This window comes from Temnothorax americanus, unplaced genomic scaffold (assembly GCF_048541705.1).
Source record: "Temnothorax americanus isolate GAGA-0224 unplaced genomic scaffold, ASM4854170v1 Scaffold27, whole genome shotgun sequence".
Lineage (NCBI taxonomy): Eukaryota > Metazoa > Arthropoda > Insecta > Hymenoptera > Formicidae > Temnothorax > Temnothorax americanus.
This window is the reverse complement of record NW_027509411.1, coordinates 1,843,972-2,063,202: the sequence shown is the minus strand read 5'-3', so window position 1 is coordinate 2,063,202 and position 219,231 is coordinate 1,843,972. Positions and strand designations below refer to the sequence as shown.

The window sequence follows — 219,231 nt, the reverse complement described above, 5'->3', positions numbered from 1 at the left end:
AACAAGAACTACTTACACGTTTGGAAAGGAAATTGAATTTCAAACAAGTAGGAAAGAACTGCGTTACTGGTTGAATCAACAAGAAAAACGTGTAAAAGCGATAAAAAAACGCGCAATATGATCGGCGGTGATTTTCGTTACCATCATCATCTTGCTCCGCTGTGTTCAGTCGTACGTACATCGATTATTCTCTACGTTTATTGCCGTCTAAATTGATGACGATTCATTTTTTCCATCAGAACTAATAGGGAAAAAAGCTCGGTCGGTTTTTTTACGGAAGACTCGAATCGTAATAAGATTTCGTCGAAGGCGCACGCTACCGTATGCAAGCGTATATGCGTGCGTTCATATGTGTCCACGTCGATCGACCGTACGTATCGGAATGTATTGTGCACCCATAACACACGGGTATTCTCCGCAGGAGCCAATTAAAACCGACTCTCTAGTCCGATCGGAACCGGTCTGCTCTCGGACACGTTACATACCGCGCTCTCCGCCAGATTAACGAAGGAAACGACGATTATTAATGAAGCACCGTCGCCCCCGTATACCTTATTGACGAGGAGCGTATATGCGTATTTTTTGTTATTGACGTTTATGCGGAGCATGTCATAGTTAACGAATGATCGAAGTTCGATGGCGACCACCGTGGACGAATCGATGTTCCGCTTCTGCACGTCTCAATTAAGGCGCTATAAATAATATTTCAAGAACGATATTAATCGTCGAAGAAGACACATTAATACGCACGTCATCGATATTTTTATCGCGAAATTTATTAATGTAGATTTTTCAACTGACTTTAACCGATGTCCGAACGCAATAAAAAATTAGATCTATTGTTAGAGATTCGAAGAGGAAGCCTTGCGCGCTCTCTTTCTCTTTCTCTCTCTCTCTCTCTCTCTCTCTCTCTCTCTCTCTCTCTCTCTCTCTCTCTCTCTGTTTCATATATACCGCTGATGTTTGCCACATTCCACATTCATTTCGTTCATCTCTTGCCTGGCTTCGTCGAATATCAGTCAGGTCGGTTTTCTTGTCGCCGAAAGGAACGTTTTACGATATTTTCGCGTCCGGTTTCTGCATTGAAAAGCCGCGAGGGAAACCTCGCAAGTATCGTCGATAGAGATGCATGTGCCGATAATAAATTTTCTTATTAAGGGAGAAAAGCTTGCGTCACGAAAATTTCGCTAACAAATAATAAACAAGTTTGTGATTAATCTATACGATGATAAAAATGCACACCAACACTTTTAATTATAAATATTGATTAATTGTGAACAAAATGTTACAAAAATACGTTTGAGATAAACTTTACGCAATCCTTTATATTACTTCCATTTTTAAAAAGAAAAAATTGTTTATGAGTTTCACGGTTAGTAAGTGTAATTATGGTTAATAACGAGCAATTGTCAATTAACGCGTTATATGATAATAAAGCATAGAATAGGGTAGAACAACGAAGAAGTATCGCGATGCTCCATATCGAAATGAGTTCCGTATCGCGTATCTAAATTACCGCATAAACTTCACGTAATGGTACTTTACTTTATAAAAAAAAAAAAAAAAATCAAGACGATCCTTTTGCATAACTTTTCAATCTTTAAAAACAAACATTTTAATTATTAGATTGAATTAAAATTCTTTTCTATAAAAAAAAAGAAGTTAATCAAATAGATAAAGTATCGCCATTTGTTTGAATTCTATAAAGTTCACAATCAGATCGCACGAGAACTCTCCAATCGTTTATAGATAAGGTCGATCTTCTTTTTTTTTTTCAAGTAATAAATCCAATTTTTCGCAACTAATATCTCTCAAAGTTTACGCGATATTGAGGACCACCCCGTAGAATTTACCGTTACTCCCTGACGTCGATGCGTCCAGGTACTCACTTCTCGGATTCTCTTTGAATCTTTTTCCGCGTTCTGTCGGTTGCGTTTACGAAAGATTCCCTACGGCCGCCACGTAAGAGACCGAGTGACTTTGCGCGCGAGAGGACGAGCAAGCCGTGCCGCACGCCGGCCGGCCGGCCGGGGATGTTGCCGATACGGTGACGACTCGTGATTGCCCCAAGAAGGGAAAGGTGTGGCACACGGCGCAGTCATGTTGCTGATTTATAAGGCTAAATTCCTTTGCTGCTCCGCGCGCGCAATACCTCTGCGGCGGGGTCGCCGCGCAGGCAATATAACCGCCTACACCTACAGCCCTAACGCGCGCGATTCGGTTCTAACGTTAAACTAAATTTATCGCCATTTTACCGTCCTTCGCCCCCTCGGCCTTCCTCAACACGCTCTCGCGCGTATACTCTCCCCGATCCCCGTGAGAGCCACTCTCGCTCTCGCTCTCCCTCCCCTTCCCCCCTCTCTCTCTCTCTCTCTCTCTCTCTCTCTCTCTCTCTCTCTCTTTCTCTCTACATATATTCTTCTCTTGCGACGAGCGTTAACGAAAGAGAGTACCTACCGTCTGGGATAAATCGGCTGAGTATAGGGGTACGCCTCACTCATCTCTTTCGCACTATTGACGGTTGGTTATCACACGCGTTTTACCGTTAATTATCTCTGTACGATAAAAAAAACATTCGATCTTTTAAACGTGAGGACGAGCTGTTTCGCCATTTGAAACACATTTACAATTGTGCTCATGTTAATTACCTCACTTATACATCCTCTCGTATACTTATATCTTATCCCCGCAGCAAAGAGACAAGTTATAAACTTTTTGAACATTTATGTATACGAGATGTATATTTTAATCTTACCGTTACTAATTTTCCTGGAAAACTTGAAAACGTAGCTGAATTAACAAGTTAAATTCCCGTTTTGAATTCTAATTGTTTTAGTTCCTACAAATTTACGACTTAATCGTAAAAGCTCGTTAACGGTTTATCGGTTATCGGATGATAGCGGATAAACGCGTTACGCGACGTGTGCCGGCGCGGAAAATGTTGAAATTAATTTAATTGCCGGCGATATCGAACGACATTAAAGCCACAAGTAAATAATGATAATTGTACGGTACAACCTGATATTATCTTCCTACACCGATGTCCCTGTTAGATCCGGCATTGGGCAAGCTGCGCGCCGTCTGTTTACGCGCTTATCACGGTCTATTTATACTATACTCCGTAATTAAATAGACGATCGCATCGGCAGAGATAATGGATCGACGCAATCATAAATATACATCGTGAAACGCGTGCACCGCGCGGCTGCGTTATATTGTACTTTCAGTTCGACCCCGACGCGCTCAGATAGACTCGAGAATTCTTTGATCGGAGCACGCGCGCATAAAAGCATTTCCTTTGTGTGGTCCGTTACTTACTCCGTTGTTAGTTTAAACCGTGTCGGCTCTTTCAGAGTCGTTATTTGCACGTCGATCTAATTCCTTTCGCACGCCGGGAAGACGTTCTCGAAGCGACAATGCATTCGTCCTTTCGCGTCGCGTGTGTTAGCGACGTTACAATCTCGCTTGTCGGCGTTTTAGAGGACGGCGATCAGCTATTATAACGCCATTTATGCAGGATATAATGTATACGTTCGGAATCGGGGTTTGTAAAGCTTATTATATCATCGTTGAACGCTTATCAACCGAGTTTCTCTCCCGTTAGTGCAGTCCTTTCAGCGCATTCAATGCATATTCATCCCTGGTAAGAATATCACACGTCATGCAACAAAAACGTGCATTTTAGCCTTTCCGAGGAAGGATGATTTATTTCCGATTCTTCGAACGTGAATTATGCACGGATGACGTTTGCATATCGGTACAGGAACACATGGCTGGTTTAATGCGCGTTTAACGCTCGCGCGCGCGCGCGCCACCCACGCATACTCATTAAACCTATGTATAATATTTCGGAATAATCTCGCTGGCGTAGAGAGCAGAGCTGTGGCCTTGGCGCCTCGCCGATCGACGTTTAGCAAAATAATGAATAGGTAGCAACGATCTCGCGGATTTATCGGTCCGTTCCTCGTGAATAAGCCCGGCCTATGCGCAGCCTCTTTCTCCTTTCTTCCTCTCTGTTCTCCCTGCTTCCCTTCATCGTACGAGACCTCCGCGAGTAACTGGGGCGGAGTTGCAGTTGCATCATCGCGCCACAATGCTCGCTGCCTCTCTCTCTCTCTCTCTCTCTCCGTCCTCTTTTCTCTTCCTCTATTCCGGTGCTATTCTCTCTCTATCTCTCTTCTTCTTTCTCTATCCATCTGTACGAAGCCGGGGAGATGCCCGAGATGCTGGGATTTATCTGCGTCGGATCACGCGAGATCGGTGACGAGATCCCTCGCGGCATACATGTTCGTGTCATTGTGACACGTTTCTCCGCTGGGAAATCGCGCGATCACGCCGCGTTCGTATAGCTTCGCGTCGCGATTGTCGAAAGAGACGACGCACGAAATTTAACCAGGCGGAGATTTCGAAAGCGCGTGACGGAGCCTCGTTGAAGCGAACGTTAACTCCTTTTTTACCAGTAAGAAAGTACGGTAAAAAAATTTATCAACCATTCTGTGCCAATAAATACGATTTTTCTATTGGCACAATGCGGTTGATAAAAAAAAAAAAACGTGTTTTTCTAGTAGATTACAATGAGGATCGTTGGGTAAGCGATCACAAGCAATAACAGTTACAAAACAAGATACAAAACGCTTCAGTATGCAATTGAGGGAGTTGAAAACGTATACGTAAAGAACCGTAAGCGATTCCTCGACGCTGATTTCTTCGAGAAGCTTATAAAAGTCGACGCTATCGGACGCCACGGGAATGTGTCGGCGCTTTTTTGCGGGGACACGAATTACGCAACGTTGATTATCGCGATTTCCCCTTTTCAGTTCTACGGACTCATCGTGTCCTCGGATCCGCCGTCGCCGTTGCCGTTGGTACCTCGGTACCACACCGCGATGACCTTAATGTTCGCCCCGTCATTACGTCACGAGAAATAATGCCGAGACGGATAATACTCTTGCCCGGGTCTCTCGGTGCGCGCGGCATGGCCCATGCAGCTGATGACAGTCCGATTATTCGGAGTCCATTAAAGTTCGACCTAATTACGGAACGTGATCGGACGAGACGGCGACGGCGACGGCGACGGCGACGATGACGGCGACGATGACGACGACGGTTGCCGGCGAACATGCAGAGAAAGAACAACAGCAACGTAGTAGATCCACCTACACGCTATAGTAACCGTCGTCCCGGGGCACTGTGTGACGACACCTCTCCTACGTGGTACCGTGGCACCACGCCTTTCTAAGCCCAGGGGCATCTGCGCGCGGATTAGATTCTGGATCGCTCGGAGGCTAGGCAGACCGTACGAATGGATCGCCTTACCGAGGCGAATATTCCGCCGGATCGCGAGTAGTGAAACGCTCGCCGCTATTTATAGAAATTCTAGGAAATTCGAAGTGTTAAATGTACATGTGCACGTGCACTTAAATCCACTAAAATAAATAAAAAAAATCCCACTAAATTCCACTGTATTATTTATGCTAATTTTGTTCAAAAAGTTTTACGCCAATAATTCTTTTTAATCTCGCGATAATGTGATGTAAATGTTGTAAAATGACTTATATTATATATATATAATTTGTAAATCTTTTGTATTGTCTTTGCAAAACCTTATTAACAACGCGTCTAAATTACGATTGAGCGCTAGCCGCTAAGAATAGAAATATATCGAGCTCTCGTGCAACGCCACGTGCTCGCTTGCACGCGCCGGATGCAACGGCGGGATCCGAGAGAACGCGCGTTTTGCCCAGGCTTATTGGCTGATTTATTCATTAACGATTGAATCGCGCTATCATTTAGGAGAGGCCAAATCACAGATCGCGGGCACGAATGGTAGCGATGACTTTCCCGGTTTTTGCCGGTCTATCGATCGTGCCGGTCCCACTCGCTCCGGTAATAGGCATTCACTCCGCGGTGGGGCACGGAGTTGCAGTTGCAGTTGCAGTTGCAGCACGCGGAGCGATTTTCTACGTGGAAACTGCACGATCCAATCGGGAGTGACCCCGGCGACCCCCGTCGCCGTGGTCATCGCATGACTGCTGGATCCTCCTCGTTCTCCATCTGCCTTTATAATCCAATTAATATTAACCAGCGGTAGACTCGTTTCTCCTGAGAGTAACACTGGAACGTTCGTATTCAGTGCCGTGAAAAATTTCGTGCGCGATCTTACTATTAACTTTTAATTACGATAGTAGGTACTATATATAGCATATATTTCAATTTTTTAAATTTAAAAGCAATATTTTGAATTTTTTTGATATTTTTAATGCTGTTGCTACTTTTATATAAGAAGATAAAGAGAAAATTATATATAACTCAAAAATATATTTACTAACTTTAAAAGCAAATGCTTTATTTTAAAGAAATGGCGTATAAATAAAAATATATATCAACAATGTTGCAAATGAAAACGTACTATAAATTTTCACGTCTGGAGCGTTTTTCTATTAATAAAATACTCATTATGATAATATACCACAAAGAATTTACAATAATTAAAATACCCATCGTGATTTTAAAGAAATACCGAGCGGCAATGATATTTATGTACATCGATCTACGAATACGTCGATTAATTAATTAGAATAGATGTTTACAGCATCCCGAAGTGTTTGCTCGGGTTATCTCCGTATCGGTGCACGATTCTCGCAACCCCTTTGCTCATTTGTCCCCAGCCGCGGGCACTCTCTTACGTTACGGCGCGATATTTCAAAATGTTTATCGGCGCGGTATCCCGTAGTTCTTCCTCGTTAAGTTATAATTTCGTGGCGTTTGTGTCTACCGCTGAAAGTTCTTGAAATATCGCGGTCCACCTCTTCCGTGCGGCGGTCTATTGCGCAATGCTCGTTGCGGAGATCGTTTGCCGATTAGCGGCGTAGTTTCGCGTTGCCGATGGCTCTCCTCCGTGCCCGCTATACGATTGTTTAGATCGGAGGACGCCGCGGGTCTCGATCGATTCCGCCGCGATATCGTGCGCATGCTAAAAATAAATCGGTTATTGCAATCTTGCTCGCCCCTCCTCCGTCGTCGCCACTGAAGATCTCATCTTTTCCTCGATTCTCGTGTATTTTTCTTATCTATTAGCACGTCAAAATTTTTTTTCTATTTTACATCGATTTCATCTTTTTCATTCATATCTTGTTCTTTTCCACTTATTTCAGCATCCTCGCTAAATTCGATATGTTGATACATATCTTTTAAAAATATATAATGTAGCAATTAAATCTATTAATATCTGAAGTACATCGAAGTGCCTACATGAATTCCTACGTGCACGTTGATGTTACGGTATATTGAAAGATAGACGTATTTACGCGTAAGTGCTCTGACTCGACACGACTTTCGTCGTGATCATCATGATATAGGAGAAACGTCATCGTCGACGATATCAAGGTCACTGAAACCTGCTCCGGTTTCCGTGAAGCTTCGCCACGATGGCCTTCTATAAATGAGCCCTGTCAACGATGGCAGTGCTGTTTTAATTTCGTTCGTCTTCTGCCTTCCTCCTCCACCTCGCCCACTCTCGTTGCCGTCTGGCTCCTACCTTCTTCCTCTTTCAGAACCGTCGGTCGCCGTCGTCGGAGTTATCCCAGTAGCTTGTCATTACGCGGTTATTTACAAAATGCACACGAGCGTGGCAAAAGACATCTGCATCTGCTTGATTAAACCGGTTGTCTTTTTTTTTCTCTCGCTCTCTTCCCGGTGTTCTCTAGATCTTGATGTTGATTCGTCCGAGAGTTTCCTGTTTTCCAAGTAAAAACAACTGTCGCAGCCGCATCGCGTTACGTCCCGATCATGATGACAGAGGCGTGACAAAATAATCCATAGATTACTCAAGTTTGCGTAAAATTAACAGGCGGTTGAAAGAATTTTTTACCTCATATTTTATTATTTTTTGAATAATCAAAAGGCATATTTTATGTTTTAATATTGTTACGCTCCGTCCGCTTTACGAGTCACGCGCACTCGCGAACGCGTCCGCGTACTCCCGGAATCGCGGAAAAAACCACACTCGTTATAGAAATAAGAACGCAGGTTTATTCAGGCACAAAACGAGCCCACGAGTAACGAATGTCTCGGCACGGGCGCAACAATATTTTCAATTTTTTTAATTTAATACATTATGCAAGCTGTTTGTAATCAAAGAAATAGAATGTATGAGAAATGGATCTAAAGAAATTTTATATGCACTGTTTAAAAAGACAATGGGTGTGCCAGTTGTTTCTTTAAAAGGCTCGCCCGCTGGAGGGTTAATCCATTCAGTTTAATGGTTTCGGCCCGCCGTAGATGGCAACGGATGGGAGGATCGTAGATTCGACAGCTTTCCGTTATATCGCGACGATGCAGTGAGCGTGTTGCGCAGTCATCAGGAATTGATTTGGCGTCGCATTTTTATAAGACTATTATGAGGCATAAGTATGCGTACTCGGAGTTTGCGAACAGGACATGCAAATGTATGATAGCGATGTGAATAACGCTGCAAACGCTTTCTACTTCTTCGGGACGAGATGATTGATCCGGACAAGTTTTGTTTTTGCATCAATTTTGTTACGTGGCACAAAAAGATAGTGCGCTAGATGCCCAATTGCCCAGATCTTCTGCGGTGTTCGTGCGTTTTAAAAGGCTGTCGATGTGAAATCAATTTAACATATTTTTTTTTGTCTACGTTCATATTGGACTTGCTGTTTCGTAATCAATTAACTGTCGTGCATTATATGATTGTAATCTAAAAGAACATCTTTCATATTTTTGACAATAGATATACTTGAATTGTTTGTAAACTAAAATTCTCGTCGCTGAAACTGAATCTGTAACTCAGTTTGTGATTACATTACAAGCTATTATAAATAGATAGTAACGTATATATATATATATATATATGTGTGTGTGTGTGTGTGTGTGCATAAGTTTCTATCAAAATAAGTTGGAAAGTTATTCCGATACGCGGACAATTATTTAAGATTCCGCGTAGAAAAGTTCCTCTTATTTTCGTATGAAAACAAGAAAGAGTCGATTTGCATTAGTTCAAATCTGGATCTCGACTGACCCATCTTTTGCTCTAAATTTTACAAACAGTGTCCGCTAGATCCTGAAACCAGTGTTGAAATTCCTACGTGCGATTTCCAAATCGTCAGCCGACCGCGTGTTTCTTTGAGAAACGAGTTCTGGCAAGATGTAATATTAGTTTTAATACGATAAGCAAGCAAAAGTGTTTGGTAGTCTTGCTTTCTCTCGTAAACGCTACAGGAACATTAGGTATAGAGCTAATGAATCAATACTTTATATGAAAATACAATAAATATCTATAAATATCCGAATTCTTTTTTACAAATACAAATTTCACTTTCATATATGCCAATCCTATCGATAAAATTCTTTTACATAGCCGCTTCTTATAACAGATACATTTTTTCCCGTAATTTTTATCAAAGGAGATAGTTTAAAGGAAAAAAAAGGGTAAAAATTATTTTGTATTTATATTTTTAAACATCCATCCAATTGATAAATTAATCGTAAGGAGGTAACTGACAGCAGACAATTTCGTGAGCTACTGGAGATTGATAAATACACAGCAGACTTCTCCTTAAGTGGAAACATAACGGAATCACTGTCGACAGGGGGGCCCGTAACTCTTCGTCACCAGAAAAAAATAATAAGCCAAAGTGTAGCACTTGAATATATACTCAAGCACAGCACATCGTGCAAGTATTATTTGGAATAAAAGATGTTATGAGAAATAATTGAATTATGTTTATAAAAATCGAGATAAAAATCTATATTATATATATTTACATTCACGTTAATAACATTATTTAAAAAATGTGTCTGACTTACGCATAACACACTTCAATATATTAAAAGTATAGTAGAAAATTGAATAATTTTTTTATAACATATTTTACTTAAGGGGATATTCTACTCTGTAGAACGCGCATCTTTTCGGGATTTTTTTACAAGAAACCAGTGAAAATGGTTAATATCAGCTTTTTATGTACCTATATATTTTATTATCTTTAAAGAACATAAAAAATATTTTTTGAAGTTAAATTAATGAATATAAATATTAATTAAACCCTATCGAATACATGACACAGTACCCATGATTGCGCCCATTCTGGTTGTCTGAAACAAAAAATTCAAAAAGATTCTTAATTGAGTTTGGCTATAGCCGGAACTAGAATTAAGTAAAAAAAATTTTTTTTTACGATTTTGGCAACCTTCGAAAGATTAAATAATTCATAGTAAATTTTCAAATTGCCGCCATTTTAAAAATTTTTAATTTAAAAATTCCATTCTAGTTCTCCTGCTATAGCCAAACTCATACTAATTAAGAATCTTTTTGAATCTTTTGTTTCAGACAACCAGAATGGGCGCAATCATGATTCACCGTTTTTTTGCCATGTATTCGATAGGGTTTAATTAGTATTTATATTCATTAATTCAGCTTCAAAAAATATTTTTTATGTTCTCTAAAGATAATAAAATATATACATAAAAAGCTGATATTAACCATTTTCACTGGTTTCTTGTAAAAAAATCCCGAAAAGATGGGCATTCTAGAGTAGAGTACCCCCTTAATTGAATTAATAGCACATATATCAATTAATTAACATGTAAATTTGATGAAACGTAGTTTGGATTCTTTTTATCTGGCTATTTCCGGTTTGGAAACTTTTATCAAGAAGTTTCATTGTGCGTCTTAAACGGCTATTACATTTTGTTTGTAAAACAATTGCGATAACGAGTCGTTCAGTGGCAGTGTTTTAATATCGAGCATCTCTTTCTCTCGTCATCGTGCCAAGAATGCGTAGAGAGCGCGTACCAAGAGAGTCGATGTCGATCGTTATCGGGTTCCTTCTCCCGGAGCCGAGCATGTCCTTAGGATGGCCTTTCTTATCGCGATAACTCTCGAGGACATCGACTCTCGTTGAGCAACGCATAGTCGCGGCTCCACCCACTCTCATCCGTGATCGACCGCGGTATCTCCGGTATCGTCGCCTATACAGCGACCAAGGAGATCCCACTCGATCGATCGATCGCTTGATCTGCCGATCGTTCCGTTTGATCCGCGGCAATCGATCGCGGTGACATGTGTGAGGACACGTAATAATACCACAAGACTGACTACTACCGGGTAGGAAAAGCAAAAACCCACACATCCTGTAATCACATAGCCTGTTTATTTAGTAGCCATACGTTGTTTTAGTCTCAGTTTAAAATAAAGTTATAAAAGAAAGTTGCAAACTAATATACGTGCATGTATTTTTATCGCATATTTTAGATTGATTTCTAAACTGATTTTGAACTCTTTCTAAAATCAAGTGTCAAAACATATATCGATAATTTTTAAGATATTAAAAATTTCAAAATATTATTATACTAATTAAATAAGAATGCTAAACAAATAATAAAGCTTTATAAAGATAAAATAATGTTCGATTAAATTCCGCATTACAGAAGAATTAGCATCAAATTAATTTAAATAATAATTCTTCTACGTCGATCGTCACTCAAAATGTCATATTTATACACAGACAAAAAGATAAGTAAAATCAGAGATATTAAATGCAAATATAAATGTTGGCCTTAAGGATGCCTTTATTTAGTGGATCGACAGGATCCACTTGATGGACTTCGCTTGATTTATTGATCCAAAGCGATTCACGGCGGAGCTACTTATTCATTCGTAACACAAACAATCTGCGATTGCACGCGCAATATATACCTATTGCATTGAATGATCGTGAGTGAATAGTGAACGTCCGTTTTTGGCAGAAGTTCGAGGTAAAGAGGCATCTAATCTGATGTTTCGGGCAGATGGTGCACGTGCTGGTACCAGTGGTGTACGTGTGATGGGAGATTATGAATATAGGTATGCGTAATTTATACGTGCCTGACGAATGAACAATAAATCAATATCTGTTTTATTAGGATCATCCTACCGAAATTTGGTTTTCTGTAGCGATGCGATGCATGCGGTTGATTGATAGCTCGTTTGATCATTAAGGAACGCTGAATTTGTCCAATATAATCGTCTAAAAGATCTCTCTGAGATATTGTAAAAAATAAAAGTATATATGTTAGATTATTTTCGACTGATATGCCATCGCTGTAGACTGCGGGATGTGTTTTGAGATTGGTAAATTTTGAAGAGATCATCACTGATTAATCATTGACAACAAAATTACGAAATACGACGCGCGCTTGAAGTTACAAATGCAGATTGCCGAAATGATTGCTAAACGACGATACTTCGTGTATCAATAGAGAATAGTGTGTGGGCTTACGATATAAGATAGACATATTAGAAAGATTTGATACTTAACTAACGAATTATTGAAATGTCAAATGTGTTGATTCTGGTAGGCATTAAGAATGGCATTTTAGAATGTCGTGATGATCTACCACATTTACATATTACGACATCAAAATATTATATCTGAAGAAAAATCGAATTGATAAAATTTACAGTAAAATTTAACAATAAACGGTTAAAATCGCTGCAATGTATACAAAATGATGAGAAATATTCGGAATATATATTTAAAATAAAGTAAATGGTAAACGTGAAATAATCTAGAAAGCGGAACTTCGACGTATTATAGATTACCTACTGCAAAAAAATGTAATTATTTTAATTTTTAACTAATTGCGGTTTTCGCGTCGACTGATTCTCCTAAGAAAGAATTATAATATTATCTATATTATTTTATCTACATTTATTCTTTTAAAATATAATATATATATATATATATATATATATATATATAGCTGCATGCCTATTTTTAAATATAAACCGAGATATAAACATTTCTTTGTTATACATCATCCACAATAGATTTTCTCTTACTGAAAAAGGATCTTATTGAACATTATAATTCCCCCACAATAACCCTGCTACGCGTGTATTATACTTATTTCACAAAACTGATGGAGCGCGTGATAAAGAGAACGTACACGAAACAACGAGAAACATTCGCGCGGAGTTATTAATATCGATGAAGTTGATAACCCGATCGGTGGTCATCGCGAACCCTACTCCTACGGTGGGTAAATGCAGCGTGGAAGAGCGATACGATATTTTTGTAGAGTCGCTCCCTGCTAACGGGTTAAACAGGACGTATGGCTGTATTATGCTATCGATACGGAGTACGCCTTGGGAACGTGTCCTCTTCGCCTTTCAGTACGATCCTCAGCGGGGTACGCGAACATCTTCTGCTTCTGCATTGAGAAACCGCGGAGGCTGACTCATCAGTGTGCGCGCAATTATTTATTTCGTAACAGAATTACGAACTGGGAGAACATCCCTTTGTTACATTCGTCTGTTACACTTAACGCAAGTCAATTTGAAATAGCCTATATTTTTATCGCGTTAATAACAATGTCTTAAAACCATAATTATGTAAAATTAATAATCATCATACATAATTATCGTTATAAATTAACGATAAATTATATTTGTTGCAAAAGAAAAACAAAATAATAATAAAATAGCGCATTGTATGTAAAATTAACAAATTGATCCTGCTAGATCTTAACGTAACAAGAAAATATGCAATACAAAAAATATAAAAATTATATTTTTAATACAATAATATAAAAGAAGACACATTTCCAAGATGATCTAGCACCTTTCTCGCGTAATAAACGATATGCTTATTACTCAAAAGTTCATACTCCGATGTATCCTAATATAGCATATAATTTCTCCGCGTTTCAAGCGTTTTCCGAGCCGCGGGAATTTCCTCAGGATCAATACGTTCTCTCTCACTTTCCGTCGACTCCGGCGCCTTATATGAATGAAGGAATCCATTAAATCATTAAGAAAAAATTACTTCGCACAAGAACGCCTGGTACACGCGAGTGCGCACACGCGCGCGCGAGAGAGAGAGAGAGAGAGCGAGCGAGCGCCGGATTCTGCGAACGGAGAGAACGGCTCGGCCCGAAGAAGTCCGCGCTCGAGTTCGCGGAGGATGGCCTCTTGCACGTGTGTCTGGTACACGTGCATATGTGTATGTACATCGCGCACGTGTGTATGCCACGTGTGAACATACACACCGCGGGCCGGGCCGCAACCCGCAACCGCGAGCCGTCGGTGTGTGCGTGCACGTGTGTGCGCGGGTGAACGCCGCGCGAGCGTGTTCGTGCGCGCGTGCTGAGGGGCCAGTCCAGTCGCCCTTGCCGAGGAGCCCGAGGCACGGGCGTGGGCCTTTCACTCCTGCCATCCGCATCGTTCTTTAACCATCGAGCCTACGGGAGGAGCGCACGCGTGTGTATTGGTGGGATACATCTGTGCGCGCGGTTATGGTAAGCTACAATCGCTCTCCTGGACCGCGCTCACTTCACTACGATCGCCCGGCGCGGTGGCACTCGAGTTCGCTCCGGCTTTTCCGCGATTCGTCCCGGAGCTCGATTCCTCTGGGCGAAAATTTCGAACAGACGCTGTTTGTCTCTTATATTTTACGATCGCAATTAGAGATGATTTAAACAAAGAGAGACATAGTTTTATGTCTTTTTTATTTCTGTCTGTAAAAGACAGCATTAGTACGATATATTACTAAAAACATAAAAACCTAGAAATGTTAGAAACACTAGTAAAAATTTGTTTATATAAAACACTGGTTTTTCGAAGAAAAGTTTTATTATTGTCGACGATACCGCTGTTCTAATAATTAATTATGCTTCTGTGATCTCCTTAACTCATTAATGAATGAGGATTTATTTCTGACATTCCGAAAGTAATAGAGTTATTTATATGGATTGTATAAAGTAAGATTTATACGACAAATATATAGAAAATTAAAATAATTTATACTAAAATTATTTTCATATGCGTCAATAAAAATATATTTTTATTTGAATTCTTTTGAAAATTGCTGATTAATTTATTTAAATAATTTTAATATTTTTTTAAATATAAAAATATTTTATTATATATAAGTATTTTTTCTTTTTTTAAATTGTATAGATATAGTATCTTTGTTACAAAGAATTTGGGTTGTCATTATAATCCTTTTCGACTGCTAGTTTCTTCTGTATACACTATCATTTTTAATTGACTGTTCAGACGTCAATGTCAATCAAGTTTTTAAGCTAGCGACTAACTACTGTCACATGTAAAAGAGAAGATACGTTTAAAGTGTTCCAATAAACTCTCGACAGTTGGATTAATATTTTTTTGGTGAAATATTATTTTGGTTATACATCAAATGAGGTATATTTTATTAATGGCTGAATCGCCAATTATTATTAGTATTCCGTTGACGGTATTTTGTTAATGGCTGAATTGCTAATTACTAATCTATGTATTTGTCTTCACGAAAAATTATTTTCTATCATAATCGAGACGGAATGATTAAAACCAGACATGCTACTTTACTACACCCCACTGTGCGTGCGTAGAAACATACGCTATTAATCAATCGAAATGTGCAAAGACTCCCTCATTCAAATACAACTTTCACATAACATGAATACTCATATATACATATATCCTATACATAATACGAGATAAAATCGATGTGTATCGTATATGAAAAAAAATGTGCGTTGAAATATTTGTGACATGTATTGCGGCAGATTCAATCTATATTTTTGGCGCAAAAGGCTATAATTAAATTAATAAAAATCCTGCAGGGGATTTAACATTACTATTAATTTGTACGATCCTTAAATTGTGATTTTTATTCGGCACTTAAATTGATTTCTATCTCAACTGCTCCATTAGCGGTAAAAAACGTATCTTTCTCTCTTTCTTGCCCGAAGCAACGTACGCCGTAAAAATGGACGCCGGTCGGAGATCGAGATAGGACTTGACCATAGGTACTTAATTACGCTCGATGTTACCGCCGTGTATTATTGTCGTCGCTATTTATCGATTTTACCTGGGCAAGCATGAAGCCCCGTTTTGCGTAGCCATACTGACATGCGAACGGCCGATTCAAATGCCGGCCGATCATTGCGCACCCATTATGTTACACCGCGGCGTATCGGTAACGGCCGGTGGTACAACACTCTCGGTATTGCTTATTAACTTTGTTTGTCAGCGTCAGTAAAGCCGGAGCGAGCATGTTTGCCCTGTATATATTGAAGGACTAACGGTTGCGGCTCGCGCTTTAGCCAATGACGACGTAGGACCGGTTGCATAAGCAAAGTCGTGCTACCCGCGGATAATCGGCTAAATCCGATCGCATCCGTTGTGCAGCTAAACGCGTTCCCGTTGAACCACAAAGCAGCGCATTGAGTCGCGCCTCGATGTCCCCCGTAATTCTATTTTTTTCACTCATTGCCAGAAGATGATTGATATATGCACACGCGAGAAGTAACGATTGTTAAAGAACGATCTTATATACGTTTTGAAATTGGATCGTTGTTGAATAAATGATTAAATAATTAAATTTTTATGAGATGTTCAGTTACAGTGTGCGTTATATGCTCCTACATGAAAATATTTATTTATTTTATAAGAATTTCTATCGACGGAGAAGAGAAATTTAATGTTTCACGCTTCCTCCACGTTTTAATAACCGCAAGGTTGTTTCCCAGCGCTCGTCCCGGGATTTTGGAAGGGTTGACAAGTTAATAAGCGATCGTGTACGCGATCGTCTCAAGGACCCGTCGCTGTCTTTTTTCTCGGTCGGCCGAACCGAAGCTGACTTTTCCATCGACTGGAAGGCCGACCACACCGCGATGCAGCGCCGATGTGAAATGAAAAGGAGAAAATCCCTTCAAGGCGATGTGTGCTTGTCCCTCAAGCCGTAAAGACGTTATTTTCGTAAAGCGAATTTGACAAAAAATTCATAAAGTCGGCGAAAGAAAGACCATTTCGCGTTATAATTATCACGAGGCCTACTTCAGACCGGCCACTTGACAAGCATCGCTCGACAAGCTTTAATAAACGCGCACGAATTCATCGTTCGATGAACCGTGGCAAATATCTCGAGATATTAACATCTTTGCTGTAAGGCGATAACTTCTTTCTTTAATAATTACATAAGATTTATATATACATATATATATATATATATATAAGGAGAGACAGAGAAGGAGAAAGATCATGATGCGGCATTGGTTCCTAATACATCACGGTTTTTATATTAAACCGTTCTACATTTCGATTCAGCTGATATTTCAACTGCCAATATCAAGATTGAGTATCGATATATCGTGTATGTAGCAAAAAATGCATGAGAATTATTTGCATTGTTGCGCGCAATTATCATCTCAATTCTTTATGGCGTATAATTCTAGTATTTGAAAAAATATTATTATTGTATATAATTTTACATAATTTTATCGAGATGTTTTTAGTATAAAAATATTGGTATGAAATATTTGTGTGTCTACAGACATTTTATGCGAATATAAAGATATCAAAATTATGTAATGCAATTCTTGTGCGAATCGAAAATTACGCTTTCCCAATATGTCCATCTCTATGCGAGCATGTTCATCAAGGACTCGTCTATAACAAGAGCCCAAGAAACATGAGTCGTCGGAAAGAAGGACGTTCGCCGAATCGATGGACAGAAAAAGAAGCGAGAGACGGTAAATCTTCAAGGTGATGTATTTACGTTGCACGCAGCTGCTTTCAAACGATCGCGATGACGTATAGTAGCAAAACATCAATCATTAACGATAACAATCGGGTGAATTTTTATATCGAGATGCACAAATGGTTTTGGATTTACCCGCTTGACGAAAGAATCATGCAACCTTCTTAATGCATTGCTCTTCCTGTCTTATAGTCTTATATGTACATATACCGTATTAATGAAATAAAGGGTAAAATATAAAGCTCCAAATCAGATGTATAATAACCACAGCTTATTGAGCTTATATAATAAATTCAGAGGAAAATCCTTTCAGCAATGTCGCATTTATTTCATTAGAAACATAAATGTTTCTAATCTGTACACAGACACATTTGCCCTTTGAAAAAAGAAGTTTTTGTTAGCAAAATTCAAGTTTAACGCGATTATATTCCCCATCCAGACATCAGTTTAATTACATATTTACATCGATTTTTATCTCGTAATAGCGGTCGTGATCAGGTAATACGCTTCGATTTAGCGAAAGTACAATCGCCGATTTAATTACATGACTGGAGAGAGGTTTTGTTTTTTTATGCGAAGAAAAAAAAAAGGGGGGGAGATAAGTTATTGTTCGGGATCGGCTCGTAAAGAAGTTTGGCGTCGCGCCCCGGTTCTCGTACGCAGCGATTACGAAACGAAGCGAAGCGAAGCGGCGTGGCCCCGACGAAAACGACCGCGTCTCGGGGTCTCGGACTGCACTGCGCGCATCGCGATGCAACGTGCGCGCCGCGAGGAGGAGACGCCCGTGCATTATCCCTGCAATTACGGAGGAGTCGTACGTGCCCGTCCCGATTACCGTGAAACACAGCGTGCAACAAGTGTACGGCCGATCGGTGAGACGTCAATCAAAAGTTGAAAGCCATTAATTGGCGTGGACGTGCACGCACGTTGTCGGATCGAAAGCGTGAGACACGTATCTTCCTCGCGCGGGAGAGGAGGACCGAGGAGGCTACTTACCTCCTGTTTTTCGAGACGCGCACGAGGAGACCCAGATCCGAAGAGCGCCGTTTGCCTCGAGAGTGCGTTTGTGCGTTTTCTTTCCTTTCTTATTTTATCGCTCGTTTTTTTTTCTGCAAGGTGCCGCGAGATCGAAAGCGCACGATCTGGAACGCGGCGGGATGTACGGACGAAACTCGTGTTAATAACGATGACTCGTAGCAAGAAGACGGCCGGGATATTAAGCACAAATTGATGATAATAAGCGCAAGTACGATTGATACGCGAAAGATGCCGAGATCACCACTTTATTGCGCAATATATATACCTATATGTATATAATTACAAGAAAAATATTTTGAAATTACAAAAATGTCATAATTCCTTTCATCCGTAATTTTGCGATATGCGTTCTTTAGCCTCGATTATTATATGACTTGACCCTAACAGATACTTACACTCAAATTGAGTAGGTATAATATATTATGTTTCTTTATAATAATGTAAATTAATTTAAGATTGCTGCACTCTTATAATAATTTATACATGCTATATATATATACATATATTAATTAATATTATATATTTATATCATTCAAAGACACACTTTTTTTACCTAGAAATATGATTTTACAAACTTATTATATTATATATATATTAAATATACCGTGTTTCGTTTATGAATTTATTTTTATCAAACAAACCAGGTAGCTTCCTAAAGAACTTTCATTTCGGACAAAGTGTAAGCATCATCGCTCAAACGTGAGAGACATGAGAACGAGAGCGAGAGAACGTTAATTTCTCCGGTTTCGAAAAGGCAGGGCGCCGCGCCGGTGCAGTGGCCGGAACGAGTGATTCTCTGAGACACCCACGTGGCCGGAGGCGCGTTATATCTCGGCGCGGCGCGGCGCGCTAAATCATCACGCTGATGAATGCGAGATCTATCTCGCCGCGTTTTCCCTATAAATTTTCAGGGGCACGATGCACGCGCGAGACAAGAGAGCCCGCGCACGCATCGGGCACGCACGTGGGCGAGAGAACTACGGTGCGCGCAACGATAACGGATATGGATATTGCGGCCCTTTAGAGAGCTGGGCATCGCGGCGCATCGCGCGGAGGAAGCGCAATGGTCGGGGCCCCGTATACCGGGCGAACCCACCCGGCTGTTGCTCCTCGGGTTTATCGAGAGTAATACTACGCGGAATATCTCCGCCACCCAAGTTTCGTATTTCATCGTCATGGAATAACGACCCGGGATTATTATCCGTGAACTCGTCGTTAGCCTCATTGCAGTTTGTATACAGCGTGCCCCACGGCCCACGGGCTTTTTGTATTTCGTTTCGTCTACGAACCGTTTGGCCAGTTTACAACCGAGTTTTCGTTAATTAAAATATTGAGTTTAACTGAAAGTGATAAATCTCGCGTTGAAAAATGTGAGTATAGTAGTTTAAAAGAATAACAAGTATTATAATAAATCTCATTTCCTCTGATTTTAAGCTGTTACTTTACTTTAATAAAACTTCAATTTTACATAAAATATAGCTAACATTGTATTTTAAGAACAAAGAAAATAGGATCAAATTATATTTTATAAAAAAGAAATTGATTCCTTCTTGGGAGAAAATTTCTTCCAGTCATTTAAACGTTCTATACATGTCTTTCTTCAGAGGAATTTCATGTTAAGAATAAAGAATTGTTGTGGAAGGTTAAAGGTTGACGAATACAAAATACAGTTTTACTTTCGTGTTTCGTTATTACGGATTAATGATATAGTATTATTGCTGGACACGAAATCGCCGGTACCGTTTGTCGCGCAATCAAAATATCCTTAACGTAGGCTTATATGAGCATTGTTAGTGGAATATCTCTTTCGTCAAGCGGAAATGATTTTTATCGTGAAAAGAATGCCTGGTTCATAAACTTTAAGTATTCTGACGAGCGCGGTTAATATTGCGACATATAGTTGTTTCAACGAGAACGCCCCGCTGTTGTTATTATAAGTACGAGAAAACGGAAAGTCGACGACCGCGTAAACATCTGCGTGAAGTAATTTATTCTTATTTAACTACGGCCCTTAGGTATGTGCAAAATAGTGGAAATTCATCCCGCGAGTAACACGGTAGTTCGGATATTTCCAGGGAATAATTTCCTTAACGAAAGCTGTTAATTATCATGTAAGACGCGCCTCGAAAATGCCTTTCAGATCCGTATGTGGGTTAATACTGGGTTAATACGGTGTGATGATCGAACCGATATTATACCGTCGCGCTCGCAAAGTCCCTACGCAATTATTTCTTAACGATCGAGGCATACCGTGCTCGTCTGCTGTGGATTTTTAATCGAAATCCATGCACATGGGCGCGCTTATATAATTATACACTCACACGGTTTTCTTTAGACGATTAACACGTCGTCAATCATGTATCTCTTTCTGGCTTTGTTATTTTTAGTATTTTTAGCAAATGCATTCCTTATAGAACGTTTTTCCTGATTGTTCATAAATTTTTACTTTTTTTTATCATACAATTTTTATCTCATAGAGCTTTTAGTTCTTGAACATAAATTATCCTTCTCTCTTTATCGTTGCGCATTATTGGAAACTATTAAATAGGATTAGAAAAAAACTTGTATGTTCGACAGATCTATTGAGATTACTCTTGTATGAGATTTGATAGAATTATTGAGGCCTATATTACGACAGCGTAGGATTACTCAAAACGTTTTTCTCTCTGGCTTCAATTTTATATCCTCGCTTTCCTCGGCACTCGATCACCTGCCATAAAACTGATGTCTATATATCGCACCTGAATTTCATAGTGCGTTTCTACATTCAGAAAGTGCTTTTCGTAAAATCATACTTCTCGCTCTATCGAGAAATGGATAAAAAATACTTTTATAGTGTTAACACGATTTTTAAATTTTTGATATAATTAATGGACTTCTTGATTTATCCCGAGTGAGTTTAAATTTTTCCACGTAAAACCCTAATGCGTAAAATTTTATACGTTAGGAAAAAATTCTGGAAATGCAAAAAATAAAGATCTGAAGATAAGGATACTTCGCATCACTATATAGGTATACAAAAATTATGTGTGTGATATTAATTTTATTATTTTATTCACGATCGATCAATATTCTTTGATAGAATTCTCAAAACGTTCTCTTAAGTATGTTTCTAAACAAATTTTAACTTAAAAAAGTTTGAATAAAAGTTCCGAAAAATCATTAAAGCTTATTTAGTCTTGTTTTTATCGTCTTGAACGCTATTCATGTGAAAAATTATCATTTTTTAAATTTATTTAATTATTAAGTAATTTAAAATGTAATTTAATTGTTGAACATTGGTAAGATTTGACTATAGTGTTATATTTCAAATATGTATGTTTAGAGGACAAGTATTAGCTGGTTACGTATATCCAGCTGTAAAAAAAGGAATATAGTGAATGCTGATGTGTACGCAAGAGAAACGATAGAAACTAGAGAATTAATATTTATATGGTAGGAGATAAGATAAAGTTTAATTTTGCTATTAGTGGATTTTTACGCGCGTTGAAGAATGCGCGCCACATTCGCCATAAGATATCTTCACTGAATTTGACTCACACGCAGGGTGTGTTCATAGATTTATTTCTTCGCGCCGCCCAGCTCCGCGCGGTTATTACCGTGTCTCTCGGCATGCCTGCGATAGGTACCTCCGGCAGCAAATAAATACAGTCGGGATGTGGTAATAGATAAAAGATCGGTTGGAAAATCGAACGACGTGCGTTTCAGCGAATCGGCGTTCCTCAATGTAACAAAATGGAGAGCGCGTGATTGCACACAGTTTACGGTGTTACGTCGACGGCACGTTTTACATTTACGCATTACCGGCGCATTATATACACCGGCGTGACACGTCAAACGACTTACGAAGTATTCGTTCGAGTCTCGGCGGTCGAATCGCTATAGAAAATGTCAAACGCGCTCGTGATTCACGGTAAAGCAATAAATAATTAATTTGCGCCGGAACATTTTTGTACGAGCTGCTTAAAAGCGGTGTTTCTCGGTAAGTGGCAAAACAAATTGTTTTCGCAGCACACTGGTATGCGATTCGAGTGCTAATTTACGACGTGACTTAAATTGATTAATCTTGTTGTTGCAGGAATTATAATTAGTCGCGGCGGTGATCCTCACGATACGAAGTTCAAATAAATACTTGAAAAGTAGACTTTCTAAAGATTTTGCAGACTCGGAATCTAGAAATGCGAAACCGTTCGCGTGACTCATTATGTGGCGCGACTTAAATTAATTAATCTCACTGTTGGGTGAATTTGTCGGCGGTCCTCACGGTAAAGTGAATTTACTCCCGAAAGTTGATATAAAAATTTTTCTGCGAGATACACGAGGAGCAGAGACTTCGTAGACTTCGGTGGAGAAGTCTGAAACGTGAAACCGTTCGTGCGTCGCGAGTGTCGCGACCCGCGACTCATTATGCACTTGGTGCGACTTCGTGCGTCGGTGTCGTCGCGTGCACACGCACGCAGGCGTGTTCGCGCGACATCAATAGCGCATATATACCTGTGTAAGCAGGGTGTATTGTCTTATAGAAATAGCGCAAATGCTCGATTATGCTTTTAGGAGTATATACAGCGATATATAGTTTACAGCGTCGACTTTCCGCATTGTTCTCAACAAAACGAACCGCGCCGACGTTGAATCAATAATCGGCGCGCCATTCGTGGTCTCCGGCCTTTGTTCGCGGGTTACTAAATTGTTGTCTGAGCCCCATGCAATAGAGATTTGAGCGTTGCGCCCGCGCGACCGACCGTCGAATGTGTCCGCGCGATATGGCTGTTTCCGTTGGTTTACGCGTGCACACATTTCGCGTTAATAATACTTATTAAGTTGTCGGAACGGAGAAATGAAACACCGTATATACTCGCATCTCTGATGCTGAAATTTAATTCGATATCTTGAGCAGCCCCGGGAAACGTCAGGAAAATATCACGTGGAAAACTTTGATATATATTACTCGGAATATCTTCAAGTATAAAAAAAGAGCGACATGCGATACATGTACAGACACCTATTTCGAAGAAAATTTAATTCAATTTTTATCAAATAAAATTTTACAACATAATTTATAACTAACACAAAATACATACATACATATATGTATTTTGCATTAGTAATAATTTATATGTAAACTATAATTATGAAAAATATAAAATTTAATATTTTTACAAGATGAGACGTTAGTAAATTATCAACATACGCATATTGTAATAATTTCATTTAATTATCCAAGAAATTATGCTTTTTATGAAAAACGATTACGTGTTGGCAAAGTCACGAATTACATCACGCGCGAGTGTAACAATTGTTAAGTAAAAATCGTCCGCTACCATACTAAAGGCGATCGTGACTGGGCCGAGTCTCAGAACATATGTTAGGAAATGCAAAATAACGCGGTCGAATCTATCCACGGAGATAAAACATCGGTGGTAACGTATTTGAAATAAATAAGTAGACATACCGGGAGTTTGCAAAACGGATCCCCGTCGACGTGCCCCGAACGAATAATCGGTTAATTCTCGCGCCGATATCCAACAGGCATCATTATTACGATCGTGTAAAAGCGTTGCATTGTGTGCCGTGTCGTTACAAGGCGTGGCACTTTGCGCACCAAGGAAGCACTGATACGCCGGCGGTGATAGCGTGCGCGGCACACGAGAGCCGGTGTGTGCCTTTCGACTTCAGGACGCTATCGCGGCCAGAGCGTTCGTGCTATCCTGAGTACCGGGACACGGAAACACCGGTGTGTGTATACTTTCAGGATTAGTGGCAGCCAGCTGCACCGCATTTGCTTCGCGTGACGTATTGCTCGTTTCAGATTTTTCCTCTTCCAGCAGAGATCAAAAATAGCAAACGTATATATGGATCGTTCTGTATCAAATCGCACAAGTTTTGGAGCAAATTATCGGAGTTTAATATCCGTTGGCAATCATATGTTTTTACATCTGTCTAAAATTGGCGCGTCGAAACAAGAAACGAGAAGGCAAAGATAAGGATCGGCAAAGGATTATAAAAATTGAATGACGTTATTTTCCCCGTTCATTTATTATGCATATCGATTAATTCGCTATCGTATTTATAACTGTATCCACAGCGCGGATACATACTGGTCACAGAAAACAAAATGTCACCCGCGTATAATCTTCCTTTGAGTACCAGTCCACTAACGTCTATCTAATACACATCGGACAGACTCGATTTTTAACGCGCGCGCTTTTCTCACCGGCAGCGAGTCACACGCGTCTGCAAAACGAAAGATGCCTCCCTCCCCCCATCTATAACAGGCCTTTAATCCTGTTCTCCGCCCGGATACTGGTACGTCCATCCTCGTTATCTCTAACTGTATTTCTAAAATAAACGCGGCGCAATATCGCGCCGACCCGCCAGCATGCAAATCCGTCCGTCTCACACCCTCTTCTAAGCCGCTTTTTTCGACCGATTCTCGGAGACGCTTCGCGGTCGACCTTTCGCGGAATCGCGACTGTCGTAGACGACGGAGGAGCGTTTCGTAAACGCCGTTCTTTGACATATCCCCAGCCGATGGAGTTCGGCCTGGCGCGGCGCGGCGCGGCGCGTCGCGATCAGCGCCCCGCGTTCCGCATCTCTCTCTCTCTCTCTCTCTCTCTTTCTCTCTCACGTATAGATCTTCGCACACGACTCGATCCTTTGGCTTTGTCGAAGGATCATGCGCATGTGAGTCGCGGCCGAAGCCGGAGCATCTCTCTTTGTCAGGGTTTCCCATAGCGTCCTCCTCGCTTTCGAATGTTCGATCCGCGACGTCGCTTGTCGCGGCCGCTCTTACAAGGAGTTCGTTATGTGGAAAAAGCGACTTGATCGCGCCGGTTGACGTGAGTCCGCGTAACTCCGCGTCCTATTCGCGTCCTATTATTTTCAGCGATTTTTTTTTTTAGCGAAATGTTCCCACCCTTGTCAAATAGTTATTTCCGTAAAACGCAACTTTTCTTATAAATTTGTTTCTTATATTATTTCTCTAAATTGTACAAGAAAAATAAACAATTTCTCTAAATAATAATCTATATAAAGTATCCTTTCTAATTATCTCTATCTACTGTCTATATCTCGCTCGTATCAATCTTCTTTGCTTACTTCTTAATTACTGGATCACGTTCTTTCCATATTCTCATTGCATCTTTATCTTTTCTATTAGAGATATACAATAATACAATATAACACCGCTTATACATCTTAATCGACATGAATTATTTTCTAGGGGAGAGACGCGTTTTCTCTTTTAATGATTTATTTACACCGCGTGTATTAATAAGTATGTGTTACGCCTGCGCACGGTCGAATAGACCAGAGGTTGAGACCGATGAGTTATACTCACGCGATACGCGCGGGGCTCGCGTCTCATTTACTTATCCTAACGGGCATTGATAAACGCTGTCGCGTCTTCTCTTTGGCGCCCTAGTTCTCACGCGTGTATAACGCCGCGCCGTAACCGCGGCGCGCGGTTGTGGGATTGTATCTGAAAACTATATCTATAGAAACGCGCGACTTCGTCGCCGGCGAAGCGAGAGCTCAGGAATTCGCGCTTCTCGCGTATAAGCGAGCGAAATAATTATTCGCGCCGCGGTGGGAAAATTATTCCAGCGGATCGATCACACCGGAAATGCGCGTGGAAAAAAAAGACGCGCGATTCGCGATAGCCTCGCCGGACTCGTTTGCATGTACCGCACGATATATCGATTAATCCTTTCACTGCCAATATTTTCTTTTTTTTTACGGTAAAAAAAAACGCGGGTATCGCGCGCTGAATCGTGGCCGATCGCTTTAAAGAACACCGGAAGCTCCGGTCTCCTTTGATCGCGATCGAATCACGTGTTCACGTGTTTGATTCTTCTTTTTTCGATCCGATCCTCCGCAGATTTCGCGATGAGTCAAATTGGGGGAGAAAGAACGGTCTATTCCGTAAAGATGGAAATATTACGACAGAGTGGATCATATTGCAATTTTTCTTAAAAGCCACGAACCTTTCTTTAGATCTTCGAGATATCCATGACTCTCTCTCTCTCTCTCTCTCTCTCTCTCTCTCTCTCTCTCTCCCTCTCTCTCTCTCTCTCTCTCTCTCTCTCTCTCTCTCTCTCTCTCTCTCTCTCTCTCTCTCTCTCTCTCTCTCTCTCTCTCTTGAGCGCACTACTGTGTGTGCAATGGTTAATAGATAAATCAGCTTTAAGTAGAGTGTTCCGGCGAGTAATGTCAGACCGAGTAAATCGCGAAGTCAGTCCGTCGCGGTCTTTACTTCGAAATCGATCACGTATTCTCGGCAGCGAGCGCAAGAAAGATCGATTCACGATCGAGCGCCGGCACGACGCCGACGCATAGTGGCGACGACTGCGGCGCGGGGTATATAGCGTCGGAGATATTGCGCATGATCGTTCCCTGAGAATCGATCAGTGATTAGAATGGGACCGCAGCTCCATTCGGGTACTCACTAACACTGAGTGCGCGTAATTTTATGTAATAAAAAGTCAGCAAAGGAATAACTCACCGGCCGATGCGCAGCAGCGGAGTTGTACACTGCGTCGATCTGTAACATAGAAATATTTTTACATTATAAAGCAAGACATATCCCCGATAATCAATACTTGAAGTAAATAATTACGCGGTCGTTAAATTTTTAAAACGTTATTTTAATAAATATTTTTGATTTTAAAATACTAATGCAAGAAATAATCGCGGCTGCCGCAAGCGGCTATAACATATTTTCGCATTGACTCGTTCGGCGCATAATTAATCCGCGAAAAATCGCGTAGTAAGTAATATCACGACCACGGTCTTACACACAGGTCTGGAAACTCTAGTGGTGGGGGATGGTCGTCTTTAGCGACGAAGAAAATAACTCGCTTTGTGACCGCAAGAGTCGCTGGCATCGGTCAGTGTACTACGTGGTGGGACAAGGACGGAAATAGTAATTAGTAAATTCAAAATCGTAAGTGTCAGATAGGCAATAATTGAAGTTCCAAATGAGGAAAGGAATAATAAATAACTTTGTATTAAGAAAAAACGTTTGAAATCTTTTATTATACAAATGCGCAAATTAATAAATTGATAATTTATTCTTAATTTGCAATATTTAAAGATGACGCAGTATGAGAGCGGTCGACTTGTATTAATTCCGATTTTTACCCTATGTATGCCTCGGTTTTATAAGATTAATTAGAACGTTAAAGGCTATGAGTAAAGAAAGTAAATAATGAAGTAAATAATAACCCGTTTTGAAAATCTATAGTTAATTTACAAGTCACAATATTTACATTCTCATTCCAAGAAATATCAATGCAGTTGCACACACAATTAAGGTCGATACCAACCTTTTTACCGTGACAGTTATTTAAAGAAAGAAAATATATGTCATATAAAAAAAGATTTACAGGAGAAAGATGTTATTTTCAATCCATGTCGCTGTCCATGTCCTCAGGAACTGAAGAAAGTCTTTCAACTTAGCTCAAAGAAATAATAAATGACTTCGCGTTAAAAATAAAACGTTCGAAATCCTTTTATTCGTTTTAAGAAAACCATTTATTCGTTTGTAAGTTTAGACAATTTCTTTTTTACAACAAATTTTTTAATTAGCTTTAAATTCTCCTGATGGGCATTTTGTCGCATTCTCAATCTTATATAATAAATTAAAGCATACGATAAAATATCCGATTACATATACGTATACGTGTCTTATACGTGTCCGTTTTACATTGCCCGGGATCGCTGCTCGCCACTTTTTAAATGAATCTATTTTTTTCGGGACTTTAAAAGCTGACCGTTTTACTTTTAAAGATTTATATCCCGTTTTGCAGTTTGGGACTATGCAAGAATTCGTCATATTTATTCTGATAAATTTAATCCACCAAAATCCTAAAAAAAAAAATCACTAAAATACTTAATAAATAAAATACCCAGGTAGCAAGCACTCGTCATTTTAACGTCAATTGACGTCAAAAGTCTGTCATTTTGACGTCTTTTGACGTCAATTGACGTCAAAATGACGAGTGCTTGCTACCTGGGTAAATTCTACTTATAAATTTACAAAAATAACACAATTTACAAATATATCCACTAAAGTACTTTTCTCAGTACATGTCATTTTTAAAAATGCACTTGAATTAAGCGCAATTAAAAGATTGTTGTCACGTTACCATGAGTTTACCATCTACACTTCGCGACGACAGCGATGCACGGTGACAACGCCGGTGAAATAAATTCTTCCTTGCTAAAACGACCATCCCCCACCACCAAAATCGGTCCGAGTTTCCAGACCTCTGCGTGTAAGACCGTGATCACGACCGTACGAATAAGAGAGAGGGCGCGATGTGTGTGTTCGCGACGTAATATTTCTTCTCGCATATACCGGAGATTGAAATTGCTCCGACGAAATTAAACTTGGAAAGTGGCGGAATCCGCCACAGAACAGCAAAATAATAAACAAATGGCAATTACCTCACGGTTGCTCCGCCGTTGCCCGATGCCTCCCAGGCCTCCTCCTCCTCTCCTCGGTCCTCCGCGCTCCAACCCCGATCCTCGCATCCTCGCATCTCTGTCGGCGCACTCACTCACTCGTTCGCTTTGACTCGTACATGCGTAAAAATATCGTCACTTGTGATCGCGCGACACTTTCGACACTTTGCGCGGCACTCTCGGTATTAATCTCGCGACGCGACGCGTGCTTAATTACACGGCGACGGAAGAATTGCAGCGGAAAAGCTACGAACGAAGCTGTACGATTCGCTCGACGCGTCCGTCGATGTCCCGCAGCCAACTTCACTCGCCACCTAGAAGCGACCGTCGCGAGGACACTACACTTGCGGCTTGTCAAGCGATTTTAGTTAACTGCAATTAAATTATCGATTTATGAACGCTGTCTATCCCCCGCACGATCGCCAAACATCAAAACACGATAAAATACGAGGTTAAACGTAATACGTTAAAGTCTCTTGCACAATGCCCTGCAACAGGAAATAGGAACAAGGAATAGAAATCAGAAATCATGTATAAATGCAGAATAAAGAGTGACACAGGCAAGGCAATAGACACAGAGTTTCCGTCACGTTGGAAATTATGTGCCTATTGCCTATTGCCAACCAATCATAGCATTCGAATTTTTTAGGTTGTAATTAACGATTTTTTTGTTATTTCCTGTTTCTATTGCCTGTTGCCTGGCATTGTGCAAGGGGCTTAAGACTGTGATCTGTGCATGATCGCTAATTACGTCGCGGCGAAAACGACGACAAATTCACTCCGAAGCCGCGCGACACGACGCGAGACGCGAGAGGCGAGCCAAGTTGACGGCTAATCTGAGAAAAGCGAAATTCGAAAGAATGTAATAATTCTAAAGTCAGTATTATCGAACGCGATACACCTCGGTATCGGTATAAATTTCGCGAAGTACATGTATTAAATACACATTCGATATCACATATATATAACAGTTTTCCGTAATCCGAAAACGGAGTCCGACGATACGTGCGTTGCTCCGCGCAACGATCTACGATCCGAGAGTCGGTAAATTCCAAGACGAGGTCGCGTGACGAGGGCGCCGCGCCGCGACTTTGCCATACCGTAAACATGATGGAGTGGGGGTAGAGGGTAGAGTGACTAGCACGGTGCGCGTCTCGGTGGGTCTAGTTACTTTACTCCCGCTCTATCCCCATTATTCGTGTTGCCGCGACGCCCGCGACCCCAGAAAACTGTGACACGTACATCGAATGATTAGCTAATACATGTGCTTCGCGGAATTTATACGGACACGAGGTATATCGCGTTCGATAATACTGACTTGTCGGAACGCAGCCGACGGTCCAATGAGGAAAATTGTTTTCGAAAAAGAAATTCTTTCATTACCATCGGTTGCGTTCCAAAAAACGCGCGGGCATGGCCGCACTCATCTTTCTCTCTTCTTCGACATACGACCGAACGTAGACTGGCCCTAGCCCTAGTCGATCTCGCTTTTCTCAACCGTCAACTTGATTCGCCGCTCGCGTCTCGCGGCGCGTCGCATTGTCGTTTTCGGAACACGGATAAAGAATACCAGCGGACGAATCGGAGTAATGCCCCGTGACGTGTTTAATAGCGATCACAGATCGCAGTCTCTATTAACGTCGTGCGTGTTTAACTTTGTATTTAATCATGTTTTGATATTTGGCAATCGTGGGAGATAGACACGAATGCGTGAATGTTCATAAATCGATGATTCGCCTGAGACAAGCAGCAAGTGTAGCGTCCTCGCGACGGTTGCTCTTGGCGAGAGTGGCGAGTGAAGTTGGCCGTGCGTCGTGCGATTTACGAAATTCTCTCCGCCATGTTAAACGTCTACCTGCGGACATCGACGGGCGTCGAGCGGATCGTACAGCTTCGTTCGTAACTTTTTCGCCGCAATTCTTCCGTCGTCGTGTAATTAAGTATATGCGCCGCGTCGCGAGATTAATACCGGGAGTGCCGTGCAAAGTGTCGAAAGTGTCGCGCGATCATATAAGTAACGATATTTTTACGCACGAACGAGTCAAGTGAACGCGAGTGAGCGAGTGCGCCGACGGAGATGCGACATCGGAGGAGGACCGAGGAGAGGAGGAGGGGGCCTGGGTGGCATCGGGCGACAACGGAGCAACCGTAGGGTGAGTGATTATTTATTTATATTATTTTGCTGTCCCCCCTGTGTGGCGGATTCCGCCACTTTCTCGAGCGCGACTTGATTCCTATTACGTGTCGTGTGACACTCATTACTCGTTCGAGATTTAACTCCGATGCAGTTTCGCCGGAGTTCGATCTCCGACGTTTGCGAGATCGAAAGATATATTACGTCGCGGAATGTCGCATCTCTCTCTTATTCGCACGGTCGTAGTATTGTTTGCATCACGATTTTTCGCGGATTAATAATACAAACGAGTTAATGCGGAAATATGCAGCCGCGCTTGCGGCGACCGCGATTGCATATTTTTTGCATTAGCATTTTAAAATCAGACGCTGCTTTAATGTAGAAATATTTCTATACGTTACAGATCCCAACGCAGTGTTACAACTCCGCTGTTGCGCATCGGCCGGTGAGTTATTTTCTGAAGCATTATATACCGGAGCTGATCCCTCATCTCCGATTGATTTCTCATTCGAGCGCATTTTTTGAAGACACTCCGGCCTTCGATGTCTCGCGAATCCTTGTCTGGATGAATGTTATCGCGATTGCCGTCGGCTGTCATATAATCGCGCTTATAATTTCACGTTTACGATGTATCCGACCAAATGACCCTTAGTAATGGTTTGGATGCGATCGTTTCCATCGAGCTCGAGCAGGTATTCGTAAAGATGAAAAAGAAGTTATGAAAAAAAAAATGAAAAATGAAATTGGATATTCCTTCTTCCGGTGCAGCGCTGTGTATCGATACGTTTTTTCTTTTTATTCTGCGAGAGTGCAATATCTGACGTTTATCCCGAATCGCGTTTAATGATCATTAGAGAACGATCGGGAGAAAGAAGAAACGATATTGCCGCGAGAAAGAAGTCGATTGAAGCGCGCATTTCGAGCGTTTCGTAACCCATAATTTAAAAAAATTGATATAATTATATAATACCGATCTTATATAATATAATTCTGAATATAATAAAATTCTAAAAATTTATTTCTAAAAATAATAATGACAAAAGGATGCTAGATCTTGGACATGAGTATATTCTTCGTATCTGTCTAAATAAATTTTTACAATTATATTAAAGTTTTATTTATAAGTGTATTTAAACTTTAGTTGCTCAAATTGCTTTCTCTCATGATTGATAGACAGCAGCGTGTTAGATTTATTTAATTTATCTGATGCGAGCTTTAATAAAAAATTGGAGAAAATGAAATCTTGATATTAGAGTCGAATAAATTAAGGTAGTCGTCTCGTCAGGGCATGTATTAGATAAAGTTTTCGATTTCGGATTTTATATCAAATTATATATGATCAGCTTTGCAGTCGATTTTTTCTGTGGCTCCTTACCGACTATTTACTCTAGAAAATCGATCTCGAAGATCACAAATTTTGCATTACTTCGTACAGACGGCACGAAAAAGAAGGCTCGATTTTTCGATTAGATGAAGTGAGAAAAAACATTGTTTTTGTACATTAGATTTCGAAGACTCCGATGCAACCATAAAATATATAGTTTACCGGAGATTTCGCTGCTAATTTTTTAGTTTATTTTAGTGAAAATGCGGTAATCGAGCAGACATTTTTTGGTCGAGGTGAGGTTGGGAAGACTTGGCAACGCCGCTGGCTAATCACTGTAGTTGCAGGTTATATGGGGCTCGTCTTTCTTAGCCGACGTGGATATAGTGATTGACACCCCTTCATGCGTTTTGAAACCCTTTCTCGGTACGTGTCAAAATTCAATCGAAAAGTATTTTTCTCACTTGTAACCCTTCTCGACGACTCGCTTGATCAGCTGATCAAAACGGAGTCAAATGAAAAAAATCACATAATTTGGAAAAAGTAACATACTTTGTCACGTATGAAATTTTACGCCATAAAAACCTACAAACAGTCACGTGACTAGCACGTAGCGAGACGCCTATACCTTAATCCTTCAATTTTTTGAAATTGGCCGTGGCGAGTGTTCCACAGTGGAACGGTGGTCACGCGACATTCACCCGAGGAAAAAGGAAGGCACGGAGAGCTCTCGGGATGGGTTTCTCTCTTTGGTGGTGAATTTCTCTTGCCGGTTGCTACCGCTTATCTCGAGGCCGTCACGAAGAGCCGGTTGACTCAATGTTGCGACGTTTTTTAACATCTCGAGCAATCACTTTTGAAAACTTCGAAGAAGATTGGAAGAAACACTTCGTTAAATATTGCAGATCTGTTTCTATATGTATGTGTCAGTCGTGATGAGTTATTGCAATCTTATCGCGACATTTTATAAAAACAATCTGTAAATATCATTTAATTTCAATTTACGGAGCGTTTATAGAACACGCATAATATCCATATAAATTACGAAGCGTCTATGCCTTGCATTTTTTATTACCGATGCCAAGAATGTCCGAAAGAAAAAAAGCGGCGAGCGTATATAATGCGCAACCTTGCGAAATATGCAAGTGTTCTCGGATGATACCTTCGCGAAGCATCGAGACGTTTAGCGCGAGGGGTACGAGAGGAAGGGAGAGGAATGCGAATAGCGAGGGGGCGAGGGAGATTAAAAGGGGGAGAGACTTTGTCGGTTGGCAAAGTCGAGGCTGCCGAGCCACGACTTGACATCGCTGACCCATGGCGTTTCACGATACATGAAGAGGTCGCCGAGGAACGCCGAGATCGCTACTTGAACGAGCGTACCGCCCGTTAAGTAGGCGGCACGAACGATCCCGACGGATTAATCGCGGAAAGTGTGAAGCGACCTGAAGCGCACGGTAGGTCTACCCGGCAGCGAACCGTTGCTAATTCGCAACCGAGGAGGCCGCGGGCCGCCGTGAACGCCGACACTGTGCGAATTTAAGATTCCCCGCGGCGTATTACACAGGCCGCCGCCTGAAAAGGTATCCATCAGTGGTGCAAGCTTGTACTTGGGGCAATTTACGGCGAATCTTCTCGGCACAAATTCAACGCGAAGCTTGATTACCGGACTCAGCACACCGTGACAAAGAATTTCAACCGTTTAGCCGAGATAAAAAGATATTCCGAATCAGGAATGGGATGCGAGCATTGTTGTATTAATTTAGAGATCCTTATCTTTTGAGCGTTAATTTCTATGAACATTAGCCACGGACATATATTATATTGCTACATGGAGAGAAAGCTCATCTCTTAATCTCCTTTATTTTGTACTCGTTCTTGAATCCTTAATAACGATGAATATATATATATATATATATATATATATATATATATATATATATATAAAAGATACTGCAGCATTTAATTACTTCGTTATTCGATCTGCGTTATACAATGTAGTTATTGACAGGTATACCTGTTCAGATAAGTAATGGATAGGCGTGCGGAGTAATCTAAGATATTGCAAAGTACGGAACGGCTTGAATAATCTAGCAACTTTGCCGGTGAAACGCATCCAGGCGTTGCTAATTTCAGCGTATATGCAACGATGTATCGGAGTGATACCCGATTCTCGTCAGAGGGAACGAAAGTGCGGCGGCTGCAGCAGCCTCGCGTCGGACTTTGCTCTCGGCAGCACGGCAATCGCCGATCCGATTACATATTCATATTTTTAGCGTGCAACTATTTTCGCATGCAGAGTCGCAATTAACGCAGGGTTGAGAAAATTAGAGTACCGTTGGAAAATCAATGTCTGCGAGACGTGCTTAGCAAATTGCCGTACGCGCGCTGCAATTTATTCCGTTTTGCAAAACCTACAAACTACAGTCATCTCGTCATTTACGGCTCGGCGGTGATCTGTACAGATTAACGTTACAAAATGAGTACCGAATAATTATAAAACGGCCTGTAAGCCTTTTTGTAATCTCTTGACCCGACGAAGAAACTTAATTGCTGCATAAATCATTACGCGTCAAACCAAAAACTTGTAACGGACGTACGTTTTTTGTGACATACTTTTTAACATAATATTTTAAAATATAATTTAATATTTTTAAAGTCAACGATACATAAGTTCGTCAGTTATAATCTACAGCGCCTTTTTTTATTATCACTGTAATCGGACGCGCCTCGATTTGCAGTCTCTTTAATACCGTTTATTTATATTTAATTCTCCCGTCGCGAAAGGGAACGGAGTGACACGAAAGCACAACTGATTGAAGCAATATGAAGAAATTCGGCGAACCGGAACGAATCCGGAACGTCAGAGTAGTAGAGCGTTCTTGCTTCTTGCGAGCACCTTCACCTGGAAGAGTGGACATCCTTGAAGACCTCTTTCCCTCCCGGCTTTTTTCGTCGTGTCAATTATCCTGTAGCGGATATTCTCGCGGCTCGAATTAATCTCCACTCGAATTAATTTACGTCACGATGTAAAATCACGCGCTTGTGCGGTTCACCCCGTGCAACTGAAACGTGCACGTGAATTTTAGCGATTAGATCGTGACCGCTTACCGAGGGATCGTCATGCCGGAGAAGAGCAGTTATTAATTATGCTTGTCGGATGAGGGTCAATATCGTTTATCGGCGAACTTAATCATATCACTCAAAGCGTGCCCGCTGACAGCTCGGTTTGTGATCGTGAAACTTAAATGCGCGCGGCGCAAGGCATTTAAAAACTAGCGGAGCGAAATTGCCCGGCCCGACCGATTTCGTCGTCGCCGTTCTGAAGTAACGGAAAGAGGCTACGGGTCCAAGGTACAGGGAGGATAAACGTTTGCGGGTCAAACATGACCTCGTGAGCCCCGCGTATTCCCCGCGGTCACTCCCGTTTCGACACGTGTTTGCACAAAATTATTATCGCGTCAGTGGACGGCGTCGTAAGAAAATATTTTTCGAATACAGTCTCCCGGCGTGGTTGTACTCCCGTCATTGTTGTTGCACACGTTTTGCGCACGGTCGAAGCTGCGGTTACAGTTGCCGAAATCTCTTCGAAAACATTCCTCGCACCTCTCGTTTCTTTCGTTTTTACTCTCAACCAGTTTAAAAGAGGCGCTCGAGACGTCGACGCCACGTTGCGACGGTTAAAACGACGAACACGAGTGACTCTCCGCTGACCTCCTTTGTATAATCTTCATTCGAAGCTTCATTAATTTCGCCTTAATCCGATCGCAAACAGATCGGATCTTCTCGCAACATAACTCGCTTTTACTCGGCGCATGAAAATATATTTATTACAGCTACTCAAAATATTCGATAATTTAGCCTCTTCCGGTAATCAGTGAATGCAATTAGTCAGAGAAAGCGTCGATATCTTCAATCAGACTTTTGCAGAACCATCCATAATGGAGATTTTACTTGATATTCTCCGTTATCCAATACGTGATGTTACAACGTAAATATTACAAACATAATGATGAAATAAACGATCCTGACGTGCGAGTAAATTATGTTCTTTAACATCGGATATTTTTCGTGAATTAATGTTCTGCGGACAAAACTTGTCGCCAGGTACACCGTTTATATCTGATATATATATATATATATCAGAGAAAAATATTGGAAATATAAAAGCAACGCGCGTAAAGGCAATACCGTGTCTTGCATAATGCATACGGAAAGGAAGCAATAAAACGTTATATTTTATTACATATTAGTTTGCGCTTACGCACCAAGTAAAGAATATATTCCGGTAACGATAATATATTTTTATTTTTCTTCGCAAATATACTTTATTATCCGCATTATTAGTTACATAGTTTTGATTTTGTTAAATCTTTAAATTCATCGTCACATGTATTTCTACTGATTAATATGCCAGACTGAGAATCACACGACAAACACGTGGAAAGACATAATAAACGGTAGTCGACGGTTTCTCTTCACAGTGCACATTTTGTAGCCTCGAAACATTTCGGTGAGTAATATACCTATACCTACCTTCAAGTAACAGCAATTAATTTTATTTTGGCGGTCAGATGTCACTTAGAATAGACACCTGCTGACCGAGGTGACTTTCGAATCAATTTTGATTAATATCATTTTATTACCAGCTCGCTTCCATCTTAATTTTACTGTCACGAAAAGTGATGGGCCGAAGGACTTCGGCGACGGCGGCGTGCGTTTATTCCGCCGCGCTGCCCAAGTTAGTTTGTTTTGTCATTGCAGCCGCAACAACCGATTAACATTTAAATTCGGTAGAAATTATCACGTCCGTCACAGAGCCGGGCGGGCGTGTCGGAAATTCAAGGCGACCCGACGATCTGTAAACCGTGACATGAGTTGCGTGCTCGTTGGGAAACGAGTCGGTGAAATATATTAGGCTATCGATGCCTCAAGGGCAACGACGAGCAGCTCGTAAATCATCCGGGTCCGTCGGCCGAGTTTCTTTCCCCGGGTGGAGCTTTGCGTTCGTAATTGGTTACGAACTAACTCGATTCGTTCAGCTGTCAGTGAATCCGCCGGGTATTGATTTCTCCGACGGGAATCCGTAAGCGATATTATTCGGAAGAGCTAGCCGGCGAGAAATTGATAACAATTATGCTGCGTGGATATCAAAAGAAACAAACTACACGGCGCGATTGATCCACGATGATTCGAATCGCGGATTATTAAATCATATATACGTTTGGCCGACTATATCGGAGCCCGGCGTGATTCCAACACTGATTATTGCGCAATTGCGTAATTATCTGCGATTAAATTGCCCGCACGCTTCGGAAGGAGGGACGTTCTTTCGTCAGCTGTGAGAAAGTAAATCAGAAAAGGATAATTAGTAAAGTGATGATATATGAAGGAAGGAATAATTTTATAGAAGCAGACATATATAATTTTGATGTTTTTTTATTTTCTTACAACTGAAATATATTATTTCTCGGGAAAGTCTCGCACTGGAGAAAGTATAAAATATCATTTTAGTGTATTGTTATTTGCGGTTAAACACAAATTTAATTAATAAATTTTGATTATTTTTCCCCTTATTTTACGATCAATCTAAAAGTAAGATTATTACGATATTATGTCGGAATTACAAAGCTATACCACTTTGCAACATCTTGTATATGCGCGTTACGCGGTTATAAATCCATGCTCCAGATTTTTTGCAAGACAGCGAACGCCGTCTTAAATTGTAGCTAAATAATCGGTGTGCATGGCATCACGCATGCATGATTCATACAATTACGCGCGTGTTTTAACACGCGCGAGAGGGTTAATGTTCTCCGGTCTTTGACGGTATAATCGCGATATAATTTTTACGCGTTACACTCGCCTCCCGCCATCCTCGGGCCGGAGCTCGGCCTTACGGGCCGAGTCCTTTTTCCATCAGCCGTTGCGCTGGTCCTGCACAACCGACGAGACCGGTAACAGCTCTGCTACTTCTTTCGAGAAAACCTGCAACGCCCGCGTACGTGCGTTTATGCCAAGGAGAGAACCGCGATAAGCGTCGACAAGCCGCGATGCAATTACGCGATACGCGATCGGGTGCGCGGACACTGGTGTGCGTCGATAGTTTTTGCAATGTGCTCGATCATAATCGGTCGACTTATCGAACCCTCCCTCCGTAGAATTAGTTCGTCAGCGCAACGCTTGGGTAACGCATAATCAGCGAGAATAAACAGGCAAATATCATCTGACGGCTTACAGCCATCAGACACACCAGTCCTTTCTCTATATCGCTTTTCAAATGTCTCGAGAGCGTAAACTGGATTTTTGCGTGACTGAACATCAGAATTGAACGAATGAAAGACAAGACTGTAAAATCACTATAATTATTTTTGCGATATATTAATATTGTTAAATTTTTCCTCTTGAATCTTTATTTTTCTAAAAGTACTGCGTCACAAGCACGCGTATCAAAGTTTATTGGCGATAGTTCTCGATGACTCGCGTACTATGGGAAGTGCCATGCATACTTTTTGCGTCTTGTAGAATTCTTTACGGACTCGCCTATATCGCAGCAAAGCTGCATTTCCACGGTCGTTCGCACGCATTATGTATAAAGCGGCAAATCAATTTTCTGAGGTTGCGTGATATATCTGCGAGCAGTGTCTTTCAAAGTTAATAGAAAAGAAGCTTGAAAATTATATACGTATATATGCTCGGCGGAGACGACCGGAAACTTACTCATTCGTCGGTCTCATTATGCGATGATTGTATGGCGCGGTACGTACGAGGGTCAGAGTTACGCACCTCGGCACTTTCGTAATCCGTTTTATAATGCAACTGTCCGCGAACACTCGACGTATACACGGGAGCATTAATGCCGTCCGATCCGCACATTCAACGGCGAGATTTCTCTGTAATATTCAAGAAACGTATCTTTTCGCTCACGCTACAATATGTAAATTTCGCGAAAGAACGGAAAGGATCTTTTTCGCGTATCGAACAGCAATTAATGCTATAATGATCATATTCAATTGCGTCAAATTACGTGCGTATGAGAAAAAAATAGATTTGCCTTCCCTATGTAGAGTTTCCTGGAAACGCTCGGCAATTCCCAAGAATTTTGCACAATCTTTAATAACCGACCTTAGAATTTACACACACCATTTTTTTTTACATTTTGACTGCTGTGCCACACATCTGAGTGACGCATGACTTTCCATCATTCTTTTGTGCATGACGGTTTTATTTATCGGGTTAAAAATAATTTTATTACGTATTTCAGACATTAAAAAACAATGAAGAAATAAAACAATATATTGATAAAAATTAAAATAATACAATAATATATTGGATGTATTAAAAATAGAACAATTCTTTTTTTACTTATCTTATATCTTTTTCAATCACAAAACGATTTATTATTTCGGTTTGTGATGGTTTTATTTATTTCATCTGAAATTATATCGTTAAATATATAATATAAATACATAATAATATAAATAACATATAATATAGGTATTTTATTTATTTTCTTGTATAGTTTATTTTGTAATCTGACTCTGCACATTTTTTAAACAGCTTTTATATTTGGTTATTACTTGGACATCTCGCTGGTTGATGGACGGTAGACGTAATCTAAGGCAGTAGATGTAACCCCCTCCCCCCGTAACCTATTCGAACACTACGAACATGTGGATCGCACTGTAAGCCCCGGCTAAGACACGATCCCCGCTACTACCGCTTATGTATATAGTTGCGAGAACATATTTCATCTCTGAAGAATACGTAAAGAAAGTTCCCGGGAGGACTTTGGGCCAAGCATCCGCGCCGCGCGCGTAACGCGATACATCAACGATCGAATTAGAAGCGTGAAGGAAAAAAAAGAAGGTATAGAACAAAGAGGCGCGGCGTAATTACAGAGCGAAACGCGTGGACGCCCGCGGGGCTGGCTTCTCCGTACTACTTCACGCACGGTCGTAAACTATTTATGAGCGCGTCCGTCGTTGGCACGTATAGTCCTGATAATTATGAGCCGCGGGGACGACGAAAGGATCCGTGAAGTATCTGGCTTGATGGATTAGGCCGATTCGCGGAACCGTGTCGAGCGCAGCGCGCGACGACAGAACAGCCGGTGATCGACGAATCGTTGCTCGCGGACGCACGCGGAGATCGATTAGCGTGGATCGATGGAGTACGATTGAAACGCGGTATGGTAATCGATCGTGTGTGCATGCCCGATTTATAACCTTTTTCATACATAATAAGGAAGAAATATACACCGCTGGATAATGGACTGTTGAATATGTGGGCGTAAAACGACGCGGAAGAAAGTTAAAGAGAAACAGTTTTACATAACGATAATCATCAGATGTTCTGTAGTGTTAGCCAAATTTGATAGGCTTCCTTCAATTTTTTTATAACGTAGAAATTTTACAACACCATAAGTCTTCTTTTCTCCATTAACGACTTCAGTCACGACCAATCCATCATTTTAAAATTGGTGTTTTAATCTATTTACGTAAAATATGTTTTAAATAATGTAGTTTCTTCATTATCTTTTAACTGAGAGAGTATTTTATATACTCGTTTCAGGTCAATATTTATTCAAGAAAAGCTCATTTGAAATTTGATTGAGACGTTCTTTAATTTTTGTATAGGACCGTAGAAATTTTATAGAATTACAAATCTTCACTTCTCCATTGATGACTTTACAATTACGATCAAGCGTTATTTTAAATTTATATTTTAATCTATTTACATAAAATGTATTTTATATATATATAAATTATTTATTTTCCATTGTTAGTATTATTTATTTAGTTTCTCAGTTGTCTTATCTGAGAGAGAATGCTTTATATACCCGTTTCAGGTCAATATTGATTTGATAAAAGCTCATGCTTCGTAGAAGATGGGTGCCTTCAGGAATTATCTACATAACATGTATCATTCTTCCAAGCGATTGATTTGCCATCGATGCCCCGTGTATTGTTCCCGCTTTAGGTATCGATCGCAAAGCAGCATCTATCGGAGTCACGCTCTGACCCATCACCACTCGCGGGCGGTGATTTATTGCGAAAACGCCGCGAGAGCATCTCGTGGATCGATAGGCCGAGATCGGCGAAGATCGACTCGTCGATGCCGAGTCGTTGAAGCTTTTAACCGAGTTCGAGCGGCGCTAACGGGTTAATCGGCGAGAAACGAAAATCAAGCCGGTGAGCGGCTTTATGAACATTATGAATATTATTAATAAGACGAGGAGATTTATATGTAGAATAAGATACGCCCACGTGGGTCGATCATTGACCGTCGACTCGCACGCCAAGGATGAAATTAACAGCGCCGACGTGTTGTAGGTTTTACCATGCTCACGGGGTTTTATTGTTAGTTAGATGTTTGATCGTTGCATCAGTCAAAGTGACCTATATGCTCAAAAGTGCAGAAATATGTTCATAACTGTAAATCACACATATTATACTAAGGAGGTTTTAAGAGGTTCTTAAAGTTCCGGAGGGCAATGAAATAAAATATCACAGAAAAGTAAATGGACATGTATCGTATATATACATACAACAGTCTACGTTCGTACAGCATAATGAGAAATTTTCATTGAAAATGTGAGAAGAATAAAGATAATTTAAATAACTTCTTAAACGAAACTGCACATTTCAAATAAGTTCGATTGGTTAGTTTGATTGTATATTTGTGATCGTTTTTAAAAATACTGGAATAAATTTTTTATTTAAATGTCTGAATTAATTTGAAGTTAAATTGTTTGCATAAATGCTCTTTTGTGTTATAATTTAATATTAGCATTGCATTTATTCTAATGTTTTAATGCATATAGGTATCTTATATACAAATCTTATACACAAATGCGAATTTATTTCTCTAAAATTGAGAGTTAATTTTCTCAAGAAAGGGATATCTCGTATAAAATGCCGAGTGCTACGAACGATATGTTACTATCTGTTATTCAACTCGGCGGAATGATACATCGCCGACCGCTGGTTCTCTTCCGGCGATGGAGAAAAAAAAAACGTTTCGCGTAATAAATTATTCGAGATATAGTTCCATTATCGCGATGTTTTACGGCCGTTTTCGCGGATGGTAACTTACGTATTGGAGACGAGACGAGGTTGAACCGAGCGGATCTCGGGAGATAAATCGCAGGAAACGCGTGCTGACCGCGCAGAGACGAGCGAAATTAATTGCGATGTTTCAGGCCCGGATTTTTGCGAGTGAATAAAAAATACCTGCGCGCGCGATGTATTATTCGCGATACATCAGGTCAGTTATCATGATACTTATCCACTTTTTACGAGGCTAATGCGAACCACGAGAGCCGGTACGCCGTGATGAACGTAACAAGCCCTGGGCGAACGTCTCGGAAGCTCGAGAGATGTAATTAATTCTTTCGGAATACATCTCGCTTATTATTTTTCGAATGTAGTCCGTAGAAATCTACGATACGCCTGCATTTTGTAATTGTCACGGAAACACTGTGACAAGTATTGCTAAGATAAGAAGTCACAAGATATCGTAAATATCGCAAGATCGATACGAAATGTCATATTGTCACAAATAATATTAGATACGTAAACATGTTTGCTTTAAAAGATCCATATAATTTAGAGAATCTTCTCGAAGTAACATCGAGTTATGCAACATCGATTTCGGACGATTAATCCTTTCTTGTTTTTCAATTCGGCGGTTGTCATTAACGCAGTGATGATTCCGAGTTCCTTAAATGGTTAATCCAATAAAGCTGCATTCGCGGGAGTCCCTTTGTCCGTGGCAAGACGAAGGATCGACGGTTAAAAGTTAAAAGCGTCTGAATGGATGTAAATTGGGACGAGCGCGAAATCTCGGCCGCGGAGGGAGTCCCGAGATATGTCGGTGCGGTGAGATGTGTCTCTTCACCTCTTCATCTTCTGTGCTTCATCTTATTGAGCGTGTCCGCGTCAGGCACATCCGTGAAAAGCGGCGTTTCTCCACGCTGTCCGCGAGAGTTATACAATTTGGCTGACATAGACGAATTGCCTCGTAGCCTCGGACCGGGCCAGACTTTGCAACCGTTTCTACTGTCCGAAATTTAAATCAAACTGGACACCCACGTTTCTCCTTTCGCAAACTTCCACTTGTTTTTTTTCCATATAAGATTTATTAAGCCTTTCCTTCAGTACTTTCTGCCGATCGATTTTATAACTCGACGCAACGTCGGAAAATATAAAATTGTCTTCTGACATACTTATTTTAACGATATATTGTAACGTAAGTGAAATTTATTCGACTAATTCCAAATTTTATTTAAATGTTTTTTTGTATCATTGCTAAAGTATAGGATATAAAATATACAAGTTAAAAAAGGTTAAGATTTAAAAATTAAATTGTTATTTTTTTACGTTTTGTAATGTGATATGACAATTTAATTCCTTACGTATTACAATTCTTTATACAGTGCCCAAAGTAAAAAATTTTAACAAATATAAAAGAAAATCTGAGTTTAAATATTTGCTGGCATTCTTATATATATGTAGTATTATCGATGTTCTGTCATAATATTAAAATTCATTATTGCGATAAAAGACATAATTAACGTGCCACTACTGTAAATTATTATAATTCTTTGAAAGACAAAATAACTTTCGACAGTTACAAATCATTATTAATATCTTGTAGACGTCAATAAATAGTTAATAAATCACAATGCTTATCTCATTGTTTCTTATAATATATGTAAGAGTTCCAACACATCGCGCATAGCCTTCTTAATACCACATGGTAATTTAACATACTGTAATTTAACATACTGTTTTAAGTGGCATTTCCTACGGGGTAAACATGTAAAGAACATTATAAAGAACGTTTACACTATAAGGAGCGATCATTGATGCTTAATTCGACGAGACAAAAATGCGGCGGTATATTATTGAGAGAAGATATACAGCCTGCCGATGTAATCTCTTTCCCAACTGTATGCGCTCGTTAACAGAAAAACAGCGGTCGCGGTGAGATTTACGTACGGATTTCGAGCTAACGAAGCGTCGTTCTTTAAGCATGTCGTAACCCTTGAAAATCGTAAGTTGTTCCTTACGGGCAAAAGGATTAAATCACAGATGCAGGTTTAACAATAATGGAATTTAAAAGAATTGTAATTGAAAATTTCATAATAAATTCGCTCATATGTAAAGACATTATTACTCTTAATATTTGCAAAAAAATTTTTACCATTTATTTGTTATTGTACGTGAATTTATAAAATGCATATATCTATAGATGATAATAGTGAATATGCTCAGTTTTATTTCACGTAAATTTGGGTTAATTTGTTTCAACATAATTAATACATACAACTCATTTATTGTACTTTGTTTTATTGACTTCAAATCATAAATGCGTTACGAAATCCGGTTCTTCATATTGCATTATATCATAATTTCGACAGAATACAAGTCAGTTCAATAACAATGAATCCTGGGCGTTTATTTGTAATAACATTTGTATTATTGTATTTGTAATAACAAATATATGCCGTGGGGGGTTATGGCGATGGTGTACGGCGCGTTAATGGTCTATTCGCGGTAATACCACAAAAGCATTGCATACTGTGAGATCGGCATGTCGATCGTGTTTGATCGGCCCGACCAAGGTCGATCATGATTTGCACCCGTGAAATATTATCCTATTGTACCGACTTTTTTTCCGGCATCTTTCGATCTCTGACTTACGCACGTACGCAACAGGATATCGAAGGCAATTACAAAAGGCGAGAAGCAAGTATCGTTAAATTGTGATTGTGCAAAAGCGCGATTACAAAAACGATTCGGTTCAGCGCAACGCTTTCCAGCAAGCTGCACTGTAGAGCGTGAGATGACTATGCAATAAAAAAGATGACAGAACAATCTGCGGTTTAATGAGAAACCGAGGAATTCTTAGGTTCTTATCGCGTTATCATCGCACTTTTATCAAGATGTCGTGCATTGTAGTCTATCCAAAATTAAATGTCGCAATCTTAGCGTGCCTTTATCGGATCCTTCCGGTTGTTTTATGGATCAGTCAGCAGCGAACGTATCATCGTAGAGTAATGCATCCATTTCAGGTGGTTAATTCGCCGCATTGGCGATGCACCAATGTCGAGAGGAAGCATAATTCTCCACTTCCTACATGCGGATCAGCTCTCCCGGTGAGAGAAAAAGAGAGAGAGAGAGAGAGAGAGAGAGAGAGAGAGAGAGAGAGAGAGAGAGAGAGAGAGAGAGAGAGAGAGAGAGAGAGAGAGAGAGAGAGAGAGAGAGAGAGAGAGAGAGAGAGAGAGAGAGACTTCGGCGAAACGGTCTGCACGCCAGAAGTTGTCAACCCGTTGGTTGTATACGGAGCGCACACGGCACGCATGCACGTACGATGCGGTCGGCGTGTGCAGGGGTGTGCGATACGTGCGCCGGTGGTTTGACATCCGCTATACATTCACTATTGCACAAGCGATAGATAGGCCTCCTTGCACCGGTATCGCTCTGTCCCGCACGGAGCGAATTCTTCGTTGTTGCGGACTCTGCACACGCCTTGGTACACACCCTCGCGAGTAGGTGAACACCGACTCTCCGCATCTCCTACCATCGTCGTCGTCTTCCTCTCGCCTGGCCGAAACCCGCCGCGAGAGAAAGAGAGAGACAGGGACGGAGTGCAGGGAGAGAGGTCCATTTTTATTCTCTTCCTTGTGTGCTCGGATAGGTTCAGCGACGTGTGCTCAAGCGGGCACACGGAGGTGCCAGGATTTACGCAAGACGGAATTTATTCATGCTACAAAATTCTGTTATGCTATTAGATTAGCACTGGCATTCTTGCTAGCTGCTGCGTGATTATATCGACTGCACAGGAAAGAGAAGAAGAAATGTGTTGCAAGAAGTGGAAAAGATATAATGAAACTTTTCAACTTAATACATTCAACAAAATCATATTTCGTGTATTGTTAGGAAGATTTAGTCGCAAGTTTACGTATAGAGAATGTGCAAACATGTAAAAAATACGAATATCGCTTTACAATAAAAACAAATTATAGATAATCTTATTTCACAATAGATATTAATTGTTCTTTAAATTTCTTGCTTCTGGGTAACAGACAAAGAGATATACATTGAGAAAAAAAATGTGTTAATCCCAAAAAATATTTAATCCGATACGAGCAACTAAATATATTTTAGGTAGTTTAACTAAACATTAGTTAAATTAATTAATTCTTGATTAAAAAATTTTAAAGGTTGACATGAATGCATTATACCTTTTTTTAGTGCAACTTAATAATTGTTGAAACAACAAATTTTTTTCTCAATGTAAAAATTGAGTTTTTATATAAAGCACGCAGCAACGAAAAAGTAGAACGTCGAATTTGCAATATGTTTTATTCCATCATGATGAGCCTGGAAACATTTTGAGATCTCATAATAAATACTAAAGAGATGTCAATATATCGCGGTGTTCATTAACATATCGCAATCCGCATCAATTTGTTCAGCATGTCAGTTCTGTTCGCTGTACGGTAGTTTTCTAATCGCCGATATCTATCAGAGCAAGGGAAGAGAAAGAATAAAAGAAACCGCAGGGAATGGAATGAGGGTACATGATGGGACGAAAAGTCCATTAGTCGTTGCGATATGTTGCGACGTCCATCAAATTAAACACGGCTAATTAATGATTTCTCTAACATGCTGCGAAAGACGATCGCTCGCTGTGGCGATCGGAATTTATCATCTGTCGCTCTATCGTTGTAAAAAAAGAAAATAGAGTTGATTGTAGGGCCAGTATAATGTTTGGCAGTAAGTGTCTCATTAAGATTGGAATTATTCTATCGGAAAGAGATAATTAAGTATTTAATGACAATTAAAATTTGCAAATGAGATGTGATACAATTGATTATACATAAATTTCTGATTTGAAAAAAATAAACAATTTCGTAACTTGCCAGTGATGATTAACGAATATATTTCAATTTTTTCAACTTAACTGGCCACAATTTTGTACAAATCATAAATGGTGATTTGTACAAAATTGTGGCCAGTTAAGTCCAAAAAATTGAAATATATTTACTAATTTGAGTTCTTAAAATTTTATATTCTAAAATTTACTTTGTGTTCAAAGAAGATAACATTTCCTTTATTCTTTTATTCTGACCTACTCAATACTTTTTAAAACTGTTCATTAAAATTTGTGGATTAATGTGGATTGTAACGCATCGATTACAAATATTAAATTTACGTATATATATATTTCTTATGTATCTTGCTAGCAAATAATTTTGTCCCCTTGTGATATATTTAGCAGAATTAAAAGCGGTTATGCGCGTTATATTATTAGTCTTAGCACTTTTTATAAATTTCACGATCCATAGTATACTTCATATAGATGTTTTAAGAATTTTTAAAAGCAAAAAAATGTTAACTTTCTTGAAATATTTAATATATATACAAATATTTCAAATTATTTTTGAAAACGTTAATTATATCTTTCGATTTCTTTCGACTTCTCACGGATATGACAACAGCGACAATAAAAATGTGTCTTGTGTTTCAGATATTCATAATTGTCGTAATAACAGGCTTTCTCAGATGATATATTGTATAATGGCCTATAAGCATACGCAAAGTCTGTACATGAGAAGTCATATGACGATGAGATCGGGTAGCGTAATTTGTAATTAGCGAATACGATTGTGGCACGATGGAAAATCTATAATTGAGATTCCGCGATGCAAATAAATTTACGATTATGAGTTATTTTCTGTGATCTTCCATTTTACATCAAACACTTTGGAATTTTTCCTCACTCGTGCTTGGAATACATATCACGATAATGATATAGATCAAATGAAGTAATTTACACGTGAAATAATGTATGCTCTTAGCGTATTTGCATCTTTAAATATTTACTGATAATGAGTATTCTTATATACTTCTTATATTATTTCCTAATTATTGTTACATTAAGAACAATTAACACAAATTCTTTAATTATCTTCACTTATTAATTAAAATTATAAACGTATCGTGAACAAGCAAGCTTACATTTAAGGAAATGGTTGGTTCAAGACCGACAGTAGCTTATTGCAGTTGCCAGAAGTGAAAATCTCTTTTGCGACGAAACGAGAGCGATCATCCCGCTCGTAAAACATATCTCGCCGACATTTTGCGTTTTTTCAACGCAGTTTTACTTTGATACAACGTCGCAATTACGCGGAACGAGAATCGAGACTTTATTTTCTTGCACTTCGTCGTGTCGACGGCTAATTGCATACGAGAACGACGATCATTTTCCGCGCTCGCAGCCTCGGGATCTCTTCTGCGCGGTATTTTACGGCACTTTCTTTTCCTGCACGGGAATTTCATGGACCAGGTGATAAATTCAACACTGCGCATTTTCTCGTTCTGTTTTTCGGAAACCTATCGTTAAACTCTGCTAATTGGTTAGAGATGTTGAAGATGCATCTGACGTTATTATATATATATATATATATATATATATATATATATATGTATATATATATACCAAAACAAAACGTAAAAACACATATTTATATGAAAAATTAGAAATTTGAAGCAAAAGAATAATATGCTGACATAAAAATGGATTAATAAAATTTTCAAATATCGTCCTAAACAAAATCTTTTGCTATTTTTTTTATATTTAATTTTTTATATTAATTTTTTAGCTTAAATTTTTGCATTGTATATGTAAATAAATAGCATTTCACACTTTATTTATATATTAATTGTATAATGTTAATTGCACCAAATTATAATTGCATAAATTATGCACCAGTTTTAAATATAGTGCAGTTTCCTAGTTAGTCGTGACAAATTATACCAATCTCCGAAGAATTAATGCAGCAAGCATTAACAAATTGGCATCAGACATTAAGAGTTAAATCGTTCGAAATGTTTGACTTGATTTACACATTGTCGATTAAAAAAGTTTCAATGTCTGTAATGTCTTCACAAAGTTGAAAGCCTTTATTCTTAAACGGAGTAATCGTCCCGTTAACTTTTCTCGCGCGTTATTTGTTAATGCCACATAAGCACGGCAACGAATGCGACTCCAGGGATGCATGAGATTACGTTGTTGGCAGATTTTGTGGTCGAGCTCAGTCATTAAGGGACGCCGTATAATTTCTAATGTCGGCGAGATGCACAATATTACATGAAGTGAAGTCATTTGGCGCGCGCCGGGGCGCACATAAAACGTGGCGAATGTACGTCGTGGCGAATACGGCACTATGTAACATGATATCCACCATACATCGTGAGGAAATCAGATCTCAGACATGAGGAAGCAGAAGATAGCAGGTTCGATGTGCACTGCCTCATTGTTCAGCGAAAATTTGCTCAAATGTTGAAAATTATCCCGACTGTTGACTGCAACATGATTTTTTTATAGTTTTCTAACATAAAGGTGATAATAAAATAATAAAACAAAAGTGACAATAAACAAATAATATGTGTCTTCATAAAATTAAAAAAAGTAACGAATGAAACCAAGAAGTTAATATAATATTATAAAACACACACATATACACATATCCTGTAAAAAGATATTTAGATTTTCTATACGCTTAATCTCGTATATATGTGCTAATTAATTTACAATTAAAGGTGTTACTCTATTAATACAATTTACGAAATATAAATATATTAAGTGGCGAGATGACGGATCACGAGCGGTAATATTTCACGCGGCGTATATATCTCCGATCGTCGTGTCAATGCTGTAATTGAATTTCCGTATGACAATTAAGTCTTGATTCATGTGACTCGTCATTAATCTATTTGTGACGTTTATACGTGAGATCGTACGTGAGGATAATAGATAATATAATAGAATCGTGGAGACTGCCAATTTTTTTCTTTTTCTTTTTTCTATGGCTCATTATATATAGTTATCTCGAAAACCTGATCTTCGTTACAATCGTGATCCTCCCATATGTGGTGCCGCATGTCGAACTCGTGATCATGGTTTCTGGGTTATTGCCCAATTATCCGTTTATCTGGCTGGGTCTATAATGATCCGATACTAATCATCTCTGTGCGGTATGTACTTCTTTCGCCGCGCATTGTGTCGAGCTTGTTCGCTTAATTAAAAAATCTCGCGGATGGCACATTTTCTTATATTCTCCCCATTACCGCTGCCCATCGCTTCGTTCTTCCGCTTTCTATTGCTTTCACTGAAGGAATTGCTCGCGGTTGGGCGTAGTCATTAAAAAAGTAATATTTCATTAAAAACGCATCGGCTTAGGTATCAAGGAATTTGGAAATAGTGTTGTGAGCCGGAAGTAATAGCGGTTAGTAACGACGATCGCGCGGTTAGAAACAGCGAGCGGTTAGCAACACCGAAGGCAAGATTCGGCAATCGAAATACGTGTCGGATTTACGTATTCCTTAAGTGGCATTCTGGAAGATCACCTGAGGTTGCGCGGCCACTGATGACCGTGCAACCCGACCCCAGAAAGATACGCGATAGAAGGACCGCCGTTTCGATAAGCAGGCAGTCTAGACCGAAACGCGTACCGCGACCCGTGCGTGTGTTACTCGCTATACCTATATTCGCAAGTATAAAAGTACTTGAAATTACATATTTCAGCTCTCAAGATTTTGTTTCATTTGGAAATCGTATATTTTTTTTACTCTCTCGTGTTTCAAATCATCTCAAAAGATATTTTGAAAAGCGCAATATTCGTAGATGTGTATATACGCGGTGAGCGACGAGATGTTGATGTAGAGGCGTGTCGGCGGGTGTGCTGGTGAGGTGAACTCTCGAGGTCCGATCTACAAGAACCGCAATGCAAGGGAGTGTAACGGCTTCAAGGACGAGCGTGCATACGCGCCGGCTCTCCCAGGAAACTGCTAACCGACATCCGCGAGGACACACGCGTGTGCATCTGGCTCGCTCGGCTGGGCCGCGCCGCAAAAACCAGTTGCCGCCGGCGCGGTCTGAATCGAAGAAGTGTAGGTGAGGGAGAGGGGGGGAGAAGGGGAGATCCTCCTGAAGGATGGAGGACCGTGGATTCTGCTGCCTACGGGGCGGAGGGAAGACGCGGTTAACGAAGGTACGTTCCTGACCTGAAAAGCGCGCACTTCCTCCTTTTCGTCTCTTTAACGTTGCGACGTTGCACGGCTCGGCGGCGACTCGTTCCGCAAATAATACGATATTATGCGTTTACGGGTGATTTATGGGGCGCTTATGATACGTTACGTTATTTTTCTGTGGTGCGATGCTATAATAGAGATATTTCGTTGCGTAAATCCGACACGTGCGAGTGTCGCAATGTCGCTTCTCGCCGCTGCGCGAATATCGCTCCCGATAATATATATCGTAATCGAGTTTCTTAATATCGTCGGTAACAGTCGTCGTAACGACGCGAATAATAAAAAGTAATAATACGTCCGTTATCGAGTTGTTAAAGATAATTAAAAATCCTGTAACTGTGCCGCGAATGTCGAAAAATGCGTTATCCCGCGGCGCAATTGGATACAATTACAATGCACAATATTTTGAGATGCGAAAACTCCGCAGCGTAATTTATTGGAAGCGCAATACCGGAAGAAGTTACGAACGGTTATTTTCTCAACTTTCCTCGCAGTTTTTATTGCTCTATACTGCAAGCGACGGCGTTTGGCAAAGACGATCGTTAACGTAATCGTTTCGTTCTGCACCAACGATGCGACGAACGATCGACAGTAACTCGAAAAGATGCTACTAAATTTCAATGTGGTTATTCGACAATCAAGTAACATTTGTCGATTTGATGATCATCAAATGGCAAGGCGTCATTAAATAGTTAAGTAATGGCATATACCACTTGCCGTAATATAAACGTAAATTGACAATTAAACGACTGGGAACTTTCAACTAGTATCGATTGATTAACGCGGCAACATCCGATTCAGCATAATAATGACCACGTCCATTATGTTCTCACTTTATACAAGCTATATATTATATTTAATAGCCGCGGTCTTTGTTCCCACTATGCTGAGAAACAATTCATTGATGCAACGAGGTCGGCAAAGCGTTTTCTGCGTTTTACGTTTTCCGTTGAGGCGTATTTAATTCGCGATTTTCGAAATTTAATTCGATCAAATTTAATTTATTATCTATTACAAAATAGAGCATCTGATACATCTAAAAATTTCTATCAGATATAAATAAGCTCCATGGAATAAACAACGGAATAAAATTTTCATAAGCAATTGGAATAATAATTTAACAATTGCAGTTTGATAAAAATAGTGATTTATTTGACATTGATGCGATATTGCGAGATCTTTCTCGTGCACATATTTAAATGTTTAAATCGTTCAATAAGAATCTTATTTTTTTTAATTTTCTATTTTAATTTGACGGGAAATATGAGAATTTTGTGGATACATAAGTACCGAGAGCGCGCCATTGCACTTAACACGCAGCAAACCCGACGACTGCAGGTAATTTTGTTTTTACGAGCGATCGGTTTCACGATCCTTGAGCGTGCTTAAAGCGGCAAAGGAGAAACGACGTAAGAGGTGTTCCTCCTCCGGACGCGATCGGAAACGTCGAATGATCTTTGGTGGCATTGAAGGCGGACGGTTGGATTACGACGGCAGCGATCGTCAACGTCAGCATTTTCACTTATGGCAAGGACATTATTATAATGACTCATATTTATTGCGTATAAAAAATATTTGTATACATATTAAATAAATATATAGTAAATTTATTTCGGAACTTATATATATATTTTATAGAAAAGTCGACTGTTTTGAGTAATACGCATATTGTTAAAAAAAACCAAATTTATATATTAAAATATATTTTAATATATATCAATTTTTTTTATTACATGCACGCAATTAATTATAATTACAATTAAGTATAATTATAAGTCTAATAATTACAACTTTATTATACTACTATAGTATATAATTATAGTTTTTTTTTAAGATTTCAGTACTTTATGATAAGCGTTACTACATTATTAGTAATGTAATAGTAACTCGATATGGAATGCTGTGTATATACATTAGCGCAAAATATCGCTGTTACTGTTACACTGTTTTTCTTCCTGTCACGTGCAAACAGTTACACCATCTTGTGAACAATGATATTGAGCTCGGCTCTGTCTTTTTGCGATTTTAGAAATCGAGCTTAAGGACACTCGATCGAGGATGAAAACGATTTGTATAGTATAGATATGCTTTTCCGCAATGAAGACAATGTAATCTCTGTTTCAAAATATCCGAGAAGAAATCAACACTTCTCACACTGCACTAGATAGTATATTTTTCTCGGAATATTCTATAAAAAACAGACTGTTTCGACTAACGCATTGCTTTTAAAAAGGCAATAAAATTTATATAAAAAAATATTTTGACATATTATAACCCTATTCTTTAAAATTTCACATATGGAAAATATATAATTATAATTATTGGACTGTAAAGTAAATTACGACAATATCTCTTTATATTATGAGTCATATTAAACTTCATTAACTTCTCGCAGCTGCATGTAAGCATATAGCAGCATCTTTTCGTATTTATAATCAATTATTGAATTCAACGTACATATCAACTGATTTTTTTAATTACTATATTTTTTATACGAAATGACATCGTTTAATATCGATATTAAGAGATGTCTCCCCATTGTGATTTCATCGCGAGGTTACGAACATTTGACTGCAGTCGGCCGGTATTCTTCCCGGCCATTAAGATTAGCAGGTCAGATCGGATTCCGTTGCAAATGATAATTGAGTCTTCGTGAACACTTCAATTACTTCTTTTTGCTGGGCGTTGTCAAAACGTCTCAGGATGTCGCGGCCTCTCGATGCGGCGTTAACGATAATGTAAATCGCGCTCTGTTGCGCCGGGAAAAGTAATGACCGCGGTGATCGGCTATCAAGCGGTCAATTCCCCGGTCAATTGTTCTCTGCTGCTCCGTATTTCAAAGCGAGGAACTTATGACCGATGTGCACCTAACAAATGTTACCGGACCGATTCGCCAATAGTTTTGCCAGCGCGCGAATTCGTGCGGAGAAAATCGAAGACGAAGTCGCTGCCGGGCAGACGATAGCGATCTAGAGAGGAGCGAACTATGAGGAAGATCGAAAAATTGGAAAAAAAAATTACGTGAAACGCGAAGAATGCGATCTCTATATTTGGACGTGCGCTACATTTTGAAGTATCGATAAAAAACATCCTTAATATTCGCAAGCAACATATATAAAAAAAATTGCTCTACATCGACGAGATATTTCGTCGCGCGAGTATCTGGAAGTCTGAACATATTACTGGATGCAATATGAAGCGAATGCTTCACTTTGCAAACTATCGTGATTTCGATATTGCAACACGACGAAGTAGCGAAATCTACGTCAAATAGCGGATATTTTTTTTTCGAATGCGTCGATCACGTCGGTGTTGCACGACCCCGTTTTACTTGACTGAATAAACCGGTGCATAAAAATTTAGTCACGCAGAGAAAATGTTGACAATGGCGTTGATCTGCGATTGACAGACTAGGAAGCGAAGGATATGTTTTTACACTGACTCCTTGTCGTGAGGAATGATTTTCACGCGTCTTTCCGTGGACATATAATACATACAATGTGTTGTAATAAACAGAGCAAGCTGTTTTTGCTTACAGCTTTTTAAGTTTCAATATTGATATGAGTTGTTAATTGAAATCGTTGAAGACTGTTGATCTAAAAATTAAAATATGATAATATAGATATAGCGAAGAGACTCGATATCTTAGTATCCACGTGCATCACTGTCTAAAGGATCGGTTGTTCATCAATCGCTACGTCGTCGAGCCACTTGCATACGAAGACCGAAGCGATATACGTTCCGCGATACTTGTTATCGCCGCTGGATTACCGGATTATGTACTACACGGCCGACGAAAGAAAGCTTTCCTGGTAGATTCGCCGACCGATGTCGACGTGCCGTTGATAGCGTGGCTAAGATGTTGCGTCAACGATTACCACGAACGAAAGCGTCTCGCTCCGATAGAGAGGGAGAGGAAGCGTCGCGAAGAGCACGGGACGGAGGACAGGAAGGGAAAAGGGAAAGGACCTCGATCGATGTAAGAAACGCGAGGCGAGTAATATATACCGACGCCAATAAAGGATCGATAACGACATAAATCGAGATATACGGATGGGGCTACACGGGCGGTGCTTGTACGGCGGAGGATCCAACATGAGCGGCCGCTTATTATGTGCCCGAAGAACGGACCGCGGCCCGGGCAGGGTCGTATCATGGGTGGTCCGTCTGTATGCTAATCCGCATCCTCGCGCACGCCAGGACGGGAAATCACGCTTTACCGAAAGTTCAACTTTGTTTTAAACCGGCTCTTCGCTCCGCTCCGGGGCGAAGCAAGCACGCGCGCGCGAGAAAGTCGGATCGCTTGTAATTCATATCGGGCGTCAGCGCTTTGTGCATCGCGTCGTGACGGATTAGATTGTATCTGCATATCTCTGCGTATTATCGGAGCCTGTTGTCGGGATTGATATCGTCGCGGAGTGCAGAAGAAGCTCGTTTCGTGAACATAATTCACTCACCGTTTCGCAGAAACGTTGTCGAAATTTTTACGAGAAGTCATATTTCCTTCTGCTCTTGGTCATCCAATTTCGTGATGAGTAAAAAACGAAAGATTAACGTTTACAAACTGATTGTATTATATTTCATTGATCGAGACTGTAAACGGTTGGTGATTAAGATTTTTCAAGGAGGAAATTTTGAAGCAAGTATATTAGATCGACATCACTCGCGATTGTCGGTTAATATTCGACTTTCTTTTACCGCGAAGCAGCTGATGGACGACGAAATACTAAGTTTTCACGGAAACAATCGGAATCTTTATATGCCTCGCTTTCACAATATCTCGTTTTTCTGCATGCGCTCGCGCCATTTCCGTCGCAATTTCCGTCTCATATGCTATCCGCGTCAATTTCAAGGGGGCGATAATTTAAAACGGCGCAGATCGGTAGCCGGTTGGTATCGTTCGCGTCTTTTAGAGCAACTTCTAAGAGCGGCAGATCGGCTCTGCTCTCGCATCGGCGTTTCCTGAACGCGTTTGCCTCGCCGCTCTTACGTAAGGTAGGCGTTTAAATGCAAATTCCAGCGCGATGGCAGAGAGACGGCCGAGAGTTTCCAGCTAGAGAAGCGGCCGATCGCTTTACCCCAGAAGCGATGGAAAAGAATGTCGCCCCGTAGCTCTAACGCGCGGTTTCGAAAGGCGTTCCGTCGACTCGCGCGCGCGAACCTCCCGTACGGTCATGCAAGTTATCCGAGAAAAATACGTCCGGCTTGGAATTTTTCGTCCGCGCGACGGATCATTTTATTCGCGAACATATCATGGCGTTAGATCAGATTATAACACTCTGCTGAACTAAGGAAAATACCTAAAGCTTGAGAAACGTAGGAATAATATTATGGCAAGGTTATAACAACACGAGCGAAGCAACTTACAACGCGACGGAATAAGTGTTGCTTTAGCAAGTGGGATAAACTCATGATGTTGTAGCCAAAAATGAATTATAAGACAGTTAACAGAGTTTTTTTTTGTAAGAGATACAATGATTAATTATCTTGAGCAAAAAAGCAGCATACCGGGAAAACGAATGAGACAGGAAATTCGTTGTTGTTCTCATTTTAATACATTATTTTTAAACAATAGAACTTTTATGCGAATATTATGCCGGATATTTTTAGTCAACAGTGTACATAAAAAAAAATATTCAATTTATTATTATGTCCGAATTTCTTATTTACAGTCAAAGAGATTTATTTCACTTTTGTGGATAAGTATTTAATTCGTACTTTAATTGCAAACCAATTTCTCACGACCAATCGAATCCTAACAGCGACCTTAATCTGACCCATTAGAAAGATGATCTGTAATTACTCTTGGTTCTCACACATGTAGACTGACACGTTGTACACGCTTGCGTGATTCATCGTCCGTTAGTGTACATCGGACTTAATGATAGCGCTATGCGATGTTTCCAAAGGTGGAGGTCGTAGGTGAGAAACGATTTAATTAAATCGTCGGCTCGCTCGTGTCATCGTCGAGTTCGAACGTGGGCAAAACAAAAGGACTGCTCGTCGGAACGCGGAAGAGATGTCGAGGCATCGTAATATTATATCTTATCGCGAGATAAGGTCATTGCTCGAACATTGTATGCGTAACTCGTAGAACATCGGATAACAACATCCGAAAAACATTGCGACCAATCTTTTAAGATTATACAATTTTATTTCTGTACAAAATTTAAAAAATCTTATTGCCCTATTTTTTTCATTGACTAATTTTTTTAAAAAGTTCAGCAAATTGACATTTTGTTAGCGAAAATTTGAACGTACAACCATCTTTTCCTTATAACTTTTATACGTTTAAGCGTTAAACATTTAAATAATAAAAAAATTTATTAAAACGAGGCATATATTGGGTTTTTTTTGGAACATCGCGACTACTTACATTAGTATTGTTTCGTAAGGGAAAGGTACCAATACCCAAACATGTACCTATATCCGAACACCTTTATTATTTATAAGTATAACGCGAATTAAAATCAAAGATAAAAGTATTTTTTCTTGTAGTTTGAAACTTCAGTTATAATATCCAAACGTTTATTTTCATAAATTTATATTTTTTTAAAGGTATCCAGACACAGATACGTGTTCAGAGGTATATTGGTATTATACATTTCCTATGCTTAAGTGTTCGGGTATTGGTACCTTTCCCTTATATGCGTAACAATTTATAATCTTGTTATAAGAATTTGAATCTTTTACTTGGTTGATCTGTATAAAATAACTTTATTCAAGCAAGTTTTCTTCGTTTAACACAATTATCATTTCAAGAATTCCACGTTGAAATAATTGAAGATATTTTGAATCAAGAATATTCTTTTTTTTTGTGTATGTAGATCAATCGTCTTCTATATTCTCGTTATCTTCTTTTTTCCACGACCTAACGTTAACACGGAATATTCCGTATCCCGAGGGCGGAGCAATGAGTCAGGAATCGAGAAATCGGGAATTGTCCGGTGCGACGCTGTTGCGGCCGCGCGATAATCTCGAGTAGTTAAGGGAAAAAATGATCAGCCCACCGTTGCCTAGGTGTCACGTGCACGCTGTGTAGGCAGAAGGCCGGGTCGGTTTGGTATCGAGTCTTTCGGACACAGGTCGTAATGTCTCCCGGCGAAGGAATGGATACGAGAGAGGAAGGAATCTCTCTCTCTCCCCTGTCGTATTATACCTACGAAACCATCGTCGCGTGGGAGAGAAGACGATAGGATCTCGGTGAAGATCGACTTACAGCTTCCGTCGCATCTGACAGAGCACCATGTGCACGATGTCGACTCCGAGGGATAAATCAATAAATAGATCAGCGAATTCCCACGCCTGCCATCCTCGCGAACATAGCGCAATGTCCCACGAGGAGAGCGGTACGTGCCTTCCTCCTCCATCTCAAATCTAATTTCTTGAGACGGTTTGAGCGGTTTATAGGTGACATTTTTAAAAAGAAACCAAGTACGCTATTATCTAATAATAATATCTTTCCTGTTAGTTCTCAAATATAATTTATTACTTCCGCGTCAAAACTTTAACAAAGCGTTTTATTTAATACGTCGCATGAGGAGATTGATAACTTTCTCGACGTAAATCTGCTAAAGGCAATACGCTCGTTACTTTTGTTACAGCATTGAGCATTCGCGTATCTTCGGGGATGTTGCAATCAAAACTTGACTCTCGCCGGTGAAAATAAAAAATGGCGCTCGTCTAAATTCCTCGCGACCTAATTGGTTCTAGCTCCAGACCAGACATTAGCGTACTAATCTGTATATTTCGCCATCGCGTCATGCACAAAATATTATATCATGCTTCGTCATGATTCTCTCGTTGTTTGTGAAGGAACCGTAAAGACGCTTCATAACCGATCACGATATTCGACTTTTTTTGACACGAAACCTGATTTCGCAAACTACTCGTAGTAAATTAATTAAAGGTTTGATGCAGCAAAGCATTGTGCGGCTCTTTGTGAAATAATTCGACACACAACGACATCAGACGTTTTTATAATTGCGGAGCATTTTACACTCAGCGCGGAGAATTAAATTAATTGAAGCCAATTTAGTTTTGACAATTTAAGTAGATAAATTTAAACCATTATAATCAAAGAGTCGAATCGAATTTACTCTAGTTAATAAAAATCTATGATCGAAACGCTAAACGTTGCTTCTAACGAAAGAGAAAATTTTATGTCTGATGCATCAGTCATGTGCTATTGCAGTACATAGAGTGATGTTTCAGCTGTTGCGATCCAGAAAATATCTATTGCTTCCCCGAGAGCGAAGACCTCTTCTTAAGATTATGATTATAACATCGAATTACAACGCAATATTGGACTCTAATAATTGTCTCACGATGCGGATGATTCGTTAATATATTTCACTTTCACTTTTGCGCGGTTTTAAAATATCGTCGTAACATCCACCGAAGCGTTTGTTATTAAATTTATCACTGTTGCATGACCGCGTCGTCTGCCGGAAGCAACAAACTACTGCATTTTATTGTATAAGTTAACTGCAAACTGATCCAGCAACATTCGCGTGAATAATTGTACAGATTAAAGATTAAGCCTTTTTACACAATGGATGTCCGATAAAGGTATACGTGTATCCGCGATGTGTATGCAGACCTTTGGAGAATGTTTCTCGTCTGGCATTATGAAATTTACACACCACGCCTCCGATTACCTCGGTTCGCGCCCGCCGTCTTGCGGCAGCGTTCTCGGTGCAATGCGCTCCGGTATTTCCGAAGGATTCTAAGAATGAACACTGGTATGCCCTGTTCTCTCGCACAAAGGAGCAAGGGTTAGCAGTGAAAAAACGAAGGATCGGCGAAGACAGAATAAGAGCAAAGCGCAGGCGTTCGTGAAATTACTTTACAAATTGCTCTAATACGAGCGAAACCAGCAACACAACACTGCTTCCGGTAAGGTACTTATCGTCTTTACTTTAAAAGCTTTAAGCAACCGAAAGAGAATTCAAAGCGGATCTGTTCGATAATTTTTAAATGGGTTACTCTAACACTTCTCGCTGTTTGCTGCCGAGATTTCTTCACCAAGCTCGAGTTTTAAAAATTGAATGCTATTACTGTTCAGTAATTTAAATGTCTTTAAAAATAGAAGAAAAATGAATGAGTTAAAATGGAAATTAAGACAGAATCAATAATAGACTAATTTCAATTTTAAACAAGATTTACAAGATAATAAAAAATGCATTAAAATGATGTATTTAAATTCCATGCATATTAGTAGTATTTAACGGTTATCATAATTTATAGCACAGGCGCATGCACACATTAAATATGTATAATTTAATAACATTAAATAGCAAAGCGTTTAAGATAAGATAAACATTTTTTATTTAAATAATATATATTAACTGTTTATAAAATTCCATGTTTTTCTCTTTAAAATATGTCACACGTATTATAATTATATACATATACAATAAAAAACAAAATAATATTGTTTATTATAATAATGCATAATTGCAGGTACGAACAGTTATGTATTATTCAAAAAACAAGAAACAGTGCGTTATGTATACACGCGGATATTATAAGCAGCATTAACTTTATATTAGAGTAAAAACTCGTGAGATTATTCGGCGTAATTGCAGTTACATCCTGTAGCATAGCTTCTCCTGGTATTTACATCCCATAAATTACGCAACCGAAGACTGTTATTTAGAGTAATTTCAAGTTGATCCATGAGTTCACTGTTGCACACCGGACGACATTATGCTACTATAATTTGGTCTTAATTAATTGTTTGTGAAATCTTTGACACATGATACTGTACATACTGCAGTTTAGTTACCTATTATAAATAACATAAACGTTTAATTTCAAATTGCAGGATGGAATCTTTAAAATTAAAATGCAAATGTGGAATCTCACAACGCGCAACGTAGTAAAACTAGGGACTGGGGCTAGATACAGTATAAAAATAATTTAATAATTATAACTTTAGTTTATATATTCTATTAAGAAGCATAAGACATAGCTCTGATTGATTAAAAAAATATTGTGTAATAAATTAAGAATTATGTTATTTATAACAAATGTTATAAAATGTAATTTAGAACTTATTTGGCAAGTTCATGCCGTAGTATAGTATTTATAGATATATTGTATAATATCTATTAATTACACGTTGCGCCGCTTGTTCTAATGATTTAGGTATCTCTATAATCAGGACTATTAAGTCAAGTTAGCCGTCTAATTGGCAGAATATCGGTTTGAGAGAGAGGCGTCGGAACCATTACTTTACAAAGCAATAATTAATAAGTGAGTGGAAACCATCCCCGATGCTTAATGACGTATTGGCCGAGTCCAATCGCTATTAGATCTTTATGGACGCGACAACAATTGGTGTCATATATCATTACATGATCAAGAGCAAATATTAAACTCGATGATACGATAAATCCCGAGTGCAACACAACGCTTACAGCATCAGTTGGAACAAAATCGACATCGACAGAAAGCTGAAATCAAGATGCATGTTAATTTCCAAAGCAATTTTTATTTAATAATTATACGTGTGATATATATATATATATCTCTCTCTCTCTCTAAATTTATATATTACTTGAGTTATTAATTCAAGTATAGATAAAATAAATATTTCAGTGAGGCAATACGATTTTTAAAATTATACGTATAATAAATAAATTAAAGTGAGATTAATTTAAGTTGCCAATGCGCATCGGCATGTTCGGAAATATGTTTGTACGGCATTCAAAACAGGCAGCCTTCTCGTACAAAGAATTCTCAGGAATGAGAAGAAGTCGAAGAAGAAGTTGACTGCCAACTGAGCAATTGGCTTGATTACGCCATTGTGCAGCAGCAGAAACACTTCTTTCGCGCTATTGTCCGGGTGTATTAAAGCGTTGCCTGTGTATCACGAAAAGTCGACGAACGCGTTGCACGGATTGCCCCGCGATTCGGATCAGTAGAAACTAGATCGCAGTCCATTCGTTCCGGTGTAGCGTTACAAATCGACGAGGGCAAGAGTGTTACCAATCGAAAGTTCCTATCATATCCGATCACTGAGTGACGAACCACGTTATAACGGAACATTTCCACTACGATATGCCGATCGTGATGGAAATTGCTCTCGGTTAAACGTCCGTATTAAATTCAGCGAGACTTCTTTTCGAGAAACGTGTGCATCATGCTGCAAGAATACAGACTCCAATTCCATGGAGCATTTTCCGCTCAGGATGTTCAATGAATATCCGTAGCAAATTTATTCCGCAGCGTCATCACAACTGGACAATGCAACGAGATATCATTATTTAGAAGGAGAGTCGTGGAATTGTGAAGAAATGTTTATAACATCCGGAATTTTGTTCGGAAAATGTTGAAATTTTTTATAGGCAATTTAGAATGACATGCATGAATATTTGATACAACTGTAATCCGTAACAATCATGATTGTGTATAATGTGTGCCAAATTTTCCAAGGTTTGATCATCCGCAAGCAATCTCATTCCGCGCTTCGCCAAATCAAAAGGCGTGCGCGAGCGAACTGAACCCTATAACGATCGCGTCGTTGTGTCGCCAGCGGCGGTCCAGCGTGCCCGCTTCCTTGTTTCTCGGGACCCGAGCATCGGACTCGGGCATGCGTTACACTTCTAATGACGCACCGCGCGGCATTACGTTCATCACGGAACGGCGCGGCGCGGCGCGGCGCGGCACGACGGGCGTGTACATACATGCGTGTGCGTATACGTGCGTCTTATGCGCGGGCAGGACGCGTGGCCGGCCAGCCGGCCGGCCAGCGGCGCGTTACTTTCACTCGATCTTGCTCGCTCCTGCTCGCTCGTAGCCGGTCCGCTCGATGCTCCTCTTCTCTCGCTCGAAACTCCTTCGGGCTCACAACAGCTCTCCTGAACTCTCCTCAACGGTGGCGCGGGCGCGCACCATCGTCGGCGTGCAGGCACCGTCCACCACGGTACGGCGTCTCCCTTCTCGCCTCGCCCCGCGATCTAATCTTAATTACCATTTTACTCTTCCTTTCGAGCAAGCTGCAGCTGCGGCAACTGCGGAAACGCAGGCCGCCGACTCGCCGGTTTACCTTTCATCCGCTCCTTTTTTACTTCGTTTTTTATTTCTTTCTCTCTGTCTCTCTCTCTCTCTTTCTCTCCCCGCCGAGTGGAGAACGCTCGTTCTCGAGATCGATGAGGTCGCCCACTGCGCGCGCGGGGGGGGGGGACGCAAAAAGACGCGCGTTTTAATTGCAATTTTTAACGCGTCGCGCCAGTGAAACGCGTTTTCGCGAGGCGGAAGAGAAACTTTGAGCCTGTAGGATGTGTTCGCGAACGAGTAGGTGGTGTACCAAATGTTTTTTATGCATTTTGATTGCACGGGACAATGGACATGTGATCACATCTCGAAGTGCTTTAGTTTAAATCGGTAGATCTACAATCGTTCCTATTTACACAATAGTTTTCGATTATTTATATACGTTTAGATATAGCCAACAAAATGATTTAATCGTAAATCGTCGAGAGCACAGACACATTTTTTGCAATTCTTTTTGTACGATTAGCATTTTTTATCTTTTATTTAATTGTACTCTAAACAGCATAAATTACGTTGCGTATGTGCAATGATTAATTAATGATACCATCTGTTTAAAAAAATTGTGATTTAATGTAATCTTTTTTTTTTAACGTTTTATAATTAAAGTATACATCTTATTGAACTCTATTTCGCAAGATCGCTGAAGAATCATGCTAAAGTCGAACGATCTCTTGATGGAATTTATCTCAAGATGCCGTTGTTTGGAAATATACATATTGCAAACGATGTGAACGCTACCCGATTTGTGGATTGGAACGATCCACCGTTAGCGAATTCGGTCATCTCGGCAGGTGGCTGGAAAATGAATTTCGCATCCGCGCTATCGCGAGCGTGCGTCTGTAATGACGAGTTTTGAGCGCGCCGGGTAGAAGCGGCCGAGATAGTTAGGCTAGGAGTTTTGCCAAGAGGTACCGCGCTTGAAGTTTCTATATATAGGAAACGAGAACGAGGTTTTTATCTTCGGTATATCCTGATACCGCGTGAAACTCTAGGTGTGCCGATGCAGCACGAAGCGAGCACTGTCCGATGCGCCAAATCGGTAACGATCACCCAATCCGCAGTAGATACGGCGCGAAGAGTCAGCCAACCGTGTCCTTTTAAAGAGTATCCTCCTAATTCGATCCCTCGCCTCGATTTGAATGTGTCTTCCTACATACATCTGAATACTGGCACGTATATCGCGTATACATAACGTATGTATATAAGAATATAAGAATGCAAAACGGGTTGTAATTAAAAGATGACATCTCGATGTACATCAAATAAATATGAAACAATACAGAGATATATTATCTTCAAAATGACACAATCAGTTTCGTGCACGCCAGCCTACATAAATAATAGCGTTTCGTATCGGCAAATTTTATACATTGATGCGCAAGCATCACACAAGTGTGGGTCCGCTTGAGCGGCGAACGGACGAGAGATCGTTCGCTCTGGATCGCGAAACCGGCGCCGTTTAAATTGTCGCGCACTGCCCGGGAGCTGATTCCGAGCGGCGAGTGGACGCCAGGAATCGGCGATCGAGAGTAGCGGCGCGTACACGGGATCCACACGATCGACGAGCGCGACGAGCGTAAGAGAGATAGAGCGCACACGCGTTGTGGGCGGGGTGGTCCAGAGAAAGCCTCGCGCGCACTCGCGGACCGCTCGCTCTCCGCGACCGTCGAGTGCGCTCTCGGCTACTCTCGTACGGGAGAGACACGTATGCACACACGCCCGTGCCACCGCGAGGCGTGTGCCGTTTTTTACTTTTAACTGTAAGGAATCGGCGGCCGCTCTCGGTCTCGCTTTACTCGCGTTTTAGACGGGACGGGCGAGAGAGAAGTCACTCTCTCGCGCGCGCGCCGACGATATCGGCGCGGACGAAACGCGGCGCACGTATAGTGACGCGGAGCGTAGTGCAAGAGCAGACACGCGCATTAAGCAGGAATGCGAAAATTAATTACTCGGGATACTCGACCGAAGGAAAAATCTGTAAGAGTAATAGGTGGGACTCTGAAATATAACTGGGATGGAAAGAGAGGGGATAGCATTAGACATTTCCAACGCAATTTATTTTTTACATTCCTTGAAGCTCACACACACACAATGTCCGATTACCTTCTTATTACAATAAAGTCTAGAAGCAGTAGAATTACTGTTTTTGTTAGTGTCCTTGCTTCGATTTCTTCAATTCCGCAGTTATAAAACAGCGCGAGATACTTTTAACATCGTTTACTTTTGTATAATCAAAATCCTTGATGAGATTAATGTGTTTACCTTAATATCTTAAATTCAAATATTTTTTAAACTAACGTTTTGAAACGAATTAATAATAAATGGATAATTCAGTTCCTGGTGACTATACGTACGTTTTCCATGGATGTTAGAATGCGGATTCTTGACTTTTTTCCGAGTATATAGAATAGAAATAGGGAAATAGCTCTCTCGCGAAGCAACATATGCAATAACATCCAATTAAATGTCATTATAAACTCTTGCGAATGACTTCAGAAGGAATCATGTCTCTTGAACAGCGATACGAAGAAGCTATAGTATTGATACTAAGCATTTATGCAATTTCCTTCTTCTAGAGAAATTCGGAAGCTGCGAAGTATCGTTTGAGAATGCATTTTTGTTGTATATAAGTAATCGAATAGCTCGGAAATTAGTAAAATAAATTTTGTGAAAAAATATATCTGTTTACTCGTGTAATATAATTTAAAATAGATAAATAATAGTATTATAATAAATAATAACATCGCAGTAAGAAATAATTATATATTAATCTAATAATATTTTTTTTAATATACTAACAAAATTTTGAATTTTTTAATAAAAAAATACACCTGCAAAATATATACTTCATTCGATTCGCATCTTCCATCAAGAAGAAGATTGAAGAAAGTTTATAGAAATGCGTCGCCATACATTCAATTCAAAGTCGCGTCAAAATTATCCGTATATAGGTTTTACCTAGCGACCGACAGCGTCAAGAAGCACTCCGAAGACATGCACGCACTTGCGTACGATGAAGTTACAGATCAGCCGGTCGGTCTAGTTTCTTCCACGGCTTATATCCGTGCGATGAAAGCGAAGAGACTCTCTCGTTTGGCCGTGGAAGGATTGAGCGATACTGGATACGTCGTTGGGCACGAAAGTAATATCGAAAGTGAAGCTGCCAACGACCGACAAAAAGTATGCGAGATACTCTCCGGATCCGGCCGTCCGTTTCCTCGATCATCCCATTAGACCGCTCGAAAGCGGATAGCCTGGCTAGCTGGACTTGACAGTTTCCGATAAAATCGAGATCGTATTCGCGCGCGTAATGATAGCTATTTAACCAGTCGCGATTGGAGCTTTAATACTAGTTGCGTCGCACTAAATAGTTCCATTTAAGGTCCGAGTGGATGCGGTTAAACTTAAATGCGTTCGACGGTTTCTCATGAGTATGATAGTTACTTGTCGCTCAATACAATCACGTGCTACCTAACGCTCAACAATTTCATTACATTGATTTTTATTTTAATATGCATTTATTTATAATTACATCTTATCTCGATTAATTATTTAGACAATATCCATTATATCTTTTTATCCTTTAAGAATCTTTTCCTAGTAATTACTCATAAAACATAAGCAAGTATTCTGCCATTAAACTGAGCGATATTGGAGATAATCATTGTTAGGCTATCATCTAATAAACTATCTGGCAATTTGTGTAACCCGTTCCAGTCATTAAACGACTAAACTCTAGTTATTATAGATATATTCATGTGCAATTGAGGTCAAAATTTATAGAACGGTACGGCTGTACGAAAAAATTTGACGATAATTTTGTGCAGCTTGTAGGGGTGTATACCTTATCATAACGTAACTAATATATTGCCAATTAAAATATAAAGTCATAAAGCCACTAGTTACGATCACTGCCGTGCTCCATTAATATTATCGTGTATTTTATTATTTATGTTTTTCAATTTACGTTTAATTACGTTTACTTTATAATTAAATTGCACTAAAAATTAAATGTGAGCAAACATAATTTAAAATAAATATATATATTTTTTCAAATAATAATGCATTTTCAAAATAATATATATTTGAGTGTAACATATATTTGTAGCGTTCATCCGTAATTATTTCACCCGCGATGAGTGAATCTGCTGGCGGCAAAGCGATAGAAACTTGTATGACTAATCGATTTAGACATCGCCTTGCGATTATACAAATCGTAACTGTATCATCGCGATTTACTGCGTCGTAAAGGTTCCGGAAAGCAACGGGTTAAAATTCTCGGAAATCTCTCTTGCGGCGGAGATTGCGACGTTTCTCACCGTCTTCCGTGGACATATAAATTTCGAAATATCCGGACCGGCTTGGCACGAATCGCATCGTTGCCGCGAATTACGCGGCAGTCCATAAATCGGCAAACTCCTAGCCGTTGATTGTGAGTTGCGGCAAACCTCTTTGGCGTATAGGAACGAAGGAAGTTGCGCATTTTCTGCGGGAAGCGGATTGCGCCGCCGGCGGCGGCGGTGGCGGCGGCGGTGATCGGTGGATCGTCGATCATTAGCTTCCTGCAGCAGCCTCGTTTCGAGGATGGAAAGTGGGAAGCCGCGCGCGGCGAACTTCTTCTATCGGGAGCATAATGCGCCGCACAAATTTGCCGCACGCGCGCCGATTATATGCCTGCGAAAGTCGGAGATGATTGTATAATGCGTTAGATGAATACGAAAATGGACCCCTTTATGCAAATTTCGCGCGGCATAGCGCATTAGCATTTAGCATTTGCTACGTCGCGTGCCACGTACCTATCTGTCTTCGGGCGCTACGCGAAACACTGCATCGAACAGTGAAAACGTCCAATGATTCTTCTCTGACCCCTAACGCATCAGGATTAATTGAGAATGTGTATGCATGAGACATATAAATAAAAGAGAAATCCGTTAAGTTTTAAATCTTACAAATATCTACCCACCATTTGGATAGATATCTCGGTAGCGATGGTAACGATCGCCATTATATCTTCGATCTGGACACCGAAGGCGATTATATACTCGTTCGCGCATGGCTCGGGTGATCATAACGCTGGTGGGATGTGTTCGAGGAAGCGCGCGAAGCGTGTCTCGAGCGTGACGCCGCTCGCGTTCATTTGCGCCTGCAGATCGCGAGAGTGCACCCAGGTGTGGACCAGCCTTAAGATAGTAGTGGTGTACGAGCTGTGGGATCGCGTGGCGGGCGGCAGTCGCGACCCACATCCCGGACTCTGGAGATAAAGTACTCCGAGAGTCCGCTTCCCGAGCAGCGGTTCTCATCGTGACCCCGCCTTTCCGTTATTTTGCCGTGAAAATTAACGACAGTTAACGAAAATCATGTATGAAAGCTGAGACACTTGACATTTCATTACGCAAAAGCGTTCTTCCAGAGATTGATTTACATTTTAGTTTAGATATAGAAATATTCTTGCTCCATATCACAGTTATCGGATGTTGATTGTTAAGAACGTGTATTTCCACATTTTATACTCTAGCATAAATAAATTATTATTGAAAAAAAATGGTTATACTCTCTAACTTATTATAACCGTTTTTGTTTTCAATAATAATGGATATTATAATTTGCAGATGAGATAATTTACATTAGTTTATTTCTTAAAATAATAACAACAATTTAAATTTGTCCATAATAAAAGAATGATCAACTTGTTCTTCCACAGACTTGCCATTTAAACTTCCGTTTCGTGGTTAGGCTTCTAAATTGCGATCCCCTGGAATCAGCTCAGCGTTGCGACGCAAATGACGGTCCGCTCCCTACATTTTTGAAGATGTCGGCCACCGTCGAGCGACCAGACCGCCCATACGTCCGCTCGCATTCTCTCTCCTCCTATGCTAGATAATGTGTGCACATACGAGGAAGAGAAGAAGTAGGGGGCGGCGAGAGTGGACACTTCTTGAGAGGAGAGAGAAGCGCTTTTGTATGCGTACGGGGAGGGGGAGGGGGGAGTGAAGAAGGGTGGAGGTGGAATTGCTGGACAGTATCTGCGTATGTCTACCAGTCTGGACGTGCCTTGGAGATCAGCGGCGGTCGAGTAGGATAGCCGCCGATTGCTATCGATGCATCTACGCTTCAGATTACGCCTCGGTTTCTCGACGTTCTCACCACCTCTTCCTTCTCCTCCCCTTTCTCCGTGAGCCTCCTGCTTGGCGCGCCATCACCACCGACACCACCGTCACTGCCACCACCATCGCCATCGTAACGTTCACCTCCCCGGAGAAGTTTGCACGCGTAGTCGCTTCGTTTTTTTTTTCGTCATCGTCGTACGACATTGTGTACTTATCGCCTCCAGGAAGAGACTCGCGCGTGCTTGTGGTAGCGAAGGACTTCCGGAAGTTCCGGCTATCGTGCAGCGCAAAGATAGAATTTCTTTTTAATGCAAAATCGAAATCTTCCAGGAGTTTGGAGTGATTCCGCTCATTATACTCATTACTTAAATATTGCAATAATTTACAACATTTAATCATATTATTGTCAATAAATCGAGATAGAAATAATAATGCTGTCTAAAAGAATGTTATAACAAAAATGTTGAATTTCTAATTATTATCATATAATTAGAATATATATTTTTATTTCATTACATAAAAAAATAAAGATTATACTTTACTATACATTATTCGAATGCTTATAATTATGCTAATATATTAATTAATTTATCACTCCCGCTTTATTAATATCGAAGAGATTTTATTGCTATCGAAAACAGGGTTAGGATAATGAGCGAGTACATTTGCATTGCCACGGAACTTTCTCCTCACATCCTCGCTGTGTATTTCTTCGTCGCCCCTTTCTCTTGCTTCCTCATCATCATGTATGCTTTTATTTCGCTTTTCGCCGACGGCCGACGGCGGCGCTTGAGATAGTGTTAAATTATTAACGCGTCCGCCGCCAGGAAGAAACTCACGCACCGACAGCAATTCTTACCTCCCGCTAGGCAAACTTAACGTGGTGGTGAGTCGAGCTCGCTTCCGGGGCTACTTCGCGTCCGATATGCATCGCGCCGCGCGGAAGTTCTAGCGATGCCGCCTCTGCGGTTTCGTATCAGCCTATCGGGCTTTCGACGGGTTCTTGAATGATGCTCGATATCATTTTTTTCTTTCTTTTCACGATATGAGATATCGAGATACTGCCGGCTTCCGGTATTTTGTTCCGGCAAGCATGAAAATCTATTCGCGTGAATAATTAAAGATCGATTCGCATTTTATATCGATGTTTACGGTGTTGTAGCATATCGGGAACCCTAGGTCGTAATTTATATTTTTACGAACTGAAATTCTTATTTTAAATAAGAATCTTTTCTTTCAAAATGGTATGAGCTGAGTTAGTTATCTTTTAAGAATTTTTAATTGACGATAATTAAAATTTTGCTTAGGAACATTCGATAATGATACGTTATAAATACAGTAATTGCGCGAGTTGTTTCACCTGCGGTATGTACTTTACGCGACGTCGCGGAAGATCACCTCGCCACATCGCGCATCGGTCGAAATAGATAGTGCGGACTCGTGGCACAGCCGCTGCTGATAATTAGAAATGTCGAAAGCCTGCAGAATTGCCGGGGCTACAATTAGCCATCGAGGTAAGCACGATTATCCAAGCTATTAGATGGGTCACTTTCTACGAAACCTCGCGATTCTTCCTGGAAGATACGTGGACCAGGTCGGCGTGTCGGCAGAGGATACGTTCCCATCAGAAGCCTTCGATGCCGAGGTCTCGCATTCCACGACATCGGATGATTGCATCGACATCATCGTACCTCTCTCACACTCTCTTATAACCGCGCCAATAGAAAAAAAAAGTCCCGCTAAGAAGAACGCAGGCTGGGCGTACGCGCCTCTTCCTTGTCCCATGATAGGATAGTGTGTTACAACTTCGCGAACCAATGGATCCATAAAAGTGCTCCTGGAGAAATTGCAGGAGCGAATTGACGGTAAAACGAGCTGTTGCGGTTTTGCGCGAGAAAAACGGTGGTGAAAAGAATGGATCATGAAAATGGATGCTCTTTGAAAGAATTTTTTATTTCTCTATACTAATTCTCCTGACCAAGATTTTAATGAAAAATGGATGCTTTTAAAGAATTTTTCATTTTTTTACTAATTTTTCTGACAGAGATTTTAATTAAAAATAACTATTGTTTTTTGCTATCTAATTATCTTCATGTACATATTTTTTCTTGATAATTAAAAGAATAAAAAATATATATTTAAATATTTTTTTATGACTTTTTAATTTGTCGCGTATAACGCAAAATGTATCCTTTTGCAATTACGCAAAATTCTGACAGTTGATTTTTTCGTGTTTAATTTGTAAGTTTATTTTAAGTCACATTCCGATAATACATGATAAATCTTTTAGACTGTCCCAGAACATATTCCGAGAATGAGATTATCATCGTTTGGATTGAAAAACCGCAAGTGATCTTCTCATACATTCACGTCGATTATTCGACCAAGCTTTGACAGACATTATTATGCGTTTTGTTATTTCTCTACTTTACGATTGTTCTGACCTTTACTTGCTGCAACGCCAATTTCGGCGTCGTTTTACCGCGGCATCAATTTCTCCGATCACCTTTGCGATTTATGCACATAACGTGCACGCGCATTTAAGAGATGTGACGTGAGAAAATGTTGGTTCTAGGTCAGCATTTCTATGTCATTAATATGCAAATGTCAATATCGACGAGGAGTAAATCACCTTTCAGATTTTGGAAAGGTTGAAAAATGTATTCTATTTTTAGATATATAATACCAGTTGCACATGCGTTTGCTTACGACATTGGTCGAAAATTTGCATTGTACACATATTAGTATTAAAATCGAATTTCGCGTTTTGCAGCAACACTAAATATTTGTTTTCAAAAATTATGAACGAGATAGTTCCTTATCTCATTATTCAATGGTAATAAAAAAAGATAAATTGGTTACGATATATATTCTGATTTATGCAATCGTTTATTATCACCGCGACGTCAAATATCTTGACGCATAATTGAAAAGGAAACAAATTTTCAGGCTGTTTCATAAATAACTGAACGAAAGGGAACCGAAGATACGGTGCAGTCATATTTTCTCGATCAGTAATTTGTCGGTGCCGCGCGCTAAAATCAAGCCAGCATAAAATACATTCTTATTTGCATTCCCGGCATTTTATGGGTTGATATCGTTAACCAGATTGGTTTTGTGCAGAGAGTATATCGATCGCCAGTGAAAAAGCGGTTAAGAAAACTATTCGTTAAAACTTCAGTATAATACACTGTCATTACAATTAATGTTAACTGTCATGGAATAAAAGATGATATTGCGACAATGATTCACGACAAACGATGATGATCGCAAGTTTTGAAAGTCTCGAAAAAATTGCCGAGGGAAATCAAATGTTGATGGAAATTATTAGATTAAAAAAAATTGTCTCTTTACAAAAGTTCTCGAGAATTAATTCTCCAATAGATCAGAGATTTCTTTAATCGTTTTATAATTCATTGTCTTTGTGTGACCGATTTAAATAATTCTAACGTTTGAGATCTCAAAGCGATATAATCGCTGGTTTCTCTATAAAAAGTTATTTATATCTTAATTTACAATTTTATTTAATATAAATATTCGACATTTTATAGATAGGTATACTAAATTATTGCATCTATAATTTCACAAGCAGTTTATTAACCTTTCTATATCGATATAAAATAATCTCGATTAATTAGCTTTATTTATGGTCCATACGTAAGATGATACGATATATATTCTCCACCTAGCTCATTTTAATAAGTAGAAAGGTACTATATTAGTGCAAGTCATTAATCTGAGCCGTGCTGCTCTTGCTGCAAGCAGAACTTAACGTTGAGAGGAAACGATTTGATCGGCAGAACGCTGATCCAGTTGTGTCTTCTATGCAACGCGCGCTTCCATATTAGACACGCGACCGGTCTAGGCGTATGTACTTTAAGTATCGTTCTTACATTTGAAGAATCAGGTGCTATTAGCGGTAACTTCCTGCGCGATACAAAGGCGACGTCGATTAGAGTAACTAGAACCCGTAACGATTTGATTCTATGAAAAAGGGATAGTACGTGCGTACATTTACTGTCACTATCATTTACAATCTGAATATTTCAACAATGTCAATATACACGTACCTATCTGTATTAAGAGTTTATGTTTAATTTGAGTTTACATTGCAAATATTCTTTTGTAGAAATAAACGCCGCCATTGGTTTCTGAACGTCAAAGACCTATGCTACGACTTTGTTACTTCAGTACGAAGTAGATTCGCTTGAGCGCGCTATTTCTTGACTATAATACTTCGCAGAATGGAGCACACGTTAATTAATTGCTGTTTACACTCGTCGACAGTCGCACATACGTCAACTTGTTCTTTTATCGATAAACAGGTTCATTAAAAGAGCATGCCTGTCTCGTCTCATTAACTGCGAAAAATGCCACTTTAAATTGTGGAGCGTAATACCGAGGAAAAGATTCGGGATCAGTTAATTGCGATAATTTTGTGCATACAAGTGGTCTTAACAGAAAATAATATGACTCATATCCTAAGCTTTTAAGAATATTGCGAAATAATTCGCAAATTATGTCGCAATGTGAGGTTTAGAAAGATTTCTAAATTATTGCGAAATATTATTTGTGAATTCTTAAAAATGTTATATAAAATAAGAGAAAAGCGACGTACTTCTCTATACATATTCTCTTAATTGCCTTTCCTTATCGCTATACGATAACCATTTCTCGAATATCCGAGAAGCTTCCGCCGAAAACTGCAACTCGATCTCTTCGCGTGCGATTCTTCGCGCGGAATTAAATTTGCGCTCGTATTACATTCATCAGTTCAGAAGAAGGAAACTTTATCGATATGAGAAATAAACTTTATAACAAAAATCGATCGATTGAATTTATCGGTCGGTATATTGATCATTATTAATTGTGCAATTTTTTTTATTCGAACAGCAAATATATTCGATTCGTTTTCTCTCGCGTGATAATTATCGAGACGGCATGATTACCGTGCAATCACTCGAGGCGGAGGCTGTACATGGCAATTATGAGAAAGAGAGCTAAAAGTGTTGCGAGAAAGTAATTGATCTCCTCATGAGCAGATGCTTCTAATAGCCCGGATTTTATCGAGTGCGCGAAACGGATCACAAAGTGTCGCCGCTTTTACAAAATACATAAAATTAAGATGATAGTAAGACATAAATTTTAAATATCCCCCCCCTCTAACTTGACTTTACAACCAATATTCTAGTAAATTTGATAGCGGATTTTGAAGCTCGAGATATCGTAAACAAACGAGAAACTTAAATAATTAGTTACAATAGAACTAACTGACTGAGTAGAACAAAGAAGAATTAAACAGCTGTTTACAGATTTCTGAGAAAATGGAGTAGACATAATTCGCGGGAGGATCTACAAGAGGGACGTCTTAGACTACTTAGATCCCGCTGCCTGTGCATCAGCATGGGTTCGCGCGTGAAGACGCATGGGACACGAACGATGCCGGAAATGAAGATGGTCATTCGTGCCCCTTTTGTATCTGCGGCACGGGCAAAGGCGAGGGGCAGGGGCCGCGCAAATTCCGCTACGCGGTATCTCTTCCTACTCTGCGCCGATTATTACAACAGTGGACAGTAGTTGGCGCATATACGGAGCGCGCGCGCGCGCACTACTCTGGCGCAATCATAACGGTACTTCATCCACTCCTCGGGCTGAGCTGCGAGTGGAGCACAAGCTTGCCGGCTTTAGCGAGCAATAATATACTGTTCAAATATCTCCGGTAAATTGGCCGTATACGGACTATGGAGACGCGGTGTACGCGTTAATGGAATGCTTTCGTTCTGTGTGTGCGCACGAACTTCTGCGTTTCCATAAATTTGGTTTACTATTAGCTGTATCCGTATTCATAGCGTACTCGTGAGATATCTCTTACATTAATCGTCTTACCCTTTTCGTGTATGAATTTTTTTAACCGCGGCATTGATTTTTCTTTAAAAACCACAGAAGAAATTTTAACGTTACATGCGTAGGTATTGAACTTCAATGATCCAGGCAGGTAACAACAATGAAACTTATCGTAAAATTAATTTAAAGCGAAACTTATATTATTAAGTAAAATTTTAATTTGACGTAAGTAACTTGAAATTATGAAAAAGTATGGAGTCTATGCAGGATCAAAGCACACATATATTTAAAATGCCCATCGGTATACCGGTTTGTCGCCCGATTGAAAATAAATCAGGCTCGAGAATGCGTCTCAATCACGCCCTTAATTATCCTTCCACCGCGTAGGTTCGCTCGTCATAATTAATCGTGCGGATTCTTTTCCGCGCGCGCGCTAGAGCTTGATAATCGTTACCGTGCTGGTAATCGAGCGCGTCGCGAATCGCAATGAGGCGCCGTTAATGTAAACCCGCCTCGGTCCGACCGCAATTACTGGCGTTTCACGCCCATCGCGTCGGGATGGAGGCCCGGCCGGGCTGGCGCGGCGCGGCGGGATCGCGCGGAGCGGGCGAAAATTAAGAGAAGACTTATTGCGCCTTGTGAAACGCGCGACGCGGGGGTCATCGGTCGAATGTCGGGGGCTCTCTCCGTTTTCGTTGCGGCAACTTTGTGTTGAGGCGTGTATATCGGTATACTCGCTCGGGCGCGAACGAGCAAGCGAACGTACGTTTTCTTACGAAATTGAAGCGCGCTTGATTCCGCGCTTCGCGCCCGCGGCCCACGCGGCCCGCGTGTGCAACGCTTTGCGCGTCTCGTAATTCAATAATGCCGTCGATGTATATAATGAACGGGTAATTTAAGAAAGGCGTTGGCACATATAGGTTTCTTGCGGTGCGCCGCGCCGATGGACTTTTTAGCACGATCATCGCGCCCGTCCTCGCGCTCTACCCGCGACGGCCTTCGCGCGTCGAAGACGTCGGGAATTTCGCTCGACGCGGACGGGGCACTCATTCGCGTACCTCGCCACATAATACCCACAGAGCGCGTATCGCGAAAGGATATTGATGGATAAATAAGATCGACAAATAAATTAACTCGCTTGGAAATTATACGTTACGCGACATATGCGTTCGGTTGTGTAACCGAAATGGACGAATCCGATGGTTTACTCTCGCGCAAGGCTTTCTTTCCCTTACTATGTGGTAATCATTCAATATAATTGCGTGAACAAATTGCGATTACTGAACCGTCAGTATTAATATAGTGGCAATAATTTGTAAAAATTATATATATATGTATTGGTTTTCTTATATTTGATAATACATATTTTCTTGTATCTATATATAGTCCCGTCTTACATAATATTCTCAAAGATTTTACCGATGGACAAAAACAGAAGGAAACAAAGTGCGAAAAATCAGAAAATCCATGTTTTAAGCCATGTTAAATGGATGTACAACCGTTCGCTTCTCCCGATATCCTTCTGCGGTACGGCGTATACCGTTTGACGACGAACCGAATTATACGAAACTGGTTTCGCGGGAGCAGGTCGTATAAATAATCCTGGCCGGTCGCCGGGCTCACTCGCGGCTCCTTTCCTCTTTGTTGCGGTTTAATTAGCCTTTCCGACTGGGGCACCGCAGGAAAGTGCAAGTATCCGCGCTGCCGGCCGATGACGTTGGGGAAGGCCACGGCTGGTTGCAGCTGCAGCCGCCTCGCTTCGCCCCGAAAAGGATAAGATTCCTTGCTGCGCGGCTCGTGACCACGGTTAACTTATTTTCCCCCTATTTTTCATGTAACATCTCGTTTTTAGCGAAAAAAATTATATTTTTTCTGTAATATATAACATGTTTCTAATTTGCAACTTGTACTTTGCGAGACAGATTTATTTATTTATTTTTCTATATCTTTTGAAATAAATATATAAATATAGCAATAAAATAATATAATTATTATTATTTTTATCATTTTTATTATTATAATTATTATTTTAATAATATTTTCTGTTCACATATATCTATACATAAAGCATGGCATATATGACATTTTTATACAATTTTTAACAAAATGTAATTATATTTAAACAATTATGATTTTGTTAAAAAAATTATTGTTGTATATATTATTGTAAAGTTATTGTTTTATTTCTCTAACAATATTTTATTATTTGAAAAACAAAAGTACACATCAAGTTTGTATAAGAAAAATGTTTAAGAAGATCATAATCGATGCATAAAACATTTTCCATATTTATAGAAATTTATAACATGTCTCATGTCTTTTGATTCATATTATTTATGTATTTAACTAGAGAGGCTAGCCATTATTATTAAATTTAATTTATCATCTTTCTTGCATCAATTCCAAAAACATTTTGCTTTTACATCAATTTTATGCAAGAAGGTTTTAATGCACATTACATACGGTACATTACATTTTGCAAAAAATTTGAATTTGTATTCCATCTGATAAAGCATGCATAAATTACGGAGATTTTAGCTTCGTGTTCAAAGATTTAGTTCTCGAATTAAGATTATCGTGCCGTGAAGAAATAAATTTAGATAGCCAGATTATTGTAACACAAATTTCGGCGGTGAATGCCAGAAGCGCTCGTTTCGTGTTCATATCGAGTAAACATCATTATCGTGCGCGTTTTATCGTTAACGACTCAATTTACCAACTGCACGAAAGCTCGCTTGCTCGTGTTAACACGCCACGTAAAAAGCAAGGTGTCTGTTGTATAACCTGATGTAGACACGAAAAAAGTCGATTATCGTGGATAGAGTGACGCAAAAGTCCGTGCCGCGTCATCCTCGTTGAAAGATTGATATTCCTGGATGTCGAAAAGTTGCGAAGTAATTATCATTCGCACATGATGCAACGTCTCGTTGCAACGTGTCTCCCCCTTTTTTCTGTCTATCCCTTCCTCCACCCCTTCCCTAATCGCATTTTAGCGCCGAAGAGAGCGATCGTTTCGTATTCACGGTTGAATGGCCGCGGGTGAAAATTACTCCCTATATAATATGCAATTATTTCAGGGAAATACCAATTGGTTAGTCGTGCATCAGATACGGTGCCGATCGCAAGGTATATCGGCGGAACGTTCGCGGCACAAATGCACGTTATTCCCGCATGTATCTACCTGGCGCGTCGTTAAAAAGAATAAAAAGCATGAGCAGAAGGAAAAGGGAGCGTTTATTCGTATACCCGATTACGCCGGGCAAGTGCGGGTGATTGTAAGATCTGAGGGACTAATTACACGACATAAAACGGGACAATGCTTGTGGGGCGCCTGCCGGTGCTTTCGCTCCATTATTTCGCGTGCGTTAAAACGCGAAGTGTACTACTTCATCGAAATGCGCTCTTTCGATTGCGGTAATTGAGTAACAAACGCGGATTCCGTTATAATGATCAAACGGGGCCCATACAATGAAATCGAACATCGATGAGCATTTTGCTTACATCAATTTGCGGTCAATTAGAAAGCACCAGCGAATGAATAGAGTTGGAGGTCAAATTGAGTACAAATTAAAATCAGATCGAGTTATTCTTCGAGTTAGTGCACGCTGGTTTTGTGTAATCATTAAAAAGAACAGAAACCTAATAAAGTTAATTAGATTGTTTTAATTAAAAATATTAGCTTTTCTCCGATTTTATCGTTACCGAAATAAAATTTTATAGCGACAAATTCACTTAAAAAGTATCCCAATATTCCGTGTAACGAAATTTCATCGTGATTGGCAACAAACTTACACCTGTCCGCTTCTATAAGCACACATCGCTTTTCACATACTCGACTCATTGCTGTCACTCGCATGTTTAAAAGTAATCTGCAAGCGAACATTTTCGTAAATTTACGCAATTAAGTCGGGCGGATCGCCCTTGTATTCTTTCCCGCGAAGTAGCAGTCCGCAATTAATTACGCTTTTCACCGTGTCTGCCCACCCTTGATGCTCATAAATTCTCGGCTTTTTTTTACGACGCACTCACGAAAGAAGCATTATATCTCGGCACAATAAAAGTCCGAGTAATCCGCCGTGTCGTGCCGAGTTTCTTCTTCGTTTTCTCCTTTTTGACAATCCGCGAGACCCCAAAAACGCGTCGGGCCTCATCGAATCAGCGGGGAGCGGGGATTCGTCCCGGGAATTTACGTAACTGCGAAAAACAGGCCCGGCGAATAACGCGGCAGGCGGTAGCGGTAGCAGTCCCAGTATCTGTGACGCATTTACGTTCGAAAGAAACGTCGCATCGGTCCATTGTTAATTGACCGCAGCAAACAGCAAAAAAAAGAAGATGCGGATGATTTAATTTCTCGTTCGATATTATTATGTTGAATGCCGAAAGAAACTGATGGTGACTAAGAGTTCATGTTTATTATATAAAATTCCCGCCCTTATTACAGAATAATTAATAAACCTTCTCTCGAGAAAGCTTCTTAAAAACACCGACAAAATTAGCATGAATTAACGAATTAATATTTTGTGAAATTATTATTTGCCTTGTAAACGCGTTGTTTTCGTCGTTTTCGCACAGAAGGGAAATTTGAGGACGAACTGTTTTGTATAATTGTAATTCGATTTATTGGACAACAGCGCACGAATGAAGATCGTATATACAAAAGTACTTACGGCGCGGCGCCGGCAAATGACTTATTATTGCGGTACGCGAGTCTGGACTCTGCGGTTTCAGAGGTGTGCTGCAGCTGCACCTGACACGGTCAGAACTTCAACGAGGAAGAAGTTCTGGCCGTTGAAACTTCAGTGCAACGGAAGTGTAAGATACTCTTATTAGCTGTCTGATTGATCTTGCTGCATGGCGCGCCCATAATTCATAGGATAATTAGACAGTACCTATATCGCTACGTAAGGAGATGCGTCACCTGTATGACGGATTAATACGCCAACCGACGGACACATAGAATAGATCTCATTACTGCAACTTTGTAATGGAGACAAATTACCAAGCTCTTCATTATTATTTTAGAGCAACATTCTTTAAAGCCGATTTTATCTCTTCCAACATATCTCAGTACTCTAAAATAATACAACTTTTATTAAGAAAAATCTCTCTTTTGGAAATAAAGAACTGATTCTTGTAACCGCAAATACTTATTTCTGGAGTTTCTTCTTTAGAACTTTTGAACAGATCAGCTTTGCGAGATTTCGAGATGCTCTATGCGGCTCGCGGTGCATCGACGCGGCAGCGGCGTGTTTCGCGTGCGTGCACCTTGGGTGCACCATGTCCTCTCCGTTCGCCTTGCTCCCCGCGCCGCGCCGTATCGTTCTCTCTCTTTTTCTCTTCGCTTCTCCGGGTCTACCCTATCCTCTCCGCGTCTCCGTCGGGCCGCGCTCCCGGTGAAAGTGAGCGCATTCCATGGCCACCGGGACCACGCCCGACCAACACATTCTCGCTCTCGAGATCTGCGAGAGCGTTGAGCCAGAGACCCGATCGTCGGAGGAGAGTGTCGGTGTGCTCCCCGATCGCGGCCGGTGATAGTCGCAACGAGGAGACGTCCGTATGGCCGCGCCGCGCGCCGTAATGCTCGGCCTGGTCCGCGCGCTCCGGATCGAGATCCAGAACGGGTCTCTCTCTCTCCTATTCGACGCCACGATCACCTAAGTGATATGTGTTTAGCGTACCTCATCGCGCGTGTCCGTCCGTCCCTTTCCCTCGTACCTACCTCACGCGCCATCGCTGCCGGCGCCGCCTTCTATACTCGCGCGTTAGCGGAGCGAGGGTGGATCGGCGCGGTGAAAAATGAACGTGTTCAGCTTGGCTCGTCGGGATTGCGCAACCCCCGCTACCAGATAGTGACGTCGGCGCGCCGCTCAGACGAAGTTCCGACGTCGGAGAGGCGCGCGGTAGTCTTCTCGTTGTAGACGATACCGTAACTCATAAAGGGAAATCGTAATTTATTAAAAATAATGCAGTAAAAATTTGCAACAAGTATAGGTGCTTACAAATGCTGGCGTTATTATCGAGCTATGCATCTTGTGTATGTGACTTCTTTTTTATAAAAAAGTTTAATTATCAATTAGAGAAGAACGTCTTTTTCAGTTAGGACTGAATCTTGGCAGCTTTAATAATATTATTCGCGTGGATAATATTTTTTGTGAACACATTTACGCCTTAGCCAACCATTTAATTAGCCTCTTCTAAAAATATTAATAAAAAAAATTATTAAGACGGTAACTCGTAAATTTTTATTATTTTATTTTAATTCTTTAATTAATATATTAAGATTTTTTTTTATGATTCCGTTCGCTGGTAAATATCGTTGCGTTAGAGAGCGAGAATGAATCTGTCCGATGCGAGTAAGGATGTATTAGATTGCCACTCTCGCGCAACGCACACGACAGGATCAGCGGTGGACGCATTCGACCGGAATATTAAATGTTCGCGAACGTACGGAAAGATTTATTATTTTTATTTAGCATCTGTATCGTCGGTTTGCGCTCCGTTAGAGATCAGGACGGGTTCTCTGTTGCATGACTACCCGGGCGATACGCGTTTAGCGCACCGCGCACGTCCCGCTTATTCGTCTATGCTTCTCGTGTTATATCTCCTTCTACCTTCGTATTTTACGAGCAAGCGTGGATTAACGCGGGAAGAAATAGATGCGTTTTACTGCCGTTCTCTTATGCAACTGCGGAATGGGCGGTCTTACGTCAAACGAGATACTTTTGTCATTTGTATTACTGTAAATTGATAAATTTCTGGATTATTCTTCTCAATTCTAGTTAAGAAATAGAAATATGTATAAGAATGTAATTGCAAGAATTATAGAGATGCAAAGAGAGAGAAAAAGAGTACATTTTTTATTATGTATTGTTTTACATTTTTGAATTTATATAAAAATAACTATTTAATTATCTCCTCTCACTTGTGCCAGTTTTGCGCGTTTATTAATTTACGATAGTTTCGTTTACCATTTATGGTTACGTCATAGCTGGCATTTCGCTTATAGACTCGTCGAGTCTATACATATGTACGATGCGAAAAGATTTTTATTAATTATGCTCGATTTATTATGCCTACTTTTATGATCGCGCATATTATTATGCCGGATGAGTAGGAGCACACGCACGCACGTACACTAACATTCGCCGTTACCGATAATCTCCACACATACAGCCAAGTGTACCTGAAATTTATATTAAATGAATCTATGACGTTATATTGCTCCTTTTATAGTCGCCTGTATAATTATATAGCTCTGTTATAATTAGAAGGCAGCATTTTACACTCCGCAACGGTCGTTAGAAACATATGACTCGCGATCGGAACAAGGTATGAGCATACATTAATTGCTGTTTCTCTCATGAATTATTATTTTGACATGTCATATATATTCTATAGAAGATATCAAAGAAAAAAATATAAAAATATAACGCATAATCGATAAAAGCGTTTAAAGACAATTTTTTGATTTTCAAATTAACTATGTTCTTTTTTTTAGAATTATGTACACGAAAGTATTTTGAGTAATGCAGTATTATAATTTCATAGAATTGCATTTCTATTTATATGGTTAATTTTATTCTGAAACGCCTGTTGCATTATAAAACTGGAAATGATTGAGAAATTCTACAATAGCATATTACATTTCTGAATAAAGTCGTAGTCACACTTTAACACCTTCAGTGTTACATGCGACAAAACCTGCTGTTAAGTATAATTATTTTATAAATTATGACATTGACAAATTAATAAAAGCAATAAAATCGTTGTAACGTCGATGTCCTTCATATCCATTATTGCAAATTTGTATATCTCTAAAACTTATCGACTTGAACGAGATTTTACTAGTCGCAAAGGAACCATTCCCCTGATTTTTGCGATTATATTATTATTATTATTATTATTATTATTATTGCATTTTTGCGTCAAACCATTAGAACGGACTATCTTTCCGTCGAGACTGCACTAAAAGAAGAAACGAGATGATTGTCGTTGCGCGTCCAGGTTCGAGCGTTTGTAACGGACACGCGTGCAGGATTCTCGTGTTCCTCGAAGAACCGTAAGCGCCGGGCCCGTATTGCCCAGGAGGCTCGATGCGTAGGTACGCGATAGAGAAAATAGGCGCACGAGCGCACAAACCGCGCTTCGGGACTTTTATCGAGAACGTAACGGTAGCGAGTGAAGAAGTATCTTAAGGTGGTAACGCGAGCCCCATGGCCCGATACAGTTATCGGAAGGACGAGATGATGGTAATTTTCAGCGCCTCGAATTCAGCAACCCGAAGAATTCAAGAGTTACGAGATGCCTGGCTAGCCGTGATAAACGCGCATCGCGAGAAGCAGGACTCGAGAGGGAATAAAAAAAAAAGCAAGAAATAAGCGAACACACACACATATCGCTCTTATTTTGCCGGAGTTTGCGGAGTTGGAAGATGATATCGCGTAATAGGTCGCGAACGGTCCGAGCTACGTATACGGTGAAATTATTTATAACTTACGGTGATAAAATACAGGTGATACATCAAATACAGGCGGTTCGTAGTTGCAAGTTGCATATGGTTCAAGTAACGTAAAATTACAGCCAACGCGAGAATTGTTTCTTCTGAATAAGCACACCTGCAGCGCCAATTCTTTTGCGGGTTCTACGACCGCTCGCTTTCGGAAGAAAATTCTCTGATCTCATAACTAATTGAAAATGAAATATAACAGCAATCGTAATAACGGGGGAGATGAAAGTAAGTTATGAGGAAGCGTCTACTAGTAACATGAGCTTTGACCCGATCATGTAATTGATAGAGTAGTGCTTGTCTGTGCCGCACTGACGTTTTTAGAGGAGCACATGTCTTCCACGGCAACAGGAAAGCACGGGAAAAGTGATAACATAATTGGCGGATGTTAGCGATAATAACGAGGCAACGCTAACGGCTGCCTTCCATAATTCATATACCTAGAGATCCGCCGTGCGTACGTTGCGGAAGTAACGTGGTCTCTCTCGCTATTGGAGAACGATCGGTATTAAAGGAAAGTAATACTAAATATACTTGAAGCTGCCCCTTTCTCCTGTCAGAGGAAAGAATCGGTTTATAACACATAAAAATATTAATCCGAGAGAAATTAATGCTATCTACCGATACCTGTCAATGTTCTCATATCTCTGCCGGTATTGTAAAACGGCGGCTGCAAAACAAATGATTAGTTAGGAACATTTCGTAGAATGTTCCACTTTTCACGCTCTATCGCACGGAAATCTTCCGCCATCGTACGGTTCATCGCTGTTCGAAAAGGAAACCTTGCGCGGCTGGCGAAGCGACCTTCTGACGATCGAAGAACGCGTTTAATTTCGCTTTCGCAATCCGCGGCCGGATTAATACATCGCCGAATTTCGAGGTCGACATGTCGCGACAACATAAATCCTCTTTGAGACGACCAACTTAAAGTATCACGAAGTAGAGCAAATTAATTTTACTCAAAGACATTTTTCTCTTGATTGAATTATGCGAAAAAAACAATTGAAAATACGACGTTTTAATTAAACTGTATATTGTTCCTTATAAATTTACAAGATATATAAAGTAGAAAAAACTTACAAGTTGATCACAAGGATATTGTGATTTTATATAACCATCAGACAAATTTCTCTACAATACAATCCGTAATTTTGTCAGCAGTTATATATGAAAGATTTATACGCAACTTGCTCGTACGACTTGCTAAATTTTCTATAATAGTAAAATTGAAAATTCTGTAAAAAAATTATCTATTATTTATATAATATATATTTTTAACAATTTTTTTTTATACTTTTATTACGTAAAACATATGTTATGATAATTATGTTATGAAATTATGTATAATGAGAATTTCTTCAGGCTCCTTGACTAAAATTTAAAAATTTGGTAATGGGATTAAACGTAATAATAAAAGAAAAAACTTGGTATATAAAAAATATTTAAAAAATACATATAAAATATAGTGAGAGAGAATAATTTTTTTGGAACATTTTCCTTGTTTACTTCTACATGCGTGCTTGTCATTTTACACTATTAGCTTTGTGTTTTAAGCGAAAAGAAAAAAACCTGACCTAGTTTCTGGTGTAATGAAGCATCTAAGCACCTAAATAAATTGCGACCATTAGAGACCATTACAACTAGAGCAGGTACAAAATTATGTTCCACCGTAATATTCGATAAAAGACAATGAGACCTCGGAACGATTGTTAACAAATCGGCTTTAATACATGTTTCCCGATATAATCGTCAGAAACACTCGCGCACCTGGAAATACCAGGTCAGCTCGCCAGATTGGTCGAGATAGAATTTCGAGAAGCATTTCGAGAATATAGCAAGCAACCGCTAGACTTTCGTTCCGGTGCCCTATGAACACCCACGTAAGGTAATGCCGCGGAGAGTATCGGAATAGGAGAAACCGCCAGCGTTATACATTGGTGTCGACTACATAGCAACTATAATATCGACACGCTTCGAGAGGAGTGCAATAGACAGCACGGGAGCGCGCGCAACACACGCAGACACATATACACATATACACGCACACACACACACACATACACGACGACACATCCGATGTACCTATGCGGATGGTGAACATGCTCCGGCAGGGCGTGGTCCGTTTATGTAAGGCACTAACGTTTTTTCGTCACCCGTTTCGCGGTCCTCGATTTATCTCTTAGGCTCCCGCGATCTATCGAGGCACCCGGTCAACCCCCCCCCCCCCATCTTTGCCTCTCCTCGGCAAAGCGCACTTATCGAGAGAGATCTCCCCTGACATTTCGCCGGCGCGCGAGATGTCGTCGATGAGATTCGATATTTCCTCTTGTGTGTGAATGGGATGCTCTCTCAGCCTCTTTCTTTCTATCTTTCTCCTTTCTACTCTCGCCTCTCTCTCTGTCTCGCTCCCTTCCTCGATCGCGGTGTGATTCATGGGATCCCCTGACATTTGCCTATCGATTGCCCACGTGGGGGAGGGTCGACGATCCGAGACGTCGCACGTGAATGTGCACGATGGTGTATATACTGTATATGTACGCGTACGCGAGTACCTCGTTTCTCTATTCACTATATATTTTCCACTTTTTGATCCCTCTCCGCGCCATTCAGTGATAGAGCGTAACAGACGCCTGATAGAAAATTAAAATTACTCACGGATAATGTTGGAGAAACATCGCCGATGTTGATTGATGCTTCACCGTTTGTTCGTTCGTTGAAGCGTTCGGCATGCTGCGAGCGGAGATGGATCTATGTATGTAATATAACTAACAAAAGTCTTAGACGATTATTATTTATCAAAACGTAAAGTCCTGCGGGATATATTTCATTTACAAATATTTATATTATACATATGTATATATAATAAATATTTGTAAAAATATCTATATATACATATATATTTTATATGCATATAAAATAGATATTTAAATATAATGTAGATATTAAGCAAAATATATACATGTATAGATACACATAGGCAGAATATATCTTACAATTAAACATATTCTCGTACATACAAAAACAAAAAATCATTAATTCGAAAAATTCAGAAATACACGCTTTCAAATACAAATACTTGCATGCTTCAGCTTTTTGCGTTGAATATTGAAAAACCTTGAAGTTCCCTGCTCGGAACGTTTCCGGCTTGCTTATGAATAAGATTGTCTATCTTCCTACGATCTAAAGTATATCCTTTGACATTTGTTTAACAGAGAGTACACTTCTCTCGATATATCGGTGTGTATCAATGAACAACACTATAGTCATTAAACTTACAATATCTATTCCAATCCAACAAAAGTGTATTATTGGTAAAAACCGGAATTGTATCCTTATTTTACATCACTTATACAACTAGTCAGATATCTCTTCGCTGACAACATGTCAGTGCCATTGAATGCAGAATAACGGTACAAATTATTTTATTTATTTTAATTATATGATTATATAGGTAACTGGGGGAAAAAGGAATAGAGTAAAATAAAACTATAATGCATTTTTTCCGTTTAATAATTTATGCGTATATATTGAGTCTTGCTAGATTAAGACTGTGTGAATTTCTGGCTGAAATCTAAACGAAATTGTATGTAACGCCTGTGCACACCACGTGCACCACAAGACTAGTTGCGCCACAATTTAAGTCACGTCTTTAAGCATGTGCGCTCAATGCTTGCTCCAGTCCGATCGGAGGAATCCCTTGACATTTGCACTCTGCGTGGCTGTGTGCAAAATACACACGTCGCATACACACGTGCCTATGCGCCAGGCCTCCACCCAACGGCGCGACGACTCCCACACCGCCATGTGCTTAGTTCTGTACGGCGCGTTCGCCTGTACATAAACGTGAAATAAAAACATTATTGCGGTACGTTCTTACGTAACCGATTCGTCTTCTTCATTTGATTACCCGGTACATTGTTCAGCACTGAGAACCGTGCGACTTAATATTTTACGGTACATTATCGAAAGTGCCGACAGGAATATAAGAATACACGTATAGACACAAGTATACTTTGTGATTCCTTGGATCGCAATTAACGTCGAATCCACCTACGCAGCAGATTGTTATCGTCACTCGTGGAGGACAACGCGATCATTCGAGATGGCGGGTCAGAAGATTCTCAAGAGTATAATGGCGCGCGGAGACGCGGTATGCCAATAAACAATTATTTGTATCGATCGGGAGCACGCGATAAGGCGCAATTGCCAATGGAAATTTTCCGGTTGCACGGTCTTGCGACCATCGATTGGCTCATCGTCAAGGTGCCTCTATCCTGCCTTCTACTTGTTAGCCGGAAAAAGATCAGTTATATAAAGCACTTCTTCTTTTGCATACGATTACGTTTGTTCGGCGTTTGCTTTGAGTCTTGTTTTCAGCGGAGATCTCTTCATGTATAGATAACAAAATCGCTTTCTATGGAAAAATTGAGAGCTGTGATAGATGTACAACGAACAACCACACTAACTTTCCCTTGTGAAGAATACAAACGTTTTCTTGTACATCGATCATAATTAAGTGTCGAGGCAATCAATAAAGTATCGTTGATTATTTACGTTTTGTGCAGCTGATTAATTAATTTTGTGCAGCTCCATTCGAGACAACATTAATGAGATAAATAACATCCTTCTAATCGCGGCGATATAAATAATCGTTGTTAATTCGAGAACGGAATTCGTTAGTCGTTCGCTATCGCGCGTTTAGCAAATTGGAGTCAGCGACATTAGTCGAGCATCTTTTTCTGACGGTTTTTAATCGTATATCTGATTTTTTTTTGCTGTGACGCTGATATTAAAGAAGAGTCATTAGGCAATCATAAAGCGAATATTTCACGCCTGCCGATGTTAATCGATTTTCCTCTCCTCTTTTTATTTTGCAGGAAAATCTAGTGATGAAAACGAGAACGATAAGAACGAAAGGTTGTCTTGGCAAGTCAACTAAACTTCGCCGAACAGTGAAAGTAATGTAAACCGATTTGCCTAAGCGTCTTGATAGAAAGAGAGAAAGAGAGAGTCTTTCAAGCTGGCCTTCCTGGATATGAATGTCCTTCCTGCATATATGTCCAGGTGGACGCGTGATACTATCGTATGGTTGACACGCGATTCATTATCTTTCACAGACGTTGGACAAAGGAAGAAATTAATCGAGATTTTTTCCTAAAAATTGTTACATAATAAAGAAAAAGTAATTATAATCGAATGAATATAGATCTTGTTTTTAAAGTAATAATATGTTTAAAAAATACTTATTTGATCCAGTTAAATGATTACGTTTACATTACTTAACAATTACAATGAATAATGTTAGATTTTTCGGTAGACGATCAATCTTTTTAAATCTTAGATTTGAGGTCATAAAAGGAACTCCTAAAATATCTTTGCAAATGTTTTAAACATGTTAAATTAAAAACTATAATTCTGTAACCATAAATCTCTTAAAATTCTTTAAAATCTGAAATATTTGATAGAGATTGTATAAAAGTTTAAATATACATACGCTACTGTATAAAATATAAAATAAAATAGAAAATAATCTATGCAAATTTATTTAAATTAGTGTTATCATCTTATTGCTCTCAGAAATCGCAGATATGACTTTGCTTTAATTACGTCTTAAGAATTGTTGTAGGTGGTGGCGTTCGAGTTAATTATGTAACCACGTAGAAGAAAATGTTGATCGCGACAATTTTTTGTAACAATCATATACATATGTAAAACGATGATTGCGCGAGCATCTCCAGGTAGTTAATAAAATATCGCGTAAATAGTTAAGGTAGGCGTCTCGCTACGTGCTAGTCATGTGACTGTTTGTAGGTTTTCACGTTCAGAAATATATTTTAGGCAATTTTTGCTAAGGGAAAAATAATTTTATGAATTATGGTGTAAAATTTCATACGTGCCAAAGTATGTTACTTTTTCCAAATTATGTGATTTTTCTCATTTGACTCCGTTTTGATCAGCTGATCATGCGAGTCGTCGAGAAAGGTTACAAGTGAGGTTACATCTTCTTTTCAATTGAATTTTGACAATTACTGAGAAAGGGTTTCAAAACGCATGACAGGGGTGTCAATTACTATCCAATTCGGCTAAGAAAGACGAGCCTCATAACCTGCAACTACAGTGATTAGCCAGCGGCTTGCCAAGTCTTCCCAACCTTACCTCGACCAAAAAATGTCTGCTCGATTACCGCATTTTCACTAAAATAAACTAAAAAATTAGCAGCGAAATCTCCGGTAAACTATATATTTTATGGTTGCATCGGAATCTTCGAAATCTAATGTACAAAAAGCAATGTTTTTTCTCACTTCATCTAATCGAAAAATGCGAAAAATATGTGATTGAAACCGTGATAGAGCCTTCTTTTTCTGGCCGTCTGTATGAAGTAATGCAAAATTTGTGATTTTCGAGATCGATTTTCTAGAGTAAATAGTCGGTAAGGAGCCACAGAAAAAATCGACTGCAAAGCTGATCATATAATTTGATATAAAATCCAAAATCGAAAACTTTATCTAATACATGCCCTGACGAGACGACTACCTTAAGGATATATCTGACGGCATTCTTCGCACTTCGCATAGCTTCGCGTTGGACAGCTCAAGCTTATTAGAGTCCTCAAGCAGCGTGAAACTACGTGGAAGCTGATTATCGCGATAATGATATATTGATGTTAAGAGAATTTTTTTGGCAGGCAAACCGTAAATTTAGTATTATTACGCTATTACTTACATTCCGTTATATTCATCGGGTGAAAATAATTTCGTCCCCGAACGCATAATTTATCGTCCGGGAATCTATTTGTAAACGGATAACCGTGCATCTCTCTCTCTCAACTGGGCTATACGTTTTCTATTTCACGATCTATGAGCCCGACCGGCCGTCTCTGCGTACACACGGCGCGGGATTAGAGATCGGTGGGTGTGTTGCGCCGGTCAGATCGGGTGTGCGATCATGCGTTAAAATGAAAGGAGACGCGCGACATGCCGAGATGAGAAATAAGAAAAACGAGCGAGCAAGACTCGATATAGCTGGTCGGCTGGTGTCCTAAAAGGAGAGTCTGATATCCCAAGCAAGACGGAATTCGCGATCGGCGCGCTCGCGGAAACTCATTTAATCCGCGAGCGCGACGAATAAGCACGCGTTTCGATTCTCTCGGAATTCGTGTACCGAAAATAAATCAATTACACGCTGCAAGTGTACGTTATACGTCTCCGGTTTCTCCTTTTATTTTTTTCCGCTTTGCTGAGACAATTCACATTTCACATGCAATGAAAATTCTTAATCACAATTTTAATTCTTATTTGAATTCTCATCCAATTGAAAAGGAACCGCCTGATTTGCGCAACTGGAATAAGAAAATTTCGCGGTCGCGGATTTAATTAAAGTTCCCGTCAAAAGTCATAAATAATAATAAATAGCACTATTATTAGCGTACTATCGATCTGTACCGCTAATCGATCGATCGACCCGGCACGATTTTTTCCACTTTCTAAACGCGCGGGTCCACTCTGAGACCGCGTGGAATTTCGTGATTAATTCGGCCGTTTTTGTCAACGTCACGTTGGCAATAATGTTCGTTGGCGCGTATAGAATTATTGCCTCATCGATGCCGTTGTAGACTCGCTCGCGCTTGTCTCGGGCCGCTCTTTTGTGGCGCTCGCAGCGATCGCTGATACCCCTATCTCCGTTCTTGAGCTACAAACGAGAGCCGTCCGACGCCTTTTCGCAACGCGAAGAAATCCTCTCGCGCCTTCCTCCCCTTTCCGCCTCATTTTCTTTCTTCTACTTGCATCCTTGCTTTCATTCACGCGAGTGTATCGATTGCATTGATCGCGCTATCAAAATCTTGAAGGCGCCGTCGATACTTCCGGTACGATTGACTGGCGATTTTTTTTTTCCGAAAGCGTGTACTCTGCTGGACCAATCATTACTTTTTGCTGGCCGTCTTACAAGAAGAAAATAGGAACACGATTATACATATAAGCACTTTAAGGTTTTTACATTTTTCTAACAATACCAAATTTATTGTCCAAATATATCAAATTCCTAGCTTGTATTTCAATATTTTTTTTCTCTACTTATATGCCTCTTTTGATTATCCCGTCCGTGTCCCTTATCAGCGCGTCGAAAAAATCTTGGTTTCGCGTCGCGATGAGTTATATGGCGTGGATATTAACTTCTTACAACTCTGTTGATGAAGACGGTGCTTTTTTGCTATCAAATCAGACTGCAAGACTTGATACGTAAAGCGATATATTTTTCATACAAATTATTGGGTAAATATTTAACAGTAGTTGTAGTAAAATTTCGTGAAGTTTTTCGACAGAGTTGTCGATTTGTTTCTACAACTATTATATGTTCACTTTTGCTGGCAAACAGAAAATTGTTTGAATTATGACATAATGCTTACTTAAACGCAACGCTCTGTAATCAACCCCAAAGAATTCAAATAAGTTTATACTTTAAATAGTATTATTAATAAACAGTATAACGAGAGTATCAATTCGACTTTTTATTTTATCAAAGCGTGAACTAGAGAGCGTGTTATCCGAGTTTCTTCCGCGATAACTTTACGTAACAATGTTATCACCTTGGCACTTACGCGCAGCAAAGAACCGTGAGTACGGCGGGAGAATGCAAAAAAGATAATAATACTTAATTACATACCGACGATATGAAATATAACAAGTAATTTATATATTTTATTTAGAGATAAAGATAAAAATGTGTAAATGTTTTACATAAATTTAAACAGAATGACTATATAATGATCAAATTGTTATTTTACAATATAATTATAAATAGAGAAATAATTTGTGTATGTTATTTATAATGCAATTTACTAAACGACGTTATTAGAGTGATAACTGTTATACCATCAACCACCATTACTCGCAGCGACATTTACTTGTTTTCTTTGGCGATTCAACGATAAGAGTTTGTGTAATGTATGTGCGAACATTGTTGTTCAGTCAGACAAACTTGAATGGGATCGAATGGAGTACGATAATACGTTGGATCGAGTGGGCGTCGAGGATCGATTCAAACGATCGTAGTACAGGCAAAGTTCAACCTTCATTAATTCAACGTCAGGTCAGCCGTCAATTAACTCGTCTAATCACTGAAGGATAGTCGAGTTTCTTTGCATTTCATATAACATTTGTTTTTTAATTTTTTAAGTTAATTGCATTATTATCAATAATATTAAATTATCAATAACAATTATAAGCAATTTTTCTAACGTGTATCATGGAGATTTATCAATATTATCAAAAATTGTAAAAATAAATATGATTTATGATCTTTTCTCTTAAAATTTTCTTACAATTTAAAAAGTATACTTTCTTTTTTTATAAAAACAATTATGGCTGAACGATACAAATTGTGAGATAAAGCGTAATCTAGCGTCTTAAGGATGAATGGATATCAACTGCTGCAGCTCTTGCCTTTAGAGCAGATCTTATTTATCGTCGATAAAAGAGAAGCCTCTTTGTATTTTGCAAATTTTCAAACTGTTTTAATGAAAAGCATATAAAACTGGTGCATACTGTTACGCTTATAGATTATTTTTGTGAATTTTATTATTAATTTATTTGCAACTATTTGATAAATATCAAGCTTATCTCGAAGTATGCGGTACCAGAGCGCAGCACAAGTCAATAGAGAGCGAGCACTGAAGAAATGACATGTTGCATTTGGTTCTTTTAATTATGCAAATCGAAATACGTCATATTTAGTCAAAAATAAGATGGATACATAAATAAACGCCCGTGAGTCTTGAAATTGTTTAATTAATAAAAGTGAAACATATATTAATTTTTATTTTTATTCTTATGGTTTTTATTTTGATCATAAATATGCTTACTAATGAAACAAATAATGATAGCACAGAATAATTTATGATCTAATATCATGCCTAACATTTTTTTATTGTAAAAAAATAGCTTGTTTTATATAAAAGTATATTTTCTTTAGAAAACAAATTTTCTAATTTATTTTGATTTGTCTCTTCCACTTTTGTATTAAAGGCTACTATGTGATTATTTAAGAAGAATATAATATATTGTTTTTCTATTTTATATTGTATTATTTATCTTTTTCTATTAAATTTGTGTGTTCAATGTACAGAATAATAAAATTTATCAAAGCTTATTAGATTAAAATCTTCTTAGAGGAATATAAGGCAAAGGAAAATCGATAGGTGGCATTATCGCTTAGGTATAACCAATTTGAAGTGTAATATTTTAATAGTAATCATAATGAAGTTACAGGATGCCTTTATACAGTATGTATAGATAGACAGCGTCATAATATAGTTTTCCTTAAGTAATTCGTTCAATATATTTATGCTTAATCATTTCATAAGGTTATTATCGTCTATAATGAGAGAGAGACAGAGAGAGAGAAAAAGAGAAAGAGAAAGAGAAAGAGAGAGAGAGATAGAAACAGAGATATGTAGAACGTGTATTCGTAAAACCTTTATGTGAAAAAACAAGCCTCAACTCGGTGTGATTACAAACGAACGATATATTCTTTGTTTCATTTTTTATTAATCGCGAGCGTACTTGGTACACATATGTATACGCGTATACTATGCTTATCTCTCGTCATTATTAATTTCCTCGCTTCATCGATGACATGTTAGAGACACGCATTTTAATATTTCTACTAGGTGAGTGAAATGCGAGGAACGTCCGTTATCTTACATGACTCTTCTTGTCTTGCCTACCGCAAGAGAAACCGCTTCAGAATCGTATTTATATATTAATAAAAATCGCGTTGAAACTTCTTCCTTTTATCTTTACAAATGTTATATCACCTAATTGTGGAAATTTGTACAATTTTTCGTAAGGGTTTTGTTGCCTCCTAATTATTTAATTATACACACTCTCTCGCGCGCGTATATAGTAGTTGATTACGCACGACGCGTTAATTTTTTCTCTTCGTCGCTTTGGCTTCGCGGGCTAACATACATCAATTTTGATACACGAACACGATGCGAAAATGTACTTTTCTTATTTCGCAGATTCTATAGGTCTCGCAGCTAAATCCTGCAGATGGAATTTTTCTTCCTGTAATATATCATTTTTCATTCAGCTATATTCTAACAAAATCTAACAATCTCGGGGAAAATCTTCAAAATTCGAACTGATTGAAACGATTACAGTCATTTTACGATAGGAATTTTACAATAATCTAATTTCGAACTCTCGAAGGGCGTCCGCGTTCTGAACGCGATATAACTAATACTGGCGTTCAAAAACAAACCAATCGAGAATAGCGCGCACATATACGTAGATATATTTCGGATTTAGAAACATCGGTGATTGGATCATTGATCGAGATGGATACATCGCAACTCGTTTACATAAAATTCGCAGAGCTCTCACATGGACGTTTTGATCGTTCTCGCTTATAACGTATGATCCCATTTACTGAGCGACGCGATTTAATAATATTGATAAATTAACTTTATTAATAATAGCAATAAATAATATTACAGAAATACTCTAATCGATGCTAAGGACGAAGAGGGGCGGAATGGGGATAACATTGAATTTCGTGCGCGTTTACAATCATAACAAGTCTGTAGAAACTATAGAACTAGACTATATATATAGAAGAGCTTGTGACATGTGTGCGTGTGTGTGTGTGTGTGTGTGTGTGTGTAAGAAGGGGGCTAAATGGTCCATTTGTTGATCTTTACAATACGCTTTTCCACAGTGCAAACAAACGTGGGGTGTAAAAAAGGATTACATAAGAAGAATCTTCGTTATGTTTGTCGAGTTCTTTACGTTTTTTTTTTACAGAGCACCTGTTTTACAAGTATAATAGGGTTCACTAAATTCTTTCTGAAAAATTCCGGTACGGATATATCAATATATAATTATAATTATTATTATAGGTTGTCTTCCATGGATTTACGGTATCGATCGCGATATGATCACGGAGAATAACCCGATTATACTCGAGAATCGTTCGCCTTGTAGAAGCAAATGGTTGATATTCTGCAAAGTCTAAGTACGCGGACCGTTCTAAGCTAAATAATCCTGCATCGACATTATTCCTGAAGGTAACGCCGTCACGATCGAGAGTTCTAAGACGAACGTATATCCCACAATAGTTCTGTACACGAACGACGAGTTCTCCTCGTCCTTCGAAGCGATCACGCAGATCACCCAGACTGACCTCTGGGCTATGTCGAAATCTCGATCACCGGCTCCGCGGTATTATTATTGAGCAGCTCCTGCTTTTCCCTCAGCTTCAGGTCGTACTGCGAGGGCGACGGGGATTCCTTGGCCTCAATCGGCGACAGTCCGTCCGTCTCCTCCAACGGAGACACACCCTCCTCGCTGTCCTCGTCCTCGTCATACTCGACCTCCATCTTGGACTCGTTCATCTCGTGCAGACGACTGGGAATATAGGCCGGGTGATGCGGCAACCCGTAGCCGCTCTCACCGCCGTAAGTGACCTTGCCCATGAAGGATCTGATCTCGTCGAAGTAGGTATCCTCTCGCTCGTTTTCGTTGCTGCTTCCAGGCGAATCGGCAACCGACACCACTCCGCTACCGTCGTCAGCCTCGTGCTTCTTGAGATGTCTGTCGAGGTTGGTCTGCTGTCCGAAGCACCTTTCGCAGAGCGGACACTTGAACGGCCGCTGCTTGTCGTGGATATTCCTGACGTGTCTCTGCAGGTTGCTTGAAATGCTGAAAGACCTCTCGCAGTACTTACACTTGTACGGCTGCTCGCCGGTGTGCGTTCTCAGATGCCTCGTTAAATTGGCAGAGCGAGGGAACACTTTGCCGCAAAATTTACAGGAGTACCGATCCTTCATCTTGCCGTGGACGTGATGGTGATGGTGATGATGATGGTGATGATGGGGCGTCATTACTGCCTCTTGGAACGGCTTTACCCCAGGGAACGCGCTCAGCGGCGGCCGGGCAAGCAGATCGAATCCTCCTCCTGGCCTAGCGCCGCTGAGCCCGTTCATAAGCGAGCCTAAAAAAGGAAGCCCGCGCGGTGGAGCGAAGGGTGGAAGTGGAGGTATCAGCCTAGATTCCGGGGTACCTCCTCCTGGAGGTGGCGGTGCGCTGGGAAATCCCGGGAAGGTTCCCGTTGGACCGCGATACATCGTTTCGAGGAACAACGGGTGTATCGGTCTGGGATAAGCCATGTGAGGTGGTGTATTGGTCGGCGGTTGTTCAATTGACAGACTGGTCCTCAAGTGCGGGCTACTTCCTTGGACATCCTTAGACTCGAGTTCCATCGGCGGGAGAGCGGCAGCATCCTCTTCCGATTTCGGAGGATCGGGAGGTGCGGGCGTTTCCTCCATCGGTACTGGGGCTGGCGACGGAGAACGGCTTTTCCTATTTGCGGCTTTTGAAATAATGTCCTGTTTCTTAGTCTGAACCCTTAGATCCAACGGTTGCTCGGTCGCCTCCTCCTTCAAAGTGCTTTCAGTTTCCATTTTTCGTTCGTTGCTTCTAGCTTCTCTTCTTTTTGAAAGATCGTCATCACTTTCCGGCGTCGGTTGAACAGGAGGTCTAGCCGGAGATGGCCTAAACGTGGAAGTGGCCTCCTCCGCCGTGGAAGGAGAGACCTTATTGTGTTGCGACAACACTCTTGGAGGGGTAAAACGTTCCTTCTTGGGACTGTCGCTCCTCTTCTCGGCCTCTTCGATTTTCGGCGGGAAAAGCAGAGGAGTGTTGAGAAAATTCGGAGCATTTGGGAAAATTCCTGGATAAGGACCCATCAGACTAGGCGGATAAAAAGGCAACCCGCCTGGCAGGCTCACGGGTGGTCGTGGATACACCAGAAAGGGGCTCGTTGCTGGCGTCGGTAATTGAGGCATGGTTCCAGGCGGACCAGTCGGAGTCGTGGAGTCGCAAAATCGCTTATGTTTTGATAACGATGTTACCGTGCTGAAGGATTGTCCGCATTTAACGCACTTGATCTGCATGCGACAGTCGGCGTGCATGCGTTTGTGCCGGCATAAATTGGAGAACTGCGTGTACGCCTTAAAACAGACCTCGCACTGGAAGGGTTTCACGCTACTGTGAATGTGGGTGTGCTGTTTCAGGCCGGAACTGGTCGCGAAGGTCTTGCCGCATTCCGTGCAAGCGTGGCTTCTCGCCCCCACGTGATGCGTTCTGATATGGCGTTGTAGGTTTGATGGGTCCGTGAAGACCTGCCGGATGTTCGACTTTTAGCGATACTAGAAGATGCTACTGGCTCGGGATGTATTGTCTGGTTTCGACGAGTGAAGCGCGAATTTGAAGCTTACCTTTGGACAATTTTCGCAGGGATAGTTTCTAAGATCACCGTGAACGATAGCACGATGTCGTACCAGAAGTGGCCGCCAAGCGTAAGCACGGGGACAGCTGTCACAGCGGTGCTGTTCCGCTGGGTATCTATGACAGGTCACCAGGTGGCTATCCAATCTGAAAATAAAAGATGCAAATATTTCATTCATTGTAATGTAAGAAACATATGAAAGATATGTAGAAAAGAATGTAGAAAGATATGTAAAAAAGGAAATAAAATAAACGTTTATAACAGCGAAGATGAACTGGAGATCGTGTATAAGCTATACATTTCTGAAGAAAGCATATAATAGCATTTTCTCTCCTTTATCTCTTCAAAAGTTCATTTGAATTAAATATTCGATGTAATGGCGATAACTCCATTGCTATGTAAAAATATCTCTAAACGTTACTACACTTCTACCTGCGAGAAATTTAATATATTTAATCAAAGCACCACATCGAGCAAGCAGGACGTGATACGATAACCGACCTGCACCGACAAAGATTGCGTCGGGCGCAGTCTTGGATGATGACTAAGTGACTTCGGCTGAACAGTGGCGAGTCGGTTCTCGTGTAATAACGGTCGCACGCCCATGAAGAAGAGGGCGGCCGTCGCGCACGAACACACGCCGTCACGAAGAAAAGCCGTCCTAAGGGGATTGTCACGCGTTGCCACGCGGATTATCGTCACACGGGATGGTGTGCCATGGTGTGCGGCGGCATTGATTTTACACCCCCGAACATACGCGCCGCGTGAAACTCATTCGTGGTGAAATAGTGCCTTCATGGTGCAACGACAGTGCGCTGCGCCAGATGAGCTACGAGCACGCGACGTCTTCGATGATGCATAAGGGGGTGGCTCTAACGCGCCCGATTACGAATCCCGGCTAGGGTTTAATGCCCCACAACAGGTGAATCTGCCGCGTCGGGGAATGCGGTTTAATATCGACTGAAAGAACGAGGAGATCATCGATAAAAAACAGAAACGAGAATCGGTTGATTTTAATCGAAACTTTGAATTGTCCATCACTTGAGTTGTGTTTTATAATGTGAATTATTTTTGAAGGTCGAAAAAGGAATGGCAGATATTTATCAAACTAGAATTATTTTCAAAGACGAATGTGTCTGCAAAAAGAAGTTAACAAAGGAAGATGAATAAAAAAGCCAATAGAGGAACTCATCTAGAGAGGAGCTAACGAAAGAAGAAAGAACGGCATATTTGTTTAGTCTTAATGTAGGTATTTTTGAAAAATTATGCATGATTATTGCAGATTGCAGTTAACAAGGAGTTAATATAATTTCATTTATGGAAGAAAAAGCGCTTGATTATGAAGCTTAATTGTATATTAGATAAGAAGTACTAATATTTAATTGAAATGCAATGTTTAATTGGTTGAGTTTGCAATTAACGAGATATGAAGTATTTAGTGATAAATTGATAAAATTACATTTTTTACTCCAAAAATCATAAATATTTGGATGTATTTAAATAATTTATATAATAACATAAGCGCACTTAGTTAGCATTATTTTACTTTCCGTTACTAATTATTTTCTAATTAAAGGCAATGACGTAGCCCCAAGACAAAATGAAGGCTGACTAAGCATCATATTCAATCGTGCAAGGAGTCTCAAAATGCTCAGAATTCTAAAGAGCACTCTTGAAACCGCTCGCGTGACAAAAGGCCTTTGCCAACTCCGAGATTTGAAGGCGATTACGTGGCACCCACTCACTGAATTCCATCGATTAATTAATAATTGACGATGAAAATCGACGGACGCAACGAGCACTTTAATGTCGGTCGAGCCGTTGTCTTTTGATTTCGATCCGGCGTATCGCTCTGCCAAGCACGTAATCGTCGCTCATCTGATTTGAAAAGCATATAATGATGTGCCATGAATCCTTGATGAGTCGCGCTTTGTATCGTCGCGCCAACGATAATAATCTTCGGATAATAAAATGCGTGAAAGTATGATAATAAAGGTATCTGGCGGCAATAACTTTTTTGCGGATACGTGCAAATATACAACAAGTAAAACAACTGTGTTCTAGTGTTTTTCAATTAATTATAAATTTAACATATATATTAATATTAAAATTATTAAAACGCGATATTTTTCCCTATGTGAAATGGAAAAACAGATTGTTTTAAATGTCTCCTAAATAATATTTTAAATAATAAATAAGACTTTTTCAAAAATATTTAAACATTTTACGCTTTTTTAATGTGTTTGTAATTTTCCAATGCACATTTTTGAGAGATACAAACAAAAAAATTCATTACTTATATTTTCTAGTTTGTTTAAAAGAAAAAAAATTGTACAAAAATCGTAGCGCAATAAGTACTTACAGTTCGATATCTTGAAACGGCTTGTCGCAGACAGTACATCTCGTTTCTCCTTCTTCCTCGTCTTCCTTGTCCTCGTCAACAGTTCCACTATGCTGAGAGGCTGTAAACGACGAATACAACAATACAGATCACAAACATTACATGCCGGCGATAGTGCGAGTAAAACTCGCAATTTTCTCGCGATTTGTGTATATGTGTGGTGTGGTCGTATAGCTCTATAAATTACAACCCCCTGCAAACGATGATACGTGACGTGTCATGGTGTGGGCGAATTACGTGATCCAGAACCGCGCGAGAGCCACAGGAGTGGCGTGACAAGTGGACTCATGGATTGTTCCTGAATTATTAAATTAAACCGGTAATATTGCCTGATCTACAAAATAAAGACTTCGATGTTTCCATAGAGTTCGACGACGATTTAAATAGCTTTGTGGAAATAGTGAAAATAATTTTCAACAAATATGTGCAAAGTTCACGCCAAATTACTCAACTGACATTACAATATTTACGTAATTATACGCTTTTGATTGTGTTGTTAAATAATTTTCGTATACAAATTTACGCTGGTATTGATTCATTTTTATTAATTAATTTGATGCGGAATTAATTTAAGCGTGGGTTTAACATGGATTATATTTATTCTCGGAATTCAGGCAATTAGAATCGTATATCGCTTCTTAATTATAAATTAATTTCAAACATATGCAATAATTTCTAATAGTGTTCCAGTAAATTAAATAAAATAATTTATTAATTAAAAATTGATTTTTAAAATAGTCATTAGTTTATAAAATATTTACCGTTCAGTTAATGATCTCTCGACCAAATATTGATCTATATTTGCTATCTATAATGCGATTGTATGCTTAAAAAATCAAACAGATTTGGTTACAATGCGAGTTCAAGTTACTTCACTACACTGTCACTTCTTCCTTTTCAATAAGTGCGATCCGACACACAAGCGATCACGAAGACAATAGACACAATGATGTTTTCGTTAGTTGGCGATATACCGTCCAAGTAACTGCAAACGCAAACGGGGATATCCAGAATCGCTTGCTATTGGTACAAGCGACGTTGGGGACCAGCCAATCGCAGGTGAGTCTCGACAGCCCCCCAGCGGCATTTCACCCCCGAATATCAGAGCGCAACGGCAGGTAAAATCAGAAATCCATGAAGGAGACAAAGTGGAATTATCAGTGATTAAACACGCAACTATATATATATATATATATATATATATATATATATATATATATAATATATATATATATATATAATATATATATATATATATATATATATATATATATAACATGAGTGTGCTAGCGTAAAATATGGTGTCTAAAATAATGTACCTATAATAATCAATTTCTATGTAAAAATTTATCTAGTATAGTCCATATCAATTGTCTGCTTGTGTACAAATATTTAAAAATGTAAAAAAAATGGATGTAATTAATAGTAAACAAACAAATTGAAAGAAACAAATTATAGAGTTAAAATAGTTAAAAAATAATTTTAAAAACTCCCAATTTAATTTGTATCGCGAGTATAAGCAAGATCTAGCTTAAGTTTGAACGATATCCGACCTCCAACGGTTATTTAAATCTGCCGCTACACTTGTTTCGACCATATGGTCGAGTGATGGCCCCCAACGGACCTTCATGGGAACCGGGCACAACCCCCGTACCACCAACTACGCCCAACGCCAAGCTAACCCCCCTCAGTACGTTAATCGCTCGTCTCTCCATGGCTAATTCGTAGCGGCACGCCGTGAATTTAGACAATGAAAGATGCGGTCGACCTCTATCACCCTCGAGACGGCATAGTTCGAACCCATCATATTGAAAAGACGATCGAAATGAAAAACGAATATTAATAACTAATAAATAAGATTGTAATCAAGAATCATCACGGATGTGAGATAATGTTCAGATATGCTAGGTAAAAAAATGCTGATTTAAGTACAACAGAAGAGATATTAGAGGATACGGAATTAATCTCTTTTAAAATAAATTCTCAATGTATGTAAATTGTTTTCAATATATTTAGCTGTACAATGTTTTTGCATAAATAATTTATATACATATAACATAAATAGGTAGAGAATTTCATATGTATATAAAAACAAGTTATAATTACAGAATGATAAATATAATTCATTTTCTTATAGCAAGAATTTTTTACATAGAACTTGAATCAAAGAAATATAAATAACTTATATGAATTAAGTATATCGCATATTTACAACATATATTCACAAACAATCGTTTCTCTCAAATTTACGAAAACGGTTGAAAGTATTATGTTAATCTACCGCGTAGAAGGAGTAGCAAAGTCACGTTGCGGAAAGTCAACAGGTGGGATCCACTGGTAACACCCCCCGCGGTCGAGTAGTCAGTTGGCAGTTGCATGGGAAAAAGTAACGGAAATCAATGTTCTTGCTGCATCGTGACGTTCAAAATTCAAACGACATCATTGAAATACATCGATAAATATATCAAAATAAATCTATTCGTTTATTCACCTAATGTTTTCGTTTACTTTACACTTTTCTGACAGTTTTTTTAAGTATATACATTTTTTTCTTTAATTAAAATTAAAAGGGTTTTGATCAGATCAAGTGGCATTGAATTCTTGCACAGTCACTGTAGAAATTATATAAATCATTTGTTTACAAATAATCCAAAGAGTTAAATAGCTTTCTTTTCTCAAATATTAATGGTAATTATGACGCAGAAAGATGTGCTTGTCTAATGAGCTGAAGATCCGAGTTCAAATCCGACCAAAAATCATCAGTTTTTATTCGATCGCCACACTGAGAAAAAAATTTGTTGAGAAACGTAAAATGTGTTTAATTCAACTAAAATATTTAGTCCGATACGTTCAACTAAACATAGTTGAATTAACTAATTCTTGATTTAAAAATTTTGATGGTTGATATGAATGAACTATATCTTTTTTAGTGCAACTTAATTTGATAAAAGCCAAATTTCAAGACGCCATGGCTCGATCTTGAGCTGTAGTACCATTGAAGAAGAAGAGAAATTCGATGAAAAGGAAAAAGGTAACTTCTTTCATGATGATATATTAAGAAGTCAATGATCTATGTTAGGTAATATATGTGTAATATATAACTATTTATATATTACATGTAATATTTTTTGTTCAAAAAATTTAAACAATACACGATTTTGCAGAATTGTTTTCTTATTCCTAAAATACATAATACGAATTTTTCCTTTAGCAATACTCACATTTCTTGCATTATACGATAACTAGGAAAAAAATATTTTTTTTTTTCAATTAATCAAACGGAAAATCGATATCTGCTTGGATCTTTCAGTAACAATTTGTCGCACGCGACCGTAGCGATTTCGAATCAAACGTCAAATAAATGTGTCATTAGTCCGATGAATCAGATGGGGTTGTAACATGTCACACGTACCTCCCTACCTCGGAGTACACCACCCCCTCAGGAAAGAGTGTCGCGTGCCCTTTTGTATGCGTATACCCCTTTTTTCTCATTCGAATCGTGCCCTTTTTTCGGTCTTCCCTGAGACCTGGTTATGCGCGTGTTAATCGACAATAGTTGGCTATAAATTATCCGCTACCCTAAAGAGCTATCGGAAAACACGCCGATGATATAAACGCGTTTCTCGGGTGCAAAAAAGGGAAAACGGCGATAGAAAAGACAAGCACCGCAGAAAGTCACAGTCATAAGTCACCGTAACTGCCCGCAACAATTGCATCTGCCAATGTTGCCGCAACTCAATTCGTGGTATGTAAGTCAAAAAATGTCTAGGAAAAGTCATAATGTTGCAGTTAACGCAAGTACTTATCGTATCGACAAACATATATGCAGAGATATAATATTAAATAGTTATCTAAGTGGTTAGATTAAATACATATGTATTATAACATCATCATCATAAGTTACAATTACTTGCAATATTATCCTAATTATTTGTTAAACTTTCTTTCTCTTTTAACTTAATTGAAATACGACATTTAAAAAATTTATTTTAATATCTCTATATCCTCATTTTATTATAATATTTTTAATTATTAAAATCTTTTCTTCCCTTGGGTACAACATATCATTGAAAAAAAAAGAAGATCTGTATCTATAAAGAATTAATATCGAAGGCGGATTGAATACGTGCAGGCGGAATATAAATTTTTTAATGCGAATATTCGGTACAAGATATTATATGCACGTCTATGTGAGATTAAGTTAACATACAACTCCGGTTGAATGCTTCGCTACGCGCACCCCACGTAGGCGTGTTAAAATGATTTCTCGCATCTTTTTCTTTCGCTTTCCCTTGTTCGCTTTATTCCCTTGTCTCTCTCCCCGTGAAAAAAAAAATGATCCGTCCGAGGGAGAGACGCGGCGCAGATGCCCCTCGCAAGGGTTGATACGGAACGTACGTCGTTTGTTTGACATCATTATTCCTGCTGCACGCACCAGCTTGCCGGAGATTCCCTCGTAAAAATGGCTTTACTGGATTAACGCCAGTACCACTCTTATGCCATTTAAAGTCGCGGCATTAATCTCTCTGCGCAAAATTACGTCCACCAAGGACAAAGATATCGGTATAACGAACAAAGATCTCAGTATAACGAAACGAGATCTGCAGAATCAGAGTATCAACAAAAAAGAAGTGTCAACCATACAACTGATGATTTGCAAAATTTGCGGACAACTTACATAAATATAATTAAATTGTTAAAGACATAGTAAATTTTATTAATATTTACTGCTCATTAGTAATGTAATGACTTTGAAAAGAATTATTAGGATATTATTAATATAAAGAACAAAATTCGCAGATGCAATTTCTTCCACAACCTAATCTGCCTATTATCGTAAAAATAAGGTTCTTAATTTCTAAATTAATTCAGAGAAAGGAACATTATCGGTAGGCTCGACTTAATTACCGCTCTAACTTTCTGCTACTAAAGCTATCTCATAAAACTGCGTCTCCCTTTTGGAGTCTGTTCCACCATTCTATTTTAATGTGTATGTAAATGAGCACGTTTTCTCTCGTGATTTTGTTGTTTGACAAAAGCATTATTATCTTTACAAAATTTTTTCTTTAAGTAAAAAAGAATATAGTTTACTTTGTCGAATATTTATATAGACATACCAGTACGTATAATAAATGACATAATTATTTATATAGATATCATGCAATGTAAGTGTATGATAAATGATAACATGTGATGTTATTTCTTTACTCTCTAAATCTGAATCAGTGAATAGTCACTAATTCAGCAGTACTATTCACTGATTCAGATTTAGAGAGTATGTATTTTTAAACGACTGAAAAAATTTCAGCGAAATATTACATTAAAAAATGTTTTATTAGATTTCTATGAAGTATTTCTATGTGTTACAAATTATATGTTGTTATTTTTTCCAAATTTTATCGAACTGTTTTTTGACAGCAATCATGTTACGTGAAAGGTGTTTTACTGATAAAAACTAAAAGAAACTTATCTTTACTAGTTTTGTAAAAAAAAATTTAATAATGAATCTATTAGTAGGAACGGCGTATCTTCCACGTGCAAAGACGCATTTTACGAGCATTTCCTAAAATTAGGACGAAAAACTGTGGGCGAATTAACCGTAGACTTCGTGACGGCAGAACTTCGACAATAAGCCCGGTTTTAATTGTCGCGACATCTGGGTGTCGCTTATAACCCTCCGGTCCTAATTCGACCCTACCAAGTCATCATCCAGATTTTGACCATCATGCAGAAGTTACAACCAGATAATTGTCGAGCAGTGAAGCACGTAGACGCTACCCTTCTTCGTAAATATCCCAAATATATTAATGGCGCAACGGTCCACACAATAAAATCTAACGATCGATTAAATTAAATGAACATATTAAAATGGACGTTTTGAAATTGGCTTAAAAAATCAATATTTTAATATTAATAAGAAATAAGAATTTTCTGACAGAAGAAAGCAAAGTGTATTCAATTCAAAACAATTAAATTCGGAACAAATTATAATTAAACTCTCACCGACATAAAAAAATTATGTGTAAATGTGTACATTATTATAATTTATATAATGCAATTTTACATATATACATTAAATAATTATAATTTTAACAAAAAATGAAAAAAATCGTAAGTATCACGACTACAGAGCGTGCAGTATTTTTGTTCGCGATGGACGAGAGGGATGGTTCCGGACAAAAGTCGAAGCGACACGGGGCACGGCGACATGTGACTACTCGAACACGTCTATCTGCAAATAATCAGCGCTTATTACCGGACGAGGGTTAATACGCAACGGCCGACCAGGTGAATCACGCCAGAGTCAAGGGTGCATGACGAGCAGCTCGTGCACACAACGATCCACGATTTACCCTCTGCCCGCCCCCGATTCGTCGTTTCGGAAAACACCTGCCCCCTGCCCTTCATTTGCGTTCATACGCGTAATTGTATGCGCACGAGCTGCCAACGTGCGCGATGTGTATCGGCACCAAAAGTCGTAAAGCTGTGCCGAAACGATCGTGAACGCCGATATCTTGCCGGCCATCTGAATATTATTTTAATTCGTATTTTCTGTTCCTTTCATTTTCTAAACATTATTCTTCAAATGTGCATTGTTTATTTTCTATTTTTTATTCAGAGAGTTTAATCAATTTGTGTGTTCAACCTATTAAACGGATATATATTCTAGGTTTATTAAATTTATTTTAAATTTATTAATTATATCGTTTTTAAATAAACAACATTATCCGATTTACCGACGTTAAAAAAGTTACGATTATATATTTGGTGTACGAAACGGAATTGTATAAAATTATTATTTAACTATTTTAAAATAAATTAAAATAATATTTTTTCTGTGTTGTGTGTCTAAAGTGGAGAGATAAACTTATTCGTAAAAAACTTGATATAAAGGAATTAATATATATATATAAAGATTATCTAGCGCAAGTTCTTGCGTGACTGAATGCTCACCAGTTTCTCGATCGCTTCTGTCCTCGGTCGTATTCTCACCCAGCATGTCCTGCAGCTGAAGCGGTTCCCGAAGGCCCAAAAGAAGCTCTTCGCCCGTTGCAATATCGCGAACAGCCTCATACACCATCTATTATCAGAATTGTTATTTAATGCTCAGTTAAATCTTTCAGCAACGCAACACAAATATTTCAAAATAATTTAAAGATTCTTTATTTTTACAGTGCTAGGAATTATATGACGTAAAAATTAATTCTGCAAGGCGTTTGTAAGTTTATAAAGATTATACAATAAATTGTGCTAAAATTATTTGTTTTTCATCTAAGCATTGGTTCGCACACAACATGCAATTATTTTTAAATACAATTTTTGCAAAATAATAAATGTATGAAAAATTGCATTAGTTGCGTGACATTTTATTAAATTTTTTTACCGCAAAATTGCCATTTATATCTTAATGTTGTTGACGGTAAAAGAATCATTACAAACATTACAAAGGCAACAGTATATATGATTCTTTTCCTACTTTATGTCTAAATAAATTATAATGATGTCGAAATAAATGATAATGTCAATGAAGAAGAAAAAACGGTAAAAATGGTAGATGCTATACATGTATTGATGTTTCGGGCTTGCGCGTCTCGATTTTATTAAAGAAAATTCCTTCACACGCGACACATAATCTGCATGCGATTCTATAGAGCTCGGGACGCCATGAAACGATCTTTATAGTGTCGTCACGGGGCCCCGAAGCATCATTACGACGATTCTGCAGGGCACTGATAGAGAGCGTCGCGTCCCCCATTCCTACAGCGATTGCGAGAGGGCGTATAGGAAGTCAGAGAAACGACCCCGTGCATGGGGTGACTTAATAACTAAACACCCTGTATACATGTAGCTTACGTCGCGCCCACAACATCGAGGATACCATGTGCCACGGTTCACAGAGAGAAAGAGAGAAAGAGCCAAATGGACAGAAGCATAAGCTCGACCCTAAATTGACACCGTGACCTCCATCGTTTCCGTTTATACGTCTATTCGACGGCCAATCATATATGAGTACAGTGCTTTTAAAAGGGATTAGAGGACAATCTGTTTTTTTCAATACTTTCTTTTATTAAATTAAAAAATGACTTTGAAATTAAAATCTATTTAAAACTTACTGGAACTAATCTTATCATTATATACAAATTTTGATATTCTTCTTTAAAATGTGTTTTATAAATTAGTGTTTTATTTTCTCAAATTGTTTTCCTTTTGCGTTAAAAAATGAATAAGAATTGTTTATCTCGTTATTGAACAGTGAATGTATATAACATTTTATATCTGAATGAGTTTTTAAAAAAATTTATGGGTATATTACAGGAAAACAGTCATTTTAAATAGATGGTTGAATATGCAGAGAACAATATGATAATTTTGTGAAGTACTAATAAGCTTTTTAACAATCGATGACATATGTGCAATAAATTGGAATTCTACTTGGCGCGTATAATTATTTGTTTCCTATTAACTGCAACTGTCGATCGAGTGTCAGTTGCGTATAAAAGTTAATTAGAGGGTGAATCAGAAAGTGGCTGCCAAGTGTTTAACCATTTTTAACATTGGGGTGAATTTGTTTATAATAATGCAGCAACTCTTCATTGTATTGTTAACAAAACTGCTAATAATATCAAAAACCATGAAGATTAAACAGAAAAATTCGCATCTTTTTGCTTCCTCATAGAGGAAGCTTTGTAATGGTGAAAAAATTTTTTTTTGAGATTTTGATGGAAATAGGTTTAGAATGTTCTAAAATGTCGAAAAATCATATTAGTAAAAAATGTCCGGAAGTATGTATGTATGTGTGTGTGTGTGTGTGTGTGTACGGATTTTTGTACACGCATCTACTTCTACAATTTTTTAGATACCAGTTTGAATTTTTGCACACAAATAGAGTATCATAGAAAGTATGTCCTCCTCAAATTTTATTGAAATCGGTCTACCGGTATAGATTTTATGCAGATTTTCCTTTTTTTGAAAAATGTGTTTTACGCTGCCGCTTTCTCAATATTTGAGATAGCGATTTATTTTTAATTTTATTATATTTTCCAGTTTTTTCTACCCCTATTTCATATATAATTCATTAAAATTTGATTGATCAGATCTCGTATTACACACATTTGAAATTTCGAAGAATTCGTACATACATAGAAGCTTTATAAAACTTGATCTGATCAACCAAATTTTAACCAATTATATATGAAATAGGGGTAGAAAAGACTGGAAAATATAATAGAATTAAAAATAAATCGCTATCTCAAATATTTATAATATCGGGCTGATTTTTTTTTATCGATAAAGTATTGTTTTAGTTTTTAAGTGGACAAGTATTTTTAGTATTTTTTAGTGAATGTATATAATTATTTACGCAGTCCCCAAAAGAGTTAAGTGTGAAATCAGAACCTTTGCTAACAAAGCTTCCTCTATGAGGAAGCCAAAACAAATAAATACCGATAATTATACCTCGAATAAAATAAAAACTTGCACACTTAGGAACTATGAGGAAGCAATGTGCAAGTTTCTACTTGCACAATTAAAAACTACGAGGAAACAATGTGCAAGTTTCTACTTGTTTATCTTATGATGAAATACGCTGTTTGATATAAATAACACGCATTCATTACAGTGATTTCTGAATTGTCAACAATTGCAAATATTTTTAACATCCAAATTAATACAATTTTAATACGAAATAATTATTCGTGCATGCCACTTGTACACGAGAAGCGAAGAAGTGAAGGATTTCTTTTTATACGCGTGTACAAGGCACCCGGATCGAAGCTCAAGATCGCAGATGCCGATTAGTGATACCAATAATTCACTTCTCTGTGAAATTATCTTACCACCGATCTGTACGCGTGTTTTTGCGCCGCAGGTAAAATGGATTATGAAACAGGCAAACGTCGATTCTAATTGGTTATTAACGTTGTCTATTTTTGCTATTGATGCTATTCCAACCAGTAACTTGTAAGTTTTTTTCTTGTTTTTAATTTTTACGATATACCTATATTAAATTACCGAGTTAGCGGGGCCGCGCACAACAGAAAGGATATACGATTCGCTTATCGTACTTTATATCGTTAACGAAATATCGTATCGCTGATTCTCAAGCTCTCAATTATACGTTACTCGATTATTAAATTTTCCTTACCTGACCGCCGATGAGTACGTGGCGCATGTTCACTGCGTGTGAGCTAGCAGTACTTCGAATATACTTTAGCCAATTGTTTGCCTCGTGAGATGCATCCAACCAGCCTCTTACTCCGCTGCCAGCTATGCGGACCTGGAACACATCCATTCACACACAAACGTTACTCTATAAATCGCTAATTATATAATAACACCATAATATTAAAAAGATTAGAGATTAATATATGATGATTAAGCGTTTTTTCTGCGAGCATTTAGTATTGCAAATATATCCCCATAATAGTTGGTAACATAATGAAAAATCGGATCTGTGTTACAAATATGAAAAAAGAACTAAACTTCAACTTTTAAAGTATCACAATTTGTGTCCATCTTTAATTAGAATAAGATTAGTTGGTTCGGTTTCTATGCTAGCATACTTTCATCATGTAACAATTGACTATAAGTTATCGCGCGACTGCGCGATAAAATTATTTTCCGGATCGGATCGAGGTGCATGTGCACGAGAGAGAGAGAAACGGTCCAAATTATTAAGTAAGCATTATATATACTTCCGGCGGCACGAAACCGCAACATTTTGGATCCGGAACATTGCGTTTAACGGACTGTCGCTCGCGGATATCGTTCTCTCATCGCCCTTGCATCTGCCCTGTGACTTTTCGCTCCAGCATCCACGAATCGTCCCTACTTTTAGGGTGAGACAAGTGATTTTTTTCAATTGTCTAGCGCGGTCTCGACGCGACGCTTGGCTGGCCAAGCGTCTCACCCCGATGCGTCGGCGTCGTTCCTGGACACCCCATTTGCCAACGGGAAGCTACGAATATTCTCCTCGTCACCCTCGCCTCGTGCGGTAAAACACATTTTGCACTTCTATCATGAACCTTGTCGTCTCCCCACCATTTACAAAAATATTTTGACCATTAACAGTTGTATGCGTCAAGTGGAATCGCTTACAATAATTATCGTCGTACAAAATAAAAGTATCTAGTTAGTTACAAAATAGATTGAATTGTCTCGATCAAATGTTGAGATCAAACACATAAATTATAAAGTCTCCATTATATAAAGAAATATCTATATTTTTTAAGACAAGTAAAAACTATATCATTGGTGATATACGATGGAGACAATTATATATTTTGTTCTTGCAATTTTTAAAAATTTGTTAGGATCTTATATCTGATTGTTTACAATAAGAGTTGACCTGTAGGCTTGCACCACCTGCTGGTCTTAAGTACAACTAGTGTGCACGTTCATAAAAATCAATAAATCTCACAGGTGGATAAGGGTTGATTCTACAGGTCTACAGGTAAGCAATCCCGGTCAACGCTTCAAATGATAGGAAATACTTCTTCATTGGGAACTTTGAAGATCCGCAGTTTGTGAATAATCCTTTCAGATTTCAAAAACATCAGATGAACCGCAAGACATTTGGTTCACTTCGACACTTTCTTTTCATTCACAAACCATACCGTTCTTTCCCGATTCATAGTTTGATCTTCATCTTCTTATTCTTTTCTGAGCCTTTCATCTCATTCTTAATCTTTAGAATCCATGGAATGCGAAAACGCTTTCTATTACTATTTTTGTACGTTGCAGTCAATATATTTACATTTTTATATACTTTACATCAAATTATAATTCTTAGTTTAAAAATTTAAATCTATATATGGTATATTTTTTATTATATTTAAAATAAAATAATTTATATATAAAATCAGTTTATATAAAAATCGCAATTATATGTGATAAAACTTTATAAACTAGAATTAAATAAAAGAATTTAATGCTTAATTCCGTAAATTAATAATACCAGCAAAATTAATATATTAGCATCTAAATTTCTTATAAAAATAGTTAATTAAAAGAGAGAAAAGAGGCATAGAGAACTTACATATATATCTATATAAATATAATAAATCCACATAGCACGTTATGTGAATTGAAACGAATATATCGCAGCCTTGATGTATTAGTCCACGTGCAATTGAAAAACTCGTGTGACAATTCACAATAACCGAATAGAAAACAGGACAGTTTGGTAAAGGACGCTGAAAAGGAATCAAGGCGGCACGAATCCTCGATAGTCATAATGGCTACTTTGCTACCGGGACCATTAACGTGCGTTTTTGGAAGATGGGCACGAACCTGAGCATTACAATGGAACTTCTCACTAGGTTACACGACAGATTAGGATCTGTCCCGGAGTCTCACCCACGACAATGATGCGCTAACTTGTGCATTGGCGTAGCAGCACACTTTGTTGCGAAGAATGACAGATGGCTTATTTACAAGAAGCTGATGTTAGAAGACACATGGCAAAGAAAGCAGATTGCAGGATAACAATAGAGAGATAAAAATCTATGAAATATGAATATAGAACATATTGTCACGTATTTTGTTATATTTAATTCAAAAGTGCATTTTTTAGCATTTAAATTGAAGATATATTTAAATCCAACTGACAATTTTAACAATAAGAAACGTTAAATCTCAATAAACGGTTAATATCGGTAACAACATTAAGTTTCTGTAACTTTATAAAACATACGCTCCAATTACAACAGAAAGTTTTTGACCGCGTTTTCGACATTTGTCAGGAAAATTGAGATGCGGATAGGACAGAAAGAGAAATTCGTCACTGGCTTTAACGACCCAGCGGGGAAGTTTCGTCCGCTTTGTCGGCATACGCGGACATGTGCTAACAATTCGTAGGACAGATTTGTCTGACCGTGAATATCTCCCGTGATCGTGCTGCGCCATTCTACACGAAACGGAAAATTATAATGCTAGAAATTGTATCGTCGCAAGCACGGAACGTTTTAATAGGTTGCCTCAGATCATAACGAAAATTTTTTCGTAATATTGAAGATCTTGCACTTTTTCTCTATGAAGTACGAAAATATATTGTTTTATTTTAAAAGTTTATATACTAAATAATTATTGAATGTACTATTTAATAATAATAAATACAAGATAAAATAATAAAGAAAAATTAATACTTAATAATTATAAAATTAATAATAAAAATTGATACCGCGTCAATATGCCAGTAACTATAAGTTATTGCACATTTGAATTTCAAGACATAAAAAATTGTTTGACTGCAGATAGTCTTTATTCCTGTCAGTGTTAGAATCCGAAAATTCCGCGAATCGGAACTTTTTCGAAACAAGCAAAAGAAATTTGCAAATCTATATCGCTAAAAGACTTTCCCGTGTTGGCAAGAAAAATAGGCAAGTATAAGCCTAAACGCTACATCCTGTCCATCAGATAATCTACAGGACATGCGGTCGGGAAATCCTCGGATAGCTCGGCATGGGGTTCACAGGATTGTCCCATACACAAAATACGCGATCGCTTCCCTTTTCTTTCTCTTTGTAATCTCACACCTCCAACAAAGCGAAGCCTACGAAAGGTTTTTCTACGTTGCTTAGGTTTTACCGAAGATATTCCACGAAAAAGAAGCTGCCTGACAAGACACGACAGATTGTCGTTCTGAATGGGCCCTAAACGGTGACATACCGCATCGTTGGAGCCCCGAACGATTCACCAAAACGTAGTAATATCAACCACGCGCATCGATATCTATCGTCCAGATTTTCTAGGGAAATTTGTATATCTGCTTTTTCAATAATTGCACGAAGTATTCATACAGATACGTATATATATATATATATATATATATATGTAGGTCCGGAAGTATGTTCCGGGACTTTTATTTTTGATATCGGTATATTCCGGGACATTTGGCAGTTTCCAGGACTGTCCTGAAAAAAATTGATGTCCTACGGCAATTTTCGGGACAGTTTTTTGAATCTGATTACATATATATGCGTTATATTCCAGGACTGTACATTTCAAAAAACGTAAACAGTCCCAGAACATACCTCTGGACCTACATATATATATATATATATATTTCGATACAGAGATATTATAAAAGAAATACCTACATATTTTTGTATACCTCTTGTTTTTGTTTTCATTGCTAAAAACAAAAAGAAATAAAATTCTGTGCCGTGTTATTTTAAATCTATATATGTATATAATGACCGAACTATAATCCTCCTTAAATACAATTTTATGTGTTATATGCGTTTTTTTAGAAAATCTTCTATATCTCCTGTACAATACAGAACAAAAATCAATATTGAACTAAAAATTACGAAAATGGCGCTTGGTTCCTTATTGCATAACTGAATCTAATTGATTAACGTAAAATTTTAATGGAGACACTATGGTGATGTTTAATTCTAAGCCAGCATTTTTATAACTCTGTATCAATACATTAATGACAGAAGATTGTAAAACATATATGATGAAAGCTATACTCTATAGATAAAAAAAAAAGTGTCCTCGGCTATATCAACGGCCAGCGACAGTTATGAATAAAGCGGATCGATGGTGGATGATAGCCCCATGATGGCCGACGCAAAAATGCTTTTAGCCGACACACTGTGTCCTCCCTCTCTTGCGGAGAAAATCCATTCCGCAACTTAACCGACTCGCAGAATCGTCGATGAGTGTCGACGCCACTTTCATATTTGATAAAGCTTTTATTAAAAAGATTATCAAAATTGCGATTATAAACCGTAAAGTGTGACTTAAGAAAAATAATCACGCATTTTTCTACGTTATCTTTAAATTAATTAATTTAATAGATATGTCATATAACATTTGTTGACAAAAGTTATACAAAAAAATGTACAATCGTGCGCTTCGTAATTTATTGATCTTAATCTTAAGTCATCTTTCGTAAGAAAAATGACTAGGCAACAAATTGGCATATTAAGCCTAAATAAACATGTTTCTTTCTTCGTATACCGACAACTTATTATTTTTAAGGTTGTTTATTATTAAAAATATCGTGATTCTCAAACAAAATAATTGATTACCGTTATTAATATCGACTTGCCAGTGCAATAAACATGAATGCACCGCATGTATATCCATCATGGGAGCGAATAAGCGAGATTATGCTCGTGTGACATACAACAATGGCGTATCGAATTTCACTTCTCTATCCCCTTTCTACGAGAGAGGAGAAAAGAGATGAAAGAACGAGGAAGAGAGCGAGAGAGAGAAAGAAGAGAAGAGAGAGATCGTCTCTCATAAACATCAACTGCGTTATAGCGCATTGGCGAATTTCCCAGACTCGTCATTTTCCACTGTTTCGGGAGATTCGTGGAGTAAGTGCGACGGGGGTGAACGAAACGGTCAATTATCATCCCCTAAATAACGGAGCTGTTTACGAGTTTGGGCGTCACGTAGCGCCGGCGCGATCCTTACGACCGACCGAAGCATTAGGCACTGCGACATCTTTGCTTAATTTCCCTCCCAGCATCACGAGGAGCGAGAAGAGGAGAGCTCTGGGAGCCAGCCGCTCTAGTCTTAATTAACGCTTGATTAATCCCAAGGAATCGCCTTCACTCCCCCCCCCCTAAACTCGCCTCGCGCGATTCTCGTAACGAAGTCTCTGATCCAGACCCATGAAAATTATTATAACGCGCAAACCTCTCGAAGCAACGGCGATTATTACCCCGAATTCTCTCACGCGAGATCACGCGGATGACGTGTTAATTGGTTTAATGATTTGTTTCCGCTTGATTAAAATTCATCGACATAGCTGCGCTTGTCGCCTTTGTACGCGTTTCATGCGTTTCGTCTATGAAATTACGTGATTTATCGGCGCATGTTTGCACGAATAATTACATTACCTCGTTCCTATAAGCATCAAGTCGAGTTTTAGAAAACTGTGAGAACAATTTTGCGTTTGTGATTGGGTTAATAATTTTTTATGTTTGCGTAATAGGTGTACAATTCGCGTGTAGGTTCGATAGACTTGATTTTTCCCATTCTCCTATAATTCTAAGTGGAAAATCCAAACCTGTTAAATATAAGCGGCAACGACACATACACGCGTGGATACAATATAAAATTATAACTCGCGCGATATATCAAATAAAATTTCGTAGTTTTATGATTATTATAAAAGGGTTCTATCAATCTTTCAAAATTTCTCTTTCGAATAACTTTGGATAATTTCGGCTATTAAACGTCGACGCGCGTTTGCTTGCCACCGACAATTTTTCCTCGATTGCATACATATTTCTCTACTCATACTTGACCCACTTGACTCACGGCAGAAAAGTAATGCAAGTAATGACAGAGCAAGCGGTGCCCTCCGACCCGTGTCTAACACGCAGCAGATGCCACCCCCGGTACATACGTTCGCCTTCTCTGCAGTACGACTTCTAAGGGAAGCTACCCTCAACGTATCTAGCGGTATAAATTATATCCGAGTCGCGTCACTGCCAGCCCCTTATATGATCGATCATTAGAGAGGCTGACCCGCCAGAAAATTTGGCAAAATTCGCCGATCCACAGCCCGACCCTTCAAAACAAGGTTCCGCTTGCTGTAACTCTTGATGTAACAAAGAATAATGATAATCTTTATTTTTAACAAACGAATTGGATCGTCTGAACCTCTTTCTTGTAATATTCTCCAATTAATATATAACTCCTAGTTCACTTCTATAGTTTCTAAACATTCTTAATAATAGTATATGTAAGATTTTAACACGTAAGAAAGAGTAAAGTGAATAAGAGTAAAATTGTAAAATATTCAAAACAAAGATTGAACTTGAAAAATTACTATATTTAGTTTCGAAATTAAACGTTGTCGTTTATATAAAATCTCATAATCGCAAATATAATCCATGTGCTAAATTTATAAATTTTATTTTATTCATATATGTGGCGTATATTCAATTTTTTTGTACTAAATACTTTATATATAAGTAACATCATTGAACGCTACAACAAGCTCTTAAAATTATTAATTAATGTGATTTTGTATCGCAGTATTTAAATTGGCCTAAATGCGCAATCGCCACTAATGATAAACGAAATAGACGCGGGAATTGAAAATTGATAGCCCCTATGCTTCTGACAATGAGATTGCTAAATGCGCATCTCATGAGCCGAGATCCTTCATCCTTTGCGCAGCATGCAGGACAATTAAGTCGACGCCGCGATTCACGAAGCTCTGGGACTAGCCGGGGGCAGCATGATTTATGCAGGGCAATAGTCGAAAGCACACACGGAACGCCTGCGGACTCCAGTGTATTCCTGTGTGTATATTGAACTTAGGCTACCTCCCTGCACCGGACCAGGACCAGATTAGTTCGGTCATTGTAGCAGGGCCCGCGCGCTCGCATGCACACAATCTGTCAACCTGGAGCTCCGCTCCGCCAATCTCGGTCGAGGTGGATCTATACGTGTGAAAACCAGGCGGCGGATATTCCGCGGTCGCGTGAATTTTCCAACAAATCCGGCATCAAGAGGCGGTTTTTGTGTACCCCCACGAATATCGCGACGTCCAGTGTCGTGGGCACCGCCGCGCCTCACCGACCGGGCGATCGCCGTCGAGGCAAATGAAATCTCATCGTTTCGCCGCGCGGCAAAAAATTAAATTCAATCACTGATCGTTAGCCGATGCTAACTATATAATTTCAATGCATAACATTTCGCCTGCGGCCTAGAAAAAAAATCCAATCAGTATGCCGCCGGCACGCCGATGCACTCTCCGTAATTTCATTCGCCCGCGCCGTGGGTCATTGGGCTGATCAAACAGGCAGGCTTGCATTTCAAAGTGTCGTTAACGAACGAACCTTTTTTTTCCTTTCTCTCTCTCTCGCGTGACAAAACAATTACCACCATTGATTGGTTGTCGATTCACGAGTTAAATTGGGTTTACATTTTAAACGGCGGTAGATTTGCACGGACGCAATAGAAATTACCAATGCCGAGAAATTACCTTCTGATCAATGCGTCTAAAGCTTGATGCTTCGCTAACCGATTCTATTCGCAGTGCTTTGTACATCATTTCACATCGAGATGTTGTAAACATTGTGATATATGTTTATATTCTAACTCTAACTTGATGACTATTAAATAGCCGGTTTTACGAACGCTAATTTTAATTAACTTTCTGGCATAGTTTAACTTTTACTCTTTGTTTTTTTTTTTAATTCCAGTATTAGAAAAATTTAATATTGAAAAATATAAAAATCTGTTAAACTGAAAAAATTATAAGTTCCGTTTAAAAATAATAAAATATAATCTAGGTATATAAATTAGCTAAATGTTTTAATTTATAATTATATATTCGCTTTGACCTGAAAAGAGGCAGAGAATTCATAAAACTGAGAAAGTTAAGTTTTATTTAAATATAATGAAATATAATATAAGTATAATATACATCGTCTTTAAAAATGTTTTATATAAATATATGCTCGCTTCTTGACACTAAACGTTTCCTTTTCACTTGACTTCGCTTTTGCGAATACGCGCAAAGACAATGCACATCGTGTGAAAACTGTTAGCAGCGATTGCTTAACAATTCTTAAGTTTGTCTTTGAATGCGCATGATCACACGAAAACTCTCCTACCCGAACACCATCGGAGGGTAATAGTTCTCGCGAATACGAGACAATCGTCGGCACATCAAAGGCGACGATTGTTTCACGTAAATTATTACCGAGCACTTGCCCGGCTTCTCGTTATGAGTTGGCGAACAAGTTCAATTAAGTCCACGCCTAGGAAGACGAAGGACGGCTTCCTACACACGCGGAGGCCTTATCCTACATCGAGTGGCACCATCAACCCCGCAAACCCACCCCAACCGTCGCGACGACAGGGGCAGAACGTTGACTACGAAAGTGCAGAAAGACCAATTGCCTTGTATTCAGCGTTGTAAGCGCAAAAGAATTTAATATTGCAATTTGGTCACAAAGATACAAGTGTTACTCTTTTTTTTAATATTCTCTTATATACATAATACGAATTTTTCTTATACAAATTAGAAAAAGATTATTTATTTATATAAAAAAAATAATTTTTACCCTTTCAGAAAAATTTTAATAAATCTAATTGAGAATTATAAGAAAGGCAGAATTTGATAATAGTTAATTATAAACAATATTACAGAAGATTTATAATGTTAGAAAATCTAATAGATTACGTTATGTTTAATTAATGCTAAACGTGATTGATAATCTTAAAACAGGAAATAATGAAAAATAAGTTAGATAAATAAAATACGCATCTATTGACAAAATTAATGATTATCTACTTCTAAGATTTATAGGTATATTTTTGATCTAAAATTAATATTTGAAATAATAAGATCGTAGAATCAATCATTCCGAAAGATTGGGTCGAAAGGATAAGAAGAACACCGTGAGGGCTCTTTTGACACCGATGATCTTGACGATTCGTCTCCTCCGTACAGGATACCCAGGTCAGCCTGACGACCAGGCAACACGTGTCGGTTATGTCTATTATCGACAGATAGCGGGGTAACGAGCAGGCGAGATTTATCACCCTCCGCTGCCACCCCAGAGGAACGGGATACTCGAGGGTGCGATGGGGTGCAAAACGGAGAATTGGAGTTACAGTTGAATTGGCAGAAAGAGAAGAGAGTTAAACCTTAGTAGAGTCTCATATGGCCTCTTAATGTGCCCGCGCGCTCATAAACGATTTCCTCGAGAAGTGCCATTTTAATTAATGTCAACATTGGGAAATTACTGTATTATTGATGTGTATAAAATTATGTTACGTTAAAATTGCGCCATACTTTATGGATGAAAAGAATTCCAAATGTTTATTAATTTTCGCTATTGTTGCCACAGATGTAAAATATTTTACGGAAGGTAGCGCATAGCTAAACACAATGCGCGACATCAAATATGAAAGACAGAATTAAATATAATGTAAATCGATGTTCGGAACTCCACAGCGCGTTCGCAATTTTCGCAACAGGGTTATTCGAAGTTCGCAACCAAACGAAAGGGCGAACGCCGAAGATTTGTTCGCAGTTAAAGGCAAGTAAATTTAAATGTCAAAATATGCGCTTTAACGGCACGGGTTGCACAAAGGTGTATCATATCTTTATTAACATAAATGCGAGAAGGTGCTCTTGCGCGAGCGAGGACCTGGCAAAACCCGTCAATCAAAAACCCGATCCTCGAGAAAAGGGCTAGTTAGCCTGGTCGCCCTTGCATCGGTGCCCTTGCGAAAAAATAACGTATGCGCCGTGCGATGCATGCCGCTTTTGTAGAAAAACTTTTTTTCGGATCTGTTATATTATATTCCACGAGTCACACTCGGGCACCACCGTCTCACGAGTCGCCGCTCCCGTTTTCTCGTGACACTCACGGGTCAACTTCAGGACCGTAGTCCGGGACGAACGCGATTTTATTTATTAAAAAAAAAACAACATCGTAAAAAATACTTTGTATTCAAGGCATGCTTTTATGTAGCGCATTTTTTACATAACCAAATTTCTTATTCTGATTTACAGATATCAGGATTTGAATATTTAAACACAGGTAACATAGTCCATGAAAAAGCGTACGTGCCATTAGAATATTGTCTCGCGAAGTTAAATTAACATTTAAATTAATAAATGTGATACACAGGGTGCCGCAATTGCTTATTACATAGTTGTTACGTCTTCTTGACCGGTACATATATTCGCATAGATGACCGGACGGGGATCTTTTGATATCCTGGCGTGTCAGACGTGTGACAGCTCGGACAATACCGGAGATCCCCGCGTCACTGATTGTCACTTGTTTCTTGCCATTTCTTTTTCTCTCTTCGATTTCGGCCACTACGATTCCGCGCGGGTTCTCTCCACAGTTCGCCTCCTCGACGCCTCTTTCTCCTATTTCAAATTCAAATACGGGAAATCGCAAGGCAGACCGTAACCCTACGCCTTGAGAACTGGCGAACGCGAAATCCCGCTGACCATTCGGGTATCGATTTGAAAATACTTAATGCGAAACCCTGGATGCAGGAGAAAGATGATCGCGTTGCACTTACGTGTGCTAAGGGAGTTAATAAGGACGAGGATCGGCCTTCGAGGAGGATAAGAGGAGGTAGTGAAGGAAGGGGGGGAAGGTGGAAGAGCATAATGTACCTCATTGTCGAATCACTTCCGGGGCTTGACCTCCAGTAACGCCCTAAAGACCAGTTCGCATGGACAATGTCTGTGGATAATAGGCAACCGATGTGCTCTATTGTATGTCTGAAACGGGGGACGCGCGAATTGTCTAAAATACCTACTTCAGGATGGACCAACAATTTAATAATATCGACAATGCGATCCCTACCGATGCCCCACTCACGCTTTCGAGGAATTTTATGTAAAGGATAAATATATCTTGGATGCTGCGATTTCATGAACTCCGGTAGTAAACGAGAAAGATGAATCTCGATGTGATAATTATAATGAACGTAAAAGAATAAATTATCATTTTGTAAATAAGTATGACATTTTTATGGCTTTCACGAAAATTATTAACTCCATAGATTGTCTAAATGGTTTTTTTAAATCTCTTTTAAATTGAGCAATTATAAAAGTCATGTGTCGATCTCAATGCGTTTGGTTTATATCAATATGGCAATATATATCCGCGCATCAACCACGCAATGGAACTCGTGCGGTTGACGATGGCACGTTTCACATCGAGGATTACCATTAATATAATTTGTCAGTTGCATACGTCGCTAACAGCGAAATTTTCCGACCGATTTGCCGAAAAAGTGCCCCGTATGGGCGACGAGGCGCGTGCGGCTGCTTCAACGTGAAAAACAAGCGGTACTCTGGCCCTCCTTTTCTCCCACGTGGTCGCTCCGAAAGGCGAACGGTCTCCAATCCGAGTCAAAAGACTTCGAGAGGGGTTGCCGGCAACCGCGTGGAAAAAAACGCCGCCGATTTCAATATGTAGACGAAGAAAAGTGAAGGAAAATGCTGAAAAGGGAAAATATATGCGCGAGTAGCCGGAAGAGTAGGAGAATCTCGTGGGCGTAAATTCGACATCTCACATGAACGATTCTCAATGATTCTCATGTAACATACAAGAAAAAAACTTTTTAATGGTGTAAGTGCAATATTTGTATACATATATTAAAATTTGCTCCTCTCTTCAGTTTCTGATATAATATTGGAATAAATAAAATCTAAAAATATAGTAAGGCTTATGTTTTTATGCAAAACATTTATCTAACATTTATTATTCTAATGCATTGATACTTGTTAGAATATATATCATACTTTGGTGAAAAATAAATTTCTACGCATTCGGGTAAATCGCGAAATTATTTTTCAAGCATGTCTGTCAAAAAATCAATCACCAATCAATAGACATAACTTTCTCTTTCTGTTTTTCTCTCTCTTCTCTCTGTCTCTCAAGTCAGAGGAGTTGGTATTTATGTCGTCGTTGTCATTGTAGGCCACAACGATGACGACGATGGTAACTACTACGAGAACAAAGCTGTGTATACCCTTTTATCTCTCCCAAGCATTATCAATCTTGATTCCTTACTAAAGTTCCTAAGAGAAGTACGCTTGTCATCGTCCTTCTTCGTGTCTTCCTCATTTACGCCCGCTCTCCTTCGCCGATACTTCGCGTTGATCATTTAACTTGGGTTCTTGAAATCATTCGGCAAATTGGACCCCGGCCTTCACGCGAGGGGTCTTTCGGCCGAGTGAACTTAAGCCTTAGATTGGTTTAGTCGCCACGCAGGCACGCCGCAGGTCGGTCGTCCTGCGGATCACGCGTCACCGAACAGGATACATCGGGAAAGAAGCGAATTCCCTCCCCTCCCTTTTCCGCGTTTTTTTTCACATTTATTTCTATACTTTATCTCACCCTTTCCGCAAGATTGGAAAAACGAGGTAGAAATCTCGCGGCAGGTGATGTAATGGTGATACCTAAACTATCGGCGCAACCAACTCTTGGATTCGAATCTCGACAATAACTCGAGATCCCCATAAAAGCGACTGTTACGTTCCCTTTCGCAAATTCTAAAGTAATAACGCATGTTGTAAAGTATAGCACAAAAATATATATTGCTATCTGAAAATAAAATTTTGTTCTTGCCTCTTTTATGGAATAAATAATAAAAGAGGCAAGGATACACTTTTCGCGATACACTTCAGAAATTAATAAAAACTAATGATAAATATTTTTCCCAGAAATTAAAAAATAATATTTCAATGCTTGAAATTATTTTATCAATTTGATCATTAATTGAGATTACATTAATAAGTATTACCAAATTGACCGGAAAATTGATTCAGAGCGATCATCTTTAATCCAATAATCCCATAAAAACTTCCTGATCTTCCGCGGGATATTTCGGGGTGGATAAACACCGAGGAAATTTGGGGCGAATTTCGGTTTCGAGGTTCTTGTTCGCCCTTCGTTGATCTCGCGCCTCGAGAACTAAAGTGCGTTTCCTGGGAGGATGTGAGAAAAGGATTAGGATTGGGGAATATCGTGCGAATCGACCGAAAGGGAGCTTTTTTTGCTTCACCGGATTCTGAAAAAGGTTCGTGAGAGCCTAAGAATTCGTTACCGATATTGTTATAGAAATTTGATCATAAGGTGTATCTTATATTGTTGCGATTATAATATTTCAATATTTAGGATTTTAAGCAAAGCCTCTGTTTTGTGCAATAAAGTATTCTTATTATTTTTGCAATATACAATTAACACATTTTTAAATATTAATTGCTATATGTTAAATCTTAGCGTCTTTCTCTGAAAATTGGAATTAAAAATTTGGATAATTTTGAAAACATTCTTTCAGTTCGCGTGTCAGTTCGCGCGGCATTTAGAATAAACATGAAATCGACATGAGAAATCACGGCCGACTTTCTCTCGCGATGTTTTCCCTCTCGCGCGCTCGCGTACGTTTACGCGCGTGGGGTTGATAGATCGGCCCGACGAAACGAAGGGGTAGTTTGGCTTTAATCGATCCTGTAATCGCCGGTCCGACAGTTGGCCCCGGCTGCCTTTTTGTCGGCAGTTAGATGGATGGTGCCATTTACATTTTGTCAGTGCGACATGCGCTAACGCCGTCGCTATCATATCTATCACACCCTTTGGACCAGTACACGATCAGTTTCCTACCGTCCAAATTTGGAAATCTTTTCGGACGCTCAAATGTGATGCAAATGTCAATTGATTTTTCGAAGATGGAACCGATCGCAAAAATCACGGTCGATTATGTTGTTGCACAATCTAAAAAATTCGTTAAATTAATAATATTCTGGACGATGTGAGTCAAGTAAATTGTAAATATTCTCATTATGCAACAGGAAGATCAGGAATCATCCGTTATTGACGATTTCATGGGCTGATTCCCCGATCCTGACTTCGGAACATCGATTTTACGGTCGACTTAGGTATGTGCGGTCCACCGTATACACTTCCAACCGATTCCATAGGAATCCGAAAATTTCGGAGGAACTGAAAGAAAAAGCTGTCCGAGACGATCCAATTGACAGATCTGTCAACGTGGATGACACCTTCGGCGAACGAGTCGACCAGGTGTCTGCTGTCGAAGCAAAGAGACGGCTCTGTCTATCTGCTCTTCCCTCTTTCTCCTTCACTGTTACCGGCATCTGCCGGATAATACCCGGGATTATAGCAGTAGGATAGAAAACCCACCGACATCGGCTCGAACGCGGAATGAAACATTCCTGCGCCGAACTCGAACCATAAACAGATCGATCATCTTTCAAACGGTTTGACGACAACCTAAAATCGAGATGATATCGAATAAGAATCGCGTATGTGAATCCTCGTGAATCTCGAATAAATGTGTAAACGTATTGATGAGAAAAGTCGCAAGTATTTGAGCGTGAAAAAAAGTAAACAGTCCTAGAATCTAATCCTAGATTCTGTCCTATATATATAAGTATATGTATTTTATACGTACACACACACATATGTGTGTGTGTGTGTGTGTGTGTGTGTGTGTGTGTGTGCGTGCGTGCGTGCGTGCGTGCGTGCGTGCGTGCGTGCGTGTGTGTGTGTGTGTGTGTGTGTGTGTGTGTGTGTGTGTGTGTGTGTGTGTGTGTGTGTGTGTGTGTGTGTGTGTGTGTGTGTGTGTGTGTGTGTGTGTGTGTGTGTGTGTGTGTGTGTGTGTGTGTGTGTGTGTGTGTGTGTGTGTGTGTGTGTGTGTGTGTGTGTGTGTGTGTGTGTGTGTGTGTGTGTGTAGATATATCATATTATATAAATATAATATATTACATATAATTACATATTATATGTAAATATACATATATGTTTAATATATTATATTTTACGCTCAATATGTTTAAATATTATGAAAGTGTTCTCTCTTACTTAAATAATCTTATTTTTTTCCATATTGATTCTTCGCATCAAACTAATAAGTAAATGCTCTTTTCGTTAGTCGGCAAACATTGGAAAAAAATACCTGCAGCATTGATTGGATCCGATAAAAAGTTCCGCGTTGGGAGACTATTTCGCAACATTGAGAGCGCAGCAAACATCTTTCGCTTCAAAAGGTCAGTTTGAACTGATCGAGCACCGACCTATTCGCTTTACGATCGCCTCGACTACCTCGACTCCACTCGAGAGAATTCGAAAGCGGGCGGAAACGATAAACACGTACACACATCTATATACACCGCGAGAAGAAATATATACGACTCACCTCCCACGCGTAACGGGGGTTGAAAGGCTCACTCGCCCATTTGCCGAGGAACGGACCGAATCTCGCGCCACGAGGGATGTCTTTGCGTGCGCGAACGTACGGGCCTCCGGGTGCCGAACCGCCGACCTCGACCTCCGGCACCGGTGACACCCAATCGCGACTCGAGTGATCCTTGGGCTCCTGCTTTATCGCATCCTCTACACAAACAAACGTCAGAGTATATTTATCGAATATTTATCGAGAAATCTCTCTCTCTCTCTCTCTCTCTCTCTCTCTCTCTCTCTCTCTCTCTCTCTCTCTCTCTCTCTCTCTCTCTCTCTCTCTCTCATCAGTTCATGAGCGATCATAGACTACACATAATCGCAAGATAATACAACAAATCTATTCTATTATAAATCTAATCATTCGAATATAAATCTAAAGAATTTTATATGTTTTTCATTTTGCAACTAACAACCGCTAAAACAAATGCCACGTGAACTCGTGGTGAGCTTGAAGACTCCTACTTTGAACGGGACTGTAAGACTCACGGTAATCATTGTAATCCCGCGACCTCGAGTACTCTTTCCGCGTGTTTTTCTCATAGTCCCAGGCTGATTTCCTCTCTTCCTCCCTAGAAGACGGCGACGGTTGAAGTTGCTCCTTCTCGTAATTCCGTTGTCGGTCTATCCCCGGCGAGTGTCCGCGCTGCTGATAAGCTGTCCGCGATTGCGGGTTGTACTCCTGCGGAACCTCGCCACCGGCCTGAAGTAACTTCAGATCTCTGTACACGGGATTGTTGCTGCTGCTGTTGCTACTCGTGCGAGTCGATCCGTTCTCCTCCATTTCTGCGTTCTCGCTGCCGCCACCCCCGCCAGTCGCACCCGATGTCGACTCGCCTTCGTCGCTGCTTCCTAGAGAGAATAAATGAGCCAAGATGTAAACCAGTGAATCTTGAAGAAATACTTAAGGAATGGAATTAAATTTATTTGTAAATACCATAACGACGTTCGTAAGAGAGATTATATTATTATAATTTATTTTTAACTAAATTTAATTTTTAACTATGATTTTAGTATTTTTCCGGAGTTTCTATAACTAGTTTATATTTTTACTTTTTAAGACTAAAAAAATATCTTTGATTAAATAATGTTTTCTTTATTCGATGCATCAGGATAAAATTAAGGTTGTTTTTTTTTTTTTTTAGTTGAATTAGGCTCGTTGATTTTCTTTTTTAATAACAATCTTTATTTGACACGTGTCAGTTATTTGAAAAATTATATTAAATATATTTATTACATTTTCTCAATAACATATTATCCGCCATTTGCGAAAGTCGTGTTTACTAAGAAAGGTTCGTACATAGAACTGTGATGAGAGACGATTTTCCGGAACGTGACGTATTGATTGGTCATTTCTGAGAAAGCGGTAGCTCGTTATTCCCGCGATAAAGTCGCAGTTCGTGATATTAAACGCAAGTACGAGCGTTTTGTTGCGGGAAAGATCGCGGCTTCGCGTGTAAACTTTGCGTTTCGATGAAGGTGTCGGAAAATTATGAATGATTTTGCACGAGAGAGGTAAAATAAATTTGTATTTGCGGGACCCTCTCATTTACCTTCTCTCTTTACGACTTGACGGAATCCTAGGCACACAAGGACAAGTGTCAATTGGAGTAAGCGCTATCTGCGGCACGTTTCTTCATGCGCAGCTGCCGCGTGCACGCAATGACACCCAAGCCGAGGATGTTTGCCGTGATAAGGATTTTATTGTCCTCTTGTCGGCTGTTTTTGATGCGTCGTGATGTCATACGGTGTAAAATATTCAGGGATAAAGGGGATCTATCTTACGTTTATTATTAAATAAGTTGCGATTATTTTGTTGCAGACGCGGCTGGTTGCTCTCGACGAAAATATATGATAAAAAACATACGAGATGCGCGTAATATGATAACGATAATATTTAAAAAAGCATAAATTGTTTAAGGAATGTATGCGTTTTGAACGCATTTAATTACGTATCAACACACATTCCCAATGAAAACATTAAATTTATTATCTACTCGTGGCAAATCGCGCTCGAAGTGACAAAGAGACGTCGCACGAATCTGATTTTGTTTGTACAACTCGCTTTAGCCGGATACGACGGGCCCTTTTTAACGGCGGTCTTATCTCCGAATCGAAAGATATCCACGCAGTGTATCGGCTATCTAAAAACAAACTGTGAACTTTAGGCGCGTTTCTTATTCCTCGAGCCAGCCGAGAAACCTGCGAAGATCGAGAGTCCTCTGCAAATAGCGGGAGTTCCGTGTGAATCGGCGACTAAGCAAATGATCGTTTTAGCGACGAGCTGGCAGGTGCATCGAAAAGGAAGACAAATTGTCGTGGAAAGATAGAGAGGAAAGGAAGGAAACACTATAATTTTACGATCAACGCTTTCTCACGATTAATTTTGATATCGCGATTTTGATTGACGACGCTATTAAATAATTGAATTACTGGCTTTGTTGCGCGTTTTCCTGCGTTAAAAGTTAAATAGAACGCAGAGAAGAAGCAGATAATACTTCTACGGCATTAGATTCAGCTGGATGTATGAAAAGCGGTCCATACATGTCGTATACCGCAATAAAACGTTAAAAATATCAATTTTACGATGCCGGCTTCAATTCCATTCTAATCGAGAGAGTAAACAAAGACTTAAGGATCCATCGACTTACGTCGGCGCGGGCGAGTCGTAAAAGAAAACGGTGATCCTGCAAGGCGTGCTTGTCGACACGAAGCTCAAAGAGACAGAACGTCTACGAGCGTCGATATCGATGCGTCACGGTTAGATGGGAAGAAATAAATCGCTTATATAATAGTCCATAGATTTTGATTCCTAAATTATTTTATTACACAGAAAACTACAAATAATTATAATCAATATTGTAATTAAGAGGCAAAATTAGTTAATCTCTTATAAAAAATAAAAAATAGAGCAATCTTAACATAATTGTTAAATATTTATCACAACTAACTGAAAAGACTTTTCCAGATAGAGATATTTGTAAATTAACGTTTTTTTATATTGTTTCTTATATTGTTTAGAAAGCGAAGATTAAAACTCAATTGAAAGGCAATCACAGTACACTCTAGAGCAACATAGATAAGTATAACTGCCACATACCGTACGATACTATTATCCCAATTCGGCCTTAATCGGCAGAGTAAACACGATTTAGCGGATCTTCATGGCCGGAGATGATCGTAAAGAAGAGACCTAATCACGCGAGGGTACCCGGGATATGCACTCCAGATTCTCGCACGGTGAGTAGCCGATATGATACAACAACAATATTTGGAAAACCCTCGAAAGCCAGGGGTCTTTGACTCCTGTGGGATACACAAGTGCCGGAATACTTTCTCCCTTGACAGAGAAGTACGAGTGTACTTGTTGAACCATGCGTGACATTATCCCTGATGATAGTGGCTCGAGAGGCCCTGAAGATGATTAGAGCGAAGTGCCGCTCTAGCGCGGTTTACACCCTAGACGAATTAATCGTGGGAAGAATCTTTCTTTTTATATTAATTGAGACATTCCTCCGCAGACGAATAATTTCCGATAGCTATTTAATTCTAAAAAATATAAGCAGACACCCCAGTCTCTATAATAAATTTATTATTTTTGGTGAGAAACAATTTCGTTTTTAACGTCCTTTTTTATGTTCCCAAAATGAGAGAGTCACGTTTTATTTTATTCCAAGCCTATATATAGAGAATCTTATGGGGACACTATGGGATATTTTAAAATTAACAATAGTTATAGAATATTATTGGCGATGGCGGATAGGCGGCTAATGAAAATTATTCTATCAGTGGCCATTGTGCGTCACATGATATTTACTGTGAAAATAATAATATATGAACAGTCCATGGCGGTGAAGTAGTTAGCGAGTTATAAAGCAAATGATTTTGCATTGCATGGGTCTATTGTGATCGATGATTGATGCGCGTGTGCGATACTTTGTGAATTCGTCTATTGATTGCTATATGTAGTTGCATGCGCCGAATGTATAGGCAGTTGACGTTTCACCATCGAAGGGTTTAACAAACGATCAACCAATGATCGATTAACCTACTATTAAGTAAATACGCGAGGCCAAATGTGCGCGTCCAAAAATATTATGAAAATAAGGAATATTATGAATATAGAGAAAAATAAGGTAAAGTTTATAAATGTCATGTCAAATTATATACCTTTATATATTCTTTTTTACTGAAATATAATTATTGAATACGGAAAATAACTATACTATCACACATAATAGTCAAAATTAATTTTACCTTGTAACCTTACTTCTTAATTCTCCCTACATTAATTATTATTTATGTAAGTAGAATTTATTATTGTATATAATATCTAAGTAAGCATTTTAAAATGTTGATCAATCTTTATAAGTATTTATAAGTGAGTAAATCACAATTTGGAGTAATGCATCTGGAGTGATATGGGGAAGCAGGACACGGAGATTACTACGAGATTCAAGAAACGCAAGTGTGACTTCCGGAAAAGATAATTAAACAAATTGGCGACTAGAGAGTTGTCGGAAGAGCGATTGCGCCGCGAATTACGTTCGCGCTCGTGCAGACCGCGTTAGCTCTGACCGCACAGGACATCCTGGCGATACGGGGATCCTCTGGAGAACATGACGTTTGTTAATGTATCATATTGTAGAACACGAGATGCCGAGAGGCGACGCGCCGGTGTTTTCGAAAGCTCCATTGCAAATGGTGCGATTAATGGCCAATCTCGCTGACAGTATCAGATCTCCCTATCATCAGGCGCGGACTGGCGATTGGGGTTAATTAGAAAAACGACGCGGTCGGATCCTGCGGCCAGGAGCAGTATCGTGAGACGTCGATAAGGTTATCAGCGTGTCATGGAATTACCAGGCCGAGGCAGGCCAAATTGGACAGAAGATCGAATCTCCGGAGTCTGGTTTCCGGACAGGCTGCGGTCAAGCTTCCTTGCCGATATTTGCACGTAATGGAACGAACGGACGGGCACTTTGTGTCAACAAGTCGAACTTTGTAAGAGGGTCAACTCATAATGAATATCGTTTGACCGCGCAATGATATCTGACGTTTTAAAGGGCGATTACGCCAATCTTAATATTGATTTTATAATCAAGAACGAGATAAACAATTACGAAACCAATTTATTTATTTTATAAATTTCGTGGATATATTGGCTGACATGTTCGATTAAGTAGAGGCATAATTTAATTCAGCTTAAATTTATTTTCGCAAATATGCATACTAATGAAGAAATATCTTTAATAACATATATATTCACTCAAGATTATTCTTGCAACTGTTATTGTTTATCTTCACTGTGACGCCGGATATCGAGAATTTTGATCAATTGCACGTTTTGTTCTGAGAATTATATACGACATAAATCTTGTATAATTTAATTGTCATCATTGTGAATATTCTTCAACGTTGATCGTCATCAATGAAATTTGTTTGACTTACCATTCATCTTGCAATCCACGACGGACCGGGACAGATCAAGGCCGTTCATTGGTAGTCCGCCTCGGATCCGGATCCAGAATCCTGAATCTTCCAAATGATTCTGGACGAGACGAGGATTCGGATCACTCCCGACACATCGGTATCACAAGAGTTTTCCTTCACGAGATCACGTCAACATCACGAGAAATGACGAGCGACATCGATGGAAATCCGTCGGCGGGCCGACAGTCTTCATGATCGCGCGATCGATCGGTTGGGGGTACGCAACCGATACTCCGATCCGAGGCCACCGGAGGGGTGGATGCGATCGCGGGGGGTAGCCCGCGCGTAGCGCGAATCTTTCCGGGCGAGCGACCGATGGAAGAAACGGACAACGGAAAGAGCGCTGCTCCGTGTCAGCTGGCCCTTGGCGGACTAGAGGATCCAAAATCTGTTGAGAAGAGGATGGCACGACGAGGGTTCTCTTGGGATCCCAGGGACGATTCACGGGGTGTGGCGGGTCGCTTCCAGCGGGACCTCTGGTTGGCTCGCGGGCGGAGCCACCCCTATCGCGTCGGGGTCCCCACCAAGGCGACTACAGCATCCCTCGGGAGAGCGAGCGAGAGGGACGTGGTGCTTCGGCGGTGGAGCGTAATGCGACTGTCTGAGAGAACGTCTGAGGAGGGGGTAACAGGGGAGGGGGTAGCGTAACGTGACGCTGATAACGAAGGAGATTTCGTGGTAGCTGAATGTCAAAGCCGAATATAGGATTCTTTTCCCGAAGGTTCAAGAGTTGAACAAGAATAAATTTTAATAGACGTTTTGAAGGATATATCTATATTAAAATATTTTCTTACTTTATTGGATATTATTTATTAGCTTAGGTTGTGCATTACATCTAACTATAAATGATAATTTTCAGATAAAATTTAAAAATAATTAATAAAAAAAATATAAAATTATCATGTCATATACAAATTTCTAAAACATAAGGTAAGAATTACAAAAATATACCTCCGTTTTTTTTTAAGATAGCTTTTTCACATGTTATTGCATGCATAAAAATATTCTTAAACTGCAATAGTTTAGATGTTGACGAAGATATGCATTCAACCGCGAGACCCGTCCCAAAGATTAATAATGAAATGTATTATATTTCCTGCATCGACATTTTTCGTCACTAGCAAATTTACGAATGACTGGTGCAAGATCTTCGACTTCATTAGTATAGTCAACGGTAAGATGTCAACGAACTGAGACATTTTTTTACCGCAAAAAGTCTCCATCGAAAAGCACTTTGACGAGGACGTAGGGAAGTAAGGACCCCACGCAGAGACGAGGTCAGCGGGACAGCCACCGAAGTTCTTATTGGACAAGGGCGGCCACTTTTTCACTGCGAAAAGTCGCTGTCACAAACCTCCCAGTCAATTCTCCATTTTTTCCGACCACACTCCACAATTCGCCGCGATTTGTCCATCGACTCAACTTCAAAGTCAATCGAAAGAGTGGAGTATTGGAAACGCCAATCTTGCGTATTGTTACGATTCACTTTTCGATATGGAAAAAAAAATATCTTTCTATGGATACGTAACGTTCGTCTTAGTTAAGAAAACGAGATATGAGATTTTCTCGAAAATCGTTATGATTGAGAAACGGTCGGAGCAGACTGCTCCTTCAGTTGCTCTCTCATGCATTCAATTTTTTCTGATTTTTTTATTCAAAGGCGACCTACAAAAATATTCTATATAACGAAATCTCATCGTTTCTTCTTTCATCTCAGAAAATTCAAAGTCTAAAGAATATGTGTAACATAACATCAAAAAGAAGGAAAACAAATGTATAACGCGGGAATAAATTTATATTTTATTGAAATACTCTTTTCTTAAAAAATTATTTATTAAACTATTTTGTTTAAGTTGTTTAAGTATTTTAGTTTCTGTCCCTCTTTTCCGTCTCATCATTTTTGTGTACGTCCCACTTGTACAGCTAGGTGCTATTTGCGTTTCTTTTTTTCTCATCTTCGACTTTGAGAAACAAGCAAGTAATCGAGAGTTATTAGTCTACATTTCCCTGCCGGTTTATTTCCGAGGCGAGCAGGCACGATGATTTAAATCCTGCGCGCGAATGTCATAAAATCGGGACGACCGCGGATAAAGTCGCGGCAGGAATATACGACGGAGTCGAAAGAAGCCGAAACAAATCTTCATTTCTCCGGTAGCCGGCGAAAGCGCGAGCGGAAAAAGGAGGCAGTAACGACGATATGACTGTGTTTCGCACCCGGGAAGACATGTGTCGCGTGCAGTTATATCATTCTTTATGGCCGGCAACGCCGGTACCCTTCGTTCATTCGGCGACTTTGTCCTTCGCGCAATATTTGGAGGGGTTTGATTTACACCGGCATAAAAATGTCTCCACCTCGGATGTGATATCACCTACTGCGCGCACCTTCGTTCCAGCGCAGTAAGTAACTGGTATTCTTTAATAAAAACAGAAACGCTACGCGCTGACTAGTTCCTTCTGAAATTATTATCTTATACAGATCCTTTAATCGGAGAATTATAATGGTATAGATATAATTCTAAAAATCTTCAAATATTAAACCAGTAAATCCTAATATTCTTTAAAATCCTATAAAATTTTATAAAAGAAAATTAAATTTAAAAAACATAAAAATGTAAGATTTATATCATCAAATTTGTGCGATTAACAAAATTGATCGAAATTATAAGAAGTACAGATAAATAATTTAATTCTACATGATATCATACACGCTGATATAATTAAATTAAATAATAAAATAAATATAATTAAATACTAAAAATCGGCAATTATGCATGTTTATATAACGTTTGTTTGTAATGCATTATTTCCATGTTGCATGTGTACATTATTTAGAAATTTTGCAAATATCTATTTATAATTAAAATATTTATATATTATTATACAAAGTTAAATATTATTACATTTTAACTTCAATAATAATTAGATATTTATTGTTACTCGCATAAAACACATCTCTGCCGAACGCGTAATGCCACTTAATTTTAGGATTACTGCACAAATATCGACCGATATATAATTATGTATTCTCTCACGTTCCGCCGACATGTCATTCGTTTTTCAATCTTACAAGGAGTCCTATTTCGTAAAAGCACAAGACTTGTAATTCTAGATGTGTTTGGGGGGGCGAATATGTTGATCTTACTCTCCTACTTCGCAATATTATATACAAACATATTAGTCACACGTTAGCTGAGGTCAAGTCCAAAATTATCTTCGACTTATCAGATCGATGTGAAATCCTTTACGTATCATTTATTTCCAATTATCATCGAACACGATAACCGCGTGATCCAGTTGACGGAGCGGTCGCCCGAGGATCGAGCTCGATCGATTCTCACGCATAATGATGACGCCAACGACGCCGACGGCGACTAACTACGAGGGGGCAATAAATAACGGGAATATCAAAGGGTTATCAGATCTAAGCAGACCTCCTACGTCTGGCGCAACTTCTGACACGTGGGAGTGACGATGCTGTAATGTCGGCGGCAAAGTGTATACGCGTGCAGGGTGAGTTTGTGCGAGTAAAGAGGGTGTCGGGGGAGAGGGGAGGGATGAGGAGGTAGGTAGGCGCGAAGCTATTAAACTGACAGAAACACTTGCCACCCCCTCGTCGCTGCCCCCCGTTCTACTGCCACCCCCGCGCCTCTCGCGCCCACCGCTCACGACCTCCCCCTCGAACATGCCATCCCTTACTCGGGAAGCCCTACGTCCTTTACTCTGCAACACCGGAGTTATTAATATTTTTCGCAACCCCCGAAAAATTGTCTCTCTCTCGCGCGGCAGCCAAGCTTCCACGCCGGAGAAGCAATTTTGCGGGCGTGTCGCCGACTGCCACTGTCAAAGGATGGAGCGACAGATAGAGAGACGCTTTTCCCTCGCGCGATTCACGACACGCATGGATTGTGTTTTTTAATGAACACCCGACATTGTGTATGTATGTGTGTGCAAAATATACAAAAATCTGTTTTTTTTTTTTTTTTAATTGAATTACTGTATTATAATTCTATAAATTGTTGTGCTACATAATTATCATACAAGATTGACGATGATTTTGCGAATATTAATTTCGTCTGATTAAACATTTTTTTAATTTCAGAGGTTTCTCATAGACTTTTATTCTTATTCCAACACATTTTAATTTTTATTTATCGCAGACGTTTATAAATAATAATTTTATATAAATAATATTTTTTATTTATTTTTTTAGAAAACAGATTGACGGAAATGAGAATTAAATTAGAGATGAAATTAAAGAAATTCCAATATTCTTTCTCATAAATACTCGCCAGATTTATTTTTGCGCGGCACTCAAAATGTACAATATCTCATTATGCGATTCCTCGCGTAGTTCGATTGGGAATCTACCGACGTCAAGGCAAAAAATAAACCGTTCGACGACGTTTCGACCGTTAACGATCGCGCGGAGGTGAAGTTAGTTGATCGAGACAGAAAAGAAGAAAGGAAGGAGAGCGACCAACTCATTGAAGAAGCACAAGGAGAGAGAGAAGTCAATCCTCGAGGCGACTAAACAATTGTCTCGCGCTCGAGTGGGCTCCTGTAAATTCGCGTGGTCGACTACTCCTTGATGTACCCCGAAGCGAGTGGCGCGTCTCCCCACAAAGACACCGAGCGAAGAGAATGAGAGTTGAGGCCGGGCCAGACGCGCGATCCGCTGAAAAGGATCGAGATTCGAGAGACGTGCATGCGTGTCCGTGAATGCCATTGCCGCGCTCGCGAACAACGAGTATACGAGTACATAGCCATGGGCCCGTATATCCCGAGTGGCCGAAATAGCGAATGGCGAATCTACGAGTCGTCGAGTCAACGGTCGACCGGGGAGTCTATAATTTGTGTTCGAGCCAGAGAATCATATCGGCCGCTCTCTCTCTCTCTCTTTTTCTTTCTCTCACTTTCTTTCTCTCTCATCTCATCAGTGTTGTGCACGCACACGACGCCTCGCCTTTCGGAGTGCTGGCTTCGAGGCTGGCTTCTAATGTGTCATTGAGGGCCACGTTACGCGGCGTAAGTAGTCGAGAAGAAGAAAGAATGGGAAGCGGAGACGAGGAAAGCGAGACTGGCAGCACCGCCCTCCCGCCTGGAGGAACTTGAGACGCGATTGTTGTGTGCGCCGCGTGCACAGCGTGCACCAGGAGCATTGTCCCTCGTTAGAGGCCACCGGAAGTCACCGGAAGACGATGAACTAACGGAAGACCCTGTGCCGCGGGGCTCCTCCTGCTCGCGCGCGGAACGCCCCCCGTCTCGATAGATTCAGCAGCTTGTCGTCTCGTTGAACCCCCTGGAGAGACTCATTCGACTTAACGATTTTCAGAGCCGAATGAAGGTCGTTTCGAGATAGAGCGCGATGATTTTTATATATAGAATAGCTTTTCTTCCGCAGATTGATCAACATTTCGGTTTTTTATTAACAGAAAATAATAGTTGAAAAAATTAAAGAAAATAATGTATATATAGAATATTATAAACGTATATATATAATAATGATTTTATATTTCAGTACGGATACTAAAGCGAATCAATAGGTCGATGCGCCAGTATTTACAAATCTTTAAGCTACTAGATCAATTATTTAATGATGATGCAATTAATTGAAGAGAAAGCCTTGCGTTATGGAAAATTGGGTTACGCGGCCAAGATCGGCAGAAGGAAAGATCCAGATGCAGGCGATAGAATTGCGGCACGCGAACAACCGGAAGTCAGTGAAGTAGGGAAAATCCGGTATACGTCGAGCCCTCTTTCACCCGTGCAACGCCCTCGTTTCATCGCTTCTGTTAGCTTTGCAGTATGTTTTATATGTATGTCTTATGCGTCTTAAAGTTACAGCCTCCACGCTTCTCCAGCTCAACTCTCAAATATCAATCTTTAATCTACAGCTCCTTGAATCTAACGGCAAATATACCCGTTTGATCCGTTTGAATAAATTATTTCTGATAAAATATTTATAATTTGTCACATTTTCACAAATGCTATATAAATAACAAAAGTTACTTATTATACATCAGATACCGTCCATCCAATTTATTTTATTGCGATTTAAATGCTGCTGCAACAAAACAATCATATACGTTTGATTCTTAATGTTACAATGAAAACACCTGCACAGTTAATGCTGCAAATTACACTGGGCGCTTAGTATATATCTTTCCGTGGCGAACGAAAATTCGCTTATGAATTAATTCTGAGTGGCACGCGATTCGTCAGTTCACAACTGCGCCGCGATTAATTCAGGTGGGTTTGTGCATCGAGTTTACCACGCGCAAGCGGGGTGGCGGTGCACGTTAGCGTATGTCCAGGTAAGCGTCCACCGAAATGGGCGAGCGCACAAGCAGGAGAAAGAGAGACAGAGAGAGGGGGGGAGAGAATACGAGAGAGAAGAGTAGAGGAGAGAACAAGAGAAGGAAAAATCGACCGGTTATCAACAGCGATATACTCGCGTAATATCGGGTGTAACAAAGTGCGAGCTTATTGGAAAGCGCGGAGCTCGCGCGCCGCGGCTGGAAGGCAGGACAGCGTGCAAATATTGATGCATTAACAATGCAGGCTAATTATGTTTTGGTTCGAGCGTGGCCTCTACCCGCGCGCGCCCCGGCGATGTTGATGGTGGTGAAGCGTATGGTGGTAGTGGTGCTGACGATGGTAATGCTGCTGGCATACAACGTGGTGACGACGATGCCGAAGCAGCGTTGGTGTGCGAAGTTTGCTGTGCCCACCGGCCAGGCCATTGCGCCATTGTGATCCAGGCTTCAGCACACAGCCCCCGGGTAGTTCACAGCCGCAACTCGCCGTTAAATTAATTTTATCTCGTGTCCGTCATTAAATTTGAATCTGTCTCGGCGGCCCCGGTTCGTCCACCTGGTTGCCCGCTCATTCATCTGTTCTTATGTCCGAGCTTAAAAAGATGACGGATTCGCCGTCGTAACTTCGAACGAAAAAGTTGGCAACGTTTTTAATCATCAAGTCCCCGGTAAGGCAACTCACAGTAATTAAGGTCGCGCCGCTGATGAGGATTTTTTTCACCGTGCAGTAAGGCTTTATTCCCTTTCAATTACCAGAATATACACATTACTTCATAATTTTTTCGCAAAAGTATCGGTACTAGGTGAAAAGTATATAGCCCTAACTGTTTTACGATTGAAAGATGAATAACTTATACTATATAATCAAGTCGTATACGTTGCCCCTCCCTTATAAAAAAAAATACTATATAAATATTATATATATATATATGTATAAATACATATAATAAGTGAAATAAGTTTCACATTTGGATAATATCTACGAAGATTAGAAAGTCGATAAGGATGATTAAATTCTAATTAGGCTAGCATCCTATCCTTCGGGCTGTTTAAACGAGGCGCACGCTCTCGACGAATTCTTGACGATCGACGTTTTCTCGCGCGCAGAGAAGCAGGGGGAAGCCCCTGCGGATATCGGTCCTTAGCGGGGGCAAACTATGCAAGGGTAGAACTCGTCCGAGGAAGGAAAGGGAACAGATGTTTTTGAGCGCGAGCAAACGTCATAATCTATGTTCCGTAACATCGTAATTAAAGAAAAATGAAAGTTTGCGCGTTTCTCTTCTTCCTTTACTCAATTTTTACCGGTTTTAGCGAAACTATAAATATTAATTTACTTGATACAATAAATTTGAAGTTTTTGAACAGTGCAAAATTTACTAGAAGAGATATTATTTCCTAATCATTTAAATGTTTTATATATAGATGTGTGAAAGATTAATCATTTGATATATCTCATGGATCTCTAATTATGTATACTTTCTGTTTACAAGATATGTTTTTGTTTGAGAATTGTGAAAAATTAATCGCAAATTATAGCAAACTAGGAGCTTGGAAGCTTCAATTAACACTTAAAGCGGCATTTCATCCGTCTTAGATCGTCTTGGTGCCGCTGAAAAGTCGCTTCTTTATTTCCAACCCCGGGAGGGAATACATCACCGTAGTCGTGAACGTTGGAGCGGGAGAAACGCGCGGGCGAGTAATCGAATCTCGTGGCCCCGGATATCGGCAGGAGTTAATCCTCGCGCGTATATGCGCGAAGGTCCTTGGCCGAATAAATCGTCGCGAAAAGAATCGAATCTATACGGCGGAATCTCACGCCCGGCTCGTAAACAAGGGGCCGACAATGGCGCGGCGCTTGACCGTCCCTTCGGCATTTCTTTCCAGGCATTTACCACGCATCCCCGGCGTTTGCGATGCCCGCGCTTCTCAGATGCGGGCGAATCGGGCCGCCGCGAGATAAAGCGAATTCGAAAGTTTAAATCTTTGATTCGGTGTGCGACTTCTCCCGGACGCAGGGAGGAGGGGGGGGCGAGCGAGGGAAGTTACGGCGGAAGGGCGGCCTGGCCACTTCTCGGCCGGGTAGATACGATCTGACCGTTTACACCCCCATTTCACCCCCACGGCGCCGACGAAATGGAAATACGAGAAATAGCGCGCGAGGGCTGATGCCGTTTCGCGGATGATCATCGCGCTCGCCCCATGCGCCGCAGAGAGTGCAGGACAATTGTGCGTCCGTCTCCGAATCGCATGGTCAAGATCGTTATCACTCGTCCTTTAACGCCACGATCATTATTTATCTACAGACTGAAACCTAATAGCTTAATTCAATTACAAAGTTTTTGTTGAAATAAATATTTAGATATATTTAATGTTTGTTCTTTGAACAGCGAAATCGATAATTCATGAAATAATGAGGTTTAAGAGGAATAAAATTATACACTTGTCAACTCTCTTGGTAATCGCGTTCCAGTTGAAAAATATATACCCAACGAACAAATCCGTGATTAATAGAAAGCCACTAAACGGGATTCTTTTTATCTTGCAATTTTCTCACATGTCTATTCTGTGCGTATCGACTAACGGATGGATGAAGATTCGATCGAATCCTCGCGTTAAACCAGCGAGATCATCGCTCGCTAACAAACGGATTCGCAATGGCAGAGATAAGAGGCCAGATATCTCCGGCAATCGTCGTTCCATCACATGCGAATAGACTGCCTCCGGCTCCGTTCACAATGCTTGGAAGAATAGCTCCGTGATTCTATTCAGAGAGGAGAGCGAGAAAGAGGCTACGTTCGACACTGGCGAACGACACGGGCTTCGGTCGGCGGGACGGAGAAAAGGGGGATGAAAGCGGAAGGGGGATGAAGGTACGGCAGCCATCTGGGAATCGAATATCTCCGATCTAACGGCACCTCACCGTTCGAAATATCCGCAATTGTGGAAGAGTAATCGATGGACAGTGTATTCCGCGAGGATTTTAGGGGAAGCATCTCGTCACCCTTTGGGACCTTCGAGGGCGCGGTTGAAAAGGCGCCGAAGGTAGTAAGATGTTTCTCATCTCGGGGACATCGCACTCGTCTCGTAACCTACGGTTGCATCCTATGATTTTCGGTGAGAGACCGGAGGAGCGGGTAAGAAGGGAGGAGATTGAAAGGCGTGAAGTTGGAGGGCCGAGGGTTAAAGGAACCCTGCGGTGACATCGATGGAACTGTAATTGAAATTTCATAAAGATCTCTTGTCCCGCCGAATTCTAACAAAATTTAATCGCCTTGAAAACAAATATACGATATATCGTATCATTTATCGAACAGAAGGTGGAAATTATGTGAAATAGAATAGAAAGTTTTCTCTTGTATTTCTGTCAGACCCTTGTTCAAAGCAGATTCTCAAATAGTTTGTCAGTTGCCCGATTAATTAATAAAGTATTTTAGAAATTTTTAATTTTAGATATAATTTTATATATTTAATTTTATTAATACGCGCGCGCGCATTCTGTGAAAAACACATACCCCGAAGTATTGTCGCATTAAGTTTGATTGAGAAATATGTAAGTGCAAAGCAAGAATACTCGGTTTTTTTTTTTAAATCGTTATGTAAGATTTATGCTACGTCGCACGTAACAAGTTGAAGACTAATCGAGTAGTGGTCGGTGAAGTCTCATCTGAAGAAAAGAGTAGTATCATACTGTATCTGAGAAAAAAAAAACACTTATCCCGATGTCAAAAAGGCGATGCACCCTTTTCTGCGGCAACGCGCAAAAAATAGAGGAAGAGTCATAAAACCTCGACGGTTTCCAAAGCAGAGAACGTTCCTCTTATTTTCTCTGCTCAAGGGTTCACGCGTCATTTTGGAGACATTGTTTGCGGTTAACACGTCACACTTCTTGAAAGTCTCAATTGAAGGCGGGGAGAATCAATCCGAGGCGTGAGAAATCGCAGCACGATGCTTTCAAAAAATCTCGCAGCCAATAAGCGAGAATCTATATTTCACTCGAAATTGTCAGCGTAGAGGGTGCGCAACGGACTCTTCCTTTCCCCTTTGTTCTAATTCGATTTTGATAGTCGCGACACTCGACGTTCCTCGCAAGAAGGAAGAACAATGAAAATCATAAATAACTGATGGGAATCGAAATGGCAAGGATAAAAAATTAGAGAATCGCGCGATGAAGGCGGGGGAAGATCCAATTTCGTTGTCGTTTTAAAACGAATGGTCATCAAATTCGAATCGCGCCCTGCAGAATCTAAAAGGAAGTAAAGCGCGAGAATTTGTTACGACCCTTTCTCGAAAGTATATTTCTAAATTGGAAAGAGATGTGTGTTTATATATACACACACATACTTACACACGTCGGAATAAAAGAGGGAATATTTTGAAATTGGGGAATAAATTACGATGGATATATTCCCAATAATGTTACGAGTATGTTACTTCAATCGCAGAGCTTTTCGTTGTTTTTCGAAAATTTCATTACCGTGTCACATGACCGATATCGATCTGGAAAAATATGAAATATCAAAGGATCTCGAAATATCCGTTAAAACCTGCGGTACGATTCGACTGGTGTCCTATCGAAATATCCGAAGTTCGATCGCGAATTTGCATTCAGCCGGGCGGCTGCTGACCGTTGAAACGGGAGCGCGTGCATCAGACATCAAACGCCTAGCTTGGTCCTTTGATCAAGCTCTGTCATTCTGACGACTCCTGTCGCGTTACGAGCGGGACTCACGATCGACGCTAAATGGCAGCGGCGCTAAAAAACTGATTATCGTGCCATCGACAATGGCACGACATCATATGCCAATTCGCGCGCTCGGCCCCCGACACGGCATTCAGCCTCGTTCTTCGAAAAACATTTTCCATCCTTTGCAAAATCAATCCCGCTGTAACAGACGTACCTGCTGCGACGCGGGCAACGAAAATGTTGGAACGCGAGGAACGTACTTATTTTCGTTGTTTTCGTTGCCCGGGCGCACCTCGCAACTGACACGTTTTACTCCGCCTTTTCGTTTTGTAATGCTCGAAATGAATTTACAGCCACGACAAGAGCGGTCGCTAAATATTTGAGGGGAAAATGCACGAAAATTCGTCTCATAGTTGTTTTCTCCGTGATGCAGACATCGAGCTGTGTGACGAACGTTTTGAAGGCTGCTCCCAAAGTTTAACAAAGATAACAAAGCATGAGGAATATTAATTTATCTTTTCTTTAATTAATTGAAAAATTATTATTTTTTTTTTTTAAATAAAATAGATAAGCGTCACACGCACGAAGAATGTGCGTTGATAATCAATTTACTGTGATAAGTGAAAGCACCGAGTCCGTGCATTGTGATGTCAAGTTATGTCATCGCCACATAGTCGGGCGTGGAGACTTCCGATTAAGGGACCGAAGATGGCAATGACGTCTCGACGTGAAGGATTAATCGTTCCCAGCCATAACCGTGATGTAATATATCTATATATACGGAATACCGTGAACGTATACCTGGATATAACGATGCCAATGTCCGATACCCGCCGCTCGGCGAAATGGCTTACATAGCGAAGCACTCAGGGAGGGCCCCCGGTTTTGCTCGCTACCAACATAAGACAACACGATATAAAGAAGCCTGGATGGCAGCTTCTTACCGCTGTATCGCGGTTACAGCAATCTAAGGACATGTACATGACCGGTCGGGCTCGTAATGGATGTTTTTCCGCAACAGATTCTTGCCGCATCGTGATCAAAATTAAAACATCAGCAAAAATTTTGCAGTAAATTTTCTAATCAAAAACAAATTAAGCAATTTTATATAATTGTTATTACCATTGTTAATATTATTATTATATTACTATTTTGAAACGAGAATATAATTTAAGGCTGAATATAAAAAAAGACCTAAAGAACTTTTGATTTAAAGAATATTATATAAAAAATATAAAAAATAGTACATAAAAATTATTTAACACTTAGCGATTTATTTTTATATTTTGAGTAACAAAGTAATTTAAGTTTTAAAATTATGAATGTTCAAAATTATGTATAAATATGTTGTTACTTGAACATTTCAAATTTAAATTATTTTAAGAAAGACTAATAAAATATGTTTGTGCAAAATTGTAAAAGAGAAACATGTCAAAAAATATTAGAAGACATTGTTTAGGAAGAATCAAAATGGCGGTCTGGGAGAGTATCGCAAGGACTTAAGTACTCCACACGAATTCGAAAATCGAGCCGTGCTAAAACATCCCTCGACTCTCGTCCTAATGGGGCTCCGTCTCTAAGGGTACTTGAGGGCGTGTAATTGCTAGAATCCACGACCCTGCTACTACACCGCATTTACGCGTTATGCGGGGTGCGTGTTAGGCACGGATCGACCACCTACTGGGTGTCCCATATATTTCAAACCGCAGCTTGCCGCGAACTTCATCAAGTCGTGCTTCCGATAGTAAATTACTTCTCTATCGCGAAATTAGCGGCTCGTATAGGATGGAGAAATTCACGCGTGTTTTTGTCAGATATAAATTTGACGTAAAATCTTATTTGTTAATTTTGGTTGTTCAGTAACAATTTATTTCTTTGTGAATAAAAGTCAGTAAAAATAAAATTTTATATACATATTTTAATTTTTATACGTCATTATTTTAAGTTTTAATACAATTAAAAAATTGATGGTTTATGTCGTTATTTCTGTTCATAAATACTGTGTTGATTAAATATCGCGTGTTCGATAAATGATTTAACATATCCGAGAAGTTTGCTTTTCAGAAATGAAGTCGTCGTCGATACACGGAAGGCAACAAAGGATCAAAGATCGAGATCCTAAACGGTGTTATCGACGACCCTTTGGAAGAGGAGAGAGGAGGTGGCCCTCGTCGCGAAGGGAGGATCGTGGCGGGGGCTAAACGACGAGCCACTAGAAAACAATCCCTCGGTCGCATTTACGGATGCTCTTTTCTTTCATTCCCGCAGCTCTCCCGTCTCTCTTTCTCACGCATACACGTGCGTCCGCCTCTTTCGGTCCGACAGATGGTACGGCCGCGTTTTTGTTTCAAGGCTCGCGCCAACAATCGTCGCATTACCGGGACAAAACGGCTCGACGATCGATTCTTTGAAGAAAAAAAAAAGAGAAGAGAAGAGTGGTTGGAAATAGAGGTAGCGGTAGGGGTAGAAACGGTGATCCACCGTGGTTCAGGAAGTCCTAGATCGGACCACATCATCTCGTGTCGGCAGCACGCACCACATGTCCAAACAGAAAAAGAATTGCTATCGAGAGAAATGATACGATTGGCACAGCACGCGACCCATGAATGTTAATTGTTGTGTAATCGTATAGACATTCTGCCATAGCTATACGAATGTATACCAGCGATCCTTGTTGCAAGTACGTATTGCCGAATGTATGAAGTTTGTTTTGGGGGTGTAATCGTTGCGAATTGTTGTAGGCATCTGCTGCTAATAACTCATAAACAATATTACCATTCGATCGATATCTATCGTGAACTTAAGGAGAATTATATTTAAAAAATTACTTATTTATTTTTTTAAGATTTATTTATTTGAATAATTTTATCGAAGAAATTCTCAAATTTTTTCATCCAGTTCAAATAAAGAACGAACGTAGAAAGATTCGGGAATAAAAGACGAAAAGTATTGTAACGAAAATAACTCTTACTCTGTAGAAGGTGCTTATATGAGTTATATGAGTTGAGGAGAAAAGTGAAAAAACTAAAATGCAACACACACATTTAAATCTGTACCCGACAAGAATTACATTATTATGCTAATTATATGAGTTTACATTACGGTAGACAAATATCTCGCTAATTAACGCGCACGTTGCGCGTCGACAGCGGGCATAAGCTGAAAAGTACATTAACGATGCACGTGACGCAGCGACTGGAACACCACGTTTGCGACAGCGAGTGATTTCTACTTTGTCGCGCTTCGAACATCGACGGAGGATTCATGCGACACGCCCGCGTGTGTGAATGTACAACGTCGTGAATGTGAACGCAGATTGGCACAGGTCAGAGGCACGGAATCTCCCCTCTAATGGATTTCACTCATTTTTCTCCCCCCGATGTCACCACAACTGACGCCAGCCCCTAAAGTATCTCGGAGATCCTTGAGAGCAGCCTCGTTGTAAGAACTCGTTTACCCGTTCCTTCTTTTCAATTCATGAAAGTGTGAAGAGACGCGCATCGTTCGGTTCTCATTTGCTCGCATCGATTAATTCTTTCGATTAGAAATTATGATTTATCACCCAAGTCTTTCCTTTTTTTTTCAGATAGTTTTATAGAACTAAGTAGTTTTTATTGGAAAACCACGAATAAATCTCTTTCTCTCTCTATAATTTTTATCTGATCTATATAATATTAAGCATACAATTTTTTGAAACTTATAAAATAATGTATCATATATTTAAACTGTAATAAACAACACTAATAAGATAATAAAAATTTTAATTATCATTTAACAATTTATGAAAAATCCCTGAAACTGATCCCTTGTATAATGATCCCTGTTAAACATGCGAAATAATAAAACTTGGAACAAAATTATTAATCACTATGATAAAATATTGATAAAGATTATGATATTAATCGTATATTAGATAAAACTAGATAATCTCAATCCATATAACGGAAGAAGATTTTAAACACAAATAGAGTTCTCAGAAATTATGAATTTTTATGACTTTAATTGCAATATTATCGTATTGCGATTATCTGATAACGACAGTAACATCATCAAATGTTTAAACAAATTCAGCTGCATAACACAAATTGTTTGTTTATAAATCATCTTTTTCAAACTGTTAAAAAATATTTTGTATCGCTTTAACAAAAATTTATAGAGATTATTTTAATATTAAATGCTAAATTATCTAGTATGGCAGGATACATGAGTAATATAAATATTATCATAAATATACTTATATTTCGCGTGGACGTAACAAATATTTTCATAAAATTCTCTATTTAATGTTTAATTTTCATTTATTTTGAATTATAGAATTTATATTTATATAACGTAATCATAAACGGATATGACAATGTAAGTGGTAATTAGTTTTCGTAAAGTTAATTATAATAGAGCTTCTCAAGAGTTTTTGAATTGTGCGCAATTTATTCCTAAAATTTCCGTGGCCTATCTTTAATTACGCAGAAATGACCCTCTTAATATAACTGCTCTCTCACTTCCTGATTCGGTCCTTTCCTGCTTATCTTATCAATCGTGATGGACATGTGATCCTATCAACAAGATTGAGGATTGTCTTGTCGAGACCGAGACACACGAATATTATTAAATCCATCAGATAACTGTCGTTAAAGTTACAAATGTCTTATTTTGCATGCAAGATATTCACTTTTTCTTTTTCAATATTTTGCATTGTATTTTCGATATATATATATTCAATTTTAAATATTAGATATATATATTACGTGACAGTCATCTTGAAAATCATTTTCATTTAAATCAAGTTTTATTTCCATAATTCCATAATTTCTGAGCAAACAATGATTAAGAAATTAATCCTATTAAAAAATGGAGTAAGATATTATCAACAACAAGATAAGTTACTTACTCGATGACAAACTGCTTCGAAATTCTATTTTTGCGATACGTACAACTTATTTACATGCAAAAATAGGATAACACGCAAATTTAAAATAACGACCAGCCGTCAATGTTTATTGAATTACTTATTTCTGCCCTTTCAAGATACTCTTAAGATACCTGCGTGCGATTCTGTTTTTTTTCTTCGTCGAAATGCGGAACGGAAGCGTTACGAGTTATGTAGTACGTTGCTCAAGATTGCGTGCCAGAAGTTGTTCTTTCTAGCAAGGACAACTCGTAGCGCCGACAGAAGGAGAATGGAAAAGTCCGAGAACGAGAGACGCGGAAAGAAAGCGCGAGAGGGTGAGAGTCGATAAGGCAAATGGGCACTTCGTAAAGTTCGCCGAACAAGAAACGACACGAATTACGGCCCATGTTTTCCGCCGGGTTTCGATCTCTCTGCCATTATTCTGCGGCCTACCGGCAGTAATCACAGGAAGAAGGACCGATGCGACTTGCTCGTTATCAAGTTTGCAAATCGCCGAATCTTGAAACTGTTTTATACAAACTTTCAGGCTTACCATTAACCCTCAATATCCTTCATTACGTTAATCAAAAGTACACAAGACCCCACAGAGTTTACAAAAATATAACAAAATTAAGTTTAATACTGGTGCTCTTGTGACAGAAACTTGTTTATTTAACTTTTAAAAATTGTAATACTTTTTATCAAAGATTTAAATTCTACTTTTATTTAAGCCATTGTTTTCAGAATTCATGATACTCACGATCACCTTCGCAGAAGACTGAAAATTGGAAACTGCACTGTGTATCCATAGTTTTGATTAGCACACGTACATTTACTTAAATCCACTACAAAGGTCTGACCCAAGAACATACAATAACAGCATGACGCCAGAATGTTTACTGAACCGAATCTGTTTTCGATGGTAATCAAATCTGCCGACAAGACTTTCGCGATATCTGCCTCTATCTATTTAACTACCTTCCTTTATCACTATGATTCACAGAACTCCAAACTTTTATATGTATCATATATTTATACATATGAGAAACAAAGATAGAGAGAGAGAGAGAGAGAGAGAGAGAGAGAGAGAGAGAGAGAGAGAGAGAGAGAGAGAGAGAGAGAGATTATCCACAAAATATTACAGTAATGCTTCATCACATACACACATACATACATATATACATAAACATTTAAAAATTGGATCGCACTTAATTATACGTATCGAATTCAATTCTTGGATATCTATAGCTATGCATTTTGCACACATTCACGATCACATGCATTTTCTAGATAAAATAAAATCTCTCTTTATTTTTTCAAATTAATCTCATAAAAATAATTGAAAAAATAATGTAACGATAGTGTTAATAATTTACAATAAATGATTTATAGTAACAAGAAAATGTTTGTGAAGGTCAGTTTATAAATTTTACATTAGTACATAATACGAATGTACAATGTATGTGATTTATAAATTATGTAATGTTACATGTAATTAATTCGTTCTGTATATACCGTGTAGAACGTGCCAGTGCATATATGTATACTCCGAGAATTATAAAATAATAGTTGCTATATATAAGAATATCCAATCCTCCTCGCAGGGAAGAACCTAAGTTCTGAAGATAAATTGTATCGCGGCTGTGTTAACCGCAACTCGCCGCGACAGAGAAGAACGGTATACGGTAAATGGCAGCTAATGAGCACGATATGATAACAGAGCGAATGACAGTAGGCAGGTACGGCGCGAACATTGCACGTTTTATTCTTTTTGTGTCACGCCGACCGATATATCCTCTTCGATGTATTAATGAAATCAATGTTATCTATTAATTAATGCTAAACCGGATGAGTCGATTTTATATATCACTCGGGACGATTGGAATTGCATCTGATTGATACTACAAAAATATAGATTACGTCAGACAGAATCACTCTATAATCAGTGTTCAATAATCGAGTAGCTGATTTCCAGATATGATTTGCTCGTGCGTGTAAAAATTGAACGTTCTTGTACCTCTCAATTCATTTTCCTTTACTGATACTCTCTCTCTCTGAAGCAGATATATTAAATAAATATTTTAAAGTACATCGCACATAAAGTCTATTTGTCATTTACAGAAATTAATTCTAATAAATTCACTAACACAAGCCATGGAAAAAAAAAATATATATATATATATATATATATATATATATAATACGTAATATATTTTTAAAAATATATATAATTTTAATATATAAGCGATTATTTAAAATATCATAAAATTGCATTTAAAAAATCAGATTACTACATTTACAGCACGTTCATACATTTTCTTATATGACAATTTGCTTATTATTTTACTTCATTATATTGTTATTTTGTTATTTGCACAAATCTTTAAAAATTACATTCATTCACTGTCATTAGAGTACCATGCGTTATGCGGTCCTTTACTAAACATTCTTTGCCTCGAAGATAAACCTCAAACGTCTTGTGTCGCAGGCGCCTTTTAATCGTCGGACCACCTGTATAGCGTGAGATCGACCCGAGCATGATGCACCTAAACGTGACATGAGAGGCTTCAGCAGCCTAAACAACCGACGAGATAAAGGCAAACCGCTCCAAGAAGCCTTTGGAGACATGCCTAGCCTTTATTTACACAGGAAGAGATAAAGAGGAAGATGACACAATCGCGATGACATTTGGGATCTTATATGGCCACCGCCTGTGACGGCGATTATTTCGCTAATGAAATGTATTGTCCGATGATATCACGAGGCTTCGTGACGAGAAAGAATTGTAAACTATAAATCGTGGGACAAAGGATCGATTTAGCTTCGTAAATATTAGATTTCGTCGAAGGATTTCGATGCGTAAAAGCGACAACAGACGAGGCTCGCAATAATAGCGCGGTCGCAGGTGCACGAATTAATAAATGTCCGCAATCCGTTTGGAACTGGCATCGTGTTGAGAATGCGCGGGTTGTACGGAAAATTTGTTTTGATGAAAGCGGCATTCGATGCACGTCTGACGTGCGCAAATGGCTAAATCGAACATACGCGACTTAGATAGAATCGAAACGATATGTGTGCCGATTCAAAAATATTTCGCGAACGATATTCTTATCCTAAAATATCTGTGACCGATAGCGACAATGAATTTTCAATAAGCGCTGTTTAATCGGAGAAACAGAGATTGCATTATTGATCGCACACCGCTAATAAGATAAACCATATTAATGAGATTTAGTATATTCCCCGCTATCCGCACACATTTAGAAGAGTTATAAATAAATTTAAATAAATGAAAATTAAATTACCCCTTTCCGCCTATAATGTTAACAGCAGTTAACATATTATTTTATTAATTGATAATACCATATGCTGCGTATTAATAATAGCAATAATAGATGCAAATACATATATCTGTGTGTATTGTATTTCTTTCAAGTAATGTACCTATATTAAAAATTATATACGCACGCCATACATAATTAATTCTGGTACTTTTCATGATTTACGTGTATATGTGTTTGTAAAAAGAATTAATGAATCTTGTGTGCGTATGTTTGCATATGTTCGCGTGTATGCATGTGTATGTGTGTAATAAAGCATGCAATTTTTGACCTATTTTTGGAAATAAACTATTTTGTTACCATTCTTTCTCTTCCTTTATTCTATAAAAAATATCGACATTCTCTGATATAAACTTCCTTCTTCCTGTAGATAGGAAAAATTCGGGGCGTCAGTATTGTGGGAAGATAGACAACGGCAGACGATTGTACATTTATCTGGATACTACTCATTATTACAGTCTTACATTATCTGCCATAGCGTTTCGCTATCAATAACTGGCGATAACGTGGATATATATTTCTGCATACGTAATCGATATCAAGATATCATGTAATAACTAAGAACACGGCTGCAAATAACAATTAGCTTAATAAAATTAACATGTTATGATTAATATCTTATTATTACTTTAATAAAGTTCTTAATTTAAATTTCTCTCTTAATCTCTTTCAACTTGATAGATGTAGATATGTATATGTATTATATATTTAGGTATATATTTTTCAAAAAATTTTTGCGGGTTTTCGTGTTTTGCTAATTCTTACAATTAATAGAAAACTTAATTTATATATTTAAAAAGTTTTTTCTCAAATATATTAAATCTGAAAAATATTTTTTTTTTAACAATTTTCTCTCTTTATCACTCTGTTATTAGCATCTATTTAAAAACGAAAAAAATTCCTTTTTCTGATTTTTTTTGTTGTAAAAATTAAAATTGAAGTTATATTTCTAACGCACACAGCAAAACGATCTATACAAGCAATACATGAGTAAAAATGCGAGAGGTGATCCTAAAGAGACGGCTGTTCGCCAAGTAGGCGTGAAATGAAGCTTCGAATTCGAGAGGCGAGCTCGCCTCTTCGGTGACACAGAAGGAGTCCGGGGGCCAATGAATGTCCCAGTGTTTTATGGAGCAACCTGAGAACGTAGAACCCATCGTGGTCCAGGAGGACGTCCATCAAAGGGTTCCAAATAATTACCGCCTGAAACAGTCTCGTCGGGGAGATGCACCGGCAAAGGAACCACCTCGGCGGTTGTGATAAGTTAGTGAAATATTTTGTAAGGGGAGAGAGGCTCTCCTTTCCCGCTTTTTGCTCATATATCACATCCCTATATAAGTCAATAAAATCGTTATATAAAATGCTCGTTTGTAGAAGCGCTACGTAACGATCGGTATTATTAAACTTTATAAGAAAAACGTATAGATTGTCATTTTTATTATAGAAAACAACCTCGATATATTAAAATTCTTCTTTCTCTTTTACAAATAAATTTCAATAACTGCATTCGAAGATGTATCGTAATTCTGATTACATTTTTATTTATTTCTAGAAATTACAAATCACACAGCGATACATGAGAATATATTGTGTGTCAAAATGTATAAATCAAAAGTAGAGGCTCATATCTTCGATTAATATACTGTCTTTACAAATTCATCATTTGCAAATGAAGAATGCAACATTCGGACGGAGCGTGGCACAGACGAGTATCTCTGAAATATTCGGACGAGCCTCTTTGAGTTCTAGTGTTTGATCGATGGATCCTCGGGTCTCGGACCGGAAATTATGCGTCAGCCTATCGTCCGCGCCGGAAGTGACAGCACGGCGCCACACCGATCACGCCACTATCTGTCGTTTCCTTAATTGCATTCTTTTTCGTGTGCCGAAAAAAGCTATCGGCGTGTTTGTTTTTCCCACCGTTGGCGTTGGTGGATCGGTGACAATTTTTATGTAGAGAGAAAAATTTCAGTAAGACGTGACTTAACTAAGATTGCGTTAATAACGCATGATTTAATTTTTGATTATTCACATAAAATATAAAATATGATTATGTAGAAATAACAGTAGAATAATATTAGAAAAATGTGTAACATATAAATTCCAAAACATTTTAGAATGACTGCTTAAATAGTTATAATTCTTAGATTAATAAATTCTTACTCTTGTCGGCAATTAAAGCTGTTCAAAGTGCAGATATGATATATTATTGAAAATTCTAATATTATTATTATAATATGGAAGGATTTGACACACAGAAAGCAAGAGTCAAGATAACGCGGAATCGAGCCGACTGCATGGAAATGCGTCGCGTGCTGTTACGACACGCAAACTGTATAGCTACATTCATATTCTAATGACGACATTGTACGCGAGGTCAGATGTTGGTAACCATACGCTATTGTATTCGATCTTTGACGTAGTTAGACACGCGTAACGTTAGGAGCAAAGATCCGCCTACGACCAAGCGGATCTTTGCCATGATCAATGGGAGGAGAAAGAGTCTTCGTAACGAAAAAAAAGAAGAAAAAACACGATCCCCTAGGGGTATTTAGTGTTAGAAAAAAAAACGGTCATATATTTCTTGCAAATAAATTTTTTAGATGCTGCTATATTGCATCCATAAATGTATTATGAATTAATAGTAAACAATTTTGGTAAAATAATTGCATCGTTTCTTTCGTATACTCATAAACAGAAAATATTAAAACTTACTATTTTATTACTATAAATCTTTAATTTTTTTTATCAAAAACATCTCGATGCTCTTATTTTGAAAGAACAGAAATATAATGTACGAGCTAGGGTCGGTACGAAAGTAATGCCTCCTAATAGAAAATTTTGCGTTTCACTGAGTTGTTAGTTTGAAGTTTCTAAGTTGCACTATATTGAGTGGTGTTATGATTATTTACGTGAGTGTGTTACACGAGCAATTCAAACTGGTGTGTGTGGATCAGATATACGTAACATATACCTATAATAACAGACAAGGGCGGTGGTTGAATTTCTTACCGTGAAGAAGTGAGTTCCAATGGCTGCGTTCAGCGGAGAAAGCAGCTCAATGATTCTTTATTACGGTTGGTTTCTACACTTGGATCCAGGAAAGAACTAAAGACAAGATCCAATCATTTAAAAAAATCACTGATCGCTCGCTGAGTTTTTTTTTCTGCTGAACGCAGTCATTTAAATTCATTCGCGTCTCAGAAATGATAATACCATTTCTGAAATGCGAGTGGATTTCAATTAGGACTCACTTCTTCCACGGTAAGAAGTTCAATCACCGCCCTTGTCTGTTACGCATATCTGAAACACACACCAGTTTGAACTGTTCGTGTGACACACTAACGTAACTGATCACAACACCACTCAACATAGTACAACTTAGAGACTTCAAGTAACAACTCAGTGAAACGTAAAATTTTCTTCGGCGCTAGATTCGAAAAAAAAAAATTAGGAGGCATTACTTTCGTACCGATCCTCGTATGTGCAAGAAAAATCGGAAGCGAAATCCAAAGTTAAGATGAGAAAATTAGGAGGCAAAGGGCAAAAGCTTGATGGCTGGACAGGAACGAACTTTCGGATTAGAACGAAATAACTGGAATTACGGGCAATCCGCGAGCTTCGAAGGACCAATAAATCAAGCTTGGAAGCACGAGCATCCGGTAACTCGTGCCATTGTCTCGACACACGCAACGATAGCTGCTCGTGTCGGGCCAATAATGCTCGTCCGACGACGAAATGATAGAACAACGATTGAAAGAAAATGAGTCGGTAATTTTCAGGATCTTAATAGGATTTTTATCTTTGTATTGGACGAGTAAAAAATTCAGATTAAAAAACAAGAATATTTAGTCCTGTTCGTTATCAATAAAAAAGGAGTAATTTTATTATAATTATAATTATATTATAGTGAATGAGAAATATGTGATTTGATTGGAACTTGTACTTATAATAAAAATATTAAATGTAACTTGTTTCAATAAGATTGAATTTTATGTGCATTTGGAGACACGTATCTTATATGCGGCAATTTTTTTCTTTCTTCTAATACAGGACAATGTATCGAGAACAATAAAAATACATAAGACTACAATGCATATCATAACGGTCGCTCACTGTTTCCAGCCAAAATCGTATATTTAATGTCTCTCTAGAAGTTTATCTCGCATCTCGCACACACCGGAAGTTGGCTTTCCAATAAACAATGCGTGCAAGCAGGGACAAGGGTGCCATTCGCGATTGCCGCGCAATGATCACAAGAATTACGCGATCGTGATCTGGACCCAAACCGCTCCCGACGCGAACGCTATCTACGATCGCCAGCGGAGGAAGAGGAGGACAGAGGAGTACAGAGTACAGAGGGACAGAAAGAAACGCCCAGCTGAGAGGGGGGTAGATATGTTCCGTTGCATCTGTCGTCACGCCCTTTACCGCGTGCACACACGCGTACGCAGCCTGTGCGTACGCTCGAAGTTACACGCCGGTCGATCGAATGGAGACGTACATACACGGGAGCCGGAATCGGGGGATGTTTTTCAGTTTGGCAAGGGGGTCTCTAAATGTTTTATTACTTAATCATAACGCTCGGAGCGGGCGGGTGTAGGAAGCGGCTCTCTCTCTCTCTCTCTCTCTCGCTCGTGCGACGCGAAGGGGCCACGAAATAAGCCAGGGGGAGGGCGAGACACACGGCGGAATCATTGTTTGGCGCCAATTATTCATACTTCTCCTAGTAATATTCACGGTAAGATCACGAATGCGAATAATATCGAAATAAGATCGGCATCGGAAGGCAACTGCATGGAATGAAACGCGCCCTTTCGAAGATCGTATCTTTACTCTCGAATTGTCCGCTGATGTTTCTTAGCGTCGGGATATCGCATTTCGTATCTCCAAGTACACTATACAAAGTAATTTCTAAAATATCGTACAGTATGGAAAAATCTCTGTGGAATCTCTCATAAGTCAGAAGACAAACGCGCGAAAATACTACGAAAAACGCCGATGATCCGAATTAGTCCGATAAATGGGGATGGTTTGGTTTGTGATGTGGGCCTAACCCGACAGAGACGGGGCTCAAGAGACACGGAAGAACGGAAAAGAGACAGGACGATCGAAAAATAGGCGAGAGACTCGGTGTGCATTGACGCGGGAACCGCCGTGACAAAGGGGCTGAGGCATCCCCGCTCATTGTCGGCCGTGCCGCGTGAAATTCTACGAATGTGTGCGCGCGTGCAACGAGCGTCGGTGTGCGCCCGTGTTGGAAAGTACACTATATAACTACATTAGGGGTCGCAACCTTCCCTGCAGCACGCGCCAGCTGGCTCATTGTTAAATTACTGCACCGCCGATATCTGCTCGTCAATGGCGTCGGACTAACCGATCGCGAATATATATATCGCGGTTGTTTCTATGTGGGCAAGCTTCGGCAATGTTTTTTCTTTTTACGTAATCCCGAATTTTTGCACTTACGTTGGCTGGTAAAGTACAAGGCAAGAATGTGAGACAGAATATTAGGAATTTGGAATAGAATTTTTGACACGTATAAAAAATTATTTTAGAATAACATAATTATCTATATATTATATATAGATAATATACGAGATAATACTATTAAGATATTATTGAGACATATGAATCTTAATTTATATAGATGTCGAATTTTTTACAATTTTAATTTATATGACCTTTCAATATTTTACAAATGGATATTATCATTTGCGTATCAATTGTTGTGTATCATAATTATTTATTAGTTGATTTCTTCTTTTAATTGCAACATAAGGGAGGGAGGAAAAGATCAGATATATAGAAAAACTTACATTTAAAATATATCTGGATTCTGAAATATTGTTATGCAACAATAAATTATTATAAATATTAAAATCTTGCGAAAATATCTACGCCAATGAGAGGATCATCCTCTAATGTATTTACACGGGGAGACAGCAGCGGGACAGGGGTGTCGACTGGGTGAGATTTGTCACCCTGTACACGGGACGATACGTGTCATACACGTACTACGTTTGTATCACCATTGTCATCCGAGCTCGAAGATTAAGCTAATTTCACACATGTCCGCCCGCTCTACGCCATTCACGTACACGTTTGACAGTGTCGCGTGACATAATATGAAACTATTACGCCGCGCGATGAAAGATTGATTCGGAGGATGACATTCGAATAACGGTCATTGTCATTCTTTTCCTAAATCAATGCAGTGTCAAATTTACATTCGCATTGCAGTAAAAGAATTGGTTTTATTATTAATTTATAACGCGAATTTACCAAGTGTGGAAAATAAAGAACGTGCAACTCATGTTATTATCGCACGTACATGCATATATATGATAAACAACGCTTTAGTTTTATAGCTTCCGGAAACTGCTAACGATGCTTGAATAAAATCAAAGAAGAGCAGTCGGACAGTTGTATCCAGAAGATGTTAACATCTGTTCGAATGTGTAGCGGTCGATTAGTCGGGACCCGACGAAGCAATCCCTCAAAACACGGTCGTTCGGTCACAGGACATCCCGCCCACATCCTCGGAGGTTTACGATTACGTAAGAATCTGCATGTGTCCTGGGAGGATCAGTACATATGTCCTCGTTTCTAGGAGTTTCCCGACATGCGCGCAGTTAATTTTAACAGACACGTCGGTAGTATAGATAATAGAAATGTAATAAAATTATAATTTAAATTTAATTCACGCAATTTTTTTTTTTACTCAAATAACTTTTTATCAAATAAGTGTTTTTTTTTTTTTTTTTTTTTTTAATTAACTTTAAAGAAGATAGTTCTTGATTATATATATCGTGACGAAATCTTAAAGAGTGCGCATTATATTTAAAAGCAAAGTATTATAGATGCCAAAACGGCGATGTTTAATCAACGTGTGATGAACGAAAATTATTGTAAATCTAGCGTGTAATAATTAGAAGTTCTTGAACCGCTTTATGAATATTTATGATTGTATTCAGAAACAAAATCAGTATTATGTTATAGGGTATCTATGCATATAATTAAAAGAATAATTAGCGCAAAGAGTCACTAGAACTGAATTAAATTTAGTGTTGGAAAGTTTTATGAAAAATATATATGTAAAATATAAAGATGGATTTTTCAGTGATCCTATAATTAGTGGTTTTTGGCAATACAGAAAATTTTGTTGAATTTCCTTATAAGATTTCGTAACTGCGCGCGACGTTTCATTAAAACTAAATTTTTCTACTTGGCGAAGTCCTCTTATATGTATATTCTTTTGCTGGTGCGAGGATGCCCGAGAGCGAAACAGAAATTCCGAAGAATATTTCGTTGAAACAAGATCACACGAAGTATAAGATATACGCGCAGGCGTGTAATTCGGCGCTGGTCTCTCAGCGCACGGTGCTCTCTTCATCTCCGCGTGACCTGTGACCTTAGTGAATCTCCTCGGGAGTTTCATCCCGAGCTCGCACGAGACTTCACCGTGGAGAAGAAGAGAAATGTCGATAATGGTAGAAATATTCCCGAGGCCATCACCGCGGCGGTCGTTTCCTGGCCAGTGTCATTTGACACAGTCCTAAACCCGATTCGCGCCACCAGCCGATCCTTGCTCTTCTTCTTCTTCTGCTTTCTCCTCCCTTCCCCTCTCTACGTTTCTGTTCGTCTCTCTCGCTCTTTCGAACCGCGGGGTTTTTGTCTCAGGCCGCTCGTTCCCAAGCGGAGAACAAACGGCATGAAAGCAACGTGCAGGCGCACAGATGCACACTAGGAACGGACACGCGCGCGCACGTGTGGAGAAACGCATAAATATTCGGGGCTGCGCGTAGGCGAGTATCGTGAGTGCACGCGTTTTAGCGCGTGCGAAAGATACGTGACAGGAGCATTTTATTGCCTTAGAACGTGGAATTTATAAAAACTCGAACTTGGAAAGAATTTGATAAATGCGTCTCTTTCAAAATTGAATAAATTTTGAAAGTGGGTACTCTATTCGAAATCAATAGAGCTAGATAATCTATCAATTATATGATATTATTAATACCCGAATTTATAGAGAAATGCAATATTACGCGATCTAAATAAATTGGAAGATGCCAGTGACATGTGAAAGCTATCGCGAATAAGCAAAGCGCATCCGCGCAGCCTCTCACACAAACGCGCGTATGTCCGTGAAACTGCGAGAGACCGGCGATTACAATTCCCATAGTGGGATTCAATTCAGCGGAATGAACCACGCGAATCTCCGTAAAGATAAGGAGGCCGCTATTGAAAAGAGAATAGGACAGAAATGGAAAGAGAAGAGTGCTTAGAAAAGACATTCGAGACCGCGTCCGGCGGAATCCGGCGGAAGATAATGAACCACCTCCTTTTGTATTAGTTACTCGATAACGCGACGGGACACTCTTTTTTCCCCCAGAAATAAACGATGAACGTCTTTTTCTCTTTAAGGATGACCAAGCTCCCGAGCGTGTGAACAGAACTTGTGAAATGAATCAGAATCAAATAATATTTCAATCAAAATTATTGAGATTGGCAGAAAAGTTTGTCTTCAAATTCAGTTAAAAATAATATACCGATAGAGTATTCTCACGAAAAACATGCACACATATCATACATTATATTTTTTATCAAAGCAGCGCAATCACCACACAAGTAACGTTCAAAATGCCTGAACTTTATGATCGTGAAAGGTTAATATTCCCTCTTTACAATTTGCGATCGTGATCGATCAAGCCCTGCAGACATGATCCGCATGGGGCGGCCGTGTTCGTGTAAGAATTCACGAAGAGCCATTTGTTTTATGACTCGAGACAATTGAACGGCGTTTAGTGGTCGACCGAGCGATAAACTGGATATCTTTACGGCCGCTATGCGAATTCTAATCATCCCCTGTTCGTCGACTTGCATTTGTACATACATGCTTGCGATTATGATTACATATACATATAGCGATAGTTTTTTTCCCCTGCAATGCACACCTGCGACGCAACCGTTAACTAGAAACCCAATCGGAAATAATGATTATCTTTAATGATAGTACATTACCTACATCTGCAGACAGCATATAAATCTCTTTTTACCGTTAGTTTTCTTTTAAATGGATGTTTTGCGATTTATGACTTTGATGCAGATGACAAATGCATTTTCAATTATATATACTTCAACTGCTATATTGCTATATACTTGACTTGTTATCTGATACTCATTCTCGACGCGAGATGAAGCCATATCGTGACCACACCCTGATCGATGACGTGAAAAAAAGTTTAAAGCAAGTTTGAACAAGAGGATCAGTGAAAAATATATATAGAGATATGCATGCGTGCGTATCTGAGACTGTGAAACGTCCGAGCCCGCTTCGAACTCCGATTTGCCACGCGTATTGATTTTCGTTCAGTTGTCATGTAAAGACATGACAGGTAGGAATAATTGGTGCATTATTGTAATATACGCGAAAGGCGGAAGGGTAATTTCACACGTCTACTACTGTCATCGGAGCGGAACGTGATACCAGACCGAGCAGTCGTTCAAAGCAATGTAAATCCTCGCGATAGAGGCGAATTATATAAAGCGTGTAGACAAATACGCGAAATAGAACTACAATTTCCTCTCCTTCGTCTTTCAAAAGAAAACATTTTCTCCTCGTACAAGTTTCCATTTACGTAATCAATATTTTATGAGAGCACGTGCGTATGCGATTATATCATTACGTTATAATGTTACGCAACCGCGCGATTGTGTCGCAAGGCGTGCGAATAAAATTGCTGAATCGTCAACGTTTTCAATGCAGATATACGTGGAAATCGAGAAACAGCAAATTGAATTCCACGGTGCTGGCATACCTATCCCTAACGCTTTAGAAGAGCATTACCCTCTCGCGCGCGCGGAGCTCCACAAGGATAAAATAGACGCAACAGTGGTGTACGTGCCTCAAAACGGCAACACATTTCTCGTGGCCACGTGTTTGTCCGTTTCTTTGTCATTCTAAACCGTTTTAAATATTATGTGATGCGTGGAGAGTCCCGAACCATCGGGATATCGGAGACAAAATATTCGAACGTCATAAGAGATCCTAAGTTTTCGCCGTTATTAGTAATAAATAAAATGAAAAAAAAGTTTCGCACAACACACAAAAAGGTATTTTCGCTACAGATATGTGCACTGATATCTAACAATTCATTTCCGTATTATCACAGAAAATTAATACTATCTTTACAATTATCTGTTAAACTTAATTTACAGAACCGACAATGTAAAAATATAGAATTGTATTGAATTTGAAAAGGATTTAGCATAATGTTTATAATATTGGTTCGTGAAGAGATAATTATTTAATAACTATTATTAGAAGTCATATATATAGAGAAAGAGGTCTTTGACCTTACTCGTTCTCAGCATCCACTTCTTATAATTCCCGTAAGATCTTGTAAATTAATAAAGTCAGTACTCGAGATAGTACAAGTACACTGAATATTAAATCATAAGTGCTCTTAGGATCCGACATATCCCTCATAGGCTACTGAAGTGTCATGATGAGAAAAATGTTCTCGAGCTATTAACAGAGCACATATTAGAAAATATTATTTTTTTAATATATTGTCAACGTGCGCGCAATTATACATATTATTATTACATCAAATGATCGTCAATGTGTAAAGATAACAAAAAACTATCAAATTATTTTTGTACTTTCCATATTTTATATAAACCACTTTCTTATACTTTTACTGCATTTTTGCATAATGTTAGTTGCGAGAGAGTTAAACGCTTTTCGTGTCTCTGTTTACGTTTCTAAAATTGTGAAGGCGATACCTCGGACGTCACGATACCTAAACAACTGTTACATACCGCTGTTGAACTGATCGTAAAATCACGCTATCGATAAATCTTTCAAACCTGTCTAAACACGATCTACGTACGATCCTGCACCAATGACTTCTTTTTAAAAGCGATTAAAACCCGAGACTTTATCTCGACAACAGCAACACGAACATCATTTCCCTAGACACATCATTAATTCATAATAGACACTGATAAAAAATGCATTATCAGTGGAAATGTTTAAACTTAAAGATTGGAAAGTTTGGCAGCGTTAGTATTCTTATAAACTGACAATGAATCAATCACCTAAAATATTTGTACTTCATAAATACTTCATACAATCTATTAAACGAACGAGTAAATGCAATTATTACGATAATTCTTTCAAAATTTTATTAACAAAAATGTTACGATAAGAAATAGTGACATCCTGATTACGTAATATAGGGTATTTAAATGACTGCAGCCTTGTTCAAGCCGATGTTAATTCAGTCGTGTTACATGATTTAGCAAAAGAGTAACAATCGCGGTTAAAAGAAAGGCTCTGCGGTTAGCTGCTTTCCAATAAGCGGCATCATGCGCCGCCGGTGCGCCGCGATTCTCTCAAGGCAGCGCGTAAATCACAAGCCTCGCACCATGCAATGCAGGTGCAGCGTCGTGGTGCAGCCGACAACGCGGTAGTGCGCTAATGCGATAGACGTGCTGGAAGAGGGAGGAGGCTGGCGTTGTATGCGGGTGGATTGCATGAAGCGCGCGCGAGAACTTTTCCTCCTTCTTCGACGTTGTCGCAACGTCGTCGTCGACGAGAAGTGGCAGCGCAGGGGTGACGGGCGAGTTCGCCGAAGCCGCGGAGCGAGAGAGAGAGAGTGAGAGAGTGTGAGAGAGAGAGAGAGCAACGGTTGAGAGAGGGAGAGAGAAAAAAAAAGAAGAAAATCTGTAGAGCTAATTCGCGTGCGAGATAACACGCCGGCCGAGTGAGGTAGTATGCGCGCTATCGTCGAAATGGTCTCCGTCGAGTCACGGAGGGAGTTGGTCAGGGCAGGGAAAGGCCACTGTCGACTTATGCCAGAGGGTGGTAAGATGATCTTATCGTGCCCCCCCCTCTCTCTTTCCTTTCCACCTTCTTCTGTGAGTCTACCTTCGTTTCTTTCACCGCGTCCTCCCTGCCTCCCCCCTTCTCTCGCTCTCTCCTCTCTCGCGCTCGCCCTCTCTTTTTCCCGCCCTTGCGGTAACTACCTTTACGCCCTCTCACCCCTGATGACAATATCGCGTGGCCACTGAGATAACCGCTCATGTCATTCCTACATCGACTACCTACTTCTTGGTCCCGGCCACCACGGCGGCCGCCACCACGGCGAGCGAGTCCGCCACGGCACGAGCGGCACCCCCGTTCCCCTCTCCCCGTAGGGACACTTTTATGTTGCACGAGAGCCGAGTACACGCTCGCGGGCCGATTGTCATCGGGAAAATCTTACGCGCGTCTTGGGTAACACCGCGTCAATCGATATAGAAGCACGAAAACCGGGGCTTATTAAATTACGCGACACAACGGCTGGCCGATTTTATAGTCGCCAGATATGTTTTCCCTTCCTGCTCAAAATTGCGCAGGCATGAATTTGATTAAAAATATTACAACAGAGTAGATCGATTGCCGTTGACTTGCCGGACGCGTATAGCGTGCATTGTTGAAATATACGCGAAGAGGTTGACGTTGAACTCGCGTTCACGTGTGCGCGCATTCGTCTGCCGTTTTTCAATAAATCGATTGAGGCGTCACGTCCGCGTCGCGTCGATCGCGATCTCCGAAATTCTGGCCCAGTTGTTCAGCGAGATCACCACCGACCGGCCGTATAGGCGACGTTGATGGGTGTAAGCAGTGGTGGTCGTGGCGGAATGACGTCGCGGGAAATGAGACTCGTAAAGCAACGCCAGACACGCGAGCCACTCCAAAAGGTGCTCAAGTCTCCCTTGTAACTCGAAGACACTCGTACATTTACAACGCTTTTCTGTACGTTCGCCTTTCTACTCCCGTTTCATCGAATGCTTTTATCGTCTGGTTGGATGTCAATCCGCCGATAAACGCGTATGAATTCGTGAGTACGTAAACCTGCATGTACGAATAAATAAGCATTACGTATTGTCATTTAATATAATGATTATTATGAATATTTCAATAAGCCAGAGCTACTAAGAATACATCTCAATTAATTCTCTATTACTTGATATGTAAAAAGGATAACATTATATAAGACGTACTGTCGTAGGTTTCAATCTAAAAAATATTTAATAAATTTTTCTCTCATCTCTCATATTGTCTTTCAATCTTGAGATTTTTCTACAAATATAATATTATTCTTAATTTATATTTGGGATATACTGATAAAGATATACGAAGATAAAAGTTATGATTCGATTGTCTTATTTAATATTCCTAAAGACAGCCAAGATGGGAGAGATATCGTTCGGGCGCAAGATAAAACGACGAGGATCGTCTTTAACGATCGGCGGCTCATGCGCGGACACGCGTGCTCATCCGCCACGGTTCTGTTCGGCTCTTTCTTCTTTCCGTTGTCCTTCGCCCAAGACTTGTTTCTTCGCGGCACTCTTCATGGTCCTTGCCGCGCGCGAGAGGCGTACCGGGAACCGGGTGAGATAAAGGGGGATTCCGAGATTTAATAACCTCGTCAACAATAATGCACGCTGACACGACGCATTATGCGCATCCATTACCGCGACATGGCCAAAGCGTGCCATCAGCTTCGTCGATGCTAATTCTACAGTCATTATCGACGCCATTATCGCCGCAGAAGCTGGCGCAGCCAACATTTCTGCACAGTCCTGATCCGAAGTGGTACCACTTTATGAGTTACAACGCGACGGATTAATGCTGGTTTTTGTGTGTATGTGATGGGTCCGCTAAAAAGCCTTCTAGCTTCTATCTTATTCCATACTTTTCTGTTTTTATTTATCTTTTATACTTTTTCTTTTCTTTATCTGTTAAATTGTGTAAAGAAAAATTATAGACTCTTTTTTATCTTCTTTTAAATAAAATGTCTCATTAATTATTAATTTTTCTGTTTCTAATCATGTCACTTCTATTTGTATATATAAACATCATTTTATTTTAAAATATTATAAAATATCTTCAATGTACTTAGCTGCGTAAAATATACATAAATGTAAAATATTACAACTGTACATAAGGATAAACTACTTTGCGGTTACTTATGAGATCACCAGTGAGATAGAGGCGCCTACTTTGCCACTCGAGCAATTTCACGACTCAGTAGCACGAAGTGCAGCATGTATTCAGGGGCTGCGAAAAAACTATTATTTTGAATTGGTTCTAAACAATGCGTTTATTCACTAAATACATAGAAAATTTAAAAATCTTTTTATATAAACTTAACGTACTGTAATTCGATGTAACAACGTAAAGGTGATTTTAAATGGCAAACGTTTCGACAAATATTCGTCGAGCCGATACAAATAATTTTATTATAATATAATATATATAAATATTTAAAAAATCATGGATATTCCATAATTGTGTTTAATCATTAAAAAAAAATATAATTTATTAATTAAACGCAACGCGTTTAAATCTGCCAATTATTTAACAAAAAACGATGATTAGCTTTATGCAATTTTCATGAAAAAATCATGACTCAATTTACATCTTTTGCGCATACATCTTGTTTCCTTCACTATTCTTTAAATAATCGCATCTACAATAGGGTGTGAGGCAATTGCGAGCACTGATTAACAGAATTCGCGAGGCGAACTACGACGCGCGTATATTTATCAAACAATCGGCTGTTACAGAAGGAAAAGATGCAGGACGAATGTCTAATTAGATGATTAATTGTTTAATTGCAAACTTGCGAGCAACAATGGCGTCTTATCACCAGTGCGTGCCCCCTATAGCAACGCTCGTTACGTTGTCAGATTAATACTGCTCGGTATCCGCAATTCAAATCTAAGCAAATGTGACCGTTTAAAGTACAAAGGAATACGGATCAAAGTATTACACATTTATGCAATCGTGAAAAAATAAACCGTGAAAAAAATAAATATTGTATTGCTATATGATATTATTACAATATCACGCCGTTAGTATTTTTATCCATATAATAGATATGTTTAATTTTATATGTTAATATACTTTATTAAATACAGCAAATAATAAATTTTAAGAGAAATATGATCAGCATTTAATTAAATATTTTTGTATGAGATTTTGTATGAATAACTCAATTTTTTTAAATAAATGACATTGTTTTTATTCAAAATCTTCTGCTTAAATATGCCTTGCATTTATTATACATAGGTATATACGCGTAAATCTATAAAATTCATATTGCTAGATTAGACACACAGCGATCGTAAATACAACAGCACACCACTTTGAAAATACTACCACGTCGCACGATCGATTATCGACGTCAGTGTTGAAAACGTTTGCACTACGTATACTGACTATATGTAGAGATCTGGCCGCCTCAGTCCATGCGTATTTGTCCGTCATGCCTGATTGGCTGCATTTGTTTCCAGCCGGACTGATTGCATTCCCTGCCGGAAATGGTAAACAAATGACAGACGTAGGTAAAACGAACGTTAATTGGTGACGGCGTACGGCGTATATGCGCGGAAGGAAAGAACCGACGTGAACCTGCGAAAATATTGACGAGCAACTTGAGGAACGAGGAGATTTAAAGAAAAGTGTCAAAAAGAGGAAATTCGCGAGGCAGAAATGATCGTTCCAAGTTTCTGTTATCGGATTCAGCATAACCACGCTTGCTTTTTCGAGGAAATTTGTGTTGGTATTCCAGCTTACGTCGCTGGAATTGATCACGTCCGGCTCGCCAATGAATGTTTAAGCTACTCTTTCAGAAGTGACGTCACGTTGAATTAGAGTTTGATATCGATACCATTGCGCGATTTGACGAACACTTAACAGACGGCATCTCAGTTTTATCTGCATCGATATTTAATTCCTATTCGAGATACCCAGACCTCCGTTCAGTCGTGTATCATTGACATTAATGCGAAAGAAAAGAAAATAATCGAACCGTTTAACTATAACATTATTGTTTCGTCGTTATTGATTTGTTAATTTTAAAAGGTATCTTAACATTGATGTTTTAGTTGATTATTTATTATATAGTAAAATTGAAGTCTTAAAGCAGAGTTTATCAGTTTTTTTTTATCAGAAAATTGTATATTTTGTAACTGAAAAATTGAAGAAATAAATATTCTACTTTTTTCAGGGGAAAATATCAATGAATTTATAAAGAGAAATTGGTTTTTTATGTAATTTAAACATAGGTTTAAATATAATATTGTTCTTTTTTGGAGACATATTATTCGCAATATATTTCATTATTGCCGCATTCAATGTTGTTATTTTATTATACAAAAATATCTATCAATTTGTACGAGAACATTTTGCTTAAAGAATTTTTTGTGAAATGAAAAGTTATCGGCTTGGCAAAGTAACATAGTCTTTTTCGAGAGCAAAGAATGCATCATCATTTCATTATACTCCGCTTTACGAGGCGATCGACTCTCGATCGGTCATTCCCGTTAGTAGTTCGCTTAAGTATTATTAACATCAGGTCGTGTCGTAAAACGTGAGTGCACGAGCTGCCTGACGTGCCTGTCACACACGACACAACGTGAACCGCGATAAAGTATTTAGCTGAAGCCTGCAGCGTACACGCGGTTGCCAATTAAAAGCCGTACCAACGAAATGAAACGGGAGACAATCTGTGATCCGGCATAAGTGATATATCGCGCCGTAATTCTTAATCGTGTTGCGTGCGGTGGTCCTCGAAGTTTTTCAGCTTCGAACTTACACGATGATAACGCCGTTGTCCCAAAAGCGCAGGAACGGTCTTTCAGATTTCGAAGATAAAAAAATAGGCTCTTTGGACGTCTCTAATAGGAATAAAACTAAGCGAGAGGATGTTACAGAGCATTCTGGGTTCTATTAATATAATAACGTTTTTGAATAAATTTATTTTGCAAAATTGAGCAATTTGGAGACTCGATGCTTGAGTTTCATCAGGTTTTCAGACCCGCCCTGTCGAGCCGCTTCACTGGTATACGATTCATTTCCTTTCCTCTCCCCCCGTAGTCGCTTTGTCTTCGATATGTTCGTCGCATACGTCGATATAATACGCCGTAAAAGTTCGTCTGTTGTAATGGAAAAGGAGAAGATATCGTGCGCCCGTGACCAATTGATCGGCCGATCAATTGTTCCACCGCCCATTCGTTTGATGCGCGAGGCGCTCTCGAGAAATAACTTGGTTACATGATCGTTAATCGCTATTGCGTATACATTTCTATAAAAATGCGGATATGCAACGGCATGCAAACGGAATAATTGAGATATGTGTCCTATCAGTATTGTAATTCTATATCGTATTATGCAGAAGTCTTCTAATCTTATTATTAAATAAAATTGTTAACGTTATAGAAAAGCCTAGTTTACGTCTCTAATAAATTTCAAAAAGTTGCGAAATTTCACTTGCGTGACAAGTCGGCTGATAGCGGTTTGTATTATTATTCTAAGAACTCAAATTATCAATTATAGTTGAGGCTAAAGTTCTTTCCTGAATGATTAATCACCGATTCATCGATGACTCACTCTGTGATTGATTAATATGCTTAACTAAATCCATTCTCCTTTATCAAATCTTAGACGTAATTAAGGTAAAGAAATTTCAATTCAATAATATCAAATATTTCGTGTTTTAGGAACGCAAGGAATCGTATCGAGAAAGAAGGCATTCTTAATTGAATCTGTCTGAGGCAGGAGCAGCGAGGACAGTAAGAAGAAGAAGAAGAAGAAGAAGAGGTGGGATCTACGGTAGCTGGAGTCTCCCGCAGAACGAGAATAGACTGACCTACCTTAGGGGATCATCCGATCTATTCATACTTCTCATTCAATCGTGCTCTCTCTCAGGATGCGAGACAAAAGCGGCGATGAAACAGAACTCCCACCCCCTACTCCTCCCACGTATATTCCGTGCGTTGTGTTTCTTTGGTTTTGTCTCCTCTCGGATACGACTTCCGGTGCCGCGGTTAGATGCGACTCTCAATGGGATGATGCGTCTTTCAAACCTGCGGTATAGGTAGGTGAATTCCGCGATTATTCCTGCGGTCTGGAGAGAGGGTCCTCTTCTTTCCGCTTCCTATCAGTTTCACGGATTTCCCGTTTGTCTCGCGAGCACAATGCATCATGGCCGTCAGAAAGAGAGAGAAGAAGAGGGAGGGAGGAGAAGAGAGAGAGATATATATATATATATACATGTAGGTCTGGAAGTATGTTCTGGGACTTTTATTTTTGATATCGGTATATTCCGGGACATTTGGCAGTTTCCAGGACTGTCCTGGAAAAAATTGATGTCCTACGACAATTTTCGGGACAGCTTTTTGAATCTGATTACATATATATGCGTTATATTCCAGGACTGTACATTTCAAAAAACGTAAACAGTCCCGGAACATACCTCTGGACCTACATATATATATATATATATATATATATATATATATATATATATACATGTATATCATACATAGATCGCATTGATCTTGAACGAGAGGAGCCTGAAATACATCGGATACACTCTTTTTTAATCATTATACTACCAGATAAAAAAATAACAAAATAAAAATCAATTTTTTTTACAAAATGTACATTTAGCTTCTATTTATGAAAAAATATGTAACATTTTTTAAATTTAATATTCGTGGATATATTATAAAATGTAAAAAAAATATATAATATTGAGACCGATTATTATATAAACTAAAGTAAAATGAAATGTCAATTTTACATGTCATTAAAAATTAATTTGTTAATTTTCAATATTGTATATTAAGAATAATCATATATCGCTCCTTTTCTCTCACAAACGTCTTTTTTTATAAGATTGCTCTCGATGCAACGAAAGATTCGATGGTTGGGCTATTGTTTCGCCGACTTGTGAGTCAAGCGTTAACGGATTTTAGGTCTTATAGATTATAAGATCCGTTGAGAGCACGTATACCTTTACATCAGTGAATCGTCGAGCCGTGGGAAGGGAGTTTATTATATAACGCGAACGCTATATAGACTACCTCGCGTGTTATGTACAGCTAACTGCCGAAAACGAGAGTGTACAAACTTACGGTGTTTATTGGTAAAATATTGTAAACATTTAATTGTAAATCTATGTTAAATAAAAATAGAGACTTTTTTAGAATTTATTATAAATCAGTATTGGGATGAAAGAGCACATTTCACAAAATTTATAACAATAAAAGACATGAAGTTTAATAATTTAAAAAATACTGTATTTTATGTTTTTGCGTAATGAATAACTGTAATGTTTGATTTGATGAAAAAGTGCGTGTGTGTGTGTACTTGTGTACGCGTGTTTCTACTTTCCATTTCTTAAATCTATAGTCACCCTAAGAGAGCCAGAAGCGAGGTTAATAATAAATTCCGCGCAGCAACATGCCAGAAATAAATACAAGTCAACGGTTCATGCCTAGAGGCAGGCTTGATGTTTCCGTCTTTATGCGCCGCACTGTCATTGTCCTTCCGTCGCGTTGAGAGAAAATACCAGTAGATCTCGTTACAAACATTCGTCGAAAATTTATTCTGCGCCATTCACGATGTATAACAATAAATTAATGTTAGCACGTTGGCGCGGGCGAATCTTTTATAGATCGAACGATGTTGCATTGTTAACCAACGCACAAAGAGAGATCGATTCGCATTTTTGTCGAACACAAGCTCGTTGATCCAATATTTACTTTCTCCGAAAATTTCATTTTTTCGATGAAGTATATATATATATATATATATATATATATAATAGCGGGATTTATTTCAAATCTCAAAAATGATACAACGTTATCAAATCAAACGTAGAAAGAAGAATAATGGATGACATCAAAGTATTAAAAAGTCTATCGTACTTCGCGTTTATTTGCGAAAAGCGATTGTTACAAGTCGGGATTTATTTTGCTCGCTGAAAATCGGGTCGCACGAGACGAGAAATGGAGGAATTGCAAACATTGTGTCGACCAGCGATGGGCGGGACTTCCGTTGGCGAGGAGGTGGGATGGGGCGAGAGGACGAGCAGAGACAAGACAGGAAAAGAAGGAATGATACCGACGTTTTGCGCTGGTGCGCCAGCGCGAGGACCGCCTACTCTTCTTCCACGCACGCTGTCGTCGTGTCACCACCCGGGGGGCATCAGGGACAATGATACGCTCGTCATTCGCGACGCCGCGCCGTTATCGGAAATTCGCATCGCGGTCGATCTCGCGAGCGACCAATCGGCTGGTCGCGTCCCCGATCTCTCGGAATGGCCATTATTACACGGGGAATAAAACGATGTGAGCGACAACGAGCTGTTATCGAAATTTTATTTTCCCGCGTCGTATTTTCTGTCCAAACTGCCGTCCGGCAGTTCAACGCGTAAGATATCACGCACTTGCCGGTCGAGGATCGGATCATGTCAATTCGCTATGCGCACTGCGACTGAAAGTAGAAGCGTGTACCAATCGTACAAAAGTTATTATACCGTGCTTTCTTTGATACGTGTTTAGAACGTTTAGGAAAAAGCTAATTGCAATTGTCGACGTAAAAGAATTAAAAGCATTGTATACGCAGCGTTTGTCACGCGAATGGTATGTCAAAAATAAAATCTGTCCAACGATCGCAGGTAATATCGCGAAGTCTCGACTTGGCTAAGACACAAGCTCGTTTTGCAACGGCGCGGCGGAGTCTCGAAAATGAGTTTTATATAGTACTCATGCCATGGTATGTTTTTATTGCCTCGTTAAATAAGTTCCGCGGAAAGACTCGTAATGTCTTCCGTTCTAGTACAGCAGTTTCCAGGAGCGCGATGGAATCGAGTTTCATTTCTGATTCCCGTTATCGATCATGAAGATTCGCAGGCAATTGCATCGGATTACTAATGAAAATTGATAAATATTTTAATTAAACTTATTTTTGTGTAACAACCTTTTAAGTAAACGAACTTTAATCTCATCGGTTTATTTCGTTAAGACAGATGTATACATCATTTATGAATATGTAAATTAATTTTAAGACCTTCGGTAATTCTGCCAACGTAAATATATCTATAAAACAATATAAAGCAACTATGAGATAAATATTAATGAAATGTAACAAAAAAATATATAATAACGATCCTTTGCATTTCATTATAATATGATAATGGAAAAGAAATAATTAATCAAATGAAAATATGTCTGTAAAAAAGAAATGTATATTTTGGGTTAGATAATTGTGAATATATTGTAAGAAAGCAGCTTCCAAACATAAAAAGAGCAAAGAGTTTATTAAAATTACGATATTAGAATATGCACGTTTAAAAAAATTAAAAAAATGTTATTTTTAAACAATTCCATAATCATTGCATGTTTACCCGTAACGAGAAAATGTGTCATATACCGTTTGCGGCGCATAAAGTTCATATATGAGAAATTAAAAAACCGCGACATGTTTCTTGAAAGCGTTCTAATTTGCTCTTATTCGTCAAGCAATTTAAACAGTAATTATAATCTCCTCCATGTATTTTTCCATGAGCTTTTCCTGCATGTAATTAAAATTATAAAGCACTGTATAAAACAGTGCTCATATATCGATGGATTATTTTTTAAGAGAGTGATCGAAGAAAAATATTATAGAACCACATTATTTTGTATGTTTCGGTTTGTATTACGAGCGGTATTCAGGTGTTAGTATCACCGACGATGACTTTCAAAATTTGTTTGTATATAATTTTCTTATGTGAGCTCCAATAGACATTAATTTATTTATTTGAATGTAACAATATATATAGTTGCCCTGAGGAGGACCAAGGAGGTCGAAACGTTGGCTACGAATTAAAGTGGATTACAAGTTTATGTAAATTCTTTATTAACACCTGAATACCGCTTATAATACAGGCCGAAACATATACGATTAGCTTTTGCTTCAGACGAGCGAAGATACTTTTATTCACATTATTTTGTTCTCTGCATTTACATACAGATCTACCAAACGTTTCTCTCAAAATTACAGATATACACATTATATATATATATATATATATATATATATATATATATCTTTTATTTATCTCATTAAAATATCACAATAATTTACCGTATAGGAATTATTTTAGAGTATATAGAAAAATAGAAACGAAAAATGTGTGAATAATTGTAACGTTTTGAGAATATCGGATTTTGAACTTCAAAATTTTACATAAAAGAATATTATAAAAATAGAAAATATATTTGATACATAGCTTCTTAAAAAGTAAAAAATTAGGATTACATAATTATAATATTTTACATCTTCCTCACATATAATTTTTCGAGGCAAATACAAAATATCTGTCATAATACCTATCGCTAATGATGATGATAAATGAAAATCGCTACTCACCCTGTGCCAGTCTTCTCGCCACCGGTTTGGATCTCATCGCTGCACGACGGGTGGCGAACTCGAAAACAAAACACTAACTGTAAGAACGTCGCTGACGGTCCTCCGAGCCATGCGAGTTTATGCACCGATTTATTATCCTGTCGATCAGTTCACGCTCTGTTCACCCCCTCCCTTCCTGAATTGTCAATCGGGTTTCGCGACACGCGAGTGACAGCTTCTTCACTCTCGTCAGTCTCGACCGATCGCGGCGAGAGCGATCGAGAAATATTCGCTCAGACACGTACCGGGCGCATACCGGACGATGGTAGCGTCAGAGAGGGTAGTCCGCGCTGCGGTCGGCTTCCGGTACGGACCGCGACCGATCGCGTCCTCTTCCTCCGCTCCCTCCGCTTATCCGACGGCGGCGAGAGAGAGGTCGGTCGGGTCGGTCCGTCCGTCCGTCCGTCCAGCTGGGATCCTGACGCACGTCGGATCTGTCCTCCGGCAGCGCGGAGGAGGCTTCTCCTGTCCTTCGCGTCTCCTCCTTCTCCGCCACCTTGTCCTCCACCCTCGCGACGCTCTCTCCCTCTCTCCGCAGCCGAGCTCCCCCGCGAGGCCTCTTCCACCGCCTCTCTCCCTCCCTCACCTCCCCTTCGCTGCCTCCGTTTGCCTGTTCTCTTCTCCTTACACCACCTCCGACGTTACACCTCCTGCTCTTCCGCCCTCTTCTGCTTCCTCTTCATGTCGCTACCGGTACCACTACCACTGTCCGCGACACTACCACCGCCGCGGCGGCGTCGACGACGCCTCCTCCTCCGCCTTCTCCTGGCCTTCCCCACCTGCGGAGTCGACCTGGTGGCTTCCCCACCACCTAGGCGACCCGGCTCCGCTGTCCACCAATGATCAGCGGCTGTCTCTCCTCCGCGGTGCGAATCGTGCACACGGCAGCTCTCGCGACCTCTCGCCTCTTTGCTCCTGAGCTTCTGTCCTACCTGCCTCTCTCTCTCTTGGTCGCTTATGCAGTCTCGTCGGAGGCGGAAGATGCCGGAGGCCGTTTGACTACGAGTCTCGTCAATAACGTATCATGCTTTCGATCGATACTTCTCGCGGAAACTTCTTTATACAACTTTTCATTCACGTCTGCCGTACGATAATTGTCATGATTTTAGGGCGCTCGCAAGTTTGAACATCAATGAAACTTGACGTGTTATTTAAAATCGATGTCGATAATAGATGGTACCTTCGTGATTTGAAACGTAACGTGCGGAAAATCTAATTAATATAATGACTTAAATTTGAATATTTCGAAGAAAGTGGCAAAAGATTAATTCTTATTTTTATCGTTTGCGCCATGCGATGGAAGAATTTGCCATAATCAGGCCCAGTCTGATTTATTGAGTCGTAGATATTGTAGTATAAAGATACCTCCATCACTTCTTTCAGATATGCGGTGTAGATTCGATTTTACGAAAGTCTGTACCGTTTAATAAAAGTATCATATATCGTATCGCTCGATTTCTCGACATGTCCGTATAGTATCTAATTTCGTTGCATCTCTTCTTACGTCTGCTCGAACGAACGGCAGCATCCGTTAAGAACAGGTGTTCGCATGCAGGCTGCTCTCATTTGCTGACGATGCTGATTACTGATCGCCTTCGTGTCCAGCCGCTATCGCTGCCGATTGCTGACGTGTAGTCTGTACCGCTCCGATACGAAGTATTCACCACGTGCACAGATTATAAACATTCTTGTTCGATAAAGAGCTATCGCGTAGCTTGCGAATATTCATGTTTCGAATTGCCACGTCCGAGAAATTCTATAATATTAACATTTTGGTAACATGGAACAATGCTAATCGTTTGTCCTCGTAGAGCACGGTACAGATGTTTGCATAATTATTTTTACAAATTTTCATTAATAATTTTTGCTAATAACTTGCCGTTTCCTCTATCCACAATATAAATGAAAAACTTTCATGTGCTTCACTTACGTATTGACATCAAGCCAGCACACATCACAATCATCATTTATAATGTCACATCTTTTATAATGTATTGCATCTTTTGAATAAACATTTGAAAAATTCAGCGCAACACGCAATTCACGTGTGAAAATCGTTGAGCAAAGATTGCATACATATTATAATACAGTTTTATATCAGTGCAGGAGTAATATCATTTTAAATTAACATTAATTTCATATTGTATTTAAATTAGTAACTGTCAATCATCTTTTCGAGCAAACACACGCTTCAGTAATAACATGCCACTCGAAAAGTCAAAACTTTAACGATATAAAGCAGCAGTATCGTTTAACACATCTCCAAAATCGTATTTTAGATAATCGGTCTAAGAACTGAAAGGTTCAGAATCAAATGTGATATACGTTATTCCGCGACTTCTTTTGTAGCCGTTTACACTCCAATATCGAAGTCATTCTCGCAGTTGCTAATTTACACGTGGCTACACCCCAAAGACGACCACGCTGTCGGCGAACACGTGGCAAGCGGGCAGTATCGATTGATATTCCAGTCGATGCCCAAAACGTTACATTTATTGTTTACGGCGCGAACGCAACACTGATTTCGTATGACGTACAGCACACCTGGTTAGTTGTCGAGTGATCCTCGTCGATTTATCATTGATATCTCGGATCGCGCGTCGACCACCCTTGCCGGTCAAGCGACTTACTTCTCGACCGCGCGATCCACGAAAACAGATTAAACAGGCAGAAGGAAGATCGGGGAAACTACCCGGGTGGAGTCACGTCGCGACGACGTCGAACCCCGGCGGGCAACTCGCTTCACGCCAGCACTTCGACTTTGCATTTCTGGGTGCGTTTGCTCGACTAAGCGTTCCCTCCTCTCCGTCTTCGTCGCACCTGAACGTGCGACCTCCGACCCCACGAACGGCGGTCGTTCGGCGCGAAACGCGCCCGCGCACCCTTCCGGGCGCAGCTCCGCCCTGCTCCTTCGTCCTTTTCGACCCAGGATCGGCTGCTTCTCATCCAGCTTTTTTTTTTTTTCATTTCCTCTTGCTCTATCCCACCGAGTTAGCGCGTTCGGATTCGCGTACGGATTCAAAGAAAACAACACTTGTTCCGGATGAGGGTGAAATCATTTAGGAAAGTTACGATTGATGCAAAAATCGCGTAAAAACTTGCTTCATTGCGTAGCACGTTTGTTTAATTATATAAATTTTATATCGAACAAGAAACATTTACTTCGCCAGAAACTAATAAACAATTAAGAATTCTATAGTTAAGAATTCTAATCGACTCGACTAACTATCATTGATAAATTTTATATTTATATAAAGTTGTAGATAAACTTCTTTGTGTAAAATTCTTTTAAATTGTCTGTAATATATAATATTCTTCATAATGTAAGTAATATTGTAATCTCACAAATTACGTAGACCGGTGCTTTGATAAAATAGGGATACCATTTACCGCGGTGCTACTATTTGCGAATACTTTAACGTATAGCGAAAATGGCGCCGAAACTTACTGAAAGAAACAAGAATAACCGAAATGTGCCATGCCGCTGCATCGTTTCCCGTAATAATTACGCGCGTATGAGCGCCGTACGAGCTTCTCGAATCGTAAGGACTCGTTATTTTAACGAGAACTGGCTGCAACTCGCGGCGACTACGCTTATTGTCGACGGCTCACCCGAAGTTCTTGGCTCTCGAATCACGGTGCGCGCGCGCGTGATGCAGAAATATCGCGGCGAACCGCGACGCGGGCCGGCGTCCGCCGCGCCGCGGCCGCGACGCGTCGCGTCTCGTCGTCGGTGCGCGCGAGCGCGCGTTTATTTTCATCCTGGAAAATCGTAAAAGACCGCGCCGCGCGCTGCCGTGTGTCGCGCGTCGTTGTAGAAACGACGAATACGAGCAACAGCTTCCACACTAGGGGTTACGGTTATCGCCGCGACTCGTTGCTGCCAGATCAAAGAATCCAATCGTATGCGGTACGTTCGCGTCAATTCTATTTCCGCGCGGGATTCTGCCGCGGGATAAATTATGAGCGACACTGTAAATCGAACGGCCCCAAATGAGATTCTCACGCGAGATCCTCGCGCATGAGAGATCGGCGCGCAAGCGAATTCGGATTTTCTGTCGATGTAAGTGCGCGCGATAAGTTTGTGGGCCACGATCGAAATTTACATCGCAGATGCCTTTTGTTACGACAGTGATCGCTTATATGCAAGGAGACGTGCGTATCGGACTCGAATAGTCAGCCGCTCGTTACGGACAAACGTTCCATCCAGCGCAGAATCGAAAGCGAGACAAATGATATTTATTACGTGCGGTTGGACTCGCTTCTTAGATCCATGATCGGTGATTCGCGACGGATTAATCGAGGCCACCCGTTCGAACGTCGCTCGAATCGCCGTTTCATTGCGATTCATTTACCGAGTCATAAATACCGCTTCTCTTAAATTTAAATTTGTATTAAAATATATTTGCAAATTAGACGAGAAGCAATTTAATGCTAATTAATGTAAAGGCGTTATGGAGTAATTCGCGAGTCTCGGAATCGAGTAAATCGCAGAGAGACTGAATTATCGCGATTTTACTTTTCGATCAAGTTTTCAATCCAAGCCTTTCCATTGTTTATCAACAATCTCCACGTATTTTCACCTTCGCTTCAGATTGTATATTCTCCCTCAACGCTCAACCGGTCGGAGACCATTTCGCATGCTCTCATCCAGCATCTGCGCTCTTCCTCCTCTGCAACATCATTTTTCTCTTCACCTCATAAACCGCTTCACCTTCTCTTTCTCTCGCGGTCACCTCTCGCGTCACCTCTTTTCTTCGCGAGGCACTCTTTGTTTCCCGTTGCACGTGCTCCACCCGCGCTCGTGCATGGGTAAAAAACACGACTGAACACAGAGAGAAAGAGAGAGAGAGAGAGAGAGAGAGAGAGAGAGAGAGAGAGAGAGAGAGAGAGAGAGAGAGGGAGAGAGAGAGAGAAGGAGAGAGAGAGAGAAAGAGAGAGGGAGAGAGAGGGAGAGAGAGAAAGAGAGAGATAGGACTACGGAAAAAGAAAGGCGTAAAAAAGAGAGAGGGAGGAACGATAGAGGGTGGACCAGGTGGGAGGAGGATACGTGTGACTTCATAAGGCATCCATATTCAAATGGATATAGTATTACGTGTGCGTGCTGGTTGCGTTATGCATTCGCGCCGACGAGAGGCAGGTGTTGGTCGTTGGTGTTGGTGAGGGTCAGCTCACGCATATGTGCGATCGCGGCCGAGTATGCGTATCTGCGTTGCGGCGAGAACGCGCACGTTCTATGCGCGAATTGAATACGCGCTTGTCAGTGGCGTAGGAACGGGAGTAAGTCTTGATCACTGATAGATATCAACGTGCAGGCAACGCACGATAGCATTAATAATCCATATTTATAAATTGTCCATATATGTAACAGATAATATAACCGAGCGAATGACAGGAAGGCTACAAAGACTGCGCCTATAGATTGATAACTTTGTTAAGTAACACGTAAACAGCACGGCGATAATAAATATTTTGCGTGCAGTTTATGCGCAATATTTTTATATGGAAATAAATAAATCGTCCAGCGATTGTGAGAAAAACAAGCGATTTTATTGAACATAGATGCCTTTGATGTCGGATATATAACAGGGGTGATTTTAAGAGGCAGAACGTTTCAGAAACATTTCGTGTTCTGATCTAAACGTATTCGCGTCGGTGAGAAGAAAGCACGGGTTTCTTGAGATTGAAGATTTCTCGGAACGTGACATGCGGCCCTGCCATACTGTGTACTCAGTATATTCAATTAATCTCCTTCCTGACGAGCCCTCCCAGCTCGGACTTTACGACCTTCATGCCGAAGAAAGGACTCGAAGAGCACACCGCGATCTGAGCGCGACTCTATGTCACGTTTAACACAAAAGATAGTCGCACACGTGTGTGTTATTTTTAAAAATAAATATATATGGATTATGCGTAATTGTTCCTTACAATTTCCTTAACAACGAAATATCTTGTCTTTTCAATAAATTCCATATAAAATATATTTTAACAAAATTACAATATTATTTTAATAATATCAGAATTTCAACATACTAAATTTTATATTGTCAAGATATTTAACGTCTGAAATGTGATAAGCAATAGAAGAGATCACAATAATACGTTCATCAATTTAATTTCCTTTAAAAATCGCTAAGACGTGACACTGTTTCGATAAATCAATTGAAATACAGTGTCAGAAGTACTTTTTACAAATACATATTTCGTTCACGCGAAAAAAGCGTATGATTCGATTTCAGTCAAGGACCACTGAAATGACGAATGAAAGGGCCAGTTTTCGGAGTGATCCCATACAACCACGCGCGATCTCGATAAATATCGTAAAAGAGGAGGAAGAAAGTCGATTCGACCACTTTCGTACGAAGGAGAGAGATCGGCTGGCGGAGGGATGGAGGGAAAATGCCGTTAACGGATGACGTATATTAGGGATACTCTGGTCGAGTAGGGTACCCAAGGATCCAGGACCCTCCCTGTCCTTTCGCTAGCTATAAAAACCACTCGCCTTCCTTCTCGACCCTTAGCTAAAAGGCCAATCCTCCCTGCCACCCTTATCGATCCGCAAGGAATGTGCGTTCGGTTACTTTTTGACTTGCGGGACTCTTTCTCTATTGAATCTCTTATCTTAGCCCACCTCTGGCCACAATTTATCTTCGAGCATACAGACTGCTTCAATATTCGATTTCATTCCCATGTAACATTTTATGAACTAATTATATCTATAACATGTAGAAATCCTGAAGTGCAAGAATTTTCAATTCCACACACAAGCGCACATACGACAAACTTATGAATTATTTACATGCGCTGATATACTTGTGCTATATATCAAATGTTAATGTCTTTTAATACATTCTCTTTCTTTTACTATATTAATCAATATATACCTGACGAAAATTACACGACATTTTATACTATTTTTTTTACATCCTTCCGCCTTTCTTCTAACATATCTTCGCGGAAACATAAAATTCTCGAGCAATTGATTCCATCGTTATTTCTTATACCTAAAAGTTGTAAAGTGTATTTGCTGCTGATAAACGCTGACGATAAGTATATATCTATTGAAAGCGTTCAAATATTTATTGGTTCGAGAAATATTTATCGACAAACGTATCGGCGTAGCTATAGTGGTTACCGAAATTGCATTCCCTTAACAATGCTTAACGTACTGTTAGTATAGTATTAAATGAGAGAATAACACCGTCGTGTGTATACGCATACACGCGATTATCTGAAAAGCATCTATGAATAAGAAAAATGAGCCTTTACTTTTAACGTATATTAACATAAGAGAGACTCAAAGTAGAAGCTCGCTTTTTTTTTCATTCGAGTGCGTGCGGTGCGGCTATGCTGATCGTCGTCAGGATAATGACTGGAAGAAGATGAATTAGATCATATTTACCTGTAATAATTGCTCAGGAAGCGAAGAACGATTTTAGTACTCAATCTTATTCTACGATCACTGCAAATATATATATTATAGCAATAGAAGTATATGTACGCAAGTTCAATTTTCCTTCGAATTCTAATTATCGATTTTTAACTAATACAAATAATTTCTAATTCTTTTTCAAAAAATTCAAAAAATCAAATTTGTAGCTTTAAAATTTTTTTTAAGTTATAGTGTAATTTTATGCAAATCTTATAATAAATACTAAATACAAGAGAATAGCAGTATACAAAGTCCTTTTGCCGATTTAGAATTAAGAAGTAGTTACCAGATATTACGCGTAGTCTGATTAATGATCTCATGGAATAATAAATTAAACATTATTGGTTTTATTAGATGCGAACGTTTCTATTGCGAAGAACACATAAATGCAAGCGAAGTTGCACGTCGTGCGGACTGCATATTTTCCATCGACGATATGGCAGCGCGAGAAGGAAGACAGGGGAGTGCAAGGGTTGCTCGGAAGGGTGGTAGAGAATTGTGACGGCAGCGAAGGAAGGAACGAGAGAGAGCGAAGCATGTCGTGCAGCCTATATCTAAGACGGTCGCATGTCATATCAGCAGTCATCGGACTGGGATATAGGTATGTCTGTATAATGCCGCGATAGTATACCTCGTCGGTGCCCCTGTGTGTATATTACGGGGATTTAGCGAGTGTGCCCTCGCATGCTCGGAGACTGATGTGACCACGGAGACCGCCTCGTTGGGACATGCGAGCCGCCTTGTACGCGCAACCCTTGTCGCCTTCCAAGATCCGAGTGCAAAAAAATATCAGAGATGTTCCCGATCGCGAATAAATAACCGCTATTAATTGATCGACGCGAGCGGGAGTTCGTGAAAGTATCTGGACTAATCGCGACATCCAGATCCGCGCTACGCTTCTCGACCCAGAGAACCCTATCGAGAAGGATTCTTGAAGATATTTCTTATGCATACTTAATTTATATCTAATGCCTGATAACTGCGGTGACCGAGATCCGAGCAGTGGCATGCAAGCGAGTTACTTTATAATAAAAGCAATTCTGCGTTGCAGTTTGTGCGGTGAATTTTATATTTCACAGAAGTCATCCCTGATTTTTAAACGTGATAATCATTGATTTTAAAATCAACTTTTTAAACGACTGATGATTCGCAGAATCTAATATATTATATAAAACGATAGCTACTTAGTTTTTATTTCTATTTTTAATTTATTTATTCTTGTTATGATAAACTTTATCATATTAATTACTGTATTTTTAAAAGATAAAAATAATTAAAAGCAATTAAATTTTTTATCTTTATTTTTCAATATAAGAGTATTTTCTTTTTTATCTTTATTTTTCAACATTACTAATTTTAACTCTCTCGCAATATACTCTTTTTCCAAGTGCTATTTGTGCATTAACACGATTAATAGCATAAAAAACATAATCAAGAACATAATGATTTAATAAAAAGATAAAAATTACTAGTGAATTAGAAAACAATTAACCTTTAAGCGCAACGTGGAGAAAAAGTCGTACAAGTATCTAAAGCGTTCAGCGATATAATTCAGTGATGTAAATACAAAATATTGATGGCAATTCCTATGCAATTTCTAAAAAAAAAAAAAAAAAAAAAAAAAAAACCTAGTGTTTATTTCCTCATTAACATATCTGATTGTTCTGTAAGCACGAAGATATACGTTGTGGATATTCGTTGCGATGTATATAAATAAGCTAGCGTGTATCAGCGTTAAATAAAAGTAGGTTGTCCGGTTGACCATAGAACGGTTGTAACCGCGCGAAGATTAAAAACTTTTGATGTTTCGTATTTAAATTAACTCGTTATCCCGGATCCTTGAGCGTTACTATAAAATCGAACATTCTTAAGACCGATTAAGAGCCTCGTTGGTATGCATTGGTACCTGCCGTCTTGTAACGAAACTACCTCATCTAAGCTCGTTGTGCGAACGAACGTGACGAACATATTCATGATGTGCGACATTGTAACGATAAACCTTCTTAAAAATGACGGCGATCGAACGTTAAATTAAAAGTAACTTATTCAGCGAGCAAGAATATATTACAGGTAATGATCGCACAGCGAAATATTAAACTATAAGATATATCTTCGGGTACACCGGAAACAAAGAGCGTAGCTATTAATTTAAAGCAAAATATGGGGTTATAATGGTTATAAAAGGGTACTCATGTGACCTTAGTCGTCATGCATTTATAACTAGCTCCGGTAGATTGAATAAACAAGGGTGATAAGGTCGATAACTTATCTTTTTACACGAACGTATATATCAAAGATAATTATTCTTTGTTTTAAATTTACTTCCATTTTTTCATCTTAGCATGAAGATTTAAGTATATATTCTTTAAAATCAATGCTAAATTTAGTTACGGATGAATAAATGGCGCCTAAGGGAGTAAACAAGTCACACATTCTCCAATTTAATTTAGTGATGTCTGAATTAAACGTTTCGAAGAAGATTTACGATACGCCATGGATATTCTCACTCATTTCGCGGCGCAAATTATGCGCGTTCAATAAAGTGGACAAAGAACCATAGCGTGACTTCCGTGTTTCAGGTCAAGACAATATATTTCATCATTATATTATTATTACGCGACTGGTTATAAAAGCCATCGTGTATTTATCGCTAGAACATTACTTTTATCGCAGCGTGAGCGAGATACACAACGAGCCATGTATCTGCTATGGCCAGCTAAAGATTTATCGTTAATGACTGCACTCTAAATCTTCGATCGATATAGCACGTCTACGGCATATGCTACCATGTCACATCGATTTTCACAGACGATCTAGCTAGCATCTGTCGACGAATCAACCCAAGAAGAGTAAGCATCATAACGTAACGATAATTTATACAGAAAGCATTGAAAATACATCTTTAATATTCATAAACATCGTTTTAAACAATTTTGGATTTAGGATTTAACTGATTTAACATATCCAATCGTCATCTTTTTTTTCATGTAATATGGCTATAGAGAGCGTAGTGGTGTATGCGTGTGCGTGCGTGATATACCGTGCAACTTATATGCGTGGATCAGGTGTACATGGGTGTGCGCGTGTTCGTAAGTGGGTTTGGGTAACTATAAAAGCCAACCGCGTGGGTCGAGTGAACGAGTGTATCATAGAGAGGGCATTCGAGCGGAAAAACGCCAACTAAACACGAGTAATTGGAAGGCGAAGGGAGGTAGATTTCGACTCGCACTAGGTCTGTCGACACCCTTGCTTTGCACCACAGGGACGAATTCATATATATTTATTATTTCTATGTTCTATTCTATAACGATATTAGAATGTTATAATTTCTCCCAACGCAAGACGATACCAGCATAAAGTACTAAAATAGGTACGATATTGTATAAAATTAATTTGAAACCCATTTACTCATATGAAATTAATTAAATAATTAATCAAAAATAAAATGTACCTTATAATTGTTAAGTCTCTAAAAGTTAACTAACACTGACGAATGTATATGTTAAGCGTTTAATGCATGGACACATTTCGCAAAGTATGCGGTTAATGCCGCAAACAATTTTTCTTACGATATGTACTGCCCTGGGAAAGCGTTCAAAACTCGAGAAAAACAAGAAAAGAGTTTCATGTCAAACTTTCTCGCATGTTCCAGTTCAACGCGAGAAGTGGTAGTCGTCGTTAACATCGTTTTTGATCATTTTTTCTTTACCGGCGAGAAAAAATTCGTACACATCCATTTCCGCGATCCGTCCGAGTAATTAAAAGTGATACGATAAATTAAAGAGCACAAAGTCTTATGAAAATATGACGCTGTTTAAAGTGCGCTTCAAATATCCGTATGAAAATTGAATTTTTTAAATTGCAGATCGTATTTCGTGTTGTTATCCGACAGTATTCGGGGTAATAAATCCAACAAAGAGCACCCTTGTTCTTCGAAGAGCGTCCACGCAGGATAATAAAACAGAACGTTTCGAGTTACATTGCGGCTGTTTTCAAAACAGAATTCAATCTTTTGAACAGTTGTCATTATCACAAGCATCACGAACCTTTCGTTATGCTAGACGGTCATAAAAAGTCTTCGCCCGTTGATCTTTTTTGACCATATTTATGCTATGAAAATAACTATATACCATACTTGGAAAAGTATGTTTTCATATCCAAATTATAACATTCCGTTTAATTAAAAATTTATGTCGGGAAACTAAATATGAGAATTAATATTTTAATTGATATTTTATGTTATAACAAAATAATATTTGCGTTATGTTATTTTATTATAATATACATAATGTTTACATCAATATATAATTTATAAAATCAGTATACAGTATCAATATATCACAGTATGTTAAAGTTATTTAATAACTGCAGTTATTTAAAAAATGATAAAATGTTATTTTGTGTTTTTACAAGTTTATTGAAACGTTTAAATTCAGAAAACAAATGCCTATAGTTATTCTCTTAAGAGAATTTTGGAGCACAGAAGGACAGGACAATCTCGCGTATAATCGAATTTGTAAACCGGAATCAACGCGCTCCCTTGGCAGCATCGAGGGCTGTTATTCGCGGAGCTTTCCGTATAGAAGCAAAAGCGAGTGGGACGGAGCGGGAAGTGATTTAAGACGGTCTCCTCTTGTCCTCCTACCCTCCCGCCTCCGTTACTGAGGCCTCCAGCCCCGTCCCTCTACCCGAGACTCTCTATCTCATCCCTTGTGCGTGCACGGTCCCCGAAAAGAGGCAGCAGGGGGTTGCTTCGCGGCTGCTGTTGGCTTTTCGTTGCGGTTTGTGTGGGGGATGTTTCCTTCCCTTGTGAACATATCCGTACACCCTACCTTTGCCTTCCCTTCGTCCCTCTCACCCGCGTTGCAATCGTCTGTCTCTTTCTCTCGTATATAAATCGTAGCATATTACTGGCATGGCGGTACCTTCAGCTCAGTCAGTGTAAACCCTCGAAGGCATTTGCTGATTCAAATTAATCACAACCAAGCTAGTCCAAACCACCTCTTTACGTCTGGTCTCTGCCTTGTGAACATCAACAAACCCGTCCATGGGAGCAAACATCCTTAATCCCTCGTTGCTACATGTCTATTCGATAATACTATATCGTGCTATGCGCAACTTGGAAAACTTCTTCCATTAATTTAATAAAACTTTATTTCTTGTTTTGTAATTGAAAAAATTAAATTAAAAAATTTTTTAGACATATATATTTACATTTTTTACTACAAAAAAATTAATTTTTTTGCTTCCACAAAAAGATTTGCAATGTTCTTAAAATTTAAAAACTGTTCTGACTAAACGATTTATTTATTATTATAAATTTTTGCGTGCAAAAGTCAATGAGACTTTTACGTTTTAAATCCGCAACTTTTGTCGACAATACGGCCCGCGCGCAGTGCGATCGTAAACGTTGTCGTCGACCACCATTAAGGATCGATTGAACAAAGACGTGTCGGAATCCGATGGAATCGTTTTCTCTCCGACTCTGTTGCCGACGCTTAGACGAGGGAACGGAAAGACGCCGTGCTCGTCAGAGAGGAATAGGGACGGAGGAAGAGCGCAAGAAGGGAGGACGTAAAAAGAGCGTTTTTCATCCCCATGACACAGCTACCGGTGGCTTGCTAAATTTTCGTCGCGCTGCAGCGCCCGTTTCGTACGGTTGGAAAGTAGAGAAAGACAAAAAGGAGAAAGCAGAGGGTTGGCGGCGCGGAGGGGGCGCGAGTCCGACGAGAGTGCTCTTTAGAATTAGAGCAGAGCAAGCCATCGCGCCTCTCCTTCTCGGTTGCATTCTCTCTCCATCTCAACAGGCTTCCTCTCCCCTCTCTCGCTTCCTCCTCTTCTCTTCTCCTCTGCTCGATGAATCCGCGAGGCATCTCATCACGCAACATTACCCACCGAGCTCCCAGTTTCCCTCCTCTACTCTTCTCCACCCGTCATCCCTCTGCACCACGACGTTCGCCCCCTGTACCCGCCCACATCCAAACCATCCCGCGGCCTCCGTTGGCAGCCCTTGCATCCCGGCCACGCAACATTAAGCCCACTCCTCCGTATTTTCCGTCGGATTCTATGGAGTCTCCCCAGGGCGACTGTTTTTTTTTGTTTCTTGAACTTAGAAAACGTTGACTACATATTGAATGACGAGATCACGACAATCTCGACAAAAGTTTTTTTGATAAATCTGATTCCGATAACAAAAATGAATACGTCGTGACTTTGTTTCGAATGCACTTATTTCTACTTTAGAAGAAAAATTTCTCAGACGTATAATATGTTAATGCCGAATCAAAAGAGAATCTGAATTCAATGCGATATATTTTATCGAGGAATTACGCGACTTTTATGATACGACCAGGATCACAATCGCAGATTCAAATATTAGAAATTTCAGTTTACATTTTAGCTTAAAGCAAATAATAATATCATGTGTTTCGTATTTATTAGATAAAAACATAGGCTTAAAAGAATACTAATTGTTAACTATCAATGATGAGATTTGTAATTAGAATTACAGATCTTAAAAGAAATAGTCAAGATTTTTTATCTGCAAACAACGACGTACGCGCGCACATACAAACATCAAATATACATTAATTAAAATTGGTAACAGCAAATTTTGTAATACACCATATTTGGGAATTTTACGATTTTCCATATTTTGCTGTTTCCATTTCCCGTTTTATCACCGGATATCGTCGAGGCAACGCAAGAGGCGGAGAATGTGGAGAAGTAAAAGCGCGGATGAGGAGCCAGAGGAAGGGTCCCCTCGGAAGGGTGCCGCTAGGGATGAGAGAGGAGAGAGAAGAGAGCAGCGCGAGGAAACGTGGAGGGTGGGAAAGAGGTCTCGTCTCCCTGTCTCTATTGATCCTCCGAGGAGGAGCCGCGCGCACCTCGTCTTCCATCCCTTCTCGGTCGCAATCTCTCTCTACCACGAGAGGAGTCAGAGAGGGGGAGGGAAAGGGGGGAAAGAATGGGAATGAGAGATAGTCAGAAAGAGAACCGTCATATGCCGGTTGGTTGATACCATTCCGGAAAACGCGGCAACAAAATGTAACGTCGGTTCTCTGCATCGAACTCGTAACCGTGTTTGTTTATTTAAGATCCGGGACGCTTTCTCTCTCAAATTTAGCTTTCTCACTGTGTAGATGCGTCCAATTAAGTATAACGAAGTAATCGCGCGTCTAGATTTCTGCTTCTCTTTTTATCGCGGCGTGCACGAAATGCACCACCCTCCGGACAAGTATAAGACGAAAATACCGTCAACTTTAACTCACGTGTCCATTGCTCGAGGTTCATGTTTTTCAAAAGTTTCTACCGGAAACCCACGAGTAGACTTACTTGTGTGACGAGATCACGTTTTAACGCGGTGCGCGTGATGTTAAAGAAGAAAAGGGCAGATCGGCAACGCGAATTTCGCTCTTACGAGAACGCCTATCTGATGAAATATCTTTTTACAGAAAATATTAATAGATATGAGATAGAGTAACATCTTTCTCAAAAATACGATAATATTAAGTTATATTGCTCTATATATATGTATAAATTTAAAAAAGTAATTCTTTATATTTTGTCATTGTAAAAGATTTTTTTTTAATCTTTTGAAAAACAATATCTAATTTTTCTGTGTATTATGTGTGTGATTATCGCTCACTATACATTTAATACTCACCGCGAATGCATTTCCTACGTAGGGATGCGACGGTTACCATTGGCGCGATGTCAGTTACTGTCTTTTCCCACTCTCTTACTCCTTTTCACCTCCCTATTCTCTTCAGGCATAACTCGACCCATCGTTATCTCTGCCGAGGAGACTTCCCATTGGTCGTTGATCTTCCCACTCGTGGCGATGCCTCCCTCGCTCATCAGAGCCATCCTCCTGCGTTCAGACGGGTCCCTGTGCCGGTTTGACTCTTCGGGATAGCTGGTGTGAGTGCGTAGAAACCATCTCGCAGTCGGGATTGGATCGAGGGGAGCATCCTCCATTCCTGGTTGGTTCAGCCACAGAAGCATCTCTGCTCATCTCCGTAGTTGCGCGCGCTGCCACAATAATTCCGCTGTCTGTGCACCAGCAGGCAATATTATCCAAAATGGAGGCTTTCCTTGTCTCCGAGAATAACGTACCGCGTTCTCCATTATTTCCATCAGAGAATACTCGCGTCAGCATAGGATGCAATTTAAGCGATAAATGAAAAGTGCTCTGCAAAACAAATGTATGTAACATATAATTTAGAAATGTCATATACTTATTTGTAGTACTGTTTTGTAGTGTTATAATGAATATTTAGGGATGTTAGGGATATTTGTTAATAGATTACAAATACATTAAAATACAAATATATTAAGAAACATTTATGCATGAATGGCTGAAATGAAAATATAGCATTCCAAAGTAAAGCAACAAAATTCCATAATTGTTTTTGCGATATAAACTTTGAACTGCCAAAACCTCACCGCCGAACGAAATCGACATTCTCCTTTAACGTCGTCGGCACCGAGCTCGTCTCCCAGAATAGCAGAAACTGTTAGTCATACATCCTGTCGTACATCGCGCTATAACTGGGCGCCGCGCCGTGACGGTCTAACGCCATTATGGCAGACAAGCTAGAAGAGAAGCGGGGGGGAGGCAGCATAGACATCGGGAACAAGAAGGAGAGCGATATTACACGGAGAGTCGACGAGGAAGAGGATAAAAGAGAAACGGAGACTGCATCGGCAGAGTGGTCGTTGCAGGGGCAGTAACATGGTGCTGCATCTATTCATACACACCGTCGGCTTCACCAACGTCAACGGCATTGGCAGCGCAGCTTGCGCGTATATCCAACGCGGAACATTAACGAGAGAGAAGAGGAAGAGAAACGAGGAGAGAGAGAAAGAGAGAGTGAGAGAGAGAGAGAGAGAAAGAGAGAGAGAGAGAGAGAAAGAGAGAAGAAAGAGAATGCGAGACAGGCTTGGCAACAGTGGCCATTTCTCGGTCCTCCTCCTTTCTCTCGTTCGAATCAGTCCTTCTCTGCGAAGGAACTCAAAGCCAGGGCGAAGGAGAAGGAGAGGATGGAACTGGAGGAAGAGATACGGTGACATCTACGAGTGCGACTGAGCGAGATGGTATGATAATTGGAAAAGGAGACGGAGGAGAGAGGATCGTAGAGAGACGCTGGTGGAGAGAACGGGGGAGTCTGATGAGGAACAGAGGTAGCGGAATCCCTTCAGGAGGTAGAGGAGGAGCAGGAGATGGAGGAGGAGGACGTGGAGGCAGAGGGAGGTGGTTACCATGGCTACCAGAAACCGCAGTCGCCGCCACCGACGATGCGAGAGGTGTCACTGACTCCTGGCAAAGCTACCGCGCACCAACACATACCAGCTGTGTGAGCACATACGTAACTTGCATATATAAAAACACACACGCGCATATGTACGTAGGCACGGACAGGTACGTGGTACGTGTGAGGGCGGTGGGCCGCGTTACTACAAACACCCGTATTGCGAGACACTGCCTGCGAAGTACCTTTCCGGTCTATCGCTGCTGCTAAGCCGACACTCCGCTCGTGACGAATTTCGTCTTTTACCCGCTGCCGTTTGATCTCAGGTTCAACATTCAGTCCGAGTCGTTAAAGACGTTGAGGAGAGCGACACGATTGAGAACAGCAGACTTTGCACAAATATTCTATAGCATCCAGAGAATTAGAAAATGCAATTTAAAAAAGGTAGAAGATATTTTACATATTACTGTACACAGTGAAAGGAAAGATTACATCTACAATTATATCAACATTTATTTAATCGATAAGATCGGAGATGTAATCCATTATTAATTAGGCTGTTGTATGCAAAACCTATTTGTATGCAAAATCTGATTTTTTGATGGTTTAATAGCATTTCAAATCATTTCAAATTTAATGTATTTAAGTTTGAGATATAATTCAGATTTCATTACGTTTTTAAATCTATTATTATTTTATATTTCTCTTCTTTCAAGTTTGGAGCTACATATGTTGAACCCACGTTCCGTATTATTCGTAATTTATGTATCTCTGTTGCTCTTTTTCGTCGAGAGAGCAAACGGAGTCATCAGATATTGCGACTCGTCGAGAATACGCGCGACTTGCTGTGGGTGGCACCACTCAAAGTGATATTTCTGAGAATTAATGAAAGAGACACGTGTGAAAGGCGCGAGCGAGCGACCACCCACATTTTTTAGCAGATATGCTTCAGTCACATAATTTATCAAATCTATTTACAATTGATACAATTAATTAATAAAAACTCTGTAAGTAATTAAGAGTTGCGTCACGCTCTGTAGAATTTTAATTCTTCAAACAATTTTTCGAAACATTTTTTAATCCATAAAATACGTATCATTTGTAAATAAATTATCTTCCATTATAGATTCTGTAATAGAAAACTATCCAATAATTTAGAAAGAGTATTTGTAACAAATTTTAGTTAAACGTGAAAGTTCACATTTTTTAAAATAAGGAATTGAATTGTTTACATATATGTGTCTTGCGACGACACATGCCAAAGCGAAGCTTATGCCAAATATATTTTTCCTTTAAGATATGTAGTTTGTATCATTTATCGGTCGCATTAGTGGACATCAGCATCCTCTCTTCAGGAAGGTCAACGTGACTTAAAAAGACCATTGAAAGCACAAACGCGGTCGGAAACAAAAGATTCGTCTCTGAACTACGGTCACTCATCGTTCTATTCCTTTTTTCGCTCTCCTTTCTTACGGTTTTTCTTTCTTTTTTTTTCTCCATCTTTCTCCCGCGCTCTCTCAACGGGACGAAAATTAAATTAAGGCTTCCGAAAATAAACCCGAGGACATTCAATTGTTTCTCGCGGGGCTGAAACGACGCGCGGTGACGACGGCGGCCAAGCGACGGTGTCGAACATCATAAAAGATGAGAAACTTAGCAAAATGGCCGACCTGGCGATGCCTCGAACACGATTGTACTCAACCTAATAGCCATCGCGGCAAGTAAGGGCAGTTAAGAGAACCGGACGATGTCGTTTGGCGCCAAGGATCCGCAAACTCTGTTACCTATAAGAGAGAAAAAGATCGAGAAGGACCGCAGGTCCAGTAGGAGGGACCTGACAGGTGAACTCTTTAACTGACTCTCCTCCAGCTGCAAAATTTCTCCGAAAGCGGTTGTAGCCGCCATTTTCTACTTTTTGGAAACACTTTTTTTCGCTGCCTTTGCTGATTAAAATATCAACGTAGAAATTTATTAAATATATTTCGCAAATTGTGTGTGTGTGTGTGTGTGTGTGTGTGTGTGTGTGTGTGTGTGTGTATCTTTTGTAAAACAAGACTTATTATATTCATTGAAATAGATTAAGTGAGACGTGATCGCCAACGATTTAGATTAAATAAATTTTAATTATAGTGTAGATATAGTAGACAAAGGTATATACTTAATTTGAAGATTTCGCGGAAAATGTCGTCAATGGTATTTCTACATTGAGACATTTATTCATTCATTCGTAGCATTACGTTTGTGACGCGAAATGATCTTATTGTGCGCGTACGGCGGAGGAGGGAACTTTATGTAATCTCGCCGACAGGAAAAGGCAGCGGGAAACGAAAAAGGGGATGGCGCTTACGCCACTGCGGCGATGCTCTTTCCACGTCTTCGTCGCTTATCGCGTGTACAGTCCAATTCGCCTCGCGGTCTCCATGGAAACCCACGGAAAAACCTATCGATTCTCTCTTTGGACTCCTCTGAAAGAGAACTCTTTCAAGAATCCCTCGGTCCCTTTCCGCTCCTCTCTTATCCTCGCCGAATCTTTCTCGTCTTCGCCAAGGAGAAGCTTTTTCCTCTCCCACAGGTTTGCTTGACTTCCGTGCGTCTTTTGCGAGCGACAGAGAGCAGGAAGAAGAAGAAGAAGAAGAAGGAGAAGAGGAAGAGCGAGAAGCGGAGCGCGGCAGCGCCGCCGTTAAAAGAGGTTTATTTCGCTAATAAGACTGGACCTGTGCTGTGCTTATTGAAACAATAAAGAATCACCCTCGCCAGGTGGAGCGAGGAAACCCTCAAAATGGCGTCCCTTCCTGGTCACGCCAAGTGGATATGCCAAGAATACGTGCACTGGGTGCAGAGTGTCGGCTGATCAACTCCCGATGGATTTATCGCCGTGATATTGTGCCATGGTCCTCCCTTACCTTTCTTTCCCTTCTCTCGATACTCACGTCGCCGTTTCCCACAATCTTCTTCTACAATCCCCAATTGACGTTACGAGCAAACGCTTAAAGGCAAATATTCAAAATTGTATTGATGTTAAATAATTTGAGAGAAATACACACACACACACAAGGGGCTTCGCGAGTAATATATAATATATAATATATAACGTCTCAAAATTTTTCAATAGCAATATGCATACATTCCAAGGTTATCATACATGTTATAAAAAAAGCTATATGCAGAATTTTTCCTGTTATCGAATCTCAGCACACGCTATTATTATAAATAGCACATGTGTAGAAACTAAAGAAACTGACAAAAATTATATTAATAATGTAATGTAAATGATATAATAATGTAATGCACAATAATTGTACTTTTATCATATAATATGAATAATATCTTTTGCTGAAAATTAATGGATTAAAAATAAATGTATAATTTGCGGATCCGCGTATTAACTTGCGGTGTTTGAGTGCCTCACAGAGAGAAATTTATTGCTTATTGGTTACTCTCATTTCTCCTTCGTGACGACGATAATTTTATTTCTGTTTTCAATTCTCTCTTACTTTTTCATCATGCTCATAGATTTGACCGCAGATTATTCGATACGCAGCTTTTTCATATTGGAGATATAGTTGTATCGAATTCTTTTTTTATAACAACTTTTCTATACATGAAATATTTTTAGCTCATGAGACAATAGATATCGTATTAAAACATTTGCGATAAAACAATATTGAAATCTTGTTTACAACAATCCGAATATATAATCTGAAAGTTTATGAAACGTAAAAGCAAATGCGTTTATCTACTAAATTCTACCTTCTATAAATTAGAATCTTGATCATTGTTTTCTACGCAACTCTACTCATGTACACAATTATTCTAGTTTTGAAATTTTTTGTTTACTATTTGGAACAACGAAGCTTTTACGCAGACAACTTACACATTGGGATACCGCGCGAGATATGCTCGGAGGATGGTATGTCTGGTTGAGAATCGATAGAGCTCCTGCCGAGACTACCCCGCGAGACACGAATTCCCGGATTCTATGTCGCCACCCCTAAAAACCCCATCTACTGAGCGCACCCCCCCTCGATCCACCCCTTCGGTGCTTCTCGAGGCACCGTATTACCTCTGGACGAGAGGACTCCGAGCACGGAAAGAGAGGACGACCGAGGAGACGAAGCAGAGGTATAAGGACTCGAGCGAGTTAAAGCGAGACAGGAGGAGAAACGAGGGCGAGAAGAGGCAGGGCAATAGCAAGGGACGAGAGGAGAGAAGGAAAGGGCTGGAGAGAGCAACGCGAGGGCCGAGCACAATGGACCGCCTCGGAGATTCGGAAATGTCGAGACCCACGACCCTGAATGGGAGACGGATGAGGACCTTGCCCCAGCTGGATCGCAGGACAATGCATCCTGGAAGACGAATGTTAACGCTGGCGATAACGTGGTTTAATAATGCAGGAATGGATGGTTTCTCGGGTCTCCTGTCAGTATCCGAGCCTCCTATCGTCGCGACTGTCGCTAAACTTCCATTCATTAGGGATAGTCTTGCTGTGTGTGTGAAAAGTTCGCTTGCGATGTGCCCCATACACATGTGATTCGATTGATAACAGAAAATCCTATATTTATGAATGTAGATCAAAAGTACATATATCAGGTAGAAAGAATGTTTTGGATACGCTTCAATAATCACTAATACTTCATAAATAAGGCCGCTTTACAAAAATTGTGAAATTTATTAATATATGTGATAATCTAAAGTTATTCAGATTCTAAATGACAAGAAACTGTCAAGCGTTCAACAATCGCTCAATAATCTTCGTGCCGAAGGTTGAAAATTGTGCTTAATGCAAAGACACGTGGTAGAGCAATTTGTCGTAAAGGGATACCACCCTTATTTGATTTCTTATTTTATCGTCACGGCCGAACATACCGCGGGTAATCGTTATTTGGTAATGTGTTTGAAGAAGTGTCATCGTTTCGTACAAAAGCTGATGAGCCTCTATACGTGCCTTCTTTATACGGCACGTGTTACAACGCCCTAATATAAACTTACCGAACTCATAATTTACGACATATAATTGTATGTAATGATAGTGTAACCATCAGCCAATGTCGTCTCATACCTCCAAATTTATCTGCCGTACAGTAAATACGGAACATGACAATTACACGATCGTTACCAACTCGATTATTATCAAATGGTTATAGTTTTAATCTCGAATCATTTTGGTTAATTTAATTTTTCATATTTAATTTATAAATAAGAAAGAAAACACTAGTTGTCTCTATTCTATATTGAATACAAAAAAAAAATAATTTGTATAAGAAACATAAAAAATTAAATAAATTTAAGTTACTGAAACTATAATTATTGTTATCCCAGAAAACACATATACATATAACATAAAGTTTACAAAATTACATTTGCTTATACGAATGTTTTTGATTAAAACGGTGATGTTATCCACTTAAATACGCCGGCCACGTACAAAATAATTTCTCCGTACTTTTACACTCTGTCGTGGTCGAAAGTACTTGGGCTTAAGACGTAACTTATATCTGATAGGCCCTAAGTCTTCCGAAATTACCTTCGGTCTCTATCGACCCTTAAATTCACGATTCACGATTCGAGGCGCCTCTCGGCAATCTCGGCGCGGGCATACGCCGCGATATTATAGGGCGAAAACGGTAAATGGCTCTAATAATGCGAAATCTCGGCGGCCATAAATACGAGCAGGCGATATCGGGCCGGTGATCTCGGTGGCATGTCCAGTAGCTGCGTTGCCGTGTCTCACGGTGTTGATACCGGAGTGTGCCCTACACGATATCCGCGTGAGTACCGCGGGTACTCACGGCAAGTATGTGCACCGCTTATCATACCGCTTGCGAGTGACCGGTATATGGTCTTCCTGGTCTTTATATAATTATGTAGCGGTAGCGATGTGTCCGGCGGAACAAAACATTATGGATTCAATCATACGACATTTCTTTGAAAAATACTATAATTTCTTATATTATATCTTTTTTAATTATACGTTATTATCGCTGATATCTGTATACGATAAAAAATTTACGTTAAGAATCGTTTTGCTTCCTCATAGAAGAAGCTTTGTTTTCGTAAAAAAAATTTTTTTTAAGTTGCTTTTACCAATGTGTTCAGAATGTTCTAAAACGTCGAAAAATCGCTATTTTAAAAAATGTCGGTATGTGTGTATGTGTGTATGTGTGTATGTCTGGTGCCAAATTTACCGAAATTTCTATAACTCCAGAACTGATCAACCAAATCTTAACGAATTGTATATGAAATAAGGGTAGAAAAGACTAAGGAATATAACAAAATTAAAAATAAACCAATATCTTAAAATTTACGTTAAGACAGTTTTATAAAAGATTAATCGTTTTTGAATATTTTATCGAACGTCACATTGCTAAATATTTTCTATATTATTGTTTGATTTCTGTCAAATATTTATATATATAATATTTATATATATACTTTTATCATAAAATATTAAAATTTTTAAATAATTCCGTTTATTATTATACCGGAAATCATGACAAAGAATGGTTCTCTATATCGTGAAGATGAAAAACGAATACATTAACTAGGCTTGATAGTAGGTAGGCAAAAAGGCGGGAGGAAAGTGTAAGGTAGATACACGACGTGAGACAGGAAGGAAGAAGTCGCGTGTCCGTCGCGCGTATAGTCACTCGTAACGCACACGCCTGCGTGAACCTTCGACAAGACGTTATGACGCGTCAGCGCGTAACCATCAGGGGTGGAAAACAACCCCCGCATTCTGCTTGCATTTCGTTTCCTTAAGACGTCACCTATTCCGGCGCAAAAATATTTTCTTAGAAAGAGACTAAGTAAAAGCATTACAGAAATGTTATTTGTAGAAACAAAGTTTGAAAATGACGTTGGAGATTTTCTTTTAAATGTAAAATCAATAAATAGCATCTATTAATCATAACAGCGTATTTTCAATAGGAGATTCTGACAATTGTAGTGCAATTGTTTATTTCGCAGAAAAATATCAAACGTAATAGAATTAAATATATATGTAACAAATATATAGAATTTATGAAGATTTGATTAAATAATAATTTATGTATAATGTATATATACTTTTAATTTTTTCCATATAAGAGTTATGTGTGTATATCTACAGAATAGATTCCGAAATTAACATCAAACTACTCGTGAGAAATTAGTTTTCCTCTCACTCTCCCTTAGAATGAAGATACTACAAATGTAATTCCAATAGCAGATTAAGGCCAGTTAATAATAATTCGCATTAACATCGCAAATCGTATTCAGTCAGGTCGGCCCAACGTTAATTTGTCAGTCCGTTTGTTTTGTAAATTGCGTACGCGCGCGCGCGATGCCATAAATAACGATGTTAAACGCGAGGTTATTTACGAGCGGTTTGCCAATATTCCTCTTCGTGAGGGACAGCCGAGCCGGTTCTTGCGTGTCAAGGCAATTCTTTCCGCGGCCGTGGTAAAAGTACCTCGTGTACCCGCGTACGTTCTTTTGTGCGCACCTCCCTCGAAGACAATCTCGGCGTCTCCGGCGGGGATGGCGTGTCGCAGTGGACATCACTTGGGGGTTAAGAGGGGCCGTAGCGTGTCCGGTATCTCGTCGTGGGATCGCAAGAGACATTTCGTCCCCTCTCGCTCTTCCCCCTCGCCGAGAAGTCGGCTCAGCTCCCACAAATGACCATCGCCGCGACCAGCAGGTCGCTACGAAGGTTCAACACGAAGTCAACCCCTCCCGCTTATCCCCATCACCCCCTCTATTCTCCCCGGTCACTCGCCTCTGTATCTTCCAGCCACGTAATGCCACGTTCATGCAGATGGAACGATAAACGGATTCATTATGGCCGGAGAGAAGAGAGACAACTCCCGCGAATATTAACTTCAAGCTGTTTAAGATGATATACCAGCAAATTATTAATAAAGTTGCCCATGATATGTAGGAATATTTAATTAAAGATCAAATATGTGATAAGGAGCTGTGAAAGTCAACGCAATTCGTGCTTTTACTTCCTGACTCTGTTTCTTCACAATTTCATATACTTAATCATTTTCATTACACGCGTTCGTGGCATCCACGTTCGTGGAATCCATGAATATCGGATTACTTATAGACGATACGAGTTACAACGTACAATACATCTTAAACATTGTGAGTTATCCATACTTATAAACGATGCGAATTAAAATGCACAATTATTATATTTCGTTTTTTAAATTAAAGAGACTATAAGACTATACGTACGAGCTCTAAGCCAAAATCTGCATGGACTGATTAATACCATCTAGCTTTTCTGAAGATTTTGTTAATTCTACTCATCGCCGAGAAGAAATTACGTTTAGCTAAATGAGAGTGGCACTTTGAGTGAGTTTTGAGACCTCATTACTAACGCGCAATTCTCCTGAGTTATCATTTCCAAAACAGGTCGTTGCGAAAGTCAACAAACTACAGAAACCCGAAGACATCGAGTTTTTATGGAGTAACGGAAGCGAGAAAAGTGAGAAAACCGAGATGTAAGGAGAAGACTTTAACAAAGGACGCTCGTGGCGCGAGATGTTATGTCTGAGAGGTCCCCGAGGTTCTCCGGTTCGATTACGTTCCGATACCTAAACAGCATTGACAAACACACTCTGCATGCACCATTTTGTCAGCCGACTAACCAATACCGAGCCGCTTGTAATGCAAAGCAAATTCAATATCGCGCCTATATCCCGCGTGACGAAATATGAACATTGATTCAGCACATTGACACGCCTTCTGTTTATCTCTCTTTTTTTTTACGTATTTTTGTACTATTGCTAAATATCGCTAAATACAGCCTGTGGCAAATTGATGCATAAATCTGATGCACCTTAAATTAAAGAATCCTTATTTTAAGAATTTTAAATAATAATGTATATAGACTAAATCATAAAAAAAATTATTGTCACTTCGACAGTAATTTCTATCATTGATGTCGCAATTATGTAGTAGCGTATAATATTATTGTTCTACATAGTAGAACATGTTGCATAAAATATACCTATATTACAAAATTATAAGAACATATTCATTATTTCGTAAAATAGAAATAATCTCATTTCGTAAAATACAAAATGTTACATGAAGTAAACCGACGATAAGTGGCATCTATTAGACGTGACGTGTATTAATCAATGACCTCTCTATTACGTTATAATCTCAATTTCATAATAAACAAGATTTATTAACTTTGTCGACTTCAATATCAAGGTTTTTTATATGCATAATATTTAATAAATATATAAACAAAAAATCACAATTATTATAAAGTTAAAAAATTCGGTCGATATGTTATCCGCTTTGCTGGAAATTCATTAAAATAAATATTATATATTAATGAAATAGAAAATTGAGACAAAATTGAAATATGTCATTTGAAAAAATAAATATTCTTGCAATTAATTAAAATTTTAATTTCTTTAAAAAGGATGCTCTTAACTTAAAGAAGTGTGTTCTTTTAAAGATATGTTTATTGCGAATTATATTTCCAGCGCGCTGGCCAGCATGCTGAGATTCGTTTTTTAATTGGAATCACGTTGATTCTATATATAAAAAGAAATATATGTATATTTCTCTTATAATTTTCTATATAGTTTTGTTTGCCATATGTATATATAGAATGTGGAACAAAATAAAATGTAGAAATTGCAGTAGAGTATACTTACCGCATAATAATTCGCGATAAATAAAATTGTTTTATTTGATGAGCAAAACAAAGAATTTGTAAACTAGCCTGTATATCGAGTAGCGATAAACTTATATCTACGTAAAGACAATTTATATCTTGACGAGAGAATATAATCAACCGTTTACCGTTCACATACCAGAGGCTGAAACACTTTCCTCGAATTCGAAGTCAATTGAATTCCCCGAAGTCGCTTGGTCGATCGGGAAACTCACTGTAGTAACGAGCGAGGCGAACTAATCTATCGACATGGCGGCAGGCGGCTGGTGTGGCGCGCCGCCAGAAGTCTGAACGCCCTGAACTTGCCGCTTATCGCCATCTCGCGAGGAACCGGGAGAACTAGGAAGCTAGTCGCTAGTCGACAACCGCTCGCGTCCGGCGCGGCGGCGGCGGCGGCGACGGTCAATTGCATACAGTGATGCCAACGCGATGCAGGGCCAATTGCAGAACGTACGCGGTGTCGCGTAGTAAACAACGATTCGTATTGGCGAACGTTTCCTTCCTCGAATTCGACGTGGACTCGACCGACGGTGGTACATGACCCGTTCCTCGTGACCCCTCTGACCGCCGGAAGTGAGCTCCGAGCGCGTCGCGGCCGCGCGGGGACACCTGGCGCTACGTAATTTCCGCGGAAGTCCTGTCAAGTAGTGCGTGTCAGTGCGCGAGTTGGCAAGCATTGGTCGTCCGGCTCCGGCTGCGGTAGGGCTGCCATTTTACGTGTGTTGTACGGTGATAAGGAGCGTGAGAGAGAAAGAGGAAGAGATAGAGAGAAAGAGAGAGGGGGGAAAACGCGAGGGAGGAAGAGAGAGAAAGAGAGAACGCGAACGAACGAGAACGGGCATCGCGAGCGCGAGAGCGGAGAGGAGGGAAGATTCGAGGAGGAATCCGGATTTTCCCGCTGCCGAGAGACAGATTGTCCTCGTATACGCGGTCGCGAACGAAAGAAAGGGCAAGGTTCCCTTTCCGCGTGATTGTCGAGTCGTCGTCGAGTTCCCGACGTGACGTCGCCGTCGTCGTCGTCGTCGTCGTCGTCGTCTCCACGTTATCGTCATCATCATCGTCGTCGTCGTCGAGTCTACGCCCGGTCGCAGGTGAGGAGCGCAAGGTGGAGGCCCACGACGCGGGGGGGAGCATTCGAAACTGGACCGACGATCAAGGTTAGTATACATAGCGAGAAATATCGCGCGGCACTCGCGCCCGGACTCCGGAGTTCGGACTCCGGACGCGTCGTCTCTCCTCTCGGCAATCTCGACGGAGCAACGACGCGCGGCGACGGACGCGGTGCCAGCCAGAAGAAGCGCGGAATTCGAGTCGCGGCGCGCTCGCGAGCGCGCGCGCGAGATCACGTCGGGAGTCGCGGGATTCCTCTTCCGCGGACGCACCGCCGGGATTCATCCGCGGCTGCTTTAACGCGGTACACACGGCGTACGCGTATATGTATCCGGTTGCTGTCGACTGTCGTCTAGATCTCGATCGCCCCGAAATCTTTCCCGGGCGTCGTCGTCGCGAGACTTGCCGGTTTATCGTAGCGTTTTCTACTGGGAAAACGAGTGCGACGCTGGTGCGCCTTGTGTGTAATTTTATTGCTCCGATGTGAAAATTATAGTTGACATATTTTCGGTGTTTATAATGTTCTATTGACAAAAATTTGTCAAGTTAAACACAGTGGAACATTATGTGTGCATCGGCGTGCACCAGTGTACACGAGAGAGTGTTGCACTAGTTTTCCCAGTAGAAAACTCTATTAGAAGTTAGGAGAGACGCACGCCGCGCGCTTAGCTAACACGTAATCTGTGTCTCGTTCGTTTTCGTCCTATCGAGAATGATTTTTTCGATCAAAAAGCGGAGATATATCACGCCCCAAGAAGATTACTGTCGCAACTTGAAAAATTCTGATTTTGAGTTAAGCCTGTAAAAAGTACGCCTAAAATGTTACCTATGGGCCTATAATAGTCTCACAGTCTCACATGTTTACATGCAAAATTCGCTGCACGAGGCAGAAATGTTGTTATTCTAAACCGGTTATGTAGTGTTTGCGGTTTCCTGGATGAATAGTGTTATAAGTGAATTGACAAGCAGAGATCGCAGCAGATCTCGTCAAGAAACAGTATAAGCTTCATTATAACAAAAAAAAATTAGAAGTAAATTAAATCTCAATTAAAAAAAAAATTGAATCTATTTTTTTTGCTCTCTCCTGAAAATTAATTTTTGAGTTGTGACAGTATTCTTCTCGGAGTGCGATTTATATTTTATAATGTAAACGCTGTGTACATACACGAAGCGACACGAAGAAAGTTAAATTAAAGCTTTGTCGTGGAAACACACACAGATATTAGAGATCTTAAATAAATACTAATTTTTTTAGATTTTACAAACACGATACTGCGCATTTCTCTTTTCAAATTTGTGTCCGCATTGATTTTGTGGTATTTTTACTTCAATTATTATATATTCGAAATATATTATGCGACTGTGTGAAACATAAAAATATATTTGACTCATATAGAGTCTGCATTTTTTTACTGCTACAAAATAAAGAAGCGTGTAAGTGGAGTAATTATAGGTCACCAGCTACATCGAATTTACGTATATATCACGCGAATACGCGTCATATCAGAGCTTAATTTTGCATTATGCATAATATTTCGTCTCGGTCGCGGTCGGGACCAATTGTGCCGCGAGATTTCTTTTATGCATATGCGTTTCCTTGCGCGTTCTAACGCAATTGGCGTACGGTCACAAATTGCAATATGCATTTTCATGCGCGTTCCACTCTCACGATACAGCTTGCGATCGCGAATCCCGCGGAATATTGCCACGGCGTCGATTGCCCCGCGATAAGAAGGAAGGAAGAAAGAAAGAAAGACGCGTCCGCGCCGGTAAAAATCCACACACGACCCCCGTATAACGTATCGTTATAGTATCGCGAAGGATATTTGCTATTTGCCGTACGATTATACACAAAACGACCCACTTGTTCGTTTTCGCGACGCACGACGAGAAAAGGCATGAATAAAAGAGGCCTCGTTGCTGGCAACCTTGATCGAATCGCGAAGGCATACGATGTCGAGAAGACACACGGTCAGAAATCAGAAATCGCGGAGACGGGTTATACTAATACGAGTTTAAAGCCACCATGCGAACGTCACGCGTCTGTAATCACGAATCGCACATGTAAATCCTTATTATATACCCGCGGGCTGGAAGTGTCTCTCAATTAAGCGCGTTGCTTTCATCTTCACGGCGACGTCCGTGCACCGACGATTATGCTCTTATCGCGTGGCTTTCGTCATCCTTGTTTTTCCCTCTCAGTCCCTCTGCGCACTGAGAATACGAAACGTTCAAGAGGACTATCTCGAACGACTCGAACGAAATTTCTGACTAGCGATATATTATTTTATAATATATGCTATTAAAATATTAGAAAGTTACAGTCATTTTACCATCAGCAAACTACAGTAATTTAAAGCTATGATATGTTATCGCTGCGTATGTGTTATTTCATGCTAAAGTTTTTTTTACAAAATTGCTGGGTATTAAACGGCGAATAATTACATTTGATTAATACTACATTTGTTTGAGCAAGCGTTAATTTCGTTCCCTTTTTCGAGCATTAATTTTTCATACGAGCGTTAAAATTCTTTCGTAATGTACCTCCGCTTCCGGAGTGAATCCCAGAAGAAATAGTGACGTACAGGACACCTGTTCTAATTGTTTGTAGCTAACTTGAATCAATGGCTTTTGTCTAACGAAAATTGATTGGCACCGAAATAGACCGTTCTCTCTGTGCGCCTATATTGATCTCGCGAATTCCCTGCTGCAGCCGCACGTAATACGAACGCTCGGGATGTTTTTTTCTCGATCGGTTAAGCGCTCGCGCATTCCTCTCGTCGATTTATTAAACGAACGCCGAGCGTTTACGTGTTTTGCCAGCCGGCGTCAAGGAAGTCTTTACGACTGCTCACGGACGAGAAATTTCTTCGTTGGGTTAACAAGGATGTTATGACGTACGGCCACGAGACTCAGGGCCGCGTGGCTAGCCAACATTTTCACATTGACATTTAATCGTATTATAAATAGCCAGTCGAAAGTTTTTTCATCAAAAACAAATGTCTTTTAATTCAGACACAAGAAATCAATTGACATAAACGATCGCAAATCGCAGCGTTACTTTTTTCACATTTTTCCTTATTTTTATTTCCTCAACGAAAATCCTTGACGGAATAATTTAGTTTTTCCAGGTGAAATTTGTTTTACCGAAAATTATTCGTTGAATATATAAAGTTTGGTATATCCGAAATATAAAATATTAATTCAAATTCGAAATTTAATCAAACTCTGCAATTTCGAGAATAAGAAATCTTTAGAAATGAAGCTGTCATCAATTTCTCTTTATATTCGTTTACTTTCTTACGTTCGGTCCAAGCTATATCGTGAGAATCGCGACGCGCTTCTCCTTCTGGCGAGTTTGAGCAATTAACTCGCGCGTAACGCTACGTGCCGGCGTAATTGTAACAAAAACATTTCTGCGAGACTCGCACAGCTCGCGGATATCGCAAATCGCGCGACCGAGCGTGCATCTATGCATTCTTAAAGCGATACTTACACTGATAATCTCTTTCTCACTAGGGAAATCTTATCTATCCTTCGCTACAACGTAATTATCCGCGCGAGCATTAAATCTCGCACATCGATGCTCTATCAGAATGCTAATTGTTTTATTAACTCTCCGCGCCGATCTGTGCCGGTTTGTTTTTAATTTCCTCGCGGGAAAGTTTCGCATTAATTATTCGACGGTCGCGGGTCTTGTTTTGAGCAATCGCATTTCTTAACTGGGACGCACACTTTCTGGATTGCGTTCGAAAACTTCCCTCGGGTGCACACCAGCGTCGTTCTGTTCTTGTTCAATTTTTAGTAAGTAACAAAGATAGAACGACAGGAAAATTTTTTTCGAAAATTTGAAAAGTCACCGGTCAAATCGATCGAGAAATAGCTGTTCTTTTGATTGAACATTATGATTTTGGGTAATAAAATATTTAACGAAAAATCTGACAGCGATTATACACATCAGCGTGAATTTCTCCATTTGCTGTGACCAACATCATTTTTATTTAAATGCACGGATTGCATTTTTTCGTAAATGTTAAGTGGCGTAGCGAGAGTGATACACCATGTACATACACGCTGAAATATATGTACGAAAGTCATTGCGCAAACGCGACCTCTTCTTGTTGTGCCATTTGCGCTCAATTACTTTTTCCGATTCAGCAGCATCGTCCGACGGTCCACAAACCGCAAACTCAGGTAGCACGCTACGTAGTAGCCAATTTTGCATAATTAAACAAACAAGATTACTTTCCGCGGCTAGCTTAATTTACAAATACTCGTGTCACCAAACACACGTCACTTCAAAATAGAAAAGGAAATGTTTTATATAAAAGCGTTGTCAAAGAAGAGTTTAGCAAATCAGGTTTTTATCGTCTATATGTTTATTTACTACGGCTTTGATACTTTTTTTTACAACAAAATTAAACTAAAATTTTTGTGCAACGCATTTTCTGTTATATTGCTTTTAATTAGGGTATTCCGTATATAAAAATTAGTTATGCTTTTAAGCGGCGTCCGAAGCCTTTTTATAAAACAAACTTGGTAACGTAATTAGTTCAGACCACAATTTACAAAGCCAGTTAATTAAAGGGTCTGGAAGTTGTTTGCAAAGTAATTATAAATAAATAGAGTGTATCGCAAGCAAACCAAATCAACTTTATCTTTTTTTTTTTTAATAGGAAAATAAAAAGTCAAGTCAAAAACATGTCGTTTGGAAAGATATAATACACTTTAATTATTTTTATACTATCTTCGTTTACTTAATTATATATAAAAACGCCTAGATCGGTCAGAGAATAGGCGACGTAACACTGTTTTGAGTTTTGAGGTAATGTGGTTTGGATACCTTCCAAAGAGCTAAACAGCTTCTCGCTCCGCGTTATAACTCACGATTTAAAACTCATAAGACCGCGCTCGCGGCTCTTTTTACGAGTCTCCGCAGCCCTGGCGCCTCCTCTATTCCCATGGAAAGTTTGTACACGAAGACCCATGCATCCCCTTAAATATCCTTCGGGAATAATATTACGTCATAAATATAAGATACACACAGGCCTTCTTTAACTCTTATTATATTTATTTTTAATGCCGAATGACTACACGCCCTGACGTATATGTACGTGTAGAGATGGTTTAACGATAAGATATCACCTAAAACTATAACGCGACGATGAAACGATTTTTCTCGAGATTTTTCATAAAAATTATCTTATGTGAAAGATTGTGTTTTTAAGAAAAATTAACGTGAACAAGTTCAAAGATTTAGTTGAAAAACTTGCTTCTTGATATTTTTTAAAAATGTTTTTTTAATGTCTTAAAGATTTAAGCCCGAAGTCTTTACGATACATTGCACGCCAAGTAAATCAAGTTGAAGTTGAGCTTGTTACGGTAACATTGAATGCTCGCTTTTTAATAGGTCTTTGTAAATTTATTATTCTAATTTCAAAAATTTTTGAATGATGTGACACTTGTCGACATGGGGCAAACAAACACAATTTCAAAGCTTCAAAATCGAAACATTTCCTCACACGGAATGGTAATAGCACCGTTCTCGTTGAGTCATCAAAATACATTTAAAGACCCTTGGCCCGCTCCCGCAGGACAATCTGGTCCTGAAACCTCGCGAATAATGTTCGTTTCGTACGATACAGCGGCGTCATTCGATATACGTTAGACGACACATAAAAGTCATGCACGTCATATGGTCGTTGGCGTTCTCTTTTGCCGAGTTGACAGTTATTACGTTGTTCCGCCGTTGTCCCTTGGAAGGTCTGTCGTGGTCCGGCGTTATTCCAGCCAGATATCCAATATGCCCACGACCACGCACTATCGCCCATCTTGACTGCGACACTGGCGTATCTGTGCGAATACTTGCCCGTCTTCTTGTGCGTGCGTGCACGCACGCGTGTAGGCACGCGGTAGACATGGCGGGTCAACGGCTCCACACTTCTGTCAGAGAGGCGATAAGAATCGAGTAATGCGCGCTTGGGACGAAACTTCGTCATGTGCCGACGACGTATCGTCCATGACATTCGCAACCTCGCGCACCGAACCGTATCTGAGAAACTGAGTATCTAAGAACTTTATCCCGGAGTCTCTTGAGTCTCTCAGCCACTTAAAGTTCATTGAGTGCGCTCTATTATATTACAAATATTGATAACATTCTTGATAGCTGCGTCTGCTTTAAATATATTCTTTAATACAACACCGATTTTTTTCCGTAATCTATGATTTAATCTTATAGAATTATTTTGATATATATGTATTGTGCAGGTTGTTGGGAAACATCGCACTCAATATTATGCCTAAAATATAAAACTTATACAAGTTATTAATTTAGACCTTAATTTTATAAAGAGACGTTTTCTATTTTCTATATATAGGAAGATATATATTCTGTAATATACTTTTTGCGGTAAAAAAGAATTAAATAATGTTATTGAGGCGGAGAGCAAACGAGAGTGCCTCCTGTTAAAGCTTAATTTAAAAATGAGAAGGATTTTGCACTTGATAATACAGCGATAATAATATAGCCATTATATTACGCCGATCTCCTTACGCGAGAGGTGAAAATTTCAGTTTCACGACAATATACGCGTCTTGCAATTTATCACACGTTTACCGTGATCTATATTTATCGCGAGTCTCGAGTTCATTTTTTTCGAGCGGATATACAGCTTGCTCGTTTTCCACTTTTTTCCTTTTTTTTTATATGGGCCGTAATGATGCTGTGGAGCACTGCGCCAAGATTTCTCACGTATCATTGGAGCGCTGCATCCTATGGAACGACAATAAAATGATAAACCTTTGCTCTCTCATGCGTTGCTTCAGCTACGATGCCAGCGTAATGCACTTCACTATATGCCCGCGCCGTTCATATTGAAAAGCGGAGACAATAAATCGCCGTGTGCCACTTGGCAGATACTGAAAATAGGCAAATCTCTTTTTACTTCGCTTAAAAACGCGAATGTGCCTTTCAAACGACCAAAAACTTCAGTTTTTGTCTTACACTGAAAAAAAAATTCTTAGATCCAAGAAAATATTTTTTTACATAGTACCCAATGGCTTATTTATACTTAATGTAATCACATACTTATATATATATATATATATATATATATATATATATATATATATATATGATTATATTAAGTAAATAAGCCATTGGTACCACGTGAAAAAATATTTTCTTGGATCTAAGTATTTTTTTTTCAGTTTAGTAACAACGTACGTGGAACCATCATGCGTATCACGATTGACAATCGAATTCGAACCTCGTGTTCTGAAACATTTAAGAATTTTACTAAATGTGTAATAAGACAAATCAATAAATAAGTGCTAGAATAAATTTGTTAAAGAAATTTACTCGACATTTTATGGGAATGAATGTGTTTAATGTGGTCGAATTTATTATAACCTGACGTTACCTCGAGTGTTTATATTCCGCGCGACAGGGAAAAAAATATCGATCCACTTTGGAACGAAATCGTCGTAAATCGTGTGAACATTTCGCATAAATAATGATTCCGACTCGAAGCGTTCATCATGGAAAAGCGGTTGATATATCTCGCCGAGAGTTTTTCCGCCGCGCGCGGTGAATTCGCCGCACCACCCCTTTTCTATTCTCGAGCAAGGGCGGTTGAGTAGAAACGACGGCAGGAAACGAGTAGCACTTTGTACAAAGGCCGCGGCCACTGAAAATCGCTGCTCCTTTTTCTCTACAAATGCACTTCTCAACGAGTGGTAGCGACGTCGACGTGCGCGGCGTTGTACGCGCGGTATAGCCACTGTAAAACTGACGCGAGCCGGCGCTTTAGCGCCTTTTGCACTAGAGTTTCGATCAGCGGCGTTAAACGTGTTCTCGATAGCGCCGTAATTTCGCTCGAGTTCCACTTCTAATGCCCTGCTCCTATCGATTTCGATTGATCGACAACACGGGATGAGTTTGAAAAAAAAACCTGCTCCATATCTCAGCGAACACAAGTGCCATCGAATTGCCGTTGTTGAATCAGCGATTTTTTTTTAACGGCACACAGACAGAAAGATACGATCCCGTTTGCATATGCGTCCTTCCTTTCACTGATAGGTAATGTTTTTACATTTAATTGGTATCCCAGAAGCGCTTTCCGTAAATAATATAAAAAGCGAATTGAGTGGAGCGGTAATTGTTTTAATAATGAAATGTTATTCTTTCATCTCCATTTACTGTCTGCTTTTGCCGATAATTTATCTGGTAAATTTAAAAACTTCCTGTTTAAAAAGACAACATTATTCAGGACATAAACAGAAAAGAAAAATCGTTATTCAAAATCTTCTCACTTATATCTAATAACTCTATTAATAAAATTAAATTATTGCATTGATACTATCTAGTGGTAAAAGGTGCTATTTAATTTCCCGATTTTACTGAATTAGCGTACAAATTTGTTATGAATATTCATATATAATTTGTTTTGACTTTAAGTATTTTCTTGCATTGAAAGCATTTACACGCAATGAGAGTCCGTGCATGTAAACGTGAAAATGTTAAGATATTTACGTTGATCACGAGCGCTGCTTTAACCCAATTGCCTTGACCAACATACATATAAGTCTGCCATTACGCAAGTACGGCAACTCGGTCGCCAGCGACCGGCGGAGGTATCGGCAGAAGCTATAAGTCACGTCCGCGTGTCACAATAGAGAAACGATAGCGGCGATTCTCCAATGTCGTTATCTGCCTCACGGTTTCGCTAATTTGTTTCGCTCGGCACAATGTAATGCCGCAATCACACATGAAACTTGTCGAGTTTTGTGCACGAATTACACAGGTTTTTTTTTATCTTGGCATTTATCGTACGGAGAACAGAGGTTTTCGTTCGGTGGTGCAGTAATATTTCGATCAAGAATTACACAGCCTCTCATTCAATCTATATCCTTTCTAAAAAAAGGCATGTTAAATCGATACTCGCATCTCTCGAAGTCTTCTCGAAAGTTTCGAATTGCTTTGTTGGCTCTTTTCCGCGATGTTGATTGATTCTGTTGCTGCGCTAACTTTTGTCATTGCATATTTTGACAGTTGTGTGTAATATTTAAAGCTAAATAGCGCGCACGAAGCGCGCGTCTGTGATGTCTAGTAATTGAAATGAAACGGTGATTCGACGTACCTTCGCGTCTTCGCGCGCGAGAACTATTAAATGTCAGTCAAACCCAATCGTTTTTCGCACAAAACTACTGTATGAGCAATTTCTCCAACACTTGCAAAACGTTGGATTGCGAATAGAACGGGCACGGTCAGGAGAAATACTATTCATTTGACATTCAGTTATATTAGCCACTGCCAATACGATAATTACTCCGTAGAACGGAGTTCTTTGCCGTATGATTGCGAGAGAGAAAAGAAAGGACGCAGAAGCTGGCAAACGACGGCCAACAGAAGCGAACGGGACGACCGCGACGGCGACACAACAGGCGCTTGAGAAACGCCGGTTCATGCCATTAGAATACCGGTGATGCGCGTGTGTAGAATGCGCGCCGCGATGCAAGTGCATAGAATTCTTCGATGTACAGGATGTCCCAGCACTCTATGCCATTCCTTTTATTTATGGATTCTCTGATCAATTTTCGAAATTCTTGCTTAATGAAAATTCCGAGTCATTTATCAGTCAAGGAATTAAAAGTGGAGAATTGCGTGAGACGAGTGTGTGTGAGAGAAATCAACATATTTATGAAGTATTACAAATTTTTGTTCTTTAATTAATTTTGGGCAAATTTTATTTCAGCACTATATTTTGATATCGAAATGTTTAATCTATTATTATGAAAACATTTGTAGCGTAGCAATTTTCTGTAAGACGAGTGAATTTTTAAAAATAACCTTATATGTATGGATAATGCAGTGCATAATAGTTATGGGACGTCTTGTATTTAAGTGCATTCGTTGCACACAACGCACGATGGAAATTCCCACGACGCGCGCACACTCTTCCCGTCGCGATTTCATGGAAATAAAATATGTGAAATTGTCTGGAGCGGATCGTGGGGCAAGGGGAATGGTACGGGAAAGGCGTCGCATTCATAATGGCTCACAGGTGTATAGTCGTAAATCAGCTAAATTAACCAATAAGTATGACGTTTACGATATCGCTGGTACATTCATAAAACTCATTGAAACGTAGTCACCGTATTGGCTGAAAGGTCAACGGCGAATCTAGCGATATATCTCTTAATTGAATTCCGAAACAATCGTTGAAAAACTCGCCGTCCATTTCTCTGCTGTCCGATATACAAGTGCGCTACTTTGAAATCGTCGGAGCTGAAGTTTGTCATTGATTGCAGACTATTGGATTATTTCGAAAAATATTTAGCTTTTTAATTTGAATATGCGCACTATTTGAATGTTGTGCTTAAATATAAATTGATTTAAAAGTTCAGTATTTCTTTAAGTTAAAATTGCATATAAACGTACGTTCAACACTCAATTATATTTTCTCCAAATTTGATAGAAAAAAGTACATCAAATTCTATAAGATGATATTTTCTGAATAATTAATTAGAGAAAAGGGTATATTTCTTAAGTATTGTTTAAAGCCACGAAGTGACTATTTACTTGAGTGCGATATATTATACACGTTTAAACCTGTACCATATTAACTACAATTGACACGGAAGAGATATCGAGACAGAAACAGAAATCGGAGGAAAAGGACTCGTTAATATCAACGTCTCCGGGTGCAATATTTCCGATAGCGATCACGAATCATGCTGGGTGTATACGATGCGCATTACATTTTTTATGTATCCGTATCGTGGTACATCCGCATTATGAGTCGGTGCGGTTTATTTAAATCGACTCTTACACACAACACATATGCACACATAAACACAAATGAACAAAAATTTGGCGATTTTTTAACATATATGTCACATTTCTACTATACTTTAATGGTCTGAAAAATTGATAATGCTTAGCAATCTTTTTTTAAGAATAGGGAAAAATGATCAGTGTAGTGTATTTGGAAGAACAAGATGTTTTAATTTTGTTGAAAATTTTTTACTTTTTAAAGGTTAAAATGATTAATTATCGAATTTTTAACTCGGAATTTCAAATAAATATGTTTCGATTTGCATGCACTTTAAAGATTAAAAAAACGCAGAAAGAACATTTTCTAATCTCCGCCTTAGAAAGAGACGAAGAGTGAGTTAATCTAAGATTAAAAGTTAACCGACACTTGTGTGTGAAACTCTTAACCTCAGGTTAACTTATCCTTTGTTTCTTTCTAACGTCCCCCTTAGAAAGAGACGAAGAGTAAGTTAACCTAAGGTTAAGAGTTAACCGACGTTTGTGGAACTGGCCCTAAGGCAATTAAGTCTTTGATCGCGCGTAGCTGCAATGTTCAAATTTTCATGAACACAAATAAGTATACACATATGCAATAATGAGTATGCATACATATATATGTATGAATAAGTTTATATCTCTACAATATTTTTGTTTATCAAGAAAACAGACAAAAGTAATCTTTTCTGCCATATTCGACTCGTCGCCAGGCAGGTCCATTCTTAATTGCCCTATTCGATGTCTTTATATATCTTCAATTTTGTAGATTTTTTAATGAAACGTGAAAGATATTTTTTGTCTTATTTAAGATATTTTAATTATTATTAAGATTTAATTATTAAGATAATTTTTGTCTTATTAAAGTTAAGTCTTATAAATCACCATGATATAAAACATATTAATCTCTTTGATGACACGTTAGCTACTGAATAAATTCGTGTTTTCTCTATGAATCAATCATATCTAACCTTTCTGATACGGTCCAGTACGTGATGTATATATAATCTTATATCCATTTGCATGTTCGATGACTGAAAGCAAAGCGTGCGAAGAGCAATCTTATTTTTAAAAAAATCCGGTAATGAATTTATTATAATATAACAGGCAACTGCTTCTGACCTTATATATACGCGTCAATAGTATTCTGGATAATTTGACCGAGATCATTATTAAAATCATCATGAAATATCAAGCTGTTCCTTTATATTAGCGCAAAACAGAAATTTAGACACAAATTTAGAGACAAATGTGATATGTGACGCGCTCATTAATTGTCCGGTTCATTAATTGCTTATTCCCATCATCGACCGCAGCTTGCTCGGATACAATATATAGTATGCAGGTGATATATTGATTGTCCAAATGAACCAATTAGAAGACTTCTCGTTAAATATTTTTGTGATGTATCGATCGCTTCTTTGGAACGAGATCCGTAAGATTTTCAAGAATACCAATTCGAGCTAATTTAAATTTAATCAATAAGTAAAACCACATTTACCTTAACCAAACTACATTATTGTGTCAATGCACGCTAAGAAGAGTCAAATATACTTTATGGTGTATTTGCTGTATTCTATTTTTATACTTGTTTGTTTTTCACCTCTGAGTAACTTTATATTTAGTAAAATATTTATTGAAATTTGTATTATTTATATATTCTTTTTATATCACTTGCCACTCTCATTTTGTATTCGTATCAATTTTCGATTAAATGTATATGTATACGAAATTATAGGGTTTAAATATATATTTACTGGAAATATATTAAAATTGTAATATTATATTATCTTTGTTATAATCAAAACTTTGTCAGAAATTTTGATCTTTTGTGACATTACGCTGTACACTTTAGATATCGTTACATTTTAGATATTATATAAAAGTAAAGTCGCAATACAACAGACAAGTTCATTTAACAATGAAAAATTAAAACTTCAATAATAACGTATGAAACTTGTACAACTATAGTTATTATCCGGTGTATAGTGATAACATGAGTTCTGGCTATTTGGTCAGAGTTTATGTTCACTTAAACGTGTGCGAAGGTAAAGTAACTAGAACCAACTCTATACACTATTATACAAAGCGATCTGCGGCTCATATGTATCTATACATACTCATCATTTACGACTATATTTTGTTGCGCAAGTCTCGATGATACTTCACGGTTCGTTTACCCTGATCAAATGTGAATCCCGCAATCCGAAAAGCCTCTAAACTACCATGGCAGTCTTTCTTCTTCTTTAATTAGAGTAACTGGGGGGAATATGCCACTTGTTATGTTTAACAAAGCTACGGCTAGGAGCGTTGTTGTAAATACTGTGAAATTGTAAAAAATATTATATCTGACGTTTTACCCAAGTTTTACTTACTTTCTGTCAGTATTATAGTTTTTATGGGGTAAGTATACAGTATGACAAGTGTGACAACGTGCTTTTTAGAATTTCCTTAGTGTTTTATATAAGATATTCTTCAAGCATTACATACTATTTTTAACTCGATCAGGTTGTCGTTCTATTAATATTGGTTAGGATGAAAGTATTCAGTACGTCGCCGATTCGTTTTACTGGCAATCGTATAATACAGGCTTATTTTAATATAAAACTGTATCTTGGGGTAATATATGCCACTGCTTAGATATAGGGGTAAAATGCCAGTACTGTTTACAGCTTCCTAACCTACTAGCAGGATACTGAGAGACATTTAAACTAAACATTTAATTTTACACGCAATACATATAATATATTATTATACATCCTTCTGGCATTACATCACTTATATGTTGCACAATTATATTTAAGACACATTTATATAAAATATTTTCACAATCTTGCGCTTATGTTTAACCTTGAGAGACAGCCGACGATTGATCGGTCGATCTATCAATTAATTCTCATTATGTGTTATTTAGCGTCGAATATGCACAATTAGTACACCGTTGTAAACGTTTATTATAGCTTTCCGGTAGCCCGGCAACGCCGAGCGAACCCCGGACCGAAGTGGTACAGACTTAAACCGGTTTTAAAAATATCTGCGTGCTTGATACGGAAAGGTCGATCGCGAGTAAGCCAACGTACTTTATATTCCGGATAGCTTGGAGCGTTCGCTCTGCGTTCGTCTTTTAAAAATTTTTGGTGCGATACGTGCCTTTTGAAATCGGCGATCGCCGAGAATCGAATTTAAACTATGGTGCCAAAATGTCTGAGTTATCTTACGCGATTTGTATTCAGTACGATACGAATATCGTATAGTCTGTCTTTTTTTACGATTTTCAATGGCAGGTGTTTTGTTCTTTTACTATTTTTTACTAACAAAGAAATTTTTTCTGTTAAAACAATATTTTTACATTGTATTTTAATTTTTTAGTAAGCGTTTCTTATCGCGTGCTATATATCATACTTTTTATATACTTTCTCGATTCAAGTCGAAATTGACTTTCCAATATTCTGCGAAGATATATATTGTAAATAAATGTTAAGTTGCATATGAAATATCAATTGTAATAAATTAATTAACTTTCCGACACTGCAAGGGGAAATAAAAAATAAATGTTAAGTTATGTATATAAAATGTTAATTAATTGTAAAATTAATTGATTTTTTAATACTGCGAGAATACGACTCGCAAATTGAATGTTAAGTTACGTATAAAAATCGTCTTGCAATGTTTACTTGTGTTTAGAATTAATTTTATTTATAAATTACAATTGAAAAGTTATAAGACGTAAAGATAATGTTAACAACTCTTATAAATCATGAATGGTCTTTTCTCTGAACTTTCGATGACAGGCGCACATTATTTATATTAATTGGAAAATACAAAAGTCGTAGGTGGTGCCCATCGATATTCGCACGTTATCGACCGACTACAGATGATCTTATGATCGTAAAGTATAATCGGGTACGACCTCGTAATAGTTGGTACTAGTCATCCTGGTGAATGCAACATTAATTTTCATTGCTTCGAGACCTTGGCTGCCAAGTATCTTTTGTCGCCGTCCCATTAGCAACAATGTCATTCGGTATTACGATTCATCTTACGAGCGAAAACGCATGCGGATAATTATATCGTCTTTATCCGAAATTTCTTACATATATATGCATGGAAAATTAGATTATCCAGAAAAGTAAACGATATGAAATAGCAAAGAATTTGCGTAATGTTTAAGAAGCACATACATCGAGATAATTAATTACATTGTGTGTGTTATATATATGCACACATTTAATTTTTCCTTATTATTTTATAAAAAGAGAAAGTTTTTTATATTTAATATCTTGGCAATTTAAACTACTATTAACTCTTTAATGCACGGTTTTTTGCACCAAAATAGCAGAAAAAAATAATTTTTCTTATCCATTGAAACTAATAATTCAACATAATTAATGGATAGGTAATTTTACTTTTAACGACAAAAAAGCACAAATATTAGGTCAAAGACAATATTTTAAAAATTATAACTTTATAATAATGCACTGCTCATTAAATAGTGTACATCTTTTTAGTTACATTGCTGATAACAGAGTAAACAAAACTAAACATTTCTGATAAGCCGTTCGGCCGGCACCAATACTCATCAGATACGTATGTCTAAGTTGACACGGGTGTAACCCGTGTAAAATAAAGTGTTGCCCGAGTTAACTCGCGAGCTTGCTCAATTCTGCTAAACCGCTTGCCCGAGTTAATTCGGGCTTGCGTATTAAAGGGGTTAAATTCCTTAAAATTTTGTTATCATATATAACTGAATAAAATTAATAAGTATCCAAAGCAACTTTTATCATTTTTATCTTTAAGATGAATTTGTTATTTTTTTTCCAACTTTTTACAACTAGGATATTTAAATGACAATGCGGACAGTAAACGAAAATCTGTATTATGAATTCTATTCTCGTTAAAGGAATATTTTACTCTTGTTTCGCTATATTTAACATTAGAGTATAGACTTCAACCCGCTTGTTAGGAGAATGCATTTAAATTTGATGTGGAATATTTGTTAAAAACTGGATATTATTTTCATTAACGAAGTGCGATCTCTTCACGCAGATGTGCTGCGACTTATAGGTCGCTGTTTTTCACACTGTGTCATAAAGAGATCTTCCTTATTTCTTTAACGGTTCGACGGGTGTCGCAAAAACGTCCTTCGTAGGATATATGTTGCAAAAATGCAAAACTTCCAAGGCAATATCGTATATACGTATTACGTCACATGGGAGCACGTCGCACTATACCGACGTCGTCTTAAGGCATTTTAAAGCGCATGTTCAAGATTTATCTCGCAACGCGTTTCTCCCCGTTGACATTTGACGTATCCATAATATAAATAAAGATTGTTGCGTCCGATACAAATAATCATTGAATAAATGTCACGTCTTTACGCACCTGCGCGTCACGGGACTCGACATTTATTCGGCGCAGGTTTCACCTAACATGAGCGGTCTGGAAAAACTATTGTTGCTGGTGCGGTCAGGACAGCACGTGTATGTTATACATATATGATCTGACAGTTCACTATAGGTGGGAATATATACATATGTTCATATACATACATATACATATATACATGTACATCAGATACATATATATGTATGTATATTTGTAGCGTATAAATGTCACACGCCTAATCACGGTTTCGCCGTTTTAATGCTTGGACAACCGTTAAAAAGTTTATGACTTTGAAAAATGCCGTGAATTTAATATCGCACAGCAATAAGACCGAACGTATTTATTATATAATTACCGTCCCGCGTTAAATCAACCACATTCTATATGTTACAAGCTGAGGCTTTATCATGTGCACTTTTGGTTTTTTTTAATAACTCGCGCCGTTTCGGCTTCCGGCATTCTGCTCCGGCGAGTTTGTAAATTTGACATTTGCTTACGGAGCTGGAGAATCATCAGCATTTCCTGATGCACAAAATTGCGAACGAATTAATTGCATTTTTTCCGCGTGTCTTTGACTTGTTACGCGTACAAATTCGAAATTGGTTGATAAGACTAACTTCATTTATAATATGTATAATAAATATATACAAATATAATTATGTTATAAATTTAAATATAATATAAGAAATATAATTATATATGTAATAATTTATATGTACAATATATATGTACATAAAATTAGAAAAATTTGAATTCAGAAATACATTTTTCACAGTTTTTAAATACGATATTGAATCACAAAGATATAGAAATCGCGAAATTGAATTTTTTATTAATTTAGTTTGCTTAAAATACCGTTTAAAATTAGGTCAAAAGCAAATGATATCACACGTTCGTATATGATCTTTTGTCTCATATATACGCTTTTTTTACTTTTAGAGATATCCTGGATTAGCAAATAATCTGCGCGCTAAATTTATCAGCGTGTTTAATTTAATTTGTCCCTTATAGAAAGTCGGTGAACCACACGATTTCATGGTGATTAAACCGCATGCAATGCGTCAATTTGTTTCATTTAATCCCATACATACATACAAACCATGTATAAACTTAGGATTGCTAAGATTTTGACATAGCGATTTAGTAGCAAAACAAACGAAATAACTTTCTAATTTACTTTCAAATTGGTATTTTAATAATATAACAAATTAATCGTTGATTAGCAAAATTATTTTCTTTAACAATCTTTAGAGATAACAATTATTTCTTTACCTATGTTTTTTTACGGACTGCAGATTACAAAAGATGTAAACGTTAAAAATTTTAATGTCATTATTTCTTTAAATATTCAATTTAAATTTAACAACTTGGAAACATACGTTCACACACACTATATGTATAATAAAATTCTTGAATTAAAATTTTTTTAATGTAAGATTATATATTTACATTAAGATTCAATATTTATCATTTTTATTTGTTTACATATATGTTGAGTGATTTATTTGAAATCTATATTAAAAACAGTGTCCATATGTTATACTTTTTTATTCACTCGAAAGTTAATATTATCATTTATTGATATACTCGTCTTCCTGTGTGTATATGTATGTTTTGCGATATCTTTGCGTAATATATTATTTAAATGCAGCAACCAATACTTGCTGCCTCACGGCGCACCGGAATTCAGCTATACGAGATCGCATCAGTATAAGTGGTTCTTTTATTCCCGAAATCAAAAAAACTCTGGTTTTCCGATCATGCCGGTGCTGGTGCGGCGGGGCTGTATATACACGTACATATATATATATATTGTATCGATTTTATATCGATAAACAACTATGTGCTCGGCCAAGCGAGCCCGCGGGGAAGTTTCTATATGAAGATAACGAACACACCTCTGGTCGCTGCTGGATTGTGCTTCTGACTTTATCACGATATATATATTTTTTTATCTATTTTGCTTTGTTTCTT

The 219,231-nt window shown here is 39.1% G+C and overlaps 1 protein-coding gene and 3 long non-coding RNA genes across 6 annotated transcripts; 2 read left to right on the top strand and 2 right to left on the bottom strand.

The window, feature by feature from the left end:
* Positions 1-30,708: 30,708 nt before the first annotated feature.
* LOC143899383 (uncharacterized) lies at positions 30,709-169,358 on the top strand. The gene is made up of 3 exons (XR_013257472.1): positions 30,709-31,207; positions 31,592-31,633; positions 168,844-169,358. It is a non-coding gene; the product is annotated as an uncharacterized LOC143899383 (long non-coding RNA).
* Positions 67,258-69,605, bottom strand: LOC143899382 (uncharacterized). The gene is made up of 3 exons (XR_013257471.1): positions 68,645-69,605; positions 68,478-68,549; positions 67,258-68,355 (listed from the first exon to the last, which is right to left on the bottom strand). It is a non-coding gene; the product is annotated as an uncharacterized LOC143899382 (long non-coding RNA).
* On the bottom strand, positions 94,303-176,560 carry LOC143899377 (transcription factor hamlet). Of its 3 annotated transcripts, none has more exons than XM_077409637.1 (8): positions 173,546-176,560; positions 127,048-127,410; positions 126,518-126,714; positions 110,973-111,104; positions 107,783-107,909; positions 100,790-100,889; positions 98,417-98,573; positions 94,303-98,335 (listed from the first exon to the last, which is right to left on the bottom strand). In XM_077409637.1, the coding sequence occupies exons 1-8, from the start codon at positions 173,580-173,582 to the stop codon at positions 96,329-96,331; spliced, it is 3,120 nt and encodes a 1,039-aa protein (XP_077265763.1). In that variant the 5' UTR covers positions 173,583-176,560; the 3' UTR covers positions 94,303-96,328. The 3 variants fall into 3 exon arrangements, with proteins under 3 accessions (XP_077265763.1, XP_077265762.1, XP_077265764.1); XM_077409636.1 differs by lacking the exon at positions 173,546-176,560 and adding an exon at positions 132,010-132,729; XM_077409638.1 differs by lacking the exon at positions 173,546-176,560 and adding an exon at positions 132,010-132,729 and having other exon boundaries at positions 94,303-98,320.
* Positions 98,719-100,771, top strand: LOC143899380 (uncharacterized). The gene is made up of 3 exons (XR_013257469.1): positions 98,719-99,349; positions 99,505-99,672; positions 100,004-100,771. It is a non-coding gene; the product is annotated as an uncharacterized LOC143899380 (long non-coding RNA).
* Positions 176,561-219,231: the final 42,671 nt, after the last annotated feature.

Coding starts and splice junctions, on each gene's coding strand:
- LOC143899377 (XM_077409636.1), bottom strand. CDS start 132,058: ATGAACGGCCTTGATCTGTCCCGGTCCGTCGTGGATTGCAAGATGAAT. Junction 126,715..127,047: donor GCGGGATTACAATGATTACC/GTGAGTCTTACA, acceptor TTGTTTGTGTAG/AGGATGCGATAAAGCAGGAG. Junction 98,574..100,789: donor CCGTTTCAAGATATCGAACT/GTAAGTACTTAT, acceptor TTTTATTTTCAG/ATTGGATAGCCACCTGGTGA.